The 217,713-nt window shown below is 44.7% G+C and overlaps 4 protein-coding genes and 1 long non-coding RNA gene across 20 annotated transcripts in view; 3 read left to right on the plus strand and 2 right to left on the minus strand.

Annotated features, from left to right (window-relative positions):
* SLC25A29 (solute carrier family 25 member 29) overlaps window positions 1-10,857 on the plus strand; it is a 14,082-nt gene extending 3,225 nt beyond the window's left edge. The window contains exons 2-4 of the mRNA XM_053375187.1: window positions 690-733; window positions 4,385-4,468; window positions 9,866-10,857. Of these exons, the coding sequence (XP_053231162.1) occupies window positions 690-733; window positions 4,385-4,468; window positions 9,866-10,624 (887 nt within the window). The 3' untranslated portion in view covers window positions 10,625-10,857. The remainder of the gene's footprint in view (window positions 1-689; window positions 734-4,384; window positions 4,469-9,865) is intronic.
* Window positions 10,858-20,047: 9,190 nt separating this feature from the next.
* Window positions 20,048-34,570, minus strand: YY1 (YY1 transcription factor). 2 transcript variants are annotated; one of them, XM_053375088.1, is made up of 5 exons: window positions 33,744-34,570; window positions 24,753-24,903; window positions 23,921-23,981; window positions 23,434-23,592; window positions 20,048-21,130 (listed from the first exon to the last, which is right to left on the minus strand). In XM_053375088.1, exons 1-5 carry the CDS (start codon window positions 34,474-34,476, stop codon window positions 20,948-20,950), a joined length of 1,287 nt encoding a protein of 428 aa, XP_053231063.1. In that variant the 5' UTR covers window positions 34,477-34,570; the 3' UTR covers window positions 20,048-20,947. The 2 variants fall into 2 exon arrangements, with proteins under 2 accessions (XP_053231063.1, XP_053231054.1); XM_053375079.1 differs by having other exon boundaries at window positions 24,753-24,915.
* Window positions 34,571-46,565: 11,995 nt separating this feature from the next.
* Window positions 46,566-62,121, plus strand: DEGS2 (delta 4-desaturase, sphingolipid 2). 2 transcript variants are annotated; one of them, XM_053375176.1, is made up of 4 exons: window positions 46,608-46,695; window positions 48,894-48,976; window positions 53,464-54,206; window positions 60,227-62,121. In XM_053375176.1, the coding sequence occupies exons 3-4, from the start codon at window positions 53,490-53,492 to the stop codon at window positions 60,371-60,373; spliced, it is 864 nt and encodes a 287-aa protein (XP_053231151.1). In that variant the 5' UTR covers window positions 46,608-46,695; window positions 48,894-48,976; window positions 53,464-53,489; the 3' UTR covers window positions 60,374-62,121. The 2 variants fall into 2 exon arrangements, with proteins under 2 accessions (XP_053231143.1, XP_053231151.1); XM_053375168.1 differs by lacking the exon at window positions 48,894-48,976 and having other exon boundaries at window positions 46,566-46,695.
* A 495-nt stretch (window positions 62,122-62,616) lies between these two features.
* On the minus strand, window positions 62,617-209,316 carry EVL (Enah/Vasp-like). 14 transcript variants are annotated; one of them, XM_053374126.1, is made up of 15 exons: window positions 208,624-209,316; window positions 130,651-130,819; window positions 128,168-128,348; window positions 85,886-85,949; window positions 81,340-81,398; window positions 79,844-80,728; window positions 74,248-74,462; window positions 72,435-72,550; window positions 71,170-71,230; window positions 69,171-69,234; window positions 68,396-68,465; window positions 68,234-68,296; window positions 66,088-66,154; window positions 64,719-64,776; window positions 62,617-62,842 (listed from the first exon to the last, which is right to left on the minus strand). In XM_053374126.1, the coding sequence occupies exons 1-15, from the start codon at window positions 208,626-208,628 to the stop codon at window positions 62,805-62,807; spliced, it is 2,115 nt and encodes a 704-aa protein (XP_053230101.1). In that variant the 5' UTR covers window positions 208,629-209,316; the 3' UTR covers window positions 62,617-62,804. The 14 variants fall into 14 exon arrangements, with proteins under 14 accessions (XP_053230101.1, XP_053229937.1, XP_053229855.1 ...); XM_053373962.1 differs by lacking the exon at window positions 208,624-209,316 and adding an exon at window positions 190,344-190,570; XM_053373880.1 differs by lacking the exon at window positions 208,624-209,316 and adding an exon at window positions 160,045-160,097 and having other exon boundaries at window positions 71,170-71,227.
* LOC128407164 (uncharacterized) lies at window positions 93,311-94,216 on the plus strand. Its single transcript, XR_008328726.1, has 3 exons — window positions 93,311-93,376; window positions 93,738-93,845; window positions 93,987-94,216. It is a non-coding gene; the product is annotated as an uncharacterized LOC128407164 (long non-coding RNA).
* Window positions 209,317-217,713: the final 8,397 nt, after the last annotated feature.

Consider the following 217,713-nt stretch of genomic DNA (forward strand, 5'->3'; position numbering starts at 1 on the left):
ATCTGTTCTGGGTATTCTTCTCCAGGGTTTTTGGTTTAGCAATCAGTCCTGCTTCCCAGGGAACTCTGGGATTGTAGCTCTGTTAGGGAGGAATAGGAGTCTCCAAACAACCTTTAGCACCCTTAATAAATTAAATTTCCCAGGATTCTTTGAGGGAAGCCACAAATATGGTAGGGCTGAGTCCTATAAAGGTAAAGAACCCCTGGACTCCAGTCAAAGGCAACTATGGAATGCGACGCTCATCTCACTTTCAGGCCGAGGGAGCCGGCATTTGTCCACAGACAGCTTTCCGGGTCATGTGGCCAGCAGGACTAAACCACTTCTGGTGCAACGGAACACCGTGACAGAAACCAGAGTGCACGGAAACGCCGTTTACCTTCCCACCACAGCGGTACCTATTTATCTACTTGCACTGGCGTGCTTTCAAACTGCTAGGTTGGCAGGAGCTGGGACCGAGCAACAGGAGCTCACTTTGTCGTGCGGATTCAAACCGCCAACCTTCTGATCAGCAAGCCCAGGAGGCTCAGTGGTTTAGACCACAGCGCCACCTGCATCCCTCCTACCTGAGTCCTATAGACAGCAACCGTGTGACTTCTGTAGTCTTCTGTGCTTTGCAAATAGTTGCTTCTGTGGTGGGTTATAGTGGTAGAATGCCAGATTGTCTCATAATGCCGCCTTCTTCATTTCAGGTGCTGCCGGCGTGTTGGTAGGACATCCATTCGATACTGTTAAGGTGGGTTTATTTTCCACAGGCTTACTTAATCATAAACATTTAGGCCGAAGATAGCACTAGCCCTTATGAGTAGAAAGCGTTTGTTTTTTAGAATTCAGATATTTTGGACCCATTAAGTAAACATCCTCATAGGTCAATTCCTGGTATAGAGATCTTGAACTAGATTTTCAGACATACTGAAGCATTGAAACATCCCACAGTGAAGCCAAATTAGCAGCAGATTAAAAAGTTCCAAATTGATAGTCCCTCTTGATTTAAGTGCTTTGATTATTGGGTCTTCAGACCTCCCTTTTTTTAAAACTCAGCAATCCAGCAGCATCTAGCAAAAATGCTTATGGAAGATACAGATTTTTAGGACTAATGCAAAAAGCGGGGGGGAGGGGTTGCACTGCACTTAAAGGTGCACTATTGCTGTTTGCTACATTATTTGTTTTCCTACTCGCTTTGGGGAAACATAAATTTGTTAATTATATTTCCCGGATGACAGTTTGCAACATGATGAAACAGTCTTGCTAATTAACATGCTTCCTCCCACCCTTGGGGAAATATTGTGAGCTCACAAAGGAATACTTTTCTTCTTCTTTTTCTCTTTTTTCCCCCCCTGGTCCGGGAAGCTGGCATTTAATTGGACTGAACTCAAAACAGAAGTGGCCGATTGCGGGTGGGAAATGAGATCCAATTAGGTATATCACTTAAAATCTGTGCCTGCACAGCAGTCAAATAGCGTCACAAAACAGGACTGGACGCATGAGTCTAAGCTGGGCTTTAGTCATTTGCACACTTGCTTGAGAGCAAGCCTCATTGAACGCTGTAGGGCTTACTTCTGAGTACCCATGCACAAGATCAAGTAAATCCAATAATTTCAGCTTGAGTGTGGGTTGGAGCAAGGGTTTAAGGATCTTCTGGCTGAGGAAATGTGCCGATTAACATTCATAACCTTAAAACATCCCATACTTAATAGGTGCAACAATTATGGATGAAATGTGAAGTCTGTTGGTTTGTAGCTGTAAAATTCAGTCATTTCATGCAATGGTGTATCCTTTGCTTGAGAAACCGTTTCCATTAGATTCCGTTGAATTTCCGTTGAATCCCATTTTGTCCCATAGGGAATAATACTATGATCCTTCATTTTATGGACATGTTTGCAGAACCAAAACTCTGACTGTCTGGTTTTCTTAATCTTCTTCACTTCTTCTTTTTTAACTTAATGGAATTGGTCTTAACTGAGAGGGTGAAGGCATAGTCTGGCACCCTGAACTGAAACCTATTTTTTATTTTTATTTTAGTATATTTCTATCCCACCTTTCTTCCATCATGGAACTCAAGGTGGTGTCCATGGGATTCCTAGGCAGTCTCCCATCCAGGCACTGACCAGACTCATACCTGCTTAGCTTCAGAGTGGTGTCTGCAGCATGTGCCCTCGGACCACATCTTGGGACCAGGAAATGCATTTACTTGGAAGCACATTCCATTGAGCATACTTTCAAAGCCAATGTATTCAGGGATGGGGTATTAGTTAATTATGATGGCAATATACAAATCCCTCAGTTAACTTGCTACCATGTTGTTGAAAGTACAATGACATTACTACAATGCAAAGAGGGGGATTCTGTTTTAAGGTTGCAATCCTATACACACTTATCATGGGAGTAAGTGAACTTAACAGGACTTATTTCTGAGTGGACAATTAGAGAGAATCGTGCTGTCAGTTACCAGTTGCATATTTTATGGTCTTGCAGGACAATCCTGTCCACGTTTATTGGAAGTCAGTCCCATCGGGAGACTTGTTCCCAAGAAAGTCTGCATGGGATTGCAGTATTAGACTAACTTACTTTAATCTGCTAGGTAATAATAACCTGGTCTTGTACAAAGGCAGTTTATGCAGATCTAAATCTCGTGTCGCTGCATTAAGCCCTATAACTCTTTCCTTGTGAGTCCTGGATGGCTAAACATTTCTTAGCTTTCATTTTATTTTTTAAATTTATCTTTTAAAGCAAATTTTCATTTTGAGACCATAAATACATCTTGGGGAGGGATCCAAAGCAAAGCTTAATTTCCTCTCTGAAGCTTGTTTTTTCCACTAGTTCCACAGATAAAGCAATGTCTGGGTTTTGTGGGAACCTGGTGGGGGAGATGCAAAAAACATCAGAGATGCTGAACTGAACCTGAACCAGGTCTTCTTCGAGTGGCAAATCCTTTACTCCTCCTCCTCCTCCTCCCCCCCCAGTTTGTTGATGTAATGTGTACAATTGCTTTGTTGCTTAACTGCCTTTACTTTCTGAGCTAGGGGCTGTCTTCATTAACAGCAAAAGTGTTACTTTGTTGTAGATGACAGATAAGCCTCATCACGGGAGAGTTACCTAGTAAGTATAGACCAGGTGAACCTTCTGTTTCTCTCGGTCTTAATTTTTTCCAACATGTATGATTAGTTCAAGTTTTATAAAGACAACAAAAATAATAATAAAAAATACCAGGAAACCATATGTAGTTTATTCCCTTCCTCTTTCTTTTTTTTTTCCTCCTTTTTAAGTTTAAAAATGTTTCTCCTGCTCTGAAGTGGAGGGGGCGGGGATTTGCAATATGCAAGGTTTATTTTGAATACGAGCTTTTAAAAGAAAACCTGACTTTGTTTTGCATTCGTTTTCCTAGAGTGCACTAAAAAGATTTTATATGCTTTTTTACGTGCTTAAAAAAGATTTTATATATGTACTTTGTGGAACAAAACTTGTGAATTCTGTTTTCAGCCACTCCTTAAATTGAGGTTCCCACTTTTAATATATATATATTTATTTATTTATTCCCCCCTGCCACACACAAATGTTATAACCATATCTGTATTGATGCATTTTTAGGTATTGGTACTTGGTTGGTCTGTGGGGTTCACTCTCAGTGTGTGTTTTCAATTCAAAATTTAAGTGTTTTTAGATGCCAGGGTTCAGCTTCAGCAGTATTGAAAGAAGGAAACTGGCATAATGTAATGGGAATGGTATAGAAAATTGCACCATATCTGTGTGGTAATGTTTTAACAGGCCGCAAAGAGAGACTGCCCCACAATGCTTAAAAAAGCATTATTGGTTAAAAAAACTGTAGGTCCCTCAAAGCAGGATTTTCTGACTCTATTGACTAAAATACAGGCAGCTTCTTTAAGATTTAGGGTTCATAAAAAGTGGATATATTTCACATATCTGTTAGTTAGCTGCGGTCTAAAAGGAAAAACTATGAACTCCATTCGTGATCACCTGTAGAATATTCTTGTTCATCTTAGGCAACCAGACAAGTAGCTGTTTATGGACCTCAGCTAACATCCTTTAAACTTGGCCATTCATGACCACTGAGAAGATCCTCGCTGGCCTTATTTCATAGCTGAGAATAATGACGTGTGCTAATGAAACCTCAGATAGCTTGAAGTAAGAGGGACAAGCACCATCCCCTATTAATCATTCCCATCTCATACAGACTTGAGCACTAAACTGAGTGACTCCCAAAATACCGACCATTTTTAAAATTGCCTGCTATGGCACTGTGGTGTCAGGACTGGGTGCACATCGATGCACCTTATGTGTGCCCAGTCAAAGGTGCTGTCATACTTCTGCCTGCTGATTTTCATTTATTTTGTTTGCCATGTCAACAAATTGTCACTACGTTTTGTAGGTACGCCTTCAAGTTCAAAATGTGGAGAAGCCACTTTACCGGGGGACCTTGCACTGTTTTCAGTCTATCATAAAGCAAGAGACGGTGAGTAGCTTGTTCAGTGATTGTGCTCTTCACTCGTGGTTTGCACTGTATTCAAGGGAGAAGGAGCCTTTCATGAATAAAGCCTAGGAGCTCCTTTTCACCATGGGTGTCATGGGAGCTGCTTCAGCAGCAGCAAGGCTCTTTTCCTGTCACCTTTCATGTCACTTCAGAATTCGCCAGGCCACTTTGGATTCCTAGACCAGAATACCAGTTTCTGGAAACCACAGGTGCGGGAGAGTGTCCTTGTGCTCGTGTCCTGCCTGAAGCTTTCACACAGGCATCTGGTTGGACACTGTGAGAACAGGATGCTGGACTAGATGGGCCATTGGCCTGATCCAGCAGGCTGTTCTTATTGTTCCTATGGGAGGAGTTTGCAATGCGGCTGTGCAGAGGAGCTCCAACTGGATCCTCTCACACGATCTGTGGTTGACATCCTGCATTAACTAGCCCGTTACAGCTCTCACACTACAAATTTTAATTAGAGATCTGACCCTTGGGTTCCCCTTTCCCTTGGACGCCAAAAGTGCCTTCAGCCAACTTCATCTGCTATGCCAAATAGACTCTTTTTCTTGGAGGAATCAGATCAGCCTGAGGTCTTTCCTGATCTCTTCACCTCCAGGTTAGATTATTGCAATGTGCTGTCCTTGAAGGCGATTCAGAAATTTCGGATAGACTGTAGTTGTCAGGGGTTATGACCCGAGTTGCTCCAACAGCTCTTGTTAGCTGGTCTTCTTCTAGGGCGCTGGTCACTATATGGCTTCCAGGCTCCATTCAAGGTGCTGTTCTTTGTTCTTTAAAGTTCTAAACTATCAAAGAATATTTCAAGGATCACCTCCCCCACATGATTTGGCTCAAGAACTCCATTCTAGACCCAAGCCACTCTTTCAGGTTCCCTCCCCATCAAGAGTGTCCTTGTGGAGGTCCTTCTCAGTAGTGGAACAGCCTCCCAGGGTGGGGTCTGGTCATATCACTGATTGGACAATGATGACTATTTTATTTCAGTGCATCTCGTGAGAATTTTAACGTTCCATTAGGATTTAATTGCCTCTGTTGCTGATGCCATTTGCTTTAAAGTCTGCTGTTTTTAAAAAACCTTCTTTGTGGTTTTTAACTAGTAGGTGCTTATTGTGCCATCTCTTTCATTATTTTGTTTCTATACCGTGATTTTATTGTTTTTACGACTGTACAAAAAGTGCCTTATAGAAAGGCGGACAGTTGTTCGATCGCGACGGTTAAAATGAAGTTCGCCTAAATGGATTCCAGTGGAAACTAGTTAGCTCAATGTTTCGGCTTATAAAAGTAAAGTACAGGCACATTAACTGGTTTTTAGCCATCTCACACACACCATAACTGGCATATTTTCTGCTCTCACTGGAGCAAATTATTAGAGCCGTTGCCCCGAGAATGAGTCTTAGACTCTTCCACTTTGGAATGGGGAACAGAGAAGACTTGCATATGTTTGAGCAGACCCCCATGAGAAAAAAACCCAAAAGTAACTCTTAAGAAACAAAGGGACAAATTAGGAAAAAAAGGATAAATGCAACACCAAACTAAAGAAATTAAACTACAAATAGCACCTGATTAGGGGCCCTAATCAACATTGGCACTTCAAACTAGTGGTGAGGATTGTGGGCAATTTTTTATCAGGACCACAATACGTGGGTGGTTTTCTTAAAAGCAGAGGTCACTCTCCCCAGGCTACACCCCCTCCCCAGCCCTCCACCTGCTTTTGTCTCTTCACCCGCCCACACGATTGGCATGTGGACCTAGAATGTAGCCCAGCAGGGCTTTGTGGCCCTTGGGTTGAGAGATTCCCCTCTACCCCTGTTTTTAAAGCAGGGGCAGTTCCTCACGACACCCTTAACAGTTGCCTTGGAATTTGGCTCCCTGCAGATCAGAGAGAGGTTTAGCTTAGTCACGTTCCTGGTGTGCCAGTTTTCCCTACAAAGGGGCTCGTGATACGCGAAGACACGACTTAATCTTGCTTCGCTCCTGCCCAGATGTAACTAGCAGCTGATAACTGAATGGGAAGTGAAACCAAAGTTAAGTAACTTCCCTAAGGGACGTGTCGAAATAGCTCTACAGGTCAGTAAGGGAAGATCCCCAATTGGCCACAATAAATACTCCTCATGCCGCAATGCTGGACTTTTCTTCCAAAGGCTAATGGAAGCGTGATCAGAAGAGGGGCTTCCCCATCCCCAGCTAGCCGTTAATCATGTGACTGCTCCTTGGTTGTGCAAAGAGCCACATAGGGAGCTATGTGACACTTCCTTAGTCTTGACGTGACATATAATAATAATAATAATAATAATAATAATAATAATAATAATAATAATAATAATAATTTATTATTTATACCCCACCCATCTGGCTGGGTTTCCCCAGCCACTCTGGGTGGCTTCCAACCAAATATTAAAAACAATACCGCATCAAACATTAAAAACTTTTCTAAACTGGGCCGCCTTCAGTTGTCTTTTAAAAGTAAAATAGTTGCTTATTGCCTTGACGTCTGCTGGGAAGGCGTTTCACAGGGCAGGCGCCACAACCGAGAAGGCCCCCTGCCTGGTTCCTTGTAACCTCACTTCTTGCAGCGAGGAAACCGCCAGAAGGCCCTCAGTGCTGGACCTCAGTGTCCGGGCAGAACGATGGGGGTGGAGACATGGCCAGCTGCTACTGTTGTCAACTTTCTGCCTCCTCTGTAGCTGTACACACACCAATAAATATTTATAAGTACTCAACCAGTTGCCGCAGTTGTATGATTCTGTATGGTTTTTGAGCACTTTATGATAGATGGAAGACAAATACATTGGTACCTTGGGTTACAGACGCTTCAGGTTACAGACTCCGCTAACCCAGAAATAGTACCTTGGGTTAAGAACTTTGCTTCAGGATGAGAACAGAAAGCGTGCGGCGGTGGTGCAGCAGCAGACCCCATTAGCTTAAGTGGTACCTCAGGTTAAGAACAGTTTCAAGTTAAGTACGGACCTCTAGAATGAATTACATTCTTAACCCGAGGTACCACTGTAGCCCAGAAAAACTCTTTGAGATATAGTTACCAGGTACTGATTTGAAATGCAACTATTTCCGAAAGAGTATTTAGGAAAAGTGAACCTAATTCAGCGGGGCAGAAGGAGCTTTCTAATGTTTTTCATCTGAGTACAGTGCCCCATTTCCTCTGTGCCATGTGAAATGGGGCCATGAAGTTTGGTTTCCATAAAAAAACCCACCAAACTTTACAGCTCCTTTTAAGATGTGAGCATCCTTAGGATGTGGGGTTTTGTTTCAAGATAGCATTCAAGTGTGCCGTTCCTTTGAAGGCTGGGATTTCTCCTCACATTAAGGGGAAAGATAACTAACAGAGGCTGGGCATGGTCTTGGGAACATAGAAAGCACCTTTATAACGAGTTAGACCATTGGTCCATCTAGTTTAGAATGGTCTACAGCGACTGGCAGTAGCTCTCCAGGGTTTGGGAGAGGGGTCTCTTGCAGCTCTGCCAGAGGATGCTGAGGACTGAACCTGAGGCCTTCTGCATGCAAAGCAGATGCTCAAACACTGTGACAGTTGCATCACCTTCCACCCTGTTTTGGAGGTCCCCCAACTCTCAAGCTGATTTGTGGTGGCTGAGGGCTGAAGACAGATGGGGATTCTTAAAATAAAATTGCATCCTCTTTTTCATTAGCAGACTGCTTTTTAAAAGCCCTTCTATGAGCCCAATGGGACATTGTGACCCCCCACCCTATGAGTTATTGTGGGTTCAGACAAGCTTGTGGCAATTTTGCCTGTCTCCATCCCTTGCTCAGAAGGGTTTACTGTCTTTAAAGGTGGGATCACAAAATTGTAGAGTTGGAAGGGATCCTGAGGATCATCTAATCTGATCCCTTGCAATGTGGGAATATGCAGCTGTTCCATATGGGGATCGAACCTGCAACCATGGCATTAACAGCACCATGCTCTAGCTGACTGAGCTACTGAAGAGCGTGCATGCCCTAAGGAAGTAAAGGAGGGCAACCAAATGTCTATTTCCAACTCAAAACTTTCTTGTTGTAGCTGCTATCCATACCCCCTCTAACTACATTGTCATGACACAGGGAGAAATAACTTGAGGGAAGGCGTGTAGCACAAAAGGACTGTGATTCCTGAATTCTTACTGGCCCTGCATACAGAAGTTCCCAGGTTCAGTCTCCAGGTAGGGCTGGGAAATGCTCCTGTCTGATACCTCTGCCAGACAGTGTAGACGCGGGTGGCTGAGCCTCTTGGGCTTGCTGATCAGAAGGTCAGCAGTTTGAATCCCCGTGATGGGGTGACCTCCCGTTGCTCTGTCCCAGCTCCAGCGGGAGGTAAACGGCATTTCCGTGTGCTCTGGCTTCCATCACGATGTTCTGTTGCACCAGAAGCAGTTTAGTCATGCTGGCCACATGACCCGGAAAGCAGTCTGTGGAAAAACGCTGGCTCCCTCAGCCTGAAAGCAAGATGAACGTCGCAACCCCGTAGTCACCTTTGACTGAACTTAACCGTCCAGGGGTCCTTTACCTTTGCCTTTTTGCAACACTGAACTAGATAGATGAATGGTCTCACGTGGGATAAGACAACTTCCTATGATGCTAGCCTAACCTATTGCTTAACCAGCAGAGAAGGTTGCAGGAACCTTCAGGTGAAAACACTTTGAAGGCTGTGAAGATTATTATACGTTAAATGGAATCACAGGCAGGATTAAATTTTGAGCAGTAGATGCAAAATAAAATATAACAGTAATGAAAGTATTGTGGAATAAATATGTGTAATGCAACCCGGAAGGGTGGGTCGTCGACTTTGGAATTATGTATTAAAATTGATGTTGTTAAAAAGAACTGAATAAAAATGACTTGGCTGATTAATAATAATAATAATAATAGTTTATTTATTTATACCCTGCCCATCTGGCTGGGTTCCCCCAGCCACCCTGGACGGCCCCTAACAGAATACCAACAACAACGATAAAGTGATAAAATATTATCACCAATTATTTATTGGTCAACAATATTATCAACAATAAAATATTACCAATAGTAAAGTGATAAAACATTAAAAACTTCCCTAAACTGGGCTGCCTTCAGATGTCTTCTAAAAGTCAGATAGCTGTTTATCTCCTTGACATCTGGTGGGAGGGCGTTCCACAGGGCGGGCGTCACTACCGAGAAGGCCCTCTGCCTGGTTCCCTGTAACCTCGCAGTGAGGGAACCGCCAGAAGGCCCTTGGAGCTGGACCTCAGTGTCCGGGCAGAGCGATGGGAGTGGAGACGCTCCTTCAGGTATACTGGGGCGAGGCCGTTTAGGGCTTTAAAGGTCAGCACCAAGACTTTGAATTGTGAAGATGGTTCTCCAAATGCCAATTTCTCCCTTCTGTTTTCTCTCTCCTAGACCCTTGGACTTTACAAAGGCATTGGGTCACCTATGATGGGACTTACCTTCATCAACGCCCTCGTGTTCGGCGTTCAAGGGAACACACTCCGTGCTCTCGGAAAGGACACTCCAATGAACCAGTTCCTTGCCGGTTCCGCGGCCGGCGCCATCCAGTGCGTCATCTGCTGCCCCATGGAGCTGGCCAAGACGCGAATGCAGCTGCAAGGGACTGGCGAATATAAGCTGAAGTCCAAGAACTACAAAAACTCCCTGGACTGCTTGGTCAAGATCTACCGGAAGGAAGGGCTGAAAGGCATCAACCGGGGGATGGTCTCCACGTTCATGAGGGAGACGCCCAGCTTTGGCTTCTACTTCCTGACATACGACTGCCTCACCAGGTACTTGGGATGTGAGGCGGAGGACAGTTACATCATCCCCAAACTGCTCTTGGCGGGAGGCATGTCTGGGATTGTCTCCTGGCTCTCCACGTACCCCGTAGACGTCATCAAGTCTCGCCTCCAAGCAGATGGGGTCGGCGGGATTGTGCGCTACCACGGCATTCTGGACTGCGTTAGGAAAAGCTACCACGCCGAAGGCTTGAGGGTCTTCACAAGAGGCCTCACCTCCACGCTGCTTCGAGCTTTCCCCGTGAATGCTGCTACTTTCGCCACAGTCACTGTCTTCCTCATGTATATGAGGTCGGAAGAGAACCAGATCCGAGGCGATCTAAGTGGATGTGAGGCTGGCCCGGCAATCCAGCAGCCTTCAAGCTTTTAGATTCCCGAACGGAAGCAAGTGATCTTCTTTTTATTTTATTTTTTTCCTTTCTTTTTTTTAACAAAAAAATCTGGATGTAGAAACTGTAAATTTCTGTCTGTATAAAGCATCCTTTTATCGTGACTTAGGATTTCACCTCCTTTATGAAAGCAGCAGATCTGTTCTAGAAATCCAGGTAATAAGAGGACTTGCTTTATATATATATATATAAACATTGTCTTAAAAAAAAATAATAGACCTCATCCTACCTTCCAGCAGTTCATTATTTGGCACATGGCCTAGCTGCTGCTACAAACCTCATAAAAGACCCCCAGCCCTACCCTATTCCCATTCAGTATTGATATAAGCCCCTATGCAAGCATTCTCCATGCATAAGTGGTGGAGAAGGGGCAGGGAACAGCACTGGGGTCCTGATTCTGTGCAGCACGTTATGCTTGCACAGTTGAATGTTGGTAGGTTCCCTTTGCAGACAATGGCGCCATGAATGTTGGGATGGCAAGGCAACTGGCGCACATTCTAGCAGGGTGGGTTTTCTTTGCCTTACGTGTTTGTGCTTGAATAGAGATGTGAGCCTTATTCAGGCATTTGCCTGAAAGCGTGTGGGATAAAACGGGGGGGGGGGTGAGCACACAAAACTCCCTCCCTGAATGTCTCAGTGCACTGGCTCATTTCTGACCTTCCTGTTTTGAGAGGGAAGATGTAGAGAGGAATTGCTAAGTGCATTAGGAAACCTCCCCAAGATCAGGACATGTTGCCATATTTCAAAAACTGAAAGTCCAGCTTTTTTTTAGTTTTGCCCAAAGTTGTTGACTTTTTGGAGCTATTTTTAAGGAAAATCTGCAAAAAAAAACCTTGACACTGCCGGCATGGGTTGCCATACGTCCAGATTTCCCTGGACATTTTAGCTGATTTCCACCCGGACACTGCTTCTGATTCCAGCTATGTCTGGGAAATTCCGGACCTATGGCAACCCAAATGTTCACCCAAGCAGTTTTAATCCCCTGCTCTCACAGCACGAAAAGAGAGAGGAATCCAGATATGCTGGAAAACCTGGCTTCAGGTGGCGCTAAAGCCATTGGCTAATCACCCCTTTGTTAGGCAAAATCCCACCAGCAATACGCAGTGACTGGGAATCAGGGAACCTGTGTCCCTACACTAGTGGTTTTCAACCAGTGTGCCGTGGCACCCTGGGGTGCCTAGAATGAAAGTCTGGGGTGCCATGGGCAACACTTGCCTCTGACTCTCTTTACTTCTATTCCTCCTCTCTTGCCCTCTCATGTCTCTGCCTCTCAAAGGCTTGCACAGCTGTTCGTTGCAGCAGCCCTGGCTGTAAGCTCCCCAAGTGAATGGTGCCTCTGGGGCAGGCCAAGGGGTGCTTCCCAGCCCCCTGTGGGGCAGTGTGAGGAGGCACCTCTCTTTGGGGCGGTGGGGGGAAGCTCAGAGACTAGGGGTGGCAGCAGTGGCTGTCCAGAGGACTTCCAAGGAGAGGGGAAAGGAGAGGAGGCTGAGGGAACACTCTGCAAGGGAGGGTGTTTGAAAAGGAACGAGAGGCTGCCAGCTCTGCAGCCAAGGGGGTGACGTAACTGGGCTCCTGAGTCCCACAGGGCTGCCCCAGAAAAAAATGTAGTTGGTCAAGGGAGCAGTGGAATCAAAAAGCTTGAAAACCTCAGGCCTGCAGGTCCCTGTCCCTGACTCTTCTTGCCATGAGAAATTCCGTAAATGGTACATGCCTGAGCATTTACTGTTCTTGCTATCAAGGCTGATGCATTAGTCATTGGAAATCCCACATACTGTGAACCTTTCAGTACAGCATATCAACATCTTGCTTTTTCTCTTGGTTGTGAAGTTTCTTAGCTGGGTTCCTGCTGGGTTCTCCCACTTCCCCCGTTTTGCTGTACTTTTGACAGGAAGCGCCTGACTCCTCTGTGAGTGTGTGCATGTATATGCACTTAGACAAGCAAAGAAGGATGCAATTTGCCTTTTCCTAATGTACTGCAGGTTGCGCTAAAAAATCATTCAGGAACGCAGGAAAGTCCTATGCACTTCTGATAAAGCTTACCTGCCTTGCCAGTTGCTGCATAATGCAAGGCATCCCTATCCAGAAAGCTTAACAGTTCTGATGTGAGGAAAGTGAGCTGCAGAGCTCAAAGTTGTCATTCCTGAGCCTGGGATGTGTGTCAGCACAGCATTGCATGATACCTAACTATAATGAGAGAGAGCAAAGCAGGGCTTCATTAACCTCAGCCAGCGTGAGCAAGGGCCATGGGACTTTTACATGAGCAACATCTATAAGGCTGCAGCTTCCCAGTGCAGGTGTGAAAGATGCAGGTGCATATTGCCAATATAGCACCTTTGTAGCTCCTCATCTCTCTCTTGTTACGGTGCACTTTGGAAGGCAAGCTTATCAAGAAAGCCTCTGGCAACTTTTTGGCCTATTCCGTAGGGCTACGCCCAATTTGCACCACAGCTTCTGCTTGGGCCATAGAACTTCTCCCCTCGCAGGGCTCCCAAGTTTGTCTTCCACCCTGTGGAATGGTTGGGGAGGAGATGTTCTGTCGTGCAGGAACAAACAGGACATTTGTCATACGGTTCAACCCTGGCATGTACGTTGTTCTAGCTCTGTTGACCTCAAACGTTCATTAGAATCCGTACAAGTTGGCTGGATGGTCAGTGAGAGTGAGATTTACCTTTCTTTAGAGACAAGAGGCTTAGGCTGCAGTCTTATCTCCTCTTAGCTGGCTATGAGTCTCATTGAACTCCAAATACTTTTGAAGAGGTATGCATGGAGTCGTGCTTTGGAGCGATCGCTGTTGGCCAGTCGCCAATATTAAGAGCCTACCAAGAGCTGTAAACCTGTCTTCTTTCACCCTGCCAAATGAAGGAGGAGAATTTTACCATACTTCCTTGAGGTCAGATATGAACATTACAGGTCCTATTGCTCTGTTAGGGGCACAATGTTGCCACCTGTGGAGGTGGCTTTAGACAAGCCCTGCATAACCCATGGCATGTCCCCAAGCCTTCCTCCTAGTCCTCAAAGGTGTTCTTAATTCTGGTGTAGAAACATCCTACTGACAGAGGTAAAATTGAAATGGAAGCATAGCCCTTGACTACTTTCCACACATTTGAAGCTAGGAAAAGAAAGCTAGGAATACTCCCTTGGAATAATTGCAGGCGACTTCCTCTTTCCAAGTTGTGTTCTGTGTGAACCTTTTATTATTATTATTAAGTTGATTTATTATTTTATTATTTTCATCAAAATAGTAATAAATAAATAAAAAATAAAATTGTGCGCCCCACCCCCAAGACCATTCCATTGTAACTATCCAACCTCCCAAAATTTCAGCACCTCTTGCGATGGTTTGACCCCTTTTGTGAACCTTGCTTTCAATGCTTCCCATGTGAGCAGGACAATGTGCAAGGTAGCATGAAATTCCTAAGGTCAAAAGCAAGAGGAATTCCAAGCGCCACAAGGCAAATAACTCCTAGATCTGACCCAGTTAGAAAAACGGGGGGAGCAGGAGTTATATTCGCGTCACTATTTCGTACAGGGCAACGCAGAGAAGCTGTTGGCGAACACTTCTTAGTCAAGAGTCACTTGTGTTAACCATGGTTTATTGAAAGGGGGTCTTCCTCAAAACCTTTCATATCCAAAGCACGACTGGGAAGTTGTATTATGTCAAGTCGGACAATTGCTCCATCTAGCTCAGTACTGGCATCAGCTCTCCAGGGTTTCAGACAAGAGTCTCCTTCCCAGCCCTGCCTGGCGATGTTGGGGATTGACGAACCACATCCTCTGCCACTCAGCCATGGCTCTTCCCCAACCATGGTTCTCTTAACCCTGGGGTCTCCAGCTGCTTTTGGACTACAACTCCCATCCGCAGCTACAAGGACCAGTGGTCAGGGATGATGGGAACTGTGGTCCAAAAACAACTGGAGACCCAACTTTGAGAAACTCTGTCTTAACCGTATCCTGCAATGTTCCTTTTCTTTTTATGTCTTTCCTCTCTCTTCTTGCTATTTTTCTGCTGCTCTACTCTCAAGAACGTGCAAGCCCAGAAGAAAATGGCGGTGTTGCTGCTACTACTGTGAATGACTTTAGAGCAAGGCCTTACCCAGCTGAGGGCCTCAATGTATTTGCTGAAGGCCAATGCTCTATAAAGTGCTAAAAAGTTTAGATTTAGAGAAGGGAAGGGTGTTGGTGGGAGTCACCTTTAAGCAAGGGATATAAAACAACACAACTGGTAATAAAGAACCTCCCACAAGCTGATGGCCGTGGGGGGGGTATTTTACCCTTTTTACTGGGGACAGAGGTGCAATAGGGCTGGCTGGTCTTTTAATGAAATACCTACCTAGATAACAGCATTTTTAAACCAATGTTACGCTGGAGAAACCTGTAAAACTGGTTCATCGCTTCTATACCTTGGAGGTATACCGAATGTTTCGCTGCCTGTTTGGCAAGGACACTCAAATTGAATGTGAAACCTATCCGAGCTGTTTATGCACAACAATTCAAAGCAATGACAACTATCTCTTTTTTTTTTGTACAGTATTCTGTAACTGTTGTACATAAAGGCAGAATGAATGAATAAATCTTTTTTTAAAATAATAATACTGTAGTTTCATCAAAAGGTGCATCTGTATTTGACTCCCACGTGATAATGCAAGACTATCACCTAATGATTGTATGTTTTATTGGACAACCTCCATGCAATGCAGACATCAGATTTGTTGATGCAGAGCTCCAAATTTTTGCAAGCCAGCCACAGGTTGCAAGACATTTCTTGCAGATAAAAAGTCTTCGGAACCTGCGCAAAGGAAATTAGAATTGGGAGTTGGTTGAAACAGTAAGTACCTGAAAGAAGCGATTGTGGTGCTGTTCTCATAGGGAAGTGCTGTTATTTTCAAGGGCAGGAGGTTACCTGTTGGAAGCTGCTGTAGTTTTGTTCCCTTGGCTCTTATTTTTTGCAATTCCAGAAATGGAAGCAGAGTTACTTGTAACTCTCCATCCATTCATGGAAGTTTACGACCCAAGTGAATGGAGTGATGAAGAAATACTGTGCTGCAATAAGCAAAGTCCTTTGCAAACCCCACACCCGTTTACATCACATTTACAAAATGTGCATTAGCATCGTATTTTAAAACCATTCGAGATCCATAGCCACAGAACTTACCATATTTAAAACTCAGCTCAGATATCAAAATTGATCAAAAAGCATACTTGCAATTTTCTGGCCGCTGTGGCAAATGCAGCTGCTGTTTCAGTAATGTAGAAATGATTTACAATGCTAGCCTTCAAGGATAATCTCCTGTGCACAATTTCAGTAACCGTGCAAGGAGTCATGGGGGATAAATGTGCTCTTAAAAGTAAAGGGACCCCTGACCATTAGGCTCATCTCGCTTTATTGGCCGAGGGAGCTGGCATACAGCTTCCGGGTCATTTGGCCAGCATGACTAAGCCGCTTCTGGCGAACCAGAGCAGCGCACAGAAACACCGTTTACCTTCCCACTGGAGCGGTACCTATTTATCTACTTGCATTTTGACGTGCTTTCGAACTGCTAGGTTGGCAGGAGCAGGGACCAAACAACAGCTCACCCCATCACGGGATTCGAACCACCGACCTTCTGATTGGCAAGCCCTAGGCCACCCGCGTCTTGTTCCCACACAAAAAGTGATTGTCTGATATAGGGAGCATCCTGTGATCATGGAGGCTTCCTGTCTTTTGCATCCTCGATTTTCCAGGGTTACAAAGGCAATCTGTGGAGAGCTTTCTGTACTCGTCGGGGCTCCCTCCTTCAGCAGGTGGAAAGCAACCAGAATGGCAACTTTGGGATGGAGCCAGTACACTCATCCCAACCACCCTGCCCTCGATGCTGGAAGAGGGCTTGACCGTTCCACCTTACAAAGGGAACAGCAGTTACGAGAGGGATCTGCCTCCAATGTCTAAAATGGCACCAACTGAGCAGCTTAGAATTGTCCTCAATGAATGGTGGTAATGGGAACCCAGCAACTGTGATTAGCAGATTCCATTCCTGTTCCTACAGCAGGAGTAAAACGTCTACTTGCTGCTACAACTCATCCAGCTCACTGACTAATGTAAGGTTCAGTCGTATATACCAAAAGTGCGGTGCTAGTACAGGCATAGGCAAACTCGGCCCTCCAGATGTTTTGGGACTACAACTCCCATCATCCCTGACCACTGGTCCTGTTGGCTAAGGATGATGGGAGTTGTAGTCCCAAAACATCTGGAGGGCCGAGTTTGCCTATGCATGTGCTAGTAGCAATAGCAGGACTGTTTAGTTTGCTGACAAATATTCAGGTTCTTTGATAACACTGATAGTTAGGCTATCCTATAAACCCTATGAAGATGGTAGTATTTTTTTTATAAATGAACAGTGACCAGAGAATAAGGCAACGTCCTGGGAAGGAAGGAGTGCAGCTGAAGAACTCCAGAGTGCTGGTACGTTTCAGCCTCAGGGTTACGCTACATCAAAGGTGGGGAACCGGAGGTTCTCCAGATGTTGCAGGACAAAAACTCCTACCAGTCTCTCATAATTTGGTATATTGGCTGGGACTGATGGGAGTTGAGAGTCCAGCACAAGGAATCTACTGGTTCCCCACCACTGAAATACCTATTCAGGTTCAGCACACACTGCAGCTACACTTGGGCAGTATTTTTTAAATGAGGGTTCAGACATGCAGCAAAAGGTGCTTGGTATTTCTAAAGGTGAAGTTAAAGCATAGAAGCGTCTCCCAAAGTTGGTTCTCCAGTTGTCTCTGGACTACAACTCCCATCATCCCTAGCTAGGACCAGTGGTCAGGGATGATAGGAATTGTAGTCCAAAAACAATTGGGAGATCCAGGTATGGGAAACACTGCCTTAGAAGGTCTCAAGGACAAGAGCAGATTCTGAAGGCACACGGAGGGTGAGAGAAAGGAAAGTCCCTCTTATGCAAGTGGACATTGCCCAAGCTGGAATTCAGACGCTAAATTCTTTCTTAGGCATTATACATGCAGGTGCTGCTATCGGAACGCTAGTTATCCAAAATCTGCTAGCTGAACACCAAGAATTATACCCAAACCTTGCTACACAGACAGATGATTTGGATATCCAAACAACCAGACTTTGCCCACTTCCTTACTTATTTCTGTTTTGTTGGCAGCGGCAGCCATTTCAGGGAGGGAGGGAGGGAGGTTGTGATTTGTTCACAGGAAACAATGGAAATCATCAGCTCGTTATATGCAAACGCTTGCCTAAGAAATAATTTCCTGGGAACACATTGTGTTCAGAAAGTGGGACCTGCATGTATTCTTCAGATGCATCCTGTAAGGGGCATGTCCCATGATGAAGTAGCACCCTTGCATCTCTCACACAGAGGTGGCTAAACCTGTGACTATGCAGATTGTTGGGACTCCAAACTCCCACCAGCTCCCCATCTGCACGGACAGCTATTAACATCTCCAGCTCTTAAGTTCTAGGAGAGATCTGCAACAAGAGCACTCGTCTTCAAGGCTCTTCAAAAACACCAGCACACCAAGACGGTGAAAAAGGAACACTAGCAAATACTCCCCTTGCCTTCATCTTCTTCTTGCTTCCCCTTTTAAAAAATAAACTGAAATTTAATCAGCTTTACCAAGTTTAGAAGCCGCTTTTCACACATAAGATGACGTTACCATGTACAGTTAACTATGCAGTACAGAATGAATTTGTCATTGTTTACAAAGAACTTGATGTTATGCTAGGCATAAATATGGTTCTATGGAGGCATACACAATTCCAAGTGCTACACAGCAAAGCGTAAGAGAGAAAAGGATTTTTTTAGGTTGAGCCCATAAACGGAAACACTTGTGTACCAATGCTGGCTTATGTTAGTGTAAGCAGAGTTAAGACAGATGATACCACTTTTATTGCAAGACAGTAACAAAACTAAGGCTTGGCTTGAGATGGCCCCAAGATGCATTTAATTGGTGGGCAAGTTTCTCCAGAAACACAAGATCCCATTCCTTATCAAAACTATTGCAAAGTGATGCTTCAAGATGGGAAGCCTTCAGTCTTGAGCAGGTACCTTAGTCCCCATTCCCCGGATTAAGAACTTAAGCCCAGGAGATTTACATTTTGAAGTTTATGCTATTCTGTTGCATCGCTGACACATGAAAATTGTATTCCCACTTCCCATCCAGTTCGAATATAAAACCAGACACTGGGAGCACACTGGCAGCAATATACCCATTTTCTGTCCTGTTGCAAGCTAGATCTTCGTTAATAATTGCAGATTCATTGCATCAATAACGTTTCTGTACAACCAGGGTTGTGTTTATTTAAAAGCATTTATAAACCGCTTAATATTTTAAAAATCTCTTAAGCGGTTATACAAGCTGCTACAATTCTGCAGAAGTGTAAAACAGAAGTTGCAGCACACGGTACAGGGTTCAGATTTCAGCTTGCCGAGAAACTCATTTCTAGCCCTCAGTTCCTAGCCCTTAAGGTTGAAAGTAGAGGAATTCAATGTAGAGCTAAGCGGATGGCTTGGTCTGCCCCCCTCCTGAACATACAAGGTCCTGAAGAGTCTCCCGACGCCCTGAGCCAACATGCAGCGTGCCGGGGGGGGGGGCGAAGCTGTGCCAGGAGAAGTCCTTGTGCAGGATGAATCCCATCATATTCTTGTGAGCATGGGGAGTGCCCTCAAAAGCCTCAGAAGCTACTAAAATTTCCAGTGATCAGGGTGGGGCTTGGGTGCCCTGCACAGCTTCTTGCCATTGTCCCTTGATTAGGTTATGCAGAATTATTGTACAACAGTAACGCATTACAGAGTCAAACAAAATAGGTTGTATCATTTAAATTCACATCACTGATGCAGAAGCCGCCCTTTTCTCGGCTCAGAATCCGAGTTAGCTTGTTGCTGTTTTGGTACTTAGGGCAGCTATTGGACACCAAGAAGGAAAAATGACAGCAACTATACAACACAGCTCTGTTCAACAAAAATACGCAACCTGCACTATACTGTTCTTTAGATTCTCAAGGACAAGAACCACCTCCCCGGCCAAGGACAGGTTACTTCAGCATTCTGGTGTTTCAACTCACATGCCTGACTCACCCCACTAATGGGTGCAGCTGTCATCACCTTACCTTATCAGACCAAGGCAGCAGAGGTTGTCTATAGGTTGTCCTGCTCCACCACTTGCTGAATGTAAAAAACAAAAGCTAAACTTCACTGTCAAAGCTGCAGTGCCCAATGGGAGGCTCCATATGATCAAGAGAAATCAAAATCTCCACAACTGCTTAGTGTTATTCAGGTTGGGGGTTTAGTGCTATGATAAAGATACACCACTTACATTAAAAATCTAATTGAATGCAGGGGAGGGGGGTAGTTAAAGAACTATAATTTGACCTGGACAACAGAAGAAAAATAGGCTGTGCTTACAGATTGTTTTCTGCCATATTCTTTCTTCAGGACCACTGTTTTATTTTTTGCCCACTCTATTACACGGGATGTACATATCAGGTGTTGTTAAAAGGTCAGTGCCTGTACAATACATTCTACAACTGAGCACCACTTTCCTTAACTGAACAGGCAAAGAGAAAGTACACGGAACATCAGCATCTGGCAGTATTTTTCCCAAAAAAGTGACTAAAATGGGTTTAAGTTGATTAACACTATTAAATCACATCTAATATTTGTTACTACATGATTTCATTACAGCTATACGATACAATTATACAAAATGTGTTAACATCAAAGAATACAACCAAAAAAATTAAGATAGCAAACAAAACCTATATAACTTTTTTTCTCTTTACAGGAAAATACTTTTGAAGTATGCATGTAACTGCCCATTCTTTTAAAGAAAATCTACTGCAAGCAAAGTTATCAACCTCCAGAAAAAAATCACACATAGCATTACTAAGCATATCCCCAAAAAGTGTACAATATGCACACTTGGAAAATACAAAATTAAAAAATTGTAAGCAACAGGTGAGCTCCATATTTATAACAATGTGAAAAGTCCAATTTTAGCACTGTTGTAGAAAGAACTGTCTTTGATGCAAGTCCATGAACTGTCTTGCCTCCTCCAGGTGGGGCCACGCTTTACAAAAACACCGTACTCTCGAAACCCAAATTATAGAGCAAAATTGAGCATTGCACCCTTAGTTTATTTTGCCACTTTATCAAAAACAAGTCCTTTAGGCGTGTAGGGTTCTTTTTTTGTTTGTTTTTTTAAATTCTTTCCTAGAAACAATATACAAAGGGGAGGCTTATTCATTTTCAACCATTCTCCTGTAAAGTAATATGCTTTGAGTCCAAGAGCTTTCTTCTTGCAGAGTTTCACTGGTTGTTTTTGGCCTTAGCATGTGTTAAGATGTGAGATTTCAGGTTAGTTGACTGAGCGAACTTCTTATTACAGCCATCAAAAGGGCACACATAGGGCCTGTCTCCAGTATGAATTCGCACATGTGTGCGCAAATTGAAGTCCAGTGAAAAGCGTTTGCCACAACCTTCGAACGTGCACTGTTGAATGAAAACACAGGGCATTAGGAGCATGCCTCAAATACTGTGAACATGAAACTATGATTAGTTTGCTCATGGCATGCTGGCACTTTCTAGTCACCATTTCTATACAGTCTCTCATAGTCGTCACAAGGCAGCGGGCAATCATTTAAAAAATGCAATACAAACATACAATATTCAGAATGAAGCTGAAACTCAAACCCGTGGACTTCCATACACGGGATCATATTTGTTGCTGGTTGACTGACTGAATACAAAGAGTGATCACTAATAGTTTCCCATCACCCTGGAGAAAGGTAACAAGTGGGACACCACAGGGTTATGTCCTGGGCCATTGTTGTTCCAACGTCTTTATAAATGACTTGGGTGAAGGAATTGAGGGGATGCTCATCAAATCTGCCACCAAACTGGGAGGGGTAGCCAATGCCACTGAAGACAGAATAGTGATTCAATCAGACCTTTAACAGATTGGAAAACTGAGCTGAAACTAACAAAGTGAATTTCAATAGGGACATATGTAAGGTTTTACACTTAGGCAGGAAGAACCATCTGTACAGATATAGTATGGTGGACACCTGGTTTGTCTGAAGTACCTGTGAAAAGGATCTAGGACTCTTAGTAGACAAGCTTAACATGAGTCAACCGTGTGATGCAGCAGCAAAAAAAGCTAATGCTATTCTAGGCTGCATCAACCGACGTTTAGTATCCAGATCAAGGGAAGTAATAGTACTGCTCTATTCTGCCTTGGCTAAACCACACCTGGAGTACTGTGTCCAATTCTGAGGAACACAATTTAAGGAGGATGTTGACAAGCTGGACAACTAAGATGATCAAGGGTCTAGAAGCCAAGCCTTATGAGGAATGGTTGAAGGAGCTAGGACTAGATGACCCTCAGGGTCCCTTCCAACTCTACAATGCATAAAATCATATCAGGTATGATTCTATACCTCGTGACATGAAATTACTAGCAGTAAGATATCTCAAGAAAAAGCTTTACATTTCTAAAGCAGTTAAGTAGTAGTCCAGGTACCACATACGCCTATAAGCAGTTTTTGGTATCCTTCAAGCACCACCTTTACTTTTTAAATCACATTTCCCCAGGAAAATACATTATAAATGTACACCAATTAACCACGACGTTACATTTAAAAAATTACTGCAAATAGCAGGCTTTCCAGCCAAGAACTTAGGAATCCCATGGACATGAAGAATTCACCCATTCCTTACTATAAACACTATGGTGCAATGCCTGTGTTATCTGAACAGTTTAGCAGATGTAACAAGCAAAGTACTTCTTTGGAGGATAAAGAAAGACAATGATCACTTTATCCACTGAAATCAAAGTTGGCATTCACTATCTGTGACTTGTTTCTATGCACGGCTTCATTCATAGCCCTCTTGCACAATTTTCATTTCATTTGCCAACGAAAGGCTGAGGAACATTTGATGAAGAGGCATGAATGGCTGGCTTCAACAACATGGCAAAAGTCAATTCTTGATTGCTTTATATAAAGGACGGTGAATAACAGCCATGGCAAACTACTACTACTAAGAGGTAAAACAACAGTTCTAAGAGCACCAGCTTTCACAACAGGAACAGAATTTCTCCACTTTCTAGATTTCTGTTTATTGCTCCTATTACAAAAGTTTGCATACAAGCACATTCTAAAAAACCTCAAGGAGAAAAAACACACATACAATTTGTTTATGATGTTGTCCAGTTTGTACATCTTGAGCTGGCAAACTAGATAGTATGACTTATCAGTGAAAGACATCCCACACCTATATAACCTCTGAGGCCTGGCCTGTAGTGGGAAAATGCAGCATGTCAGGAAAGGGAGAAACAGTTCTCAATATATCGCACTCCATCTACATCAACAGCTTGCAAGTGCTCCAATAATTAAGTCTCTGACAATGATGAAGTGTGCAGCCAGCAAATGAAAGGCTTTTGGGGTTGGTGTGTGTGTGTGTGTGAATGTAATTACATTTTGCTAGGTATATTTTGCCTAGCAGCTATTAAGTCTGCTGCTTGTTATAAGACCTGATCTCAAACCTCCTGGTAACTATGGAAAGATAGCATCATGAATGGCCCAACAAGACAGGATAGGAAAATATTTAGTGTGAAATGCCTGTTGGGCAGTCGCTTGAATTATCCTCTGTCCACACATTTAGATTATTTCCAGCCCTTTGACTGGTCTTACCTAATTTTATCTGAGAAAAGGTACCTTCGGGTTTTTGAGCCTCAGAATGATCTCTACATGCAGCATAAATGTCTACCAAAAGTATTTTGAAAAAAAAGTTACCTGAAAGGGCTTCTCTCCTGTATGAACTAGCTGGTGCCGCTTTAGTTTTGAGCTCTCCACAAAGGCCTTGCCGCATTCCGCACAGACGTGTACTCGAGGCCCGTGAGTGTGCAGGTGCTTCCGCATGGCAGAGTTGTCCCTGAACATCTTTGTGCAGCCCTTCGAGAGAATACAAAGAAGACCCATCAGTGGACTGTATTACAACTAGGATTTCTAGGTGCTCTACTAAAACACATTCAGCTTCTTCACATTTTTTGCTAAGTCATTTTCAGATTTTTTATTTTTTAAATACATGAGCTGCTTTCCCTTTGTCCTAGTTGCCATGGCCCTTCTACTTCCCATCAGCAGAAACAATACTTTAATACAATACAAAATGTTAGCAACTTTCCTCATACTTTAATTTTTAAAAGGAACAGAGAAGTAGTCTTTATACTCTGAAGCTAAAAAGCATTTTGTTGACTATCAGCAATCATAATATTTCACTCACTTTATGAGGACAGGCTATCGTTCTTGGAGCATCATCTTCTTTGATTTTTCTTGGCTTCATTCTTGCAAAGAAAAGCACAACAACATTGATCAGTGAAAAGGAAATATATTCTTATTTGCTTTGTATTAACAAAGTAATCTTCTGACATAAACCAACTGTATCGTATTGCAGTTGTGATGGCAAAGTCTCAAACTGACCGGCTGAGCTGGTGTGATGGCATGAAATATTGCACTGTCCAGGAAACTAAACAGTTTACAGTTCAACTTCTGTGAGGGAGGGGAAGCTGTTATTTTGGTTGGGAATAAAACCTCAAAAGAAATCTCAAAGGGTTAGGAAGTGAGAAGAGACTGGTCCTATCTCTGCACATTTAAGGATATGGAGCCCAGAGGGGGAAGGCTGGAGGCAAGATGGAATAGAGAATGGACTTTGAAACAGGAATCTGTAAACTTGAGGAATATGGCAGGCAAGCCAGAGAATTTATTCCAGAATGACCTAATCAGAGAGAGAACTCCGAAGAAATTTCACAGCAATTATGACAGTCTCTATGGTGAGGAAGAAAAACCACGGAGTGATAGAAGCTGATCAAGGGTGACTAAAGGGAATTCCTCTAAGATCAAGATCCTGAGGGGGTAACCCACCAGCGTGACCTGCTCTCACTGTGGCATGAACTGGGAGGCTTTAAACTACACAATAAAGGGCATCCTCACACTCACAATTCCTATCTCAATGACTGAACTCTTATGCCAGAAAGATCATATCAGTATCTGATATATTATGAATGAGTATAATGGAATAATGTTTTTACTAGAAAAACAATTCTCTTACCACTTACCTTGCAAATTCAGCCAGCTGTTTAGGGTCTGAAAGATCGATGCCAGGTATTCCTCCAGGTGGTAGCTTCTTTCCTGTCATGTATTCAGAGTAGTCTGGAGGGGAGTTCTCACCAATGATCTGCTCTTCCACCACAGTCTCATGGTCAATGTCTTTTTTGTCATCTGAAATGATTAGAGCAAACTGAATTTTGATTTAACATCCTCGAAGGACACCACCGTTGGCTAGGCTTGTACCTTAGCACAACCTCCCCCACCCTTAGCGCTAGCAAACACCCCTCAAGCTATTTCCATATGCAGGGTCAAAAAGGTAATAAAATGCATTAGCAAATGATTATTTGCTTACAAAAATGTACTTTATGGAACTCTCTGCCCTCCACCCGAGTACTAAGCACTAGCTTTATAGAACATGCAATTATTTCCTATTTCAAATGAATACAATGCTAAATTCAATGTATGATGAGTTGTAACTATAAATATATACACTGGCAACTCTGCCAATTTCAGCTTAATTTAGCAACAGCATGATCAATAAGATGGCAATTAACTTCCATTTTCTTTTAATAATAATTCCCTTTAAATAAAGAGGAATTCTGAATTTTTAATTCTAAAGAACTGAATTCTTCAACTGCCAATTCCTTGCTAGAAAAATAATCCACAGCCCAACAAAGATATGAACAGCAGGCAGGGCACATATGCTAACGGAACATTTTGGGTAATCAAAATCTGTTGCCATAGCTTGTTATAAGGTGTTCGACAGTTTCTATATTTCATTATCAATTCATTTTCTTCCTTTTTTAATCTACCAAAAGCACAGCACAAACAAAGCAATCTTAAGGGCAGAGGGAGAAAGAGAGAGAGACTGTGGCGGAGGAAGCCCCTTTGTCCTACAGGCAGGACAGAAAGGGGCAAGTGATTCCCACCCCTCACCCCATTTTGCCTTTAATGGCTGCTTGTCCTTTTAAAACCCTTTCCTTCCCACTGCTTCCAGTGAGAGGGTGTGATGGGGGATTGGGAGGATCCTAAAGATCCACAGTAGCCACCCCCAACCCAGAATGCCTCCTTTTTGTCCTCTCTGCTGTCCTACTTCCTTGACAGCTCCATTTGCCAAAGAGCAGCTGAGAACCAACAAGAAGTTCCAAGCATCTCCAAGGATCCCAGAATTGCTGTGCAGGTTTGGAAATGAATGAGAACTGAATGAGCCAGGAGGATTGATCATGGAGATTACACGGCAGGTACAGTGCTTCCTGCAGCAGTGAACAAGGTCTTGTGATCCCTGCCTGCTATTGTGAGTCTTTGAAATAACATGGTATGTCCAAACAAGTACATATTTGTCCCTAATGCCTGCTCTTGAATGCTAGGCAGATCATTTGTGCTGTGGCTGCTGTAGACACCCACTTCTTCAGGGGAAGCATCAGAATCTGACAAAAAGCCTTCACATCTTGTCAATGTGTGCATCAGGCTTTCGGTCCTGACACGGTCTGTTGACATGGGCGAAGGCTTGCAAAGGTGTCTGGGGAGAAGGAAAGCCTGCTAGTTAAAGCTGCCCAGCAACGCCTCTGTCCCTTCTGCTGTCGCAGCTATTGAAGACCAGACAAGAGCCCTAGATAAGCACTGCAAACTTTTCAAATGGTGCAGCGGGTGGTAGATCCTATTCCACCTTTTGAACCTTCCCCTCAGAAGATGGCATGGCAGCTCCTGTACTATGCACTAGCTAATCCACTTCTGTAGCCCCAGGTGGATGGATCCACTATCCAGAATCAGAGGGTGGGGTAGCCTAAAGATCCGCTGGCTTACACCCATTTTGATCAGTCCTTCCTGTCTATGAGGGTTAGCACCGACCTAGCAAAGCCACCCTGACAGGGTGGTTGGGCCATCTGGGTGCTCCCCTCCATCACTACCAATAGCAATTGCTCTCCTAGAGGAGTAACCTCTTCCTCTCCTAGGGCTCCCAGAATAATAAATTCTGAACTGTGCATGGAATGGATATGGTGTTGAATGCCTCCTCCTTTAAACTTAGAACACATATTCAGCTAAAAGCCTGCCTCATGACCCACCCTGGCTAGGTAGAGGGGTGGGTGGTGGGGAATGCAATGAAAAGACCCATGCATCAAGACGGGAAGGACCAGAAACTACATAGGAACTCAGAGGATATAGGACGCTAATTTCAATGACCTTGCAAGTGGGAGAGCAGATCTATGCAAGAATTACTGCCTCCACTGAAGAAGAAATTAGCTAATTTAAACTCCCTGTAAGAAAGAATAGTGAATAGCTCTACCCTTAACACTATCCAAAAATAATATTTGAATGTAAGAAATGAATAAGCCATATGCTAATTTGTCAAATGTCTGCTGAAATTCATGAATTGATCCCATTATTTTAGTTTCCACATAAGCTAACAAGGAGAGGTATCAAGAATAGCTCACCCTTGAAAATTCTTCCTAGTGAAACACCAAACTAAGGCCGGGGGGCCAGATGCAGCCCAATCGCCTTCTCAATCCGGCCAGCGGACAGTCCATGAATCAGTGTGTTTTTACATGAGTAGAATCTGTGCTTTTATTTAAAATGCATCTCTGGGTTATTTGTGGGGCATAGGAATTCGTTATTTCACACACACCCCCAAATAAAATATAGTCCAGCCCACCACATGGTCTGAGGGACGATGGACTGGCCCACAGCTGAAAAAGGTTGCTGACCCCTGACCTATATAGTTCTTTCATTCTTTGTGAATGCCACCACTAGCTCTAAATATAATTTTCAAGTAGTAGTTCAATGCAGGATTCTCAGGAATTCCGTCCTCCTGAATAGTGTCCAAATCTCAAGAATTCCTATACAGTGGTACCTCGGGTTAAGTACTTAATTCATTCCGGAAGTCCGTACTTAACCTGAAACTGCTCTTAACCTGAAGCACCACTTTAGTTAATGGGGTCTCCCGCTGCCGCCGCGCCACCAGTGCACGATTTCTGTTCTTATCCTGAAGCAAAGTTCTTAACCCAAGGTACTATTTCTGGGTTAGCGGAGTCTGTAACCTGAAGCGTATGTAACCCAACGTACCACTGTATAATCTTTTTTTTTTACACTTCCGGCATTCAAATGTGATCAATGCTCTAGAAAGGTGGATTTGAGTTTATGAATAGAGATGGTAAGTCTGGTTAAAGAATGAGGATTTAAGTAACATGACAGATGACTTGAAGGAGCCATGGGAGAAAGAAGCAAAGGTAACCAGGAGCAAGTAAGATTGCAATGCACAGTAAAGCAGACAATGAAATGAGATTGGATATAATGCTGGTCTGCATGCATGTCAGTGCTTCTGAACTTTCGCCATAAGTCTTATTTGCTCATGTCCCCAATTATGTGCTTAGGATGAATCATTGCTGTTAACTGGGAAAATCATTTTACATTCTGTAATTTTTTAAAAAAGAAAAATATATATTAAGTGGTTTTCAAGTATGCTGAACTATTGGACTTGGATGAGTTGAATACTCTTTGGTAAAGGAACCCTCAATAATTCTCAATGGATCTGAGGATGGATGATTATACCTTCAAAGAATGGAGGTTAAAGAGCTGCTATTGCTTTGTTCTTAGGTTTCACAGTGTATGGTTCTAGGACCCTAACTTGACAGATCATCTAACCTAGAAGAAGCAAGCTGTATGCACATTGAGCAATAATATTTGTGTATTATCATGCAGAACAGATTACTGGTACTAGCATGGGGAATGCAAGAATTTAAGAAGAACACTGTTGGATCAGACCAAACACCCATCCAGTCCAGCATTCTGTTCACATAGTGACCACTTCCAAATTTGGGAAACCAAATGAATTATAGCCGTTCTCTGTTCTGGTGAGCATCTGGTTGATTTATCTTCTGTACATAACAACACCCCAAACTGGCTTGAGCAACCAAAAGGTAACAGAGCAGAAAAAATCCAGTAGCACTGATGGATGCAGTCAAGTTTCAGAAGCATAGTCAAGGGCATTAGTGGACGATTTGGGGCTTAAACGTAACATGATAGGATGCCAGTGGCCACAGGTGATGTAATGCTAGTGATATGGCTGAAGACATCATATTATGCAGATACATGCTGAATTTCTAATAACTAGGATCTAAACTTACATTTCTACTTCTGGGCATTATGACCTAGATCTTACTGCAGTGAATTCTTATTAATGAGATACGCCTGTACCGCTTCAGTCTGATGAAAACTATACAATGGGGTGGGGGAGAGAAACGAGGCTAAAATGCTTCTCGGTGATATCTGGATTTCTATGTGGAAGTAATGCCTAGTTCAGAAGAGCATTCTGGAGTGGAATAGATGTACTAGGCTTCTGAAAAAGGGATGGCACATAGGATTGGGGGAACCCGTGGCCCCCATAAGTTGTTGGACTCTAGCTCCCATCAGTCCCAGAGAACATGGCCAATGGTCAGGGATGATGGGAGACGGAGTCCAACAGAGTATAGGGGGCCACAACCTACCCACCACTAATTTAGAAGATGCTATCTGACAAGGGTCACTGCAATAGCCATGCAATAGTTTCCCGCTTACTAACTGAGAGGGATTTCTTAATGGTTTGAGAAATAGCATTGTGCTATAATGAGACCCTGGAATGTAACTAATTACCCAGAATGACAACAGAAGGTAAGGACTTCCCTTAATTTGAAAGCTGCAAGTTATTAAATTGCTTAAGAAGCAACTCTACTCAACCCCAAACTTCAAAATTAAAAGTCACTTGAGAGCAAGTACATGGTATTTGATGTAGTAACACAATTTTTTAGTAATTCAGGATATTATGCTAGAAACTATTAGGCTTTCCACGTGCATGAAAAGGGGGGAAGAGAATGCCTAAGAACTGTTTTGACCTCCACTGTCACAAGTTCAGATAAGGCACAGGATAAATGCAATTATGGAGCAAGTTGAACTGGTTACCAAAACTCGGTTTCCATCCCATAAAACACAGGATATGTAAAAAGATGCATTCAAGATTTCAGAAGACGGCATCTGAGAAGTTTATAAAGTTTAACCAGTTCAACTATTTGAGCATCTGAAAGGGAGTGCCATTTAATGTATAGTACTGTAACTGAACACATCCTCCTCAAATCCTACCCTATTCAATTCAGAACTGGCAGAAGTGTTAACTTTCCTACAACAATTATTTTTGCAGGAGGGCATTAAAGTTCCCTTAAACAAGGCTAAAGGAATATTATGGGTAGCCAGTCCCAAAACTGAGGGATGCATAGCCCTCCTGTTCAGAACTTGGGAGTATCCAAAAGAGGAGAATAATAGCACAAAGACGATATAATACTAGGTAAACAGATGGCTGAGTAGACAGCATGAAACAAGGATGTCGTATAACTCTTCTAACTTTGTACAAACTGTTAAAAGTTTGATTTGAGCCTTTTTTGTGTTTAATCATCATACTATAGTATTTCAGATATATCCCACTGTTAAGAGTGGAAGGTATATATGAGGAATTCAATTATGCTACTTCTGTTAAGCACACCTTGAACTAGTGGTCTGTAAAGTGCCTAAAAGGAGCAAGCACAATATTGTGATCAAACAGGGCAGGTACTCAATTAAATTATATAAGCAGGCTGATGGACTTCGAGAGCTATCAAGGCTTCAGAGCACCACAGAAAATAATGGGTGTATATACATATTACATTTCAGCAGAAAAGGCTATTGCATTATTTATACAAGGTCAAAACAAGCCTGGATTAATGCACTGATTTTGATTCAGAAACAGAGAGAATTGAGCCCATAACTAACAGAGTTCATTTAGGCCATCAACACCAGTAGCTTCAGACACCTTACTAGATGCCTGAAAATCCACAGCTCAATGCAGCTAATTGATCTTTGACTTTCGGCACCTCTGGCAATAGCTTCTGCATCATGTAATATTTGACAAAGCTGCTTAACATAAGCACAAGGCATATAGGACTACAATCTGCACTAGAAAGTAAGCCCCATTTATATCAGTAGTACTTGCTTCTAAGAAACCATGTGTATGTCACTGCAGAAATTACCCATTTAACATATTATCAGATTCCGTGAACCACTCTTAAAACTCAATTACTTGAAAATTTATCAGCGTGGTCAATAAAGTGATATGGCTATGGAAATATCATTTTAGATTGTCACAGAATGCCACTTGCTCAGTTTCTCTGAAGTACCAGAGGACAAGATAACCAATAGTGAGGGGGACTGGAAATTTCAAAAACACTGAATAAAATCTGTTCTGGCATAGTTTTTAGACAGCACACAGGATCGAGCTATGATGTTCCACATAATCTAATGTGAGTTGCTTCCTAAGAATTACAAGCCTTAGTTCTAAATTAAGTGATTGTGTTTAGTAGTTTGGATTTATAGTAGGCATGTTCAAAGTCCGTTTTGGGGGCCTAATCAGGCCCCTGTGGCACTTTATTTCCTGGGATAAAATCCTAAAAAACCCTCAACAACTTCAGTCCTAAAAAAACTCAACAAACATAGCCCTTCATCAAATCTGGCCCTCTTTGAAAGAAGTTTGGACACCACTGATTTACAGAGAGCACACCAAACACATCTGTCACTGGTCTCTAAGCAATGTAATGATATATTTACTCAATGAAAAAATATGTACAAAATTAACTAAAGGTAAAGGTACCCCTGCCCGTACGGGCCAGTCTTGACAGACTCTAGGGTTGTGCGCCCATCTCACTCAAGAGGCCGGGGGCCAGCGCTGTCCGCAGACACTTTCGGGTCACGTGGCCAGCGTGACATCGCTGCTCTGGCGAGCCAGAGCCGCACACGGAAATGCCGTTTACCTTCCCGCTAGTAAGCGGTCCCTATTTATCTACTTGCACCCGGGAGTGCTTTCGAACTGCTAGGTTGGCAGGCACTGGGACCGAACAACGGGAGCGCACCCCGCCGCAGGGATTCGAACCGCCGACCTTTCGATCGGCAAGCCCTAGGCGCTGAGGCTTTTACCCACAGCGCCACCCGCGTCCCTATGTACAAAATTAGTACAGCACAAATGTTATGTAGACTGTATAGTCATAGATTCTGGATTGTGCTCCTGGCTGGCAGTGTTTATTTTATTAATGATTAAAACAATTACTCTGTCCTGGGGATTATGTTGTGCTGCTATTATTAATATACAAAGTTGCCCTTTTAACACCAGGACTTTCTAAAACTATGTATTATCAATGCAGTAATAAGGCAGAAACTCAAACTAATTCAGCAAATATTTGTTTCTTTCACTTAACACACTGAAATGTGCATGAACTGTGTTCTAATCAGCCAAGCAGGCATATATTGTAAAACACCAGGAGCCAAATTCATACCCATTTTTTTGTTTCTGTAGGCGATACTTCAAGGGATCTACTTGAGTATAACCTGGGATGGCTCACTCATTAGAGCATGAGACTCTTGGGTGAAACATTCCTGCAATGCAGGGGGTTGGTCTAGATGACCCTCACAGTCCCTTCCAACTCTGCAATTCTATGGATTAGGACACTTAAAAATAAAGGATTAATGGTAGTAGGTTCTCCATTCATTAACACTCTATTTAACTTGAAAAAACCATTTGAGAACTCTAAAACCCTTAAGTTTCCTACAGCTGCTACCCTTTACTATTAACCCATATATACAGGCAGGAACCACAAGCACTGTTTACTGCGGAGGTTAATTCCCTTGAAACAACATATCCTGGATCTGGAGGCCGGCAGTGTCAATTTCACACACCTGCTGTGTAATGAGAAGAGGTGGCAGCACCTATTAAGTCAAAAGGCACTCTCTCTGCTGGTCTTCTGCCAGAGATCCAGCTTCCAGGGTCAGAGAGGATCCACCTCCTTCCTTCAGAGCAGATGTCAGTGATCCAGGCGTCTAATTTTAGGCCTCCCTCAGACCCCTCAAGTTATTAAAACCCCCGCTAGATGTCAGCTAAAGAGACTTTTAAGCACCGTGAAAACAGGCTCAGTTTGGGAAACGTGTTTCGTGTAAAAGGGACTCGGTTCTGGTGTTGGAAGGAGGCGGCAACTAGGGCGCTTCCCCGACTTACTGGCAGTAAAACTGAAAGCCGCGCTTCCTGAACAGACCTCTTGTCGGAATTTATTCGGGAGTTTTTATGGGGAGGAGAGGGGGACTTAGCCAAAATCCCGGGAGGAAGGAGAGAAATGAGGAGGAACCGGTCAGGCAAGCGCTCCGAAGTCGAGGCGGCTGGTTGGGGAAAGGAAACGGACATGAGGCGGGGCGCAAGAAGGGAAGGGAAGGAAACGGCTTATCCGTTTGCTTGCGGGGGAAGGAAAGAAGGTTGAAAAGACGACGAAGGGAAAAGAACAGCGAGGAGGGTGAGGGGGAAAGGGAACGTTTAAAGGTCGTCCCGAGTCTGTCACGGGGTAGAGAATGAAAGGAAGGAGCTACACGGAGAGGAGGCAACGGGAGGAAAGGGGACGGAAACGAGGCAGCTCGAGGGAGAGAGGCTGGAAGAGCGGAGGGAAGGGGCCGCCAAGCTCGGCCCGCGCCGCCGCGTGCCTGCCCCGCCTCCTCCCTCCCTCCCTCCCTCCCCCTACTGCAGAAACTACGCCATTGCGGCCTAGTCCAGGAGTCACTCAGAGAACGAGAGGAGATGGGGGGGAGGGGAAGGAAGGAGAGCGCGCGCGCGCGGACAGGCAGGCAGGCGCGCCGCCTCGCCTCGCCTCCCCTCCTCTCTCTCTCTCTCTTCCTCTCGGCCGCCATCTTGGCGGGGCCGCCGCCATCTTTCTTTCCCTTTTCCCCCCCGCCGGAGGGAGCCGGGCAATCAGGCAGAGGCAAGCGCAGACCCCGCCATCTTTTCGGGGGAAGCCGCCATACTTGCCCTGGCGAGATGAACATGGCGGCGCCCATCACACACATCCAAACATGGCCTCCCTTCAAAACAAAACGGGGGGAAAGTGCCCGCCGGGCCCGGAGAAGGGCTCCCCGGACCCTGGGGGCCTCCCCGCGCAAGGTGCCGAGCCCCGCCCGGCCGCTCCACTTACCCGAAGCCCACATGGTGACCGAGAACTCCCCCTCCAGGGTCTTGATCTGCACCTGCTTCTGCTCCCATTTCCTGCCGCCGCCGCCCCCTTCGGCCGCGCCGCCACCACCGCCTCCTCCCCCGGCCAGGTAACTCTTCTTGCTGCTCTTCTTCCCGCTGCTGCCGCCGCCGCCACCTTTCTTCACCCGGCCGCCGCCCGAAGAGGAGCCTCCCCCTCCCGAGCCGCCCTTGCTCCCGGCGGCCGCGACGGTGACCAGAGTCTGCTCGATGTACTCGTCCTCTCCGGCCGGGGCCGGCACGGGGATGAGGATCTGGTCCTCGAAGCCGTCGTCTGCCCGCAAGCCGTCCGAGTCGTCTCCGCCGACCACCTCCTCGCGGGTCTGCACCAGGATCACCTCCTGGTGGTGCGGGTGGTGGTGCAGGTGGAGCTGGCCGCCCCCGGCGCCCACGCCGCCTCCGCTGGGGTCGCCGTCGGTGACGAGCGGCTGCAGGGCGATCATGGGCGGGTGGTGGTGGTGGTGGTGGTGGTGCCGGCGGTGGGGCGGGTGGTGAGGGCCGCAGTCCTCGCAGCACTCGTCGTCGTCGTCCTCCTCCTCCTCCTCCTCGCCGCCCACCACGGTGGTCTCGATGGTCTCCACCGGGATGGTCTCCACCTCGATCTCGTGCAGCTCCACGATCTCGGCCGGCATCTCCGAGCCGTCCGTGGCGATGTACAAGGTGTCTCCCGAGGCCATGGCGGCGGGCGCAGCGGCGGCGGCCCCGAGCCTAGCGACGGGCCTCGGCTCCGCTCGTCCGCCCGACGCCGGCGGGGCTCAGGCTCCTCTCGCTTGCCTTCCTTCTCCCTCTCCTCCTCCTCCTCCGCGGCCGCCTCCTCCCCCTTCCACACAAACACCAGCTCCTCGCTGGGAGGGAGGGAGGAGGGTGGGAAGCAAGCAGGCAGCAGCCTCCGCCGCCGCCGCCAAATCCCGCCCGCGCCGCCTCGCGAGACTTCCGCCGCTGCGAGAGACAGGCGCCCCGAGCCTCCCTCGCCCGCCATCCAGGCCCGGGGGAGGCCGCGGCTGCCGACGGGACACGCCCTCCGCTCGCGGCCGGGGGGCCAATCGCCGGGCGAAGCTCGACCTCAGGGCTCCGCCCACCACCCAAACCACGCCTCACTCACCAACGGCCAAACAGGGCGGTTGGTCTTCCGCCGCCCCTCGCTTCCCCCCTTCTCGGCGCCCAGCCTATCGCGAAGAAGCTCGGCCGCGGAGCCACGCCCACCCACCCGCTCCTCCTCCTCCTCCTCCACCATCTCCCTCTTGGGTTCCAGTCAGCTTGCCGTTGGCTTCTGACGAAACTTCTCTCGGCTGGGTCGGCCGTTGCTTTCTTCGGCCCCGCCCACTTCTCTGTAGAGAGCTTCTCGCGACTGTCATTGGCTGGTTCCGGTTTGCTGGGCCGGTTGGAGCGGCGGCGGCAGCGGCAACTTCGGCGCCTCTGGTTTTTCTGAGGGGTCGGAGTCCGTTCCCTCAGAGCGTCCGTAGCGGGTGGGAACGTGTCGCCATCCCGGGGGCAGTTTTGAAAAAAGGGACGGGAGGGTGGGGAGACGGCCTCCTGCCCTCTCCATCGGGCGGAGGAATTCCCCCACCTTGGAGGCAAGGGGAGCAAAATGCCGCCTCGCCGTAGCTTCCCTCTCGCCGCTTCGCAGTGCTAATCCGAATCGCGCTTTCGCCGAATCCTGCCGCCGCCTCCTCCCTTAAGGGCCCTCCGAAAAGGACCAAAAAATGCGGAGCTCTTCCTCACCAGGAGACGCGGAGGCTTCGTCGCCTCCCCAAACCGCCAGCAGCTGAAACGACACCGCTCTTCTCTGCGGGCGATTCCAGATTTGGCTGGCCGCGATCGCTCCGTTTTGGGAAGCGAACTGGTTGCAGTTCTTGCAATTAGATGCTCGGCGCATCGTCTGAAGAGACGTCGCTGCCCTTATTTTCCCGTTGGGAACTGAGCTGCCGCTGCCCCGCAGGCATTTCTGGAGAGGTGCCTCTTGTCTAACATGATTTTACAGCTCAGGGCAACGTGCCTCGCGATCCTATGCAAACGGGGGACGCCTGGGACAAGGTGAAGGACGAATGCATATAATATTCGGAGGCTGGTTTCGGTGGTGCTTGTAAAAGTGCTCCAGTAAATTGTGCTTAAGAGTGTAACCTCTTCTTCCCATTGCTTTTCTTTTCTGCGTCTTGGCTTTTTGGGATTCAGCACCTGAGGAAATGGACTGCGTAGTTTTCATTTCTTTGTAAACTGCGCTGGGAAGCTTTTCTGGTTGAAGGGTAAGGTGTAAATGCTTCGAATAAATAAACTTTGCACTCAAGAATGGGTGCAGAAATGGTTGCTTTCGCTCCTCCACTTGTGTTTATTAGGATTACAATATTAATGGTTATGTTTAGCGTGAATTCAATTAATGTGTGCTGTTGTGTAAAATGTAATAGTTTATAATTTAAGACCCTCCAGCTGCTGCTGGACTCGACTCCCATCACCCCTGATCTTGCTGGCTGGCTCTGATGGGAGTTGGAAGTCCTGTATTTTGAGGTTTTATATTCCTGCTTTAGAATATTTAACTATTTTTCCCCTATGAGATCCAGAGTAATGTTTCCTAACATTTAAAACATTTCAGGGACACTACTTAGTGTACCTTGTAGAAAATCTCAGTGAACATGGGGGACTTTCTTTTTAAATACTTTATTTTCTTGTTTAAAAATTGCACACGTAACTCATGGAACTTTTATGTGAAACAAGCATACTTTTCAAATGTATCTTTCAATCTTCCTTCCAAATTATAAATGAAATGTGTCAGGGTGAGGATGATTTAAATTAGGAAAAATCTTTTTGTGGCAGAAGGTGTGCTTTGGAGACTGTGTGTTGTGCATTCACATCAGTTAACTTAGATATGGAGAAGCGAGAGTTGTCCTGCCATCACAGCTTACTTTTAGCTTGTGCTAGCTAGAGAAATGAAGGTGAGCTTATAAATGCAGTAGCGTGCCAAGGTCAGACTGGCAACAAACTAAATGTACAGTTAATGATGGCTAATGGATTTCAATAAACAGCCTCTGGTCTGTTTGCAAAGGAAGTCCCACTGATGCTAGGATAGTGTTCAGGGCAGGCTTAGAGTTTATAGCACTGAATGCAGAGTGACCAAATTGACTAAATGTCATTGGATTATTAGGGAAAATGCACTATGCTTTAGTGATAGACAACATAAGTTCGACTATCCTTGTCCAGATGGGGCACAGCTGGGCCACCATCTGAAGCTGATGGAAGTCACTCTGCTGCACTGAGGCCATCTGAGCCTCAAGCAACAGCAAGGACCAGAAGTACCCTGAAGCTGTGTACCCGCTCCTTGAGAGGGAGAATAACCCCATAGAGAGCAGGCAGCCTGTCATCCATCTGGACTAGAGAACTACCCACTAAAAGAGATGCAAAACATGAAGGCTGTAAAACATCACAATAGGCAGAAGAAGAAGAACTGGTGCTGAGACAATATAGTTCTTCTGCTGGGTAGGTGTATAAAGTACGAGGAAAGGTGATGTTGTGAAAGACAATAGACATTGTTAATAAGGCACGACTTCCACGCTCAACTTCATTTGCCATTCTTTGTATTCTCCTGTAGCAATCCTTTGACTTTGTTGGGGGGTTAAAGAAACAACCATTTGAAAATCGCAGCAGATTTTGATCTCTCCAAAGGATTCATTGAAGCAAATGTCAGTTCAAAGTGAAGGGCAATATCAATCTTTGGGGTGTCTCAGGGCAGAGTCAGGATTCAGGGAGTTCCTTGGGAGTCTGCCAGGTGGTTTGTAAGAGCCCTCCTGGATCAGACCAAAGACCCATTTCATTCAGCATCTTATGCAAACCTATCGATCAACTGCCTTCAGCAGGATATAAAGGTGGTGGACTGCTTCATTGGAGGTGTCTAAACATGTTGGATGGCCATCAGTCAGAGATTCTTTGGCTGTGATTCCTGCTTGCAGGGGGTTGGACTTGATGACCCTTGGGGTCCTTTCCAGCTGTACATTTCAATGACTATATGAATGCAACAGCATTCTCCCCACTTGTGATTCCCAGCAACTGATATTCAGAAGCAACCCTGGACCACTATGGCCAATAGCCACTGATAGCCTTATCCCACAAAATATTAGCCAGTATACTATGATAAACCTTCTGATCATTCCTGTACTAAGATACATAGGTCCCAGTGCATTTAATGTTAACAACTTTTAATTGTCCCTGGAATTTGACAGCCACGTTGCCAGCGCACAGATGGAGTAAGTGACCGGACCAGGCTTCCGTGCCTAGAGAAGGAGGTTAGGAACTTATCCACATGCAATCCTGAAACTGTGTTTGGGACAACAAGAACATTCCAAACTAGGCTGCAAACTAAAAACACTGTTGGCAGAGCCCCTTGAATAGATGGGGAATATCCTCCAGATATGCTGATAATTGCTATGTTTTTCAGTGTGTATTTTATTCTGCTTGTAAGTTGCCTAGATACTATTTTTGTATTAAGTGACAAATAATAGCCACAGTATGGGGGTGTACTGGGCAGCAGAACTGAGTTGGAAAGGGGAAAAGGCATTTCCCAGTTTCATCTCATTATCAGTGCACAGCATCCAGAATAACATTTCCTTACTGCACAGAATCTGTGGAATTGTGTCGAAGGCAGGTTGGCAACTGCCTCTCTTAGATTTCTTCCTTTTCTTTTTTTAAAAAAATGTTTTATCGAAATTAAAAAGAAATAACAAACAAAATGGTTATCCAGAAGAAAGAAAATAAAATGGTAACATCACATCACAATATGTTGTTCTTGGGTTTCTAACGACTTCTCGCCACCCCATCATTCATCTACCACTTAGTCTATGTAGTACACTACTTATTTTTATTTCCTTTATTAATTTTCATCAATATTATATTCTCTTACAATTATCCATCATACCACAGAAGTCATTCAAGGCCTACCACTGACATCATGTTATTACAGTAATCCTTAAGATATTTTTGTACATGTCCCATTTCCTAATAAATGTTTGATCAGTATGACCTCTCAGTTTTTCTGTCATTTTTGCCAACTCGGCATATTCCAACAGTTTACATTGCCACTCCAGCTTTGTCGGAATTTTATCTCCTTTGTCGGAATTTTATCTCCTTTCCAGTTCGTAGTGATTAATATTCTTGCAGCTACCGTGGCATACAAGAATATTTCTCTCGCATTTTTAGGCATGTCTGGGCCTAGTATCCTCAGGAGGAAAGCCTCCAGGTTTTTTTTTATGAAGGATACCTTAATCATTCTCTTGAGCTCATTATAAATTACATCCCAAAATTCCTTTATTTTCTTACAGATCCACCACATTGAGCCTTCCGCATCCCCACATCTCCAGCATTCACTTGAAATGTTCTTATACATTTTAGATAATTTTAGTGGTGTTAAGTACCAGCGGAATTGCATCTTCATAAGATTTTCTTTCAAGGTGTAGCATGCTGTGAACTTCATATTAACCTTCCATAGATTCCCAGGCATTCATTGGGATACTATAGCCAAAATCTTGAGCCCACTTGACCATTACAGATTTTACTTCCTTGACTAGGAAGTCAAGGAGGAGTCGGTACATTTTGGAGAGAGTTTTTACTTTAGAGTTGATCAGTTCTTTTTGACAGTATGCCTTTAAACTTATGTCCAGCGATTGGATTCAATAACTGGTTTTGCCGTGACTGGGCTAGGTGACTGGAGCACTTTCAGAAACCTTCCAATCCTGGAAAGCTGGTCTCAGTGCACTGGACTCACAACTGTGCATTGTGAGCACCAGACTCATGCAGAGTATAAATAACTCAGAAGCTAGCTGTGAAGCATAACTCCTTTTATTTCTAATAGCCACTACAAACTAAAGAACTACTGGCTTGCATGAATGTTGCATCTCCCACTCAGCCATCTAGTCACTACATAGATAAGACTCTCTCCACACACAGAGTCAGGCAGGAGAGGAAGAAGAGCAGTTTCCGCCCCCTCCTTTCTCAAAACAACAGACCAGGAGATTCTTGCAATGGGAGGGGTGAAAATATCAACACTTTTTCCAATCCGGAGGGTTCCATCGCAAAACCATTTCTTTTGTCTAGTTTAAATACCTCGTGAAGTTGGTGATATTGTAACTAACCTGACAGATGTTCGCTAATTTCTTCGAAGTTTTTTAGTTTCAGATAGAATCATAGAATCATAGAGTTGGAAGAGACCACAAGAGCCATTGAGTCCAACCCCCTGCCAAGCAGGAAACACCATCAGAGCACTCCTGACATATGGTTGTCAAGCCTCTGCTTAAAGACCTCCAAAGAAGGAGACTCCACCACACTCCTTGGCAGCAAATTCCACTGTCGAACAGCTCTTACTGTCAGGAAGTTCTTCCTAATGTTTAGGTGGAATCTTCTTTCTTGTAGTTTGGAACCATTGCTCCGTGTCCGCTTCTCTGGAGCAGCAGAAAACAACCTTTCTCCCTCCTCTATGTGACATCCTTTTATATATTTGAACATGGCTATCATATCACCCCTTAACCTCCTCTTCTCCAGGCTAAACATGCCCAGCTCCCTTAGCCGTTCCTCATAAGGCATCGTTTCCAGGCCTTTGACCATTTTGGTTGCCCTCCTGTGGACACGTTCCAGTTTGTCAGTGTCCTTCTTGAACTGTGGCGCCCAGAACTGGACACTGTACTCCAGGTGAGGTCTGACCAGAGCAGAATACAGTGGCACTATTACTTCCCTTGATCTAGATGCTATACTCCTATTGCTGCAGCCCAGAATTGCATTGCTTTTTTAGCTGCCGCGTCACACTGTTGGCTCATGTCAAGTTTGTGGTCAACCAATACTCCTAGATCCTTTTCACATGTAGTGCTCTCAAGCCAGGTGTCACCCATCTTGTATTTGTGCCTCTCATTTTTTTTCGCCCAAGTGCAATACTTTACATTTCTCCCTGTTAAAATTCATCTTGTTTGTTTTGGCCCAGTTCTCCAATCTGTCAAGGTCGTTTTGAAGTGTGATCCTGTCCTCTGGGGTGTTAGCCACCCCTCCCAGTTTGGTGTCATCTGCAAATTTGATCAGGATGCCCTTGAGTCCATCATCCAAGTCGTTGATAAAGATATTGATTAAGACCGGGCCCAAGACAGAACCCTGTGGCACCCCACTAGTCACTCTTCTCCAGGATGAAGAGGAACCGTTGATGAGCACCCTTTGGGTTCGGTCAGTCAGCCAGTTACAAATCCACTGAGTGGTAGCAAAGTCAAGACCGCATTTTACCAGCTTCTTTACAAGAATATCATGGGGCACCTTGTCAAATGCCTTGCTGAAATCAAGGTAGGCTACATCCACTGCGTTCCCTTCATCTACCAGGCTTGTAATTCTGTCAAAAAACGAGATCAGGTTAGTCTGACATGACTTATTTTTCAGAAATCCATGCTGACTATTGGTGATCACAGCATTCCTTTCTAGGTGCTCACAGACTGTTTGCTTAATGATCTGCTCCAGAATCTTCCCTGGTATTGATGTCAGACTGACTGGGCGGTAATTATTTGGGTCCTCTCTTTTCCCCTTTTTGAAAATAGGGACAACATTTGCCCTCCTCCAGTCTGCCGGGACTTCGCCTGTTCTCCAGGAATTCTCAAAGATGACTGCCAGTGGTTCTGAGATCACATCTGCCAGTTCTTTTAATACTCTTGGATGCATTTCATCTGGCCCTGGAGACTTGAATACATCTAAACTAGCCAAGTATTCTTGGACTATCTCCTTAGTTATTCTGGGCTGTGTTTCCTCTGCTGAATCATTTGCTCCAAATTCTTCAGGTCGGGCATTGTTTTCTTTGTCGGAGAAGACTGAGGCAAAGAAGGCATTGAGGAGTTCAGCCCTTTCTGTGTCCCCTGTTTGCATTTCACCATCTTCTCCTCTGAGTGACCCCACTGTTTCTTTGTTCTTCCTTTTGCTACGAACATACCCATAAAAGCCTTTTTTGTTGCTTTTAACCTCTCTAGCAAGCCTGAGTTCATTCTGTGCTTTAGCTTTTCTGACTTTGTGTCTACACGTGCTGGCTATTTGTTTGAATTCCTCTTTGGTGGTTTCCCCCCTTTTCCATTTTTTGTACACATCCTTTTTTAAGCTTAACTCAGTTAAAAGTTCTTTAGATAACCACCTTGGCTTCTTTAGGCACCTTCCATGTTTCCGCCTCATTGGTATTGCCTGAAGTTGTGCTTTTACTATCTCCCTCTTAACAAACTCCCAGCCATCGTGAACTCCCTTTCCTTTTAGTATTACTCTCCATGGGATCTCACCCAGCACTTCCCTAAGTTTTATGAAGTCGGCTTTCTTAAAGTCAAGAAATTGAGTCCTAGTATGCTTGGCTGCTCCTTTCCGCTGTATAGTAAACTTCAGAAGAGCATGATCACTCGCGCCTAATGATCCTTCCACTTCTACTCCACTAACCAGGTCATCAACATTGGTTAGGACCAGATCTAAAATGGCTGTTCCTCTTGTTGCTTCTCCCACTTTCTGGACAATGAAGTTGTCTGCAAGGCCAGTGAGGAATCTGTTTGACCTTTTGCTCTTGGCTGAGTTTGACATCCAACAAATATCCGGGTAATTGAAGTCCCCCATTACTACTATCTCCCTTCCTTTTGCATGCTTGGCCATCTGTTCCAGGAAGGCATCATCTATGTCCTCCGTTTGGCTTGGGGATCTATAGTAAACTCCCACAATGAGGTCACTGTTATTCTTCTCTCCCTTAATTTTGACCCAAATGCTCTCACTTTGGCTTTGAGGTTCTAAATCTTGGATCTCTTCACAGGTATACACATCCCTGACATATAACGCCACTCCTCCTCCTTTCTTGTCTGGTCTGTTTCTCTGAAATAGATTGTATCCCTCCATTATTACATTCCAATCGTGGGACTTATCCCACCAGGTTTCAGTGATGCCTATTATGTCATATTTAGTTTGCTGTACCAAGAGCTCAAGCTCATCTTGTTTATTTCCCATGCTTTGTGCATTAGTGTATAGACATTGAAGTCCATTAATCATTCCCCCGTTTCTCTTATTTAAGGATTTTTTTCCCCCACCACTAGGTCTGCGTGCTGTTTGCTCCATTTGGTCTATGGCGTTTAGATGATCATCTTCATCAATTGATAGACTCCTACCTTCAGTAGCACTGTCTCCCTCCCCCACATTAGTCAGTTTAAAGCCCTCCTGATGAGGTTTCTGAGATTTCTGGCAAAAGCATTCCTCCCAACCGTTGTGAGGTGCAGCCCATCGCTTGCCAGAAGTCCATCTTCAAGAAACTGTAGTCCGTGATCTAAGAATCCAAACCGTTCCTGTTTACACCATTTGCAAAGCCAGCTGTTCACTTCCACTATTTTTCGCTCTCTCCCTGGGCCACGTCGTTCAACTGGGAGGACAGATGAGATGACAATTTGTGCATTTAATTGCTTCAATTTCCTGCCCAGAGCCTCATAGTCTCTTTTGATCTTCTGGAGGCTATTGCTTGCTGATTTCCTTCCTCTTTTAATAATACTTTGTATATTGGCCAATTCCCTTTCATATATTTTTTTCTTCACTGCTAGTGCTGCTCTTAGATTTCAGGGAATGATAGATCCAAAAAGACTAAAGCCTTCCTTGGAATTGTATCCTGTACTTCTGACTGTGTATATGCAAAAGCGTAGGAAATGTCTGTGTTGTATAGCCTTCTGTTGTAATCCATGGCTGCTGTAGTGGGCGCTCTTACCCATATAATCTTGAAATCATACATTTTCTTTGGGAATGTTGTTAATTCATAATCAGAGGTCAGAGCCAAGCGGTTCAGCAAATTGAAAATGAAATGAAATTACGTTTCCTCCTACAGATTCTGCTGATTTTGGGGGGGGGGGTGAACAAATTCCTATGCCCCACAAATAACCCAGAGATGCGTTTTAAATACAGTGGTACATCGGGTTACATACACTTCAGGTTACAGACTTCGTTAACCCAGAAATATTGCTTCAGGTTAAGAACTTTGCTTCAGGATGAGAACAGAAATTGTGCTCTGGCTGCGCGGCAGCAGCAGGAGGCCCCATTAGCTAAAGTGGTGCTTCAGGTTAAGTACAGACCTCTGGAACGAATTAAGTACTTAACCCGAGGTACCATTGTAAAAGCACACATTCCACTCATGTAAGAAACACCAGGCAGGCCCCACAAATAACCCAGAGATGTGTTTTAAATAAAAGCACACATTCTACTCATGTAAAAACACGCTGATTCCTGGACTGTCCGTGGGCTGGATTTAAAAAGCAATTGGTCCGGATTCAGCCCCCGGGACTTAGTTTGCCTACCCATGCGTCTGGTCCCTTCCGCAAAGAAGTTGGTGCTGAAGATCAGTGTTTGGCTCCTGTGAATGAATGAACCTATCAGCTGCCTCAAGGTTCAGTTTCAATACACTTTTTAACATCTGAATCGGGGAAGGGAATCTTCTGCAGCCCAAGGGTGGGTGGGGCCTGAGGCCCATGTGAGTGAAGCAATTGATGCAAAGTTTCCCTTTGTACAGAACACCCTCTCCCTTTCTACACACACTCTACCTGCCATGTGGACAAGCAAGAGTCCAAGGACACATTCCAGACAGGCCAGGACCTTCAAGGAGAGTATGAAGTATGGCTGGTGAGGGACATGGATTGGGGAAAGGGTGTGTGGTCTGGGAATGGTTCTGGGGGCCGGATGGCAAGGACTGGAGGCCACGGTTGGCTCCCAGGTCTGAGGGCCCCTAGCCTTGATCTAAATGAAACGTGAAGTGCTGTGTCAGCACTGTGACAATGAAACATGGCAGAATCACTATGTTTAGCCTGGAAAAGAGGAGACTCAGAGGAGATATGGAATATCTCAAGGGCTGTCCCATGGAGGATGGAGCAACCTTATTTTCTGCTGCTCTGGAAGGTAGGACCCAAACCAATGGATTCAAGTTACATGAAAGGAGATTCCGACTAAACCTCAGGAAGAACTTTCTGACAGTAAGAGCTATTCAACAGTGGAACGGATTCCCTCAGGAGGTTGTGGACTCTCCTTCCTTGGAGGTCTTTAAGCAGAGGTTGGCTGGCCATCATGGATGCTTCTGTTGAGATTCCAGAATTGCAAGGGGGGCTGGACTAGAAGACCATTGGGGTACCATCCAACTATACAATACTGTGATTCTTTGATCCACAGGAAAACGCTGCATCCACACTTCCCTGTGGCAGCTGGGGCTTATAAGGCAAAGGACACGTTAGCCTATGGTAGGCAGAATACGAACCAAGGGCAGGTAGAGTCAGCACAGATCGCAATACTAGCCCCATTTACCTGAGAGTATGCCCCAGTGAACATAAGAATTCCCTGAAAACGTTTAGGAAAAGATTGCTTTCATCTTCAACAACCTGTTGCAACCTGTTGCAATCCAGCATGACTCAGAAGGCAAGTGTCTCACAACATTTTAGTCCTGATAATTTATGTTCCTTAAGTGATTCTTATACATGTTGAGGACTAACTTAAATCATGCCTACGTATACATGCCAGAGGTTCTTTTATTTAGTGGCATTCCAAAATTTTAGAAATGTAAACATAAAAATAAATATAATGAATTAACATATAATAATCAAAATCTAAAATAATTTTGGGGTAGTCTTTGTGGCTTTGGTGGTCCTTTAGCTGCTCGTCTGTTGGGAAAATGTGAACAGGTTTGTCTACTAAAAGGTCAAAAACTTTAAACCTTATCTGCTGCCAGATTCCTGCAGGGACATTTTATCATCTGTAACGGGGAAAGGCATTGCATACACATTTATTCTACCACATTGTATAATCAGGTCTCTATACTGCATAACTGGCTCTCCATATTCCTAACTGAACATAAAAAGTGATGCCAGACTCAGCTTACCTTATTCATTTTTTACTTGATGTAACTTTCTTTTCATTTATGGCTTTCAAATCATGGAAGAAGCCTAGCAAAATGACGCTTTGGCATTTCTTACAATGTTTTTATATATGCTGAAAGCCGCCCAGAGTGGCTGGGGAAACCCAGCCAGATGGGTGGGGTATAATTATTATTATTATTATTATTATTTATTATTATTATTATTATTATTATTATTATTATTATTATTATTATTATTATTTTCATTATTTATTTATTTATTTATTACTTCTGGGAAGAGATGGGCGAGACAACACAGCAGATCTGGTTCTTCCCCCACCTTTCTCCTTCGCAAGGCCCCTAAACACTTCAAATAGAGGATTCCTTGCAACATTCTCTCCCACCCCCACCCGTTTAGCATCTGATCCTTTAACCAATGCACACCGGGGGGCTTCTCAAAAGCTAACGTCATTATTGCACATTCCCCAGATCCGCAGACAACCGAGATGCAAAAAGCAAAAGCTTAAAAGCAGGGCAAATATAACCGAAAATCAATCCATCAATCCTATCCATGCGCGCGCAGTGCGCAAATCCCATCAAGCTTGCAATAAAGGTTGTATCTAGTTCAGGGAGGCGCGCGCTACAGGAAGCCCGCAGATTGCATACCAGCTCGCCTCTGGCAGCACATTCCCAGCTGAAAATCGTGAAAAAGCCTTTATTATTATTATTATTATTAAGGCTTCCCAAATCCGCTTGTGGCGCATAAGCTTCCTCCTCGTGGCGCGCCTGATGCGCAGCGAGCGCGCTCCACTCCGCGGCCGCTTCTATCCCGCATCACCACGAGGCGAACGAGGCAGGCGAGTTGGCGAAGGGGACGGAGCCGCCACTTGGCCCCGCCCCTCGGGTGGACCGAGGAGATAAAAGCCCCCGCGCTTGGCCGTCGAGCAGGCAGGTGCAGCGGCGGCAGCGGCAGCAGCTATGGGCAACAGGGTTACCCGCGAGGATTTCGAGTGGGTTTACACGGAGCAGCCTCACACGCAGCGCAAGAAAGAGATCTTAGGTGAGCCATCCTCGGGATGCCCCTGGGAGGTCACTGCCCGCCTCGTTTTCCCACCACCCTCTGCTTTCTTGCTCCAGACCTCTTTCCTCCTAAAAACGGACGGCGTTAGGGGTTAATTCTCCGCCAGGATCAGGCCCTCTGTCAAAATCGCTTTGCCTTTTAATCCCAGGGGAGGGTGGGTGGGGGTGGCCGGGGACAGGGGGGGAAGCTGCCCCCTCCAAATGAAGTAGATAAATAAAAATGTATAACAACCTCTTCTCAGATACGTCGGTTCTGCCCACCACCACCCCACATAAATCCTGGCTACACCCATGTGTGTTGCTCGGAGGGCTGGCTGTGTGTGAAGATAATGAACTCTGCACATGCTTGCGGGTTCTCTTTTCGTGGCTGTTGCTTTCCGAACAGTTCCAGGGTCCTGGCGCGGAAAGGAGGGCTTTGATGGGGGCAAATCCTGGCTCCGACGACGCCTTAGGCAGGCAGCGTTTCCTGTCATGTCCAGTTTGCATCGTCTTCTCCACTTCTCTTTCTCGCATTTCCTTATAGATCCAGAAATACACGGCATAGCGAACTGTCTCTCTCTTCCCCCCCCCCTCTGCCACGCTTCAGGTTGCAAACTTTCCCCCTGGAAAGGGCCTGCTGTGTGACAAGCAGAAATCCCACGGGTGAAGCCTTTTCTCTTCATGCATTTGTGCGCAATGGGCGGGCGGGGGACGGGGACTCACCTGGATAATTCTTGCTTGTCATGGAAAGCTAAGGAAGGAAATTCCCAGGTTGGGGTGCACCCCCTCACCCCCTATTTCCCCATAGTCTCCCCATCCAGTTTCTGACAGCCAGCGCTCCTTTTTGAAAATGTTCCCCGAAAGCACAAAATGTTGCCTCTGAAACCACTTCTCTAATTTGGTTACTGAGAAACAGTTCTGGTAACATTCAGATGTAATAAGGATGGAGGCATAATTTTTTTTGTTCTTGTTGTGCGCACATATGTATATGTGTGTGTCTATGTATCTGTGTGTCCCATACCTTTCCTCCTCCAGGGAGGGTCAGAGTAGAACCCTGTACACAGTTCAGTTGGCTGATGAGTCAGATTATCATGGGAGGCAGTGACTGCTTCAAAGCTGTCCAGCTCTCGCCACAGACCTAATCTGATCACTGCACCTGACTTCTTTAGTCTTCAGGTCAGGTTCTGTAGCTATTCAAAGTCCTGCCCAGCCAGCACCACACCCATAGCTAAATAGATGTACCTTTTTTTTTTCTTATAGCCTGTGGGTGCAGTGAAAAATTGCCCAACCTCTGCCATACCTTCCTTCCTTCCTTTATCAGTTCCCATAACATGACATGGGAAATTGCAACATGGTACACTATGCAAAACACACTTTGTTATCCGCCCCCCCCCGGCAGGGGCCATTTTATTCTGCTGTGTCCTAACCCGAGGGCCAGTTTTGCATTTTCAACTCTTTTTTGCATGTTTACGGTACAGCGATCCGTATCTAGGGGACTAGTTTTAGAAATGAGGTGACTTGGGTTCAAACCAGCCCTTGGTGATTTAAAGATATCATCCTAATTCGCATTGCACTGCAATCCTTACCTGGGAGTAAGCCCCACTGGACTCAGCGAGGCTTACTTCTCAGTTGCCACGTACAGGATCAGGGGTGCCAACTTGAATAAAATATTTGGGGGGAGGACCCAGGTCACTTCTGCCCTATATAAGCAAATACATGACTTAGCACAGCCCCAGAAGTTGGCTCCTATGAAATGGACTGTGTCCCTGCTGGCGAAATTAAATAATGAGCAATTATTATGCTTATTATATTTATTGGGATGCGGGTGGCGCTGTGGGTTAAACCACAGAGCCTAGGACTTGCCGATCAAAAGGTCGGAGGTTCGAATCCCTGCGATGGGGTGAGCTCCCATTGCTTGGTCCCTGCTCCTGCCCACCTAGCAGTTCAAAAGCACGTCAAAGTGCAAGTAGATAAATAGGTACCGCTCCGGTGGGAAGGTAAATGGTGTTTCCGTGCGCTGCTCTGGTTCGCCAGAAGCGGCTTTGTCATGCTGGCCACATGACCTGGAAGCTGTACGCCGGCTCCCTCGGCCAATAAAGCAAGATAAAGCACCGCAACCCCAGAGTCGGCCACGACTGGACCTACGACTGGGGTCCCTTTACCTTTACCTTATTATATTTATTGGTTGCTTTCCCCCAGGAAAGAAAACTCAAAGCAACATACAAAAACAAAAAATGAGGAATGCGTCCTTTAAGGCTGCACCCATCGTTTGATTGCATCAGGTAATCTCTTGGGACCTGCGACAGAATGTTCCGAGTTCCAGTCTGCCAGCCATACTCAGTTCCAAGATGCTCTATTCCATTTTCATGTCCCACCTGCAGTCAGCATTCCAAGGTCACTGTCCTTGTTGGGCTGTTTTGGGGGCATCCCTCTTAGCATTTCCCTCTTAAACTCTGTAAATCTTTGTGTTTCCCCAGCTATTAGTTCCTAGATCCGTCCTGTTTGTGAGGGCTTGGAGAGGTGCTGCCAGTCAGAGTAGACAGGCTGGGCTCAACAACTGCTAGCACATATCTCTGAGCCCAGGCAGTGCTAACATTAGGAGCCTTAAGCGTGGTTTTCTCCCAGGTGGACTTCGCATCATGAACTCCCCTGCAATCAAATGTCACCCGGCAGTGGTAATTTGGAAGTGCTAAAAACTACGTCAAGCTGGTTTGGGGGGTCACCCCTGGTTCTGGTGCAGGTCAGATCAATGCACCTCCCTCGTTCTCTTAGATACAGGCAGATGGCAGCTGGAAAATGAAATGCACACTCCAAACAGCCTAATGAGTATTGGCCATTTTCAGTGGCCAAGGAAGACTGACTGACGATTGCCTGGCTGGGGAAAATGGAAAACCAGGTGGGTGGAGGAATCTAATGGAGTATCCTGGAGTAGGGCATGGCTGGCTAGAAGGCTAAACAGGACCACTTCACACTGCAGAGACGCACATGCATGTATGTGCGCATGCACATATCTACAGATATATTTTTATGATTATTATAAAAAAGTGTTTTTATTGAAAGAGTTTCATGGATAACAAAGCTACATATAACATCTCTGTTTTCAGTTCACAGAGTCCTTCCTGTAGGTCAGCTGCTTTGGGTGTAAGACGTTGCTGTCATAGGCATTATAAGATGGGGGGGGGAGGTGGGAGAAAAGGGGGAGGGCAGTACACACAGATATTTTAGACATGCCAGACATTTCCAAAGTATGTTTGGAAAAATATGTTCCGCGTCATTTACCAAAACAGAATCAGGCTCATGTTAATTTATCATATAACCTATGTCTCACACCTCTTTATACCATTCTTCCATTTTATATTCTGCTTGCCCCTTCCACTTCCTAGCTATCATGATTCATGCAGCTGTCAATAAAATATGTGAGCATATCCTTCATAGCCTGCAAACTTTCCACCCCGTTGTAAATTGACAATAATGCTACCTTTGGACTTTCGGTCAGCTTTAACCCAGTAATTTCTGTGCCGTTGAGGTAAGAGAGGGAATACGCAAGAGAAATGATTTTGAGGAGATATGGAAGGAATTTATACTGTTACAATGTAAAGGGATCAAACCAGGGGTCTGCCACCTTTAAGACAAAAAGAGCAACTTGGACCCGTTTCCGAAGAAGAAGAAAACTGGGAGCCGCAAAACCATTGCGACATTTAAAACAAATATATCTCCGGAGCCGCGATCTGACAGCGGACGGGAAGGTGACGTCGGGACGGTGCATGACTAACGCACGCACCGCCCCCATGCGACGTCACAGCCAGTACAGCGCCCGCCACAGTGGGGAGTGTCGGGGCGCACAATGCGCCTCCTCCCCTCGCTAGTATCTGCCCCGGAGCCGCGGCAAAGGTGTAAAAGAGCCACATGCGGCTCCGAAACCGCGGGTTGCTGACCCCTGGGTCAAACCTTTGCAAGAGGTGTTGAAATTTTGGGAGGTTGGATCGTTGCAATGGAATGGTCTCGGTGGTGGAGTGCACATTTTTATTCTTACTTATTTATGATTATTAATTTTTCAAAACAAAAAATAAAAATGGGGGGGGGGAGGGAACCAGAAATGTCAGGAAAAAACAAAAAAAACCAAAATCAGGCTGATGCATGTCCTTTGTAAATCAAGGCTTGGAAAACTTGGCATTTTATTTATTTATTTGAATTTATATAAGGTTTCATTGTAAACAACAACAACAACCTCAAAGCTTCTTACAAAAAGAATGATTTAAACCATTCGAAATAAGAATAATTAAAACCAACTACTATTCTCTTAAGCAGGGATGGGAAACCTCCAGCCAAACTGAATGTTCAAATTTAGCCTGCATGGCCACTTCCCCCAGCCTCCCCACAGCTGCCCCACCTGTGTAAGGAGATTTTCCACTTTAAAGCACCACAGAGGGTTCTGTGCAAGCAAGCCCTGCTAGGGTGTGGTGCTGTCAAGCCCCATTGATCTCCTGCTATCATTGTGGGCAGAGCCGAGCCCCAAAGGTCCCTCACCTGTTCTCTTAAGGGACTCCATTTGACTAAAGATTTCACTACCATTTGAATTGCGTGTGCAAAAATGCAGCATCAGTGGTCAGAGGATGTGAGGCAACTAATTTCATTAGGTTTAACGGCACGGCCTCTCAGACACTGGTTGCTCAAGTTCAACAGAAGGATACTCCTCTGGAAGCATATCTAAAGTAAATAAGTCCTACCTACCCCAACTGAAGGGACGCGGGTGGCACTGTGGGTTAAACCACAGAGCCTAGGACTTGCCAATCAGTAGGTTGGCGGTTCGATTCCCTGTGACGGGGTGAGCTCCCGTTGCTTGGTTCCTGCTCCTGCCAACCTAGCAGTTCAAAAGCACGTCAAAGTGCAAGTAGATAAATAGGTACCACTCCGGCGGGAAGGTAAACGGCGTTTCCATGCACTGCTCTGGTTTGCCAGAAGCGGCTTAGACATGCTGGCCACATGACCCAGAAGCTGTACGCCAGCTCCCTCGGCCAGTAAAGCGAGATGAGCACCGCAACTCCAGAGTCAGTCACGACTGGACCTAATGGTCAGGGGTCCCTTTACCTTTACCTTTACCCCAATTGAACACTGCAAAGTCCCACTACCCTCTCAGTTAGAAACCCAAAACCTGACTAAATAGGTTTGTTTTTGCCTGGCAGCTGAAGGCAGGCAACAATGGCACCAAGAAGTTTTCCTGGGGAAAGTGTTCTGCAAGCAGGGAACCACCACTGAAAAGGCCCCTTTTCGTGTTCCCACCCTCTGGTCCTCCCATGGATGGGGCAGACAGAGAAGGACCTCAGGTGATTATAGCAGATAAAAACATGCTGGCTGTACAGAACCTCCATGGGACACAAGAACCTGCCTTATGACAAACTAGGCCATTATTTTATTTGCAGCAAGTGTAGCTAGCCTGCAATTCAGGTTTCACTTCAGAAACTCAGAATCCACAAATGTGTGTTTTTTGTGTGTTTGTTTTTTTAATGCTGGGACTGCACTCTGGGTGCCAATATACCCTGTGAGAAGGTCTAGACCAGGGAAAGCAGCACTAATAGTAACTTGCATACCCTCCAACATTTCTCCGATGACAATAAGGACGTCCCATTCTGTAATGATTATTTTGTTATTTATACCCCACACATCTTACTGGGTTGTCCCAGCCATTCTGGGTGGCTTCCAACACATGTAAAAACATAATAAAACATTAAACATTTTTAAAAAAACTTCCCTTCAGATGGCTCAGGGGTCAGATAACTCCATACCCTCCTGGTGAAAAGAGGGACATCCTAAGGAAAAGTGGGACATTCCGGGGTCAAATCAGAAACTGGGATGGCTTCTCTAAATCAGAGACGTCCCTGGAAAATAGGGGCATTTGGAGGGTCTGAACTTGATGGGGCAGCAGCTGAATGGAATGGTGTCATTTCAGTCCTGGCAGCCAAAGAGACAGAAAAACCAGCTAGAGGGAGGCTTATTGAAAAAATAGAAGGGCTACCTTGATGCTGAGAATTAAAAGTGCAGAGAGTTCTTGGCTATGTGGGCTTTTCTCCTCCACTGCTCTATTATTGGATGCCACTAGAGGGAGTCCAGGCAACAACTTTTCTGATTCCCACCACTGTGCTGCACATCTGTCTCTAATTCTTGCAGGATTCTTCTTCTACCAGTCCCCCTTCCATGCAGGGAGCTGCAAAGGGATGGGGAGCTGGAAAGGAGCTGCTGGATTCTCCCCTTCCCACCCCATCCTGTCAACATCTATTCACTTGTCTGTTTGAAAACATTGCTTAGCCACCATTCACCAGAAGCTTGGGGAGAAAGAGGCCTGTTCCGAACCATACCAGGCAGGGCAGCCCCCACCATTTCTTCCCTATGAGTGGGAGGAGACCAGCAGCTCCTATTCACTGTGAGGATGCTGTACTGGCAGAATGGAGGGTGGTGGGGTATTTGCCGGGGAGACAAGAAGTCCAGCCTCCAAGGAATACGCCACAGCCATTGCTGCCACCGTGATGGCAGCAGCGGGCAATGTATTCCTTGGAGGCCAGATCTGCTGCCTCTGTGGATCCTACCGCCTGAGGCAGTCGCCTCACCTTGTCTAATGGGTGGGCCAGACCTTCGTGGAGGCCTGGTTTATGTCGGGTAGGTAGCCTGATGGATATTAGGGGCAGAGGGATTTGTCTAGTTGGCACCACAATTCCACGATTGGATGCCAGGCAGTTTGGGCTACATTTGTCCTAACGTTTTTTCCCCTCCTTAGCTAAGTACCCAGCCATCAAGTCTCTCATGGGGCCAGATCCCTACTTGAAATGGATAGTGACGGGGATGGTGTTCACCCAGCTTCTGGCCTGCTATCTTGTGAGAGACCTATCCTGGAAGTGGATCTTCTTCTGGGCCTATGCTTTCGGGGGCTGCATCAACCACTCTATGACCCTGGCCATCCACGACATCTCCCACAACGTGGCCTTTGGCAACAAGCAAATCAAGTGGAACCGGTGGTTTGCCGTCTTTGCCAACTTGCCCATTGGACTCCCCTACTCGGCCTCCTTCAAGAAGTACCACATAGACCACCACCGATACCTTGGCGGAGACTTGTTGGATGTGGACATCCCCACAGACTTTGAGGGCTGGTTCTTCTGCACTCCCTTTCGGAAGGTGATCTGGCTTGTCTTCCAGCCCCTTTTCTATGCCTTGAGACCGCTCTACATCAACCCCAAAACAATTACCCAGATGGAAATACTTAACGCTTTGGCCCAGTTCTCTGTTGACTTGATCATCTACTACCTGTGGGGTTTGAAGCCTGTTGTTTATTTAATATCAGGGACGTTGCTTTGCATGGGCTTGCACCCTTTTTCGGGGCACTTCATAGCAGAACACTATATGTTCCTGAAAGGTTATGAAACGTATTCCTACTACGGACCCCTCAACTGGATCACCTTTAACGTGGGCTATCATATGGAGCACCATGATTTCCCCAGCGTTCCTGGATCTAAGCTGCCAATGGTAAGCTCTGGAGTTTTTGACCCTTGCAAACAGGTTTGGCTCTCTGGGTGTTGCTGAAATGCAACACCCTTCGGCTCCAAGCAAGCATGGCCAGTGGCAAGGGATGATGGGAGTTGTGGTTCAGCAACATCTGGACAAGCCAAAGGTTGTGAAGCTAGTTTACATATGCAGCTTATGAAAGAAAAGTGGCTCCTGAATCCTGAAATTAGAGGTGGTGGTGCAGTTAGGTAATTTTAGACTCTGGACTTAACGACCTGGTAGGAAGGCATCTATTTAGACAGTAGCATGCATTAACTTCAAAATGCAATAAGCCAGCCTTGTTGTGTTTGGGAGCCTCCCTGCTCATACCTGCACCTTAATGTCATCGCTGCTCGGGGGAATGCAGTGGGAATAATGGTACTTAAATATACAGCATAAAGTACCGTATTTTTCGCTCTATAAGATGCACCAGACCACAAGACGCACCTAGTTTTTGGAGGAGGAAAACAATAAAAAAAATATTCTGAATTTCAGAAGTCAGAACAACAAGAGGGATCGCTGCGCAGCGAAAGCAGCAATCCCTCTTGCTGCTCTGGCTTCTGGGATAGCTGCGCAGCCTGCATTCGCTCCATAAGACGCACACACATTTCCCCTTACTTTTTAGAAGGGAAAAAGTGAGTCTTATAGAGCAAAAAATACGGTAAGTGAATGCAGATTGCTAGACAGACACTATTTTGTAGCTGGCTTAACCCCAAGCACCAAAGATGCTCTAGATCAGCATTTCCCAAACTTGGGTCTCCAGCTGTTTTTGGACTATAACTCCCATCTTCCCTAGTTAGCAAAACGATTGGTTAGAGATGGTGGGATGGTGATGATGATAGCAGCTACTCTGGGCGGCTTACAGCACATATAAAAACATAATAAAACCTCAAACATCAAAAACTTCCCGATACAGGGCGATTGTAGTCCAAAACCACCTGAAGAACTGAGTTTGGAAAACACTACTCTAGATGAAAATAATACCTTCTAGGCCTTAGGAAAGATGCTTTCATAGGAATCTGAGGGCAGTGAGGAGAATTATAGGCCTAGGACTTGCCAATCGGCAGTTCAAATCCCTGTGTTGGGGTGAGCTCTCATTGCTCAGTCCCAGCTCCTGCCAACCTAGCAGTTCAAAAGCACGCCAAAAAGTGCAAGTAGATAAATAGGTACTGCTCTGGCAGGAAGGTAAACGGCGTTTCCGTGCACTGCTCCGGTTTGCCAGAAGCGGTTTAGTCATGATGGCCACATGACCCAGAAGCTGTCTGCGGACAAACGCCGGCTCCCTTGGCCTATAGAGCGAGATGAGCCCAGAGTTGTTCGTGACTGGACCTAATGGTCAGGGCTCCCTTTACCTTTACCTTTATGTTACTACAGTCATACCTCATTTTACGTCCTCTTCATGTTACGTTCTTTTAGGTTATGTCCTGCGGTGACCCAGAAGTACTGGAAAGGGTTACTTCTGGGTTTCGACGCTTGCGCATGTGCAGAGGCACAAAATGACGTCACGTGCATGTGCAGAAGCGGCGAATCGCGACCTGCGCGTGCGCAGACGCGCTGCTGCGGGTTGCGTTCTTTTCATGTTGCGAATGGGCCTCCGGAACAGATCCCGTTCGCAACCAGAGGTACCACTGTACAGTAGTACCTCGGATTAAGAACTTAATTTGTTCTGGAGGTCCGTTCTTAACTTGAAACTGTTCTTAACATGAGGTACCACTTTAGCTAATGGGGCCTCCCACTGCCGCTGTCGCACAATTTCTGTTCTCATCCTGAAGCAAAGTTCTTAACCCGGGGTACTATTTCTGGGTTAGCGGAGTCTGTAACCTGAAGCATATGTAACCTGAAGCATACGTAACCCGAGGTACCACTGTACTGGCAAATAGATGCAACCTCAAGACACTCTGTGCTGCTTTTTCCCAGATCTTTTTTATTAAGTTTAGTAGTATATATAAGCACACGTTCGTGAAATAAAAGCACAGCAAAACAGTAACAGCCTGTAACCAGTTAAGTGTCATTTATCATCAGGGTCCAGAAAAGCGCAACTCCCCTAAGGAGAAAGGTTGCAAAGCAAACAAGAGGTGACATGATGGAGGTTTATAAGATTTTGCATGTTGTGGAAAAAGTGGATAAAAAGAATAGGCTGGGAAAGAAAACGTGGTTGAGCAACACTTGCTGTAACAGACTAAGGGTCAAGGTGGATGAATGGTCAAATGCATGCTCATGCTTCTTTTATGTCTGTGTAGCAGTGTTCCATTTTGTTTCTGCGTCTGTTTAAACGGCAGTTGAGGAGGGGAAAAGGAAAAGGAAAAACAAACACAGACTTTAGTGTGACCAATGCTTCCCCCATAAGCACAGCAAGGTGGTTTTTTTTAGGTAGCTGGCTTTTGTTATAAGAGGGCTACTGATCCAATGTTAGTTCAACTCATTCAATAGACTCATGCAAATATGTGAGCACGACTGATTTTGATTCTTAACTTAGTTGGACATACACACGCACACACCCAGTTCTGTGGCATGCAGGGAGTTCTGTGGCTTGCATTATGTACCCTACACCCAAAAGCTAATATCTGCAAGAAAAACTGCTTTGGGAAAGGAGATTTTCATTGGGACCGCGATACAGGAGGAAAGATTTTTTTTTTAAATAAAAAAAAGTAACCTGTCATCCCCATGTGCCGTGGTCCCAGTTGACACGCAGCCCCCCTGATGTATGTTTAAAAAGACACAAATCCAGGTATATGAACTGCAGTCGTGCGTTCAATTCTTTAGCTCAGAAGCTGTTCCCTTCCCTTTTCCTGCGCACATATTCCCAACAGAGCCCAGTCTTATCAGCTACTTTGTGGAATGTGGTGCGATCGGCTCCCCCCCACCCCCCCAAGCAATACAATAGGGCTTGTCATACTTTCAGGCAGGTTATTGCCCTGGGGACAAATAAGTAACTTATTAAATGAGTGCCTTTCCGCAGTGACAAATCAACTGGCTTGTGCAATGACAGTCGCTGCACACAAATGTAGATAGACAAGTCGAATTCTGCCATCCCAGTGATTTTTCTTAATTGCAGAGTTCCAGAACAAGCTTTATAACCTGTTCGAAGCCAGTAATAGCCGTATCACTGTTTCCTTGGCATGGTCTGCTTCCTGCTTGTTCCTGATGGGGCACTGAGATAGCTCCGTTGATAGAACATGACACTCCTAATCTCAGGGTTGTGGTTTTGACCCCAACGTTGGGCAAAGGATTCCTGCTTTGCAGGGCCTGGACTAGTCGACCCTCGTGGTCCCTTCCAACTCTACAATTCTGTGATTTTATGAAATGTAGTAATTGGGTGGCAAATGTATATCATTGACTGTTAAGGTGACAAAAGGAAAGGAAGCTTCTTGTTATTGTTGTACATGGTTTTGCCTCTGTGACGCTCCATAGTTTTCAAATGTCTTACCAATGGACTTCAGAAGGGAAGGCTCTCTGTGCCAGTCCTCTGATGGATGCAGAAAGCCAGCCCCAGACCTCTCTCCTTTGAAGTTATCACCTGGTATCAGGTGAGGAGCAGGTAGATGGGACCTATCCAGCTTTCAAAGTTGGCCCACAGGGACTTGGCAGGAAGGAAGATCCGGCCCACTGTTTGAGTTCTCTACACCTTTCCTGCTATAAACGCCCCCCCTCCCTGTTTCTGCGCGGTTCATTCCTCCCAATTTCACTCTTAACCAACCATCCAAAACCGGAACGGATCCTGAATCACACTGACACTTGTGTAGCAGTGCAGAATGGGGCATCTGTGGACTGCCCCTCGTCCTTGGCCATTGGCCACACCGGCTGGGGCTGACAGGAGCTGGAGACCGTCATAGCTTCCCCAAACTTCTAGGATTGCATCTAATTATGTGGAAGCTTATCCAGAAAGCATCTAGGAGCGTATGTGACCATCCACTGCATCTTCTATTCGGAGCCATACTTCTGCTAAGGGTTGTTCCAATCCAATGGCAGCAGCCATTGCTAGACTGACCCATCGACCTGCCTGCAACAGGGAGCTTGCCTTAGTCTGCTCAGTGCTGTCTACACTGACTGGCAGCAGCTATCCAGGTTTCCAGGCAGGGAACTCTCCCACCACCTACCTGGAGAAGCCGGGGATCAAACCTGGGACTTTCTGATCTGCTCTTCCCACTTTCTGTCTGCTTGCTCACAGAATTAGCCATGGGGCTGGCGGGTGGTGTGCAACTGCTCCCAACTGCGGTTACACGTGGGGCAGCCTTTCTCAACCTGGCGCCCACCAGATGTTTTGGCCTAGAACTCCCATCCTCTCTGACTCACCCGCCATGGGCTCAGGCACACTTCAGTTTGCCCTGCTGCTTTCCTCCAGGAAAACCCATGGCTTAGCACTGAACTGGAGTGAACAACAACTGGGCTTCCTGCAGATGTTTGCTCCATTGCTATGAAGCATGGGACAAGGAGGGGGGAGTGTGGAAGACAAGGCCCATGGCAGATGGGACTGATGGAAGTTGCAGTCTGGGGCAGGCTGTCCTAGGTCTGGATCAGCAAGAAGGTAAAGGTAAAGGGACCGCTGACCATTAGGTCCAGTCCTGACCGACTCTGGGGTTGCAGTGCTCATCTCGCTTTATTGGCCGAGGGAGCCAGCATACAGCTTCCAGGTCATGTGGCCAGCATGACTAAGCCGCTTCTGGCGAACCAGAGCAGCGCACGGAAACGCTGTTTACCTTCCCGCCAGAGCGGTACCTATTTATCTACTTGCACTTTGACTTGCTTTCGAACTGCTAGGTTGGCAGCAGCAGGGACCGAGCAACGGGAGCTCACCCCGTCACGGGGATTCGAACTGCTGACCTTCTGATCAGCAAGTCCTAGGCTCTGTGGTTTAACCCACAGCGCCACCCACGTTCCGGATCGGCAAGAAAGCACAGTACAAATCCAGCAAGCTGCATTATGTCCTACCTGGACAGTCACAGATTCCTGCAACTTTGGCTTACATTTTAACTTGGAAGCTGTCAAGTGAAGGTCAAAAATCTGTGCTGGGACTGGGAAAGACAGAAACAATGGAGCTTTCTTAAAAAAAGCATTTTATTTTTTCTTAGCACACCTTAAAACTGGTAGGGCTTCTGCCAGCCAACAGGCCTTCAAGCTGCCAGCTGGCTATTCCCAGTCTAGAAAACAGAATTAATCATCTAAATTATCTGACTGCCCCGGTTCTGTCAAATGAATGCTCAGGTTAGATTGCAATGCTGCCATGGTGTGAAGGAGATTCTTGCTCTGCCACATTCAGAGCCCTGCTAGCTCCTCGAGGCCAAAGGATGAGGGATTCAACAGGACTTTTTCCTTCCCTCTTCCCTTCTCCCCTCGACCAACTGCAATGGGATTTGAATTCCAAGATGTATGAACCATGAAAAATCTCTTCACTCTCAAAAGTAATCTGGGTCGCTTTCATTTGTTCATTGGGTTTACTCTTGGCATAAATTCTATTAGCCTGCATTCAGACAGCACTCTATTCTGTTTTCTGGACGTTTTCTTACACGGCAATTTTAACATTTTTATATCATCTGTCATGCCACGTAAAAGCCACTGCAGAATTTTAGCACACATTTCCAAGTTAACTGCTTCCGGGGGGGACGGGGGGACGACCCACCTTGCAAGCTTGCTAACTCAGAAAAACACAGGAGTTTTGTGCTCGGTTTGCATGTGTCAAAATCAAGGGTGGGGTGTTTTTTGGTTTTTTGGAATGCAGTTCTTTCCTGCCGTTTCAATGGGTAAATCATGGGAGAACGGAAGTGCGCATGTGCATAAAGGGTGGCAACACATCCACGAGTGTCAGCTGTTATGTCACACCACACTCACTGGTGTGAATGAAATTTAGGGTGACACGGCGCTCTTGGTCAAAGGCCAGAGTTTCATAACACAGCAGGTACTGCCACTTTAAAGCAGCATTAGAAACCTCATGTCCAAATGCATTCTATGATAGATGTTTCACAGATAAAAGAACAGTGGGTAAAAATTTTCTTTTGCTCTTGCAGGTAAAGAAGATAGCAGCAGAATATTATGACACCCTGCCTCAGCACCAGTCTTGGGTTCGAGTTCTCTGGGACTTCATTTTTGATGACTCCATCGGTCCTTATTCAAGGGTGAAGAGAGTATGCAAGCTGGCATCAGACTCTCGATAGCTGCGGACTCTGCCCTTTCCCCCTTTATAAGCTTAACGGAGCTTTGCACCCTGTATACTTCCCCCATCCAAACAAACATAAACGAGTCTGTTCTCTGAACAGAGTGTACCCGGTAACCACATAAGAGCTGATGTTATGTTTCTGACACCCAAGGAGTTTTTGTAACTTCGATATGAAGAAATATTACAATGAAGCCAGTGGGAAGCACCTGAAAATGTATAATATAGTTAAAAAAAAAAATTAACAGACCTTTTTCTTTTATTATCTACTAGGCTGTTTGACATAGGGACGCAGGTGGCGCTGTGGGTTGAACCACAGAGCCTAGGACTTGCTGATCAGAAGGTTGGTGGTTCGAATCCCCGTGACGGGGTGAGCTCCCGTTGCTCAGTCCCTGCTTCTGCCAACCTAGCAGTTCGAAAGCACATCAAAGTGCAAGTAGATAAATAGGTACCACTCTGGCGGGAAGGTAAACGGCATTTTTCGTGCGCTGCTCTGGTTTGCCAGAAGCGGCTTAGTCATGCTGGCCATATGACCCGGAAGCTGTACCCTGGCTCCCTCAGCCAATATAGCGAGATGAGCGCCGCAACCCCAGAGTCGGCAACGACTGGACCTAATGGTCAGGGGACCCTTTACCTTTACCTTAGGCTGTTTGACAGCCTGGCTCACCCTGGTTTCCTGATGCTTTGAACTACATTGCTCATCAGACATGGTTAGGCACAGTGGGATCTGTGAGCTCAACATCTATAATCCAGGGTTGTTTCAATGGAGAGGTGAGACAGTTTCCTTCTCACAACAAACAGGGAGACATCTGGACAGACGCACAAGAGTAGCCGTCCAGCTGAGAAGTCTCCCGCTCTTCTGCCAGCCCCTGAAGATGCTAGAATATCAGGATCAAAATGTTTCTCTTCAGAGACCTCATGTTCTCTGCCTGCCCCTCCGGAAAGGACTGGAGAGTTAGGGGAGCATGTCCAAGGACAACAGTGGCAGAACCAGGACTCACTAGTGGGTCACAGTCTGATCCAAGGTGGGTTGCAACAGGGAGTGCTACCACCATGCAAATATATGGGAAAAGATTGAAGATGCATCATATGATCGTCCCCCTGGATAACACAGACTCCAGCAGTCCTGGGGATCATTGTAATTATCAAGCAGGGACAGCTCAGTAGAGCATAAGGCTCTTAATCTCAGGGTTGTGGGTTTGAGCCCCATGCTGGGCAAAAGAGTCCTGCATTGCAGAGGGTTGGATTAAATCAGGGTTTCCCAAACTCCAGCTCTTTTTGGACTACAGTTCCCATCATCTGTGACCACCGGTCCTGCCAACTAGCGACGATGGGAGTTGTAGTCCACAAACAGTTGGAGGCCCAAGTTTGGGAAACATTCCACAAATGGGGAACTACCACTGAAAAGGCCCCATCATGGGTCATTGATTGTTGGGAAGCCCCCAGAGGTGACACCAGCAACAAGGCCCTTAGTGGTGCATAGGGCTGTTTCTACACAAAGTAGGGGTGGTTTCAGAGACCACACGGCATATATGCCATTTATAATGTGGATCTTCCAGTTTGTGATGATTATGATGGTACTTTGCTTAGGTGATGGGAGGCAGCAGGGTTAGTAAAGTTCCTTGCATGGTCAGTTTGGGCCATCGCAACATCAAAGTGTAAACAAGTGTACTTCTTACAACACCCCATTTTTCTAGCACCACCAGGGACCAGAAACAAAATGCTCTGGGGGAGCCAGATTAGTTCCAGGGTACGGTTACCCCTGATTTTGCTAAGAAGCACAAAGTGTGCTGCAGAGGGATGAAAGAAAAGCCAAGCAATGCCACATGGACAATGAACAGTTTATTACCAATATGAACACAGATACTGTGAAGCAATGATGTACCGCTGTAATATTGTGATAGCTCTGAGACCAGGGACTTGCTGTCTGACAGCTGGGCATCGTTCGGCCTCTTCAGGTGATGCCACAAATAAGGTTTTGTTGGCAAAAAAAAAAAAAAGGTCTTCATTTACATTGCAGTCTACCAGTAAAATTACTCTGAAGTCATCTAGTAAAAGCGAATGGTTCACATGTTTCCTTACCTACTATATACTAAAAAAAAAGTCATACATTTAAATAAGCAAATACAAAATACAAAAAAGGCTGACCAACTCTGATGTGCATTGTCAGATGAAATTTTAAAAAATCCAGAAATTTAAATTTTAATATTTTCTTTTTTTAAGATTTTAAGACTTCTCTCTCTCTTTTTAAATGAAGCAAATCCAAGGCAGCAGCAAGCCTCAAAGTCTGCTGAGTCTGCTAATAAAAAGGATTTAAGAACAAAAGACAGAGCCAGGTGTCCTCTTTCACCATCTTGCATGGTCTTGGGATGCTCAGACACGATCCAGTTGCCTTTCACATCCTATGTGGCTTCTAGATGGTTCCATGGCCATTATGTCGTGCTGATTCTACTCAACTCTTGCCTGATGGCTGGAAAAAAGAGGAAACAATAAAAAAAGGGAATAAGCCAGAGCTTACGGTCAAGGCACTATACCGTCATAGCTTCACACCTAAGCTAAAGACCACTGACTATATTTTGGGAAGTGGTTAAGATTACAAATGCGGTGGTGGCAGCAGCAGCAGCAAGAGAAGGACGGTACAGATCCACACACCATATGCTTGAAGCACCTTGGGAGCTGCAGCTTAACCCCAACAGAGCTACAATTCCCAGCACCCTTAAACTACAGTTCCAGCTATTCGTTTTGGGTGTGTGTTTTGCTTTAAATGTATGAAGGCAGTATCTACACCATCCTTCCCTTGCTGCTTGCTTCAGGGCTGCCTTACCTGTGGCCCCTCCAGATGTTGCCGGACCACGGCTCTGCATTGCCAGGGGGTTGGACTAGATGACCCTTGGGGGTATATCCCTTCGAACTCTACAATTCTCTACAAACTCCCAGCACCTCTGACCACTGCCCTGGCTGCCTGGCAGGGGCTGATGGGAGATGGAGTCCAACAGCATCACAGGCTGCCCACATCCGGCTCACAGCAGATGGGATGATGGGAGAGTCGCAGGTAAGCCACCCCTGGCTTCAGCAACATATCGAGCGGCAAGGGTTGGCCTGGAAGGATGCCAAGGCAAGGCTGTTCAGTTGTGTGTGTAAGGCAGGGCTGATGTGGCAGCGAGAGCAAATATAAACACGGGCGCAAAACTGGATTTTTTTGAGACATGAGGCTCTGCTGACCTTTCTCTGTGGCACAGGATTCACAAACGTTCAGGACCGAGTGGCAGAAAAAAGATTATTCCAGGTGTCTCTCTGGGGAGACTTAATCGTATTTCCTTCTCCATGGGAATAATATTTCTTTGTGGGTACTGGGCTAGGAATTGCAGATACAGGGGTAGTCAACGTGGCGCCCTTCGGATACGGACCACAAATCCCATCATCCTCAGCCAATATAGCCGACGGTCAGGGATGTTGGAGTTGTCATCCACAGCAACCAGAGGGCACCATGTTGGCTATGCCTGTCCTAAGAGGTAATTCGCAGTGTTTTCACCCACACTCCCAGTTCCCAGGACTGGATGCGGGAAGGTGAACGGGCTGGCTTGAGCGTCATGCAATAAAAGAAATTATCAATGTGTCTTATACATACACTCCATGTTTAAGCAAAGGCATCTCAGCACACTAGAGAGTTTGATAGCTCAGTTGGTTAGTGCGTGGTACTGATAACGCCAAGGTGGCAGGTTCGATCCCTGTATGGGGAAGCTGAATATTCTTACATTGCAAGGGCTTGGACTAGATCAGGGCTTGGCAAAGTTTTTGTTGCTTGGGCCAGTTCATGGTCCTGCAGACGCCGCAGTGCGCCAGAGCGCACACACACATGCGCCAACACTCCTTCCAGCGTGGAGGAGGCATGCACAGCTTCCCATTGGTTGCAGGAGCTTCCTGCAGCCAATGGGAAGCTGCCCAGCATCACGGAAGGCGGTCCCTGCTCCGCGCTGGTTCAGCATGGCGCACGGGAGCTGAACAAGCGGGCGGCGGGGGCCCATGGGCCTTAGGTTGCCGACTCCTGGACTAGATGGTCCTCAGGGTCCCCTTCCAATTCTACAGTTCTATAATGCTCACGCACCTGGATTACTGGTCAAGCAGTTGAACGGTGAAACAGACAACCTCAGGTGGAGGTGGACTCTCAGAAAGTGATGGGCAAGTTTGTAAGCAGAGGATGGATGGGCACCTATTAGGGAGGCTGTAGCAATGGGCTTCCTGCACTGGGTTAGGTGACCTTTGAGGTACCTTCCAACTCTGCAATTCCACCCTTGGCCAATGCGAGAAATGCATTTCATGCCTAACCACCCCTCCTCGCTTCTTACCATCGATTATCTCTTCTTTTACTTTGTGTAATTCTTTTACAACTTCCTCCAATATTTCCTTGAAAGACAAGAAAAAGTTAAAAAATTAAAATGTCCTCTGAAAGAAAGAAAGAAAGAAAGAAAGAAAGAAAGAAAGAAAGAAAGGTAGGTCCTTTGCATTGGTATAAATGGAACTTCTCCTAACAAAGCACTTAACTGGTCCCTATGACAGCCAGTGTGGTGTAGTGGTTAAGAGCGGTGGACTCGTAATCTGGTGAATCGGGTTCGCGTCTCCGCTCCTCCACATGCAGCTGCTGGGTGACCTTGGGCCAGTCACACTTCTCTGAAGTCTCTCAGCCCCACTCACCTCACAGAGTGTTTGTTGTGGGGGAGGAGGGGAAAGGAGAATGTTAGCCGCTTTGAGACTCCTTAAAGGGAGTGAAAGGCGGGATATCAAATCTAAACTCCTCCTTCTTCTATGTTGCATGAGATCGCTTGCATGAGATGCAGAATTGTTTTTATCAGTCACTGACTTTGAAGCAGCCATGTGTGGACGTGTATTTGTTTTCCAGTTTATTATGGTGAAAGTGTTGGCATAGCACCTATCATAAACTTTGGGGTAAGGCTGCAGGTTCTATGTCTGCCCAGGATTACACAGAACTGTTGCCGATAAGAGTCGCCAATACAGTGGTACCTCAGTTTACGAACTTAATCCGTTCCGGAAGTCCATTCTTAAACTGAAATCGTTCTTAAACCGAGGCGCCCTTTCCCTAATGAGGCCTCCTGCCACCAGTGCCCTTCCACTGTTCGGCTTCCGTTCTTAGACCAAGGTAAAGTTCGCAAACCGGGACACTACTTCCAGTTTTGCGGATTTCGTAAACCGATTGTTCATAAACAGGGCTGTTCTTAAACCGAGGTACCACTGTACTGGGCAATAGGCCTAACCTGGTATAACAAGGCTACTTCCTATGTTCTTATTTACAGCAAGAAGCTGTAACCCAAAGAATAAATGAAAAACTGCTCTTATCTGCAACCAGATCCAGCGCCGAGGGCCTTCTGGCGGTTCCCTCACTGCGAGAAGTGAGGTTACAGGGAACCAGACAGAGGGCCTTCTTGGTAGTGGCGCCCGCCCCGTGGAACGCCCTCCCTTCAGATGTGAAGGAAATAAGCAGCTATCTTATCTTTAAAAGACATCTGAAGGCAGCCCTGTTTAGGGAAGTTTGTAATATTTAATGCTGTATTGTTTTTAACACTCGATTGGAAGCCGCCCAGAGTGGCTGGGGAAACTCAGCCAGATGAGCGGGGTATAAATAAATTATTATTATTATTATTATTATTATTATTATTATTATTATTATTATTATTTCTGTGTGCAAAACTCCCAACTCACTTGTTTCATGCGATCAAAATCTAAGGTGTCCATGGCCACGTCATTGCTGCTGCTTGCAGGTTTCATCCTTGAAAAAGAGAGGAACAAAATAAAACATAGAGGGACATTCCCCAACGTTTTCTAAAGCCACTGGCCATGATGCTGGCCATTCTTCCTCGCACAAAGAGGTGCATAAAAGCAGGTGGAAGGAGCTCACGAGGGGTTAATTGCTTTGACCCTCTTGCATCACCGGGAAGCACTCAGCAGCCAGCATGATCTTGCTAAGCAAGCAGCGCTAAGAAGCATCCACCGTGCGTCACCCGAAAGACGTCCGTTCCCAAGAGGAGAACGCACTGGAAAAGGGGGAGGAGTTTGCTGAAATGCATCAGGGTACGTGAGGATTTTATTATTTTTTTTTAAAAAAAAATCTGTAATGCTAATCCAGATAATTTCTATGACTACTTTACAGCAGAGCCCTTTCACTGCTGTTAATGATTGACCATGCCACGTTTGAAAACACAACCTGGAAAGCGGTTTTAATACTTTCTCCTCTCCCAGGCATACCTGCCCTTGTTTCCCCACGCCCCCCCCCATAAAAGTGCTTTTCAGTCATACGTGGCTTGACGTGCCAACAGAAAAGAGCGCCGTCGTCTGCACACAACGGCCACTTCTTAAGCATTTGGGCACTACTTGTTGTAGAGCTTGAGGCAGGAGGACCTCATGTGGCCAACACTGTGCAGTGCAGAAAGAATGGTTTTACAAGTTGCCAGGTGCAAAAAGGAAGGCCAAACTATGTGGCCAGTTTTTGCAGGATGTGATGATATTATTATTATTATTATTGAAATTTGGATAGCGCCCTTCAGCCGAAGATGAAGCCACACACTCATAAAGCCACACACTGGCCATGCTTGGGTGTAATAGTCACCCTAAGCCATGCTTAGGAAAATTAGCTTGTGCATGAGCTGCCTGAAGACTGAAGCAGTCCCCACTTTGCTCCTTTGTTCCTGGAGCTGGAAACAAACCACAGGCTAGCAGGCTTAGTGTTACATCCAAACCATTTCCTTCTTGCAGCACCATGCTAGCCAGCTTAACACAGCTTTATTTCATGAGGGCTTTGCACCGTGAATTTTGCACTAATAATCTATTACTCTATATTTTAAATTTTGTATACTACTGTATTTTTTGCTCTATAAGACGCACTTTTCCCCTCCTAAAAAGTAAGGGGAAATGTGTGTGCGTCTTATGGAGCGAATGCAGGCGTGCTCTTTAAAGGGATGAAGGCTCCCCTTGCCTGGGAGAGGCTGTGCGCGGCTATCCCATAAGCCAGGACAGCAAGCAGGATCGCTGCGCAGCGATCCCGCTTGCTTTCCTGGCTTATGGGATTCAGAATATTTTTTTTCTTGTTTTCCTCTTCCAAAAACTAGGTGCATCTTATGGTCTGGTGTGTCTTATAGAGTGGAAAATACGGTATATGTTTCCTATTCCCCCCCACCCCACGAAAACCTCTTTGAAAAACATATGGTAGAATAAACAAACAAATAAAATGATCCCAAGAAAAAATTGCTCCTGGAAGCTGCTCTTTGGCAAGGAATTGAAGTTGCCGCTTGTGGTGTTATAGTCCCCTTTAAGGCTAGCATGTGGGGACAGCTCCACACACTCCTGTGACAAATTGCAGCCTTGGGGCAGAATTTTCATCAGCAAGAAGACACAGGAGGACAGAGCTAAAACAAACCATTCCACAAACCTGATTCTGATGAGACCACCACTACCCCTGGGCTGCTATTTAAGGTTTTGCTTTCTTCTTCTTCTTCTTCTTCCTCCTCCTCTTCTTCTTCTCTTCTTCTTCTTCTTGTAACATCACACAGTGCCAAACTATGCATTCAATACAATGCGTCGTGTGGCTCTCAAAAAATGTACTGCATCGTCAGAGGGCTACATAACGTATAGCTTAGCACGCTTTGCAGAATTTTGCAAACTAGCACCGTAGTATTTTGGGGGAGAGCTTTGTCTCTATGCAAAAGTCGTCGAGACCAACGTTTGCTCAACGGCAGGGAAGCAGACATAGTGGCAAGTTGCATGAAGGAAGGCAGGAAGTTAGCTGACGAACGAAAGGATTTGCGTGAGTTCGCAAAGACAAGATAGAGGAGTCAGAGCAGTTTTTCAATACCTAAAGGATGGTTGGAACTGAATGGGGCTCTTTGGTTCAGGACTCCTCCCCACTGATGGATTTCTATGGTGAGAGAGGATATGACATGAGCGCATGCAGCTGCAGCATGCGCACATTCCAATGCATGCTGGTGGACCCACAAAGGGAGACTCCGCAGCTCACCTAGAGAGTAGCGCAGTGACAGGTTTTTCCACAGAGTTGCTTCTCTCCCAAGGCTTCTTTCCAGCATCTGCTTAAAAAAGAAACCCATGCAAAGTGAACAAGAGAGAGCTTGGCTTTGTGGTGCTTTCCCCCTCTTCCCCATCATTATCGTAACAACAAACAAACAACAGGCCTGTATAGGGACGTTCTTAATGCTTAGTGTTTTATTAAGTCTCTGTATATGTTGGAAGCTGCCCAGAGTGGCTGGGGCAATGATATGCCAGTAACTCGTTTGTAGCATTAAGCTTGCATCTGGAAACAAAGCAAGATTTATCTATTGATGGAGATTGGTTGTATTTAAGTTCCTGTGATATACAAATGATTCTATAGATCAATATTATGTTACCCCAGAACGAGCAAGAAAAATAAATAAATCTGTGTATTTTTATTGAATCTTTCAGAAGACGCTTTCAAGTTGTAAGATGTTCATCAGTGATGATTTGCAAAAAAATGTTGCTAAATTGCTATTCATGACTGGCTGAGAAGTAAAACACTTGACATTTTAAAAAGAAAGAAAAAGATTTATCTATTGAACCTGGGACTCCCCCCCCCCCGCCGCCGCCAGAGAGACCACCCAGAATCCTCTAGGCTTTCTGCAACTTCTGTGTTTTTATGCAGCCCCCAGTCCTCTCCATGGGCTGTTTGTTCAGTACCAGGATGGTGAAGTCAGGCTCCACCACTGACCTACTTGCTGACTGCTTTCAAAGGGAGAGAAGCGCGTAACGGAACAGAATACCTGAGGAATTTTGCTGCTGAACAGGGCCTCGCGTACCGGGGGAAGGAGAGGTGCTAGCCTCCTCCTAGAAAACAAGCAAACAAAGCTTCGGATTAACGTTTCGGAAGAACTCGTACTTTCCTGCGACTGCTATGTTAGGAGCAACTTTTTTTTCTGTAAAAGAACATAGAAGATAAGCAGGGCCCTGATGGATCTCAGACCAAAGGCACAGGCAGTCCAGCATCTTCTCGTGCCAGTGGCCAATCAAATGCCCATGGGAAACTCATAAGCAGAACCTCAGCAGAACAACACTCTCCACAGCTACGACTTCCAGCAACAGGTATTCAGAGGCATACTGCCTCCGACAGAGGAGGTAGAAAAAGAGAAAAGGGAAAGGACCCCTGGACGGTTAAGTCCAGTCAAAGGCGACTATGGTGTTGTGGCGCTCATCTCACTTCAGGCCAAGGGAGCCAGCGTTTGTCCACAGACAGCTATCCAGGTCATGTAGCCAGCATGACTAAACTGCTTCTGGTGCAACAGAACATCGTGATGGAAGGAAGAGCACACGGAAAGGCCGTTTACCTCCCTGCCATAGCGGTAACTATTTATCTACTTGAACTGGCATGCTTTTGAACTGCTAGGTTGGCAGGAGCTGGGACCAAGCAACGGAAGCTCACTCCATTGCGGGGATTTGAACCACCGACCTTCCAGTCTATGGACTCTGGCGTAGTTGAAGACTGCCATTGCAGGATGCCTTACAAAGAGTTTGCCCACATGGAGGTTACGTCCCTGAAGATTTGCCCCACTACTTACTGGTTTGCCCAGTCTGCAAGGACCTAAGAGCATTCTTGTTCAAGGATTTAAATCTCCCAGTTGACAGTTTGGTTGGGTATCTGATTAACTTTTTATTAGGGGACAGATCCCTCTACACCTTTGAAAAAGTGGCCTGCTGTGCTATTATAGTGTCAGTTTAAGAAAGGTTCCTGGGGATAAGTTTAATTATTCGTGGGAGCAAACAGAACGCCTTGTTTTACTAATTATTTTAACTGTGTAATATATTTCATTCTGCTTTATGTATTTTGCAATGGCCTCAGCTACAGAAATAAATAATGTTCGTATTTGTATTCATGGCTGGTGGCCATTATATATTCTGTCCTACTTCTAAAGATCAGAGGGTTTCTTCCCCGCCTGCAAAATACAACAGAACTGGGCTTCACTTCTTTTGTATTACAGAGCATTCTTCCCAAAGGAACCCATCTCATTCCCTTCGCATAGGACGTAATATAGGAGTGTCTTACACAGCTCCATATATGTTTGTGTGCATGACTGTGTTCAGACAAAACATTAAGCCATAAACCATTGTTCGGCAAATCAGTCCGTGTGCGAGTTCAGTGCTGGTTTATGCAGCTCAAGCTCAGAGATTGCAGAGGGATCTGGCGAATTGGGATTTTGAAGTGGACACACCTAATTTGATCTGCCTGGACCAAAGCAGATATCGAAGCTGCAGCTCACTTCGAAACTCACACACTGCGAGATTCTCGCTCTCTTACAAATTTTAATACACGGTGGTCTGAGAGCCAAACGCCTGTTTTCCTTTGTTTTTTAAAGAAAGCAATTTCGTGTACGTGTACGTATTCCACGTTAAATTTCCTCGATATTAAAAGTGAGCTGAAAACAATGTTTGTAAATTACACAGAAATTACTTTACCCCCCGCCTGTCCCTGAGAGTAATGGCACGCCATCAAGTCATGATGTCAACATGTGTGGAAAGAGGACCTCTGCATGGTGGCCAGTCACTCTTAGGCAGCTGAAATCGCTTCATTTGACTGCAGATTGAAAACTTCGTTTTGAGATTGAAAACTTCATTTTGTGCAGAAGGCGAACTCGCAGCAGAAAAGAAACGGAGTTGCAAGCGACAAATGCACAGAGGAATGGAAAACAATGCCTTCTTACACCAGCTGGTTTGGGAGACATTTTTCACTACTGCAAACTCCACAGTGTGAGGCGGTGTTCCACTTACGTTTTGGCTTTCCTCTTCCTTTTTGTCAGCTGGCTTGTCCGACTGTGATGCTGCTTTCCTCCTTAGGACAGAGTGAAGGGTGAGACTATAAACTAGTTCCTCGGATAAATATTCACCGACCACAGAATTCAGAGAACCAGCGAGTTCATACTCCCCACCCCCTTACCTTACTTAGTTGAATTTATGTGTGTGTGCACAGAAGGCAGAGAAAAGAATTAGGAAGAACTGGGAAGGCTTGTCAGAGTTACTTTGGTGGTTGTTTTTACTAGAACCCCAAGATCTACCAACCAGAGTCAAGTGCAGAAGACATACGGTTGGAATTAAGAACACAAAGAGCACCAGAAGAGCTCTGCTGGGTCAGGTCAATTGCTGATCTAGTTCAGCATCCAACCAGATGCCGATGAGAAGCCCACTAGTTCTCCCCACTTGTGATTCCCAGCAACTGGATTTCAGAGGCATATCCCTTTCAAGAGTGGAGGCAGAACATTGTAGCTGGTAGCAACTGGAAACCTTCTCCTTGAATTGCTGCAATCCTCTTTCAATTCACCCAAGTTGTTGGCCATCATCACATATTATTTGGGAGCGAATCCCATAGAGCAGGGTATCCCAAACTTGGGTCTCCAGCTGTTTTTAGACTACAGTTCCCACTATCCCTGACCATTGGTCCTGCTAGCTAGGGATGATGGGAGTTGTAGTCCAAAAAAACAGCTGGAGACCCAAGTTTGGAAAACTATGCTGTAGATTAACTATCTGTGTGAACATGGTGCCTGGCCAAATTCTGAGCCTAGATGTTGGTTTATAGTATCAGCATTGAACCGACCCTCACAGTATTTTCACACAAAAGCCCACTCCTGGTTAGTGTTCTTCACTTCAGCACCATCTCTGAGGTGAGAAAAGCTGTGTTGTTGCAATGGTTAAACAACTGAGAGTCATAAACTCTTGCCAATCTACTACTACAGATCACCCAGGGATCTACTGGTAGATCCCAATGTACATTCTAATCCCCCGCCCCGCCCCCCCGCTGTGGAATTTGGGCAGCTCCTTGGCTTGAAAACCTCCAAGGACAGTCGCCCTGGTCTCCCTAAATTAGAGATTAGCAACTAGGTTAATGCGACCTATAGTGGGCCAAATCTAACTCTCCCTTCTTGCTAAGATTCTTGGAACAGTTTGGGGGTGGGGGAATTAGATAAGAGCCAGTGTTACTCACAGATAATACACAACATCCCACCCCTCAATTACTGTAGGCAGGAGTGAGAACCACCAACCTTTTCGCCAGTAGTTTATTCATTTCTTCCATTAGTCCGCCTCCACCACTACTCGTCCTATTGGCATCGCCCTTGGAAGCACCACTGGGACTAGAACCTCCTGAGGCATCCTCTGGCTTTTAAGACAGAAACCAGCATTTTAGATCTGGGCACTAAGGGGGTCCAATTTCGCTGTCTAAGCAGAGAAAGGCGACAAAAAAAATCCAAGGAACTAAGGGCAGCTGTCGCTGTCAAGACAACTAGTGGCTGAAACATAATAGGAGGCCATCTGTGAATTTTGTGTGTGTGTGTGTGTTGCTTTACTAATTAGTTGTTTGCAGGACACAAATGTTCATATTATCTTATTATCATTATTATTTTTAAAGGAAGATTTGTTCGCTGCACTGGTGTGTACATGAACACCTATGAAGTGATATGATACAATGATGTGTGTCTATTTTATAGAGACTGACGACTGAATTCAGTAACAAAAGCACCTTAGTTGTAACCACATCACGTGAACACAAGCCTTACCGAGAGAAGCATAAATTACTTCCATGGAACAGCAGCAATCTGCAGTGTGAATACGACACACATGCATTCACTATACTGAGTTTATCTTTTAAAAATGGGCTTACCTATTGGCCTGCGAGTTGCTGAGGGACACAGGGGCAGAAAAACCTAAATGTGCTATTGCCTGCACACACATCATGTGACTTGAGAGCGGCCAGCCATCTAATCCAGAGCTATGCTTGCTGAGTTGGGTAGGCAGCCTCATTCACTCAGAACAAGATGTCCATGCTAACACTCCTCCAGGACTGGGTTCTAAACTCCACCGTGAAGTATTAACAAGGGCAATACCCATCTTGGGGCAGACAGGGCTCGCCAAACTGGGAAGTTAGCACAGCCAGAAGAAAGAAAACTCTGATTCTAAACCTCTGCTGCCTGGTGGGACATCTTCGGGATAAGAAAAGGCTCAGGAGTTAAAAAGGTAAAGGGACCCCTGATCATTAGGTCCTGTCGTGGCAGCGCTCATCTTGCTTTATTGGCCGAGGGAGCCAGCGTACAGCTTCCGGGTCATGTGGCCAGCCATGACTAAGCTGCTTCTGGAGAACCAGAGCAGCGCACGGAAACGCCATTTACCTTCCCGCCAGAGGGTACCTATTTATCTACTTGCACTTTGACGTGCTTTCGAACTGCTAGGTTGGCAGGAGCAGGGACCGAGCAATGGGAGCTCACCCCGTCGTGGGGATTCGAACCGCCGACCTTCTGATCGGCAAATCCAGAGTGGAGTCTCTAAGACGGTTGAATGGAGCCTTTTATGCCTCTTTCCAGCAACTCCTGCAGCCCAGCTGATACTAAACACATTGCCCTGCTTTCCACTGGACCACATCAGTGAGGCCGAGAGGGAGGTCTTGTCATCTGGGCAGCCCAAGAACTCCACACACACTCCCCAGGCTTGTGTCCTGGGGAAGTCACTTCAGTGCCACTAACACAGTAGTTTGACTTTACCCACAGAGGTGCACTCCATTGTCTCTTCGAGACAGATGGATGACAACAACAACCCAACTGGAACACTAAAGAATTTAGTGTCATGTGTATGTGCTGGTAGGGTGTGAGTGCTGCATATTTTGTGTCAGGATTATGCCTTGGCAAGAGGGAGGGTGCCCCTATAATATCTGCCCTAAGATGGAAGGCTAAAGCTGAGAGAGAGGGGCAGTGAGCAACTTGCTTCAGCAGAGCTAGGATTTGAAATTGAGTTCCCGGTCTAAACTCTATGCCACCACGGCCACCGCCGCCAGCAGCAGCAGCAGCAGCAGCCCTCATTCCTTACCCGTTGTACTCTCCTTAGTTTGGCACCAGCCAGAGCTGCCGCTAGTCCCGACACGGACCCGTCGTCAGTGCCGGACCCTCCACCGCCTGCTGGCAACGGGGGCGGCGGGGGTGGCACAGTGCCCGAAGGGGGAGGAGGCGGGGGAGGAGGCGGAGGTGGACCACCAGAGGAAGTGGGTATCCCAGCCGAGGGGTGGCCTGGTGGAAGGACGGGGCCTGGAACGTAAAAGAACAATAATTCAGGAATCACATGGTACTCCACCCTGAACACTTATTGTCCCCTTTCCTTAATCGTTGCTCATGTCAAAGTAGACAGGAGACACCAAATTTCTCAGGTTCCCATGATCCACCAAGCAAACAGTATACAAACAGTATACCTCAAGTTGAATGTGCTTCGGGGGTTGAGCACGTTCGAGTTGCGCTCCGCGGCAACCCGGAAGTAATGGAGCGCATTACTTCCGGGTTTCGCCGCTCACTCATGCGCATACGCTTAAAATGACGTCACGCGCATGCGCGGAAGCAGCGAAACACGACCCGCGCAGACGTGCCATTGCATCTTGCGTTCCATTCGGGATGCGAATTGGGCTCTGGAACGGATCCCGTTTGCATCCCGAGGTACCACTGTGTGTCAAATGTCAAAAACTCACTGCTGCTGCCACTATCAGGCCCCTTGGGGAATAGTTTGGGTCCTGAGCAAGCAAATATTCACAGATCTTCTACAGGGGCAAATGCAGCGGACCTTCAAGATAGTCACAGCCAAAGCCCACTCAAAGACACGCCCCCTTACAATAATCTTATAATTATACAATATAATAATCAGGGATTTATCACAACAATCAGTGTAGATCTCTGTGCGTTGCCTTTCAGCCAGAGCTACTATTTTCTGTGCAATTATTATTATTACTATTACTATTATTATTAGAGTTTGGACTTGATATCCTGCCTTTCACTCCCCTTAAGGAGTCTTAAAGCGGCTAACATTCTCCTTTCCCTTTCTCCCCCACAACAAACACTCTGTGAGGTGAGTGAGGCTGAGAGACTTCAGAGAAGTGTGACTAGCCCAAGGTCACCCAGCAGCTGCATGTGGAGGAGCGGGGAAGCGAACCCAGTTCACCAGATTACAAGTCCACAGCTCTTAACCACTACACTATTTGTCTATTACTCTTCATCCACAGATCTCTTGGACAAATGATTTGGACCACTCCAATATCTTCTTTCAGAGTGACTTAAGTTGTGTTTTCCATCATATGTAATAGAACTTGCACACCATTCTCGTAAAACTGAAGCACGTCGTCTTTTCAGTGCTCCGAACACTTAGCTTTGGAACATATAATGGCTAAAAAGCTCCCCTTTCATGCTGATTGGGTGGTTCTAGGATGCTGGAGATAGGGACCCTGCTGCAGAAATAGTAAGGGGGTCTTCAACCCACCATGACCTAGGCCAATACACCACTGATCTTCTCTCTCCCCATCCCTTAGACACCAGTCAGCAACTCTTTCCCCAGGGTTCAGATTCCAGGCATCTGCCATGCTTTGGGTCATTCAAATGGTATTGCAATAAAGTAGAATATACAAAATAAAAGAAGCAATAAAATATTATTTAAAAAATTTAATATGAATATTTCATGAGATGGATGTGCCCCAACTCCCCTCGTCAACAACAAATCAACATACGCATCACCTGCGGACCATAGTTTGGAAATCCTTGATCTAGACATAAATCACTGAAAGATACATTCACACAAAACTCTCCCAATAAAGTAGATTCCACAGATTTTATAGGCAGCTAAACCTGTTCTCTTGTTTAGATATTTGTAGCCTTGAGAGGTTTCTGCATTTCACCCTGGGCCACATCTGAACTTGGCCACTGCGAAAAAGACACAACTGGACAGATATTTGGGGTCAATACATTTTTATGTTCTAACGTATATGCAAAAATGTCCCAGCATCACACTTAACTTTACATTATTCCAAACTTGTAAACATCCACCCGTTCTGTCATCTTTGGCAAATCAAAATTGCTTCCCGGCCACCAGGTTGGGACACTTAGAAAGATGTTTTTTTTTTTTTTAAAGTATACCACTTCATATAATTTTTTTTTAAAAAATCCTTGACTGTTCCTTGACATAAACCAATTAAGAATGGGCATTCAGTAAAAGTTTATGAATAACTAGATTAGAAACCCAAGATAAAAGCAAAACTATCTATCTATCATCGATCTATGTCACAACTAAAACAGAATAGTGTACAAAAACAAAGGATTAAAAAGTTAAGGTTGGGCAAAGTTTCCATGAAAGTTTGGGCAAACACTCATTTATAGGTGTTTAAAAATGAATACTGTCTCCATCTCATGAATTACCTGGGGGTGATGGGTGCTGCATTATGGCTTGGAGATAAAAGCCCACCCTTCAGCTTCTTCTTGTGATTACGCTACGCAACGGTACGCAGTACCGGCACCTTTTCGAAGGAGAAGGTGGCAGGAAGGCTCTCAGGTGCTCCCAGAGCATCACGCCTCCTTCCCTGAGCTGGGCAAATGCTCCCCAGGTTTGGGGAAGGAAGCGCAAGGCTCTGACAGAATCCTGGAGATGCACTGCCTCCTTCCCAAAGCCCACGAGCCCATATCCTGGCAGAATGTTGGACGGTAGGACCCATGGTGAAAATAAGGCATGCGCAGTCAGGTACTGCATTCAGAAAAAAGGTATGGCCGTTTACTTAACAGGCATCATGTAAGAACTATATAGCAAGATCTTAATGAAGTTCCTTCTGGTAAACATGTAGTGGTTCTACGTGTAATTGTTTTCCCTGGCCCCTGGGAAATTTTGTGCCCAGGGCAGCCACCCAGAGTACCAGCACCTCCCCCCCCAGAAGCAAAGCACTGATGACTACTTTCATTTCCCTATGCATTTTTGTGCTAACCCATAAACAATCTCATTCTGTGCCTATAGTCTGAGTCCTCAGGGCTTGTATTAAGAAAGAGCGTCTCCACCCCCATCGTTCAGCCCAGACACTGAGGTCCAGCTCCGAGGGCCTTCTGGCGGTTCCCTCACTGAGAGAAGTGAAGCTACAGGGAACCAGGCAGAGGGCCTTCTTGGTGGTGGCACCCGCCCTGTGAAACACCCTCCCATCAGATGTCAAGGAAATAAAGAACTACCTGACTTTTAGAAAACATCTGAAGACAGCCCTGTTCAGGGAAGTTTTTAATGTTTGATGTTTTATCATGTTTTTAATATTCTATTGGGAGCTGCCCAGAGTGGCTGGGGATGGGTATAAATAATAAATGATGATGAAATGAACAGGTGCTGCCTCTGAGAAGAGCCAATTCTGTGCTGACCTTTGACAATCAATTGGTCATAGAACAACCAGCAGGGGTCTCCTTCATCAGGTCTTACTATGATGAGCTAATGCAGCCGCTGACTAATCTTGCTCTCAGAAGTTCTTTTACTCAGCCAGAGACTCTCCCATCACTCATGTGTGCATTCTCTGCCTCCCCCTCCCCTAGAATTCCTTATCATACAATTGGGTTAATTTCTACCTGTCTACAGCTTTGTTTCTGTCACTTAAATCACATTGCTCTCTAAAACCACCAAAGTGTTTGATATTCCTCTTAATTTGGGGTTGTCTTCCAGTCCGTAACTTCTGTTCAAGCCCACAACGAAAAAGCGACGTAGATCTACATCTCGGCGGATTTCAGAAATCTCCAAATGAAAACTCCTGCTCTCTTTATTCCCCCCCCCCAACTGAGTTTAGCTGCCTGTGAAGCTACCTTATGCATACCCCTTGCAGCATGTTGCTTCTTTTATGAGAATTATTATTATTATCTATTCAATTTATATACCTCCCTTTATCAAAAGATCTCAGGGCGGTGTACAACATTAAAAACACATCACAGAACGTCAATGATAAAAAATAAAATAAAAAGAAGCATACTGACAGACAGCCTAATAATAAAATAGTCATCATAATAACAGCCCTCTCCCCCACACTTTCACAGGCCATAGATTATTTAATAGCCAAAGGCCTGGATAAAGAGGAATGTTTTTGCCTGGCACCCAAAGACATGTGATGATGGTGCCAGGAGAGCCTCTCTGGGGAGAGCATTCCACAATCAGGGAGCCACCACAGAAAAGGCCTGTTCTTTTGTTGCCCCCCTCCAAACCTCTCTGGGATGGGGGGACATAAAGAAAGTGCCTCAGATGACAAGCACAGAACTGAAACAGATCATCACCACAAATGAAAGCACTGCTTCAGATGTGCTTTGCCTTCCCTGCCCTCTAGGAAAAGAAGACTTCCCTTCCAATTCTGCAACTCAAACTGCCCACCTCCCCTCAATATTTCAGTAGCCCTTTTCTGTGGCATAAAAGGGGCTGCTGCAGACCCAGAGCCCTAAGCTAAACAGAGCCACTACGTAGCATTTATAGATTGCTTTAGGCTGTTCAAAATGCTCAGTCACCTCAGTAATTCCTACACCAACCTTGTAAGGGAGGTCAGTACTGTTAGCTGTATAATGCAGATGGTGGCTTGCCTGAGGCCACCTAGCTACTTCTAAGCAAAGCTAAGAGTTGAACCGCAAACTTTGTTGATTATGGCTTGTGCTCTCCGCTGGCACATCACACTAAAGTCCTCCCTCAGCCTACGAGACTTTTGTACAGGCAATCCGTTAACACAGTGGTTCTCAAAAGGTGTGGTGGCAGGAGAGTGTGGCAATTGCGGCAGGAAGATTCAAGGCCAATCAAAGAAACATTTCTACATTTCAGTGTAGTATAGTATCAAAACATTTTTTATTTGCAGAATATGGATAGATATCTTTTCAAAATGAAAGCAGGAGCATCAAGCGTGCAAGAATGATAACTGTTTTTATGTAGCTTCATTGTCTTATTACTTTCTGGATGCCCCATGGCTACATTATAAAATAGTTGTGTTCTAATCAGCCACTGCTAGGAGTTGCTCCTTTTTGTTTTCCAACGTATTTCCTTTCAATAACAAAAATCAGGGTGGCGCGATTTTATTCTGCCACAGGGGAAAAACTTCGAGAACCACTGAATTAACATATGCTAACTGGGGAGGGGGCGCGGTCTGCCTCCCTTATGTCAGCACTCCCTGTTCTCTCACTGAATGTGCTTTAAAAAAATTCTTTTGCAAATTTTAGTTTTTTGTCTCTGGCCTGAAAAAGGTTCTACACTATACTAGTTATGTATGTAGTTCTCTGGGATGTAACATCTTTATTGGGGAGCCTATACCCTCCAGATGTTGATGGGACTCCCTATTCCCATAATTCCTGACTGCAGATCATGTTTGTTTTTGTTTAGTTGTTTAGTCGTGTCCGACTCTTCGTTACCCCATGGACCAGAACACGCCAGGCACTCCTGTCTTCCACTGCCTCCCGCAGTTTGGTCAGACTCATGCTAACTGGGCCCAATGAGAATCAAACAACACCTAGAGAGTTCCAGGTTTTTGCCACCTCTGTCCTGCACCTTCCACAGGCACTTAAGCATGCTCTTGAAAGTCTGGTCAAAAAATTGGGCTTATAACCTATTGCTTAAAACCTAAAGGTGTCGCCTAAATATAAATAAATGCAATTCTTTCAAACCAAGTACTTACTGAAGTGGGAAATGGTTGATGAAGTCATGTAAGGAAGGTTCCTCTTGGACAAATTCACCTCAGATACAGCGGCGTAATAAGGAACAAAGTGTGACATGGATGGATAGAGCTGGTGTGGAGAATGAGGCGAATGTTGGGAGGGCCGGGGGAAAGCCTGGATGTAAGACCCCGCTGGGTCGGCTATGACAGGCAGATGCGAAACAGGCACGGCTTCCAAGTACGAGAAATAGGACTCGTCTGTTCTCTTTACCTGGGTCCTAGAGGAGCTCGGAGGAATTTGCGTGGCAAAATGTCCGTCGCGGTGGCCGTTCAGACCTAGCTGAGGTACGTTTGCGGAGGTGTCTTGGACCACGGTGTCTGTGGGCTCCCGCATCCTGCCGTTTTGGGCAGGGAGGACAGGGAGGACCACTGGAATATGGGGCTGCAGGAACAGACCCTTTTGTACGGGGGGCGTCAGGGTCACGGGTGGGGAGGGAGGCTGAGGGGAATAGGAGAGAGAGGAGCGCCTGGTGGGCTGAGGAGGGGCGAAGGGGTAATGGGAAGCCGGGGCAGGTGGCGGGGATAAAGAGATGTGCTTGGTGCTTCGTGTCACAGTCCTGTAGCCTGGCCAGGCCGGAGGGATGGAGGAAGCTGGAGATGGAGAGAACTCTGAGGCAGAATGTCGGTGGCAGTGCAGAGGGGGTTCCCTGGGCCCCTGAGGGGGTTTGAAAGAGGCTTTGCCCAGAGGGTCAGGGAGAGGAGAAGATGCCGACGAGATAACTTTGGCGTAAGGAGGTGGAGGCGGGACAGCACCCGTGGAAGTGGAAGCATTGTAGTTACTGTAGTCAGGAGGAGGAGACTGGCAGTGGAAGGGGGAAGAAGACACTTTTATCTGAAGGGTGGAAACTAAAAATAACAGAAAAGGAAAAGGGGGGAGGGAGGAGAAAGAATAAGATGGGTTGGAACTGAGGAACGACAGATGGCACCATGGTTAGAAAGACTAGGGACGGGGGGAAGGAGGAATTAAATCAAAAACAAATCAAAACAAAGCCAAAACTTAATAGAGATTAGTACAGGTATAGGTTTTAAGGATGCCTAAACAAAGCCAGGACAGTTAAACACCAACACGCCACAAAGCACTGGCCTTCATCTGGGCCATGCCTGTTTGCTATAACGTAGAAGACGGAACAAAACATAGCCACTCCAGGCTTTCCTTTTGCATCCCATGCCATTTAAGCCGAAGAAGATTTCTAATCCTGCGGTGTGAAAACACCTTGTGGAAAAACGAAGAGCAACCAAATCCCAGAGCACAATGAGCTAAGTTTCGACGTCAGCTGCACTTGCGCTGTTGCCATCCCTCTTTGTACCTCCCGTGTCTGACTGAAATGTTTTCAAGCCACAGGATAATTGCAGCAATACTCAACAGGCCAAACCGTTTCCAGGGAGCAGGTGAAAGTTAAAGGAGGCAAGCAGGGGAAAGGCGAGGCCTGAGTTGCTTACAAAAGCCGGATACGTGCCTGTGGTAGAGGTTCTTCTTTCCAGAGATTCCTGGCGCTGTTGCTGCTCCATGGCTTGCCTAAAACAAAAGGGAATAAGGAAAAACAAATCAAGTTTTAGTTCCTAATGTGCATTTGACCAGACACTTTGACTTTTTTTGCACTGGGTATCGTTTGTTGGGGGGGGGGAGGGATGATGCCCACAAAACAGCTTTCTTGCAGCACTGTTCATTTATTACAATCTACTATGTTTTCTGGAATGTTGTTTGCCTGTTTACTATATGTGGAACACCTTTTAAGAGACTGTAACCCAATTTTGCATGATGGCGGCTGATTTCAAGGAGTAGGTTTCTCTCTATGTTGGGCACCATTTTGAATCAAAATGGCGGACTGAACCTTTCAAAACCGCATTGAATTTTTTGTTGTGTTATTGTTGTTTTCTTAGGTTTTCCATGCAATGCCAGGTACAAGGCTTCAAGGTATTTATAGCCAGCACTAAGCATGCAAATCATCGCAAGGAGGATTTATTCAGCGGAAACCCTAAACTGCATTTTAAAAAAGAACTGCAATGAACAATATTGTATCTACTTTTTAAAAAGTTGGGTCCTTCCCTCAGGGAAATTTGAATGGCCCTGTGGCAGAGAGGGGACAGTCAAGCTGGAACAGGCTGCAGGGCAGTCTTTGACAAGGTTCCTCACCAGGTAGGCGCACCTTTTGTTACTCTTAGTAGGGTATACAAGTAGAAAGCTGTTTCTACTCACAGCACCCCTCATGGAAACGTGATGTAATCCAGGGGAAAGTGAAGCATGCTTTAAATTCAACAGGTTTCAATCGGATTTCAATGGCATGCCAGCAAGCTCAACCTTTGCTGAACTGGGTATTATAGGCCTAAGATCCCTAGTGAAGGCTGGTTTTATGGGATAAATTGTTACCTATTAGGATTTAATACCTGCAGTGCCATTTGGCTTTCTGGCTCAAGAGCAACAGCATATTGCAGCTGGGGGTGGTTGTTTGCTTAAGCCCTACTTCTAAGGACCTAGTATTTGTACTTCATTTCCTTCTCCCCTAAAGGACAGAAAAACTACAGTCCTACTTCGGGTTACAGACGCTTCAGGTTGCATTTTTTTGGACTGCGGACCACCGAAACCTGGATGTACCAGAACGGGTTACTTCCGGGATTCGGCGGTCGCGCATGCGCAGAAGACTGAATCATGCTTTGTGCATGCACGTAAGTGCCGAATCGCAACCCACATGTGCGCAGACGTGCCGCTGTGGGTTGCAAACGTGCATCCTGCATGGATCACGTTCGCAACCCGAGTGTCCACTGTATTACCATGCTCTTGGAGAAGCCAGAAACTGCTTAGTTAGGATCCCGTATTCAAGATCCCTGTCTATGATCTGTCTTTCTGGTTTTTCATCTGAAAATACGAGAGCAGTTGTTGGCAAAAATGCGATGGCTAACTATCTGTGTGAAATGGCTTCCAGCAACATAAATAAATAATATTAGCCCCAAATGTAATCGTTTCCTAATCATATTTCCCAAAATATTCCTCCATAAGTGGATCTCAGGTATAGGAAGCAACACCTTTTTTGTGGAACATATATCTCCTTCTGCAGTCCAGGTATAGCAAGAATATATAGCTTGGTCCCCTCCATCCCCGCCCCCCAAAAAGGACTATTCCTCAGGAACTATTTCCTTCACATCCTTTTACAATTTGCTTCAGAGCTGGAAAAGTAGCAGGTATGCCAGCATCATTCTCATGCGATGGAACCATAGCCTTTTAAAGGAGCATGTAGTTTCGAGGAATTCCCACCAGAGGGCCTTTTAGATCAAAACTGCCTTGGAGATTTGCTGCTCGCAGTTATAATTTGTGCTCTTTGGTAGCACACTTGTTTGAGCTAACATATGAGCAATGCACTAACAAAGCAATGCTTTGCATGGCTACTCAGAAGTAAGCCCTGCTGAACTGCATCCCCCTCTATACACACCTACCTGGAAATAAGCCTTACTTCTGAGTACACATGCGTAGGGCTGCACTGTAAATCCAATTTAGACATTGCTCCCCCCCAATGTTATTAGTCTCACTGCCCGCCATGGCAGAATTTTATGCAATTAATTATTCCACACCATTTACTTCAATGCAAGCAAACACAAGGCGAATGTGGGAGAAACATAATCAAGAAAGCTCAGTTGGTAGAGCATGAGGTTCTCAATCTCAGGGCTGTGGGTTCAAGCACCCTGTTGGGCAAAATGATTCCTGCATCGCAGGGGGTTGGACTAGATGTCCTTCGGGGTCCCTTCCAACTCTAAAACTCTAATTTACATATCACTGGAGGGCTAAAAACAACAACAGAGACTACTGATTTTATTTGCTGGATTGTTTTAAGTTCTGGACAGGGGATGCAAAAATGAACATTGGCAATTTCCAGTCCGGTTTCCATCAGAATTCTCTGACGTCCATAGTGGTAGTAGCTGGCATCTACCCTGCTCCTGTCTGGACCAGTTGAGTGCAGTAGCTCTGCCTCTTGGACAGGCCATCTTAAAGGAGTTTTTTTTTTTTTTTGATTTGATATCCCGCCTTTCACTCCCCTTCAGGAGTCTCAAAGCGGCTAACATTCTCCTTTCCCTTCCTCCCCCACAACAAACACTCTGTGAGGTGAGTGGGGCTGAGAGACTTCAAAGAAGTGTGACTGGCCCAAGGTCACCCAGCAGCTGCATGTGGAGGAGCGGAGACACGAACCCGGTTCCCCAGATTACGTGACTACCGCTCTTAACCACTACACCACACTACACCGGTTGTGGCAAGTGCCACTCTAACCAGGCCAATCCCTGTGGGATCTTCAACGTGGCTTATTATCAGTTTTGGCGGCCAACATGAAGCCAGAGGTCCCTCATTTGGATGAAATTTCTGGCTGAATGGAAGTCACGATCTCTTCACCAAAAGTGATAGGAATAGTGAGAGACAGGTGTCCAGTCATTGCACTTGTCTACAACATGCTCTGGTTTGTGAAGTCAAAGACGCTGCTGCGAATGCAAGCATTGCCCTGATCTGTGAATACCTTGCCCACATATCATGGTAACTTGCACACATCTCCCCTCAAGGATAGTTCAGAAGAGTTTCTGGAAATATCCCATGGTCGCTTCAGTCCTGAACTTTGGAAGGTCCAGTAACTGAGAAAATGCAGAATTAATTGTCACAAATGGCATGAAAACTGGGAAAAACCACCCATGCCTCTAAATGGTCCTGATTTTGATTGATAAAGTATTTCACTTGGGTCATTTGGGATCTTGGGGAGCGGCCAATAAGGGGATCACACGCCATTTCAGGAAAAGGAACCATACACAACGGTCTGAAATAATCACTAAGGTAGATGTAGCCAGCAGGATGTTCTCTACATAATGTGATCCTCTTGATAATTAGAGGCCCAGCACCTTAAGCTTGCTTAAGAAGCTTAAGAAAATAAACACACAAACATAACTGAGCAAAACATTGTGAAGATGGCTTAGGAATGGACGTCAGCTTTGTTGATTCACTCCAGCACATTTTGCGATGGGCCAAACTGATCATGCAAGGAACTTCACCAACCCTGCTGCCACCCATCACCTAAGCAAAAGTACCATCATAATCGTCACAAGCTCAAACTGGAAGATCCACATTATAAATTGCATATATGCCGTGTGGTCTCTGAGACCACCTCCACCCCCACTTTCTGTAGAAACAGCCCTATGCACCGCTAAGGGCCTTGTTGTTGGTGTCACTTCCGGGGGCTTCCCAGCCGGCAATGGCCGATGACAGGGCCTTTTCAGTGGTAGTTCCCCATTTGTGGAATGCCCTCCCAGGTGAGGTGCATCCATCTCCCTCATTACTGACTCTCAGAAGGATTTTTCTTTTCTTTTTTTTAAAAAAATCCTCTTTACCCAGGTGTTTGATGGCTGAAAGAAACTGATCCTGGCAACCCTGAAATTGCCAGTTCGGAAAATGTTTTTAGAATGTTTTAGAATGGATTTTGAATGATTTTTTTTTTAATATTTCAAAATAATTGTTATTGATGGGTTTACCACCCTGGGCTCCTCTGGGAGGAAGCACAGGGTATAAATCTAATCAATAAATAATAAAGAGGTAAGGGATGAGGCTTCCCAGAAAAATAAAAGTGAAAGCAGTGATTGGAGTGCAGATCTGTCTCACACATATCTTGATCATGCTGAAGAGTCTCTCCTATAGTGTCTTATAGTACAGAACAGAACTGATGGAGCCCAGAGTACTACAATCCTGATGGGCAAAACATATTTTATCAACACAGGGAATCTCACGGGTTGCAAATACACTGATTGGTTTTAACAGATCAGGATGCAAACATAGAAGCAGAGGCTAAAATAACCACCCACTTTGATGGGATAACAATTCCATTTATTGCATCACGTTTCATAGCGACAACTGGCCTGTACAGTAACGCAGTTTCTGAAAGAATGCCCTGGTGTTTTGATGGGCTCAATTATATTAGCAACAGTTGGTATTTGCTTAAAAAAATTACAGTGCTTTGCAGATTATTTGTTTTTGCTCCTTACCGTCTCTGAACCTCCATTTCATCTGGAGAAGGTCCATTTTGAACCTGGCGTTGGGTTGTTGGACCTAGAAGATGAAACAACACAGTAATCATTGCAAAGGCAGTAAGAATATGTCGTATGGTATCTGAAGGAGATTATTTAAGGCCATTGAAGCAGCACTCATTGGCCAGCCATGACAAAGTGAAGTGTCAATGCCAATGGACCTTGATTTTGTTTTCTGTTGATGACTTGAAAGGCAACACAGGACATACAGGAACCAGCCATTATCAGGTGCCAGCACAAAGGTAAGTATTATGGAGTAAGACACCTGTGATAAAGGGAGACCTAATGCAGAACTATTACCGTATTTTTCGCTCCACAAGATACACTTTTTTCCTCCTAAAAAGTAAGGGGAAATGTCTGTGCATCTTAGGGAGTGAATGCACTGGGCAGCAGAGGGATCCCTTGGCTACCGCTGCAGTCACGAGCTGAGGGATGCCTCTGCAGCCGGAGCCATGGCTCCCATCCGTCGCTCGCTGTGAAGCCAGCAGAGCAAGAGGCGCTGAGCAGCTACCACTCTTGCTCTGCTGGCTTCAGCGAGAGCTGCGCAGGGCCTCTTGCTCTGCTGGCTTCACAGCAAAGCGGGAGGAGGGACGGACGGGAGCAAGCAAAGCGAGAGCCGCTTACATGGCTTCTGTCCGGCTTTGCGCAGCTCTCACTTTGCTTGCCCATCCCTCCTCCCTCCTCGCTGTAAAGCAAGCAAAGCACCTGTCCCGGTGTCTCCTCCTCCTCTTCTTGCTCCAGCGTAGCCTCACTTTACAGTGAGGCAGGAGGAGGGATGGGCAAGCAAAGTGAGAGCTGTGCAAAGCAGGACAGAAGCCATGTAAGCAGCTCTCACTTTGCTTGCTTTAAAGCAAGAAAAGCAAGAGCTGCGTACATGCTCTGCGCAGAATATATTTTTTCTTGCTTTCCCCCTCTAAAAACTAGGTGCGTCTTATGGAGTTAAGAATACGGTAATTAATCTCAGCAGCAATTTTCTTTTTTTTTCTTTTTTTAAGTTTATATTAGAATTGTCATTTTTTATTTAATTGACCCATATATATTCAGAATACTTAATATTGCATAAGTTTATCTTTTTCTTTCTGAAAGTTAGTTCCATCATCTTTTATTTATTTTATTTCACAAAATTTATGCACTGCTTGTTTGTAAAGAAAACCTCAAAGCGGTTTACATATTTCAATTCCACTTCCAAGATATTGTTGGAAAACCAGGACCGGCCTTGTCCTCTTCTTCCTGATAAGATAACTAAGTCCAGTAGTTGTAAAATCTCTCATATATATATATATATATATATATATATATATATATATATATATATAAAATCTTTAACAGGGAATTTAAGTTCAGCCCCCCCCCTTTTTTTAAAGCTATGTGCGGAATTTTTTCTTCTTCCAATACTTCTTGCCTGCTGCAAGGGCTGATTTTTCAGCAATGATGTCTTGATACTTCCTTTTATTATATCTTCTAAACTCAGAATCTGCCAGAAGTTCTTCCACTATGTTCTTCTTCCTCTCTTTCTTGGGAATTTGGGCAGCAGCAATTTTCATCAACAGCCTAACACTCTCAAACTTCCAAAAGGAAAACACAAGAATCTCAATCTTATGTTCCCCTTGTAAGGCAAATGAAGAGACGGGAAAACTTGTGTCTGGGGAAAGGAAGGTAGGTGTTTTACATGTGCCATCACCCACTGATTCTTCCTTCCATATCACTTCCCCTGCAATTTATTTGTATTCCCAAGAATTGGAGGAGAAATTCAGTTTGGCCCGTCATTTTAACGCGAACCTACTTAATTCACACTTACGGAAAAAGCAAGTGAGCCAAAACATATCACTTCTCCAAATATTGCAATGAAGTTCTCCAACCAATAACGTGTACAAATAATGCATGTATATGCGGCAAGTGTGCACAAAAACGCATGTATTAGTGAACATAACTGACAAAATGCATTACATTAGCCAGAAGGTCATAGAAAAATGTGCACAGTGACAGAAATGAACACTAAACTGCAGCCAAAATTTCCTGAGGGTTTTTTTGTGTGTTTTTTTAAATGCAAGCTGATGAAGAACAGTGAAGAACTTTAGTTAAGGCTAGAAAAATGTGAAACTTAAAGAAAGCAAAATTTACAGGTTTGTGCATCCCCTCAGCAGCAATTCAAAACCAGAAACACAGGTCCATAAAACCAGCAGCTACCAGTCAGTATTTTACAAGCCTGGTGCCTGTTTGTTTGCTGTGCAATGGATTCCAACATCCTCTCTCCTTAAACCTTGTGTGTTCAATGGACATGTGAGAGGGGCATCACAGGGAGAGGGTTTGTGTCTCCATGCTCCCCAAAAAATATTCACTTGTTTGCTGGTACACTGCTACACTTGCCTGTACTCATAGGTGTGTTTTTTACACACGTAGGGACCTAAAAAATAAATAAATCACAATATGCATTTAGCCATATTTTGAAGATGTGCCAATGGATGCATCTACTGCATGGGTGAAGCCTGTCATTTCCCCTGCCCCAAATACACATATTCTAGAGCCTAAGAAAAAGGCCTAGAATCCCATGTTAACACCCAAGAGTCCATCACACATCAAGAAATGGAACCCAGATAAACGGGAGGCTCCAGGAGGAGGGCAGCTGGCTCGATGGCTCGCAATGAATCCCATGGAGAAATTAAATGGGCTGAGTTATGGGGCAGAACACAAAGAAAGCAAACCCTAGCTGCCCATGCCGCAGAGGCTGGGTAAGCCAGGAGGCAGGTTTATTTCCACTCCTGAGATCTCTGAACGCTCAGAATGTAAAGAGATAGGGCCAGGGCCTTTTCAGTACTGGCCCCGACTTGGTGGAACACTCTGTCACAAGAGACTAGGGCCCTGCGGGACTTGACATCTTTCCGCAGGGCCTGCAAGACAGAGCTGTTCCACCTGGCCTTTGGTTTGGACTCAGTCTGACCCTGATGTTTCCCTTTCCTTATGGTTTTGATCTATGGGCTATTATTAAAATGAGGCTGCATTTTAAATTGTATTTTTAACCTGTATTTTAAATTGTGTTTTCCCCCTCTGCTATTATGTTTTTATTGTAATTTTACTGGTGTTAGCTGCCTCTTGCCGGGGAGGGCGGGGTATAAATAAAATTTTTTATTATTATTATTATTATTATTAAAGTCATATTTCTATGGTGGCAATATACAGGCTTACTCTCCACAAATGCTCTGCACACCACACGATAATAGTGATATTGGAAAGATTGTGAGAATTATCACAATGATGCAGGAGGTGGTGGTGGTGATGGAGTCATGCAGTTTTCAAAGACCCTTGGAGCACAGGGATGCCCATCTATACCTGTCAAGGATTTCAGGCAGGAGTCTCTCCCAGCCCTACTTGGGACATGCCAGAAACTTAACTTGGGATCTTCTGCATGCAAAGGCAGATGCTCAGTGAGCTACGCCCTTCCCCTTATAACAGAGGGCAAAGTCTCTCTCCTTATTACAGCTAAGCAGAAACAAAACCAAACAAAATGCATTGTGATGCAGATGATGTCATGGCAGACCAAAGTGCTACAAATTGCTTGTAAACACTGGCTAATTAGAAAGTTCTTGCGTTCTTACAATTAGTCGGCTGCAAAGAGCTGCCCTGCTCTGGCTTTCTGAAGTTCAGCTTCGCATTTATGCTCTGCCAAACCTCATGCACACATTCAGAACATGGAATGATTTTCAGCAGCAGCCCAATTTCTCATGCGCACGACCTGCGTGAGGCAGAGCAGTCGCTTTCTTCAGGGACTAGTGGCACGTCACACATAAATGCGTGTTGCAACTGAGCCCCAATGGCATTATCAGGAGGAGATAATTTATAGAAGAGGAGCAATGTAGGAAGGAGAGGGCACTTAGCCAGACCATCACCACTTTTTTCTGCCCCAAATTGCCTTCCTTGAGCAATTTAAGAATGTAAGAAGAGGAGCAGTCCAATAGCATATCCAGCCCAGCACCCTGTTCTCACAGTGGCCAACTAGATACCTGTGGGAAACCAGCAAGTGGAACATGAGCACAAGAGCAGAACTCTCCCCTCCTGTGGTTTCCAGCCACTGGTATTCATCCTCCATGAATTTTATGTGGCCATCACTGCCTCCTGCTGCAGTGAGTTCCACAGTTTAACTATGGGCTGCATGAAGAAGAACGTTCTGTTATCTGTCCTGAATCTTCCAATGTTCAGTTCATTGGATGTCCATCCAAAGGCAAACATATTTAAGGGGAAATATACCAAAGGAAAAATTGCTTAAGAACTCTGTTGGGTAGAAGGTGGCACCTGGGTGGAGGTGATTTGAGCAGTGGTTATGAGATTCCCATGTCCCTCTGGTAGTTCTCCATTCGAATCCCTCCACACACCCTTCATTTTTGTAAAGTCATCAGAGCCCAGCCGCATGCGTGTGTGCCTGACCTAATGGCGGGTCTCTTTTTAACTAAACAGAAATCGACACAAATTTCATCTGCTCTAAATAACGACAAGCAATATGGTCTATTGGTTTTTTGGACCCTCCCCTTTAAAGATTTCTTCTCGGGCTGCAACATGACCAATCACAGGTGACAGGTTTGGGGAACTGGCCAAGAGCTTTCGCCACGTGGGTGGACATTTCTGCGAGGATATACCGTTTTCCGCAGTTCAGTCTTCGCAGCAATTCATTCATGAATTGCTTTGCTAATACCTCCAAGTGTTGGCTTTGTAACAAACCCCCTGCATTTTGCACAAGCATTCTATGACTCAGCTTTCAGTGTATTTTTGGGAACGATATCGGAAACATACTATATTAAGTTTTGCCTCCCCTTTCCAGTTGATGACAATTAGCCAGAACATTCCCCCCGCCCCCGGTCCAGAGAACCTAGGCTACTTTCATTTTGGTGGCTACTTCCTGCCTTCTATCCAGTGACTCTGGAGAATGCTAACAGGCTCATTGCTCGAAAGCCACCTCGCCACTGGGCAAAGACAAACCAATGATAGCATAGCGAGAAGCAAGACTATTAGCAGCTCCCAAGGTCACTTGTAAACCAAACCCTCTGGTGCTGAAACACTTCTGATACTTGACCACAGCTGTTTTATTTGGAGTTTAATTTTTTTTCCTAATTAGATTGAACTTTTGTTGTTGTTGAAAACCCCTTTTATTCCCTCCTCTCGTTTCCCAAGGTTCTGGGAAACTGATTTGTTCCCTCTGACATACCATGATTTTGCGTCACTTATTAATAAAAGTGTGAGACTATCCATAAGGACAGAAAAATGATCTGGGAGGGAGCTGGAGCGAGCTTCTGCAAACAAGTGGGCAGAGAACAAGGGAACGTCCAATGAATCTGATGGCTGCCAACCTAGATGGCTTTAAAAGATTAGACAAATTCGTGGAGGCTATTTCTTTTCCACAGTTTCTAACCATAATGGAGGAGGAAGTTAAAAATGGAAAGCGTAATGCTGGTGGTCAACAAAAGAGGTTTAAAGACTCTCTCAAGGCAAATATAAAAAAAAAAAATGTAGTATGAACACAGACAACTGGGAAACACTGGCCTGTGAGCACTCCAGTTGGAGAATAGCCTCCAGCAAAGGTGTCACAGACTTTGAAGACGCTCAAACTCAGGATGAAAGGGAGAAACGCACTAAGAGAAAGGCACGCTTGGCAAGCCCTCACCACAATCAACTCCCACCCGGAAACCTATGTCCCCACCTTGGAAGGACGTGTGGATCCAGAACTGGCCTCCACAGTCACTACAGACTCACTGTTAAGACAGTGTTCATGGAAGACAATCTTACTTGGCTACGAGTGATCACCAAAGAAGAGGAGTATTGAATACTGGAAACCACAGAAGGACAGTAGGCTGTTGAACTCAGATCCCTCTTGCAGGCTTCCCGCAGGCATCTGGTTGGCCACTGTGAGAACAAGATGCTGGACTAGATGGGCCTTATGTTCTTTGCAAAGGGCTGATGGGGATCCACTGAGGCATGCAGGAAAACCCTTAGGGATTTCCAACCAGAACCACCAGGGCTGAGGGCTACATTTCAGCGATATTTTTCAAGCTGCTTTCAAACTTTGGCAGTGGACGGAAATGTGCAGGCACTCAGCTAGGGCTGAGACAACTTGCATCCTCAAGCAAGCACCTCCCAGCCCACCTGCCAAAGATCCTTTAAATTACAAGGGCCAAGGCCCTCTTGCAGTAAAGACCTGCAGGGAGTGACACCTGAAAATTATTGCCCTCCCTCAGAGATCAACTCCTGTCACAGAAGGTCCACTGCAACCCCTCTCTTGAAGCAAGGTGCATCTCGATATGAGGAGAGGGGTGCTGGAAGCTGTTCCCCAAGTTAGCTCAGTGGTCCTGATCTAAGTAAGAAGAACCATATGTGGAAAGAGCCTTCAGGGTGGAGGGGGGTACCACTTACTGGGCCAAGAGTAGGGGGCAAATCAGATGCTGTTAGGGCGTGTCATTTTAGGGGGTGAAATGTAATGTTTGCAAATTTCTTCAGTGAAGGGTCTTAAAAAATATGTTTTTTGGTGTGAGGAATTCAAATCTGCTATTGGTTTTTTTTTTTGTAATTGGATAATTGGACAACATTTAAGTCTATGTTTGATGAAGAGGCACATAAACTGCTTTTGGAAAACCAAAGTATTTTAATTTTACCCTTCTGAAAATGTCAGCTAATGCTTAATAATAATAAATAAATAAATATTGATACATAACTGCATAATAATAAAATGATAATAAATAAAATTGCTTAGAAAATGATTGTCAAGTACTTGCAGTTATATTCTATATTAATATTAGTAATAAAGAGAATATAATAAATATAACTGCAAGTACTTGGGCAATGGAGAGCTGTGGCCAGTCGCTGCAGAGAATATCAAGTTAGATAAAAACCATGGTCTGACAGCTGCCAATGTGATCTGGTAATGGATACGGATGCAGATCTCTTTAGTGGGACTGGGGATAGGAAGAGTACAAATAGGAAATGAATAATAATAATAATAATAATAATAATAATAATAATAATAATAATAATTTATTATTATTATTTATACCCCACCCATCTGGCTGGGCTTCCCCAGCCACTATGGGCAGCTCCCAACAAAATATTAATATACAGTAATTCATCAAACATTAAAAGCTTCCCTAAACAGGGCTGCCTTCAGATGTCTTCTGAAAGTCTGGTAGTTACCGGTATTTTTCTTTTTGACATCTGGTGGGAGGGTGTTCCACAGGGCGGGTGCCACTACTGAGAAGGCCCTCTGCCTTCTCAGTTCCCTGTAACTTGGCTTCTCACAGTGAGGGAACCGCCAGAAGGCCCTCGGCACTGGACCTCAGTGTCCGAGTAGACCCCAAAAATGGGGGGGGGGCTGCACTCTGTACTGTTCCTTTATTTTCCCTTCACAGAATCACAGAGCTGGAAATGACCCAGAAGGCCAACCCTTGGACTGTGGTCCTCAGATGATAGGAGGTATGTAAATTTAATGAATAAATGAATAAAAACAACCCCAGTCGATGCAGGAAATTCGTCGCTACAGCATCCCCTCTCCTTAAAACCCTCTAGCAAATAAGAGCTCACCACCTTCCAAGGCAGTTTGTTCCACTGTTGTACAGCTCATACTATCAGGATGTTCTTTCCTTTCGTCGAAATCCCATTCCTTTTACGTTGAATCTACTGGCTCAGGCCCTACTCCCCCCCCATCCCCGGAGCAACTCGGAACAAATTTGCTCCATCCTCTCTATGTGACAGCCCTGTAAATATTTTAAGATGGCTATCATATCGCCTCTTCTCCAGGCTAAAGATACCCACCTCCTTCACCCTTTCCTCACAGGACTTGGTCTCCAGGACTTTGGCTTCTCATGTGTCAGAATTTGATCGACACCTTTGAGTTCAAACCTGCACTCAACCATGGGTTCAATGGAAGACCTTGGGTCAGTAGGTATGTATCAGTCCCACCTCCCTCCCTCACAGGGTTGTTGTGAGAATAAGAGGGGGGCAATGACCACGCGGGCCACTTTGAAGTAGGGTGGGATTAAATAAAGGAAAAAGTATTAAGTGACTCAAACTGTCTCCGTTACAGCGTCTTTCCTGATTTACGGAAGAGTCAAACTGGAATAACCTGGGAATCACCTGTTTGCTTATGGTAGATGAAGTGCCCGGAGCCAGACATAAGTAATTTAGCAGCTGATCAATTATGCTGTAGCGGAATACAGGCTAATGAGCCTGCCACCTGTTGCTGGAACCTAGCCAAGCAGCATCAAGATGCTCAGCAAACCCCCTTCCCCACATTAAAGAGCTGTTGAAACTTCATTACACCCATCAAAATACTCTGGGCTTCTCAGGTCACTGTGAAAAGGCTCTGACTCTTCACGCATAGAGAGGGCAAAGAGAACAGCCAAAAAAAGTGCAAGCCTTTTGCTCAAAAGTGCAACTGAATTAACAGTTCACTATGCACACCCTGCGGGCGACGCTGTGGGTTAAACCACAGAGCCTAGGACTTGCCAATCGGAAGGTCGGCGGTTTGAATCCCCGCGACGGGGTGAGCTCCCGTTGCTCAGTCCCTGCTCCTGCCAACCTAGCAGTTCAAAAGCATGTCAAAGTACAAGTAGATAAGTAGGTACCGCTCCGCCAGGAAGGTAAACGGCGTTTCCGTGCGCTGCTCTGGTTCGCCAGAAGCGGCTTAGTCATGCTGGCCACATGACCCAGAAGCTGTACGCTGGCTTCCTCGGCCAATAAAGCGAGATGAGCACCGCAACCCCAGAGTCGTCTGCGACTGGACCTAATGGTCAGGGGTCCCTTTACCTTTACCTTTATGCAAACCCCCTGTTTGAACTGTGATGCAGAATGCTGCTTTGTGGCGCTCTGGTTCTAAAATACCCACCAAGGAAGGTGGACGCAAGGCCCGCCGAGTTGAAATGAAGAAGCTTGAAGCGAAGAAATAAGGGGCTAACTACGCATTACATGCAAAAACAGATTAATGTAACCGCCCCCACCTCCCCAAATCACATATGAAAGAAATGCAACTCTGGGGATGTTTAGAACTCGTTTAAACCAGCGGGAAGAAAATAATACCCACTTGAAAAGTTGTGTCACTATATCATGACGTTTGTGATGTTGAAACCCTACTTAGAAGTTACCTTGGTGAGACCCAGTTTACTTGGCCTACCCTTTCCTCTCCTTTGCTTGTTGCTTGTCTTGGTTACCTGTGCAGGAGGGATAATGTGAGGGTGATCTGGGGAGGGATGTGTGTGATGGGTCTTTCCTTAGCACAGTGGTACCTCGGGTTACAGATGCTTCAGGTTACAGACACTTTAGGTTACAGACTCCACTAATCCAGAAATAGTACCTCGTTCTCATCCTGAACTTTGCTTCAGGATGAGAACAGAAATCGTGCTCCGGCGGCGCAGTGGCAGCAGGAGGCCGCATTAGCTAAAGTGGTGCTTCAGGTTAAGAACAGTTTCAGGTTAAGAACGGACCTCTGGAACGAATTAAGTACTTAACCCGAGGTACCACTGTATTACAGAAGGAACCTTCCTCCACAGATGCAGGAAGATGCCCTCAAAACAATGCAGTCAAATGACAGCAGCAGGGATTTGAGCTTCCAGATGAAGCCTGGAAACATGTATACCTGAATGGACCATGTTCCAAAATCTTGAATCACCTTTTTGTTTCACAGCCACACCCAATTCCATCCACCTCTGTCCAATGAATGCGGCCTTCTTCCTCTTCAATAATAAGGCTTTAGATATAGTGATCGTTTCTTGGTCAGGATCTTAATATATATTATGATATTTCCGTGCTGTGTTCCGCAAATTTGGCTTGAAGAAGAGAACGGTTATTTTATTTAAAAAGTACTTATATACCACCAATTCATACGATATCACATGGCGGTGTAACAACAATGCATACAGCAAAATCTAAAATGCAGTAATAAATAAATATTAAGGTGGCTGGCTAATCAAGAGAATCTAAACAGTTACATAGGCCTGTTGTCTTCAAGAGAAGCTTGAAAGTTAAAAGCAAAGATGCCTGCTGAATCTCTGCTGGAAGAGGGTTCAAGGCATGGGACCAATGACACTCAGTGTTCAATGTCTAGTTGAGGCCACCTGAGTCTCTGTAACAGGAGGGGACAACTAACCCCATAACTTCATCCCTATGCAGTCTTCAATTTATAACCCGAAGGGTTAAAACTTATAAAGTGCTGGTTGTCCTTTAAGCCAGGGAAGCTCCATAACTGGTAAGAATAATACCAAAGTCAGTATCAAATTATCAGGGGACCCATTTCTGGACAAAACAGTGTAATGCTACCCCGTGAGGTCTGCACCTGCCTCTGAAGAATGCCTGTCCGCCTCCCCAAGACGCTATGAGAGGCTATGCTAATCACACTGACTTGAAAAGCATTGTAGAAGTGTAATCTAACTCTGTTCCACTCCAAAGCCTCTTCGCTCAGGTAGCAACTGATGGCTTTATTCAGCAACTGTCAGTAAAGCACAGAAATGTCCTCATCTGCAGCAGCTTTCTCCAACCTTGAGTACTCAGAAAATGGTCAGGGATGATGGGAATTGTAGTCGAAGAACTTCTGGGGACCCAGAGCTGAGAGAAAGCTCACCTAGGGCAACTCCAACCACTGACACAGAACCTGACTTCCCCAACAAAGCATCACACATCAATTTGGGGCATGCCATTTTAAGGGGAAAACCTTTTTGTTTGTTTGTTTGTTTGTTTTTTGCAAATTTCTCCAGTGATGTGTTTTTTTGGGGGGGTGAGGAATCTGCTATTATTTTTTGCGACTGAAGAAAATTTAGAATGACGTTTGGCGAAGAAGCAAATAAACCGTTCGGAAAACCGAACGATTTTAACGTTACCTTCTGAAAATGCCAAATAACAATAATAAATAGTATTAATATATAATACAACTGCAAGTACTTGACAATCATTTTTAAAGCTTTCTATTCAATTTTACACACACACACACACACACACACACACACACACACACAAGCAAAACTGGATTATATTAATCTAAGCAAAATATCTTTTAATTCCCAAGGCATGCAACAACTTTTCAGCAGCCCTCATTTTTGGAATTTGAAAGTTGAAAAACTCAACATGCCCTAACATTATCACCCTCCTTATAAGGCACCACATCCAGAAAGCACCAAAAGAGAGATTCTGTAGGACAAGCAATTAACAAATGTCTTTATAAGCAACTTGAGCCACATGAGAGGCAGTGCAGTGTACTGGTTAGTGTCTCAGAAGAGATCTGGGGAAGGCCTGGATTCAAACACCCACTTAGCCATGAGTTTCACTGGGTGGCCTTGGGCCAGATCCTGTCTCTCTACCTGGTCTATTTTACAGGGCTGTTGTGAGAAGTGCAGGGGTGGAATGAAATGGGTTACACTGCCTTGAGCTCTCTAGAGGAAAGCAAAGGGAAACGCAACCACAAATAAATAAATTAAAAAACATGCAACAGGGAAAAGTAATTAAGATCAAACACCAATGACAACAACAACAACAACAACCACAACAAGGTAACTTGCCAGCTTCTCTAAATTTGGAAAATTGTGGTTTTTTTAAACCCTAACAACAGCTGATATCCTAGATAATGAAAATGAAATTACACCAGTACTGAGGATTCTAGGCTATAGAAAGTGCCAGGACAGATCTGTATGTTATCATTATCATTATTTATTAGATTTCTGTATCGCACTTCATCCAAAGACCACAGGGCGATTTACAATATTAAAACACAAAAATGCATGCCATAATAACAAACAAAACCAGCACCCCCGCCAAACACAGTTTAAAAAGCCATAGATTGTTTAATTAGCCAAAGGCCTGGTGTCTATTTGCCTCTATGTCTTAATTCATAAGCTTTCCCAGCATCCTCTTCCATGGTGATTGTTTGGAAAGAACAAGTAGTCCATGAGAGGGGAAATGAAACACTCTTTTGTGCTTGTAATTATGCAAACAGGAGATTGACTAGGAGGAGGAAAGGAGAACAGGGCTTTTGCACCTTTAATAGTTATACAAAGCAGGACATTTCAGAAGAAGTCACCATCAAAGGTGCATAAGCCCCATATGTGAGTGAGCAAAAGAGAGGGAGAATAACAGTAACAATATCAACCACTAACCAAAAATCGAAAACAGGAGGCGAAACCCAAAGAAGTGGCAAGCAAGAAATTTAGAGATTGAACATGGAAATCTAGACCTGCTGAAATCCCTTCTTCTACAGAACTAGTTAAGGCGCAGGAGCCCTGTGCTCTTTTGTATCTGGCGCCACCTTCACAGGTGTAGATCGCAACTACAGCTGTGGATTTTGTCCGAATTTCTCCTTCATCTACTTCTACTTCCATTTCATTTTTAAAATGCACACCAAAAAACTGGGCTGCTTGCAATGATGAAAAGTTGCAAGGAAGCGCCAAGACTTCAGCATTATCTTATTATTTTCATCATGTTCTTGGGGCAACTAAGGTTCTGGACCACAGTCTAAGAGCCACTGATGTAGCCCATCCCATGCAGGACAGGTTTCTGCTAAAAACCATTCCCAAAACTGCTCCCCTCCCAAAAAACCTCAGGCTTTCTGACATATATTTACAAGAGTCAATATTAATCCAGAATTCTGTAGTGGAAGGGGAGGAAGCAGGAAGTGGAATTTAAGCAAAACACGGTGAGCAGGAAAAGGGTTAAGCACAAGAACAGCACCTTGCCTCTTCTCAAAATAGCAGCGTCGCAAAGCAGTTTTTCATTAAACACACACACACACCTGCTGAGGCTCCATTATACACATTCGCACACCAACACTTCTGTGCTTTAAATGATGCATGAAGAAAAACACGTATTTTAAGATGCATTTGAAAAATATGACGTACAGTGAGTTAATCGGTAAGAGCTCATCAGTAAGAGTAGCAGTTAATAAAACAGCAGATGCACAGCAAATATAACACAACATGGCATTAACAGAGCTTTAGAGTTAATAATTTAGTCTGGTTATTTTTAAAACAACAACAACAACAACAACCAACAACTCTCATTTTAATCAGGATTCCCAGAACTTGCTGAGTTTACTCCTCCCACACCTCCCGGTATTAATTCATCTGAACATCTCTGCAGTTCAACCACCATCCACTGGAAAACAAAGAGACGGGGGAAATCGGAGGTAACGTTATGGCAGGAAACGTATCTCCCAACAGGGAGGGATTCCGAAAGGGAAGTTTTCATTTCAAAGCCTGACACTCTCCTAACGTACAGAATTGGGAGTGGGGCGGGGGGGGGGAGAGGAAGGGGTCTGCAATGCCTCTCTTCCCTTTTGCAGCAGCAGCAGCAGCACTTTAAGACCCTCAAGGCACAGAAGAGAGAAGAAGTGGAAGTTTTCCATCACCTACAAGACATCCTGAACAGGAGGATGCAGTCACACTGACAGAGGCAGAAGCAGTGGCAAATCCATTCCCTGTTAACCATAGTATGGCGGCGCCTTTTGTTTAGGACAAACTCCAATGCAACTCTTCCATGGCCCTGGGCATTTCTAGCACCCCGCAGTGGGCCAGGTTACACGGGGTGTAATCGATCCCTCCGCACAGCAGCCGACTGGGCCTCGGCCTTTAATTATTTAACCGGAGGCAGCCTTCCTGGCCTATCAGGGATGTTTGCAGGGTTCTCTAATGCAACACACCGTCTCGAAGGCAAGAATGAAGATGGCTGAAATGGCACGGGAGGAAACCTGACAGCCACGGAGGTAATGTGGGGAGGCCACCTAACATCTATAAATACTGTAGGGAGTAGAATACTCCGATGCAGCGGCAGCCTTCAAAATTCCCCAGGGCTCTCCTTAGACCAGCAGTGGTCAAATATCAGCAGAGAGGAAAAGGCTGCCGCTCTGTGGCAGAGCATCCTGCTATGCATGCAAAAAGACCACGATAATGCATAGGTTTTTAAGGGGGCTGTCAGATGCTGTTGTGGTTGCTTGAGAGTAGCCAGGCAGGACTCTTTTACAGGCTTTATTTTGGTGCAAACTATTTACAGTGAAGGGACACGGGTGGCGCTGTGGGTTAAACCACAGAGCCTAGGGCTTGCCGATCAGAAGGTTGGCGGTTCGAATCCCCGCAACGGGGTGAGCTCCCCTTGCTTGGTCCCTGCTCCTGCCAACCTAGCAGTTCGAAAGCACGTCAAAGTGGAAGTAGATAAATAGGTACCGCTCCGGCGGGAAGGTAAACGGCGTTTCCGTGCGCGGCTCTGGTTCGCCAGAAGCGGCTTAGTCAAGCTGGCCACATGACTGGCTCCCTTGGCCAATAAAGCGAGATGAGCCCCGCAACCCCAGAGTTGGTCACGACTGGACCTAATGGTCAGGGGTCCCTTTACCTTTACTTTTATTTACAGTGAAGAGCATCATAAGTTCATGTCTGGCTCAATCGCTAGCAGAATCCGGGAGTGGTCTGTTCTTGTACCTCCCCCAACATAAAAGTTTGTCACCCCCAGCCTTTGCTGCCCCTCCGTGCGCCTCAAGCTACTGCGCATGATGGACGAGGGCAGGGGTGTGCCTCCCTCCTCTCTGGCTTGCTTGTTAAGGCTCTTTCTAGCATCCTCTGGTCCTTGCACCTCTTCTCCACTGGAGGTGGGGCTTTCCTCCTTGCCGGAAGAGGAACTGCTTCGCAAGATTGTCGGAGGCTCCCTGTAACGCAACTCCCCCTCTATCTCTTGCCTCTGAGCCGATGGCAGTTTCCTGACGGGGCTGCAGTACAAAACTACAGAGCTGTAAAGCTCAAGAGCAGAGTTCTTTAATAAAAAAAATAGTGAAATATTATTTCACTTAAAATTCCAATACAAAATATTTTTCTTCTTTTGCTTAATCATAGAATCATAGAGTTGGAAGAGACCACAAGGGCCATCGAGTCCAACCCCCTGCCAAGCAGGAAACACCATCAGAGCACTCCTGACATATGGTTGTCAAGCCTCTGCTTAAAGACCTCCAAAGAAGGAGACTCATTTCCTTGGCAGCAAATTCCACTGTCGAACAGCTCTTACTGTCAGGAAGTTCTTCCTAATGTTTAGGTGGAATCTTCTTTCCTGCAGTTTGGATCCATTGCTCCGTGTCCGCTTCTCTGGAGCAGCTTTCCATCCCATTGACTTTCCATCCCATTTTCCACGGGGTGGTGTGTGTGTGTGTGTGTGTGTGTGTGTGTGTGTGTGTGTTTAATTCATCTCATTGCAGCACCCTATCCTCAATCTTTAATATCAATCATAACCATAATACAATGATCTCTAAGCATTACTGTTGTTCATAGTTCAAATCCCACTATTAAAATATTAAAATATTTCTTTAAATAGTCTGGAACAGATTTCTTTAAAAAAGAAAAGAAAAGAAGAATAAAACTAGCATTCCACAGTTCCTTTGGGTATCCTCTAGTTTTTGCTGTGGAGGTGGAAACAACTTGAAGGCTCTGCCACTGGATCACCGCAAATACTGCACGTCTGCATCAGTATGAATGCCAATGAAATTTCACATGGCTAGCCAACAGCCGCCTCCCCAGGAGCCGATGCTGGAGCTGCACGATCTCTTCCCTAGGTATTTTGCCACCCTCTCCATCTCTTACCAGCTGGAAGGTACATAGGAAACGGCCTCATATCAGTTCAAACAATTTGTCCACCTAGCCCTGTACTGTTCCCCTCTGACTTGCAGCAGCTCTCCATCGTCTCCAGCAGAGGTCTTTGACCTGCTACCTGATCAGGTGAAGGAATCACCTGCTACGTGATCCTTTTAAACAGAGTCGCCATGGGCTGGAGCTGAAGACCTTCTGCAAAGCACACGACTCTTCCCCTGTGTGTGATTGACTCAGAAGCACTCGCTGCCATTTCCTACATTACAGGGTATGTACTTGTCTACTGATGGCCGTAGCTCAGGGGTCTTGAATGCAGAAAGCCCCAGATCCGATCCTTGGCCTTTCCAGAGGTAGGGCTGGGAGAGAACCCTCTCTGAAGGCCTGGAGAGTACCGACCAATGGTGTGACTCTATAGAACACAGCTCCCTATGTTCCCTACCGCAGTCCTGTTTGCATTTGTCCGGTGGGATGAAATATAGCTGGAGCTTCCTCTGAAAGGGTGCTCTCCCCATCCTTTTCTGCCTGGAAGCGCAGGAGTAGTTAACACTGTGCTTCAAAATGACACGCACACACAGCCTTTCCCAAGCATTCAGAGGGAGATTACAGCAAACCACTGCTGAATCTCCCAGAAGTAATTTAATGCTGAAAGATCACAACAGAGATTCGCATTTTACAAGCACTGCGGTAAAAATAAGGTCCAGCACTCAGCCTCCTGCCGCTGCTGCTGCTGCCCCCATCACTTTCCCCAAGGACCCAGTGTGTTATCTTGCAGCATGGGAAGGATGCAAGTGACCACAGGCATTCCCACTCACACACACAGTCCTAGCAGAATGTTGTTCCTGTTGGAAATGGGACTGGGAATCCCTGGTGCTGCGCATTTTGTTTCCACCAAGGAGAAAGCCCTACAACAGGCATAGGCAAACTCGGCCCTCCAGATGTTTTGGGACTACAACTCCCATCATCCCTGACCACTGGTCTTGTTAGCTAGGGATGATGGGGGTTGTAGTCCCAAAACATCTGGAGGGCCGAGTTTGCCTATGCCTGCCCTACAAGGTCCAGTCTCTTCTCTGGTGAGAAAAGATGCTCTAGGGAGCGTCCACTGCTGCCACTACCACTACCACCACCTGCCTCCTTCCTGTGCCCTAAATCAAGTTTCGGGGCAAAAAGGCTAATAGGGTGCTGTAAAGGGAATTGGGGTTGCTCGTGCGTAAGGGGGCTGCTGCTCTAGGCAACGTTGTCTGGCTAAACCTTTCCCTGGCTGGACAGCCCTTTCTCCGTGGCTGTCTCAGTCACTGGCAGAATCCGTCAGTGGGCGTTTCCTGAACTTCTTCCAACATAAAAGCTCTTTGACGCCAAGTCTCCGCCTAGCCTCCCTGCGCGGAAGTCTTCTGCGCAGAGTGGGCGTGGCCAGCGGAGGTCCTGGGCTCTCCCCGCTGGTCTCTGTGGAAGAGTCTTGGAGCCATCTCTCCGAAGCCCTTCCCTGCTCCCCTTTCTTCCTGGTGTCACGCCGATTTCCTTCCCCAAAGGAGGTGTTCTCTCTCTCCCTGCTGGTCCCTTCTCCTGCATCGTTGGGGAGCCTTACCTCCACTCTTGGCTCCGATGGCAGTTCCCTGACAGGTGCCAACCACGAGATTAAGGAGAGAGGGATCTGCATGCCTCAATCTGTCTTGAGAGGAATGGGAAAGGGGCCGTTCACCATCTTAACAAAATCTCTCAATGAAACAGCGAAGAATGGCGCCTTAATGCTCGGAAGCATTATGTCTCAAAACTACCAGATGCTATGGCAAAAATATCAGGGGGAGGGGAACCTATCCTCATACAGTGGACACTCAGGTTGCGAATGTGATCCATGCGGGAGGCACGTTTGCAACCTGCAGGGTTCACAACCCGCAGCGCCGCGTCTGCGCACGCACGAGTTGCAATTTAGCGCTTCTGCGCATGTGTGAGCACCGAAACCCGGAAGTAACCTGTTCCGGTACATCCGGGTTTGGCGCAGTGCACAACCCGAAAATGCGCAACCCAAAGAATCTGTAACCCGAGGTATGACTGTAATTCCATACCTGTGAGATCACTGTATTTTATTTTATTTTAATTAAATTTTATACCATCCTTCATCCATAGAGCCCAGGGTGGTTCACAGCATAAAAATACAAGATGTGCCCATGCTGGCCCCAATATAGTTTGACAGCCTGATACAGGAAAGCAGTGTTTGTTTGTATGTGTGCTGCCAATACAAGGAAATCCCTTTTATTCTCAGCATCGGGGGGGGGGGGAGGGAAGTTGTTGCTGAAGCTTCAGTGCAGACAGCACAGTCCCAATGTACATTCTGTTGAAGTTAATGGGGAAAAGAGAAAGTTGGAAAAGGTTGCAGCAAACGTTCAGACTTCTCCAGCTCCCTTTCCCCTCCCTCCTCTCAGCACCCCCTCTTTCTATCTCATTCAACAGCACCTGCTGTGACCGAGTGACGACAAGGAGGCTTCAAGAGCGGTGTGCTGATTGCTTTAATTGCTCTTGCCCTTTCAGTGCATCATTATCAGGGGGACCGAGCAGCTGCCTCAGATAAGTCCCGATGTCCTAGGTTGCTTTTTTGCATTCAAAAGTGAGTGTTGGTTGTTCCCAAGCAACCACGTTAAACAGGCGTGGGAAGGGCCCAGGGCAGGGAAGTCAGCAAAAGAGTGGCAAAGCCACAAGGCAAGTTGACCCCCAACTCGATGCCCGAACTCTCTGAGTGCATCTGTGTTGTGTTGACTTTGTGCACTTCCTTCCGTCCACCCATCACCCAAGACGAACCTCAACACATGGCTGACTGTCCTACTTATCAAATGACCTGAAATTCAGCCCCCGTCACCTGGCTGCAAACAGCAACTGGCTTGTGGGAGAAAAGCGAGAGCTTCTGTCTGCTTGCTAAACTGCAGTCGGCAAGTCAGGAGGCTTTGGAAAGTCAGAGCTGTCTTGTCAATTGCTGGGTCGACAGGATGGCCTAAAAATGTCTTTTAAAATCTCCAGGCTTCTTACATCCCCTCTCACTCCTCTGTATTTTTCCACCCACTCCACTGAATTTCATTTTTTAAAAACCTGACATTTCAAAGGAAGATTGGAAGGAGAGAGGAGGAGGAGAAAATATTCTGTGCAATTTAGAAGAAGAAACTGGGCCAGGAGCCTTACTTTTCCTCCTCTATTCATTTCATCTGCCTTACAAATTAAAGCATTTCCTTCTGGTTACTATTGGGGGGGGGGCGGGCGCTGACAGGAGTGGGGGGAGAAGAAGAAGAAACCTAAAACAATCTTCAAATTAAGGCCTTAGATCACATTACCCACAGAGTTATGGAACTAAATAATTAACTGTCTTATATCATTTGAGCAATGCCTAATCTTCAAACACAGCAACCGCTCCCAAGGTTCTTTTGATCTTTGAGGAATTGCATTGGAGGAAGTGCTGAGCTCTGCACTTCAAGCAGGTGATTCCTTGACTGACTTATCGGAATCTGGAACGCAGACTGACCTAAAATTGACCGCGAAGCCATTTTTGCACACATGGATTTTGATAAATCTCACTGTCCAGATGTTTAGCTGAGAGACGTTTTAAGCAGACATCAAGTGGCAGATAAAATGCACTGAAGTGCAACACTTCCCTGCCAATTGAACCATTTATACTAAAGAGAAGTATTATTATTATTATTATTATTATTATTATTATTATTATTATTATTACTACTACTACTCCGCCCATCTGGCTGGGTTTCCCCAGCCACTCTGGGCGGCTTCCAACAAAAGATTAAAAATACATTAAAACATCAGTCATTAAAAACTTCCCTAAACAGGGCTGCCTTCAGATATATTTTAAACGTCAGATAGTTGTTTATTTCTTTGACTTCTGATGGGAGGGCATTCCACAGGGTGGGCGCCACTACCGAGAAGGCCCTTTGCCTGGTTCCCTGTAACCTCACTTCTCGCAATGAGGGAACCGCCAGAAGGCCCTCAGTGCTGGACCTCAGTGTCCAGGCAGAACAACGGGGGTGGAGACGCTCCTTCAGGTATGCTGGGCCTTTGAGGCCGTTTAGGGCTTTCAAGGTCAGCACCAACACTTTGCATTATAGGGTTGTTAACCTGTGCCAATATCTTTACTGATTTTTTGGTCCAGGTCAGGGATAGGTATCCTGTGGCCTTCCAGATGTTAGGCTGCAACTTCCATCATCCCTGGCCACGGGGAATGCTGGCAGAGTCCAACATCTGGAGAGCCAAAGGTTCACCCATACCTGATCAGGTTTATTTATGTGATTTATATCTCACATTTCGCTCCAAGGAGCTCAAGGTGGCATTCCTCAATTTCCCGCTCCCCATTTTATCCTCAGAACAACCATATGAGGTAGGCTATGTTGAATGGCTCACGGTCACCCAATGAGCTTCATGGCTGAGTGCAGATTAGAACGCTAGTCTCCCAGGCCCTAGTCCAGCTCTCTAACGCATAAACCACACAACTGTTTATACTGGAATCTGGTACAGAGAAGTGATCTCTGTGCTGAAAGTTTCAGTACAGGGGCAGACACTAGAGAAAATTAGTGGATGAGCTTGTGGGTCCTTTCTGATAAAAAATATGTGCAGTTGTGATGGTAGTTCACTTGCTGGTGTTGACACAACCACAGAGGTCTCATGCTGAAGCAAGCTGTTTGCTGTTGCCTCTGAATGTGCTATAGAGGTGCAACAGAACTGGAAAGCAGAGGGATTTTTCCATTAACTTGTTCCATCACTGCAAGGACTTTTGGCTAAGCAACAGAACTTTTCCTCCCCCTCTCCTCTCCCGCACCCACTAAACCTCTTCTGGGGATTCGCCTAACCCTCTGAAGCAGTTTGGGGGAGGGTACAGGGGGCACACAGGGAAGGGAGGTTTCTGTTGTGCACTAACCAAACGGGGTACCAGGGCAAGACAATTTGAGCATACAACACTAATTCTGGCCCAACTGCACTGGCTGCCAATTAGTTTCTGGGCCAATTCAAAGTGCTGGTTTTGAAATATAAAGCCTTAAACGGCTTGCCATATGAACCGGTACCCATCCTCTGAGGCAATCATCATCTGAGGCCCTTCTTCATGTGCCTCCTCCACAAGAGGTCCAGAGGGTGGAAAGACAAGAGCAGGCCTTTTCTGCAGTGGCTCCCTGATTGTGGATTGCTCTCCACAGGGAAGCTCGCCTGGCACCTTCATTAAATACAGTATCTTTAGGCGCCAGGCAAAAACATCCCTCCTCTCCCAGGCCTCTGGCTATTCAAGCAATCTATGGGAGGGGTGTATTGTTTTGCCTGTTACTATTTTATGTATTTTTATTCTGCAAACCACCCTGTGAAGCGGGTAAATAAATTTAATAAAATAAATAAACATACTGCCCAATACATTTTTTTCTCACTTAGTTGGGCAGGCTTCTCTTTATATTATAAGAGACTGGTCAATATTGTTTTACATGCTTGCTAAAACCATTATTATTATTATTATTATTATTATTATTATTATTATTATTATTTCATCAAGCCCACCCAGACATATTATTGAGTTATGTATACTTTTTTCCATTTTGGTGACTTTACCTGTTGTTGTTGTTGTTGTTATTATTATTAGTAGTAGTAGTACTCTGCCCATCTGACTGGGTTGCCCAGCCACTCTGGAATATATATGTGTGTGTGTGTGTGTGTGTGTGTGTGTGTGTGTGTGTACACTGCTTCTAAAGCAATTGATACAGCCTTTTACGGAAGACAAGGTGCTAGCCATTACCCAACACAAAAGCGTTTTCTTTCCCATTATATTCTTATGAACTTCAAGCTGCTCAGTTGAGATCACACTGCCATTTTGTGAAATTTTGCCATGCAAGTTCTCTTCACAGGCACCTCTGTCCAACGGAGGCTGTGAGAAGCCAATAACAAGGGAGTTAAACTTAGTGCAAGGCTGCCTGTATCAAAACATTAGCCAATCCCTACGGGACACAATGCTGTCTTTAAATTTAGCATGTGAACTGTTGGGGCAAACTACTTAGGAAAATGCCAGCCAAGAAATTTCTTGTTCAGTTCCACCTTCTCTGAGGGTTAATCAATATTTTTTTGCTAATAACAGAGCCTTGTGTTTGCTCCGATAAGCTACGTCTGTCACTAGATTTCAGAACACAATTGGGTGAATGTTTTCAGTCTATTCTAATACTCTCTTCCCTTTTTGGAGTATTGTTAAGGCGCACAGATAATAGTCAAGAGGAATGAGATAAAGAAGCAAAGCATTTGCCCAAAACAAAGACTGTTTACTAAATTAATGCAGTTGTTGGCCTCTGAATAATGCTGACCGCAACAAAAAGTATAAAAGAAAATCATGTCAAGTCCGATATGGTTGAGACCAATTAACGTGCAAAGTATTTGGAAGCAGTCGTTTCACCCAGCCTTTCAAATAATTACTCAACAGACAAGTCACATTTCTCAGTCTTGCTCATCCATATCCCTTTCTCACCATTCTTCTTGTTTCCCATATCTGCCTCCTTAAAGGGCCAAGTCAAATTAGATGTGAAATTAAATGCATGGATGGAAATTAATGCCCATGTTTTATGTTTAGTAAATGTATGTTTCAGTTTGTGCAGGCGCACTGTCTGCAGTTTTTCTCTTGCATCTGAATCATCTTGAATCACGTTGGGGGTCCCTCGTTTGGAGAGTTCCTGCTTCTGTTCAGACAAGTCCCACATCTGTTAGAAGCAGCCCATTTCAGTTCAACATTTGTCCAACTGACAGGAGACTTTCCCAACACTGCCTGGAGATGGTGAGGACTGAACCTGGCATCATCCGCATGCAAGTAAAAGGCAAAGGACCCCTGGACGCTTAAGTCCTGTCAAAGGCGACTATGGGGTTGCGGCGCTCATCTCACTTTCAGGCCAAGGGAGCCGGCGTTTGTCCACAGACAGCTTTCCGGGTAATGTGGCCAGCATGACTAAACTGCTTATGGAACAACAGAACACCATGACGGAAACCAGAGTGCAGGTAAACACCGTTTACCTTCCTGCCGCAGGAATACCTGTTTATCTACTTGCACTGGTGTGCTTTCAAACTGCTAGGTTGGCAGGAGCTGGGACAGAGCAACGGGGATTCGAACCAATGACCTTCTGATCGGCAAGCCCAAGAGGCTCAGTGGTTTAGACCACAGTGCCACCCGCATGCAAAGCCACTGAACTATGGTCCTTATGATCCAAGTATTCTAACTGTGACCCAGATGAGCGGAGGGGGCAAGCGCAAAAGAACCATGGCTTGACGATGGCCACCTAGTGTGATTATCTGTAAAATTAGGTTTGAACCAGGACTTCCAGTTCACAACCCATGCTCTCAGTTACTACAGTGGTACCTCGGGTTACAGATGCTTCAGGTTACAGACTCCGCTAACCCAGAAATAGTACCTCGGGTTAAGAACTTTGCTTCAGGATGAGAACAGAAATCGTGCGGTGGCGGCACGGCAGCAGCGGGAGGCACCATTAGCTAAAGTGGTGCTTCAGGTTAAGAACAGTTTCAGGTTAAGAACAGACCTCCGGAACGAATTAAGTTCTTAACCCGATGTACCACTGTACACTACATGTTTAAAACTAAACATAATATTAAAAGAGCTGTGCTGCATCAGACCAAGAGTCCATGTAGTGAGGTATCCGGTTTCTCACGGTGGTTTGGTGGGGCTGGTGCCCACTGTTTGATGCTTTACTGTAGTTTTGTAATTTGTTGGGTGCTGGCCAGAGTGGCCAGGGCAACCCAGCCAGATGGGTGGCATATAAATAACTAATAATAATAATAATAATAATAATAATAATAATAATAATAACTACTGCTACTACTACTACTGCTACTACTACTACTGTCAAGGGGGAAGGCAGAAAGACCAACAGCAGGTGTTGCCACAGCCAACAACAGGTAGGCAACTAATTCTAGTTTTGCCACCTATCGTCCTCCCTGCTAAGTTCTACAAGGGCAACATGGAGAGACAGAAGAGGAGGAAGCCACCCTCCCTAGACTGGTTGCAGGTAGGAAGGCGGGTAGGTGGAGACTGGCTGAGGGCAGGATGGAGTTGGTAGGAAGTGCCCCATTTGCCTTAGCAGATGAGCATTTGCTGTGGGGGTGGTCAGCCTGATGCTGATGCTGTTTATTTGTGCAGACCATCGCTATACGGCTTAATATATACAAATATACATGAGCAGTGTGCAGAGAGTATAAGAAGTATCTGAAAGATTGCCTCCGTCCCTACAGACCCCTATCAGGAGTTAATATCGACAGAGGGGGCCCTATTGGTTGCTCCACTACCGTCAGAAACTGGTGTGTGTGTGTCAGTAGGTAGGTAGGTAGCTGAGGAGATGGCCTTCTCTGTGGCAGCCCCTCAGCTGCAGAACATCCTCCCCACAGAGGTGCACCGGGTACCTTTGTTAGACCGCTTTCAGCTGATGCCAGAGACACACCTGGCTTTTTATACTAGTGATGTATTATGTTTAGGACCCACCTGATTTCTGTGATTGTAGGTTATTTTGAATTGTTTTCAACATTGTGTTTTAGAAGAAGAAGAAGAAGAGTTTGGATTTTATATCCCGCCTTTCACTCCCCTTAAGGAGTCTCAAAGCGGCTAACATTCTCCTTTCCCTTCCTCCCCCACAACAAACACTCTGTGAGGTGAGTGGGGCTGAGAGACTTCAAGGAAGTGTGACTAGCCCAAAGTCACCCAGCAGCTGCATGTGGAGGAGCAGAGACACGAACCCGGTTCCCCAGATTACGAGACTACCGCTCTTAACCACTACACCACGCTGGCTTTAATTGTTGTAACCTGCCCTGGGACCTTAGGTTGAAGCACAGATTGCTGTTATTGTTGTTGTTCCTCTCTCACTATTTCTCCCTCTCCCTGGAGATGGGTATTCAAAGGCTCCTGACCTCTGTGGTAAAGGTAAAGGGACCCCTGACCATTAGGTCCAGTCGTGGCTGACTCTGGGGTTGTGGAGCTCATCTCGCTTTATTGGCCGAGGGAGCCGGTGTACATCTTCCGGGTCATGTGGCCAGCATGACTAAGCCACTTCTGGCGAACCAGAGCAGCACACGGAAACGCCGTTTGCCTTCCCGCCGGAGTGGTACCTATTTATCTACTTGCACTTTGACATGCTTTTGAACTGCTACGTTGGCAGGAAGACCTCTGTGGTAGTATACAGCTATTGAGAGCCTAACCCTCCATGGATTTGCCTAATTCCCTTTTAAAGCCATCCAAGCTGGTGTCAACAGCCACATCTTGTGGGGACCAATTCCATAGTTTAACTGCGTGCCCTGTGAAGACAAACGTCCTGTTTGTCTGCTTAGTGTCCAACAAACACCCTCATCCCATGGAAAGGCAGCTTATTAAGATCCATCGTGTGCTCTGTGCTCTGTTCTCTATCTCTGATGCATTCCTTCCATCTCTTACCACATTTCAGTCAACACAGAATGACAGACTCCGGGAGGTGGGGGTGAGAATGAAACCAGCACACTAGACAAATGTGCCTTCCAATCCCTGTGGGACTCATTCAGGCCACCAGGCGCTCCATAAAGGGGTCAGCTGACTTGCACCATGGGGCAGTGGGGTGGGGTGAGAGAATCTCTGTCTTTTTAAAGCAGGGCAGACATAACAGGGAGTCTGCAGCAGGCAAAGAGAAAACAGCTCTGTCACGGTTACTTCAGGCTTTACTCCTGTTACTCCTCTGTGGATTGGGGTGGGGATAATTTACAATCCAAATTAGCCTCAAGAAGTCATCTCCGCTTCACAGGGCTGTAACTCTGAAACGACTCCACTGAGTTCGCCGTACTTTATTTCTGCAAGAGCAGGAGCAAGGAGCCCTTCAGTGCTTGGGTCTCACCCCAGCAAGCTTCTCAGAAAAATATCTGCGCAATAAGGTGACTTACACTGCAATCCCAGGCATGCCTACTCACAAGCAAGCCGCAGCAAGTTCACTGGGATTTACTGCCGTGTAAGGATTGCACCTTCATACGGATACTCTATGCTTCCTACAATATTCTGAACACTTTTGTACATGAAGGAGTTTTTAAAAATGAGCAAGTCATTTTTAGAGTATCCCTCATCAGTAACCATGTTTAGGAGTACACAAATATCCAGCCCCCAAATCTCAGTTACTCCCTGTCCATCTCTTTCCCATCTTTCCTGGTTTTCTTACTTGCCCACCCCCCCCTTTCCATAATTGTTTTAAGTTGCATTCCATATCTGCTAAAACCCACAGGGGATTTTCCAAGAAGATGCATATTGCACCTTGAGCAAAATCTATACCAAAGGTAATGCATGATAATCCGACAATTATTATTTGCTCTTATTTCAGGTCTGGGTGCCGTTTTAATAGAAAAGCAGGGTATAAAATCAAACCCAATCTGGTCTCCCCCTCCCCTCCCCCAAAAATTTTTTTTAAGTGAAGCGTTGCTTATTATTAGGGTTCTCATCGTACAAGGGCGATTCTGCAACAGGGACGTCAGCTTGGACCTTGTCATCGCTAATCAAAAACGTTGTTAGCTATGCAGAAAGTAAGAATTCTTTCGGGGGGAGTCCAAGAGGACTGCCGCAGCAATATTTCATTATTGTCATTTCCCCAAGGAAGCACCCCCACACACAAAAAGTGCCGAGTCGTTGCAGCCTTCGCACACCAACGCAGTGCTTTGACGGGGGGCCTTGCATGACTTGCAATGCTTTCAACCCACATAAAGCTGTACTTACACCGAGTGCTGAGGCTGATGGTGGCCCAGCTCACTCCTTTCAGATGACCGTGCCGAGTCCGCCGGACTGGCATGTTAGCAGAACTGAGTTACTTCCCGCGTTGCGGCATGGAGAGCGTGGGTCGTTTAAGCAACGACGTCCGATTGATTCCTGCATTAGGCATAGGGGATACTATATCCAAATGACACATCCGGAAGAGGGGCTTTGCAGCTGAGAGGCCACAGAATCAAGTCTGCAGCATAACAAGGGAAATCCCTCGGGTAAGGGGGGTGGGAAACAACCACCTCCGAAACGGTGGGGGAGGGGGGAGAGAGAGAAGAGTAAACCTGAAACACAGCCAATAACCCTAAAGACTCCTTGGGATATTCTGGACCTAAAAAGCCCTCCAATCAGAGCCGCGGGGGCAGGAGAAAACAGACACATGCCTCCCTGAACCATATATGTCTTAGATTAGGCAGAGTTTGAAGGGACTGAAACAGGAGATGGGTCTTCGAGACCCGTCAACCGGCATCACATGTCACTTGTCAATGTGAAATACTGCAGAGTTCTGAGGTCCTGTTTTGAGAAGCGGAATTAGGTTAGGGAGGGGAGAACATGTGTCAAACTTTTTCAAATAATAATAATAATAATAATAGCAGCAGCAACAACAACAACAGTAATTATATACAGCAAGTTTCAATTAAGTGGTGGTAGGGTGTTTTTTTTAACCTGCAAAAAAAAAAAAAAGACTGTTAAACTTTTCAAAGTTAAAAAAAGAAAACACTAGCTTTTTATTATAGGGCGGATCAGGGAAGCCATAAGGAATCAAACGACTGCCAAATCTGGAATCAAGAATTGGGAATCTGTAGCACATTCTTGAGAGCCTGGCTTTGGCTGCCAAGGTCTCTCTTCTGCCCAGGCACTTATTTCCCCGGCCAATTCTCTAATGAGATTAATCTCAATTAATCTGCAGAAGGAAACAAGAGTCCCAAATCAACAGATGCTGGAAGGGGAGGCTGCGCAGAAATTCTGAAATCTATCGCAGCCACTCTTCAATTAGTGTTTTATTATTAAAACTGTCTCTCTCTGGCGTAATATTATGTGTAATTCACCAGCAGAGAGGAAAATTATAAAATCCACACGGAGTCATTGATAGAAGACTCTTCCAAAATCAATCAGAGTGCATGAGGAAAAGCATCATTAGAGCTTTGAAAACGCCTGGTTTTTGCATGAAAACATGCTGGCACAAACTAACAATGCCTGCCACAGGTACGTTCATATCATACATTCAAAGCACCGTGACGATACCACTATAAACAGCCACAACTTCCCTCAAAGAATTCTGGGGCCTGTAGTTTGTTAAGGGTGCTGAGAGTTTTTAGGAGACCCCCAGTTTCCTCACAGAGCTACAGTATTTCCAGAATTCTTTGTGAAGAGGAATCGATTGCAGGAGCCTGCGAATTGTAGGAGCTTAAAGGGGTCTGCTACAAATCTCAGCATCCTTAACAAATGACAGCTCCAAGCCATGACTGTTACAATTCAATTCAAAGTTTATTTGTTGTTGCGGCCATCCCGGTCCTTCCAATGAAAAAAGGAGATAAAAATATTCTATGCCTTGCTGTGCAGAATATGCATAGGTACATCATTAAAATACAGTGATAACCCATTGATCTATATCAGATCTAGCAATCATCTATCCATCTTAAAATACAGACCTGCACAAACAAGTTTCCATATTAAATTGCTTATCAGACTTTTTGATGAACATTCTTCTCAGTTTTTGGGCTGCAACTGCGAATCTTGCAACAGCCATGACCATTTAAAATGGTAACATAGAGCTTTGAGTGTGTGTTTCTGCATGTGAATTGGCCTCACTAGATCCTAGCCTTTGAGAGGTTCTTAATATCCATCTTGATGGTGCGAGAGCCACTGGAGAGCCAATTGCTTGTGTAAGACAAGAGCCTTCATGCCACAGGTGAGAAACCAATGCCATGGCTCTTCCCCATTTGAGTACAAACCCCAATGGTTGGTCCCAGGGCACCCCATATCATCTCAATGGGGCAGGAAGGAGCTTGGCTTCCATGCTCCTGCTGGAGTAATTCCAGAACCCAGTCTCAAAGTTGTTGTTGTTGTTTTATGCAAATGCTGGGGGGGGGGGTGATTCAGTCAATGCTTGTATTCTGTGTGTGTGATTCAGCAATGACCGTATTCTGTCCCCTCTGTGCAAATTCTTTTTGAGGATGGTTCTCTGCAGGCATCTTCGCACCAGTAGGACCGAATAATTTCATAACTAATTACCCTTCATTAGAAAATACTTGGGGCAATGTGCTTCAAAAATATGAAGAAATTACAAGGAAACAGCATTGCAGGAATCATAGACTTGGGAGGGATCCTGAGGCTCATCTAACCCCCCCCCCCAATGCAGGAGTCCTGCTCCCAGCTTTCCCTCGGTGGGTTCGATCTGGTTTAACAGCCGGATGCTGTTATATGTATATACACATGTGTGTTTGTGTGTACACACAGAGAGAGTGAAATATATACATTTTAATGAGGCACTCCAGTCAGTTCTTCCAGGTGTGCTTTCAATGTGCACCTCTGGGGCATGCAGCAAAATGTTGCAACATGATGTGCTCCTGCTCAGGGTACCAGTCAGCAACGTGTACTAGTCAGTCAGCACTTCATGGCTGATGAACCTGCCCAATCCTCATTGTGCTATTTTAGAGGTCTCCCCTCCTAAAGATTTCCCCCGCAGCCTGCTGACACCTCCCCTCTTGTGCGTGGATGGTGCTGTTTTAGCTATATAGATGTCCCTGCTCAGACGAATTCGCTATACAGTGGTACCTCGGGTTAAGAACTTAATTCGTTCTGGAGGTCTGTTCTTAACCTGAAACTGTTCTTAACGTGAAGCACCACTTTAGCTAATGGGGTCTCCCGTTGCCGCCATGCCACTGCTACGCGATTTCTGTTCTCATCCTGAAGCCAAGTTCTTAACCCGAGGTACTATTTCTGGGTTAGCGGAGTCTGTAACCTGAAGCGTCTGTAACCCGAGGTACCACTGTAATTATATAGGGTGGTAGCAAGACTTCACACTTCAGTGTGTAGATGCTCTACCCAAATGTGGCTCCCCTCACATTTAAACCCCAGATACGTTAACAGCACTGCATATTGCACTTATAGTTACAACTATGAAGAGCACCTGCATTTTCTGCACATATTCTGCCGCACTCACGTAAAGGTTCACCCTTTGAAGCAGCCATTTCCAACCATGAGAGTTGTGACCCAAAACATCCGAAGGTTATCATGTTCACAAAGGTCATTTTAAAGGCCTGGGTGCATTTATTCAACTTCGCTTAACTAGCAACGTCATTCACTAGGCTATACATACCGAGGGTTCATTTCACAAAGCAGTTGTTCCACTGTAGTAAGTAGGGCATTTATAGTGCATAGCTTTCCCTAAAGGATCCTGGGAACTGTAGCACTGCGCGAGGTTCAAAGGATTCTTTGGGGGGAAATCATGTGCTTTAAGACTAATGTAAACAGTTAATTAAGTACCGCTTATGCATCCCCAATCAACATAACAGCCAGTAAAGCAAATATTGCTTTAGCTAGAATGGAATAAAAGCAGAAGTTAGGAAAAAAACAACAGGCAAGATCCAGGAAAATATGAAACACGTTCATATCCCATTGCTTTCAGTAGGAGAGAGCTAAGCATGCTTTAATTCTGCCCATTTGGTGGACAATTACTTCATTTGTTCCATCCTAATTGATGCAATAGATATACACGGGCCCTGTCTCTGCAAATGTGAATGCTGTACCTAACACACACACCACCATACCGAAAGCAATAGCACTAGCCAGATTTGTGCCGATGAGCAATAGGGCAGGAAGCTTTTCATTCCTGAGTCACAAGTTCCAGCCTGGCAGAAGTCAGTAACAGGGTTGTCAAATGATAGCCAAAAAATGCATTCATGACAGGTCAGTTTGTCTTGCTGGCACCTAAGATTCTAAAATAGACAACTTTCATCAACTGAATACTGGCTAAACGTATTCCAGATTTCAGCAACATAACTTGCCATTGTACATGTATGCAGCTGAGCTGAACAACTATTATTGTAGAAATTTTCATGCTTTTTTTAAAACAACAGCAGCAACATATCAAGCCATTAGCAGCTGAATAATATATGGCTTGCAACAAACTCCGGTATGAAGAAGAAGAAGAAGAAGAAGAAGAAGAAGAAGAAGAAGAAGAAGAAGAGGAGTTTGGATTTGATATCCTGCTTTATCACTACCCGAAGGAGTCTCAAAGCGGCTAACATTCTCCTTTCCCTTCCTCCCCCACAACAAACACTCTGTGAGGTGAGTGGGGCTGAGAGACTTCAGAGAAGTGTGACTAGCCCAAGGTCACCCAGCAGCTGCATGTGGAGGAGCAGGGAATCGAACCCGGTTCCCCAGATTACAAGTCTATCACTCTTAACCACTACACCACACTGTGTTACCACTCAGCATTCAGCAGTAGATTGTTCTGAGAACCTGGATTGCTATATCTCTTCAGCAAAGAAAGAACTGGTTTGCAGGGTGTACGGTCACAACCTTCTCCCCACCCACTATGGGAAACCTAGTTTTAAAGTGGGGTTCTCTCCCCTCCCCACCAGGGCACTGTGGTAGGTATCATGTCAACTTACAGAAGCAGTAACAAGAACTAATTCAACCTACCAAAAGTCAGGAAATTTTAATTATAGGAACAACTAAGGGGCAGAAAGCCATTGATTCATGGCACAGAGACAAAAGGAAAGTAAACCAAAAGGGGGAGGGCATTATCATTTATTATTTTTGACTCATTCTCGTGCCTAAATGGAATGAAGTCATCTCTTCCTAGAGAGTAACAGAAGATATTGATTATCAAAGTGCTGCTGTTGAAATCAGGCCAATAGGAAGCCCAGATAAAACTGAAGTGGATTTGAAAATCAAGCCTATTAGTGAGAACAATCCCTCTTAGGCTGAAGGAAATTACACATCTGATGAATGCACAAGCGAGCTTCCCACAGGCTGAGCCAAAGATGTAACTCAGAAACTCAGCAGATCAGATTAAACTGTAGATAACAGCCAGGGAGGCCTGCTATTCATTCATTCCGGAATGTGCTACATGCTTTGAAAGAGCGACTCTTCCAAATGCGTTTCAGGAACTAGAACCCAAAAGATGATTCTGCCACCCCTTCTGAATATGCTACTAAAGTAAGAGAAAAAGACTACTGAATTTAGGGTGGCCATGTTGCCCAGCTTTGCAGAGGACACTCCTCTATTTGAAGGGCTGTCCTGTCCAGGGATCAGGAACTCTAAGAAGGGCGAGCAATTGGACCTTGAAGTTGCCCATCAACAGTTTACACCTGCAGTACAGGCTGAGTAGACACACCTATCTTCCCAATTATCGCAAGATGCACCGTGTTTCTATTTAAATTACAGTATTTATTTCTAAATTCACAGAGAAGACACTTGAGAGTCCCATGGAGTGCAAAAAGATCAAACCTACCCATTCTTAAGGAAATCAGCCCTGAGTGCTCACTGGAAGGACAGATTGTGAAGCTGAGGCTCCAATACTTTGGCCACCTCATGAGAAGAGAAGATTCTCTAGAAAAAACTCTGATGTTGGGTAAGATTGAGGGCACAAGGAGAAGGGGATGACAGAGGATGAGATGGTTGGATAGTGTTCTCGAAGCTACCAGCATGAGTTTGACCAAACTGCGGGAGGCAGTGGAAGACAGGAGTGCCTGGCATTCTCTGGTCCATGGGGTCACGAAGAGTCGGACATGACTAATCGACTAAACAGCAATAACAACAATAATTAAATCAACATATGCTAATTCTATGCAAACCTGTGCCCTTTTGGGGAGGGGGGTATACATATCCCCCTTTTGGGCCATGTGTAAGTGGCTAAAGTTGACTATAAAGAAGGAGCTTTCAAGCTTTCTGTTGCAAGGTGTGATGGAGAGTCACACATGGAATTATATTAAGGTGCAACTCCAAACACTCTTGGATGAGACTGATTTTCTAGATCCATTTCAGGCCTGGTGTGGGGAGTAAGGCTGCCTTGGTCACCCTGTATTATGACCTATGCTGGGACAGGTGTGTGTGTGTGTGTGTGTGTGTGTGTGTGTCCCTGTTTGTTCTCCTTGACCTCTCAGTGACATTTGAAACCGTCTGTCTTACACAGCCCTCTGGGGAGAATGTCTGAGCTGACAACCTTAATACGCATGGAGGTTATACAATGCCTGTTCTTCATTCTAATTTCAGAGAATCATAGAGTTGGAAGGAACACAGGGGTCATCCAGTCCAACCCCTTGAAATGCAGGGAACTTTTGCCCAACATGGGGTTTGAACCCACAACCCTGAAATTAAGTGCCTTGTGCTCTACCAGCTGAGCTATTTGTGGGGACATTATACAACAAGGAGCATTCATTCTGATTCGTTTGTGTGGAGTTCTTTAAAGTCTCCTAACTAATGCACAGTCTTCAAAATTTGGGTCAGTAGCAGTCTTCCCATCAATCGCTTGTCCTACACTTTTAGTGCATTCCCCCGTCAATTTCCCAACATGAAGAGTCAATTTTTTAAAGATCTTTTGTGCCAGAGTTATTTAATCCACAAACCTAAATTTCCAGCATACAATCAAATCCCCCCACACAATGCTGACAATCTCAAGGCAACACTAATCTATTCTCTTCACTGGCTTTACTCAAGCCCTTTTAATTCTCTCCCTCTCTCTTGGAAAAACAGACAAAACCTTGGTTTCTGAAGAATGTTTTTTGTCAGTGTGGAGAAAACTTCAAGAAGGTTCCCTAAAATCTATTACAGTACATTAAAAAAAAGTGCTTCTAAGTGACAATTATTTTCCTTTTGCATTTCTAAACAGGAACAGTGGACATTCTAGATCAGTGGTCCCCAAACTAAGGCCCGCGGGCCGGATAAGGCCCAAGGGACTCGTTTATCCGGCTCGCAGCGACCCCCGCCACCTGCTGCCGCCATCCGCTCTTACCGGTGCTGCGCTGTGCAGCTATCCACTTCCGGGTTGGAGGAGCACTGGAAATAGCTTGTGCGCATGTTCGACAGTGGAATTTGCTGCCAAGGAGTGTGGTGGAGTCTCCTTCTTTGGAGGTCTTTAAGCAGAGGCTTGACAACCATATGTCAGGAGTGCTCTGATGGTGTTTCCTGCTTGGCAGGGGGTTGGACTCGATGGCCCTTGTGGTCTCTTCCAACTCTATGATTCTATGATTCTAAGCAATATTTCCGGTGCTCCTCCGACCTGGAAATGCGCTGGAAATAGCATGTGCACACGTGTTTGGGCACGCACTCCCCCGCCCTCTGGCCCACTGTGCGATCGGCACTGTAGACACCAGCCCAAGGTTTGCTGACCCCTGTTCTAGATTATGTGTTGTGATCACCGTAACCCCATTTGATCTGTGGATCCGTTACAGGTGTCCCATAATACCCATTCTGTATTGTAATATTTTTAGTGTGCCAGTACCTAAACTTTGGAACTCCCTGCCTATTGATACCAAGCAGGGACCTTCTTCATTGTACTCTTTTTGGCACCTGTTAAAAACATTTTTGTTTAGACTTGCTTGCCCAGATATGCAGAATGTGGACTTGTATTTGGTTTTCAGTTTATCAATTTTTATCTTTTTTGAATATTTTAATAGTTGCTTTTAATAGTTTTTACTATTACTATTATTTATTATTTATTATTATTATTATTGTTGTTGTTGTTATTGTTATTATTATTATTATTTTGGTCTTTTTGTAAACTGCTTTAAGGTTCCTTACAATCAAGAGGTATAATGAATTTTATGAAATAAAAATAAGTAAATATTCCCTGCCGCATACCCCTAAAGACAACTGGAAGAGAATCTGTCCACTCAAATTCAAGAAACATTTCAGCGCAGCAAGATGAATGCTGAACCTGATATTTTACCATTCTGCAACATTTTGTTGCATGTATCTCTTGGGTTTTGTGTGAGTTTGTATCTCTCGGTTTCCTTATTTTTCTTTCCTTTTGTGCTGTACCCCTCCATGCTACCCTCTTTTTTATATATAAAAAATTCATTTTCTGCCACAATTCTCTAGTATTATTGGTTACGGTGCCTACTTGTAAATACTGCCAAAAGGAGAACTATCATAAATAAAGTAAGCCAGAATTAATCAGTTGCTTAAAAACAAAACCTCTGATGTCCCTAATTTCTTGGCTTGTGATCATTTGGCTCCTGACATCAGCTAATAAGTGTTTTGATCTTTTTGTGAAATGCTACTCTTTCATCCTGTCTTAACTGCATCCAAACTGCCACTAAATACTGTGCAAATATTAAAGCTTTTCAGACACTTGGAGGCAATGTTGCATAGCCGGTCTTTGCCTGTGGTGCGTACATTTATTTCCTGTGTTTCACCACAACGTCTTGTTTTGCAGACTGCCTTAGCACTTCAAGGAAAAACCAAAGTAAGACCTTCAAAAGTGGAACCAGCACGACTGATAAGCACAGCTTGTGTTATGGCTGAAATTAACTGGACCAAAAGATACTCTGGTCTAGTCGATTCCACCCAGATCTCTTCTGAATTCTAAGAAATTAAGGGGAAAGTTTGCAATTAAAAATAAGGAAGGCAGAGCCAAAAAATAATAATTAAAAAAAAATCCCCTCTACTTTCGTACAGTTATTGGGATATTAGTGTCATTAAAGGGAATTCACTTTGATTGCTGTTATAATTGTAGAAATTGTGATAGAGAAAGGTTCTTATATTCTTAAGTCAAACTCCTGATGCCTAATATAGGGTGTCTCTAGATCACACTCTGCATTGTAACGTTTCCATATGTCTCTCAATGAATGGTTAATGCAAAAAAGAAAGAAAGAAAGAAAAAAGGAAATGGTGACATCATGGGGTGGAAATCGGTCTCGGGTTTTCTAGATTCACATCAAAAAGATGTTCTATATAGGACAATGCTGCAGATTGATAGATACAGAGAGAGAGAGAGACATCACTGTAGTTCAAATAAAAAATGAGAGACTACCTGGAGTTTTGCCCACTGTCAACTCTACATAAAACAATCCTTTATATTGGGTTTGTCCACTTAATGTGTTTCTTGAGCATTCTCCCTAATTTGCTTTTGCAACGCTTACAGAGGGTTTAAACTATATCTGGTCTTTACTGAACCATCTTTTCTGATTTAATCGTGGGGTGTTTACTCACCACCCCATTAATCATTATTTCAACCTGCAGTTTTTAAAAAAGGATTTCCTTGTCACTTTCCTAACTGCAAATAGTCTGTTTATTTTATTTTTTAAAAGCGGATTTGCAGCACTTCAATCTGCATTAATTGTGCAAACCTAAATTCATGGTAGGGACACAGGTGGCGCTGTGGGTTAAACCACAGAGCCTAGGACTTGCCGATCAGAAGGACGGCGGTTTGAATCCCCATGATGGGGTGAGCTCCCGTTGCTCGGTCCCAGCTCCTGCCAACCTAGCAGTTCGAAAGCACGTCAAAGTGCAAATAGATAAATAGGTACCGCTCCGGCGGGAAGGTAAACGGCGTTTCCGAACGCTGCTCTGGTTCGCCAGAAGTGGCTTAGTCATGCTGGCCACACGACCTGGAAGCTGTACGCCGGCTCCTTCGGCCAGTAGAGCGAGATGAGCGCTGCAACTCCAGAGTCGTCCGCGACTGGACCTAACGGTCAGGGGTCCCTTTACCTTTAAAAATTCATGGTATGTGTCTTAATCCCCTTCACCCACAAAATAGTGATAAGGAAAAAAACCAGGGCCTTTTCCTTAGGATTTTAGTGACCTCCAGGTTGAATGCCATAACATTACACTGTGTTCTCTGGGAAAGAAAAACAAGCCCTGGGCTTTATTACAGTCTCTCCCCCTGCCCTCAGTACAGGCCAGCAAGAAAACCCAGTAAAATTGTCTAACAAGAAGACCCTTAGATGGGAACATCAGAAGAGCTCTGCTGGATCATGCCAGCTGGATTATCTACTCAAGCATCCTGTTCTCACAGTGGCAAACCAGATGTCGCAATGGGAAGCTCACAAGCAGGGGAAAATGATTATGTTGCTTTAACTTACGGTGAGCTTTCTTTGTACAGCCTAAATTGTTTCATGTTGGACATGAGCTAACAAAACACAGACTTTGTTCTGAGGTGGAAAATAAGAATAAAAAGATAGCATATCCACGGTACAACAAACTAATTTAAGGCATTCCCACTGCGTGGCTATTTATTTGGAGAAATTGTAAGCCTATGATGCCTGTAATTTAAAAAAGCTAAAAACTGACAGAGACGTTTTCAGTCACTGAAAAAACTGCGCAGCGCTGCCCTCTTTTAGCATTCTAAATTTAAGGCTGGCGTGTCACCCTAAGCACACGCCGTTTCCAAAAAGTTCCTCTGCAGTTAAAACAAACAGGCTCTATTGAAAGCACGCCGAGTGCTAAGAATTCCTCCCGCTACCCCAGTCCACCCAACTGATTAATTTAGGTCATACAAGTGGGTGTTTGAGTTAAGTAAGCAGGCAGAGTGATGATGCCAAAGACTTGACTGAACTACTGTAGGCCTCGCAAATGCCTAAACATTATGGGTGGACAAGCCAGTTTTATGAAACAAACCAATGTTAAAAATAGGACACCCAAGAATATTCCAAGAAACTCAAGACACCAATTTGATATGTTTACTTTTTCTCCAATGTTCTGTTGAACTGCCAACATTACGGCTTACTTTGTAGGTTGTCTTTCCATTTCTTTTAGACAGCACTCACCCCTCTTTTCTAGGAAAATTGGGGGGGGGGGAGAGATGTATGTCTATGCATTTGTGAAAGAACTTTGTATTTAACTCAAAGGAACTGGTTTTGAGAATCACAATAAGGACCCGTAATGAAACTCCTATCTGGAATTCACATTCAACGTAACAAAGTGAAAACTTTGTCTTATCTTTGACTGTGCACACAGACCATACATTTTAAGCACATTTTGAGCAACTTTCTCCACCCTCACCTCAATATCACGAACCAGAATTACCCATCAGAGAACCAGAATTCCTAGCACCCTTAAGAAACTACATTTCCTAGGCTTCAAATTCAGTAATGATGGGATACAGGCAGGAGGAGGACTACAAGTTCTGAGACGGCTTTTCTCTCATATAAATATGTGTCTGTTTGTGTGGACATGCTTGTTTCTGTGCTGTTACATCTGCCAGTTGAAGACTGTCTACAAAAGCAAGATGCCAGAATAAACCTTTTAACATGCAACTAGATCCCTTTTGGGTTTTGTTGTAACAGACTCAAGCACGGCTATGCTTCTGGAAACTTTCCTTATAGAGAATTTTAGGGGGCAAACTAAATTATAACTTGCCTGCAGTTTGTTTATTTATTAAAAAGATTCTTAAACCTGCCTTTCAGGGCACGCTGCCCTCACAAAGAGGCTTACGACGCTCTGAAAATACACTCTGGTTTGAGAACAAAGAGCTGTTAAGCGCCTTCCTCATTTCAAAAGACAATAATTATTTTGAAAGCAATAGCCGTGGTAGAGTTTCTTTTTTATAAGTGAAATTATCTATCTCTATCTTATAAAAATTGCGTCACTTAGAGACTCCTTACGTAGCAAGAGACTAATAAATAGAAACAGTGATGATGACAATGTATGTCAGACCATGAATATCTCCCCCCGCCCCAATATAGATGGTGGGAACTAATTCAGACAGCGGTGGTGAGTTCATAACTGGGATGATATTCAAATCGGGTACTTCCAAGCTCACAGTCCTAACTATATAAATTTCCATGTTTGGGGGAGATCATGAAGAGTCCAATGTGGTGTATCAGACTTGGAAGCCAAAATTCAAATCCCTTCTCTATCATAGCTGGTGACCCTGGACCCAGGGGTAAGGCACCAAATGTCTCTCTGTTGTGTCTAACTAGCTGCTATCATTGATGTTAAACAAACATTATGGTTTTCATTGTGCAACATATCTCAGTGTTTCAATTTCTGGGAATGGAGTTGAGAGATGACCTAACCTGGGGAGAAAACAGGCGAAGACCTGATAAAGAGAGCACAGCAGAGGTTATATTTTCTGAGAATCCTCCGGAAAAATAATCTCTCAAAGGACCTGTGGATGGCAATTTACCATTGTACTGTTGAGAGTGCATTAACTTATAGTCTGTGTGTGTGGTTTGGGAGCTGCACGGTCAGGGAAAAAGCAATGCTGTCCAGGGTTGTAAAGACTGCAGAGAGAATAATTGGGCGCACTCTTCCCACCTTGGATCAAATCTATGTTCCAGGTGTCATAAGAAAGCTGCAGAGATAGTGCAGGATAGTGCGCACCCCGGAAATGATCTCTTTCAGCTTCTGCCTTCTGGAAGAAGGTACAGTACAGGGTTATAAAGACTAGGACTAGCTGCCTGAGGAACTGTTTCTATCCAAATGAGATTTTGGTTTTAAACGCAGTGTAAGGTAGTCTCTATGGGAGTATATTGTATTTAATTATGGGTTATCAGTTTTTAGGGGGTTAACCAGGCTAGGATAGCAGGCTTGTTGGTTTTTGAATGTCTGATGTAGATTTTTTCAATTTCGTTGTTCTGTGTGGGACGATGACAATAAAGATTATCGTATCATATATATCATCATCATCATCATCATCGCAAAAGACCGGTACCTGACCTCTCTCTCCGCCAAGGTGTGGCCACAGTGCATGGGGCCACAGGCACACACACAGGGTCTGTCTCCCTTTGGAGAATAGAAGACATGGCTGAAACTGTCATGTTTTAAGAAACAGGATTTATTCACCTATTTACACCTTCAGTTTGCATGGAGGAAGTCCAGATCTTACTGCATGGTCCATAGCAGTGTAGGAGACCCTTTCATCTCCAAGATGGATCTCCCTCCTCCTTCTTCCCAGAAGCACCTTGCTCTCCGCCAGAGCAGTGACCCTGGCAGCCTTCCAAATCTCCAGTCTCTGGTCACACCTGAGACAAGACCTTCCTTGTTGACGACCCTCAATGGCTCTCTATTGTAATGCCAATAGTCTGCTCTTCCCTCAGCCAGCCAGGCTGGTTTGCACAAGGCAGCCCAGGAATTCCCTGTCTGGCACAGCTCTGCAGTTAGTTTTTTTAATCCATATCCCAATCAAAATCCTAGTATTTATTTGTTCCTAGTGTTTAGGGGGACCCCTCCCTATTTCTATAACACTGTTATTTTGATTGATTGATTGATTAAATTTGTATACCACCCTTCATCTGTAGATCTCAGGATGGTTCACAACACAAAATTACAATATAAAAACCACAAAATGAATAACAAAGTAAGAACAACAAACCAATAATTCCCCCTCCCAAAACACATTTAAAAGGGCATGGGATGTCAATGAGGCAAAGGCCTGCTTGAAGAGGATATTGCATATTGTGATTACCCATTAAAAAAACGAGACTGTCCTTCAAACTTCATTTTTAGTTTTACTGCTCATAGTTTATACACCAACGGCAACAGGAGGCACACAATATTTATGATGTGCACCAAGAACAGCTATGGTTAGATATGGCACTGCTTGGACCAGCCGATCCCTCTCAAATCTACCATCTCGTAGGGTTCTTGCAAGGACAGAATGGGCAGTGTGCCAGCATTGCACTGTAAGTGGCTGGCACATATGATACGGGATCCTCTCCGAAGCCTATGGAGGAGACGTGGGAACTTAACTGCAGCTACCTGAGTTAACCTTCTGCCATTCAACTGGAAACCAGTCTTCTTATGCCTGTGGCACAAACCTCCCGCAGCCAATCACCTGAACACAGGATACAGAACTTTTAATACAGTCTACCTAGCATTTAAGAGCGTATGCCGATGTCCAGAATGTAAGACTTTGGGGCTTACAGGGTCATGTTACTAGAAGCCACATAGTGTACATAGGCTCTTCCACTGTGGGAGGCAGCCGGGTCAATGTTTGCAGCCAAGTGTAAATAGACTTGGGGAAACCTGAGCCTTGGCTTTAACATATAAACTTTCACGAGGTTCATAAAGCTACAGACCTAAACAAGTTTACTTCAACCTGAGTCCTACTGATTTAATTGGGGCTTGGCTTCCAAATTAGCATGCTTAAAATTTTTAGGCTAAATATCTATCTAAGTTTTGCATTTTTCATGCTGTTAAACAGTCACAGAATACCAGCAAAGATACATATCTAAAGAGAGGGAGAGAGCAAGTGAGCTCAATTTTAGTTTTCAGAATTAACTACTGAAATGTCATGAGAAAGAAGACAAACAAGGCACCCTGGAAAGCAACTCGAAATAAATTAAGCAATAAATACTATGATTAGAGATGTCAATTCCAGTTGCTCGCTGCTCCTCATTTTTCCAGTCTGAATTTCAGTTCTCCATATTTCTCCACACCTTTGCATTTTTTCAGTGTCCATATTAAAATTCTCCTAATGTGAATTTCTCCTAATATACAATTTTATGTATGTTATTTTGCCCAATATCCATATTTTTTTGCAAGCCATTTTCCTTAATATCATGCACTTTTGTATGCTACTTTCACCAATATATACATTTACATTTATACAAATGTGCATTCTTGTGCGCATAACTTGGCTAGAGAACTGCACTGCAAAATTCAGAGAAATGCAAATTTCAAAGGATGGCAGCCTACTCATTTATCTCTTGCTTTAGGAATCGTTACTTAAGTAAGGTATGAACTTAACCACATTTCTCCCCGACACTAATTATGATCAGATTGCTCCTTTGTAAATAAATCACCCTACAATCAGCACCTGAAGTCACACAGCAGTACCTGAGCCACCCAAACCTTGCATTCAGCTTTTCAAGTAACAAGGACCATTACTGCATCTCCCAGTGTTGTGTGCATTAAAAAAAAATGAATTGCAACAAATATCCTTGCAGCAATGAAGGACAGAGCATTTTATACTTTCCCTCTGTACTGTTTTACTAACTAAAACTGCCAGCCCAGGTTGCAGTTTTCCACACAGGAGGTATTTCCCCCCTGTGGATGAAACAGCTGCCAGAGGTATGTGCAGTTTTTATTGGAAAAATGGAACAGCTTAAAGATCATGTTCACAGCAAGAATCTCTTCGACTCCAAGCGTCCAAAGATGCTGTTTTTGGCTGCAGCTGAAGTGGTTAGCCAAGATGTGAAGTCTTCCGTGCTGTTCATATATAACTGCACATCGACCCTGCAAAACTGTGTGTGTGTGTGTGTGTGTGTGTGTGTGTGTGTGTGTGTGTGTATCATCTTATAGCCTCTTATACTGGGGACAGCAGAATTCTATTGCCCAGAAGTGTTTTTCTTTTTTTGCCACACAAACGGACCTCCATCTCAGGTGGTCAGACATTGTAATAAAAGTTTTTGCAATGGATTTACAGCTCTGGAGCACACATGTCTAAGGCAATAACCAAGTCATTTCATACGAACCCCGAAGAGAAATATAACATGAAAGAGGTTGGCAGGCTGCCATAACTGTCCCACAGCCCTGCTTTTGTCCGTGAAAGGAGTAAATTCCTTGATTATTGTTTCAATGGCAGCCTGAAGTTTCCCCTTTATGTTTGGGCAAAGAGCAGCCACTTGGCTTTGCCATTCACACGGCGAGACTGACTTTACTCCCAGCACTGCAAACTGTACCACAATTGCATAACGGAAGTGTGCGCACCTTCCACAGCTGGTTTTAAGCCATTCGGGCTGTGCAACCCTGAAATCTTCCAGAATCTTACAAGAGCATGCCCCAAAACGGGGCGGAATGCACATTTTAATATGTACTCTAAAAACCAAGGCACCCATCTTCTCTACCCTTACTTGCTTTGGAGCGGAAAATAGATCCTGCTCTAAGAACGCAGCAAAAAAACCAAAAAGATGTCCAGCAAAGCACTGTTACAGCAAGAAGGCAGACAGGTAAGAAAGAAGAGGAAAAGGGAGGCAGATGACTGACAGCCTTCCTTACCTCCATCTTGCAGAGAGTTCATGATATTCAGGGCAAACAGCATGGCGTTTGAGAACGTGGTCGCCTCCTCCTTGCTGGCGAAGTTCAGCCCATAGACCTGCCGTGCATCGCGCCACTGATGGAATGTTGGCGTCGCCTGGTTGTACTTTAGTCCTTTCACAATTGAATAATTGATCACTACCTGAAATATAAAGTGGGGAAGATGAATACTAAAGGGGCAAGAAAGAATGGAAGGAAGGGAGAAAATCAGTGACTGCTGCAGGACGGGAAAGGACCACAGTGTCTTCTTCTTTTTTTTAGAAACCTCGTCCATCAGTGTTAATACCTCACATGCTTTTATATCAGAGAGCAACAACGACAACAGAAGACATAATGAAAGTTAGTTTTATCCCTCACTCTAATCGCACATTAAGGCCCACATACAATTCTAATTGTGGGGGGTGTGATGTGTGGGGCTGCCATTTCCTTCATCACACCCCTGTTGCCCCGGCCTAGCCACCTCCATGAAGTGGGGAGCCTATTTTCTCTCTCCATGCTATTGCCCATGTAAATGGTTTTTTTGTTATTCTTAAAGGGGCCTTGAGGACCACCTCTCCCCATATAAACTGACCCAGACTCTGTGTTCATCCTCTGAGGCCCTTTTCCATGTGCCTCCTCCATGAGGGGTCCATGGAGCTCTGAGAGGCAACACAAGAACGGGCCTTTTCTGAAGTGGCTCCCCATTTGGGGTATGCTCTCCCCAGTGAGGTTCGGCTGCCGCCTTCATTATACATTTTAAGGCACCAGGAGAAACTATTCCTCTTCAACCGGGCCTCTGGCTGATTAACATCCTTCAGCCTTTTAAACGTGTTTTTGAGAGGGCGGGGGCTACTCTTTTCTTGTTTTTGTTTTAAGTATTTATTTGGGTTTTTAATCTTGTGTTTTTATCCCATGAATCCCCCTGAGATCTTTTGATGAAGGGCGGTATATAAATCTAATAAATAAAAAAAAGTTAAATATGAATAAAAAAACTGTGTTTTACTCATAATTAAGCGATACACACACATGTTAAAAATGTCATAAGTAGACACATTTAACAGGATAAGCATTATAAATACAAAGAAAACTCTCCCTAAAATTATTTGTCAGTTTAATCATTTGTGAAGCACCCCCAGATTTTGCTTAACCATTCGTTGCTTATTCTGGGCCTGAGCTACACCCCATGTATTGGTTCCAGAAGGCCTGAAGTGAGGAGTCTGTTCTATGCTTTAGGTTCCATATTCCTCAGGAACCTAACGTACAATTTTTTTTCTACAATCAAGAGGTGTATAAATTTTATGAAACAAACAAATAAATAAATAAATATGCAGAACAGGCTCCCTGCATCGGGGGGGGGCACACTCTTTGTAGTAGTTGTGAACCTCATTTTCGAATACCAGGATGTTCTGAGTAGAACCTCATTAAAATGGCGCCTATTCTGCTTCGCCCGTAATTACAACATTGACCGTGGCAAATTGCATCCACCCATTTGAGTCATATAGTCTACAATAAAAATTGGGAGCCACCGCAAATATACAGAGCTCGTGAACTACGATGAGGTCACACATGTAAGATTATCAGAACCGGGGGGCTTAAGTAGTCGGAGCCAATGAAACGGCAGATTTAAAAATACACACTCAGCGGTTTCAATTTAAAGCTCCAAAGCTCTCCCTTCCTTCTGCTGTAATCAGATGAAGACACTTCTCTGGCTTTTAAAATACTGATTTCGTCTCTCTTATACAAATAGAAAGATTTGGGGTGGGGGCTCTTTCCAGCCACTCACCAAACCCTCAGAGGGGACAGAGAAGTGGAATGTTACACAGTCTGTGTTATTTACCACAAGCTGATGAGAGATAAGTGGAAAGCGCACAGTGTAGCCATCTGGGCATTTTTAAAAATAAAAAATCCAATGTAGTTTCAGCCTGCATACATACCATACAGTTAAAGCACATTCCGGACCCACAATAATCATGGAAACTAGAGTTTAAAGGTGCTGAGAATTGTAGCTCTGGGAGGGGCATTCCAGGATTTGGAGGTAAGAGGAATGTGATATAAATGTATAATGTGTCTGCCACCCCAGTGTTAGCCAGTGAGTAGGTATTCTGTGATAATACTCATCATCCTTTCCTCCTTCAGAAAAAATAGTTTCCTTTTTGTTTTCATAGGTTTTTTTCAGCCTTTGGAAAGATAATTTGGATTTTTGCAGACTTCTGTAAATCTACGCTCAGAGTACATAATGTATTCTGGCTACAGGTTTCAAGGCGGGACTATTTATCTATCATCTATCTATCATCTATCTATCTATCTATCTATATCTATCTATCTATCTATCTATCATCTATCATCTATCTATCATCTATCGGTTTGGGGGTTGTTTTTTTAAAGCACAAAACCACAGGCCCTGCTTATTGGTTTTTATTTTAAAACATACAGACAGGAAATTGCAAGAAGCCGCAGTTACTCACTTGCTGATCTTGTAGTTTAACTCCGACTACTCTAAATGTGTTACTGGCAGTGTTGTGGTAGATGTTGATTCGGCTGAAGCCTTGTTGGCCGGGCTTTATTGGCACCCATTTCTTACTGGTATCGTCGTAGACCATAACTGACGCCCGGGCTTGGCAAATACTCTGTTCACTGCAAAGGAAGCAAATGAAAAGCATTAACAAAAGGCAATGGAAGGCATAGGATCCGTGACACAGCTTATAGTCCAAGAGATAGAGAAATAACAAGACTACTTTGACATTTTATTAAAACATTTTATATTCCAGAGTGCTACAGCTGTTTGTTGTGGGGACAGGGGCTGCTGTTCAGTGACAGACCACATGCAGGTACAGCTGGGAAAAGCTTCTGTCTGAATCTTTGTATGAAACTAAAGGTAAAGGTCCCCCTGAAAGTTAAGTCCAGTCCCGGACAACTCTGGGGTTGCAGCGCTCATCTCGCTCTATAGCCTGAGGGAGCTGGCATTTGTCCGCAGACAGCTTCCATGTCATGTGGCCAACATGACTAAGCCGCTTCTGGCAAACCAGAGCAGCGCACGGAAACGCCGTTTACCTTCCCGCTGGAGCGGTACCTATTTATCTACTTGCACTTTGATGTGCTTTTGAACCGCTAGGTGGGCAGAAGCTGGGACCAAACAACAGGAGCTCACTCCGTCGCGGGGATTCGAACCGCCGAACCTTCTGATCAGCTAGCCCTAGACCACAGCGCCACCCGCATCCCCTTGTATGAAACTAGTTGATGGGGTGGGGAACCAATGGCCCTCTGGATGTCATTGGACTCCAACTCTGATTACGCCTGACCCTTGGGTACATTGGCTTGAGCAGATGGGAGCTGGAGTCTAACAACAGTTGAAAGGATAGAATCTCCTTCCTTATAAGAATTATAGAATCATAGAATTGTAGAGCTGGAAGGGACCCCGAGAGCCATCTCAGCCAACCCCCAGCAATGCAAGAATCTCAACTAAAGCATCCAAGACAGATGGCCATCCAACAAGTACGTAGAGTCCACAAACTCCCAAGGGAGTCCATTCCATTGTCTCTTGATGCAGATAATACTAGACTAGTTGGACCAATTGTCCAACTTCATGTAAAGAAGCTTTTTATGCTCGTAGTTGATCATTCCAGTACTTGCTCAGCTATCTTGGACAGTTCTGCTACAACACTGACTTACATTGCATGATGAAAACCGCTTTGTGTAGATGACCACTTAATAGGAGTTGCCCACTCTCACAATTACAAGATGCTGAGCAAGTGATAAGAAGTTTGGTTATTTTTGTGATTCTACATCCATGCACATATGGATTTGCCTTATAAAGGTTCAGGCCCTTGATCCTGTTTGTCCAGTATTACCTACTCTCACCACCAGAGACTTTCTAAGACCCCAGACGGATAGATGCAGGGTCCAGCATGCCACCAAATATCATTTTACTGGAGGCGGTAGTTATTGAACCTGTGGTCATATGCTTGCAGAAACATGTGTTTCCACTAGGACATGGGCTCATCTTCCCAATTTAGTACATTTAAATGTGTGTGTGTGTTTAAATGTCCTGCTGTATTGGCTTCTGCTAATGGCATTCAATTTGCCCGTGCTGCTTGCAGTTTATCTGCAGGAACTGCCATGTAGAAGCACTGCTGGCCATTATCACATCTCCAACTCAAGTCCTTGGTACTGGGTCACTCTACTGGGTTGGAGAAAATCCTCCAGTTTCAAGAAGGGCCTCCAATCTGGTTCTTACAGATTCTGGGAAGAGTTTTACAGCTGCTAAGTAAACTACAGAAGTAACACCCTAGCACAATGGTATATTTTGTAGCACCGTAATAGCTATTTGTTCTAATGTTCTAAATCAATACCAGTCCATTTTATTGTATATAGCCAAAGGCCTACACAATGGACGACAGAGAATAAAAGGAAAACTTCTAAAATCATACAACGTAAACTGTAGCAGTTTACAGCATAAAAGAAATTTACAACATTAAAATTTAACATTGCAGTGCATTCGCATAGCTAGAACGGAGCTTCTTGGCTGCCATTGCAAATTTGGCTACCTGCTGTGTAATGTATAGATATTTATCTGCGAGAAGTTCAACTGATCCTGTGCGGATCGACCTGGATGGCAATTAAGAATAGGCAATATAAATTTTCCTCTAGGCGTTGTATACAGGGGGCAAATCAGCAGATAGTATGTAATGTCCTCTACCCTTATTGCATTCATGCATTCATATATATATATATATATATATATATATATATATATATATATATATTTGTGATCCATATGGGGAATTCCCTGACATCTCCCCTCTAAATATGCTGAGGGAAATCTGCTGGAATCTTAGTTCTACAAGGGCCCTGTGTAATGTTCTAATATTGGCTGTCTTTGGCAAATTCAAAGCAGCAAAGACATGAGATATGGTGATATTTTACAAACTTTATAATTTATGTTTTGAAGTATTCCATTATAAAGCATTTAAATGTAGAATGCAAAGGAACAATAAGAACCCATTTGCGCGCATTAAGCCAGCTAATGTTCCATTAAAAATAATAATTTCACAACCCAAATTAGTGTGTGGGCAGGACATCAAAAGCAGACAGGATGAGTGTGTTTTTGCCAGTTTCATAAACACTAAAACAAGCTTTTGTAAAGAGCATTTCAATTCTGCCGCCTTTCAGTGTGAAGAAGGAGTCATTTATTTTGCAAAATCTTCCCAGAACCATGCTGTTGGCATATCACTCCCTAACTTAGGACCAGTCTAGATGTTGTGGATGCGGGGGGGGGGGGAGCGCCTGAGTCGTGGAAGGAAGCTTATATTACACTTATACCGAAAAGTGAGTCTGAAAAGACACAACTTAAGAACTACCGACCCATATCCCTGTTGAATGTGGATTACAAAATTTTTGCAGACATTTTGGCCAAAAGGTTAAAAAAAGTATTAGTGGAAGAGATACATAAAGACCAAGCCGGCTTTCTCCCGGGTAGACACTTGTCGGATAATACAAGGAACATTATTAATATTTTGGAGAAGTTGCAAGTGAACATTAACACTAAAGCAGTACTAATCTTTGTCGATGCGGAGAAGGCCTTTGACAACATTTCTTGGAGTTTTATGAAGAAAAATCTTCAGGGGATGGGGGTCGGTCAAGGGTTTGAAAATGGTATAAGTGCAATTTACTCAGAACAAAAAGCTAAATTAATAGTCAACAATGTGGTGACAGAGGAATTTAAGATAGAGAAAGGGACACAACAAGGCTGCCCAATTTCCCCACTGCTTTTCATTTCAGTCCTGGAGGTTTTGCTAAACATGATCAGAAGGGACGGTTTGATTAAAGGTATACAGGTCGGAGCTAAACAATACAAATTGAAAGCTTTTGCAGATGATTTAGTATTGACGTTACAGGAGCCAGAATCTAGTACTAAAAGAGTATTAGAATTGATTCAAGAATTTGGTCATGTGGCAGGATTTAAGTTGAACAAGTTAAAAACTAAAGTCCTTGAGAAAAACTTAACACCGATAGAGAAAGAAAGGTTTCAGAAGGAGACAGGGTTAACATTGGTTAAGAAAGTAAAATATTTGGGGGTTAATATGACTGCTAAAAATTTAAATTTATTTAAAGACAATTATGAGAAATGTTGGTCAGAAGTGAGAAAAGATCTAGAAATTTGGTCAAATTTGAAGCTTTCCTTGTTAGGCCGAATTGCTGTTATAAAGATGAATGTATTGCCAAGAATGTTATTTTTGTTCCAATCATTGCAAAATTTGGACAAAATGGACTATTTCAAGAAGTGGCAGAGAGATATTTCTAGATTTGTCTGGCAGGGCAAGAAGCCCAGAATAAAATTTAAAATACTAACTGATGCAAAGGAAAGAGGTGGATTTGCCCTGCCAGACCTTAAACTTTATTACGAATCAGCAGCGTTTTGCTGGTTGAAAGAATGGCTGCTTCTTGAGAACACAGACGTTTTGGATTTGGAAGGTTTTAACACTGTTTTTGGGTGGCATGCATATTTGTGGTATGACAAGGTCAAAGCTCATAAAGCATTTAGAAATCATATTGTCAGGAAAGCATTATTTAATGTCTGGACAAGATATAAAGACTTACTTGAGAATAAAACCCCAAGGTGGTTGTCACCAATGGAAGCAAAGGCTCAGAAAAAGCTCAATATGGAGGCCAAATGGCCGAAATATTGGGAAATTTTGGAACAGGAAGGAGACAAATTGAAATTGCAGAGTTTTGAGAAACTAAAAGATAAAGTGCGAGACTGGTTACATTATTATCAAATAAGGGAACCCTATAATCTGGATAAAAAAATCGGCTTCCAGGTGGAAAAATCAAAATTGGAAATAGAATTGCTAGATCCTAAAACAAAGACACTTTCAAGAATGCATAACTTGCTGTTGAAATGGAATACTCAAGATGAAACAGTTAAATCGGCTATGATTAAATGGGCACAGGATGTTGGACATAACATTATGTTTGCTGACTGGGAGCAGTTGTGGACCACCGGTATGAAATTTATGGCATGTAATGCCTTAAGAGAGAATATTATGAAAATAATATACAGGTGGTACATGACACCAGTCAAGCTAGCAAAGATTTACCATTTGCCCGACAATAAATGTTGGAAATGTAAGGAAAATGAGGTTACATTTTTTCACCTCTGGTGGACGTGCCCAAGGATAAAGGTCTTCTGGGAAATGATATATAATGAAATGAAAAAGGTATTTAAATATACCTTCCTAAAGAAACCAGAGGCCTTTCTCCTGGGCAGTCGGCCAATTGGTGCCAAAGAAGGATAGAACTTTCTTTATGTATTCCACAACAGCAGCAAGAGTACTCATCGCAAGGTATTGGAAGACACAAGATTTACCCACTCTGGAAGAATGGCAGATGAAAGTGATGGACTATATGGAGTTGGCGGAAATGACTGGCAGAATCCGTGACCAGGGAGAAGAGTCGGTGGAAGAAGATTGGAAAAAATTTAAAGACTATTTGCAGAAATATTGTAAAATTAATGAATGTTAAAATGATGTTGGATTGGATTTAAGTGGACTTAGTAACAAGGTTAATAAGAATATGTAAAAATGAATTGATAATGGATGATAATATAAAGTTATAAATATGTTGAGACGTGGAGCTAAACTTAAAGAAAGAGGGTAAGGATTTGCTGAATTAATTATTTGAATGGGAATACAAGAAAGGGAGGTGTGAGGAGGTCAGAGAAACAAGATAATGAGAATTCTAAAATTTGGGAAAATTAATTGGTTTTTAATCATTTTTTGTATTGTATTTTTTGTGCTTTTTCTTTTCTGTATTTTTTTATCTTTCTTTTTTGTTTGACATTCTTGTCTATTTTATAAAATCTTAATAAATATCTTTAAAAAAAAAAGATGTTGTGGATGCAGACCCATGATTTAGAAAGTGAATTCAGTCAACAATTTTAAAGAAGTGGTCTGCTTTGATATGTCATACCTGTTTTTGGTTATGATTTTCTGGTATGCTTGATTTTGCATTTTAATAAAATTTAAATAGTGTGGTGGGAGTGACTCCAAAATGGTAAGCAAGAGGTTGTGTGTATATGGGTGAGTTAATATGTCAAACCTGGTCGCCTCTCCTTTTTCCAATCTTAAATTCAGTTCTTCATATTTCCACAGCAGTCTGCATTATTTTTTTTAAGTCCTCATGAAACTTCATGAGCATTTTACGGCAGATTTCACGTATGGGTGTCTGTGTTTGTATGCAATTTTGCCTAACATACACATTGTTGCAAGGCAAAAAATTTCTGTATGTTATTTTCACTAATATATACATTTTTATGCACACTTTACCCTAACAGATGCATTTCTGTACACAATACTTGGTTTGAGAAGTGCATTGCAAAATTCAGAGATTCAACTCACACATTACAAATTAAGCAGATTCGACTTTAAATATGTACTGAAGCAAATTTTTGCTGCTTCCCTAGGCGTGACTATTCATCAGCCCACTGTTTTCCACCATCACCACGATCCAGGCCACTTCCTCCTAGCTGAGTTAGTCCAAGAGAAGTGTCTCACTAATAGGGTGTTGAAGCAGTAGACAGAGGACTGGTTTAGCATTTCACAGCTTGCAGCTGACCCAATGAAACACCACTGCTTTACAATCCATAGTGTAACCTGCATTCTGAGACGTGGGGTGCTTTTGAAACAAATGACAATATTTCCCACTATGCAAACTATAACCAACAACAACACAAACACTGTATGGAGTAGAGTTTCTTCATGCTCATAATTGTCTTATATTACACAGACTACAGAACCAACCAGTTGTAGGCACAGGTCAGTCCAGGAAGATTTCTGGTGGTTGAACAGAGCATCCCAGAGGGCCCCATTGCTTATACTCAACAGCAACGGCATCCATGTGGCCAAAATTTTAGGGGGAAGCCCAGAGAGATTAAAAAAAATTGATGCAAGAAGCTAAGGTTTACTATTTCCACACTTGAAAACTGCCCCCACCCAAGTACAGGATGTCCAGTGCACCTGGGTACCTATAACCATAACACTTTGGTTGCTTCCACACTGTCAGTATTTTGTAGGAGGGACCAAAATGAATACAGTAAAGGTTATGTAGGTTTGTGAAATTAAAGTGGATTATAGCACTCTGGGGCAATAAAGGTAAAAGTAAAGGGACCCCTGACCATTAGGTCCAGTCGCGACCGACTCTGGGGTTGTGGCGCTTATCTTGCTTTATTGGCTGAGGGAGCCAGCGTACAGCTTCCGGGTCATGTGGCCAGCATGACTAAGCCGATTCTGGCAAAACCAGAGCAGCGCACGGAAACACCGTTTACCTTCCCGCCGGAGCGGTACCTATTTATCTGCTTGCACTTTGACGTGCTTTCGAACTGCTAGGTTGGCAGGAGCAGGGACCGAGCAATGGGAGCTCACCCCGTCGCGGGGATTCAAACCGCCGTCCTTCTGATCGGCAAGTCCTAGGCTCTGTGGTTTAACCCACAGCGCCACCCGCGTCCCTCTCTGGGGCAATAGATCTATCCTAAAAAACCCTCTAGACTTTTTGAGGTTAGGAAGTGACAGGGTATTGAACGGAAAAGTATGGGGTGGGAAAATGATTAATAGGAGGATGTATAATTCAGGATGAATTCAGGACGAATGCTAATTGTCGTATGACCTCCCTGCAAGCAAACCAGAACATTAGCTCAACAGAGACCAAACTTTGCGTAACCTTTTGCAAGCAAACTAAGATGAATGCTAAACAAGCAGGTTGTCTGGAAGAACCCACAATTCGGCATTAGGGTTCCCTTTTGTATCTTTATTAGGGCTGCCAGCATGGAAATGTACCAGCCCAACCACATAACCGACGAACTGCAATGTGGAGTTCTGGCTCTGCAGATGTGGTTTTCACTGGCTATCCATGCCACCAAAGCGATGATACACCAATCAGGCCACTTTGTGCTAGGAAGAAGTAGTAAATAACCAGAGCAGAAGATTGGGTGGGCCTGTGCAAGACACTGGAAGCAGCTCAAGCGTAGCAAACCTTTTAAGTTGTGCCGGCATGATCTGCTTAGGCCGTTTCATACTTTCACTAAAGACAGGAGCAGCAGCAGCAGCACAATGCCTAACTCATTTTAAAGAGCTTATAACCCAAGCTGCTTCCACAATCAGGGAAGCATAACGTTAAAAGAGTTCCCTGGATTGCTACACAGGGAGAGCTTCTAAAGCCCGACTGCAACAGAAGTGCCTTTTCTCTTTTTGGCAGGGGAGCGTTATCTTTCTAACGCAGCTGCTGCAAATCAGCAGCATTTACTCTGCAACCCACAGGAGACATCCCTTCCACAAGCCATACGCACGCAGCCGTGCATTTTCCACAGGCTGAGACCAGAAGCCATCATCCCCTTCTCTCTGGAATTGGTTCAGAACAGCGGAAGAATTCTCATACTGCTGCAGTGTTATATCAGGAAGATAAAATAAAATAATATTAGTAAGATTTCTGAGCAATTGACCATCGTCCTGGTAAATGCTGCTAAGGCTATAATCAAGAACGTGTAATTCAAAAATTTATCCCTACCATTCAATTTTGGTAGGCTGGACCTGCAACACTCGATGGGAAAAAAGGCAATAGCATTCATTATATATACCCAGGAAGGGCCAAGTCTGCATTCTCATGTACCAAATAAGATGCACTTAGCTTGCACAACTGCTGAACCTGACTAGTTTCAAGGTGAGGTCTGGACAATCCCCTTGTCAGGATGAAAAATGATATATGTCTATAAGAGAAGACACTGCGCCCTTCAGCTGAAATGACGGGCATGCATATTAGTAGAACTGAAACTCAGCAATCAATATTCTCTTTCCAACCATAGTTCGAGGTGGGCCAGTTTCCTTTTTAAAAATAAACTTCAATGTGCCACATATGAATGTCAATGTGTTTATCCTTATCAATTTTTTTGTTAATGACAACTCATTTCTCAAGGTAGGAGCAAGCTTACTGGTCACATCACATGTGGAGGATCTGCCAGCTGGGTTCCTGGCTTCAAATTTGCAAAACTGTACTTTCCGCCTGGGAGACGAAGACGCCTATTTGGTTTGATCAGGGTAGGAATGGTTTCAGATCGGATCAGTACTCTGAAAAGGCAATATGTGCCCTCTTCCCCTATTTCAGCTCTGCAAGAAGCCTTGGTCAAGTCCCATGCAAAGCCACACAACCTACTTTCAAAGTCTCCTTCCTACTCGCATTGATGCTAGTGAGTTCCACGCGAGTCCTCCCTTTAAGGACTCAGCAGTAGTAGCATCCTGCCATGAAATGTGGTAGTCAGATCATTTGCCTATCTAGCTTAATCTTTTGTATAAAGGTAAAGGGACCCCTGACCATTAGGTCCAGTTGTGGCCGACTCTGGGGTTGCGGCGCTCATCTCAATTTATTGGCCGAGGGAGCTGGCGTACAGCTTCCAGGTCATGTGGCCAGCATGACTAAGCCGCTTCTGGCAAACCAGAGCAGCGCACGGAAACGCCGTTTACCTTCCCGCCAGAGTGGTACCTATTTATCTACTTGTACTTGATGTGCTTTCGAACTGCTAGGTTGGCAGGAGCAGGGACCGAGCAATGGGAGCTCACTCCGTCGCAGGGATTCGAACCGCCAACCTTCTGATCAGCAAGTCCTAGGCTCTGTGGTTTAACCCACAGTGCCACCCGCGTCCCTTTTCTATACTGACTGGCAATGACTCTCCAGGGGTTCGGACAGAGTCTCTCCTAGCCAACCTGGAGGTGCTGGGGACTGAACCTAAGACCTTTTGATGGTAAAGCAGATGCTCTACCACTGAGCTACAGACCTTCCTGTTCGTGTGTAATTATACTTCCACTGGGTGGCATAGTGCCCCCAATGCGCATGACATCAACAGCGTTGTCATGAGCACTGAATGAACATTTGCACCAACTTAGTCCAGGTGGCCCTCCAAACTGAAATAACCACTGTTGGAAAGAGGATTCTGGACCAAAGAGACCCTTGACCTGACTTGTTCAAAATAATATTCAGCTTTTGTTTCTTTTATCTGCAAGGTGGGAACCTAGGCAATTGCACTAGGAAAACCTACGGCATCTTTAGTAAATGCTGACAAGGGCTTTGGTTCACAGAAATGGGATAGTCACTCAGAACACATTTCTCTCCCAAAGCTTCAAAATGGGCAAAAACAATGCTGCAGTAACGTTTTCCACTGGAACAACCCCAAACACGGCATCCTAACAATAGGGATACTGTAGTGTGCTGTGTGATTAATGGAGAGGGATGGAATGAACGGGTAAGGCAGTCCCTAAGAACACATGGAAACACTTGGCGCACAATAATCTCTTCCAACCCAGAGGCCAGAACGAGATGCTACAACAGACATAGGACTGCTGCAAAAAACAAAACAAAACAGCAGCCCGACTCCTTCTGCCAGCGATGCCTGAGTTTTTTGCAATGTCATTTTACATCATTAAATTCCAGGTTTCCTGAACCCCAAAAAAGTTGAGGAGCAGGCAGGGAAACTCTTGGAGTACAATGATGCAATGCAATGCATTTTTGTAGTCCCTGGCATTACAGAGGAGGAGGAGGAGATGTAGCGCTGGTTTAAGCAGAGGCCATACATCTGCTGGCACATCTGGTGATAAATGAGTCACAGCTGTGGAAGAGTGCTGTAGCTCATAGTCTTTCCAGTCAAGCTGATGCAGGAGATGGATTGTGGTGCCTCTTATTCTCTAAATCATTAAGGACCAAAGTAGAATCCATCATGCAAAGACCATAACCTCACATTTGGCAGTAGCTCAGCAGTACTGCGCTGTTTTGAATGCAAAAGGTCCCAGGTTCAGATGCTGGTATCTTCAGCGACAAAGATATTGGGTGGCAGGACTGGGAAAGGTGGATCTCTCCTTGGTACTCTGGAAAATCTCTTGTCAGTCACAGTGGAATATATGCTGGGGCCAGATGGGCCAATGGTCTAAAGACAGGGATGGAGACATCTGTGGTGTTCCAGAAATTGCTGCACTAAATTTCTCACCATAACTGTCTCCAATGTTTTAATCTTAAAGTTTTCAATGCAATGGAGCAGGATATAACTGTGGTGAAATAATATATATATATAAATAAATAAATAAATAAATAAATCCCTAACAATTGTGCGTATAAATTAACTACTAATGCACTATTACTGCATCAATAACATGTTGCAGAATATTTATGTACGCAACTACAATAGCTCGGATTTTGTTAGCCCAAAATTGGAGAGGTCCCAAAGATGGCGGAATGGCAGCTTAAAATGATGGGAGTATGCAGAGTTAGCAGGTCTAACCAGCCGAATAAGAGAACAAGAAGACAGAGTTTATAAAGAGGAATGGAAAATATTTGTGGAATGCTTGGAAAATAACTGCAAGCAAGTGAAAATCCTAGCAGGATTAAGGTAAATGCAACAGTATAATCTAAATTGAAGTAATATGTAAATAGTTGGAATAGAATATGGAGGAATAATGAGAAAATTAAAAGGAGGGGAAGGGAAGTTGATGAATGTACTCTTCCACAGGTGGATAATTTACTGGGGGAAATGTAGAACTGAAAATTCTATTTATTTATTTTTTAATAATACATGTAGCAGAATGAAGAGGGAAGGTCCTTTTAATCAAATATAAATAAATGGTGGTGATGCAAGTTAGTGTGCTCATTTATTATCTGAGAATATTTTGGCTTTACAGCGGGGAACAAACGAGGAAAAGATTGTAAAGCTTATCCTTCCCTCTAGAAGAGGAATAACGTTGGTTTATTAATTGAAATGCTATCATATATTTCCTCCAATGTTTTATAACGGCACCTATAATGAAGTTTTAGTAACCTGTGCATTTATTCAACTTTACTTGGTTCACGAATGAGTGACCAATCAGTAAAAAAAGACGCAGGATACATTCTTTAATCAGCTGACGATCCTAGAAAACCTGTTGTAGCTGCAGCTAATATTAGCCGTCACATTGGACACACAGCCTTTGAGCACTTTCGCAATAACTCAAAGCCTGTTCCCAGCCTCATATTTAAGACGCGTCATTTCCTCACGTACAGAACAGAAGAGACTGATTTAACAAACCATAGAGCGCCAAAAATAGGAATCAGGAACAGAGAAAGCTGCTTTATACCATCGGTCCATCTAGTTCAGTATTGTCTACACTGATTGGTAGCAGCTCTCCAGGGTTTTAGACAGGGGATTTTCCCGGCCCCACCAGCTGGGGATCGAACCTGTGACATTTTGCATGCAAATCATGTGCTCTGCCGAAGAGACACAGCCCTTCTGCACACGCAAGGTTTCTGAGTGGCTAACTACATTTTAAGATCCCCTAAGTATTTGTGCATCTCCCTACCCTTGATAGAATCTGAAGGGTGGGTGTTCAGGGAGGAAGAAAGGCAAGCATTGCCCACACGTTGCAAGTTATGAGTGCACAGATGATGATGATGATGATGATAATAAAATAATAAATAATAATAATAATATATTTATACCCCAGCCACTCTGGGTAGCTTCCAGCAGAATATTAAAATACAGTGGTACCTCGGGTTACATACGCTTCAGGTTACATACGCTTCAGGTTACAGACTCTGCTAACCCAGAAATAGTGCTTCAGGTTAAGAACTTTGCTTCAGGATAAGAACAGAAATCGTGCTCCGGCGGCGCGGCGGCAACAGGAGGCCCCATTAGCTAAAGTGGTGCTTCAGGTTAAGAACAGTTTCAGGTTAAGAACGGACCTCCGGAACGAATTAAGTACTTAACCCGAGGTACCACTGTACAATGATTCACAAAATATTAAAAGCTTCTCTAAACAGGGCTGCCTTCAGATATCTTCTAAAAGCCGGATAGTTGTTTATTTCTTTGACATCTGGTGGGAGGGTGTTCCACAGGTGGGTGCCACTACCGGGAAGGCCCTCTGCCTGGTTCCCTGTAACTTCACTTCTCGCAGTGAGGGAACCGCCAGAAGGCCCTCGGAGCTGGATCTCAGTGTCCGGGCAGAATGATGGGGTTCGAGAAGCCCAGAGGCAGTCGCTACAGTACTATGGCGGCTGCATGAACATCTCTGCGTTTTAAAAGGGTCAGTAGTTCTTTAAATGCCACAAGGCAAAGTGGGGAAACATGGAGGTCCTCCACAGAAACTGCCTGTGTTGCTGATATTGCTTTCTTTCTGAAAATAGTGCTGGCATTTTAAAAGCTGAGAGATATATATATGAAGGCAGTGCAGCCAGCTCTGCAGTGCTGAAGAGGCTAGGATGGTTTGACATTTGGGTTCACTCCAGCCACACAAGTCGTGTCAGCAGGTGCATGGAAAACTGCGTAACTGCAACAATGAAGTGTCTTCACTTCCAAGGTGAACACACATTGGACCACAGGACTTCACTTATCACAACAGGGGCAATCCACAATGAAGCATAACCAGGAAACCCTGCAGTTCAGGAAGAGGCAGCTGAAAATGTGGGTTCTTTCCACACCACTATAGTGAGGACCCAGACCTAGCAGGTCTACTTTCTATCGGTTAACCAATGCGAGTGGACGAAATAACAAGATCATATTTTCACATCGCTTCTTGTTGTTTCTTCCAAGCCTAGAGGAAGTCACAGGCCTATGACACGTCTCCTGCGCTTGAAAAGGCCAGTAAAAAGAGCCACAGTAAACCTCAACCAGTTTTAGCCATTTGTGAAAAGAAAAAAAAAGACATGGTATTTTGCACAGGACATATGTGGTCGCCCTGCTCTGCTTACCCTTAACAGGTTCGTGTGAGAGCACATGAAGAGGCCACAGGTCTGTTGCCACAAACCGCTCACTCCAAATAGATCGAACGTGAAATGAACATACAGTGGAACCTTGGTTCTTGACCTTAATCCGTTCCGGGAGTCCGTTCGACTCCCGAAACCGTTCGAAAACCAAGGCACAGCTTCTGATTAGCTGCAGGAGCTTCCTGCACTCAAGTAGAAGCCGCTTCGGAAGTTTGGCTTCTGAAAAACATTTGCAAACCAGAACACTCACTTCCAGGTTTGTGGCGTTCGGGAGCCGATTTGTTCAGCAGCTAAGCGGTTGATAACCAAGGTACGACTCTATGCATTATATATATTCATGAAAGTAGCAGCTGCGGTTGTAGGGAACATTTAAGGGGGTTCTTTAAGTGTACCTAACATAACGCTAATCTTTGGAGAGGGCAAAATGTGTTTCCACTTATTAACAAGTATAAGTCAACAATTTAACTTGGTTGGTAGAGCATGAGATTCTCCAACAGTTTGACTTCATCCCCCAAAGGTGCACCTCTTCATTGTCTCCTGAGAAAGACAGATGCCAATAACATGAAGGCAGTTTACTCAGACTTCTGCCATCGCTTAAAACCACCATGTCCCTCATTTCCTCCATCCCTGCTTTCCTCAAACTTCTGTGGTTTCAAACCACCACTAGTGAGTGTCCCTGCCTTCTCACTCCCATGCTATGGCCGCTGGCGTTGTGCAACCCGTTTTCTCCTTTTCTCCCTCTATCCCGCCCTGACATCATGCAAATCCAGGATCGTGATTTGGCACGACAAATCCTGCAACAGGGGCTGGACATTTTGTGCACAGAGGAAGCCATGTCTGGGGGTGAGACAAGAGGAAAGCCTTAATTGGTGCCACAAAGATCTTAGTGTTGGTGCCCGTCAGGCCTTCCTCGGGAAAGCGTAAAAGGAGATTAATCCAGCACACAAATTCTCATTATCTTAACAGGCCACCAGCAAGCAAAGGAGGGAGGGAAACCAAAAAGTATTCCCCAGGTAAGAAGCAGAAAGAGCACTTCCTATTTATTGAGCTTTTATTCTGATCTGCTATTCTTATTGTTTTTAAAAAATGAAATAAAAATGTATACAACCCTTTGTCCCAGGGCAGTTCACAACAGAAACAAAATACAAAATGCATAATAAAACAAAAATAAGTCAATAATCCCACAAACCTCCCACAAACACACTTAATAAGTCATAGAATGTTAATCAGCCTGGTTGGAGAGAAATGTTTTCACCTGGTGCCTATTACATATGTAATGAAGGTGCCAGGTGAGCCCCCCTGAGGAAGGCATCCTGCAATCTGTTTGAAGCGAGTTTAGAGGACACTGGCTATTTAATGAATATTCATTCCATTCTTAAGGAAATCAGCCCTGAGTGCTCACTGGAAGGACAGATCCTGAAGCTGAGGCTCCAATACTTTGGCCACTTCATGAGAAGAGAAGACTCCCTGGAAAAAGACCCTGATGTTGGGAAAGATGGAGGGCACAAGGAGAAAGGGATGACAGAGGACGAGATGGTTGGACAGTGTTCTCGAAGCTACCAGCATGAGTTTGACCAAACTGTGGGAGGCAGTGGAAGACAGGAGTGCCTGGCGTGCTCTGGTCCACGGGGTCACAAAGAGTCGGACACGACTAAACGACTAAACAACAACAACATTCCAGTTTGTGAGGAGGTTGGGTGATATTGTGTCAAAGCAAGCGTGCACTTTCCAGTGCATTTGCTTTGTGACTTCTCTTACTGGGAAAACTCCATTCATTTGGGGAACTTTTTTTGTTGCACAAGACCTCCCGATCAACTATTAGTGTGCAACCTGCATTTGTCAGCATGTAACAGAATCCCACCAGAAGACAGTGAAAATTTGGAAGTACTTAAAGAAAAAAAGCCAAGCAATACAACAATGAATCTTGGGCCCATGAAGGGTGCCAGAAAAACAGAGACATTGTGCAGGAGAGTATGAAAGGGGGGAAGAAATACTTTAATAGAAAGACCACCTTCCATCTTCCCCCTCTCAGTATTTTTTAAATACATTTTTTTGCTAGTATACCTGCATCCTCTGCCATTGAACAATTTATGCGCAAGCATAAAAACATCTGGCAAACAGCAGCAACCCCACGCAGCCACCACGGGCACAAAGGGAAAGAAGCTCTCCTTTTGCATTCACACCAGTTATCTTGTTTATTTCAAGTATTTATATTATTTATTTCATTCGCCAGTCACTTTTTACAGTAAATGGAAGTCTCAAAGTGACTTGACAAAAACAAAACACAAACACTGAAAACCAGAAAAAAAAATCAACATGCCAACACAAGATACATGAAATATCTCACATTTCCTCTACAAAGCAAAATAATAATAACCAATCATCATCATCCTAAAGGAAGGTAAGAACAAACGTAAAACCACAAATTTACCCCCAAAAGAGCCCTGCCCCCCTTACCACTGAAACAACATTACAGTGGTACCTCGGTTACATACGCTTCAGGTTACAGACTCCACTAACCCAGAAATAGTGCTTCAGGTTAAGAACTTTGCTTCAGGATGAGAACAGAAATCGGGCTCCGGTGGCGCGGCAGCAGCAGGAGGCCCCATTAGCTAAAGTGGTGCTTCAGGTTAAGAACAATTTCTGGTTAAGTACGGACCTCCAGAACGAATTAAGTACTTAACCAGAGGTACCACTGTACTGAAATGTTTATTTGTGAGCTTAAGCTATAAATCAAAGGGCCCTGGGTTCAGATTTCACCTCCATCATACACTCAACTGAACCTGCATAAATTACAATTTCTCAGTAAATTTCCATTTCCTTCCTGGCATCTCCTATGGGGTAACCATGATCAGCTTCACAACCCTTGCTATCAGAATTACATGAAGTGTTATATAAATGGAAACTCAACCGTTACGACATTTTGAGCGACTGCACACATAAAGCCCTTGAGAATCTCCGTGTGCTGCCCTCATATTCTCAGGGCATACTTCCTCAATTTCTTCCTTCGTAGCTGAGGAAGGCGGAATAATTCGGTTCAGTTCATACTTTACTTCACTCAAGTCTCTTAAAATACTCTGCAAAACAATACGCAAGCTGAAACACAGCCGTCCTTCAAAATTTGCAGTTCTCCAAATTTAATGCAGACTTTAGGGGACAGTGCATAAATTTAATAAATAATAATAATTCTTAAAAGCGTATTTTGGTGAAAACAAAAATGCATTACAGTGAGGGGGAACTGCTTGCAAAACATGTGTACAATAGCTAAAATTGCATACAAACGGTGCATGTCAGGATAAATGGCTACTAAAATCCTGTTGAATTTCCGTGAGGAATTCAAAATAAATAAATAGATAAATAAATACCGTATTTTTCGCTCTATAGGACGCACTTTTTCCCCTTCAAAAATGAAGGGGAAATGTGCGTGCGTCCTATGGAGCGAAGACGCCATAGCCCTGCGACCCTCTCCCGGCTGGAGAGGTAAAGCAGGGCTATGGCAGGAGCCTCCATGGGCGCGCGTCACCTCTCCAGCCGGGAGAGCGCGCGCGGGGCTAAAGAAGCCATAGCCCGGGACCCTCTCCCAGCTGGAGAAGTGACGCGTGACTATGGCAGCAGCCTCTCTGCTGCACCTTTCCGCTGCTCCCTGACCTGCTCTTTGGGGCTGGTGGTGGGCTTCCCCCCCGCCAGCCCCAAAGAGCTGGTCGAAAGGAACCTGAAGCCTGGAGAGCGAGAGGGGTCGGTGCGCACCGACCCCTCTCGCTCTCCAGGCTTCCAAGGTAGCCGCCTGAACGCACCTTAAACGCACCTTGTTTTAGAGCGGGAAAACAAGAGGGGGGAAATTCTCCCACTCTCTGCGCAGCGCCTCCTGCCGCTTCACTGAAGGGGCGCTGGGCAGAGAGCGGAAGAATTTTTTCCCCTTGTTCTCCCCCCTCTAAAACAAGGTGCGTCCTATTGTCCGGTGCGACCTATGGTGCGAAAAATACGGTAAATCATACTGATGCAGAAATGTGGTGAACCAAAACATGGAGGATGGAGCAAGCTTCATTTCTCCTGCTACAGAGACTAGGGCCCAAACCAATGCATTCAAATTGGATGTTTTTAAGCAGAGGTTGGATGGCCATCTGTCCTGGATGCTTTAGTTGAGATTCCTGCATTACAGCGAGTTGGACTAGATGACTCTCAGGGTCCCTTCTACGATTCTATGATTCCTTCATCAGATTTTGGGCTCCTCCAGGCAATCTGTTTGGTGAATCATAGCAGGAGAAAACAAGCTTGCTCCCTCTTCCATGCGACAGCCCTTGAGATATTTGAAGATGGCTATCATATCTCTTCTCAGTCTACTGTTTACCAGGTTAAGCATACCCAGCTCCCTCAACCATTCCTCATAAGGCTTGGTTTCCACACACTTTATCCATCTTGGTTGCCCTCCTCTGCACACGTTCCAGCTTGTCAATATCGTTCTTAAATTGTGATGCCCAGAACTGGAGACTCCTTATGGTGGGAAGCCCTCAGATGATTGTAGCAGCGACCAATTCCAACAGTCAAGTAGCCCTGCTTCAAAACTGGTCTTAGCACCACCATGCTCCTTCCTTGGAAAGCACCTGGCTTCTTCATGCAATTGGAACAAGAGGAAGAAGGTACAATGAAATTTGTACCTGTAATTTCCTTGTTCCTCTCTACTACCCAAATCCAAGAAGGTGGGAGGCCCTGTCCGTGGGAAGGTGAACAAATGGGTAACTGCAGCAGCTGCTGGAAACACCAGCTGCTACTGTCAAAGAGAGCTTTCCCACAGTACACTAACCAATTAAGGAAGTTTTTAGTCAAATTTACTGCTTTAGTTTCAACTCTTAATTATGCTACACACAATTTGAAATTGATCTTAAAGCATATTGCTTGAAAAGATGTAGACAGATCATTCAAATCAGTGTCATGAATAAACTCGCTCGTGGATCAGAGCCAAGAATAAACTTTCACATGGAAATAAGCCACTTCTCCAGGTTTGTAAATTTACTTGATTAACCAGATCAGCAAGTTTAGTCCCTTCCACTTTGATTGCGTTTTTTAATTCAGAACAGAAGGCTATATGGTTTGTAACTTTGTAAAGTTTGTTAACAGTTCTGTGCATTTTCCAAATCCAAAGCAATAACAGCATTTGGCAAAACAGATAATGAAGTTAGAGAAAACATATACACTTAAACAGAAGGCCATTCAGCCCTGCATTGTGTGTTGAAAAAGACTGAGGTAGAAGAGATCATATCTGTAATGGATTCCAACTGAAATTCACAAATGCAGACATAAAACGAAGCAGTTATACCGCTGTTCCAACAAATCAGTTTTTTGGAGATCTCAATCTCATGTGTGTCATTATTTGCACACACACACACCTTTGCATCAAATGAACCCCACTCATTTTTTACTCTCTACCAGATATGAATCCCTATGCTTCATATAAAACAGGACTATTGTTCTCCAGTGAATCAGTGCAATACATTCCCAGTAAAGTTGCCAAGCACTTACCTCGCTGCCATCACAGAAATAACTTGGTATTATGTTTTGGGGAGAACAGTACTAGCGATCTGTCCAGCACAACTGTTGCATTAAAACATGTCGTCCTTGTAACTTCACCACGTTACACAAAGCAGAACATGAAGTAAGCCGAGCAGTTTAACTTGAAAGTTTACACTAGGTCTTGTAACCAAACAGGAAAAGGAAGCTTTACCAAAATAGAGAGCGTATGTGTGCAGGAAGCAACTCTGCGTTTTTGGCTTGATATTTTTTCTTAGCAAAATTTATTGTTCAGCAGAAAGGCCAGTGTGGAAAAAAGAAGCCCAAAATAGCCCAAATTCGAGGGCACAAATAGTTCCACCCTCACTGGGAGTGTTGAGGATATATATTTAAGTTCCCCAATAAAAGCACTCATCAATGGAACTCAATATGGACATCACTTGCCAGCATTCTCCAAGATGCGTAGGGTCACAGAAATTAAGCTGGATTCTGCAATATGTGCAAGCTGCAGTAATTTGTACTGGTTTGGGAAGGGACAAGGAGCAATGCTGGCAAGGAAACCACTGGCAATTTGGGTTGGCCAATTTCTAGCTGCTGAGATTTCAGCAGGCACTGCCAGGGCACATGCAAACACTGTCATAAGACCCAGAGACCTGATTTTTTTAATTTTATTTTTAAAAAAGCAAAACCGAATGCATAGATTTTAAAGGAAGCTGGATTCTGCACCATACTTCATTCTAACCTTTTTTTCCTGGGCATCCACACAGAATTCTGCCACACCCACACAGAGTCCACATCTTTTAGAATTGAGGCACAAACCAGCCCTCATTTTGTTTTTGCACATACAGTGGTACCTTGGGTTACATACGCTTCAGGTTACAGACTCCACTAACCCAGAAATAGTACCTCAGGTTAAGAACTTTGCTTCAGGATGAGAACAGAAATTGCGTGGCAGCGGCAGGGGGATGCCCCATTAGCTAAAGTGGTGCTTCAGGTTAAGAACAGTTTCAGGCTAAAAACGGACCTTCAGAATGAATTAAGTTCTTAACCCGAGGTACCACTGTATACACATATACAGTGGACACTCGGGTTGTGAACGTGATCTGTGTGGGATGCACATACGCAACCCACAACGGCACGTCTGTGCATGCGCAGGTTGCGATTCAGCGCTTCTGCGCATGCGCAAACCACATTTTAGCACTTCTGTGCATGCTCTACCACCGAAACCCAGAAGTAACCCGTTCTGGTACTTCTGGGTTTTGGCAGTCCGCAACCTGAAAAAACGCAACCTGAAGCATCTGTAACCCAAGGTATGACTGTACACACCATCTCTTTAAGTGTGTTGTTAAATTTGAGTTGATGTCTTAACAACCCAGTCAGATGGGTGGGGTTAGTTGAGAGTCCAGCACTGCAGGAGGTTGGATTAGATAACCTTTGGGGTCCTTTCCAATTCTTATAATTCCATGATTCTACTATTCCCTCCCACCCCAGCACCTTTCCAGTTTCCCATTTATCAGTTAAGCTCTGATACTTTCATTTCTGCCACTCTAGCAGTGTGGTGAAAGATGAACAATCCACATTTATTATATTGCTGCAGGAAAAAAACCTTCACACTCACTCTATGCCTGCCAATCTTGCTCTCTAGGCCATAATTATGAAGCCCACCCAGAGACTCCTGTGTTCAACAGATCAATGGAACGGCATGCGCAAAGAACAGAAAATCCATACAGTGCGTTGGCCACGCTTTTGAATTGCGCTAGCAGAAGTGTGACTCTACCTCTTTGTTTTCCTGTCGTTTTGAGCAGGAACCTGCAGTTGTCTTACGCGCAAGTGGTTAGCCAAGACTAGAATAAAACAGACGGGAGTCCAGAGAATAAGGAAACTGATAATACTTCAGAGAGAGGGTAAACAGAACAAAACAGTGTATGACAGGAGGACAAATCCTATTTGGGGACTTCCCTGGCTTTTTTCTGGCCCAAGTAGGACCAGTCTGAATAGTTGGCCTTGGTTTAGGGAAGCTTTTAATGTTTAATAGGTTATTGTATTTTAGTGTTTTTTTGGAAGCCGCCCAGAGTGGCTGGGGAAACCCAGCCAGATGGGCGGGGTATAAATAATAAATTATTATTATTATTGGTGAAGATTTGACGTTTTCATCCCAAAAAGTTTTTGATTTGAGTTTCTATTGAAACAAGCCTGCATTTTAATGTTGTATTTTAATCTTGTTTTTAAGTTATATCTTAATCAATTATTTTATATCTGGTGTTAGCCACCCTGAGTCCGGTCTTGGCTGGGGAGGGCAGGGTATAAATAAAATTTATTATTATTATTATTATTATTATTATTATTATTATTATTAAACTGAGAGCACTGTCGTTCTTAGATCAGGTCTTCATAAGAGGGAAACTCAATCAGAACCAGTCAGAGGCACCAGCTTGTGGAGGCAATGGGGGGGGGGGGAACACTGTGTATGTGATGTCAGGATGTTGGGAGGAGCTGGGGGCGGAGCCAAAAGTGGCAGCCACATGCCTAAATGGCTGGGGGCTTCTCCTCCGCCTCCTCTTAGCACTGCCACTGATGGGAGGATGCTCTGACACCATGCTGGGTCCCATTCTTCAGCACCGTGGTTTTGGAACATGGGCTTCCCTGGCCCCTACCCCCAAAATATAGGGGACCCGGAAAGGGCTCGACCCCCAGGAGCTGGCACCCCCTGGAACCAGTTTACTTTCCAATTCTTCCAAATGTCAAATCCCAAATGTGTTCGTCACCGACTACTGAATCCCCACTGACTCGAACCTCCAGCCAATCAGTCTGGACCAAAAACAGAATTAACCCCTTATGTCACACACTAGCACAAGTTACCAGGGAGGCGTTGTAAAGAGAGTTCACCTTCTCCTTATTCCCCCACCCTGGGTGAGCATAAGACAAATGCAAGTTCCAGCTGAAAACAGCAAGGAAACAAAGAGGACAAACAAGATGAATTTTAACAGGGAAAAATGTAAAGTATTGCACTTGGGCGAAAAAAAATGAGAGGCACAAATACAAGATGGGTGACACCTGGCTTGAGAGCACTACATGTGAAAAGGATCTAGGAGTCTTGGTTGACCACAAACTTGACATGAGCCAACAGTGTGACGCGGCAGCTAAAAAAGCCAATGCAATTCTGGGCTGCAGCAATAGGAGTATAGCATCTAGATCAAGGGAAGTAATAGTGCCACTGTATTCTGCTCTGGTCAGACCTCACCTGGAGTACAGTGTCCAGTTCTGGGCGCCACAGTTCAAGAAGGACACTGACAAACTGGAACGTGTCCACAGGAGGGCAACCAAAATGGTCAAAGGCCTGGAAACGATGCCTTATGAGGAACGGCTAAGGGAGCTGGGCATGTTTAGCCTGGAGAAGAGGAGGTTAAGGGGTGATATGATAGCCATGTTCAAATATATAAAAGGATGTCACATAGAGGAGGGAGAAAGGTTGTTTTCTGCTGCTCCAGAGAAGCGGACACGGAGCAATGGATCCAAACTGCAGGAAAGAAGATTCCACCTAAACATTAGGAAGAACTTCCTGACAGTAAGAGCTGTTCGACAGTGGAATTTGCTGCCAAGGAGTGTGGTGGAGTCTCCTTCTTTGGAGGTCTTTAAGCAGAGGCTTGACAACCATGTGTCAGGAGTGCTCTGATGGTGTTTCCTGCTTGGCAGGGGGTTGGACTCGATGGCCCTTGTGGTCTCTTCCAACTCTATGATTCTATGATTCTAGGAAGGGAAGCACACCCCAAACCGAGTAACATTTGACAGCAAGGCAAAAATGAAAAGGCTTACTTCTCAGGAGTCATAGCTTGGGCTTCCAAGCTCAGGCATCAAGTACCATTTAAAAAAAAAAAACCCTGTCTCACATGAACCCTGCCTGTCTCACATGAACAATGTTCACATACATGCAGACAGTACAGTGGTACCTCGAGTTACAGACGCTTCAGGTTACAGACGCTTCTGGTTACTGACTCTGCTAACCCAGAAATAGTACCTCGGGTTAAGAACTTTGCTTCAGGATGAGAACAGAAATTGCGCGGGGGCGACGAGAGGCCCCATTAGCTAAAGTGGTACCTCAGGTTGAGAACAGTTTCAGGTTAAGAACGGACCTCCAGAACGAATTAAGTTCTTAACCCCAGGTACCACTGTATAATGCTTTTACCGTGCGTGAGAGAGCACTTGTGAAAACATTCACTGCATCCACCTGTGGCGCAAGGTAAGGGTCCAGAAATAGCATCCACGCTGGGAATGCTATTTATGCTGGGCCAAAAATACACAGACACACAGTAGCACAGTCTTTCACTTTAAAAAACAACAACAACCCAGCTTTGCTGCAGCTTCAAAAAGTGGCAGAACTTCTCTAAGCAGTTCAGCACTATTGCTCATTGGTAACAAATATGCTTTATATTATCATTAATCGAGACTATGCTCGAGAATATCCACCAAAAGATTATTCTTGAGAATTTAACATCACTAGGAATGATGTTACATCATGGTGTAGCAGGTATTCCCAACGGCCCATTCTGCTACCACAGTGCTTACTTGCTGCCACTCCTAAAGCAGCAACAAGACTGCTTTGTAGGCAAGGAAAGAGTGTGAGACCCTCCGACACTTCCTCTAATATGGGAACACCCCTCTAAAATATTACTATTATTATTTATTAAATTTGTATACAGTACTGCCTTCCATCCATAGACCTCAGGGGGGTTCACAACCTAAAGACACACTAAAAAACACCCACAAAATACAGAATAAAAACAAGAACAAACTAATAACCCTCTCCCCTCCAAAACACATTTAAATATTAAAATTTCTCCCATTCCCCATAAGATAGCGAAAACAACTTTCAGGACCTTTCCACTTACTTGACAAGGATCAAAATATTTGGCCCAGGACTAGGGGCTATAGCTCAGCTGTTGCATGAAGAAGGTCCCAAGTTCAACCCAGTTAGGACAGGTGTGGGGATCCTTCAGCTCTCCAGCTGCTCCTGTACTACAACTCCCATAGGCCCCAGCGATCATGGCCAATGGCAAGGGATGGTGGGTATTGTAGTTCTGCAACACCTGGAGAGCAACAGATTCTTCACACCTGAGTTAGAAGAATCAGAGAGCAGGCGATGCGAAAGGAACCTCTACACCAGTGATGGCCAAACTTGGCCCTCCAGCTGTTTTGGGACTACAATTCCCATCATCCCTGACCACTGTTAGCTAGGGATGATGGGAGTTGTAGTTCAAAATCTGATGAAGGGCCAAGTTTGGCCATCACTGCTCTACACCAAGGTGCCAGGGAGCCACTGCCAGTGAAAGAAGACTGTGCTGGGCTACAAAGATGAGGGATGATGGGAATTGTAGTCCAAAAACTGCTGGAAACCCAAGTGTGGGAAACTCTGATAGATAAACAGCAAGACCAGGCACACACAGCAAACTGAAACTAGGATCCAGACCTCTCAACCGTGGGTGGCCTTTCAGCTTTACTTCTTCAGCAACCTGAGATGTTCTATCTCCTTTCAGTTACCGCATGACAGCCTTATAAACTCTTCCTGTTGTTATACTTAAAATCTGCAAGGCAGAGGCTGGGTGGGGTGGGGTGGGGGGAAGTGCTGCACTTAGAACTGTGCTAAAGAGAAGTGAAATGTAAAAAATGACCTAATTTACAGCTGCAAATATTTTTGTTCTGTCTCGCTGAGTCGAGTAGCTTGAGGTGAAAGGGACTTTCCTAAATCACTGCCAGATCTTAAAATCACAGTCCGTACTTTCCCTTAGCTTTTGACCCAGTGGTTCAGAAAGCTCCTCCATGATCACCTGTCTCTTCATTTGAGAATCAATCGAGAAAGTCCAGTTGGCCCTTCCAAGTTTACTTTCACACTGGAGCCCCTCAATTGTCCCAATGTCAGTTTCTGTTCTGCAGGGGGCGGGATTTACTTGCTGTCTGCGTCTCACTTTCTAAGAAATAATAAAGTAGTGCTATGCTACTAAGAAAAAGAAAGGAAGATAACTAATGGAATGAAAAGTAGGAATTAAATAATTGTTGACTCCCCTGGCATGAACAGAAACTGACACTGGAGTAACTGCAATTTGCTAACCTTCTCCACCCATGACATTCCTTAAACGGGGTGAACCTACATGGAAAGAGCAAACAAGCCCTTAAAAGGCTTGCATTGTATTTGTGCAATTGTATTTTGTTACAAAAAAGCTGCCACAAATCAGGTTCCCTTCCCCAAAAGAAACCCACAGGAAGGCAACACAGAAAAAACTGCAGCAATGAGCTGACAACGACATCATTAGACCGTTCTGTAAGAAATATGTACACAAAAGATGACTATTCAGAGAACGGTCCTTGGTGTTTGCAAACCAAGGCTGAGTTTGACAAGCACCAACTGCAGCTTGGGTGGAAAATAGTTGGCTGGTTTACATTAGCTCCTGTCTTTAAAATGTTTGTTTTAATTAATGTATGCTATTTAGGTTTTGTTCTTTTAACCTTTTCTTTAAACAATCGTGACAGCATGTATACAGATTACTGGAGCCCTTGGATCCAGCATGAGAACAAGCTGAATAAAACTGCAAACAGTTGCATACCAACATTAAGGATGGGGCATGAAAACTGTCTCACGATAAATTTGTTAAAACTTGCTAGAGTCAGCCATTTGCATTTTCTCCCAATTGACTTTAAATGAGGCACACCACTCCCAAATCAAAACTTCCTTGGTATTTAAGCTAGACTCACTCTGAGGTACTTTTTTGTCCACTGCAATAAGTTTATTAACAATGCAATAAGCAGTTGACATCAAAAGAGACAAAATATCAAAAGTTTCAGTTTTCACAGCTGGGTCGGCACTGCAGTTAGACAGTCAGATGACTTCCCTAGGGGTAAGTGGCAACAGCCTCTAGCTATAGCTCTGCCATTATTCTAAATTTAGTGCTTAAATTGTACTTTATGGTTTTTATGGTAGTTCTGCACTTATGATATTATTTTCCCTTTAAATACATGTCAGTTTTTTTCAAATAACCAGGAAGATAAATTTCTTCATCTTTTTATATAGCACACATATGTGGGTTGTATGCAAATCTCTTTATCTTTTGTGGCAGTGTTTATGTGGCCACCCTGCCTGTCAGTTAGAACGTTCTTCAAGATCATTACCAGCTGCCACCTGATGATCTCATTGTAGTACCAGGGCAGATATAGTAGATCCTGCTTTCAATACTATTTTTACCTACAAACCTTTTGAGGTGGGCATACTGCTTTCTTTCCAACAACAATGCTTTCCCCATAAACTTCCTGCTGAAATCTTGTAACTTCTTAGTCTACTAAAGTTTTTTGGGGGTGGCGGCAGGGTTGTTCTGCTTTTGTTGTGCTATAATACAAGACCTTTCCTATGGACGACTCATAAAGCAGACAGTCCGGTATAAATTCACCTTTAATGCACTATTATTGTGCCACAACGTGTTGCCTGCAAAAAAAAAAAATCACCAGTCTGAAGGGGTCCACTGTCTGCCTGATGAGTTAACTGTGTGTTGTAATTTTTCCTATCAAAATCCTGCCCAAACTTTCCCCCTTTTGATCTAGCTATGCTGCCAACACACTGGCTTGATCCATCTCCACCCACTTCCCCAAAAATGGTGAATACAGGGATAAACAGACGAAAAAGGACTGCCTTCATCTCAGGCCTTTTTATCTTCCACAGAGGCCAGTCTTACTGCTTTCTCTCTCACTGTAATTTCCAAAATCTGCCTGGCTCATTTCTTGCACCGCTGCTGTCACAAACCTGTCTTGTTCTTGGACTTGAGACGGGCCGTATGGAAATGTTTATTTTATAAATGTTGTAGAATGTCTCAAGCACCCCCCCCAGTCCTTTCATGCTTTTAAACGAAATATTTTAGCCATTTTGGAAGAGGTCAAATGCATTTCCACATAGTGCCGCAACTGTGACTTGGCAGTTGCTATGCGTTGGCTAATCGGTGGATGTGCAGCGAGTTGACTCTGCTTCGGGAGACTTCGTTGTGTGCGTGAAAGTGGCAGATTATTGCTCTCCATATGGCCTATAAATTGTTTCATTGCTGCTCAGCGTGGGGTCTGGGCTCATTATAAATACCACCATTTATTGAGAGAGCATTTTCAGGCACCCACTGAGTTAAAGTGTTATAATAACACTGTTGACGCGTAATACAAAATCAGACTTGCTATCAGCTCTTTCAATCACAGGGGCAGAGAGAGGACAGCTGATCTTGAACCAGAAACGTATGGATTGTTGTTCATGCTACTAGTTTGAAGTGGAGAATTATCCTTAAGTTGTGAGAAACTTTCCGCTGAGATGGTCTTCCTTGAAAGCAGTTGGCTCCAGTTGGAGGTTTAAGCCCAGTGGTTTCGTTAGAACACCTTAGTTTGGGCTCATTTATATATCTTGGGCTAGACCCAAAGCCGTCTGTTACACTTCTGCAGGTCAGCTGACTGTTGCGAAGTCACCTGATATTTTGGCAAATAGGTGCCATACATTATACTTTGTTTGATAAGTCCTGAAGTTGTGCTTTGAACCCAAATGCTTCCTCCAGGACATCTTGTAAACACTCGGTAGACACAGAATGATAGGATTTTTTGTTGGCTATAGCTGGCAAGCAGAGACCTGAGCAAAGGAGTCCGGATATAGTTTAGAATTACAGGCAAATAAGATGTTGGAAAATAAGGCTTATAATGTTTGCTAACATGCCTTGGTACAACACTACTTTTATTTTTAATTGGTCATCTCAACAGCACTTAGTTTTCCTATAAACACTTGATGCCTTTACACAAATGGAGAGGCACGGTCCACTCAGGATTTAAGTACTTTTAAGTACCACTGACTTCACTTACCGTAACTCTTCCACTAAAATCAATAATACTTTAAAATGCTTGACTTTTATTTTATTTTATTTTGCTCCCATCCATAGTTTTTGAGAGTTCAAAATGAAACAGCATGCAGTTCTGAGAGAGCTGAAGTTCACTCTTGTTATCCCGGTACTGAAACTAAAATACAAAAAAGTGGTCCATGAGATAAATCTTTTCACAGCTCCTGAAGTACATGAACCTTTATGAAAAAGTTAGGATGAAGTAGGATCTCAAGGACTACTTCAAGTTTGGGGTCTCTTCCAACTCTACGATTCTTTGATATGCCACCTTTATCTTCCAATGATCTCAAGATGGTGTCCATGGTTCTCCTCCTCCCCATTTCATCCTCACAACAACTCTGTGACCCAGTGAGCTTCATGCCTGAGTGGGGATTTGACCAGCCGCAGAGTTCTCAACATGAACTTTTGACCGGCCTGCCAGCACCTTCCTGCTTCCCTTTCTAGGGGCAACTAAAAGGCTAGATTCAGAAAAAGGGGGCTCAGATGAGCTTCCATTTCAAAGGCAAGGGGGAGCTGGGGAATTATTGCTGACCATCCCCTCTCACCTTGCCGACAAAGGTCCGTATAGTTAAAGCTATGGTTTTCCCAGTAGTGATGTATGGAAGTGAGAGCTGGACCATAAAGAAGGCTGATCGCCAAAGAATTGATGCTTTTGAATTATGGTGCTGGAGGAGACTCTTGAGAGTCCCATGGACTGCAAGAATATCAAACCTCTCCATTCTGAAAGAAATCAGCCCTGAGTACTCGCTGGAAGGACAGATCGTGAAGCTGAGGCTCCAATACTTTGGCCACCTCATGAGAAGAGAAGACTCCCTGGAAAAGACCCTGATGTTGGGAAAGATGGAGGGCACAAGGAGAAGGGGACGACAGAGGACGAGATGGCTGGACAGTGTTCTCAAAGCTACCAGCATGAGTTTGACCAAGCTGCGGGAGGCAGTGGAAGACAGGAGTGCCTGGCGTGCTCTGGTCCATGGGGTCACGAAGAGTCGGACACGACTAAACAACTAAACAACAACATTCCCCCCCCCACTGCCTCCCCATTGCTTCAATTCAGAGTTCTACCTTCCCTTCAGAAACTAAACTAGAAAGCATTCATCTGCTGTGATGAAAGAATACTCCAAAGGCAATCAGGTGTTGATACAGACTTCCTGCTCCCCATCAGTAAAGCTTACAGCCTGCATTTCAGCTTTTGAAGATAATGCTTAAAAACATCCCATCTGCTAGCAGGGGGGGTGGGCAGCAGCTTTCTGAGTTCAGCTGATGACATCTCTGAGGCCCAATGAGAAGCAATGTACCACCCAATGGCAAACTTTGATTATCCTGCTTGCTCAGAAGCAGGCCTCAGGAAGATTGACGGAAATCACATAGGCATTAAATCACCATAGTCATTGCCATCTTACCTAAAAGGGAATTCGATTAGCTGAGGAACGTCCCAGCCCCTGGAAATTCAACCCAAACTGAAGCCTTAATTAATTTGCCGTTCAACCTCATGCACTGAACGTGTCAAATATAATTGGTTTGTTATCATCTGAGAGATGTTCTCCTGCTCTTTTGGTCTGAGCAAAACCATCTCCCTGCAGTACAAACAGTATAAAAAAATCAAAGAAAGCCCACACCCCTTCCTCCTGCCAGTCATGTGCTGCATACACAGTTTTGGGCAGTTAACGGCTTAATAGATGAAACACTGACCTCCAAGATCCTTTTCCAAATCCAGTTTGCAGTCCCATGACAGGCAGCAGAATTGGGTTATGGAGCACTGGAGATGGAAAAGGGGGGGGGGCTTTCCTAACACACGTCAGCGTTTTTATTTATCTTTTTGCTGCAGGTCTTTTTGTCTTCCGTCTTTAATGTTTCCCTCTTTCCCTTACTTGCCCATGTCAGCCCATTGTGGGTTAGGGTTCACTGTTTACTTACACCCGGACGACGGTCGTTATTTACTTAACCCATCCTCACCAGAAAATGACTCCATTTCGGAACACTCTTGTGGGACAGCGGAGAAGCGTGCAAACAAAACCAGCTTGCCTCGCACCACAGTTAAGTGCATTTTAGCCCACTTCAGCGCCACTGCACAGCAAAGAGTGAACTTCTAATTGTCGTCTAGCTAGGGAAGACTCTCAGACATTATGACTCTCCCAAGCAAGGCAAAGGAACCACTGAGGAATCAGAAGGCTGTTACTTCAGTTTCTGTCTCCAGGTCTTATTAGAAAAAGTCATAGTGCATCTGACATATAAGCATCAAAAAAGAACGATGGAAATATTACTTGCCTTCAATACATTGAAGGGAGTTTTGTTTGTTTTTAAAGACATACCTAATTTCACTCTAAGCCAGGGAAACTGGTTTAGTCTATAAAGTAAACATACTAAATCATAACATCCTTCGTTCCAAAAGGCTTTTGATATTTTTACTTACTGTATTTTTTGTGTGTATAAGCCGCCCCCATGTATAAGACGATCCCTATTTTTTTAGAGCCAAAATTAAGAAATTAAGTTGTTTAGCTTTTGGGGGGGGGGGGGAGGTCACTTCCGCCGATCGCTCACCACTGGCGATCACACACCTCGCCACAACCACCAATTGTCTGCCCACTCGCCACCACCAACAGCCCACCCGCCCCCTTGCTGCAGCAGCCAATCGCCTGCCCAATTGCCGCAGCCACAGCCAATCGCCAGCAGGCCATGCCACAGCCACCAATCACACGCCCAATCGCCGCTGCCAATCTCCTGCTTGCTGCTGCCATTAATCGCACGTCCCCCCTCTGCATTCACTATCCATGTATAAGACGACATCCAATTTTTGCCTAATTTTTTTAGCAAAAAGCATTGTCTTATACACAGAAAAATACGGTATTTTAAATATTTTTAAGTATTATTGTTTCAAGTATTGTTAAATCCTGGGCACCACAGTTTAAGAAGGACATTGACATGTTGGAACATGTGCAGAAGAGGGCGACCAAGATGACCAAGGGTCTGGAAACCAAGCCTTATGAAGAATGGCTGAAGGAGCTGTGTATGTTTAGCCTGGAAAACAGTAGACTGGCTTACCCCTCTATTTTGAAATATGCCTTTTCCTTTGTGGGAGCAAATTGCTTCCATGTAGGATAAACCCTTTCATTCTTGCACATATTTTGTAACAAAAAGCCGCTGTCTTTTTGCAGATTTGTCCCCTGTGAAACTCTCACTGTCTTTGCATACAAACACATATGAATGCAAATGCATTTAAAATAAATTAATAATAATAATCCATGAGGTCATATGGGAAAATAATCCTGCTGAGTTTCTACACCAAAACATGGAGAAAATAAAGATTAAGCCAAGGTGGTCCTTTTTAATGTAGCTAACGGCCCAGGTTGCTACACAAGAGAAAGTGCTGGTTGACCTACTGCTCTAATTAGGCTAGCAGACATTTTGACATTTACGTTGTTGAAAGGAGACAATGTTAATAGCTGGAGGGGAGGCTGTCAGTGCCTCTAACAATCACAGCATCGCTGGCATTGCATGCTGTGGCCTTTATGCATTCAACATACTTACGGAAACCCCAATTTCTTTTTTTAAAAACAGGCAGATGGCTTGTTCTGTAGATGCACATTTTACGAAACTACGGCCTTTCGGGTCAGCTTGTACCCAATATTAATTCCATTTCCCACTTGATATACTAATTTTAATCAATGCGTTTTGCAACTTAAGATAGAGCACTAGTAGCAGCAGCAACACACAATAAAGGCATGGCTGCAGTCTGTCTCTGCGGATACTGATAAGACTCTCTGGCCAATGTCAACTATATTGAGCCAGATGGGCTCAAGGTCTGAGTAGCTATAAAGCTTCCTGTGTTCCCTTATGATGTAGGCTTCTGCGTATGACTTGCCTTAAGCTTTTGAGAAAGAATGGGATGCACACATTTAAAGAGACTTAAAAAGGCAGAGAGAACCACATGTTTTAGGGCAGGAAAGAGAAGCACATTTCAAGGACCTTCATTCTAACTGTCTGGCAAGAGGACAACTCTGGGTCGCAAAGATCAACTCTCCCTCGACCTTGTCGTTTCTGCCACTGTGTTGTGACTATTAAATGCTGGCACTTTAATTAAGTAGAGTTTTACAGCCACTTTATCCAGGCATAAATCACTACATGGCGACACGAAGAGAGCCGGAGCCAGTTTGCACGAAAACATTTTTCATGCGCGGTTAACAGCCAAACTGTTTGCAAGCATGAAAGCTCCATAACAGATTTCTCTGCCACAAGCGAGGTCACATGGGCTCTCTCCTTGGTTATATGAATGCAGCCCCTTTCCAGATTTTCTAAAGGTTTTTTTTTTTTTTGCAGCTCTACAGGAAGAGGAAGCCTACCCCCCCCCCTTGCAGGCTTATCTGTTTCCTGCCAGTGCCAAACAGCTTAGACTCTGGGCACACCCACAACATGCATTTAAAGAACATTCCCAAGAATCCTGGGAACTGTAGTTCTCCCCTCACAGAGCTACAATTCACAGCACCTCTAATGAACAACAGTTCTCAAGATTATCCGGGGGAAGCAAAGTGCTTTAAATGAATGGCGAGGTTTACCTGTAATCTTATTTTTTCTTGTGCTTCTTTATTCCTTTATGCTCCCACTACCCATCATTCCCTTCGAGATACCCAGTTCTAAGTCTGCATCCCGTATCTTCCTTAACCACCCTTCCCTTCGTTCCTCAAATCTGCATCTCACTCACGGAGAAGTTCACCCATGCCTGTACTATGCACATCTTGTTTTTTTCTTTCCTTATTACCGGGGTACGTGAGCCCTACATTTGCTCTGATGGCAGCGGGTGGAAAAGGGAGCCTTGTCTTTTTGAGTGTCACAGTGAGACTGGAAAACGGGTTAAGTCCCTGTTGGTGTCAAGGGGGGCTTCCCTTACCACCACCAAGCTGTGGTGTGTGATTGTGCGTGCGTGTTAGGGACTGGACTGAGGAGGAATCGTGGAGACTCCACCCCCATCCTGAACCTTCCTGAGAAGAGGACAGTATAGATTTAGAACAGTGGTTTGCAGAAGGTCACAGTTCCGAGGCTGCAGTGGGGAGAAGCTGGGAAATATTGGGAGAGGGGCAGCAGGAAGAAGCACCAGGGGGGAGACAGCTGACAAACTCGTGTCTTTAGAAAGCATTCCTGACCCTCCCCTCCCAGGACCCGGCAGGCATTGAGAGTAGGAGAACAGAAAGCTCAGGGGCAGAAAGCACAGATCAGTCAACGAAGGGATGACGTATAATAGGAGAGAGGGGGTGGGACTTTACTCGGAGCGATGCTGTTACTGAAATAGAGGAACCTTTTCTAAGTCTCTCACTGTGAATACTGAATAAAAGACTTGGTAAGAGCTCTTCTTGTTTATGGTGGTACCTCAGGTTAAGAACTTAATTCGTTCTGAAGGTCCGTTCTTGACCTGAAACTGTTCTTAACCTGAGGTATCACTTTAGCTAATGGGGCCTCCCGCTGCCACCGCGCCGCCACTGTGCGATTTCTGTTCTCATCCTGAAGCAAAGTTCTTAACCCGAGGTACTACTTCCGGGTTAGCGGAGTCTGTAACCTGAAGCGTCTGTAACCCGAGGTACCATTGTATATGATTCTTGGCTGCCCCGAAGCCTGACAAGAGCGGTCTGATCTCCATTCCAATCTCAGTGCAGCAATAAAAGGGCTAAACCTCCCATTCCGACGTTTCCTTCAGAATAAGATTCAGGCTCCCCTTCCCGCCTGGATGATAAGTTGAAGAAAAGCAATAATTCTGTCTGCCTGCAATGTCTTTAGGCACATGTCTAGTTTGGCCACAGAGCTTCTCTGTGTCTCATGTGAGAATTTCATCCCGGGCAAATCAACCTTTAACTTCTGCCGCAGAATATGAACTGCATGCTAACACTGTAGCTGCAAGGCTGAAAGGTTAGCATATCAGAATCCTCAATGACATTCCAGACATCAGGCCTTATTTCTACCAATGGCTGCAGGGGAATGATTTGCAGACCACGTGGGCATGTATTGCCTGTCACCCAAGGCGACATTATGCATTTTTGTGTCCACCTGTCCCATAATTGTGCACTTTTCGAACATGCTTAGAGTCTTTAAAAGCAGCCAAGATTAAGACAATTTGCAAACCATTTATTGGAACTGATGTCAAACATTGCACTGGGACACAAATAATAGTAAAGCACGGCTAACACACAATTTCACAAGGCGGTACTATTAATTTTCCAACAGCAAGGAAAACAAATTTCTGCAACAACACACCCCCACCCCAAAAACCCCCCTCTCATCCCAGAATATATTACGGAAATGCATATATTCATCACGGTCTATACATATCCCTGTTATGATTTTACCCATGCATTTAATTATAAAATGTTTTAGGATTCAGTATTGCTGATAAAGCAGGGTATAGCTATGATATAAAAAGGAAACAACAACAACAACAATTGTATTATTTATACCCTGCCCATCTGGCTGGGTTTTCCCAGCCATTCTGGGTGGCTTACAGCACATATAAAAACATAGTAAAATGTCAAACATTTAAAACTTCCCAATATGGGGCTGCCTTCAGATGTCTTCTGAAAGTTGTGTAGTTCTTTATCTCTTTGACATCTGATGGGAGGGCGTTCCACAGGGAGGGTGCCACTGCTGAGAAGGCCCTCTGCCTGGTTCCTTGTAACTTTTTGCAAATGAAAACACAGGCATATATGCTTTTTTGTCACAACAATGAGGTTTCCTTCCAGTGAGAATAATGTCAGCTCAGTACACTTTCCACATTACAGGTTCAATCCCGGTGATCTATAGGTTGTGCTGGGAAACAGCTCTACTTTGGGGTGGTTCCAGACTGTCACCATTTTCAGATGGGATTCAGTCACGTGCCGGAAACCACTTACAGGTTGATTTGGTGCCCTTGCGCAACAAATCTGCCCTTCCACCCAAAACTGGACTCTGCGATAAGGAAAGTGACACGAAAACGCACTGGAAAGTGCGGGGTGATGACTGCTTCAATGCAACACACCATCTAACCTCCCCAGAAACAAATCAGAAGTAACGCTCAATGAACACCTTCCTACAAACGAATCAGGATGGACACTCAGTTAACAGGTTGCCTGGATGTGACCAAGGTCATCCACTCCAACCAGAACTATCTTAAAATATTTCAGAACCACAAGCCAACAACCAGGGAAGGAGGGAGGGAAATAAAGAGACTTGTATTGTAGATCATCATACCCACTTTTGAGACTTGAGCATCTTGAACATTGCACATGCAAAATTATGTATCTTATCTTAATCTGCCGAGCCTGTTTTCTCCCATTTGTCTGCACTGTCAGACATTCTGTGGGTTTAGTTTTAACGCTGTCTGGCTAAAGGACAGAGCAAGAAATGCGGTGATGGAGATGACCTTTGCCGCAGCGCTGAATTCTCGTTCCGGGGCTAAAAATGCTAGAATTGAAAAGGGTAGGAGGGCAAACCTTCTCCAGAAAGTTAAAGCGAAGCCTCTGCACGTGCCTGGATCCAGTTTGACAGGCACTGTCATTTTCAGAGGTAAAGAGAGGCCAATTTCATGCAGCAATTCTGTGTTTCTGTATCCATGAAGCTTGCAATCTAGCAGAAGAAGCCGCTGAAGTGGTCAGACCACGTTCTTTGTTAGGCTAATGGCCTAAGCACCACATTCCGCATAACCTCAACAGCAGGGCCATGTTGCCATAGCAACAACTAAGTGATGGAGCTCCCCAGAAGGGGTAGACATTTTCCCACCCCTCACCTGGTGGGATGCCAGGTCATCCTATAGGTTGGGGGGGGGGCTAGTTTTGTAGGTAAGCTTATAACTGGGCTAGAAGATGAACAGAGAGGCTTGACTTCCTCTCTGGGCCGAATCCCATAGCTTTGGGGAGGGGGGTTTCCCCTGGAAACCTAATGGGGAAGCAAGATCTGATAGAGCAGGCATAGGCAAACTCGGCCCTCCAGATGTTTTGGGACTACAAGTCCCATCATCCCTAGCTAACAGGACCAGTGGTCAGGGATGATGGGAGTTGTAGTCCCAAAACATCTGGAGGGCCGAGTTTGCCTATGCCTGTGTTGGAGTGTTGATGCTGCGAGCCCTTCCATCTTATGCTCATTTCATACAGAAGTGTGAACAAAGTCTCCATTGACCTCCATTCTAAGGAAACTAAATCTGGTGTAATCACTGAAACCTCATTAGTCTCCCACTGCTCAGGGACTGAGGTGCATGAAACAATATGTCCAGGTGCCCAGCACCCATGGAAGCTCTGCCACTGCCCAATAAACAGGAACTGTGCACCTGCCTACATGTGACATGGACAACGAAGGAGTCAACTCACAGAGATCAAACTGTGGTAATGTCCATCATGATGCACACCCCCTAACATGCAAGTAATGCAGAGGAGAAGGCAGCCACAGCAGCCACAATTAAGGGTCCTCCACAGTGCAGTCTGTTAGGAATATAGGCAGCTGCTTTGTTCCAAGTAAGAGTACTGTCTATATACTGACTGCCAGCAGTTTCCAGGGACATTACCTGGGGGATTCCTGTGTTTGAACCTGGGACCACCTGTACTCGAAGCATGCGCTCTACCTCTGAATTGCAGCCCTAAGCAATGCAATGGCAGGGGGTTGGACTAGGTGACCCTCATGAGTCCCTTCCAACTCTACAATGCTGTAATTCTATAACTAGTTTGGCCCTTGCTGCTCCTCAGTATGCATTTGGAGCAGGGGAGGAGGCAGAAAAAGGTTATACAAACAGATAAACATAAATGGTCCGTTTACTATTGGCAAAGTGGCCCAGGACTCAATAATTCCCAACACTGCTTGAAATTGCTTAATGTCAGATTTCATCATTTCACTTGGGGGAGTGGCACCACTAAGGCAAACTAACTGCAAATCTCTTTTGCCAGGTTTGGTTAAGCCCAGCGTGAAATTCATTTAACAGAGCCTTAACAGCACCACTGTAAAGAATCTGCAGCTAGTCAGTCATGCAGAATGCGTGAACACATATATATCCCTATGTTGCTTCTGAGTTTCAGAATGCATCCTAATTTCATTTCTGTAATTCACACTTATCTCAGGCCACTGGTCTCATGCTTTTGCTTCCCCTTTGATTCACAATTTCGCAGCTGCTGCAGCGGTTAAACCAACCCCACTCTCCGCCAAAAAAACACAACCCCAGATAACAGATTTCTCCCCCCCCCTTCCCCTGATCCAAATGAGTGGAGTCAGCTATGAAATATTAATCTGTCAGCATTCTACAAGCTACAACATTTCAGGAATGTATTCTTAATTATACATTTCCGCTCACATCTAGGAAATTAAACCCAGGACGAAGCACCAACTTTGAAGCAAAGGGTGTTTTCAGGCAAAATGGCATATAGGGTGGTATTCGCAAGGATTTCCACTTGTGTAACAGGACTTCCCTCCCTCCTCCCCAAGTCTCCTCCAGAAGGGAACCCCTAGAACAGATTTAGGGAGCATATAAGATGAGAGGAGAGGGGGAGAATAATACGCTGCACAAGCTGAAATCCTTACACTGATGGAACGCCCACCTAGTACTGCTTTGGATACAACCCACAGACTGGAACATGGGGTGGGCTGGATCATGCCCAATGGCCCCACCCTACCTACACAGCTCCTGTTCAGATATAAATCTGAACAGATCCTGTATCTAGACAAGCGTGCACATGTACAGTTATGTGTAGGGTCTGTTCAGACACTAGCCTGGATGTGCCAAGCAAGCAGGGCACGATCTTAGCAGGATGACACTCACCCAAACGCACCATGTTGTCTTCAAAGCGCAAGTAACAAAGCGTAGCACATTCATCCATTAATAAGTAACTAACAACTTTAGCATTCGTGGATCTAATGTGTTCGGAATCCTGGTCAAAAGTTATCGCTGTTGTGGTTTTCTGTTGCTCATGATTGCCCCCATTTTCCATTAAGAATGTAAGAAGAGCCTGCTGGATCCGGCCAATAGCCCATCTAGTCCAGCATCCTGTTTTTACAGTGGCCAACCAGATTCCTGTGGGGAAACCCGAGCGCAAGAGGGCTCTCCTCTGCTGCGGTTTCCAGAAACTGGCATTCAGAAGCTTTGCTGCCTCCAACAGTCAGTGTTGGAGTAGCCATCATGAGCTGCGTCCTCCATTAATTTGTCTCATCCTCTTTGAAAGCCTTCTAAATTTGGTGGCCATCACTGCCTCCACTCCTGTGGAGCAAGTTGCACAGTTTTAACTATGGACTGTGTGAAGAAGTACTTTTTAAAAATACCTGTCCTGGATCTTCCAGTGGTCAAGATCACCAATTCATGGCCAAGATCATTGCAATTTTCTTCAAAGAAACCATAAGGACATAATATGAGCCTGCTGGATCAGACCAATGGGCTATTTAGCCCAGCATCCTGTTCTCACAGTGGCTAACCTGATGTCTAGGGACGCGGGTGGCACTGTGGGTTAAACCACAGAGCCTAGGACTTGCCGATCAGAAGGTTGGCGGTTTGAATCCCTGCGACGCGGTGAGCTCCCGTTGCTCGGTCCCTGCTCCTACCAACCTAGCAGTTCGAAAGCACGTCAAAGTGCAAGTAGATAGTGCAAGTACTTTTTAGCGGGAAGGTAAACGGCGTTTCCGTGCGCTGCTCTGGTTTGTCAGAAGCGGTTTAGTCATGCTGGCCACATAACCCGGAAGCTGTACGCCAGCTCCCTCGGCCAATAAAGCGAGATGAGCGCTGCAACCCCAGAGTCGGTCACGACTGGACCTAATGGTCAGGGGTCCCTTTACCTTTACCTTAACCTGATGTCTGCAGGAAGTCTGCAAGCTTGGCATGAGCACAAAAGCATTCTGCCCTCCTGCAATTCCCAGAAACTTCTATAACTGCCTTTAGTCTTTATTTTTTGGTCACATGACTGTGGCTCCAATAAATCCCTGGGCAAATCACTCACTAGGTGGACGGTTTTTGAAACCTAAGCGATTCGCCTGCAAGATCATCTTGCTGCAAGGCTGCGAGGGACTGGTTTCTGGAGTGCAAGGTTCAGTTTGGAGATGCTGTGACTCACCAACTAATTTTGTATATTATTCCTACAAACAACAGCATCTGAAGCATGAAAGAGCCATTTCTACACATGCTTATCCCAGCAAAAGCTATCTCTGGAATATAATCGGAAAGGCAGCTGCATCTTGGCTTGTGAGGAACTGCACATTAAAAAAAGAGCAAATTGAAAGAAACTGCTTCTTGCAGAGCTTTTAGAGAAGTGGAGGAGGCTAAAAACTCCTTGATCCATACGAAATCAGACTGTGTACAGTAAGGGTTGATGGGAATTGTAGTCCCAAAACAGCTGGAGAGCCAAGTTTTGGGGAACCCTGTTCTGGAAGGCCACAAATGGTGTTTCTCTGCACACAGGGTCCAACATCTGACACACCTGAAACTTGGTGAGCACATGGAGGTTGATTCACACAACCCCAATTACCTTTGGGCTACCTCAGACTGGAGCTGATAAGAACGACAGCCCAACAACATGTGGATGACACCACATTGGCTACCACTACATTAGATAATGACTGGGGGCTGGAAAGGTTTCGATATCCTGTTAGCCTAATCATGATCACGGCAAACACTAAAATTGGAAAGAACAGGGACCCCAGGGTATGGGGAACAGAAGGTATGTCTCCTGCTCTGTCCTATTAATCTACTTGCATGCCTGCTCCACCACACCCTGAAGTTTCCTGCAGGGATGGAAAACCAGGACATCAGCCAGGACTTGGATTTATAGCACCCTCAAGCCCCACTCCTCCCAAGTTGGGTAACCTGGGTGTCACACTGGTATTTTTCCACAGTGAACTGTGTAAGTGTGTGTGTGTGTAACAAATGCGTTGGGCATGTGCATCTTTAAGACCCCCATGTATATGTGGCTGGGAATCCTGAGCCTGTCCAGTTAAACTTTCCCCCCTCAGAAGTGGGCACCAGCATTGACAAAACATTAAAAAATAACACCCTAGCTCAGTCTTGTAGAGAGAGCCGTGTCACATTCCTGCATCTGCGAGCCTGCTCCAGCTGATTTATTGCACCATCCCTAGTTTATATATGTACCGAATGTGCTGTGACCGGCTGCAGAATTTGTCAGGATCCTGCGCACCATTGCAGCAATGCAGGTGTCATGGAAATGCTGTGGAACTCCCTGCATTGCTGCAAGGCTGTCTCAGTCGAGTCCCATGACCCTGTGATTAAGAGTCTCATGCTCTGCCAACTGAGCTAAGCCCTTCAGGTCTCCATGTTTTTTGTTTAAATTTCTGGTTGTTGGTTTTTTGGTTTTTTTTGCAATTTATGATTTTACATTCTTTAAAATCACTGCAAGCCACTTTGAGACCTAGATGGTGAAAAGCGGGAGATGAAATTTTGACAAGAATAAAAATAACTGCTGTCCATGGCCAACATGCCACCAGAGGGAGTCTGTTGCGAACAACTCTTTATTGGCATCAGCCAAGAACTACAGAGTAGCACATAGATGTTTTATCTTTTACCTAGACGGCCTTGCTCAGACCCAGTCCCCGTCTTCTGCCAATTCAGAACTGAGCAACAGACAAAAGCAATCTTTCTTGGTTGACCTGGGGTTTGTTTTATTTGTTTTAATTTGGGTTTGGGCTTTTCTTTTCTTTCTTTTTTTGCATCAGCTTGGATTCTGATATTCCCATGATGAAACAGTTGACCCAGAATCTCCTTCCAGGCACTAATGCCACATTAGAATGATTTGTGGAAAGATGCTAAATCACATGCTGGTCTAATGATGGAGCAATCAGTTAAGTATTGCTTGGCTGTGGTTGACACACCCAGATCTTCCCAGAGTTGGCTGTTGTGAGAACCAGAAAGCTGGACTAGACAGGCTTTTGGTCTGAGCCAGCAGGACTCCTTCTGTTCTTATATGTACAGCAGCAAGCTATGCATTCGTGGACTGTATGAATTTGTCCCACACAGTAAGATGCAACGTTCAGCGGTTTACAGATCAATTCTATATGTGTCTACTTAGAGAAGGAACAGTTGAGGGAATTGAGTATGTTTGAATTATGGTGCTGGAGGAGACTCTTGAGAGTCCCATGGACTGCAAGAAGATCAAACGTATCCATTCTTAAGGAAATCAGCCCTGAGTGCTCACTGGAAGGACAGATCCTCAAGCTGAGGCTCCAGTACTTTGGCCACTTCATGAGAAGAGAAGACTCCCTGGAAAAGACCCTGATGTTGGGAAAGATTGAGGGCACAAGGAGAAGGGGACGACAGAAGACGAGATGGTTGGACAGTGTTCTCGAAGCTACCAGCATGAGTTTGACCAAACTGCGGGAGGCAGTGGAAGACAGGAGTGCCTGGCATGCTCTGGTCCATGGGGTCACGAAGAGTCGGACACGACTAAACAACAACAAAAGCCTGGGTAAAGAGAAGAGGAGATATGATAGCCATCTTTGAATACCTAAAGGGATGTCACATGGAGCAAGGAGCAACCTTGTTTTCTCCTGCTCCAGAGGCTAGGGCCTGATTCAAGTTTCAAGAAAGGAGATTCTGACTAAACATCAGGAAGAACTTTCTGAAGGGAAGAGTTGTTCAGGAAATGGACTCCCTCAGGAGGTTGTAGACTCTCCTTCCTTGGAGGTGTCTAAGTAGAGGATGGATAGCCATCTGTCATGTGCAATCTGGCTGAGATTCCTGCATTGCAGGTTGTGGGACTGGTTAACTCTTGAGGTCCCTTCCTATTCTATAATTCTATCTTTCCAAGTATGTTTTGCTGGGTTCAGCAGAACTTATTTCCAAGCTAAGTGTGCATAAGACTGCAGCCACAATTTATCTGTTCAACTTCCTTTCTTAATATATATATATATATATATATATATATATTTGATTGCTTTTCTTCTTATGGGTGAATCAACAGTCCATATACAACAAAAGAAAGCCTCCCCCTTAGTAACAATGATGCAGTGCAGAATGGAGCCATGTCACACAGCACACCAAAGGAGAAGAAAGAGCCCAACACAATAAAAGAAAAATAGTACAATTTCAGGAATCACACCAGCCAAAAGATTTTATATGCTGTAGGAAGTCCTCTGTTGACTGTCTTGTTTATGTGTGCAAAAAAACAGTAGCATTCTTCAATGAATCTGTTTGTGGCTTTCCCTCTTTTCCCCTTGCCCCTTTTAGCTTATTTGTAAGTTTTTCATTTAAAGAAATCTGCTACACTTTTGGGTACAATGTCCTAACAGTGGCCAGTTGCTTCCAAAATCTGGCAAACACTAACCAGGCCGCTACCAGTAAATATACAATTAATGGTTTAAAGTGAGCATTCAAGTTTTCACCTTGAAATAAACTCAACAGGACAAGGTCGCTTGTCTTTCCGTAGGCCATGGCCAGCAATTTCAACAAATATTTCTTTTCAGTTCATCGTAAGTGACCAAAACGGTAAAAAACAGGAAAAACAGAGAACGATAATGCTCAATGCAATCGTTGAACGCGGATCATTTAAAACATGACATCTCACGGTGCCAAGGTACTTGAGTCTTGTGCATCATTTGGCTTAGATATATTTAATTATGCCTACCCAGCAAGCACATAAATACACAGTGATCTCCTCTTCTTATAAACAGCAGCATCAATCAGGCTAGCATTCTCCGGCAACTCTGTAGTAGGTAATCAGAAATCACGTCCTATTCAAGCCTGATTTAAGCCATCAGGTCCCATTTAGCAGAGCACTTACTTGGCCAGATTTGTACATATGCCGGACAAGGCTCTGATTCAGCAAAATACTTTAAAAGCTGGGTGCTCCTGAGAGTGGGGACTGGGAAATCAAAACAGTGGCCTGGAGGGTGCAGAGACATGATTTGCACACTCTAATGGCTGGAAATAGCTTGTTAATTAAGTCATGGGTCAGGAGGCTAGCCTCCTGCACTAGTTTCTTAAGGACCCCAGAAGACAACTGATAAAAATAGCCGGCTGGATTAGAAACACACAAAAGATTATCTGCTAGCAGTTTGGTTTTGCTTCATAGCAGCATTCTCAAACAGTGAGTGGAGACTCACACAGCTTTTAACATTTGATTTGAGCAATATCCAGGAATCATTTTGCGAGAAGTTTGAGAGCTGGGAGTGCGGTGGGGGGGGGCGAGATCCCCATCTATGCCTACAAATATAAACACACATCGCTGATACTCAGAGGTAATCTTCTTTACAGGTTAGGACTATTATGGTCAGATGCTTACATCATGCATTTATGTCTCTCCCTAAATAGGATGGCAGAATGGCCCACATATTAGAATGGCCCACATCCTACACAGCTGTAACACAAGGCAGGCTATCCTGGACCGATTTAAAGCAGAAGAGCTGTAGACCAGAGAGTCCTGCTTTTGGTCCTGTGCCCAGGATGACTACTGAACCAATCTCTGATAGACTTCTTTACCTGGCCAAATTCAAGGAGTTACTACTAGTATATACAGTAAAGCCTTTAAGACCTTGGGACCAGTTTGCTTGAAGGATCACTTTGCCCTAAATATGCCCACTCAACCCTTTTGATCCAAAGAACTGCCAATCTTACAAGTGCCTTTTGGGAATTACAGGGACAGAACTACCTAAATTGTATAGAAATTTATTTATGTATGCTACTACAGCAGCAAGAATGCTACTTGCCCAAAATTGGAAAGAAGCAGAAGTCCCAGCAAAGGAAGAATGGATTAAACAAAAACAACTCATGGAATATGCAGAAATGGCTAAACTTACCGGAAGAATAAGAAATCATGATAACAAACTTTTTATAAAAGAATGGAAATGGTTTATTGAATATGGACAAATTGCAAACAAATAAAAACAATGGCTGGATTATTGTAATAACCTGCAATTTCATAAGAGTATATATTTAAAGTAGATAATTAAAGAACTAAATGAATTTGGATATGCAGAAGATATTAAAAAATAAATTTAAGGAACCGCAGAAAGAGGGGGAGGGGAGGAAGTCAAACTTCGAAATGTTAAATTGATTGTAAAACTAATGAAATGTATAAACTTGAAAAGTATAAATAAAAACTTTTTCAAAAAATTACAAGTGCCATATATCATTTCATAGAATCATTGACTTGTAGAGTTGGAAGGGGCCACAAGGATAATCTAGTAGTCCAACCCTCTGCAATGCATGCATCTTTTTGCCCAATGTGAGGCCTGAACCCTTGACCCTGAGATTAAGAGTCTCATTCTCTACAAGCTGGTTCCTTAGTGGGGCACTTAACTTGTGGAACTCCCTGCTCATGGATATTAGGTACATACTTTTAATGTTCTCAGAAACTGCTAAAAGTTTTTCTGACTTGTTGTTGTTTAGTCGTTTAGTCGTGTCCGACTCTTCGTGACCCCATGGACCAGAGCACGCCAGGCACTTCTGTCCTCCACTGCCTCCCGCAGTTTGATCAAACTCATGCTGGTAGCTTCAAGAACACCATCCAACCATCTCATCCTCTATCGTCCCCTTCTCCTTGTGCCCTCCATCTTTCCCAACATCAGGGTCTTTTCCAGGGAGTCTTATCTTCTCATGAGGTGGCCAAAGTATTGGAGCCTCAGCTTCACGATCTGTCCTTCCAGTGAGCACTCAGGGCTGATTTCCTTCAGAATGGATACGTTTGATCTTCTTGCAGTCCATGGGACTCTCAAGAGTCTCCTCCAGCACCATAATTCAAAAGCATCAATTCTTCGGCGATCAGCCTTCTTTATGGTCCAGCTCTCACTTCCATACATCACTACTGGGAAAACCATAGCTTTTACTATACGGACCTTTGTTGGCAAGGTGATGTCTCTGCTTTTTAAGATGTTGTCTAAGATGTTGTTTTCTGACTTAGGCAAACCTAAACAGACATATCAATTTGATAGGTCCTTTAACATGTAATTCCTCCCCCCCCAATGTATAGGCTATAAAATTGCTGATTTTATTTTGAAATAAAATAGGTCAACTTGTTTTTCAAATCCTGTTGAAAAGTAAAGGAAGATTTAAAGAAGGCAGGCTTTTATTTGAAAGTCAGTAAAATGTTCAGAACTAAGTTCCATATACAGACATTCCTCTCCTGCATGATAAAAATGTTGTTTTCTAGTGAATTTTCTTGCATATCTTAGTGGATTAAAAACAACAACCCCGAAGCAGCCCTTCCCTAATATATTCCCAAACTGAAAGAAAGGGTGTGTTTTTATATAAGAGCAATTTACATACCTCTGATTAATACATATAATTTCATTAATATTCGCTGAGCAGGGAAAACAACCATACACCCATGAAGAGAGCAAAATTTACTCAGTCAGAAAGAATGACTTGAGCTATGTGTGCCTGCAAGGCAAGGTGCATAATAAAATATGCAGATTCAGTTTGATCTAGGTCATTATGAAATTTATTCTATGGACAAGATATAGTCAAACCAGGTGACGATCAACCTGTGACCTTAAGGTAAGGTCTTGTCCTCCGAGGCCTACTGCAAGGTTTCCAAAATCTTTTCATTAATAGTTTTATTCGAAAAAATTCACATCTGTCTCTCCCATGACATCCCCCCCTAAATTTTCCCATCTTTGTATCTCTCCTCCTCCTCCTTCCCTGACACCCCTGACAACACTTCCACCATGAAACACAGAGAGCAGAACATGTTCCAACGCAGGGGTGGGGAACGTATGATGGCTAGGCCAAATTTGGCCCACCAGGATGTCATGGACTGGGCGGGATGCAGAGAAGTGGTGGGAGGGAGCAGTTGGGGAACCCCAAGGGAAGGAAGGCTCAGAGCCCAGGGGTCTGGTGGTGGGACAACGATGAGCAGTCAGAAGGAGAAGGAGCAGACAACTCTATGATGTCAGTGGACAGACTGTAGGAGGCCATGCCCACCTGTCAAATTTTGGTCCACCAGCTGTGGGGAGGTATATAAGTAATATAAATAAAAGTTATACACAACAAAAAGAAAGATAGCAATATATTATGAAAAGGGGGGAAGGGGAAACAACATTCCCTGACTTTTGATATCCGTAGTTCTGGTTATAGGTAGGTAGTCATGACGTGTGCATGCACACAAAAGCTCTTACCAATAACAAACTTAGTTGGTCTCTAAGGTGATACTGGAAGGATTTTTTTAATTTTGATATCAGAGGCACAAAGGTATTTTTGAGGTTTTAATGACAATCTGGAGGCAGTTTATGCTCAAAAGTATCTTTCAGATTTCAGGCGTGCATCATCCTTGCAAGCCCATGCTTAGAGGTAGAGGTACCCCTGACCGTTAGGTCCAGTCGTGGATGACTCTGGGGTTGTGTGCTCATTTCGCTCTATAGGCTGAGGGAGCCGGCGTTTGTCCGCAGACAGCTTCCGGGTCATGTGGCCAGCATGACTAAGCCGCTTCTGGCGAACCAGAGCAGTGCACGGAAACGCTGTTTACCTTCCCACTGGAGCGATACTTATTTATTTACTTGCACCTGACGTGCTTTTGAACTGCTAGGTAGGCAGGAGCTGGGACCAAACAACAGGAGCTTACCCCGTTGCGGGGATTCGAACTGCTAACCTTCTCATCGGCAAGCCCTAGGCTCTGTGGTTTAGACCACAGCACCACCCTCCTCAGTTCACCAGGGATCTACAAATCCAGTCAACAGATGGCCAATTATGACTGCTTCTCTCTGGTTTAACACACCTTCCTCCATGTCCAGCACAACAGTCCCATCATGTCACTTTGCACTGTCCTTTTGCAGAAGGCAAGAAACAGTAGGAATCTCCCTCACTTGTTAGAAGCTTCCCCCTTTCCATTAAGAACGTAAGAAGAACGTGCAGGATCAGACCAATGACCTGCCAGGCAGCAGAAGAACTGAGCCCCACAGCAGGTTGCCAGGAAGCTGCAAGACAAGGGAAAGTTCTTACCAACGGTCTTTTATTCAATAGTCACAGAGAGAGGCTTAGAAATGCAGCCTTTCAGAATACTTTTGCTCTCCTACTTTTAAGGCTCACCAAGTTCTGGGAGACGGTGGGTCTGGAATGCTTTCTAGTGATAACGTGTCAGCCTTCTCCTCTCCCATTATTTCCCAACTTCTCCCCTTGTCTTCCTCTGAGCTGTGACCTCCCTCAAACCCCCGTTGTAATTCTGAACTGTCTTCTTCTCTGGAAGGGTGAGGCTGGGGAGGAGGTCTCCACTATTCCTCCTCTGCCCAGTCCCTGACATGACCCCTCTAGCCCAGGATGCTATTCTCACAGTGGCCATCTAGATGCCTGTGGGAAATCTGCAAGCAGGACCTGCTCAGAAGAGTACCCTTCCCACCCGGGGTTTCCGGCAACTGGTATTCATAGAATCATAGAATAGAACCATAGAGTTGGAAGAGACCACAAGGGCCATCGAGTCCAACCCCCTGCCAAGCAGGAAACACCATCAGAGCACTCCTGACATATGGTTGTCAAGCCTCTGCTTAAAGACCTCCAAAGAAGGAGACTCCACCACACTCCATGGCAGCAAATTCCACTGTCGAACAGCTCTTACTGTCAGGAAGTTCTTCCTAATGTTTAGGTGGAATCTTCTTTCCTGCAGTTTGGATCCATTGCTCCGTGTCCGCTTCTCTGGAGCAGCAGAAAACAACCTTTCTCCCTCCTCTGTGTGACATCCTTTTATATATTTGAACATGGCTATCATATCACCCCTTAACCTCCTCTTCTCTTCTCTTCACTTCAGAAGCATATATTGTCTCTGACCGTGGAGGCAGAGTTGTAGCCCTTACGGCTAGCAGTCACCCATAGCCTTATTCTCCCCAAATTTGTCCAATCCTCTTTTAAAGCATTTGATTATTATTTATTAAATTTGTATCCCACCCGACCTCCCAAGGTGACAAATACACAATTAAAACATCTAAAAATATTTGCCATGATGGAATCTTAACCAAGCAAGCCTGCCATCTTTAAAGCAAGATCTCTGCAATCCATCTGTGTGCAAAACTGTCATGAATGATGTTCTTCGAATCCACAGTCATCCCTAGGAGATACAGGTAAAGGTAGCTCTGTGTGCGTGAGTGTCAATTCACCTTAATATCCAAATTCAAAATGTTATCTAGGCAATGTATCTTTGCAATGGACTTGTATGAAATTTGCAGGGAGACTAAACCTAGGGGAGGAAGGGCGTTCAAATTTTAAACAGGCAGCAAAGATAGACTTGAGAGGCAATGGCCAAGAATGGCCTAGCAATCATTTCTGGCAAATTCTGGAATATAAAGCTAGCCTGAACTTTAAATAGTAATATACTTATATCCTATATTAAGAAAACTGGATGGCATGAGGTAAAAAAATTGGATCACTTGATATGGAACGACCCATTTGTAGAATGCTGTCCTCAGGGAGGTCCGGCTGATGCCTCCATTATACACCAGGCAAAAACATTCCTCTTTAACCAGGTCTTTGATTGATTAACATCCTATATACCCTTTTAAATGTGTTGTGGGAAGGTAGGGGTACTGCTTCATTTTTGTTCTTATTTTTATTATGGATTTTGTGTTTTTTGTATTGTATTTTTGTTTTTTGTGAATCACCCTGAGATGTAGGGGTGAAGAGCAGTATACACATTTAATAAATAAAATAAAAATAAAGGCGCACACACAGGATGATAGCAGCCCCATAAATACTGACAAGCGAGGCCTAGTTCTTCATTCCTGCCATGTCCCCGACTTCTGTATGGTGAATAGAAGAACTGTTTGCCATTCTCCTTTCGGATCCATTTAAAAGTCCAAGGCTCTGAGCAGGTATTCCTCACAACGCTTTACCTTATTACCAACTAGCAGACTATGTAGATGTGTGCCTTGAGGCCAAATCAATTATTGCACAGATAAAGGTTGCATATTGCCTTCAATTATTTCATTTTTTTTAAAAAAAATGATATTCTGTCTTTTCCCCTCAGGCAAATGTCCAAGGTGGCTCGCATATAAACCCAATGCAAAGAACCATCTAGAAGTCAGATAATTCCAAAAACGAGAGAGCAAAAAGCAGCGCATACAGCAGACATAACAAAAAGTATAAAATAAAGCGCTATCTGCAGTCACAGCCAGATAAACACTGTAGTCTAAACCACAGAGCCTAGGGCTTGCCGATCGGAAGGCCAGCAGTTCAAATCCCCGCGATGGGGTGAGTTCCCATTGTTCGGTCCCAGCTTCTGCTCACCTAGCAGTTCGAAAGCACGTCAAAGTGCAAGTAGATAAATAGGTACCGCTATTTAGGTAAACCGCGTTTCCATGCGCTGCTCTGGTTCACCAGAAGTGGCTTAGTCAGGCTGGCCACTTGACCCAGAAGCTGTCTGCGGACAAGCGCCGGCTCCCTCGGCCTATAGAGCGAGATGAGCATGCAAGCCCAGAGTCATCTGCGACTGGACCTAACGGTCAGGGGTACCTTTACCTTTTTAAACACTGTACATCGGGGACTGCAAATCTTTTTTTCAGGAAGAGGGCCAGATTCTCTCATGGGCAACCTTCCAGGGGCCTCAGCACTGATGGGCAAGGCCTAAGCCGAAAGTGAGCAGAACCAGTGGAAAAAGTATGCAGAGCGCTGGATGCGACTCTAACGTTTGTATACAATCCAGCCATGTAAGTCAGAGGTTTCTGCACACAGAGACACCCAATACGAGCAAGAAATGCACAGGAGACAGGCAGGCAGACAACTTTCCAGAGCATATGTAGATGCATATCTATACACACGCTTATAGCTCTCAGCCTAATGCCGACCACTCTGTGCAGTCACACAGATGGCGCAATGTGCAATCTCCACGCTGTCTCACAGATGTTGGAATCGCCAAACAACAGTCCATATTTCGCTTGCTTTTATGAAGGCAAAACGCCTCATCTGTCACAATAAAGACATTTATCCCTCACTGTGGCCTTTCAGTAGTTAAACATTCTAGTAATCCCATCTGCTGTGATTTATCACATTATGAACTCTCCAGTAAGCAAGAACAAGCCACGCTTCGCCAAAGGCTCATCCACACAATTGGGAAGGCTTTCTGAATGGCCTATTACCACTGCTTGGCGTTCTGCTCCTCACATTAGAGTACCCCGAACAACTGTTGTCAAGCCAATGGCTCTGGTGCTGACTACAATCTTCTCCTGGGAATAACCTCTCAGACGGAGAGATTTAACATATACCTGTTCGTTTATTCAACTTTAAAGCAGGATCAGACTTTTGAATCTTTGCTATTTTCACAACGGTCTTAGCTTTGCTTCTTTCAGATGACAGTTTGCAGACTCAGCAGCACGAGGGTCTCCCCAGATGGAAAAGCAAGGAAGCTTCATGGGTTTTAGGCTTGTAAGCTCCTCAGGGCAGGGACCTACTGACCTCTGCACATGGATGATGTAATCATAATGACGGTCACATTGTTTCCCCATCATTCTAGACTCCAACCAGAGAATTCGGACAAGGTTCTTTCGTATTGTCTAAGCAGGGCTGCAAGCATCCGTAACTTGTTTTGTGAATGCAGCCACATCTAGCAGTGAGTTTTGGATATGTGTGTCTGTGTACACACACACAAACGAATTGCTTTTAGGGTGGTTAGTTAATCTTTTCCAAAGTGACTGGCGAAACCCAGCCAGACGGGGGTATAAATAAGAAAGCTGTCGTTGTTGTTGTTGTTGTTCTTGTTGTTCTTGTTGTTATTATTATTATGCATTTATGTTTGTTTTGAGTCTTTTCATCCTTACAAGGTCCTCGGATCCTACAAGATGAAGGATGGTCTAGAACAGTAGTTTTTTCACACCTTTAACCCAAATATGCATTTGGGGACCCCATTTCTGTTTTCTTTCTTTCTCTTTACTAAATATTTTTATAGTGGGAGTGCCGCTGTTGCAACCTGCCTCAGATCAGGCCATGTCCCAGTAGCTGGAAAGACTAATGGTCTGCTGAAAAAGACAGGCCAGGTCTAGAAGCACAACAAATGAACGATGATACTAAATAAATAAATGTGTGGTCACCGCTCTGGGAACAGGCCAAGTATTTGACCAAAGATTTTGATTGCACTCACAATAAATGGATGAATTTGAAGCAGCAGGTCAGGGGGGGCACTTTAGGAAGTGAAACTGCCTTAAAAATCCATCAATTTTATTGGATTTGAGCCAACTGAGATTTGATTCAATGAGTGCATTACTGCAAATTAGTTCCTTGAAATCTCATCTTAGCGCTTGAACCGATATCCTCTCCCAATCTAAGAAAGGTTTTTTTCCCTCCCTTCTTTGCTATTCAGTACCTGTGTTGGTCAGGCTAGATGTTGGATTTCTTCCAAACAAGGCTGCCCTTTGTCCCCATTTCCTGCGGTTGTAAATGTCTGTGTCCTTGGCCAGACTCAGAGGTTCTGCCTTGCTTGCGCTGGAACATGATAACGCTGTGGCTGCATCCTTTGTTTCCAAAGCACAAGCAGCGATGCTGTTGTCATTTGGCATAATTGGTACATGCTTGTATGTGCTCCCAAGAGTTCCGAAGCCTTTGCTTGCATGCATAGATGCCATTCCTGGTTACAAGGTCACTGAGCTCACCAGTGTGCATGTCACTCCACTTAAACTAGATTGTTCTCAGGGACTGGAAATGGCTTTCCTTGGCACGGGCTTTGCCTTGTTTCAAATGCATGCACATTACTTTGATCGCCTCTATAATCATCGCCTGTATTCAGAAAGACAGAAAGGGAAACAGCAAATGGTTCTTAAAACTTAGAAGTCCTAAATAGCCATTCACTTCCTGATTAAAAAAAAACACCAATTCTGAAAACAGCTGTGACTTTTGTATGCTAAGTTAAGCGTGCACTTATGGATGAACTCTCAGTCTGCCTTGCTTCGTCACTACAAACTTGACGTGCTCTGAGATGAGGGAAAGGGCAAAGCAAGCTTGTAGGCAAGGGGGAGGGGACCCCTGCAAGCACTGCAGCATTTGGGACTTTCATGCTGTTTCTGGCTCTTCCAGACAACCTGTATATTCAGCATTTATTCCGATTTGCTTGCACAATGTTTTTGCAGTGGTTAGACTATGTCTAGTCTTTGCTGAACATTCATCCCAATGTATTTACAGGAATGCATATTCAAAGTACCCTGGTCCCTGTAGTTTATCCCTTATAGACCTACAATTTCCAACAACCTAAAAAACACACCCCTAGGGTTCCCAGGATTCTTTGGGGGGAATAATGTGCTTCAAATGTCTAGGGTGCATGCAGCTTTACAGAACAATGAACACTCATCGTGTACTTGTCTTGATTTTCTCGTGAGGCGTTTGCACATCTTCCCATTAAGCACTTGCTCATTCCACACTTTTCAATGCATAAAAATCTGTGTTTTTTTAAAAGGGGATGTACTAGGGCAACCCGAGCACTTTAATCCACTTTAATTGAGCAATTCTAAAGATCCACTACGTGCTCAGATCTCTCCCACAAACAAAAGAAAGTCTGAAGACACCCTCAAACACCCTGCAGATTTCAATGTTTACATACAGATAAGATACTGAGTTTCGCAAAAAGCAAACTCTGGGCTTTTCAAAGGCACCTACAGATACACGATTTAGCAGCTAAGTCAAGGACATCATTCACACAGCTACACACATTTTGACCAGCTATTTACATAAACGTAACCGTGCGCAGAATTGAAGCTCAGGATAACGGAGTAGCAAATTTGACCTAGGAGCTGCTAAAAAAAAAAAAAATTGCATTCCTGGTGTATGAGAGAGAAACACAAACATAAATCCAGTAAACCAGGGAACCAGACAGAGGGCCTTCTCGGTAGTGGCACCCACCCTGTGGAACTCCCTCCCTTCAGATGTGAAGGAAATAAGTAGCTATCTTATCTTTAAAAGACATCTGAAGGCAGCCCTGTTTAGGGAAGTTTCTCATATTTAATGCTGTATTGTTTTTAACACTTGATTGGGAGCCGCCCAGAGTGGCTGGGGAAACTCAGCCAGATGGGCGGGGTATAAAGAATAAATTATTTATTATTATTATTATTATTAGGAATCAAACCTCGTCCCCATCTGTAGGCAAGAATGAGCAGATAAGCCAAACAAGAAGCATTGCTGTCTAGGAGGAACCACTGGCCAGGTGAGGTCAATCAAGGTAGTCCACAGCCTGAAAATACTTCACCGCCAGGAAGACCCCCCCCCCAAAAAAGCCCCCACAAGGCCTTTTGTCCCAGAGACATCCACTGTACCTCACTTTGCAGAAGGGCATCAAATGACAGTTGAATATTTGAACTCTAAACTTGTTCATCTCACCTTATTTGTTTCCATTGGTGAGCTTTCTGGACAATTTTGAATTGCATAAATTTCCCTGCAAAAAGATCCTGGGATTTCTCCCCCCTCCCCCAAACTGATCCTGTGCAACATGATTATTTGACTTACATTTGGTAAACAAAACTAAAATACAATATGTCATCTTAATGCTACATGGCTTAATAAATCTCTCACTCTATTTATACTTTCTTTGTCTCTCTCTTTAGAAAAATAGTCCAAAGTAGTCCAAACTAACATACTTGTTTGGAGGGGGTAATTCAGTAAAGTTCTGCTAGGCTGTAATCCTATGCACGCTTACTTGGCAGCAAGCCTTATCAAAGAGTGTGACATTAAGACCCCAGAGTGGCTGGGGCAGGGTACAGATGAGCTGGGTACAAATAAAATGAAATAAAATAAAATATCATCATCATCATCTCTATTGCACTAATAACATGTTGTAGATGTTGTATGCGAACACAGCTTTTTGCCCAGGCTTTCCTTGACCTATTAGATCAGACCCTGTTTTATGAGTTTGAATTCTCTTATTTTCTGCTTTTATGTGGTTTTATGCTGCTGTTTCACTGGTTTAAGGTTGTATTTGCAGGGTGTTGTTGTTGTTGTTGTTGTTGTTGTTGTGTAGGTATGTATTGGTGGACTCTCCTTCCTTGGAGGTTTTTAAGCAGAGGTTGGATAGCCATACAATCTAGCTGAGATTCTGGCACTGCAAGAGGTTAGATTAGAAAACCCTTGGGGTCCCTTCCAACTCTACAATTACACGATTCTGGTTTTAAAATACACCTTTTCAAGGAATTAGTGGCAAGCCTACATACACTTCCTTTGCTTTGCTTAGAAATAAAAGGACTAAAAACTGACTAATTTTAGCATGCCCAAAAAGCTGTGTGCGAAAATACATTTGCTTCCTAAGCATAGTCACCTGAAAAAAGTTAATTACAACTTTGATTTTAGATGTGACTGGTATTGTATGCATTCCCTTTGTTCAAGTTGACTTGTATTATATTCATTCAATATGCTCTGAATTTCTGTCGTGAACTCTGAAAATTCACTGGCTATCATATGTTTCCTGCTGTTGTGCTTAAAGTCGCTTTTTTATGCTGTTGTGCACACCAGATAGGAGGGCAGGAATGTCTTCATTCCATGTGCATTACCTGATTTTGTTTCCTCATTCAATGAAGCTATCATCTGCGCATTCGCAACAGCTGTCTCGAATGTTCCCAAATCAGATGGAAGCTAGTGTGAGGGGAAACACATCAAAGTATAGCAGTGCTTCTCAAGAAACTACAGAATACATATGGATTGCAACTAATATCATGTGTACTCAGCTTCAAATACCAGTGGTAGGAGTACACTGGAGCCATAGCAAATAGTAATGTGTACACAGCCTTGTTTAAGTGCTCCTTGTCTCTACCTTGTTCTTCTAATGTATGGCTTAGTCTCAGTTTACTCCCATGTGCAAAAGGTTGTGTGAAATCTAGTTCATTGTTCTGCTGTGCGCGCTCCACAGTAACTTTTTCAAACTTTGTCCTCACCAACAACTATCAGTCTCTGTACCCAATACAGTGGTACCTTAGTTCCCGAACAACTTGGCTCCCGAACAAATCAGCTCCTGAACACTGCAAACTCGGAAATAAATGTTCCAGTGTGTGAATGTTTTTCGGAAGCTGAACATCCCACGCGGCTTCTGATTGAATACAGGAAGCTCCTGCAGCCAATCGGAAGCCACACCTTGGTTTTTGAACAATTTCAGGAGTCGAACGGACTCCCGGAACAGATTAAGTTCAAGAACAAGGATGGAAGACTGAGGAAACTCTGACTAAAGAATTATGGCAAGAGATGGACTATGTAGAATTGGCAAAATTGACACATAAACTACGGGCCAAGGATAACTGTGACTTTAAAGATGAATGGGAACCTTTTACAAAGTACTTAAAGACGCAGCAAAGTGAATTGGACTCCTTGGCAGGTTTTGAATAAACACTCACAAACTTTTTATTGATAACAAACAGCTAGACAAATTAAGGATCTATACAAATTTGTAACATGCAGAGAATTGCAATTATAGAGAAACCAGTGATTGGAACTGAGGGAGGGAGGGGGAGGGGGGAAATGGGGAAAAAATAAAGGATGATATGTTTTAAGATAATATGTTTTGTTTAAATTCTTAATAAAAAATCTATTAAAAAAAAAGATTAAGTTCGAGAACCAAGGTTCCATTGTACAGAAAGTAGGATCCTCCAATCCAAGATTCTGAATATATTTTATGAACTTGCTAAAGCAACATTCCTATGTGTTTCCAGGACTATTTTTCTGCATTCAAAACCTCCCTGCAACTCCAGAAAACACAAAGCTTCATAGCCATATTTATCCTTAATGTGGCATTTGACTATGTCTCATTTGAATATAAACACAGTAATATCCGTTCACAACATAATTGGCAGATGGGGAATAGCCTGGCTTTCGTGCGAGAGTCTGGCTGTTCACCCCAACTTTTTACAAATAGGTGTATATGGGCACATTAATACTGCTTTTCCATATCAGGAGGCAGCAACTACTACCAAGGACTAGCTAAAGAAATTTTTTTATATTAGAAAAAAAAAGGTTTACAAAATGTCAAGGAGGCAATGGGTGCTCCAACTTCTTTTTCACCGTTTTGAAAAAGGTTGGATATATGCTGGAGCATTCAAGTTCCACGGCCACTGAAGGCAAAAGTAAAATAAAGAGTAAATGTTCACAAAACAAAATGAAATGTGGTAGCTTATGAAATCTAATATCCAACCGGTCCCTGCCTATGAAACTCATGCAGCCACATGCAGCCCAACGACGACAGTATTATTGATTGATTGATTGATTGATTGATTGAATTTCTATACCACCCTTCATCCAAGGATCTCAGGGTAATTTACAATATACTGGGTTGCCACTGGGCAGGAAGGAAGAGGCTGCACTGTCTTTTCCTAAGGTTCAAAATTCGATATACTCTACCCTACCAGAAAGGAATAAGGTCATGTAAGCCAAATACACACACACACATATATATGCTGCATGAGCTCCTGATCTTGCCAAACGATCCACATAGTCTGCAGGAGCAAGGCCCCTTCTTAGATGCATCAAGCGCTGACACCATACAGCTCAAGTGTTTCCTATGCAGCGCAATACTCACTCTGTTCCTTGTGCAATGCTTCGCTTGCTTTCACTTACACAAAAAATTTTTTCCTTAGGACGAATGGTGAAAATATATGATTGGTCTGCTAATTTTGTGTGCCTAAAAGCTGTCAAGCAGGGACATGCCCTTATTTGCAATAGTAATAATGATATTGAAAAATGAAAGCGCTGGAAATATTGGAAAATACACTGCAATAATAGAAGGTGCCAGAGGTAACACTTGTAACGAGGGAATGAACCACATTCCGATTGCAGCTCGAACAGGTTTCAAAGCATTATACTGCATTCTACCAACTTGTAGACGGCACGGTTTTTCAATATTCCCTACAATGTTTTTTTATGCACTGCACCAACTGCAGTGCCAATGGTGGGCTGGCAGAGCCCGAGACAATATTGTCTAGCAAACACTGTTCAAAAATAGCACCCACATCTGCAAAACCCCAGACACCATTTATTTTTAAAACACTTTTTGCTATCTCTCCTTCGCTGACACCATCAAACGCCAACGAGTTTAACTCCTTAAATTCCCAAGCTCGCTATTGTTATAGTCGGAAAGGGGACAGCTCTGTTGCCTTGTGAATGCTTTAGAACTGTCGCAAACGTCAGAACGTCCCTAAATGGGAAGAACTTCAGAGAAGGGAACATAAGAAGAAGAGCACTGCTGGATCAGGCCCTGTCTAGTCCAGCATGCTGTTCTCAGTCAGATGCCCAAGAGAAGCCTGCAAACAGGACCTGACTGCGACTGCTCTCTTCCCTTCTGCTGTTTTCAGCAACTGGCGTTCAGAAATATACTACCTCCAATAGTGAAAGAATGCACCAGGCTTAGTAGCCATTGAAAGCCTTCTCCTCCATGAATTTCTCCAATCCTCTTATAAAGAAATCTGATTTGGTGGCCATTGCTCTTTGGGGAGCAACATAAGCTTGACTTTGCGCTGCGTGAAGAAGTAACTTTATTTTGTCTGTCCCGAATCTCCCAACATTCAGCTTCTTCACTGGATGTCCAGGAGAGATCTAGTGGACAGTTTCTTTCCTTTACTTTTGGTGGGTCTTCTCTGAGTAGAAGTTAACTGAATACAAACTTTTTGTCTATCTACTTTCTTCACACAATGCATAATTTTATTCCCTTCTATCATGCCATCTACTCACCTTCCCTCACAGGGGACCCGTAGCTCCATCCCCTATTAATTTCAATGGATCTACTCTGAGTAGGTTAGAAGACCCACCAAAACTAAAGGAAAGAAACTGTTCCATGTCTATTAATTTCAATGGGTCTACCCTGAGTAGGTTTGGCACTGGATACTACCCAGTTGCTTGAGGCGGCAGGAATACAAACCAGGCCAGTTGGAAGGTTTATGTGGTCTGTTTTGTACCTGCCCCTCAAAGTGCAACAGTTAGAATCCAGTTAATGGAGTTTTGGCTTTGGAGCTCAGGTGTAAAAGGCTAATAATTTGGAAGTCCCCTAGTTCATCAATGGTTGTTAAAATCTATAGTTGGCTGCTGTTCCGTGTTTTTCATGTGCTTTTCATAGTGGGCTGCTGTTTATGTGAAATGACTAGAAACATTTCCCTTCATAACCATCTGCACTTGCTTTGATAGATTAACTGTTACCTTCCCATTCCGCGTGAAGAATTCTGCGTGGCTTAAGAAGTTCCACCATGTTAACAGAATCAACAGTGCGCCTGAGTAACAAATCTGCTTTTTTTCAGGGAGTGCCATAACAACAGCTCTACATGCCAAGCACGGTGACTAGGAAAAGTAGGCACTGTTTTCCAAAAGAAACCTCCCTAACAAAGGATAACGTAAGGAACCCAAAAGCCACAATCCAAAAGCATGACATGCATGTTACTTCAAGGCTACTAAGTTCAAGCTTGCCTCGAGTGAAATGCTTTTGAGATGAACAGAAGCTGTCAATGGAAAGCAGTGTGCCCCCATGCCCTTTGCAAGTCGGCGTATCAAAACGAACCTTGTATCTGCGTGACAACCTGATCGCAAAATCATTAAGAAAATCACTTTTGCATCATTTGCTCTCCCATCTGCACAGAATGACTAAGACAAAAGGACGCGAGGCTTGCTGCCTCGTCTACATTTTGCAGCTTAACTTGGTGACAGTAATTGGCCTCTTCAAGGTTTGCAAGCATTTTCTTAACAATGCTACAAACTGCAGTTATAACACAGCACTGCACTGGCTTCTGCCAAAATCCTCCTCCTCCTCCTCCTGCTCCCAAAACAGTATTATCCTATGTTTCAAAAATAGCACAAATTCTCTTATTTCCCCCCCACCCACCCACCCTGCACTGTGCAGAAAACGACCCCTTACTTTTCCAGACCAATCAAGAACAAAATGCTGTTAATCATCCTTTCTGCTATCAGGGACACCTCAGCCAAATGAACACGAACATGACAGTGACAATGACATGCCTGGCATTAAAATGTGTTTTAGCAGGAAAACAGTGCTTTTAACACCAGTGCCTGCGAGGAGCAAACCCCCTCCTCTCATTAGGCCGGATGATGTCTTCAGTTAATCAAACCCCACCTCCCATGCAAATAAGGTTCAAGTTAGCTTTTTGCAGTATGCGACTATTGAAATAACATTATAATGAAGGCATCTGCACAACAAGAGCAGCGGCTAATGATACCCACCCCACCATGATCTTCACCAATTAGCTTTGAAAGAAGAAGAAGAAGAAGAGAAAGTGGGGGAGCTTCCTTCTTATTTGCAACCACAAAGTGAAAGGCCAATGAAGGTCAGGAAATTGAACATATCCCTGTATTGTTTTGTTGCAGGTAAGAACAAGCCTAGGATTCACTGTGTTTCATATGCATTTTTTAAAAATCTGCAGGGCTGCAAAGGAAAATAGTTAGAAACGACTTACCAAAGCCCTCCCCCCCTCCATTTCTCAAAAAAGAATTATGTAGAACACAGCATTTAATACCACTAATAAAAAATATTATCTTTCTGCACCTATTAAAATCTCACCAAAAATACAACACCTCTCCTGATATCTAGAGCATTCTATTTTCACCAAGTGGTTTTGCTGAAATACTGCAGCTACGAAACCACAAGTAGCAGACATGCCGTATGTAGTGAGCAACAGCTCCCCAGCCTAATTCCATACATGCTCCATCCAAGCATCTATATTTCAGCCCACACAAAATTAACTATCCTTTAAGAATAAATGAATAGAAACCAGAAGAGAAGCATCTGCCATGAGCTAAAAACAGCAACAACAACAAAATACTTTTCATTTTTCCCAGCAGAAGAGCATGTTTTTATGTTTATGACTCTAGGTTATACTTGGCAGTTTCAGGCTGCAAAAGCGATTTAAAAAAAAATCCGAATGAGGCATTAGATTAGAAGCTATTACTCATCTCTGCACTTCATCATGCAGTTAGCTATTGTTTACCTGCAGCTCATCCTTGACACACCCACCTCCCAGGCACTGGAGAAGGGCTACGATTCTTACACGGAGGCAAAAGCCCCCCTTTTACAACTCAGAAGCCCTTTTTTCTTTTTGCGGCCGTACAAGCAGCCTGACATTACACAGCAAAATTCCTGCAAGAACAAAAAAAAGACAGAAAAGAGCCGGTCGTGCTGTTACGCAGAGCCTACCTGAATTCTTCAAATGCATACATGGCCCAGGAAAGAATAATGCACAGGCATCTGAGGTCTGCAAAATCCTCTCCTTAAGGCGCAGGAGAAACATTTAGTTGGTCAAGCTGCAGACATAACTGAGAGCTGTGTGCTGGGAAGCTTCTGGGAGAAACGAGGCTGCAGATACTGGCCTGCAGCCTGCAGCTCAACCAGCTGCTGACAAGCAGCAGCTCGCAGGGAAAGGCAATAAAATACCATGTGATCATTCCAGCAAGTCTGATTAATGCAGCATTACTCCAAGAATACAGGCTGATATCTTTATTATTCAAGCCCAATCAGGGCCATCCGTAGAGAACCTGGCATGCACGACAGTTAACGTATCTGATTTTGATGGACGGTTTTTATTTTATTCTAAATGTGGACAATGAATTTATTCACAGAACAAGAAGCAAGACAAGGTGGAAGGTGGTGCTGGTGTTTCAACAGTTTGCACCCATTACACCCCCTGCAAACTAAGGGCACGCTGCAGTCCACACTGAGCGTATTTTAACTCCTGCTGATTTTAATCAATAGGACATACAGTGGTACCTCGGGTTAAGTACTTAATTCGTTCCGGAGGTCCGTACTTAACCTGAAACTGTTCTTAACCTGAAGCACCGCTTTAGCTAATGGGGCCTCCTGCTGCCGCTGCACCGCCAGAGCACGATTTCTTTTTTCATCCTGAAGCAAAGTTCTTAACCTGAAGCACTATTTCTGGGTTAGCGGAGTCTGTAACCTGAAGCATATGTAACCTGAAGCGTATGTAACCCGAGGTACCACTGTAGAGCATCAGAAGAACTGGACCACTTCACCTGCCCCAGCTGCAACAAAACATGTCTCTCCTGCATCGGTCTCAACAGTCACACCTACCAACAGTTTGACTTCTCGCCCAAAGGCGCACTCCTCCATTGTCTCCCAAGACAGACAGATTCCAGCAAGGCTAGGATATGCAAATGTTGCAAACCATTATCTGTGAAAAAGGCTCGTAGCTCAGGGATAGAGCACATGTTTCACATGCACAAGGTCCCAGGTTCAGCGCCTGGCATCTCCAGTGAAGTCTGGAAAATATCCCTGACTAAAAACCTGCAGTGCTTCTGCCAGTCAGTGTAGACAGTACTAAACTAGATGGACCAATGGTATCACCTTGGTAATAGCCAGGTTCCTGTTTCCCTCACACCAGGGAAGTTGAACCCACTTGTTAAAGCAGCTAGACACTTGAAGAAATAGAAGTCTTGCTCAACAACACACTTTCGCTTCCACGTCACCACCTAGAAATTGCCATTTTTGAATGTCGCTAGAGCTTATTCTGGCTCTTAGCGTGTCAAGGTATTATTGTGGGATACAGCAGAAGAGATGGCGTGACTTGAGAAAAAGTTCAAAACAACGAAGCCACGTTTCGAAAATAACAATGAGAGGAGTAAGGCTGAGGGAAGTTGGAAGGCCTCGGGAATCGAAGCATGTTAGCGGTGATGCTTGAACCGCCGAGCAAGGAGCAATGCGGAACATTCTAGGTCAGAAGACAACATGGGGTCATGGGAACAAAAGGGAAATTGCACCGAAACATGAGCAAGGCTTGCTACTAAAAAAAATGACATTAGCGCAAGTGGCAGGAGGGCCTGGGGGTGGGGGAAAAGAAGCCATTTTGAATGACAGGACAATTAGAAAGGGCGATGTATTGTAAGATAAGAGAGGGGAAGGGAGGAGGGAGCACTGAGAGCAACATTTCCAGGATATTTCCAAACGAATAAGTAAAAGCTGATTGAAAACAATATCTCACTTATTTACTCTGAAGCACATTAGGGACAAAATTTGGCCCAACAGAGGTCACCACCCAGGATTCTTGCCACACCTTCTGCTAATGTCCATTTAAAGTCTTCCGAGCGCATGTCTACACTACGAATATCATTCATTTTTTTAACTGTAAAGGCTCCCAAACCAAGAAATCTTGAGATCGAATAACAATTGTATGTGTTTTGTTACTTTTTCATTCATTTTAAAGAGGGGTGGGAACCAGCGGCCCTCCAGGGGTTTTGTTGGACTACAACTCCCATCATCCCTGAACATTGCCCAAGCTGGATAGGGCTGATGGGAGTCGGAGTCCAACCAAACCTGGGACGTGGCAGGTTGCCCATCCCAGCTTTCGGGGAACAGGGAAGTTCATCATTAATAGCCTATTCATTTTTCACAGAAGTCATTTTTTCTGCTCAGATATGTTTTCTCAGAGCGTATGACCAACTCAAAAGGTATAAAAGAAAACTAGCACTTTACTTCAGCCAATGGAATTGGAAAGCCGGTTCTAAGAGAAGCAACTGCCTTGGCACCAAGAACCTTCTGCTATGCCCCAGAGCTAAGGTTACAAAATTAGGCGTTCCCCAAATTTGCTCACATGGAGTGACTAATCCCGAATAATTACAAGATGTGTTCATAGGCTGATGCTTTGGAGGTGAAAAATTCCCTTAGTTCTCTAGAAATTCAGGCGATGTTCTGTTTGGTTGGTTGTTTAAGAAATTTTATCCCACCCCTCAGCTGGAAAAGGCTCAAAAATCAGATCAAAAATCGCTAAAAGAAAAGGTAGCCTCTGCCCTTGGAATTATAATCTAAAAAGACATGACACGAAAGGAAAATAGACTGGGAGGGAGGAGGAACGAAGCAATCTCACATACCAGTTCTTAGTTCTAAAAAGAAGCTACAAGTTCTAAAAATAAGAAAACATCTACAAAAAAAGAGACACTACTAGAGGTTGGCCTTGTTGCATTCACAGGCCAGATTGTCAAACACTAATTGCCACAGATGAAATTTGTCATATGTTGACTCCTACTGCAAGTTCAGTGTCAGATATTTTCCAAATATACATCCACCCATAGAATGCACTTGCTGTCAACATTCACTGAGGCAGATCTAATGGAGTAAATTCATTTCAGCTCTACTTGCCACAGAACTATAGTGCCTATTCCCACACCCCGTGTAGAAGACTGTATCTGCGAGCACGAAACAGATAAATGCAACAGTCTTGGTCCTGTCAACTAATCTGCGCCGTCTCTTGAATAGCTGGAGCAGAAAGGACCTTTCCTGTATAAGAAAAGTCTGGCTGCACGAACATTCTAAGGAACATTTAAATTTTAAATTTCAACCTCACGTCTCCGCAGTGAGACCAAAAGGAGCCTTGCATCCAAAGCAAGCATAGTCTCCAACCTACAGAAGGTTAATAGTGTAATTTATAGTCATTAATTATTATTAAAGTGCTCCCTAGCATGTGCAGATTATGCAACACCATATCGTCCACATGAATAAAGATCAGTAAAATGATTTCCTAACGTAATTTTTAGCAGCCTTTGTGTCTAATCGGTACGCAAGGATGGCTACATATATACATGCATAATTTTATTTGTAAACCATAGCTGTACACACAAAAAGTTTGCAAAAGATTAATCCCTGGCACCTCCAGGTAGAACTGGGACAGACCCTTCTCTGAAACCCCAGAAAGCAGCTGCCAGTCAGTGTAGGCAATACTAAGCTAGATGGATCAATGCCGACTCAGCTTCCCGTGTTCCTGTGAAGTCCCAAAACCCCATTGTCCTCCTATCATTTTTATATTCCTGCATGGTAATTAACGATGAATGGAAAGTAATGGGATAATTTCCCCTGAGGTCTCAAAATTAAACTTGAAGATCCTTCAAAATCAATTAGTATGCTGGATGTTTTGATTAGTTTGATTAATTTATTGGTATCAATTAGTATGCTGCACTGTTTCTCAGGTTTCACCTTATCACACACCGTGACAATGAATAAAATCTGGGCCGTAGTTAACAGTCCCGGCATCCCCGCCCCGTCCTCCATATCAGATCATTAATCCGAAGCAGAAATTGATCGCTACAGCAGTAGCAGCAGCAGCTAAGTCTGCTTTATATTGTGAGCCGCCCCGAGGTCTGCGGACGAAGGGCGGTATACAAAATTACTAAATAATAAATGATACAGTGGTACCTCAGGTTAAATTCTTAATTTGTTCCGGAGGTCCGTACTTAACCTGAAACTGTTCTTAACCTGAAGCACCACTTTAGCTAATGGGGCCTCCTGCTGCCGCTGCGCCGCCAGAGCACGATTTCTGTTCTTATCCTGAAGCAAAGTTCTTAACCTGAAGCACTATTTCTGGGTTAGCGGAGTCTGTAACCTGAAGCGTATGTAACCTGAGGTACCACTGTACTGATAATAAGAGGAAGGATCCTAAATTCTTGATCAGCAAATGCTGGTTCTAGTAATAAAAGGGAATGGAGAAATGAAACAAAATGAAAATGCACATTGCACTCCACACCCTCCTTGAACAACACCGCAAACAAACCGCTAATGTGACATACCAAGAAAATGTAAGACCATGTATGTTTCTCTGCCCACACCCACCCTTCTTCATGTCGTCTATATTTTGTTCTGCTGGTTTTTAAACACGTTGACACTGAAATAAGATGACTTAATACATAAACATCAACTGTGCCCAGCTGATAGCTAACAGGCTCCACCGCCATTTTGGGTTGCCTAGGTTTTTAAACGTGCCAACTGGATGTGCATTTTGGTCTGCTTAATACAACCTGTATATTTCTCCCTCCTGCTTTTGCCACAACTGTGCCCCAACAATTAAAAAAAAGATGCACATAAATAATATTACGTGCAATATAATCATTCGTTGTTGGTTGGCATCTGTGTGTCTCGGGAGACGGCGGAGGAGTGCGCCTTTGGGGATGTTGGAAGGTTACAAACATTCACCGTCCAGTTCTCTATTATCCAGTACTTTAACGGCAGACCCAGAAAACCACATGGAAACTGGGTAAGCCTTGCTTTATTCATTCATGTGAGTCACTGGGGTGGCTGGCGGTTGTGGGGAGAGAGAAACTGAGATACTGCCAAATCATAGCCCACATTTCTGTAGAGCTACCATGCAATTGTACAGTCTGGTGCACAATATGGAGTTCCAAGCAATACACAAAGTCTCATTTTTGAACATTCTAGCTATTAAGATTTTAAAATGCTAAACTAGAAGGGCTAAGGCAGCCTCCTACAGCTAAGAACGGCACAGGCACTTCAAGTGTTAACCCTAAAACCACTTTTTTGCTGCTCTTGGAATGCGTGTGGCCTTTGCAGGCGAAGGAGTCTCTAAGGTGACATTTCCGTCAGAAATTCATACGACACACACACACTTTCAAGTTAGAAGCGAGACACTCAGAGTTTCCAGCTTAACTCTGTGTCTGCTTTTGACTCCTCAGATCCCGTTGCCAGACCATAAGTAGAAAGACATCCTAGGAAAACTATAGACATCAGATCTCTACAAACACTGAAGAGGCTTTCAACCCCCCCCCTTTTTTTTTTGTCTTGGGAAGCCAAAATATTTCGCAGCAAAGGCAGCCAAGACTGGAACCACTTTCCACAGAGGGAATTTATTTTTATTTTTTAAAACAACATCCCTTTAAAGCCCTACAAACTGTCATCGCCTCATGGGGTGAAAAAATCTAACTGTTTAGAAATATATGATCTACTGGTATTTTTAAAACTGGGAAGACGGTGCCCCCGCCCTGCAGAGAAATGAAGAACTTTACACGTGTGTGTGTGTGTGTGTGTGTGTGTGTGTGTGTGTTCAAGTGAATTGCCCTCTTAAGTGGACAGGAGTATGCAGCAAAAACAAAAACAAAAAACACCCACCCACAAAAAAAAAACGCTTTTAAAGCAAAGCTTCCTTCTAGGCTGCCATCATTCTGTCTTCTTTTACATCAGGGGTCAGAAAACTTTTTCAGCAGGGGGCCAGTCCACTGTCCCTCAGACCTTGTGGGGGGCCATACTATATTTTTTTGGGGGGGTGAACGATTTTCTATGCCCCACAAATAACCCAGAGATGCATTTTCAATAAAAGGACACATTCTACTCATGTAAAAACACACTGATTCCTGGACCGTCTGGAGGCTGGATTTAGAAGGCGATTGGGCCGGATCCGGCCCCCGGGCCTTAGTTTGCCTACCTATGTTTTACATCATTCCTCAGCAAAGCCACTGGTCAAAATCTTAATAACAGGGTGGGTCCTCCAGGTAAGCCAGCCCCAGACTTTGGGGGTTTCACAGGTTAGTGCCAACACTTGAGAGGTCACATGATGCAGTGCACGCACACCATCTGAATGGCAATGCCCGTCAAATATTTTATTGGGGGTTCAAAGAAACCCTCACCCCCTAGGAGTTGGCTCCTATGCTTGCCAAGTTCCAAGGATCTCAGAAGCAGCTCAGAGCGGGGCTTTTAGTGTGGCTTCCCATGTGCTATGGAACAGCATTCCTGTTGAGGCTCTCATTATCTGCACTTTCCAGAAACAAGTGAAGACATCTTTGCTCCAGCACGTTTTCCCCAGTTCAGCGTTTCCCAAACTTGAGCCTCATGCAGTTTGGGACTACATTTCCTTTCATCTCTGACCACTGGGTCCTGCTAGCTAGGGATGATGGGAGTTATAGTCCAAAAACAGATGGAGACCCAAGTTTGGGAAACCCCGTCCCAGGTGGATAAATGAGTCTTTACCAGAAGTGTCCACTTCCGTTAGGGTTTCTAAAAAAAATTGTATTTGTTGTTTTTGTGTTTTTAACTGTGTTTAATTATCTTATGTGTAAATCACCTTGAGGTGGTGGTTTAGAAGGCCTTTAATAAATTAACAGTAATAATAATAAACTGGACTATAACTGGAAACAAACTGGTAGCCAGTGAAGTCCTTCCAGTACTAGTAAGACATCTTATCTGTCCGTGAATACTGTTTAACATCCTTGCTACTATTTTCAGGATCAACTGCAGTTTCCAGAATGCCACAGGTGCGTATTGATGGAATCTAATCTGCATCTGACCAGAGCTTCCATTTATTCCCATTTGAGTCAGGGCCTGACCTATCTTCTCACAATTCTGGCCCCGTACTCCTTTTGTCTGCTGTAGCTCATGTGGCAAGAGAAAGTGCTTTTGCATACAGAAGGCCCCAGGTTGAATACCTGCCATCGCCAGGTAGGGTTGGGAAAGACCCACCTGAGGCACCGGTCAGTGTGTACACAATGGAGGATAGCTGAGTTGGTTAGAGCATGGTGCAGATAACGCCAAGCTTCGACTGCTGCAATGTGTTCTATGTGGGGCTTCCCTTGTGCTTGACCCGGAAACTGCAGTTAGCCCACAATGCTCCAGCACAATTGCTGACAGGAGCGAGACTTTGCCGGCATATAACACCTGTGCTCAGTGACTTGCACTGGTTGCAAATTTAGCACTGGGCCAAGCTGAGGGCACTACTATTACGATAAAGCCCTGAACAACTTGGGACCAGTTTACCTGCTGTTATGTACTGAGTTGAATAGGATCCAAAATGCAGCAGACTGATTGGTCCTAGAACAATAGGATTCAGAATGCAGCAGTCTGATTGGTCCTAGAACAATAGGATCCAGAATGCAGCAGTCTGATTGGTCTGCAGGAGCCACCCAATTCAGCTCCAGGTGGAAGTGAATCAGCAACCTGATTGGCCTACAGGAGAATCCCAGAATTAGCCAATCACGTGGGGCCCATTGTGTAAATAATGTATATAAAGCAGGCATTTTGGGGGAACTGGCATTCCTCACTACTATGAGCTGAATAAAGAGCATGAAATCCACTCTTGACTCTAAGTATGTATATTTCACCAGCAGAATTGCCTTACTCCTTATACAGCCACTCAGTGGCATAGCGTGGGCCCATGGGGCGGTTGCAAAATTGTTAGGGGTGCGAAATTTCAACACCCAGTGCTGCCTCAATACAGTTGTGCACTTCCGTCGCTGGGCTCTGCTGAAAACGGCTTCTCCATGTGAACCAGGAAGTGACCTCTCCAGACAAGGGAACAACTCTTCTTTTCTTATCTCTGTGATCTCCTGGGTGATGCAGACACCATCAGGCGATTGAATGCGCATGCGTACTCCGTTTCCCTCCAACCCACCCACTCCCCTTCACGCGGCCCCGGGCACTGGCAACCCACGCTATGCCACTGCACCCACTCAACCGCTTTCATCTGAGGAACGGGCACTGTTACAAGTGCCACATAATTCTCATCCTGCATTTGTAAGAAATCAGTCTTTGAACGTGGCGGGCATTCACATTTTGGAACTCCCTGTCTACTGACACCAGGCAGGCAATTTCACTGTACCCTTTCTGACGCATGTCAAAACCATTTTTTGTTTAGACAAGCCTGCCCCAGTAGGCAGAATGCTGGTGTGCATTTCAGAATCATGAAATTACAGAACTGCAGATTTGGAAGGGGTCCCCAAGGGGTCATCTAGCCTAACCCCCCAAAATGCAGGAATTTGATTTGTTTTTAGTTCATCAGTGAGATTGATTCCCCCCATGTTGTTTTTAACTGTTTTTACTGATAATTTTATTGTTCTATTCCTTTTGTAAATGGCTTTTTACAATCAAGCAGTATATGAAATTTATGAAATAAAGATATTGAATAGGAACAGCTGGAGCAAATGTGTTCATCGCCATTTATTTTTATAAGCAAAGGTAACACAATTTACCAGTGAGTTTCCCTACTCCAGTTCTCATTCATTTGTAGTGAATTGCTTCTTTACTAAAAACGTGTCCCTACGGGCTTTGGTGTGCTCGTTCTGTATTCTTATTGATTCAACAAAACTCACCAGGTACACTGACACAAACAAGCGCATAATGTATATCTGTTGTATTGCTCTGCTGTTGCTTTTCCTTCCACAGATGTTCCATCTTAAAGCTCGGAGGCAACAGCAAGAGCCTTCTCAGCAAATGCATTATGTCATATTTAGGGCACCGGTAATCAAAAATTCCCTGTTCTGTAGGTGACATATGTAGAATAGAGTTCCAATTTGATCACAGTTCCTTTGATCATCCCACAAGGAATTCAAGCCTAACCTACCATTCTCGTCAAACCTTTATTCAAAGAAGGAACATTAGATTCTAACTGATCAGATCAGTGGTGGGAGGGGAAATTTCTGATCATTACTACAGTAATAGGGAGCCCACATCATCCCTTAAAGCAGGGAGTGGACTTTGGCCTGTTCAGTTAGGTCCCATCCGCACTATAAAGTGGTATAATACCGTTTTAAACTGTTATTTTCATTTTCCTTTTGGTACTCTCTAAAGCAGTATTTCTCAACTTTGGGGGGCCAGATGTTGTCAGACTACAACTCCCATCATCCCAGACCACTGCCCTGCTAGCTAAGGATGATGGGAGTTGTAGTCCAACAACATACAGGGACCCAAGGTTGAGAAAGGCTGATCTAAAGTGTCATACACAGTCATATCTCGGAAGTCGAACACAAGCCATACCGGAAGTCCGTTCGACTTCCAAAATGTTCAGAAACCAAGGTGTGACTTCTGATTGGCTGCAGGAAGCTCCTGCAGCCAATCGGAAGCTGTGGAACCTGCGTCAGACATTCGGGTCCCAAAGAACGTTCGCAAACCGGACACTCACTTCCATGTTTGCGGCGTTCAGGAGCCAAAACGTTCAACTCACAAGGGGTTTGACTTTCAAGGTACAACTGTATATGAAAAGGCTGCAATCCTAAAACACATTTACTAGGGTGTAAGGGCAATTTAACATAATGAACACACTTCTGAGTAGAAACGTACTAATTCTAAAATGTGTGTTCTACTGATTTCCAATCTGTTTCTTAAGAAGTCCTAAAATTGAAATGACTGTTTACATTGCCACAGTACATATTTCATATTTTTAGTGAACTTTGCACTGGGATTTCCATATCTCTTTCCTGGAAAACTGAAGCCTATTTAAAGCCCATTAGTGTATTATGTGCTTTGGGGCTTTATTATTATCATCATTTTGCCCCAGTGTGGGTTCCCCCCCTTAAGTTTATATTTACTTGCCCTGAATTGCATCTGCAGTACTGTTGCCCAGCACATAAATGCGTCCTTCAATGCTTCTCAGTGCCCAGTTAAAAACTGACAAGACAACACTCAAATTTTTTAAAAATGGTTTCCCTTTCCTAGCTCTCAGCTGTAGAAGATGTCCTCTGCTGAAACCTGCTCTCCTGCAGGTCTAAATGCAACATAAGGGAAATATTCCCTTGGCTTTCATTAAATCCCTGTGTGCTAAAGCCAAGCCAGTGTTTTAATCTCTAGTATTAATGCCACAGCATTAGCTGACTTCATTACTGCTTTCAGTTGTATAGCTCAGTTCTGATCAAAGGGAAGGATCCTGCTGTCAGTTACAAGGATCAAATGCATAATCTTCTTCCTGTGAACAGCTTTCCACAACCCAAACACAGCCACCTTGTTATCACAATGCTTTTAAATTTGGAGGCAATTGTTTATCTGCTTATGCTGTTTGCTTGTACTCTTTCTCTCTTGTGTGTTATCACTGTAAAAACCATTGGTTTTTGGTGTGGTTTTTTTTTTTTTAAAAAAAAAAAGCTTGATGCTGCCCCTCAATGGTAGCTTTTATAATAGTTGCTGCTGCTGATGATGATGATTACTATTATTTTAATACCTAGTTCTGCAGGGCAGCCAGTTTGAAAATGTAATACAAATGAGGCTGATTAAACAGGCATCGAGGGGCTGTTAACCCTAAGCCCAATAACGCTTCCTTAAATTCTGCCAACTAGAGAAAAATCAGGTGTGCCTAACTATGCATCAGAAGGCAGCCACAGAAGGATTAACCTATACCCAGCTTGTAAACATTTCTTCCATATTATTAATAATTTGCATTCCACCAGTAGCGTAATGACAAATTCAGAAGTGCAGGCTCCTGTCTTGCTAGCCATAGTCATCCCTCCCCAGCACACACCTTTCTAAGATTCTACAGTCTTCTAAGATTATTCGACAATAATTAGAGATGCATTGCAAAAACCAATGCAGTTCTCAGCACTGATTTCAGATCTATTGTTTTCTGTGCACGTAGACGGACAAATGATTTGGAGTGTGCCAATATCTTTATCTGGCGTGACTTTTTTATTCTCCTTGGTATTCCATGGTGTTACAGAACTTGCACACTATTCTCTTGAAACTGAAATTAACATGTATTTTCAACGTTCTTACATGCTTAGCTTTGGAGCATGCAGAACAACTCCTCCTCAAACTTCTTCCCATGCACTTTCTGCAGAGTGACCCTAGGATCCAATCCACAGTGGCCGACTCACCTCCTTACTCTCTGATTGGCTCCAATCAGCACAAAGGGTGAGGATACATATTCTCAGAGGCTAAACCATTTCCCCTTTCATGCTGATTGGGCAGCTCTAGGGGGCTGGAGGTACGGACCCTGCTGCAGAAATAGAAGCAGGTCTTTGACCTCCCACAACCCTGGAGCTACATGCCAGTTAATGCAAAAACAGGCTTCTAAGCAGTTTGCAGGTATAAAAACCAATTGCACAATTGATCCCATATCATCAAGTAAAGACTTTTGAGATTATCTCACATTCTCCTCCCAGGTCAAAAGGGTAAATACCGAATATTGCACCTTTAATGTTCTCAGGCCCAAATCATACAATATTTCTGCAATATAGTTGCTGCTGCAAAGTCATGCATGGCTCCTATGCCGTATCAGTGGAGGAAGGGCCATAACTCAGTAGCTGAGTGCCTGCTTTGAATGCAAACCATCCCAAATTCAATTCCTGGAAGCAGGTAACTGGTGATGTGGAAGACTTTTGGTCTGCAAAAACCTGGAAAGCCACTGCCAGTAAGAACACGCAATGCTTTCCTGGGCTACATGAATAAATGTCATGGCCTGTATAAGGTAGATTATAACGCTCCATATGGATGTTTGTGTCATGTGGGTAGCTAGCTAGGATAATCCAGTGGCTTCATCAAGACAGCTGATGGTGTTGGCATTGAAAGTAGTTATGCAATCAAGCACATGGAAGGAGTTTTGTGATGTGGAAAAGGTAACATAAACTAGGCTGTAATATCCATCAGTCTCCTCTGACTTACATCAGCACCAATTTAATACTTCTTGTACAGGCATAGGCAAACTCGGCCCTCCAGATGTTTTGGGACTACAACCCCCATGATCCCTAGCTAACAGGACCAGTGGTCAGGGATGATGGGAGTTGTAGTCCCAAAAACATCTGGAGGACCGAGTTTGTCTATGCCTGTTCTTGTATGTTTTCAAGCTCTACAAAGTCAGATGAAGGCCCAAATGCAAACTAGCCCACCAAAAGTTAACGAGACTCAAGTTTGTTGCTAACTTCTCTGAGAGTAAACCCCACAGGATTGCATACTATTGCTCCATAATTCAGCTAAACCAGGCTTGAAATGTAAAGACACCCCAATCTCTCTGATTTTTTTACAAGCTGAATTAGGTTTACAGTCTGTTCTTGATGCTGTTGCAGCATACAACAGAGAAAGCAGAATGAACTAAACTCTGTACTGGCAAGCATGCTTTCTAGAAGCAGGCATGTATATCCAAGAGGTATTCTCTCTCTGTCCCCTGTCCCCCCCCCAAAAAAAAGCCCAATTAAATTGGCCAAATGCATCAAGAACATTTGCAATCTGGTCAATTCTGGATTGGCTACAGTAAACAATATTTGCTCATGCATTGCTTCTCTCTTCTTTCGGTTTAATTTACTACCACCACTGCTTTGAAGTACCTTGCATAAATTCTTGGGTATTTGCAGCCCTACCACGTTTGGTAGGCAGGAGGATCAGGGCAACACTTTGGCTGCAGATTTAAACAGGCAGGACATTCCCTTCCCAAATACTGTACCGCCTTGGTGTATAAAGCTCTTGCAGCTCAAGAACAGAGGTAAATAAATTAGCAGTGGGCTGGATGCTGTGCACAAGACATTCTGTAACAGCGGAGGAGGACAAGCAACTGGCCTGGGATTCAGGGCAAGCAGCAACCTGTTGGGACTTAATCTGACCCGGGCAGGCACTGCTTATGAAATAAGTCAATCGTGGGACAGGGGTCACACCAGGGTAGTACAGGTAGTGTGCAAAAGTGCAGGAGGCACCCCAATGTTCAATAAGGCAAACTCATTGCTTAAACTCAGAGTCAACGGACCTTTCAATGTACTACATTTCCATATATAACCTGGCCCTCAGTGTTAGAAGCTGAAATCTGAAAGCTAGGAGCTGAATGGCACCTTAAACCTAGATTATGGGTACAACAATTGAATGTCTAGGTGCACTTTTTATAACAAGAATACAAAGCTGAAAATGAATGAACTGCAGCTAAAATATTATGTTCATTTTTCACATGGTCTAGTCTTTCCCCTGCCCAACCCCCTAATATTCCTAAGAGGGTCTCTTCTCCAGTCTTCAGAGAGTAGCTGGAAGTGGGGAGGCAGAAAAAGCTCCTCCTTTCCTTCCACTCTGCAGTTTTAAATCTGAAATCTTAGGCACAGAGCTTGGAAACTGCTCACACTAAAGAAATTCCCTGTCGCAAAATGTGCCTAGAACGATGAGAGTTTTGAACACTGATGGCGCTTTACCCCATAAGAAAAGCAGAGTATTTAAAAGAAAAAGAAAATATTTCCACTAAATATGCACAGCCCATCAGGGAAAATGGCATTTGGACATAAAGGGCTCAGAGATCAAGGAGAATGAACAAGGATGCATTTCCCCTGTCTTCTCTTTTCCAATACAGGTCATCCTACAGGGTGATCAAAGCAGTTTCTGTACAAAAACTGGGCCTAAGCCCCAATTTGTGCCTTCTTGGATGCCTTTACTGCCACTGCTTGATGAGAACCCACCAATGTTCAACTGCAGTTTTCCTCCACTTGTGTTCAAGCCGTCTCCCATCTTGTTTCCTAAATTCTGGAGTATACCAGAGGGCCAAGCGGTAGCAGGCACTCAGGCACAGGGTCAACAGCCCTAGCCATTTGGATGTTCCAGAAGTCAGCCAGAGCTTCAACAGGAGCACCAGTGATAGCAGCCAGAAAATCCTCCAGAACCATTGGAAACCCATTGGCTCCATCAGCCTCTAAGGGCAGACCATCCTAACATGTCCCCTGACTCTGCAGAGGAGAAAAGGTGCTGAAAACCTAAATCTCAGCATCTGACTATGGCAAGGGACTGGTGTCAACACTCCCTCCCCCACTTTTGGATCACCCTCTTCCTGCCCAGTTGTGAAAACAAGGTCCAATGTGGGCCAATGGCATGTTAGGAAAGTCATGGCAGCCATGAAGTCCTGAGCCACCTCAGAACTATTTTGAGCCTGTTCCAATTTGGAGAAAGTTAAGGTCTTTTAGCTGCCTGTGTACTTTTGAGATTTGCTTCCGGATTAGAAGTGAACTGTTTGTGGTGTGTACACAGCAGAGAGCTAATCCCATCCCAAGAAGCTTCTTCCCACTTGGCACCTCATTTTGCTTGCTTCCCACCCTCATTGATTATCTTTCTTCTTCACTGTGCTCATAACATCGCCGACTTATTTGATAGAACATCTAGTTGTGCAATGTCCACTTCCCTCCCTCTCTGCACCCAAGTTTTGGTTAAAGTTTCACAAGAAGACAACTGGAGGGGAAATGATCCCAAGGAAATTTCAGTGCAAAACATCCATTTGTGCAGAACCCACCAGAAAAAGTGGAATGACCTGGCTTGACTGAAGTTCTACCACATTTTTATGGCAGGCACAATGGACTTGGACAACAGAGGATGAACAGTGCAGTTTGGTCATCAGGAAGCGGCTATGATGGTTGAGCACAAGCCAGCTATTTCCATCTCTTTCTTGTAGCTTTTTAAGCCTCCATCCCAAATACTTGTGCAGTATTTGGAAAGTCCTAGTACCATAGAGATATCACACTAACCATACTAAAAAGCCCAAACCATGCTTTAAAGTGCATAGCAGGCAAAATATGGCTCAGAGTAGCTTGCTGGCTTTGGTTTTCAACTGTCTCTGTACTCTGTTTCATACGTCCAATCCTGCTCTCCAAGGTGCAACAGGCTCTGGAGAAAAAACAGTGGCCGGAGCTACGGTTGGTCGATTCATAAATAACAACAGGCCAGTTAGCACAAACCATGGTTTCCAAAGCCGCTTCAAACCATGGTTTCCAATTCTGGTTCTGCAGTTAATCACAAACCATAGTTTGTCTATTTCACACAACACATGAATCCATAATTAAGGTTCCTCAACCACATCTCTGATGTGATGTCTGAACTGAGCTTAAACATGGTTTAACTAAATAGGACAATGTATAACAGAAAGAGGCCTCAAGTCCCAAGCACAAAGAAACATCCTTAAATTGGCTGTAATCAAGATTGGTCGTTTTTTAGTTCACTGTAACACAGGGTTCTACTGACCACAACCCTAAAAGGCATGGGTAAAACTGGAGCATTGAGAAACGCACCAAACAGCATGTGAAGTGTCAAGGATTAGCAGGAGACAAAATGTGCACAGGCACACACAGCGCCATGCTGGTGGTGAGCTATTTTGATGTGTTGTCTGCAGCTTTTTATAACCCCTGACATAATCTGCCATATCGGTTTAAGTAATGACGGTAAATTATGGGTGGGGGGGACAACAACCCCCAAAACATCACCCACTAGCATTTTATCAATTTATCCTGGTGAAAGACTGGGAGACAATCTCATTTTTTCCAGGATGCCCAATTCCTCCCTAATAAATAACCTGCCCTTAAGAGGAAGAAGCCAAATTCTCTGACACTGAATAATTATCTCAGCATAACATGACCCAGCCATTGTAAATGTGAGTGCTTCTGTTATTGTGGTCCTCTGAATCGGGAGAAGAAGTTATCTCAGAGAGACAAAGGTCACGTAAAGATAGGCTCTTTCCTTCCCAAGTTATTCTGATCTCTCCCCAACTGGTTGTCATATAAATAATGAAATGCCACGCACACAAGAGCAATTATGCCATCTGCACAGAATTTGCACTGCTAAACCAGTAGCCTCAGCCAGAACTCTGTTCCTGGATCTTTTCCAAAGTCACTGGCAAAAAAAGGGGGGTGGGGGAGAGTGTGTTCCCATCACACAAGCTGCAGTATCTCTAACTACACCAAGACAGCCACACTGTAATAAAGGAAGAAGATCCCAGGAGTGTTTTTGTTTCCTGCATCCCCAGAAGAAACCAAGAGGTGTTTATTAGAGAACTCCCATTCCCCTTGTCTCCCTTAGAAAATACACGCAGAGAGGCAGATACCGCAAATATATGCCTAGCCAACATCTGCATCCTACAGGCACAGAAAGCAGAACTGAATACAGAGGTGGAAGGGGCAAGGAAAGGAGTGAGAATCAACTGGGCAAGAATCCATCCAACACACACGTTTTTTATAAAAAGGGGAGGGGAGGGGAGAGATTAAGGTCCCCCCCCCCATTCAACACATCGCCTGTAAACAAATAAAAGACGTAGACAAACATCACACCATGGAGATAAAGCAAGAAACCTCTGAACACACAAGCACACCCAAGCACAGGGTATGCAAGGCTGCAGCAACGGAAGGAATGAACACACCCACATTCTTGCCAATGGAGGGGAGTTGCGTGTTTCCTCCATCTCTGTTGCTATGCACCTTTCTCTGTGTTTCTCCACATGATGCACTACGTAGTCATTTGGCATACTGATGCTCTTTCCCTCTCCCTCTGCATGAATTGGGAGAGCTAGCACACCTATATGCACACACATACACCTCGGCAGAAGACCTCGCGTTACTTGGAAAGGCACCAAATTTATTTGCGGACTAGGATGGCAATCTATATACATATGCAGAGACATGGACACTTAGCAACAAAGGCCACAACACACACATACACACAGAGAGAGAGAGTACTTTTCCCCAGTGCTTTTTCTTTTCCTGGGGATACTCAAGAGTACATAGCACAGGCACCTAGAAGCAAATTGCTGCTTTTTCCAGCACAGAAATTAAGGCGTTGTGTTACATTCGCGGAAGCTGCACATGACAGCAGAAACAAGGGCTGGGGCAGAAATGAGATGTAAAAACAAAACCCCACAACCGCTTGCCAGGATGCAGAGCATGCAATCTGTCAAAAGGCTGAAGGAATGACAGCCAATCGTGTCTAAAACACACCACCCACCCAGCATGGGATCCATTCTGGTGAAAGACTGGGAGGCGCAGTGACGCTTAGGTTTTTTTTCAATGGAGGAAGGATGGAGATGCACACTGCCAGAACAGCTCTGCTTACATTTCCAAGAGAAGCACTGATGCTGAATCGCACCTGGAAGTGTGCCACCCTCGTCTCTCTCTCTCTCACACACACACCTTAATCTCAGGTGCCCAAGTGGCTGGTTCTTACCACCTACAACCGACTGGACTTTGTAGGGCAGGTTATGATTCCAACACAGTGTGAAACCTCTATCGTTTGAAGAAACAAGACATGCCTCTCTGCTGCCTCCAGACTTTAAGTTGGACCCAGACTTAGTCGTGCTTAAAGTAGACCCACTGAGATTAGTGGCACTACTCCAAGCACGGCTCGGGCAACATCCAGCACTTTGCGAATTATGGCATCGCTAATTCCTGCAGTGGGCAAGCCAGAAAGACATGCACCACATGAATCAGGCCTCTGTGCTGAGGACAAGGCACTCTGCATGTGCTCAGAGGCTCCCTCCCTGGATATTATCCCATCATCTCAGTTTTAGGGTTGCCAACTGTGAGGGAGGCAGCTGGAGTCTAGCTCACTTGTGTCTTTCACAGCAGCTTGATCCACAGAAACCAGCTTCCCACAGCAGAACAGAGATCAGCAGGATATGTGGCAGATCCCAGAGGCAAAGCCATGTTTGCCTGTCACAACGAAACACCCCAAAAGTTGATCATCTCCTGGCACCCAACCGAGGCATAAATTCTGACAGACGAGGAAAAGTCCTCCCTTAGGAAGCTGATCCTTGTGCCACAGCAAACCTGCCACAAAGGGTTGTTGTTTTTTTTTAAAGAAAGGTTGCTCGGAGCTGCAGACCGCAGCGGTTAAGGGGCACAGGCAACTCCCCTCCACTCCTAGGTATGGGGGGGGGGAAGGAAGGTAGGTGCTGGGGCTCCAACGAAAGCAGCTGCTAGGCCCGAGGAAGCGAGGCAGGCACCCCATGCCCAGCCTATCCCGGCGCCGGGGCGCGTCTCCGCCCCAAGCCCGCCAGTTCTTCTCCTCACGAGGCGCTGCCTGCACCTGCCCGCCTGCTGCCAGGTGAGGGGTCCCTGCCTGCCTGCCTGCCCGAGCGCGCCTCTCTCCCTTCGCCTTCTCCCGGCAGCATCCGGGAGGGAGGGAAGGAGGGCGCTCGGCGCGCAGCAGCAGCAGCAGCAGCAGGAGGAGGAGGAGGAGAAAGAAGGACGGGGCAGCCGCAGCTCGGCTGACTCACCTCATTTTCCCCGCAGTCGAGCTGTGCGCAGCCGCCTCTGGCCGGCGTCTCCCCGCCAGCTCCCACTGCGCAGCGGGAAGCTCTTGCCCGGGCCCCGGGCTCGGCAGCGCGGCGGCGGCGGCTGCAAAAGCGGCGGCCTCGGCGTCTCGCGCTACTGCGGGCTGTCAGATGCTCAATGGAGGAGCGGCGCCCGGGAGAAGGAGGAGGAGGAGGGAGCCCGGCGGGCTTTGGCGTCGCTGCATCCGCTGCTCAGTCGCCCTGCTGCTGCTGCTGCTGCTCCTGGCGGCCTGCGGCTGGCGCGCAATGGCATCTTCGTCCCCGCCGGCCAAGGGCGCTAGCTGCCGGGGAGCTTCTCCACGGCGCCGGGCAAGCGGTCCAGGGGCCCGGCCATCCTCCTCCTCCCGCTCCGCTTTCCCGGGATGTGGCGAGGCGAGGGTGGTGGGCGTGGGGCGGGAGGGAGGGAGGGAGGCGACGGCGAGGAGGTGGAGGAGGAAGCGCACAAAGCCCGCGGGGCTCGGCTGCCCGCTGCTGCTGACAGACACTTCCGCCCGTCTGTCTGCCTGCCTGCCTGCCTGCCGCCGCTACGGCTCTCGCAGAGGCATCGCCGACCTGGCGAGCCCGTCCAGGCACGCGCACAGAGCGGGCGGGGAAGAAAAGCGCACACGCGAGGCGCCCATGCAACGCCCGGGCGCGGCGAAGCGCGCGTGCGCCACCACGAAGCGAGGCGCGCCTCCGTACCCGGAGCGGTCGTGGATTCTTGCAGGATATTGGGGGTGGGGTGGGAACGGGGGGCTCCTCGTGCGCGCACCAGACGCGTTGGCATCGACATTGCAGCCCTTTCCCTCTTCCTCGCCTTTATCCCGATTTAGCCTTTTTGGTGGAAAAAACAATTTTTTGAAATGGGAAAAAAAGGAAGCCACTGCCTATGACCCTAATCTGGAAATTCACGCGCATACGGGGGAGGGCTGGGGCTCCTTTATGATCACTAATGCAGATTTATTTTTATTATTTTAACAAAAAAAAAAACACCCCCAAAATCCTTTTGGGGTGGTTGCAATGTATTTGCAATGTAACGGGGCAGTTTACTGTGGACTCTGCGCAACGCATGGGCATATTGCACAGCGTCTGTATGACGTCGTCCTCATCAAAATGCCATCACATGCCGCCCCTCGATTTTACCCGGATTTGCCGTTTCTCAGGAAAATCCGATAATAATAATAAAAGCTGGAAGCAGTTAATCCGGATTAAAGGGGAGGGGGTAATGCAGGGCGGCGCTTTGGTGAGGGTGACGTCATGGAGATGTTGGAGAGGCTGGGAACTTGCAGGATACAGAAGGACCAGTACCACAATAAACTGGTGTTTGGAAGTGCCCTAGGAGCAATGAAAGGTCTCAAAACCAAGCAAGGGATATCTCAGAAGAAGCCTGCTTCTCTGGATCAGTTTCTGTTTGGGGAAAAATATACTTTTTTATTCCAATACATTAACATTGCCAAGACAAGAACAAAACACCCCAGTGACAGAAACAAACACAAACCAATTTCTTGGAGTAATTTTTGTCCCGGGCCCTCAGACTGGGGTGGGGGACATTTTCCAGCTCAAGGGACACATTCCCATCTGGGCAACCCAGTATTTGCTCTCTTAAGAGGACCTTGGGGTGGTCTCCAAAATGCCCACTCGCAGAAACTTCCTAAGAGATGGATGCCAAAGAATATCTTTTCCCAAAACACATTCACTCTGTTTCGACATCACAAAGGTGCCAATGCTGATTGACAGGAACCTTCTCATTTCTTAAACCTTTCAGGTTTTTAAACAGGCTTGTTTAAGAAAAGTTCATAGATGTTCTTAATTCAGGCTTGTTAGCCCAGAACTATTATCCTGAGAATTACAAATAATTTCTAGGACAATTGTAGGCACTCCTCCTTATTGACTGTCTTGTCTTGGGTCACTCAAAGGTCCCCGATTATTATCCATTTAAGCCTAAAGTCCTAATTCATGTGTGGGCAGCATTTTCAGAGTTGAAGGCTACAGTCCCTTGGGGAGAACTGGTGGAGGCAACACACCACATAATGTTGGGTGGGGCAAAGTGAAAAATGGGTGGAACATCCCATTTGTCCCCTTCCTTGTCCTTCATTCCTCATTCCTCATCATCATCATCCATTCTCTCATGCACCCAAACTCTTCCCTTCATTCATCCATTGTCCATTCATTCTTCTCCATTGACTATCATTCTCTCTGGACTTGCGGGGCGCACTGCATGTGCCTCCTGGGTCATGGATCAGCCACACCTGTCACCTAAACACACTTATCTGAAAAGGGAGGAGATATTTTGGGAAGGAGGATTGTGGTTGAGATGCCCAAAATAAAAATGTTAGAGGGTTTTTTCCCCTCTGGTGGCAGATGACAGAAGCTATGACACCACGAGACCAGTGTAAAACCAAATTAAATAAAGGTTTTATTACAAAACAACAAACAGCAAAGCTTGTGGGTGTTTTTTCTTGCAGGCAAATCCAAACTGCAACTTTTCCTGCTTTTGTAGTCATGCCCAGCTGTGCCCAATCTGCCCAAAGCTCACAGAAACAGTTCTTAAAGGTACAAACATCTTTACTGTTTCTTTTCAGAATGACTCCCAACAAAAAAAGCCTGATAATGTCAGCAGTGACCCCTGTGGCACTGAACAGAGGCAGATTTAGGTGACTGTGACCAGTTTGGTCACAAAGGTGATAAATTCTGGTGTCACACAGGGCACTGCTGAAATTTCAGACCCCAAAGTCATGGGCCAGGAGTCAGCTTCACCTGCTGAGTAGCAGCCTGAAGGAGCAGAAGGCGAAATGACACTCCACCTGCTGCTGATCAGCCTTCTTGCTCCTGATGAGAACCAGCTGGCTCCAGCTTTCTTAAGCAGGGTTTCCTGCCTCGGTCGGTTGCTGGAAACAACATTCATTGCTCCTGACCAGATCTCACTGCTTCTTATGACCTTGAACCCTCGGCTTTCTTGACACCCCCCCCCAGGATCGTCTGACTACATGAACTGAGATACTCGTAACCTTAGGACTGGACTGGACATTGTGTACAGACTCTGCCACCAGGCAAGTACCCTCCTTGAGACTTGGCTGGTTGGCTGGCTTCTCCCTCTGCTGAGCTCTGCCTTGGCTAGCAGCACAGGACTATGACACAAGGTCTGCCACTGCATTGAGCGATGCAATTCCAGTTGCCTTGAGTGGTGGTGATTGAGAACTTGGTAGTCCCGCTGCATTGTCTTCTCAGACTCCGCAAAGTCTCAGACAGTGGTCCTCCCTTTCCCTGTTTTAAACTAGGAGTGGATATCCTGTAGCCCTGCAGATGTTCCTGGACTCCAGCTCCCATGACAGGCCATGCTGGCTGGGGCTGATGGGAGCTGGAGGAGCTGGACAACATCGGGAGGGACATAGGTTAGCCATTGCCATCTTAAGGTGAAAATACTGGACGCTGGACTTGGAGTCTTATTGCAACGTCAGCTGAAGACATTTTGCTGCCTGAGGCGGAGGAGCAAATTTCCACCTCCCACTTCCAAGCCTGAGCCCAAATTCACCACTCACGCATTAGACAAGCACACACCACCTCATGCAATAGGTCGCTTTTGCTACCCAAGGACAGCCAATTTATTTTGGCACCCGGGGCAGAGAATCCCACAAGTGCCTCTTCCTTGCAGTGAAAATGCCACCGTAGGGAACGATGTCATCTTGTATTAGCATGAATTTACGACTGGCCTTATATTCCTATTGGCTCTTAGCCATAATAGTTAAACGGGACTTAGCTGTGCAGATACAGAGGACAAACAGCAACTGTACTTGTCACCTTCATGCCCTGCTCTTGAGTACCAAAAGGCTTCGCGACAGCCATTTTTTGGAAAGGGAATGCGAGACTCAATGGACCATAGTCTGAGCCAGCAAGGCAATTCTCTTGTCCCCATTGTGTAAGTGTGGTGGTAAGAGGACATGACAAATGTGCCAGTGGAGCATCACAACCTACTTGCCACATTGATAAGTCCTTCTTTTGCTTTGTCAATGCTCAGCGGAGGTAGTCAGTAGGTGCATTAGTTGGGCACTTCTTCCCTCTTCGGCAAATCAACTCAGGATTTACAAGTGCATACCACTATGAGCTGGCGTTAGATATCGTTTCCACCATCACTTGCCCCAGGATGAAGTTACAGCATCATCCATAGGCTATGTACAAGGTCAGTCTTTGCATGCGTAAAAAATTGATCGATCATAATACATATATGCCAATGCATTGAAGTCATCCCATGTTTGTGGAGTTTCAGCCAAAAGGAGGAAATCAATGTCGTGCTCTTCTGGTCGTTTTACCTGAAGGATACCTGAAGGAGCATCTCCACCCCCATCGTTCTCCTGGACACTGAGGTCCAGCTCCAAGGGCCTTCCGGCAGTTCCCTCACTGCGAGAAGCCAAGTTACAGGGAACCAGGCAGAGGGCCTTCTCGGTAATGGCACCCGCCCTGTGGAACACCCTCCCACCAGATGTCAAAGAGAAGAACAACTACCAGAACAACTGCAGGCAGCCCTGTTTAGGGAAGCTTTTAATGTTTAACAGATCACTGTATTTAAATATTTTGTTGGAAGCAGCCCAGAGTAGCTGGGGAAACCCAGCCAGATGGGCAGGGTATAAATAATAATAATAATAATAATAATAATAATAATAATAATTTATTATATTTATTATTATTATATTATTTCATTAGTGCAAGCATTTTAGCTAGACTGATGGAATTATCCTCCTCTCATTCCATGTGCAACACTACTGCTGATGGGACTTGTTAGTTTAATCCTGTCCATAATTTGCCACCTTTGGAAATATCTGGATCGGAGAACTGACAGCTCCCCAAATGGGAAGGGAACCCTAATTTTTCTCTATGGGTTTTCTTTATATTGAGATCCCTATTTTAGGCACCTCACCCCTGCTGGCCAAGGGCTGCCTCCATTTCTGAATGAGAATTATGCTTGGGGGAGCATCAAACAATTTGGGTGAGCATGGAACAACATCCGTCAGCGGAACTTAACCATCTCCAACTGAACAAGCAAACTGGCAGGTTTGCTATTTAGATTCTCTACATCTTCCAAGTAACATAGATTGTAATAATGGTTGTCTGTGCAAAAGGGCAGAACTGCAGAATATGAGAGGAGAGGCAGCGGCATGGAAATGGGGGGTGAAGATGAAAGCAGGGGTCCAAAAGAGGTCAAGGGATGGGTGTGTGTGTGGCGGCTTCATAATTGGTCAAAAGGTGAAAAGAGTGCTTAATAGTTACAATGTATGGAAGGAGGAAGGAAGGTGCAGAATATCGGGGGGTGGGGGTGTCTCCATGCAAGGGGGAATGACAAAAAGGAGGGGGGAGGCATGCATATGCGATTGAAGGTGAAAATGGGTACAAAGTGACATTGCAGAAAAATGGCTTCAGAAATGTAGTTGGAAAAAAGAAAAGGGAAGCTCAATAGTTGCATAGGGTGCGATAGGGAAGTGTTGTTTAGTCGTTTAGTCGTGTCCGATTCTTCGTGACCCCATGGACCAGAGCACGCCAGGCCCTCCTGTCTTCCACTGCCTCCCGCAGTTTGGTCAAACTCATGTTAGTAGCTTCGAGAACACTGTCCAACCATCTCGTCCTCTGTCACCCCCTTCTCCTTGTGCCCTCAATCTTTCCTAACATCACGGTTTTTTCCAGGGAGTCTTCTCTTCTCATGAGGTGGCCAAAGTATTGGAGCCTCAGCTTCAGGATCTGTCCTTCCAGTGAGCACTCAGGGCTGATTTCCTTCAAAATGGATCAGTTTGATCTTCTTGCAGTCCATGGGACTCTCAAGAGTCTCCTCCAGCACCATAATTCAAAAGCATCAATTCTTTGGCGATCAGCCTTCTTTATGGTCCGGCTCTCACTTCCATACATCACTACTGGGAAAACCATGGCTTTAACTATACGGACCTTTGTTGGCAAGGTGATGTCTCTGCTTTTTAAGATGCTGTCTAGGGAAGTACTAGTGGTTTAATGATGGCAAGTGGGGTGAGGAGCACAGCCCCTAGTATTCAAATGTTTGTTCGATTTAAATAAACACGTACGTTGCGTGAATTCCTTTTATTCACTTTGGCGCACCATATTTTGTGAACATCTTTCTTGCACGCCTCCTGGAACCTTTTGTTGAAGGGTGGTTAATATTTTTCAATAAATACATCCAAATAAAATAAGTATCGGCAGGAGTATGACACGTGTCACTGTCTGGTTGGGAAACTTCAAATAGCCCTGTGGCAACTTAAAAGACTAGCGAGTTTATTATAGCATTAACTTTTGTGGAGTAGAGTGTTTGGGGCATACTTTGCTCATACACACAGGTTCAGTGTGGAGCCAGTGTGGTGTAGTGGTTAAGAGCGGTAGACTCGTAATCTAGTGAACTGGGTTCACGTCTCCGCTCCTCCACATGGGGCTGCTGCGTGACCTTGAGCTAGTCACTCTTCTCTGAAGTCTCTCAGCCCCACTCACCTCAGAGTGTTTGTTGTGGGGGAGGAAGGTAAAGGAGAATGTTAGCCGCTTTGAGACTCCTTCGGGTAGTGATAAAGCGGGATATCAAATCCAAACTCTTCTTCTTCTTCAGAGTTTCACGAGAGATGCTCTTCTGAGAAAACTTACTTGGACCAAAAGCATGTTTTTGAAAGCAATCCTGCAGCTCCTTTAGAAAAGAGAGTGGTCCTGCACATTCTAATCTAGACAGAATAAAATCCTTGCCAAGACTCAACAAGAGTTAGTGCCTATCTTTGCTGCTAGGTCACCGGATGCAGGAATCTGCATAGCCACCAGCCAACTTCCAGTCTGCAAGGTCATTCGGCCAATTTTGACGTTGTTCCAAAGCTGCTGGAATGTTTCCTCAGGACTGAACGTATGCATGCTGTTACTGCTATTTCTTTCAGAAGGTGAAATGTTAATGGCTTTTCTACTTATACATGCATGTCGACTGTCCAGTAGACAAGTTGCCATTACGAAGGAACTCAGGAAACTGCCTTATACCAAGCCAAATCATTCTGTTGGCCTATCCACCTCAGCACCCACGGTGTCTCCCAGGGATCAAACCTTCCTTGAAGATATTTAAGCAGAGGTTGGATGGCCATCTGTCATGGGTGCTTTAACTGATGAAGGTGCGAGGTTTAGGGCGTGTTATAATTTAATGAAATTTAATGAAAATGATGTACCGGTGGTATATCACTCCGGTTAAAGTAGCAAAAATGTATAGAGTGAGTAGCAAAGCTTGTTGGAAGTGTAAATTAAAAGATGGTGAATTTTTTTACATGTGGTGGACATGTAAAAAAATGAAAAAATTCTGGGACATGATTTATAACGAAATGAAAAAACTTTTAAAATACATTTCCCCCCAAAAAACCAGAGGCTTTTTTGCTAGGGATAATAGGGATGAATTAAGAAAAGAGGACCATAAATTATTTATGTATGCCACGACCGCCGCTAGGATCCTAGTGGCTCAAAAATGGAAAACCCAGGAAATCCCAACTTTAACCAAAAAGTAACAAAGTTCGAAGAGGAGTGGAGTAAATTTGTTGAGTACCTACGAAATAATTGTAGAAGCTTAAAGACTGTAGCAGGGTCAATATAAATCTTGTGACGTGCACAGAGTGTAAGTAAGAATCTGTAAGAGAGGATGTTAATTGTGAAAGCCGATGTAGGGAAGGAAGTCCAGGCGCGATAATGTGCATGGTAAATAAGAAGACACAAAAATGTTGAATGTAAGAGTATATGTTTTATTTATCTTTGTTTTGGAAAATCAATTAACTGACATTCCAGTCTTCCAGGGGGGTAAATCAAGACGACACTCAGGCTCCCTTCCAATGCTACAGTTCTATGGTTCTATGAACCTTGGGCCTTCTGCATGCCAACCAAATTCTCCACCATTGAGTTATGGCCCTTTCCCTTAAAAAAGCCAAACAGATACAGGCTACCCTTATCAGTAAGGGTGAAACTAATCCTAAAAGGAAGGATAGGATGGGAAGCCACATAACGCAATACAGAACCAACTTACGAGTGAGGGAAGATTCTCTTCACTGTTAAGACTTCACACTTTCAGGCAGGCAATGGCTATTTCCAATGGAATATGGATTTCCCAACAATTATATATCTTGTCGGGTATATGCAACCATGTTGTACATGATCCCACCCCCCTGTTATTTCCGATTCCTAACTTCAGGGTGGAGGGGTTGTTGGGCTAGCTTGCTTGAATGATGGGCACTGCCAACCCTTTGTCAATTTTCTCGATCCAAAGAGAAGCATTTGCATTTGTCCACATTCTGGGGTAGGGGGATCTGAAGTGGGTAAACAGCGAGTGGTGAAAAGGCAAACCAGGCTCTGGGCTTATCCACTTTTCCTATGTGCTTTCCAGGCATGGTCCGTGCTTTAAAGCTCCTTATCCAAGCAATGTGGTTTTTGCTTCGGAGCTTTCCCCACGAAAACCCACTCTTTAAAGCTGAATCGGAACAATCGACAATCTGCAGAAAACCTGAATTGCTGTTTGCTCCGATTGAGTGCTAAGATGATGATGATGATGATAATAATAATAATAATAATAATAATAATAATAATAATAATTTATTTCTATCCTGCCTATCTGGCTGGGTTTTCCCAACCACTTTGAGCAGCTTTAAACAAAACCTGAAAAACAGAATAAAACTTCGAACAATAAAAACTTCCCTAAAAAGGGCTGCCTTCAGATGTCTTCTAAAAGTCGGGTAGTTGTCTATTTCCTTGACATCTGATGGGAGGGTGCCACCACCGAGAAGGTCCTCTGCCTGGTTTCTTGCAACCTCTTGGAGTGAGGGAACTGCAAGAAGGCCCTCGGAGCTGGACCTCAGTGTCCGGGCTGAATGATGGGGGTGGAGACGCTCTTTCAGGTGTACTAGGCCAAAGCCGTTTAGGGCGTAAAAGGTCAGCACCAACACTTTGAATTGTGCTCGGAAACGTACTGGGAGCCAATGTAGGTCTTTCAGGACCAGTGTTATATGGTCTTGGCAGCCACTCCCAGTCACCAGTCTTGCTGCCGCATTCTGGATTAGCTGA

The sequence above is a fragment of the Podarcis raffonei genome, chromosome 1 (genome assembly GCF_027172205.1).
Source record: "Podarcis raffonei isolate rPodRaf1 chromosome 1, rPodRaf1.pri, whole genome shotgun sequence".
NCBI classification, from domain to species: domain Eukaryota; kingdom Metazoa; phylum Chordata; class Lepidosauria; order Squamata; family Lacertidae; genus Podarcis; species Podarcis raffonei.

What these genes read in the sequence shown, in the direction of transcription:
- EVL (XM_053373723.1), bottom strand. Translation starts at nt 160,082, where the DNA reads ATGGGACTGCAAACTGGATTTGGAAAAGGATCTTGGAG. An exon ending in AACTAAGGAGAGTACAACGG is followed by an intron (nt 72,551 to 74,247) that starts GTAAGGAATGAG and finishes CTGTCTTAAAAG; the next exon opens with CCAGAGGATGCCTCAGGAGG. An exon ending in AATAAACTACTGGCGAAAAG is followed by an intron (nt 71,231 to 72,434) that starts GTTGGTGGTTCT and finishes CTCTGTCCTAAG; the next exon opens with GAGGAAAGCAGCATCACAGT.
- YY1 (XM_053375079.1), bottom strand. Translation starts at nt 34,476, where the DNA reads ATGGCCTCGGGAGACACCTTGTACATCGCCACGGACGGCTCGGAGATG. An exon ending in GGTCACCATGTGGGCTTCGG is followed by an intron (nt 24,916 to 33,743) that starts GTAAGTGGAGCG and finishes TAATCATTTCAG; the next exon opens with ATGACAAAAAAGACATTGAC. An exon ending in CAGCTGGCTGAATTTGCAAG is followed by an intron (nt 23,982 to 24,752) that starts GTAAGTGGTAAG and finishes TTTCTTTGCAAG; the next exon opens with AATGAAGCCAAGAAAAATCA.
- DEGS2 (XM_053375168.1), top strand. Translation starts at nt 46,614, where the DNA reads ATGGGCAACAGGGTTACCCGCGAGGATTTCGAGTGGGTTTACACGGAG. An exon ending in GCGCAAGAAAGAGATCTTAG is followed by an intron (nt 46,696 to 53,463) that starts GTGAGCCATCCT and finishes TCCCCTCCTTAG; the next exon opens with CTAAGTACCCAGCCATCAAG. An exon ending in CTGGATCTAAGCTGCCAATG is followed by an intron (nt 54,207 to 60,226) that starts GTAAGCTCTGGA and finishes TTGCTCTTGCAG; the next exon opens with GTAAAGAAGATAGCAGCAGA.